This window comes from Sturnira hondurensis, unplaced genomic scaffold (assembly GCF_014824575.4).
Source record: "Sturnira hondurensis isolate 20B ecotype Veracruz unplaced genomic scaffold, ASM1482457v3 Scaffold0004152, whole genome shotgun sequence".
NCBI lineage: Eukaryota > Metazoa > Chordata > Mammalia > Chiroptera > Phyllostomidae > Sturnira > Sturnira hondurensis.
Genome location: NW_028076783.1, coordinates 3,108,796 through 3,393,968, shown reverse-complemented (window position 1 = coordinate 3,393,968; position 285,173 = coordinate 3,108,796). Strand labels below are relative to the sequence as shown.

Genomic DNA, 285,173 nt, shown 5'->3' with positions numbered 1-285,173 from the left:
CTCCCAGGTACACTCAGGACAGCCTGGGCACAGGCTCCATGCGCCCCTCTCTGGACCAAGGCCCACACAGGGACAGGGAGCCAGTCCTGGCCCAGCTTTGACAGCGCACCAGGAGAACACCACGTTTCAGGAGGGACTGCAGGTACTTCCAGAATGATCGCCCAGGTGAGAGGTGACCTGAGGGTGTGAAAGCTTGAGGGGATCTCCAGAGCAGGCAGACCCAGAGGTCCACACAGGGCCAGACCAAAGCGAGCTCACCGGGGCGGGAACTGCCAGGCTGGGGTCAGACCAGCCTGCAGGCTCCCTGTCCGGTGCTCCTTCCACTCTCCCAGGAAACCTCGCAGGTGACTTGCTGCGGCTCTCTGTGCCTATACTGGGGGATGCTGGGGTCAGCCAGGCCTGATCAGGGGCGGAGAATGGGTGTTTATCAGAACGTCGTCAGGGGAGTAGAACGGGCAGTCGAAATACTAAAAACTGCTGAGGACCAGAAGCTACTGGAGGATTGAGGTGAAGTCTGATCTTATTTTGCGTGTGTGTCCCTCCGCCACGGACACACACGGGGCACGTGAGAGTTGTGAACATGAAATGCATGCTGTCAGTCTTGTTCTCTCTGGCTCCACCGTGCTTGGTGGGTGGAGTTCGGTATCTCCCCTGTCCCTGCACGTCCAGTCTGGGGGACCCTGGAAAGTGGTGGTATTTTCCTGGGCCTGTGTGTTTGGGGCGCCATAATCACCGTGATCTCAGTTGCTCTTGGGCTGGCAGCACCTGTGGCACCAGCTCCCTACGGCCAGGTGTGTGATGCTTTAATAAATCCCGCCAGGAGGGGGCGATAAACGCCAAGACCTGATGCTGGGACGGAGGAGGTCTGGATCCACCACCTAATCCGCCACCAGCGGACTTTGGATCTGATCACCATCTCGAGGCTCTTCCCGGAGCCCTCCCAGAGTTTGGGTGAAGCGGGCCGAATGCCTTGCGAACACTCGAAGTCCCGAATCTCGAGGAAGAGGTGTCGCTTTTGAAAAGCTGGCCATCTGGGAGAATGCAGGCAGAAAGTGATGGGATATCGGGCAAGGCTACTAGCAGATGAGCCTTCCATCAAGTAACTTGCGTTTTGACACTTCTTGTCCATGCTTCATTGTCTCCCTCTAGTGGAAGTCAAAGGAGCCTCAGGGCCTTTTTAACAAAGAAGACGATGCCTTTTTTGTTTTCCTTTTCTGTCCCTCCGAACCTCCTTTGCTTCTTTATCGCTCTGTGCTTTCTTTCAGCTGCTGTATGTTTTTTTCTTTTTTACTATTAAATGGTCATCAGTGAGGAAATGAAGCAACAAATAAAATACTAAAATTCATCTTGTTCCTGGACGAGTTCCAAGTCATACTGTTAATTTATAAAACCAAGCTACAGAATCATATAAACACAGAGCTTCATGCATGCATGTACCTATATATGAATGCGAACAGCCTGAAAGTTCGGGGAAAGATCTGGAAAGATGCACGTCCATGAACATGGCGACTTCAGGGGAGGGAGAGGCAAAGAGGTGGTAGCTTTACCTGTCCTGTTTGCGTTGTTAGAAGAGAATGCACTATGGAAACTTGAACATTGGTAATAGTAGCTTTTTTAGTATAAAACTAATCTATGCTTCTTGAAAAAATTATAGTATGCATTCAATATATAGTTAAGTAAATGCTAGCTGTGGAGTGGTGCATATGATATGATTTCATTTCTTAAAATAATGTGTGCACATCCACAGGGGAAAAGCTGCAAAAATATAAACCAAGTGTTTGCCAATAGTTATTTCTGGGTGGTAGGGTTAAGGCAGTCTTCATCATTTACTCAATAATCTATGTCAATGCCATAGGTCTACATTACTATTTTAATAGTTTATGATGTTCTGTTGTATGGACTTTACCATAGTTTATGTGACCATTTCCTTATTGATGGGCATTTAAGCAGCTTCCAGTACTTTCCTATTGTAAACAATGCTATGATAAACATCTATAGGAACTACCTCTGAGTCAAAAAGCTATGGCATATTATGCTTTGATATACACTATGGTCACACTGCCGCCAGGGAAGTGTGACTCCCTCCTACTTCCTGCACCAACCCACCCAACCTCCCCCCCCACCTCCTACCCCCATCACCCCCCCACCCCCCGCCCCGGCAGTGGTGTTCAGAGTCTCTTTCCCCCTTAACCCTCAACACTGGAAAGTGTCATTTTAAGTTTCACAAGTCTGCTGGGTGTAAAAGTCTATCTCATTTTAATGTTTTTTTAATAACCAAAGTAGTAAAATAGGGACATGGTTTTCCTTATGCTTTGCTTTTTCCTTAATACCTATTCCTGGGACAGTACTCTCTTAATTGTATATAACAAATCTATCTTTATCTGAAGTCTTGCTGGGTGACAAGAGAAGGTTCTGGGTCTTCCAGTTTCACAGATTTCTCAGCTATGTTTCCTCTTCCGTGCGGGTCTAGAACAAGTGTATTAAACTCTGCAAAAGGCCTTGGTGGTGTTTGGATTGTATTGCTTTGCTCTTACAGATTACACTGGGAAAAATTTGCATCTTTTACCAGGAATTGAAATATATCTTACCATAATTTAGATTTTTTTTACATTCTTCCATAAAATTTTATAATCTCTCCCGTAAAGATGTTTTTTAGGTAAGTTGTTTCTAGATGTATAATTTTGTTTTGGGTTTTTTGTTGCTGTTTGGTTTTGTTTTGCTTTTGGGAGTGTGGTTTCTTTTCCATTACCTGTTTATAATACCATTTACTGAAATCTGCTGTTGGTTTTATTTATTTATGCATGTATTTTTTTACCAAACTTGGTTTCCAATTACAGTCGACATTCCATATTATTTGCTATTCATTTCATGTGTGCAGCACAGTGGTTGGACGATCACGTACTTTACAAAGCGGCCCCCTCGGTATTTCCAGTACCCACCTGGAGCCGTGCGTAGTCGTTACCATAGTATTGACTGTATTCCCTAGGCTGTACTTTACACCCCGTGAATATTTTGTAACTGGCAACCTGTACCTCTCAATCCCTTCGCCTTTTTCACTCAGGCCCCCAAAGCTGGCAACCATCCGACTCTTCTCTGTATGGATGAGTCTGGGTTTTTTTGTTTGTTTGTTCGTTTATGTTGTTCTTTAGATTGCACACATAAGTGAAATCATATGGCGTTTGTCTCTCTCTGACTGACTGACTGACTTCACTTATCATAATTCTCTCTAGGTCTATTCATGCTGTTGAAATGGTAAGATTTCATTCTTTTTATGGCCAGGTCATATTCCATTGTGTGTAGGTACGACATTGTCTTTACCCACTCATTTACTGACTGGCACTTGGGTTGCTTCCATGTCTTGGCTATTATAAATAAGGCTGCAGTGAACTTAGGGGTGCATTTATTTTTTGAATTAGTGTTTTGGGTTTCTTCAGCTATGTAGACCCAGAAGTAGCATTGCTGGGTCATAGGCAGTTCCATATTAATTTTTGGAGAAATTGTCATTGGTTTTAAAGATTTGACTGTTGGTTCTCTCGGGTTTTTAAGGTACCTGATCCAATCATTGACAAATACAGTTTTCCTTTAAAAAGAGTTATACTCCCTTTTTCTTTTGCTTATCTTAATTGCATTCACTAGGACTTCTAGTGCAATTTTCAATAGAAGTGGTAACAGCAGGCGTTCTTGCTGTTCCCTGACATGAGTGGGAATGCTCCTGATGTTTCTCCTGGACACAGGTTTGTTATCACACTACCCCTAGCTGTATCCTTCCAAGACCAGTCTTCAGTGTTTCGAAAACTGCCTTTCATCTTTTATCCAATCCTTGTCTTGAAATAAACTTACTGAGGAAATGGTGGAAACAAGGCACTATTCTAAGCTGTGCTATGCGGTAGAAATTTTTTGCAGTAACAGAAATGGCCTGTGTGTCTTAACTGTCCACCACGACAGCCACTGGCCACATGTGGCTGCTGAACGGCCGAAATGCGGCTTGTGCTGGTGAGAAGCTGAATTTTCACTTTTATTAAATTATTTTTTTTTAATGTTTCTTTTTTAAAAATTATTTATTTATTTATTTTTAGAGGGGAAGGGAAGGAGAGAGGAAGAGAAACATCAACGTATGGTTGCTTCTTGTGCATCCCCTGCAGGGAACTGGCCTGCAACCCAGGCATGTGCCCTGACTGGGAATTGAACCGTGATCATCTGTTTCGTAGGCCCGCGCTCAATCCACTGAGCTACACCAGCCAGGGCCTCACTTTTAGTAAATTAAATTTAAGAACTGATACTTGATTCAGTTGTTGAAAAACGTTTAAGTATATCTGGAGCACCAATTTGTGACTCTATTTGTCAACTATAAATTTTATAGTTTAAACACTGATTGAGTATTTCCGATGAGAAGTCAGCCTCCAGATTGATCCATGTTGTGAGTACAGAATAAAAACTGGATTTTTAAGATTTGGTTCAATAAAAGAATGTAAAATATCTTATTAATAATTGTATATTGATTACATGTCAAAATGTTACTTGTATACAGTTCACTCACTAAAATACTAAAATTACTTCCACGTGCTTATCTTGACTTCTCTTAATATGGCTATCAGAAGTCATTTAAAATGACGTCTATGGCTCGCTTTCCGTTTTCTCTGGACTGAGCGCCCTAAGAATGAAGGTTTCAGCGCTGAGAGAATTTGGTGAGCCTGGGTTGGATTCACTTATGACCACTAGGTGGCAGCAAAGACAGGCAAACGAGCCTCCCCCGCTTAAAGCGTAGCTGAAAATTGATTTCTGCCTTATTTCCCTAAATATTTGTGGAATGCTGGTTATATGTCAAATGACTTGCAATAATTATATTAATGTCCACCACAGGCCTGTGAGGTTTGTTATATCACCAATTTGCAAAACAAGAAACTGCGACTAAGAGTTAGGTCACTTCCCAGTCAGCTGGAAAATGGCATGAACTAAGTTCATCACTGGGCAGGCATTCTTCCCTGAACTTTCCCACGCCTTTATGTAGCAACCTGAGTTGCTATATACCTTTGTCAAGAAAGAGTAGCTTTGTTTCCGTACGTGTTACACATTATTCTTCACTTACCTCTCTCACCAGCCAGTGGATCTCAGAAACCTTTCTGCCGGAGCCTGTGCCTTCTGGCGGCTGGAAAGCCTTTCCCAGAGCAGTCCGTCACAAGAGCTGGAGGCAATGGCCCCTCTGTAGGTGGCCGTTTGACATCCATCCAACCCTGTTATTCTCTTCCAGAGAGAAAATGCCCTCAGAGGCGTGCGTTCAGAGGCCTCCAGGGCAGCCTTTCTGCTGCAGAGGTTCCCAGGGGGCAATTGCTGGGTTGTGGGTAGCGTGTGCGGTTGTGTTGACACAGATGCTCACCGCCCACAGGTGGGGTGTGTCCTTTTCATTCTCACCCACAGGGTGGGCGGGGGCCTGTCTCCTGTGGCATGGCCCACCCTGGAGGTCCTTGGCCTTCACTTTCTGCCCATTTGATACAAAGACATTTTTGCTGTTTTTGTCATAGACATCTACCTTCAGTTTTCCCCTCCTTTGCAGGTGAACTGTCAGAGCTTGCGTGGCCCAGAGGGTCCTGGCGGGAGAGATGAGAGGAGGAAATGCCTCTGGCCCCCTCCCATACAGAGCCCCCTGCTAGCACACACCCCTGTGCATGCACAGGGCACACACTCACTGTCAAGGTGCCACCTTTTCAGGTTTTGATGTACAGATCCCATCAGCACAACCAGACTGTGTGTCCGCTGATCTAGTAAGTGTGAGTGATTCATTACATGGGACACTAGGGATGGGGGGAGGTGACAAGCAGTGGGGGGAAGAGGGAATTTAAAAGCAGGTGGGAAATACTACAAGGAGGGAGCAGAAGGGGACAGGTGGGACTTCTAGGCCCCACCCATGCCTTTGAGACTCAGGTAGGAGGTCTCTGAGCCTCCTTACCACATACTGGGGGCTTCCAGAGCACCGAGCTATCCCTAAAGTTAGGGACTCCCACATGAAGCCCTTTTCACTCACCTGACACCCCTGTGGCTTAGCATCTTCATTCTTCTCTGCATCTTATTGGGTAAGAGCTGTGATTTTCACCATTTTACAGATAAGGAAACTGAGGCTTGGGAGGTGAAAGCACCCAGTGGCATAAAAGGAAGTGGCAGGCAGTACAGGGCAGGCATGGGCTCAGGGAAACTGAGCTAAGTGGCCTGGAAGGTGCTCCTAGACCTTCAGGGGAGGTAGAAACTCCCCAGGCAGGGCCACAACAGTGCAGCTGGCTGGGGCTCTACCAGAGAAGGCAGCATGGTGGCATTGTCACCCTTCCCTCTCCTGGGGCTGCCCGTCCTTTTCCAGGACACGTTATCTGCTTTCTGGGCACCAGCTGCAGACGTTCACCAGCCGAGGCCTTCTCTGGCAGGCAGCATCTGACCTTTGGACACGTAAATATGGCCTGACCCAAGATGGCCTGGCTGGTCCTTGGGCCTTCAGATATGAGCATGCCCAGGAGGGCACGTTGCTTGTGCTCAGGGTCACAAGGGTCGCTTTGCACCTCCACACATCCATTGGAAGTTGAACCTGGAGGCCGAGGACATCGTGCTGTCTGCTCATACACTGGGTACTCTCCGGGACGGTTTCAGGGCCCAGGTTCCTTCCAAGAAGGAGACCAGGCTGGAACTAAAGAATTTTAAGGGAACTGAAGATCAGAGAGGGGATTTCACATGTCCGGACCACACAGCAGACACAGCCAGGTGCACACATACAGACTGAACAGGTCACACCTTCACTGGGGAGAGCAAAACCTCCTCTGTCCATCTGGGAGAGGCCCACCAAGGTCCTGGCTCCCCATACGCCTCCTCACTGCAGACCCTGGCCCCACTGGTCCCCACCATCTACCCCCTGCAGCTCCCGTTATCTCCAGGGCCCCAGATCCTGCTGATCCAGGGCAGGACCCACCCTCCCTGTGGGGACCAGATGGATGGGACTGCAGAGCCTGTTGGGACCTGATACCGGTGGGCCTTTATCAGTGGGGCCGGGAGCTCCAGGCAGGCGCCAGCGGCCGGTCTGGGAAAGGGAGCAAGGGCCCCAGGCCCCAGGGCACATGAGATACAAAACAGAGACTTTTCTTAGTCACTTTTTAAAAATCTATTTTGCTTTCTCTGATTAGAAAGATAATTCAGGCATGTCGCCATTAATTAAACATAACAAATAGACGGTATTGAAAGTGAAAGTGCTGAAAAATGCGCAATGCAGATGTAATCCTGGGCCCCGTTTTCGGCTCCTCTTTCCAGATTTTTCCCTGCGCGTCGACTAACACCAACCCTTGGCGTTCTAATCTGTGAAACCTCGCGTGGATGTTGCCAAAATGAAGCGAAGCAATGCCTGGGAGGTGCCTGGCCTGGCCCTGGCCCACGAGGAGCTCTCGGTGCCCCTCAGTTTCCCCCGTGTTGTCCTGTACCTCGCCTTTATTTCTCATTTACAGCCGCACGGGCGCCTTTTCATGCTGGTGCCAAAGATGTCGCCCACTCCTTTTGACAGAACCAGAGCCTGGCTTGTATGGGTGAATCATCATTTATTTTTCCTTCCATTTGATTCTGGTATAGCTGACATACGATAAAACACACCCATTTTAAGAGTACCGTTCAATGACTTTCAGAAAAGCATAGGGTGATGTAACCCCCACCCAAATCAAGGTCTAAAGCACTCCCGTCGCCGGAAAAGTTCCCCCGTGCCTCCTGGTCATCGATCCCGCGTCCCCAGGTCCAGCCACAGGCCACCACTGCAGGGTTTCCTGTCCCCAGGGTTAGGCCTCCCTTTTCCAGAATGTCATGTGGTCGTCGTCCTGCGGCGGCGCTCGCTCTTCGGGGTAAGGCTCCCTCGCCCTGCGCGCCGCCGCCTGTGAGATTCGCCCGAGTGCTGGTCGCGCTGCTGCGGCGTCCGCGTCGGTTCCCTTCTTGGCTAAGGAACGTTCCTCCGCAGGGAGGTACCAGTTCGCATCTCCCTTCACCTGTTGAGGGACTTTTGGATTATTTCCAGTTTGGGGCTATTAATCCCTTGTTTTTAAAACTCCAATGAGAAAGGACATTGAGATTGTTTTCCAATGTTTGCTGTTACCTTAGAAAGGATACTGCGGTGAATCGCCGTGCACAGTCCCACGGTCATTATTGCCCAGGGATTATCGGGATGCTTGAAGTACGATAGAAAACAATTTTTTTCATGGACCCTCTTGTTCCAGCTGGGGACCCAGAGGTCCGGGCAGGGCGAGCATCACGCCTCCAAGTCACCCGGTGAGTCAGTTTCCCCGCAGAGGCCGGAATCCGGCTCTGTCTTCACCCGGCTCTCCCAGCACCGCGCACAAAGCAAGGGGGCTCTCTATGAGAACACCCCAGCGTACCCCCTAACGGTGTCAAGGCCTCGAAGATGACAGGGAAGGTGACGTTGACGATGTGGTCACAGTGTTAACTCCCGGCACAGATTTTGAGTCCGAGGCTGTGTTCTAAGTGGTTGCAGGGATCACCTCACTTTCCTCCACACAACAGCCCAAGGAAGGAGGTAAAACTATTATTACCATTGATCTATTTCAAAAAGTCTGAGACACAGAGAGGTTAAGCATCTTGGCTGAGGTCACACAGCCTGAAAGTGGCAGGGCCCAGACTCGCACCAGGCAGTCGAGCGCCAGAGCTGCTGCCCTCAAAAGCACATGGTCACGAGTCCCTGCTGAGCAATAAAGGTGGCAAGGCCTGTGCGCGGTGCCAGAACCAGACGCCGGGCATCCGGGGCCTTCTGTCCCCAGCCCCTCCCCCCTACTCCCCGTGAGCTGGGCTGTCTGTTCCGTCTCTGGACTCAGGTTCTTCATCCACCAAAAGAGAAAGGGGGCGGTTTGGCAAGATGGTGCTTAGGACCCTTTGGCACTGTGGTTCTAGACTATTTTTCTAGAGCTGGGCTGGCAGGAGAGAAGGGGAGCTTGAGCTTGTGGCCTTAGTCCCTGAACAGGGCCAGGAGAGGCAGGAGGTCAGCGGCTCTTCTAGCCTGGAATTGAAGGCCAGGTCTCGGTTCCCAGTGGCTAGGTTGGTGACCCTGAACAAGGAACTTGGCTTCTGTCCCCGAGGCAGGCAAGGCTGGCCTTCCCGTCACACCCCATCTCAGGGCTGGCTTGGACCCCTGAAATCCATGAAGTCCAGCCTAGGTCTCCACCCACCTGAAAGCAGCCTGTTCCCAGCCTGGCAGACCCTCCCTCGCCTCCGCCCCCACTGCTCCCTCCCCTGGCTCCCGCCTTCAGGACCCACGTTATGGGCGCTCCAGCCTCTCGGCAGCCTGTTCTCAAATTTGTACCCCCTAAAAATGCATGCTTTTACAGTATTTATTGAGCATCGTTATAATTTACGTGAATTAACATTTAATACTTTTAAAGGACTTGTGATATAAAGATCAAATCACATATTACGGAGGGAGTACCTGAGGCCCGGAGGGGTCCAGTGTTCTGCCTCAGCTCACACAGAACGCACAGGGTAAGGCCAGGAGGTGGGTCTCTGCAGACTGTTCCTGAGTCCACACCCTTAACCCCCACACTGCCTCTCCTTCTCTGCTTGGGTCACTGCAGAACCTCCGGTTCCTCCCTTATCCCCGCCTCCTGTCCATGCTTCCTCTCCAGAGTTGGTGGTCTTCAGTTCAAATCTGGACACCACTCACTGGCTGTGTGTCTTTGACCTGGCCAAGCCTCCCTTTGCTCATCTGCAGAATGGGAATGACCACAGGGTCCACCTCACAACGTGGGTGTGAAGATAGAGTCAACAGCATAGACGAGCATTTCTCAGAGCATGGTCCAGGGCCCCCGAGGATTCCCAGGACCCTTTCAGGGGATCCATGAAGTCCAAGTAGCTTCCGTATGAGACTCGGATGTTATCTGCCTTGTTTACTTTCAGCCTCTTGTGAGTGTGCAGTGGAGTTTTCCAGGGGCTGTGTGCTATGATATTGCGCAGCAGGCTGAATACAGCAGCAGGTGGGAAGTCCAGCTGTCCTCTGCTAAGTCAGAAGTGAAAGGTGTTTGGAAAATGTGAAACAATGCTACTCTTCGCATTATTTTCCCCCAAAGTAGGGTGATTTTTCATAAAAGAGATGATGTTACAGTGTTTGTTATTTTTACGTTAATTAGTTAATATTTATTAAATATGTCAGTTTCAATTTCTAATACAGCAAATGTTGATTGCTATAACTACCATAAACAAAAGATTTGGGGCTCAGCAAGGCACTGGCCACATTTGTGGTCAGAGGCGCCCTTGACCTTGGGTTCTACAACACATCATTCTCTTTGGGGCTGTGCCTCGCTCCTCTGCCTGCCCTGCTGGAGGTCATTGCTAAACTGCATGTGCCTTACCACTGGACAAGAGAGACCCATGTCAGACCTTGGCCCTGGCTGCACTACGGTTGGTGGCTATGGGACCCTGGCCTAGACTCGGGATGCTCTGGGCCTCTCCTTTCTTCACTTGAATCCAGGATGGGCATGGTCCGCAAAGCAGATTTCTGGAGACCCTTCAACTGCTGGCACATGGAGAAAGTAGGAACAAATCCGAACTCTGCCAGCCTCAAGGCTGCAGCCTTACAACACCACCCCTGGGCGTGCGGCAGTCTGCCCCAGCCGAGGGAGGCGAGGTGGGCCCTGTGCTGGTGAGGGGGCAGGACGTGACTGCGGGAGAAGCCCTGCTCCAGGGTCCCCTGGCCTGGGGGGTGCAGCCTCCTCCGACTCTCTGCAGTCCCTCGGCCGTGACCTCTGTGAAACGGGAAGGTCAGACTCTCGTTAGCCAGTGCTCTAGCCGGAGCCCGGGAAGCCCTGGTCACCCGGTCCTCTTTCCCCGAGTCTCCTCGCCCAGGAGGCAGCAGGGTGCAGTGGGAGAGAACCCGGAACCGGGCGGGGCTGGCCCGGGAGCTAGCTGCAGGGCCTCACCCTGGCCCTGCCAACATCCCCGGGGACCCCAGGCAAGCCCTGTCCCTCCCAGAAATTTGAAATGGGCACAGCCTCGTTGAGCTCAGGGTTGGACTCCGCCTGCCCTGCCAGTCTGATGGCTGGTTGGGGATTCGATTCAGGTGAAATGAGAAAAATGAATGTGGGAGGGAACTCTCAATGTTAATTTCTCCATTTTCTTCTGTTTATCTTTTTTCCCTAAGTTCCCCTTCATGTATTGCTTTTACAATAAGGAGAAAGGAACGGTAGTCATATATAAATTAGAAATAACCTATACATATGTAAAACTATAAAAAATAGCTCAAATATCAAGAGTAATTTCTCCTCTGGGTGGTGAGAATAGGGGGAGATAATTTTTATTTTGTTCTCAGTGAATTTTCCAAATGTTTTACAATAAGGATGGGTTTCTTTTACTGAATAAGTTATTAGAAAACAAGAAGAAAATTTGTTCCACTTCATTCTGAGTTTGTGTGCTTCCCACTAAATTCATGTCAACATGTTCCTTCGTAGATGATAGCTGGTTTTGGTAAAAACCTGTTCTGGGCAAACTATTAAATGGACATGCCCGTCAGTTCCCCAGGATTTTCCCCCCCAAATATCTTTGGTCCGTGAAGTCCTGTTGTCTCTAGTTACCCGCCACTCCAGATCTACCGCCTTATTTCATTTCATTTTATTTTAAGATTTTATTTATTTAGTAACAGAAGGAAAGGAAGGGAGTAAGAGAGGGAGAGAAACATCAATGTGTGGTTGCTTCTCATATGCCTCCCACTGGGGACCCGGCCTGCAACCCAGGCATGTGTCCTGACTGGGAATCAAACCAGCAACCCTTCGGTTGGCAGGCCGGGGCTCAATCCACTGAGCCACACCAGCCAGGGCTGCTGCCTTAATTTAGAAATAGGGAAACTGAAACCTCAGGAGACCAAGCAAGCTTCCCCCTTCTTCATTTCAAAAACATAAAAAATACAAACAATAACACCACGAACATCCAAGTCCTACTTAGAACTGACAGCTGTTAAAAGTTTATCACATGTGCTTACTCCTTTGTGTTTCTTTTCTAGTCACAAACCAGGTTGAAGCCCCTTCTCCGCCTCAGCCCTTCCTCCCTCTCCCCCCACCGCCGCGTGCAGAGTAGGCCCTGAGAACAAGGTGTGTGGTGTTGTTCAGCACGGGTGGTGGTGGTGCCCGGCCACGTCAGTGGCATCACACTGCGTGCGTCATCGTCATTGTTCCCTTTCCACATTATGTTTTGGGGCCGTGTCTGTACAAACCCTAGATCATTTCTCTCTCGTAATTTAGTGTTACGGCTGGTATATATCCCCTGTGAGGTACATTTAGGTTTTTTCCAGATGACTTTTCCCAGTTTTGACGATGACTAGAGTCAGAGCCCTTTCCACTGCCCAAGGTCCCAGACACATGGTCACTGTGGGCTAGTACTGTCCAAAATTCAGAGCTCCGCCCACCCCCACCTGTGATCAAGGTGGCAGCCAGTCATTTTCCTGGACCCACATCCTCTGTTCTCCTCACCTCCTGGAGCCCCAGGGATTCAGGGAAGTGGGCAAGAGAGGGTTTAGAAGCAAGTTTTTCCTCCAGGTCAGAATTCTAAGAGTCTGGCCTGGTCTTAATTGTTCCAAAGTGTGCCTAGGATTGTCAAACTGTTTTTCTAAATGGTCAGCTGCAGACAAGACCTGCAGTGGTCCTCAGTGCTATTCACCAAATATTCCAGTTCTCACCCTTTCCAGTGTGGCTCAGTTGGTTGGAGCGTGGTCCCGTAATGGAAAGATTGTGAGTTCAATTCCCAGTCATACCTATGTTGTGAATTCCATCCCTGGTCCAGGCACATATGGAGACACAGCCAACTGGTGCTTCTCTCTCACATGGATGGTTCTCTCTCTCCCTTCTCCCCCTTCCTCTCTTGGATGAGGATTTTAAAAAAATTCCAGCTCTTCCCACTTCAGCACATGGTAGGATGAATGTACATCCCTTCCCCTAGAGAGTTACATGTGCCTATTTTGCTTTGTCAAAAAAAAAAAAGAGAGAGAGAGAGAAAGAGGGAAGTAATGAGTCACTTCCAGGTGAAGCTTTAACAGCCAGCATGCAATCAACTACAGAGCCCATCACACTCCACAGCAGATGTTGTAAGTCCCGATCGTGGGGTTGTTTGTCACTGGAGCATAACCTGGCCTATCCTGACTGATACAGGACCACATCTGGTGAGCCCAGGCTGCTGTGAGCCTGGCGATAACCCACCAAGATCTGTCCAAGTTTGCAGACTCCAAGCCCTCTGATCTCCCAGTGAGCCTGCGGCAGAGGAGAAACAGGCAGTCTCTCTTTGGGGGCCCTATTGGAGTGAAGAACTTCAGGACTGAGAAAGCAAGACACTCTCCATCCTTAGAAGGCACTCTGTGTTAGACAAGAGTCTGAAAGAGTCATTGCCTGGCTGAGTGTCCTTGGGCTGGTGGAAGATTAAGTGAGGTGCATACGTCAAATACCCAGTGCAGCCCCTGGCACCTGGTCACCTCTGCGCAAATGCCTGGCCAGCAAAGATGCTCACCGAAGCCTCGTTGCTGATGGCAAAGAGTTAAAAACTAGTATCAACAACAGAAAGAATAGTTAACTGATGAGGGTATGTCCATATACTAATAAGAAGCCAAATAAGAGGGGGGAAAGAGGGAGGTGGAACCATGTAGCACGTAGATCATTACAGACTACTGTGAAGTGAACAAACGAGTCACCCCACATTTTCACTTTGGAGACAGGGAGACCTAGGTTCAAGTCCCAGCCTTCCTCGTTGTGTACCTTGGGCAAGGAATTTAATTGCTCTGAGCTTCAGAGACTGGCAATAATAGTTGCTCAATAAACATGAGCTATTATTATTACTTTATTGTTATCACTATTAATAACAAACCCGTGAGTCAGCACTGGCAGGGCACCAGACTCCTATCATCATCGCTCGGTCAGCATGTATTTCATCTTGCTGTTGACGCTGTGGAGTCTTTTATCCACTCATCTACAGATGGACACTTGGGCGGCTTCCAAATCTTGGTGATTGTAAATAATGCTGCAGTGAACATGGGAATGCATATATTCTTTCAAATCAGTGTTTTGCGTTTCTCTGGATACATTTTCAGAAGTGGAATCAGTGGGTCAAAAGGCAATTCCATTTTTTAAATTTTTTGAGGCAACTCCATACTGCTTTCCCCAGCGGCGGCACCGGTCTGCATTCCCACCAGCAGTGCATGAGTGCCCCTCTTCCTCCCCAGCCTCACCAACGTCTGTCTGTTGATTTACTGATGAGTGCCCTTCTGACAGGTGTGATGTGAAGTTCATCTTAATCCACTTTACGATCAGAGAGTTGAGCCAATCGCCCAAAGTCCCCAAGTCCCCAAGGATTTGAATTCAGTTCTACCTGTCTGCAAGGTTCAAGCCCCCTGACCCCTGCACCCTGCTGGCCCCAGGCACAGACAGCTTCATCTCCGATGGAGTAACCCGGGAACACTTGCCAGAGCCCTGCCTGCAAGGGGACCCCACAGGCAGGCCCAGGGAAAGTGAAGCCATGGGGTGAGCAGCTCCCCACTTGCTGGAGTTGGCAGCACACTCTCGAATACTGGACTTGATCTGAACTCCAGTCTTCCGTAGAATAATGAACAAGTCGGCAGCAACGGCCACTGTGGTAGCCGAGCTCCCGGCCCCATGAACTTCACGTCCTGGTATCCACCTCTTGTGTGGGCTCCCCCCACATGGAGCAGGGCTGGCCTGCGTAAGCCACGGATAGTCAGGAAATGATGGTGTGTGACACCGGAAGTGGGTGAGGACACTGAAGAAGCCCTGAAGAGAGGATCACAAGAGGAGGACTGGGCCTTTGCTGTCAGCTGACAGCCGTGTGAGTAAGCCATCCTGGCAGGGGGTGCCCCAGCTCTGATGGAGCCTTCAGATGACTTCAGCCCTGGCTGACATCTTGGTTGCAACCTCATGAGAGACCCCAAGGCAGAGCCTGGGAAGCTAAATCACTTCTGAATTCCAGAGCCACAGGAACTGTGAGAGAGTAAATACTTATTGTAAGCCACTAAACTGTGTAGTAATTTGCTACACAGCAATAACTACCTCACATGACTACACAGTCCCAGCACAAGGACAAACATCTCGAATTTCTTTAAAAATAAAGTTATGCGGCTCCCTCTGTTGTTCTTGGCCCATGTGTCCGCAGAACCGATCCGCAGAGGCCATCCTCTCGTACCTCCACACCTGGCCGTGTTCTCACAGCTCCCAGCGAAACGGTATCATTCTCTTCCATCGGTTCTGACCTGCTGGCTCCTCTGACCTGCAGCAAGCGCAATGCCCCTCAGCAGCTTTCCTGCAGTCCGGCTCCAGCAAAATGCACCAAAACAGCATATAGCCCAGCTTGTCGTAAAGGAAACTGTCTGCACTAGTAAAAACTTGGCGACTCCTCTTGGAAGTCAGGAGGCCATAGCCCACTGTGCTCAGGGATTTGGTCAACTGCTGAAAAAGGGAAACATCCCCTCTTTGAACACAACCCCCTACCCCCAGCCCAGGCCCCTTGATGCCGTCTTCTCCAGGCCTCTCGGAATTTCTCCAGGACACACCAGTGGGAGAAGAGCCCCTCCTTCCTATGGTAAAATCTGCTTGCCATGGAGATCAGGGCACTTAGGCTTTGCAGTGACAACACGGTGGCTCAGGTTCCTCTTAGTGGTACCACCCTGGGTAAGTTCCTTCACGTCAGTGTACCTGACCTTCCTCTGCGCTGCCGTGGGCCAAATAATGGCATTTTTCCTCATAGACCCGTTAAAGGCGTTGAATGAGAAAGCTGTCCAGGGCTTAGCACAGAGACTGGCAACTAGTCGGTGCTCATTTGCATTTCATAGCTAATCAAGAATGATAGCAACAGTGGTAGCTGTGATTTATCAAGGGCTTACCACCTGTCTAGGATCCTTCACGTGTATCATGTCCTTTAATCCTGTCAGCTAGGGCCTCTCAGGATGCCCATTTTAGAAATGAAGAAGTCGAGGCACAGAGAGGTTTAGTGCCTTGCCCAAGATCACACAGACCCAGGGGGTGAGGGGCCAGGATCTTCCCCCGTAACCACTCTGCCCTGCAGCCCCAGAGAGGAACAGAGGGAGGGCCCTGCCATGATCAGGGACACTGCAGGCACCACAGGAGAGCAGAAGGAGCAGAGGGAGAGATGGTGCAGCCACAGAGCACCCAGTCAAGAGAAGAGAGTTCCCCAGAGTGGCAGGGATGGGGTGCGTGCAAGTCCTCTGTGGGCATTGTCACCCGTGTCTCGTCTGTAGCAGGCGTCTCGGGCCTCCTGTGCGTGTGGCAGAGCTACTGCAGTCTTCTCCACCTGCTGCCCAGGCCCTCCCCAGCCAAGGTGGCCAGCCCCACAGCCGTGTGGACACCCTGCTCGCCCAGACATGCTGAGAACCCTGCAGCTGGCCCCGCCTTGCCCTTCCTGAGCACCTGCTCTGGCTCTGACTGCTCGTTACAATCAGGTTCTTCGGGTGGGGAAAGTCCGGCCACTTCATTTGCAAAGATGACACAGCATAAGATGTTAGAGTGTCAGATGGGACCGGCTTTGGCCCAGCACTGAAGCGTTCGTTGTACTCTTCTTGCTGAACTGGGAAAGCAAATTCGCGGAACCAGCAGCGTCCGCAGAGCTTGGCCAGAGGAGGTCAGCTGGCTCAGGGCCCTCTCCCTCCTGGCTCTGACCTCAGGGAACCCCTGTGACTCAAAGAGTAATAATAAGGGAGAATCTATGTGGTGCTAAGCCCTGTGCTTACTTTGGCTAAGGCTCAGAGAGGTTGAGTTTCTGGGTACGGTGGCCCAGCTGGTAATTCCCTCGTTGGTAGTAAAGGCAAGAAGATACCTGCGTGGAAATGGGGCTTGCAGTGAAAGAAGAGGCATGGCCAAAGCCCCTGGACAAAGTGGAGGTTGTACAGCCCCTCAGAAAACATTTATCCTGGGAGGCAGGAGAGTCTAGCACAGTGGTTCTCAGTCTGGCAAGATTTCATCTCCAGAGGACATTTGGAAATGTCTAGAGACATTTGTCACAGCTGGGGAGGGAGGTGCTCCTGGCATCTAGTAGGTAGAGGCCAGGGCTGCTGCTGAGCATCCTACAGGGCACAGGACAGACCCCATGACGTTGAATTCTCCCGCCCGTGTCAGCAGTGCCGAGGTTGTGAGGCCCGGGTCTAGCAGCTGGGAGGAGTCTGAAGCACCCTCACTAGCTGCGTAACCGGAAACAGGCTGTTCACCTCCTCACTTTCCCTTCTGTAAAATTGGGGATACTAAGTTTCTGGCTCAAAGCGCTCGCCGAGTGCTTTTCGAGGGTAGGTACAGAGCAGGTGCCCCGTAAGGTTGTCATTGTTAATTGCCAAGGACATGTGCTCTGCAGAGGAGCCCTGACGAGGCGGACCACCATGAGCTGGGCCAGCTTAAGAGGGCAGAGGAGGCCAAGATGAGGTGTTCCAGCCTTCAAGGCTTGCCTGGTCTTGCTTCAGCCCACATGGCCACTCCACCTCCCACCCCTCTGGGTGGCCACTGGGCCAGCACTCACATTGATCAAGAAAGCCAATTAGATCTTTGGCTGTATTCACTGAACCTTTATTTAACAATAAATGTACATACATGTTTAAGACACACAAATGCACTGCAACACATCACCTCAAGCAGACTTGCAACACTATGTGAAAAACCCTACCTGTCCCCTCAGATACGCAGGCATGCTCCCATAGCACATTCCATTCATTCATCCATCCATTTATAATACAAAAGTGTTGCTACGGAAATTTCCTTGGGGCACCTTCCAAATTCAGCCCCGTGACACGGCTTCTTGTGTAGCCCAGCAAAATGCGCCAGTAAATCCTTTCCCCCTTTAAATTTCCACTTGTGGCTATTCGCTGCGGGTTTGCTCCCACCCCTGCAAGCCTGGAGAAGCAGGACCCCCCATCAGGTGTCTCTGTCACTTTGTAACTGCCCAGTCCAGTCCTCAAGGGCGCCCCCTGAGGAGCTCACCAAAGATCTGTGTCTAAAGGTGCATTCCCAGTCTGGCTCAAATAAACTCTTAAAAACTCTCTAAAAAATAAAATAGAGGTGCGTTCCTCAGCACTAATCCAACAAGGGCAGGGTGGGCCCGCGGGTGCGGCTCACCGGGTACTCAGTGATGGGGGATGAATGGAGTCTTAGAACGAGACTCTTCCTCCTCCGCCCCAGCCCCACCGACACTGCGATTCTCCGACTCACTCCCCTTCCGTCTCTATCCACCCTCCGCCCCCCACCACACTCACGTCCACCCTCTCCGCTCCCCCAACCCCACCCCAGCCCAAGGCTGCGGGCGGAGGGAGGAGGCGGGGCCTGGGGTTTCTGCCTTCCTAGAAGCCCCACCCCCTCCCTCCCTCCCTCCCTCCCTCCCCCCTCCCCCCCTCGCTCCCCACGTTGACCCTCCCCGCCCTATTCCCCCCCCCCGCCCTCCCCTCCCTAAGCTCCAGAGGCTGAGTCATCGCAGCAGAGCTGTGGAGGGAGTAGACAGGCCAGCAGGTAGACTGGGTGTGAAGGAAGCGACGCCGTGCGACCCGCCGCCGCCGCCACCACCGGGGCTGAGTCCCCGCGCCCGGCCCTCTCCGAGGAAGGATGGAGGGAGCGCGGATCAGGGTCAGACCCGCGGTGGGGAGGGATGCCGCTGCCCCTCCTTCAGCGGTATGGGGCATTCTAAAAGAGCTTCTCCGCTTAGGGTGCAATCATGCGCGCATAACTTAGGGTGACTCTCAGGCCAGGCACGGCAAACGCGCTGGCCTGTACCTGATCTTTTTTCTGGCTCACAGAGTGTTGTTGTCACGGGAAGTGAGGGTCCGGTGTGGGCATACTTTCCGCCTTTAAACGAGTTGGGGATCTGATTCCTCCCCTCTCCCTCCCTGTGGTGTTTAAATACTGGCATCTGGTTCAAACTTGAAAAGGCCAACAGTAGCATCCTCTACTTTGCCACGGTCTCCACACTCCCACCTGTTCACCTAGGTCACTGAATTTCCCTTCTTACCTGCCAAGCCCTTGAGCTAATTAGTGATCCTAATCTAGTCCATCCCGTTCATCCCATCAGTTGGTCAGGTGGGGGTGGGGAGGTGGGGGGTGGGCATTTCCCAAAGTCCCACGGCCTGTGGTCTTAACGCTGAAGGAGCACCAGCTTTTCCTCATCTACTAATCTTTTCTACCAAACCGTTCTGCCTCCCTGGGCAACTGAAAAAGGGAGTCAATCGTCTTGGGAAGGGGAGTCCCAGAAAACGATCTGGTGACGAAGCGTGGGCCCCCCATGGAGGGTGATTTGTAGCAGTAATTAACCAGGAGCAGGGTTTGGCAGCTTTGGCTCGTGTATGAGGGGCAGTCATACAAAGGAGGTGGGCAGAACGCATGTGCAGTGGCCCTTCTCTGGAGTTGATGTAGCTCTTCGCAGCCTTACCCTGGAGTGGCGATAGAAGACAGCAGTGGGGCTGGTGGATGGATACGACAGTTGGCAATTCTGGCAAATACGGCTGTAAGTTGTTTTCAAGTCACTGGAGACCTGACCTTTGAGACACTAGACTGTTGTATAAAGGCTGCCAAGGCAATTATTGCTTGCATTATTCTCTACCATAGTGTCCTTCAACCTCTAATGGGCAACAGTTCTTGTGAAATGTGGATTCTGACTCAGTAGGACTGGGAACCTGAGATCTGACCTTTCTGACAAGCTTTCTGGTGATGCCAGTGCCAGAGGCCCCCAGGCCCCACTTGGAGTAGCAAGGCTCTGGACTACCCCAGCCTTCTGTTTATTCGTCAGGGCCACTGCTGCTTGGCAACCAAGAGGAGGGGCTTGGATTCCACAGAGCTGGGCGGGGTTCCAGCCTGCCCCTAACAGCCAGGTAACTGTGGGCAGGCTACTCTCTCTGCCTCTGTTTTCTCAGCCGTCCCATTGGAGTCGGAGAATATGAGAGGGGACCCCCAGAAACTGGAATTTATTTATAAAAAATTTTTTATTTATTCTTACATGTTTAAACTTCAGTCACCCTCAATGTACTCTCCATTTGATCCAATACACCTGTCGAGACAATTTTTCCTCTGCTTAAAACAGTTCTCATCCATTTTGATGCCTTTTAGTGCTGCTGCTGTTTTTTGTTTCACCTCTTCCACATCAGTGAAATGTTTCCCTTTGAGGACTTTTTTCATCGGGGGGAAACAAAAAAAATTGCTCAGAGCAAGATCAGGTGAATACATCCCTACCTGCAGTTTGGAAGTCACCATCGGGGTCTCCTCTCTGACGCGTCCCACGGAGTCCCGGCCCGGAGCTGCGTGCTCCGGGCGGGTGGGGATGGGGATTATGCCTTTTTGGTCAAAAACTGCTGAACGCTCAGTATGGTGTGGTCAGGTGCTCTCATAAATCACCCATCTTGAGATAGGCAAATGTTGACAGAGTCCTCAAAAAAAAAAACTCGCCAGAGCTGAATGCAGCCTCTCACAACAACACCAGCTGGAACCCCGCTACAGATGGGTTCCTAGAGTGCTAACCTAGTGAGGGAAGTCTGTACTACATGGGACCCGCACTCTGGAAAATAATCCCATTATTCTTACTTCCTTGTGAGCATAAGGAAGGAAGACTGAACTGGACCTGTGGGCTCCGCACAGCCTGTGACTCATGGTAGGTGCTCTGTAGAGGTAGTTTCTGTTGTTGTGCACTCTCTGTGGGAGTGTCCATGGGCAGGGACAGCCATAAGCAACATGGTTAGGGAGCGGGAAATAGAAGACATTTCAAGATAAGAATCAAATCCGTTCATGGCCTTCCAGGTCCCGTATGGTACTGTCACTTCCCAACCCACCCCGCTCTCTGTCCACACTTCAGCCATGCTGGCCTCTTATTAGCTCCTTTGACCATGGTAATTTCCCTCTTAGCCTGGTGCCTGCAACAAAGCAGGTGCTCTGTAAATATCTGTTGCATGTTTCAGGAGCTCGCGGTTTACCTATGGACATAGGACTCATGACTGGCGCAAGAAGGACAGGCTCAGAGCTAAATTATTGGTGGCCACCCCAAGGAAGGAGGTATTGCTTCTAGCTGAGGTCATCCAGGGATGATCAGAGAAGAGGTGGTGTTTGGTCTGGGCCTGGCGGAACAGGAGGAGTTCATCAGACCCAGATGAGTGGGAGGGTGTTCTTGGCTGTGGGAACTGCGAAAGCAGAGGTACAGAGGGGGAAAAGTTCAGTGTGTTCCTATGAAAAGTCACAAATTGTGATCAGCAGACTGGCAAAATATGGTTGGTGAATTAGCTGCAAGTACTTAAAAATCAGGAGATTTCACATAAAGATCCAGATTTCCTACTCTTCTTGAAAAAAATTGGAAGATCCTACCAGGCAGCCATCGACTGCCACTGAGAAGTGACAGTCCCTTTAGAAAGTCTGTGCTTGCTCCATTTTGCCACTGTCCCCACCTTTCCCCATTGCATCCTTCTACTCGGCTCTCTTTAGTCATTACTGTCCCTTCCTGTCCTAGCAATGCAACTGGCCAGCAGACCGTTTGGTGGACATGTGGGAGTTGTCAGGAAAGTTGGTGCAGATCCCACAGGCCCTTAAATGCCAGACTAAGGAAGTTGGCCAGTACCTGCCCTGAAGGAAATGAGCCATTGAGGTTTTGAGCTTCTAGGTTCCTTGAGGCTGTGGGAGGACTCTAAGAACACCCTCACGGATCATAAAGAACGCAAGGAAGAGGCAGATAACCCAAAGCCAGGGGGGCACAAATGCCACGGCTGGTTTTTAGCCTGGAAGGTGACAGGCCTCCCCAGCTAACTAAGTAAGCCTGTGACTGCAGGGACTGCCAGGGTCTTCTGCAGCTCCCCTGAGCACTGCCCACCATGCCCCTGGCCCAGCCAGGCCTGACTTTGAAAGAGGAACTTCTGGCTGAGGAGGCTGGTGATGTTCTGGAAGCACTGGAGTGGGGAGCTCTGCATGAGATTTTCAGAGAGGAAAAATCATGGACTGTCCCATGGTTGGGGGACAGGATGCTTTTAGAAAGCAGAATTTTATAGGGTGGGGAACACGCAATGCAATATACAGATGATGTGTTATAGACTTGTACACCTGAAACCTTTATAATTTTATTAACCAAAGTTACCCAAATAAATTCAGTTTTAAAAATATCAACGAGCTCTGGCTTGTGTAGCTCAGTGGATTGAGCGTGGGCCTGCGAAACAAAGGATCATGGTTCGATTCCCGGTCAGGGCACATGCCTGGGTTGCAGGCCAGTTCCCAGCAGGGGACGCATGAGAGGCAACCATACATTGATATTTCTCTCCTTCTCTCCTTCCCTTCCCCTGTAAAGATAAGTAAATAAAATCTTTTAAAAAATATGTCAACGAGATAGAGGGGAAAAAAGAGATATAAGGCAGAATTTTAATCTTAAAGGTTTCTGATTACTCACACGTAGGAAACATTTCAGCCTTGAGTGTTTTTAAACACACTGGTTTAAATCAATAAAAAATACTTAAAAAATAAAAATAAAATAGCTAAGAGTTGGGAAAAATAAACACATTAATTTTCTTTAAAAAGTAAGTGTACTTTTCTTCTGTTTATGGAAATAATGTATCCTCATTAGAAAAAATTGGAAAATATAGAAAAATAAAGATGAAGATAGTAATCACCAGTAAGCCTATTACCCAGAGATAATAACACTGTTAAAACGTTGGTGGATTTCCTCATCTTTGTCTCTTGTCAGTGTATTTATATTTCTTAAAAACGAATTTGGGGTCACATTCCATATACAATTGATTACTCTTTTTGATTAACATTATGAATCTTTTACCACAAGGATGTGTTAATGTCTCTTTTCACAAAATTTTTAAGTAATAAATTTAGAATATAAAAACAAACACCGTATGTATATTGGCATCATTTTTCCAGGCTATTAAATATGCTTTAGAAAAATATTTTTCTTGCTGTTTCCTTCCATTCTAAACATAGTCGGGGATCTAACTTGTTTCACACTATCCCCACTCCATTTTATCAAGGAAACTGAGTCACAAAGATGGAGGGATTTACCCCAAAGTGGGTAGCTAGTAGGCCTCTGAGTCCAGGCCAGTGCTGTGGGGAGGGGCAGCAGGTTGCTCTCTCCCACCCCAAATGCCAGCTGTGCTTTAAGTTCTGGGAATCAAGATGGGCTGTAGCCTGAGTGCCTTTCCTCTGGGAGGTCTTCGTGGTTTCATGCAGGATCTGGAAGGTTTGTCCAATTCCTAGGTATGTTAGTGGCAGGCACCCAAGCCTACTGACTGCCAGGTCAATAATAATAACCATGGTGTGGTGGGGTGGAGGGACTGAGCAAAAAAAATATTTTTAAAGAAAGAATTCAAGGACTTGAAGAACAGTGTGGTGATTGCCACCCAGAGAGCTTGGGTGGAGGCGGAAGAGGGTATAGGTGATGGGAAAAACAAAATTAAAAATAATGATAAAACCAGGCTTTATCACGTGCCAAGCGCCTTACTATGCCCCAGAATACTACTTATGTCATTTAACCCTCATACTGATTTTATTTTCACCAGTTTAAAAATAAAGAAACAAGCACAGAGAGGATAAACGAACAGCCAAGGTCGCACAGGTAGTGAGTACCAGGCAGAGCGAGGAACCCAGGCAGCCCGGCCCCAGCGCAGCCGGGCGCACTGCACCTCCACACCCTCCCTGCCCAGGCTGAAAGATGGGCCTCAGGGCCCCCGGGCTTTGCACCCCACCGCCAGCTCCGCCCAGGAATCCCCGGCACAAAGGGCTCACCCACCCCCGACTGGCCGAAGGCAGGGATGGGGCTGACGCGCAGGCCCTGCGGGGATGCTGGACTGGGTGACAGCAGCCAGTCCGGGAGGACGGCCGGCGCCCGGAGCACCAGCTTCCTCCTTCGCCGGGTCCTTCTGAGAGGATCCCCAAAGCGGGCAAATGTAAATAAAAAAGAAAGGAGTCCCCGGAGTATTCTGCATCCCCCGTAGCCAGTTCGCAGCGATTGTGTCTTCGTTCCTTTTAATTCAGAAATAAACACCATTCGGAGAGCACAGCGGACCAAATTCTAGTCCCGCCCCTGCCACTGTCTCACTGTGAGATCTCGGGCCAGTCGCTTCCCCTCTCTGGGCCCGGGAAGGTTAAAGCCGACCCTTTCCCTGGCTCTTTGCAGCCCGCAACCCACCGCGATGTGGCCCCACAGGGGTCCTGGCCTTCGGGAGGGTGTGGTGGACACTGCCGCCGTTCACAGTGGCTGGGGTGCTCGGGTGCCAGGGGTGCCGCCCCCGCCGGGTCCCGCCCAGGACCCCGGCCTCTTTGAGCACCAGAAGGCTCGGGGGTGCGCAGAAGGGGAAACCTCGTGGGTTCCAACTCGAGCCCTGCCGTGCCCACGGAGTGGGGCTCTGTGCTGGGGGTTGAAGAGGCCCTTGAATTCCTCCCCGGATCTCTGGTCCCTGGGCTCAGCCGGCCCGGCCCGAAGGGGCACCGAGCCTTCCACCTGCTGGGGTGAGAAGTGCGAGTTGCTGACCCCAGCAGCTTCATTCTCGGGCACGATGGTCCCGCCCCTACCGCCGCTGCAATAACACCCGAACTCCTTGGAAGGCTTGCCTCCACCTCCACCCAACCTGCCTTTCCACCCTAATGTAGACGTTTATGATCTTCCGAGCAGAGACTTAGTCAGGAGTCAGGCCTTCAGATTCCAATCCCGTGTCTTCTGTTCCTAGCTGTGTGACCCTAGGCAAGTTACCACCTATCACCAGATCTTGATTTCCACACCCTGAAAATGGGGATGGTAGCACCCACTCCGCAGGACCCGGTGAGGAATTAAGTGAGTCACTTAGCATAGTTCCTGGAACATAGTAAATTCACCCCATGCGCCTGTTACAACAGTTCTCAACCACATTTGGCTACCACCTCCTACATCCAGAAGCTTGTTACTCACTTTCCCAACACTGTGTCTCCACGTTTACCTAGAAAACCCTTTTCCTTCCCTTTTCTCCACCCCATAGGCTCCTGCACACCCTTGAAAGCCCTATTCAAACACCATTGCCTGTGAGGGGTTTCCTTTCTTCTCAGGTCCTTCCTCCTCTATCTGCCTGTAGTGACCTTAACCATGACCAATGGTGGGACAGATAACCAAGCATTGCTTGCCCCGCCCCCCACCCCACCCCCCACCCCACCCCGCATAGGATGCAGTGGACTACACAGCTTCACCTGCTTTGGCTTCTGCCAAAAACGTGGAGTTTGAATCTCCTCAGGACACGTAAATGGCATTTCACGAGAGAGGAATTCCGGAGGAACGTGTTAAATGCTGGAAGCAGCCAGGCAAATCCAGAATGTAGGACAGTTTATAAGATGAGTGATAGAAGCTCTTTAAAGCCAATGTCATCGGAACAAAAGCAAGAGCAGTGAGGAGGTTCTAGATTTAAAGAGATCTAACAGTCTAACACTAAATGTAAGGTGTGATTTGAGCTTGTTTCATTAAAACAAAACTGTGCAGACTGTTTCTAGACAATGAGGGAATCGGATTATGATCTGGGGTGTAAGGATATTATTAATTTTGTGAGGTGTGGTAAGTGTGCTGTGATTATAAAGGAGAATCTTAATTTTTGGAAAAGCCTGCCAGTGGGTCTTGCCGTTAAGATTGCTGATTGCGAACTCCTGGGAGCAGGGTTTAGGTCTGCAGTTACCTTATGTTGCCAAGTTCATAATAGAGTCAATAAACATTTGTTGAGTGAAGGATGACTTTACCATCACTATAGTGCATGGGTTGTTAGTAAACCTACTCTCAGAAATGAAAATGATGACGGAAAACTTTTGTCAAGCACTTACTGGGTGCCAGGGTTGGTGCTCAGCCTCAAACATGCACTGCCTCGTGTAGTCCTCTCAGCAGTCCCATAAGATAAGGAAAATGTGAATCCCCTTTTATCTATAAGACCCCTGACACACAGCAAGGTGAGGGAACTCACCCCCAGCATCACTCAGCAAAGGCAGAACCAGTGCTTTTAGCCGTTGCACTGCGCCGCCTGTTCTCCTGCAACCCCCTAACGCTGGTGATATGTGGGTCCAGTTCCAGCACCTGCATCTGCTGGACCAGCATCTCGCAACAGCAGAGGAAGGAAAACATGTCCACACAAAAATTCGAACGCAAATGTTAATAGCATTATTACTCAGAATAGCCAGAAAAGTGGAAACAACCCGCATGTCCATCCCTTGATAAATGGATAAACAAAAGTGTGATCTACCCACACAGGGTTATTGTTCAGCCACAGAAAGGAAGTTCGTAGTTCCCCTTATCTGTGGTTTCACTTTTCATGGTTTAAGTTACCTATGGTCACCGATAGTCCAGAAATATTAAACGAGAAATTCCAGAAATAAACCATTCATAAGTTTTAAATTGTACAGCTTTCTGAGTAGTGTGATGAAATCTCTGGACATCTCATCCAAGAAGTGAACCATCCCTTTGTCCAGTATCTCCACACTATAGACGCGCCCGACCTGCCAATCACTTAGCAGCCATCTGGATTATTAGATCTCCTGTCACGGTGTGGCAGTGCTTGTGTCCAAGTCACCGTGTAGTAGCCTAATGCCACCTCACAATGCCTGTGTCATTCATCTCGCTCCATCTCATCACAAGAAGGAGGGTGTCACTGTGTCATCTCACATCACAAGAAGGGTGGATCCAGTACAATATGATATTTTGAGAGACAGACCATATCCACAGGGCTTTTAGTATGATATATTGTTATAGTTGGTCCATTTTATTTTTAGGTGTTGTTAATCTCTCACTGAGTCTACTTTAGAAATTAAATCTTGGCCTGGCTGGTGTAGCTCAGTGGATTGAGCACAGGCCTGCGAACCACACGATCCCAGTCAGGCCACATGCCTGGGTTGCAGGCCAGTTCCCAGCAGGGGACTCACAAGAAGCAACCATACGTTGATATTTGTCTCCCTCTCTCCTTCCCTTCCTCTATAAAAGACAAATAAATAAAATCTTTTTTTAAAAAAATTAAATCTTATTATAGCTGTATATATAAAGGAACAAACACAGTATATAGTTGACCCTTCAATAACATGGGTTAGAACTGCACAGGTTCACTGTTTATGTGGACCTGCACAGTTCAAACCTATGATTTTCATGTCAACTGTATGTGTTTTCTTTTTTAAATATTTTATTTATTTTGCCCTGGCTAGTGGGGCTCAGTGGATTGAGCACCTACCTGTGAACCAAAGTGTTCCTGGTTCGATTCCCAGTCAGGGCCCATGCCTGGGTTGTGGGCCAGGTCCCCAGTAGGGGGAGTGCAAGAGGCAACCACACATTGATGTTTCTCTCCCTCTCTCACTCCCGTCCATCTAAAAATTAATAAATAAAATCTTTAAAAATATCACTTATTTTAATTAAATGTACTGGGGTAACATTGGCTAATAAGATTATATAGCTTTCAATGTGTACATTTCTATGGTGCATGATCTGTATATTGTATTGTGTGCCCACCACCTCAGTCAAATCACCTTCCGTCACCACACATTTGACCCCTTTAACCCTTTACTACCCTACACCCTTCCCTCTGGTAACCACCATACTGTTGTCTGTGTCTATGGGTCTCAGTTTTATATCCCTCATGGGAATAAAATCCTATGGTTCTTAGCTTTTTCTGACTGATTTATCTTGCTTGGTATAATATTCTCGAGGTTAATCTATGTTGTTGCAAATGGCATTATTTCATCTTTTCTTATAGCAGAGTAGAATTCCATAGTATATAGATACTGCATCTTCTGTATTCAATCATCTATCAAAGGACACTTTGGTTGTTTCCATGTCTTGGCCACCGTGAATAATGCTGCAATGAACACTGGGGTACACATATCTTCATGAATAAATGCTTTCAAAATTTTTGGTACCCAGAAGAGGGATAGAGGGATTGCTGTGTCATGGTAATTCTCTTTTTAGTTTTTTGAGGAACCTCCAGGCTGTTTTCCAGGGTGGCTGTACCAGTTTATTTCCCACCAGCAGTGAATGCGGGTTTGTTTTTCTCCACAGCCTCTCCAACACTTGTTGTTACTTGTCTTGTTAATGACAGCCATTCTAACAGATGTGAGGTAGTATCTCATTGTACTTTTTTAAAAAAGATTTTGTTTATTCATTTTTAGACAGAGGGGGAGAGAAGGAAAGATAGAAACATCAGTGTGTGGGACTTCCGCCAAGATGGAGGCATAGGTGGAAACACTGTGCCTTCTCCCACAACCAAGTTTGGATACAACAAAAGTTTTGGAGAACTAAGACACACCCAGAGACCAGAAAACCGAATTATACGGAAGTCCGACAGCTACGAACCATTCAACGGGGACGGTAAGAGAGGCAGAGCCAGCAGTGGAGCAGGGTCGGGAAGGACAGACCTAGGAGCGCAGGCAGCCCGGACCTAGTCCGGGTGCGGGGCAGACTGACCAAGGTCACACATTCGCGCACAGTGAGATGGACCACGCAGGCCCCAGAGGGCGAACCCAGTGGTGGAGGGCTGACGGCGGTGGCACACTCGCGTGCAGTGGAGCGGGGCGAGTGGCCCTGGTGACGGTGGTGGATGCGGTGCTGGTGGGGCTCGCGGAGGCGGGCGCTGGAGGGAAGCCATTGTCCCTCTTTGACCCTGCCCCCACATACAACGTCACAACCCAGCGACTGAGTTGCCCTGCTCCGGTGAAAACCTAGGGCTCCGTTCCTGCTACTTAACAGGCAGGAACAGCCCAAAAGATGGTGCAAGAACTCAAAGTCCCAGAGCCAATAACTCTAAGCGACCAACAGATTGCCAGCCTCTCAGAAGCCCAATTTAAAACACTATTTATCAGGATGCTCACAGAATTGGTAGAGTACAGTCACAAATTAGAGGAACTTAGTCACAAATTAGAGGAACATATGAAGGCTAAACTAATTGAAATGAAGGGAGATGTCCAGGAAACCAATAGCGATGGAAAGGAAAATGGGACTCAAATCAAGGGAGTGGACCAGAAGGAAGAACGAAACATCCAACCAGAAAATAGTAAAGAAACAAGAATTCAAAAAAATGAGGAGAGGCTTAGGAACCTCCAGGACATCTTTAAACGTTCCAACATCCGGATTATAGGGGTACCAGAAGGGGGAAAGAAACAGCCACGAGTGGAAAATGTATTTGAACAAATAATAAAGGAGAACTTCCCCAGTCTGGCAAAGGAAATAGACTTCCAGGAAATCCAGGAAGCTCAGAGAGTGCCAAAGAAGTTGGACCCAAGAAGGAACACACCAAGGCACATCATAATTACATTAGCCAAGACTAAAATGAAGGAGAGAATCCTAGAAGCAGCAAGGGATAAGGGGACAGTCACCTACAAAGGAGTACCCATCAGACTGTCAGCGGATTTCTCAAAAGAGACCTTACAGGCAAGAAGGGGCTGGAAAGAAGTATTCCAAGTCATGAAATCCAAAGACCTACAGCCAAGATTGCTTTATCCAGCAAAACTTTCATTTAGAATGGAAGGACAGATAAAGTGCTTCTCAGACAAGGTCAAGTTCAAGGAGTTCATCATCAACAAGCCCTTATTATATGAAATGCTAAAGGGACTTATATAAGAAAGAGATGATGAAAAATATCAACAGTGAAAGGACAGCAAACACACAGTTATTAACAACCACACCTAAAACAAAAGCAAACCAAGAGGACAGCTAGATCAGGAGTGGAACCATAGAAATGAAGAACACATGGAGGGTTAGAAACAGGGGGGTGGGAGGAGGAGAAGGGGGGAGAAGGCACAGAAAATGGCGTAGATGGTAGGTAGAAAATAGATAGGGGGAGGGCGAGAATAGCGGGGGAAAGATAGAATCTAAAGAAGTTGAGACACGTGGTTATAAACTAAAGGGGGAGAAGGGTGGGGGAGGGAGTGTGTGGGTGGAGGGGAATGAGGTGGGGAATAGAACAACTGTAATGGTATAATCAATAAACTATATTTAAAAAAAAGAAAAAAAAAGAAACATCAGTGTGTGGTTGTCTCTTGAGTGCCCCCTACTGGGGACCTGGCTCACAACCCAGGCATGTGACACGACCAGGAATAGAACCGGCAACCCTTTGGTTCGCAGCTCATGCTCAATCTACTGAGCCACATCAGCCAGGGCTCATTGTACTTTTGACTTGCATTTCCTTAATAGCTAGTGAAGTTGAGCATCTTTTCACATATTTGTTGGCCATTTGTATGTCTTCTCGGGAGAATGTTCAGGTCCTCTGCCCATTTTTCTATTGGATTTTATGTTTGTTGGTGTTGAGTTGCATGAGTTCTTCATGTATTTTGGATATTAACCCCTTGTTGGGGTGTTGTTTGCAAATATCTTCTCCCATTCAGTTGGCTGCACTGTTGTTTCTTTGGTGGTCTCGTTTGCTGTGAGAAGCTTTTTAGTCTGATGTCATTCCATTCATTTATTTTTGCCTTTACTTCCCTTGTCTTTTAGGGTCAAATTCATAAAATGTTCTCTAAGATCAACATCCATGAATTTAGTGCCCATGTTTTCTTCTATGTAATTTACTATATCAGCTCTTGTATTTAGATCTTGGATCCATTTTGAATTAATTTTTGTACATGGGGAAAAACTGTAATCTAGTTTCATTCTTTTGCATGTGGCTTTTCAATTTTCCCAGCACCATTTATTGAAGATGCCTTTTTTTCCCCACTGTATGTTTTTGGCTTTTTTTTTCTGTCAAAAATTATTTGCCCATAAACATGTGGTTTTATTTCTGGGCTCTCAATTCTATTACAATGGTCTGTGTGTCTGCTTTTCTGCCAACACCAGGCTGTTTTGATTATTGTTGCTCTGTAGTATAGTTTGAAGTCAGGTAGTGTGATACCCCCAGCTGTGTTCTTTTCTAAGGATTGCTTTGGCTATTCAGGGTCTCTTGTGATTCCACACAAATCTAATTTTTTTGTTCTATTTCTTTTAAAAATGTCATTGGGGCCCTGGCCAGGTAACTCAGTTGGTTAGCGTGTCATCCCAACGTGCCGTGCCAAGGTTGCAGGTTTTATCCCCAGTCAGGGCACATACAAGAATCAACCAATGAATGCCCAAATAAGTGGAACAACAAATTGGTGTTTCTCTCTCTCTCTGAAATCAATAAGTAAAAACTAAAATAAAGATATTATTGGTATTTTAATGGGGATTGCATTAAGTCTGTGTGTGTTGCTTAGGTGATAAGGATATTTTAAGTATGTTGATTCTCTCAATCCATGAATATGGAATATCTTTCCATTTCATTGTGTCTTTTTCAGTCTCTTTTAATAATGCTTTGTAGTTTTCAGTGTGAGGTGCTTCATATCCTTTGTTAAGTTTATTTCTAGGTATTTTATTCCTTTTATTGTAATTGAAATCGTAATTGTTTTTTTTTTTTATTTCTCTTCTCTGATATTTCACTGGGGTCAACTGTATGTTTAATCTGTGGTTAGAACTCCAGGTATGCAGAGGGCCAATTTAAGTTATACTCATATTTTCAGCTGTGCAGGTGGTTGGTGCCCATAACCCCCACATTGTCCAAAGGTCAACTGTAAATACCATGGTTTTAGGCAACCACTGAGAGTCTTGGAATATATCCTATATGCCCTGCAGATAACAGGGAACTGGTATACTGATATATGCTGTAGCATGGGTGAACCTCCAAAACATTGAGCTAACTGATTTAATGGAATGTCCAGAATAGGTAAATCTGCAGAGACAGAAAGCTGACTAGCGGTTGTTCAGCGCTGAGAAGGTGGAGGATTTTGGAGAGTGGTAGCTAAAGGGTACAAGCATTCTTTTCGAGGTTATACAAATATTCTAAAATTGATCATGGTAAAGATTGCATGTCCTTAATACACTAAAAACAATTGGATTTGTATTTTAAATGGGTGAATTGTATGGTGTATGAAATATATCTCAATAAAGCTGGGGAAAAAAGCAGAGGAAATGTCTTATGCACCCATGAATCTGCCAAGGTAGTTGAGTGGGAGAAAAAAATGAGTGAATGAATGGCTGTTTCCCTTACAGTTGACAAGAATCTACCATATTTCCAAAGTCAAAAATGAATTCTCTTGACAGTTTTATGGGCATGCTGACTCCTAGCTCCCAGGAACCCATTAATGTACTAATAAGAAACCCGATAATTCAATAAATAATCCCTGAGGTTACCAGTGCCACTTCAAAAGAAAAGAAATGCACAGATGATTTCTTTTGGGTACAAACTGTGGGGGCTGCCAGGATGTTCTGTCTAGGAAAGGGTCCCTGGAGATCTCACTGAGATCTGTTCCACTTGGCAAACCTTGATTCATTCATTTATCTGGGTTTATTTGAATATTCCTGGTTGTTTTTTTCCCCTTGCCCTGGTCTTTTAGAAGGACAGTTGTAACAAAAGCTCCAAAACAAAATAGCTCATGAGGTTCTGTGGAAATAATTGGGGAGGGCCCAAACACTTCAGTGGACATCCTCTGTAAATGCTATAGCTTCCTGGCTAGGCACGCAGGCTTATGCTCCCTCGATTATCAAACTCAATGTCTAGCCCTGGCTGGTGTATCTCAGTGGATTGAGCACGGGCCTGCGAACCAGACGATCGCGGTTCGATTCCCAGTCAGGGCACATGCCTGGGTTGCAGGCCAGTTCCCAGCAGGGGACGCACAAAAGGCAACCATACATTGATGTTTCCCTCCCTCTCTCCTTCCCCTTTAAAGATAAATAAATAAAATCTTTAAAAAAAAAACAAAAAAAAAAACTCAATGTCTAATTCCCTTTGCTCTCTTTCTTACTAATAACTAGTTAACTACTTATGGTAACACGTCAACTAGCAGGGAAGTGATTGTTCAAAATGATGTATCCTGGCCCAGGCCCTGGAGATTCTGATTCAGGAGGATGAGAACAGGACCATAGAGACAGCATTTCAAATATAGCAGCTGTGGTCTTTTTGATGTACGGAACTATGGGCCATCTGAGAAACACCTAAATGAAGAACAGACAGCAGGAACTGAGATGTGTGCAGGCAGAAAAATGGGTTGGCTTAGGGATCTTAGAGGTCATTGAGTTTAATGGTTTTCAGGTCATATTCCCTGGGACTCCTTAGGGCTCCCTGGAACACTTGGAGGGGGCTGTTGAGTGGGAGGAGGGCCAGAGGTGCAGATGGGTCTACCTCAGTGCACACCACTTGCCACAGCTCCGTTTAAATTTGTTTTCTACTTGAGGGATTGAGTTCTATTGCTTGAAAACCACTAATCATGCCCTGTCCCTCATATGCAAGTGGAAAAACTGAGGATGGAGAGGAAAACATCCCAGGGCCCCTCTTTCAGCCCAGAGCCCCTCCCACAAGGGAAGGTCAGTTTCAGATACAGCCATTCACTTCAGGGTAGTTTTTCCTCTCTGCCTCCAGCAAATCCCACATAAGACAGCAGGGCCCAGACAAGGGTGAGGGGAGTGAGGCACCCACCTTGGGCACAACCTTTATGGTGGTGCCAAAAAATCAGTGGTCAAGATAAATAACATTTTAGTGCAACATTTTAAAAATCAAAATTAATGCCAAGACATTCACGATGAACAAAATACCAAAATTTTAAAGAAAAGTGAGATCAGTAATTCTGATTTTTCATTTTGCTCCCATATGGCTCTCCCTGGCACTGTTACTCATCCTGTCTCTATTTAAATTTTGGCATTTTGTTTATCATAGGGTTTTTGTGTTATTTTTTAAATATTACATTCAAGTATTACTTATTTAGGTTACTAAGTTTTTTTGTGCTTCCCTTATTTTAGTACCTGAGGCAGGTGCCTCACCCTAATTAGGGCCCTATAAAACAAGTCTTTTAATTGATTTTTTCTATTTTTTTTAAGTGAGAGAGAAACGCTAATCTGTTGTCCCACCCACTCATGCATTCATTGATTGATTTTTGTATGTGCCACAACAGGGGATCGAACATGCAACCTTGGGGTATCAGAACAATGCTCCAACCAACTGAGCTACCTGGCCAGGGCCTCTAAAATAGGTCTTTTGGTAGACAATTGAGTGATGCCCCCTTGCCTGCTGGGAATCCCTCCAGATCCTACCACTTTATTTGTCTGACAAAATTGATGTTTGTTTGGTTTTACTGGGACATTGCCTTTGTCACCTGACCTGTAGAGAGGTTTGCAATCTGCAGGGGAGATTTGTTTTGCTGATCTAGCAACATTCTCCCTTCTCTGGGAGCAGCAACTTTACACTGCTTGGGGAAACTTCCTTCCCATCTGTGAAGCTACTGTAGCCCATAGCTAGAGGTGGGTATGTGACTCAGCTCTGCCAATCAGAGCCTTGCATCTCCATGCCATATGATTGGTACAGGGGTGATCATGTGACTCAATAACAGCCAGTGAGACTGAATTCTAGGGTTTTGATCTGAATTTGGGGGAAAGGAAACTTTCTCTTTTCTGTGGTAGCTGAGAGGATAGGATGTATGTAAGCCACCTTGGGGGGCTGAGCTTCTCTGAAACACAGAAGACAGCAGTGTGGGCTGATGGAGACGGAAAGAGACATCCCCCTGACGTTGCCTGAGCTCCTGGATCCAGCTGAGCAAAAAACAGGTCTACTCTCTGGATTTAAGGAATGAGTGGGCTAACGTTTCCCTAAGTCATACTGAGTAATGACTCTGACACTGGGGCGATTCACTCCTTCTTGCCAGTGGTCTGGCCAGCTTGGGCCCAGGAAATGCCTTGGTGAAGCCCAGCACTTACCACCACACTTCCTCCCTAAAGATCTTCACGCAAGTGGTGGCATCCAGGGTGCCCTTCATCGAAGGATGGTCTTAGAGGGCAGTGTACTGATAGCAAAAACAACTCTAGGTGGCATTAGTGAGCATTCGTGCCATTGTCGGGTCCTGTAGTAAATATTTACACATCTACTAACAACTCTACAGAGTAGATCCTATGATTAACTGCAGACTGAAATTCAGTACATCTACCTCCAGGCCAAATATCCCAGATCACTTCCCTATCCCAGGGGCAAAGGGAAGGCCCTGGTTAACTAGCAGATGAGCCTGCTTCCCATTGCACGTTGTCTCTTTTGTAAATGGACAGACTTTCTAGGAAGCAGAATCTTTCTAAGAACAGCTGAGCCTGGATATTAGCAAACCCCCATCCCCCCAACTTTCTGATAATACTGTCAGTATCTTGACATAAAGAACCTTAGGCCAGCTTCCTTTGGCCTGGTGGTGGGTGGGGCCCAGCACCTAGAGCAGCACAGGTCTTCGAGATTGGCAGGGGGGTTGGACCACTGACTACGTCCTTCTTTGCCATCTGTACTCATTTACTCATTCCACAAACATTTATTGAGAGCCAGCTGTATGCAAAATCCCACTCTAAGCATAGGGAATACAACTAGCAAACACTACTGGAGATAGTCCCTACCTTAGGGAGCTGGCTGTCTTGTCAGGGAGGCACACATTAAATAATTACATGTGCAATTACTGAATTACAAGTATGGTACGCACGGAGCAGGAAAAGTTCAGGCTGTTACCAGAATGTGCAATAGAAGTATCTAAACCCATTGGTTGACTGTCTAACTAAGCAACTTTATTCATTTGAAAACATGTTCTGAGTGACCACTCAGGACTAGGTGTGGTGTTTAGTGTCCAGTGCTGGGCAGAGTGGGGAACAAAGCACAGCCATGGCCCACAAGGAGCTCCCTGTGAATAACAGTCCAGCTGACCAGCTGTCCATGGGGCCTGCAGCCTGTGAGCAGCTGCCCATTCATAGCTTCTGCCTCTGCTTGAGAGAACAACTGCACGCCTGCCTCCACAGGTGGACCAAATATACAGGGGCGGGCAACAGTCGTGAGTGCATGAAGCAGAATTTATTCTTGCATCACAGTTTATTCATTATTGCATGACTTTCCATAGGAACAACTGTATACCTACTTTTGCCCCACCTTGTATTTAACTGGTTTCGTTTTCCTCGTATTGGTGTTACCATGGCTTTGACTCTCTGTGATTGGGAAAGTTGGGATGAAAGGTCACTGGGCTTACGGAGAGTGTTTTGCTAGACTCTGTACCAATGGTTTCATTGGAAGAGGAAGGCACCTGTAAAGGGAAGGAACTGGCTATTGACACTCCCTGGGCACCATGGCTCCAGTGTGCTGGGGACAGGAGCTTGTCTTTGAGGGCAGACCTTTTGTGATATTTCCGGCTACCTGGCCTCCAGGGTACAGATCAGAGTGTGGTGCCCAGCTCGACACAGGGAGCTTTCTAGATGACTTTATTATTCAGGGCATATGATGCTTTGGCTTCAGCAGCCAGAGACACCCAGCAATTCTGCAGAGCTGGGAATGGGGTGTGTGGGTGGCTTCCGACAGAGGACGTTTGGCTCAGTCCTTGTTCGAGCCTGCCCCTTTGGGCCCTGATCCAGGCTGAAATGTGACAGCGTGGGGTGACATGGAAAGGATGGACTGGGCCCTGACTCTACCTTCCCTGGACTGAAGCACTTTGAGGGTGTGGAGTGTGGGCATCGTGGCTCCAATATATCGAGGGTTTACTATATGCTAAGCATTAGTTCACTTAAACCTCACAACTGTCCTGTGAGGTAGGTTCTAATATGCTCGTTTTCAGGGAGCTGAGCCTCAGAGCAGCAGAACAGGATCCATACAGATTGCAGAGCTGTGCCACCCTGTCATGTCTCAGCAAGGGCCTCAGAGATGGTCACAGCAGAGTGGATGGGTGGGGAGGAGCCCCTTACACGTGCATGCCTGGAGAAGGGCCTGGGCCAGAGGCACTTAACTAACCTGGAAGGAACCTTCAACTTGCTATAGAGCCTTGGTCATCCTGGCTCTAACAAGTGTGGGGTTAACTGTTTTAAGGGCAACATAGAAAGTAGCATGTTATCCTCTCGCTAAAGCCTTACTCTATATTAGTAATAATACAAGTAAATAACCTATCTAATGGGGTCTTATTTCTTTTCTGTCACAGGGTCATGGGTTTTATTTAATCCTTAAATTTAATCCTCACATCAACCTGTGAAGTAGGTATTCTTCTTCTTCTTTGGAAAGAGACTTTAAAAAGTTTGGCCAAGCCCTGGCTGGTGTGGCTCAGTGGGCTGGGCATCATCCTGCAAAGCCAAAGTTCACAGGTTCGATTCCCTGTCGGGGCACATGCCTGGGTTGCAGGTTCAGTCTCCAGCTGATTGGGGTGCATACAGGAGGCAACCAATCGGTGTTTCTGTCTCGCATCCGTTTCTCTCTCCCTCTCTCTCTAAAAATACATAAATCTTTTAAAAAATTAAACAAAAATACATTTCAAACTGGGCCAAGGTCACAGCTAGTGAGTTACAGAGCCAAGATTCACCTTAAAAATGTGTAGCTCCAAGATCCCTTGATTCTTTGAGCACCAGAGATCTAGCTCAATCGGCTCGGTTCTTCCACACACCAAATGTGGACCAAATGTGTTAACTTCTCTGGACCTCCTTTTGCACATCTGTAAAATGGGTAGCTCGGGCTAGATGATGTGTTAGGACCCCTCCAGCTCTGATATCTAGACCTGGGACCCTTGAGGGACATCACCTCTGTATCCCCAGCATTTAGCAGAGAGCCGGGCCCAGAGTGGGCACCAGGTCAACATCTGTTGAACTAAATCTATCTGATGGGGCCCCAGGTCCTAGCTCCACAAGTAGTTGCCGTTTGCAAATGTCTGCATTCCATAGCCTCCCCTCACCCCTGTGGTTTAAAGTTCAAATGTACTATAATTTACCCATTTGGGTATTTCCCTATTTAAAAAATGCTTCTATATGTCTCTTAATGGACTAAAGTTTCTCTTGATCTATATCCAGATGTAAAATTTTTGGAATATGAGGTATTTAGAAATTGCTCTCAACAGTTGCTTTAGGCCCTGACCTGTGTGGCTCAGTTGGCTGGGTGTTGTCCCACAAAGAGAAAGGTTGCTGGTTCAATTCCCAGTCAGGGCACATGCCTGGGTTGCAGGTTTGATCCCCAGTCGGGGCATACTTGAGGCAGCCGATTGGTGTTTCTCTCTTACGCTGATGTTTCTGTCCCTCTTTTTCCCTCCCTTCCCCTCTCTCTCAAGATAAATACATAAAATTTTTTCTAAAAGTTGTTTTAGAAATTAACATTCTCACCAGCTGTGAGAGCTACCCTTTGCCCATATCCTTTCCAAAATTTGAATTTGTCGTAGCTTCATAATTTTGTTCATTGGCTGATATTTTAACTTTTTGTGGTTAAGTTTTCGAGTATTTACACAATAAGAGAAAATAGTATGATGGACTTTTATGAACCTATCATCCACCTTCACAATTACCACTTCCATTCCGGTTTTGTTCCCTTTTTATTCCACCACCCATTATTTTTAGCCAAATTCCAGGTATAGCACCATTTTTTTAAAGATTTTATTTATTTATCTTTAGAGGGGAAGGGAAGGAGAGAGGAAGAGAAACATCAATGTATGGTTGCCTCTCATGCATCCGCTGCCGGGAACCGAGAACTGGCCTGCAACCCAGGCATGTGCCCTGACTGGGAATCGAACTGCGATCCTGTGGTTCGCAGGCCCGCGCTCAATCCACTGAGCTACACCAGCCAGGGTGGTATCACACCATTTTATCTCTAAATATTGTACACGTATCTCTAAAAGATAAGAATTCCCTTTTTAAACATAATCTCAGTACGTTGTCAGACATGTCAACTACCTGTCAGTGATAATTCCTTACCCTTATCAAATATTGGAGTCAGTGGTCACATTTCTTCAATTACCCTATAATTTTTTCCTTTTTATATTTGTTTGAGTTACGATTCAGAAAGGTCCGTCCGTTGTGATCGGTCGATATTTCTGAAGTGTCTTTTCCTGCACCCTCTCTCCATCTTTCTCTCTCTCTTTTTAATATTTTGACATTCACTCAGTAAAGAATTCAGGTTGGTTTTCCTGTTAGGCTTTCCCCAAGTCAGGCTTTTGCTTATTTCATCCCTGTGGTTCATTTCATGTACTTCCTGTTCTCTGGGGGTGAGATCGAACGAACTTCGGTTCATCAGGTCTGTGGGCCAAATCCAGCCCCACCCTTTTGTAAATAGGATTTGATTGGCACACAGCCATGCCCGTTTGTTGAGCTGTTGTCTATGGCTGCTTTTGGTGCTACAGCATCAGGCTGAGTAGTTGCAACAGAAACTGGGTAGCCTGTGAAGTTTAAAATATTTATCACCTGGCAGTTGGTGAGGAAGTTGGTCACCCTCTGCTCTCAAGGCTTGATCAGATACCTGTTTGATTTGTGGGACACGATTTCCTCCCAGGGTGATGTTTAACTCCATCAAGAGGCCCATCCTGTCTAATCCCCTCTGTTTTTGTGACGCTGTTAGATCAGCCCGTTTGTGAGGAGCTGCGAGTGGTGATGTCACTGCTGTTTGTTTGACTCGCTGGGATGCTTCTGCACAGAGCACCTTCCTCCCTTCTCCTGCCTGGTTGCCCTAGGCACTGCTCTTACGGGAAAGCCAGTAAATGCTCAGTTGTTTCTCTGTATTGACCAGTTTTCAAAATCATAACTTGATTTCCTAGGATCTTCCAAGATGATCACGGAGGTTTTTGTTTATTTACATCATTTTGAACTTGGGGATTTAAATATATTTGATGTTTTTCAACTCATTACAGTTGTGTTCTTTATTAATGTTCAAATTGTCCTGACCTCGGCCAGTGGGAGCCTGTTCGGGTGTCTTCTGAGTCCTTTTGCTGTGACTCCCACTTCCTCGGTTCGTGGCATTAAACGGAAGTCTAAGTACATGTACATTTTCTGCCCCCAAGTTGGATCACCTGTTAATATTTTGAGGAGCCCAGGTTCCTTTAGTGGGAAGTTGTATTTGGAGACCACAGTATGAGTGTTAAAGGTGCTCACTAAAGTGCTGGTCATTATTTCTATACCTGAAACCGGTAGGCAGAGCTAGGTTACATAGTTTGTTGGTTAGTTAGTTTGTTTGTTTTCAGATCAGCTACATAAAAAATTCATACGGGGACTTCCAGTCAAATTCAGAATTAAAAGGGTTTTCTTTGACCCCTTTCATCGTTTATCTGGATCTCCTTTCTCTCAGCCGCAAGTCCTGGTTCCCAGCACTACCAGCTCATTGCCTCATCCCACGCTGCCTGCCCAACAGTGTCAGAGTAGCAGTCCCAAGGCTACCACACCGACGTGATGGCTGGAACACACGCAGCCCTTTTGAAAAATCAGAGTAAAAAACTCTGAAAATGGAAATGCAAAGGAACTCAGCAGGGAGGGTCTATGCCGACCTCATGTGACTGTCGGCAGTTTTCATTACTGCTGGGATTTTTCATACTATATTCTGTTTGTCAGGATTTTGTTCTCCAGTGTGATCGACTCTGAAAGCCATAGCCTTTACCCTCTGGGAGTTTATACATGTCTACGGAGAGGAGAAGCATGAGGTCAGGGCACTGCAGGTTCATGGAATGTGTTGGGTTGGTGACCCACGTATGCCAGTGAGCTCCAGATTTGTCTCCCTCCCTAACACATGAGGATAAAGAGAGAAAGGAGGTGGGGGGAGGTAGCAGAAAGTAAAGGGGGGGAGACATGGTAATGGAAAGAGACTTGACTTGGGATAGTGAACACACAGTACAATATAGGGATGTTGTGTTTTCATAGACTTGTACACCTGAAACCTATATACTCTCATTAACCAATGGCACCCTGATACATTCAATTGTTTAAAAAGAAGGGAAGGGGAAATCGGTGAGAAGGGGATCTCGGGCAACTCAACTCATCTCTCTGAATCACATCTTTATCTATTGGAAAAGAGGCACGGGGATTAGACTATACTATAGCCATAGCAGCCTGATTTCCCTTCTCCAAATACACCTGCCTCAGGTCCTTTGCACTTGCAATTCCCAGAACCTGAAACACTCTTGCTCCAGTTCTTCCCATGATTGGTTCCTTATCGTGATTCAAGTCTCAGTTTCAGGATCACCTCCTTAGAGAGAGCTTCCCAGACCACATATTCTAAAATAGTCACCATCACCCCATTACTTCATCATAACAGCCTATTTTGTTTTTTCATGGTGCTATTACCTATCTAACCTGTTTACTTGTTCATGTCTATCTCCCCTCTCTGTAGAGTGTAAATGCAACAAAGCTAGGGTCTTTGACTTTCTTGTTCACGGGTGTTTCCCTAGGACCTAGAATAGGCCTGCACAGAATAGTCGCCGAGTAACAACGCCTGATGAGTGAAGGAAGACCCGCTCAATGATTGGACTGGATGGTCTCCAAAGTCCTTTTTGCTCCGAGTCCAACAAGGCACACTCAATACCATGGGTGTCGGCTCACATACAGGCATGACTGTACCACTTTACAGAGGTGGAAACTGATGGCGGAAGGCTTCACCGAGAGGGAGGTGGTGTGGTTCGGCTCCCCACACCATTTTACTCTGTTCCCCTTCCTTCCTAGAGCTATGGGAACTGGACAAGTCATTTCACCCCTCCGAGGACCGTTTCTCCATCCCAAAGAGAAGTCAGGTTGACAGTACTAGTCCAGGCTCACTGTGAGATGATGAAGCTTTGTGAGCTGAACAGCCCTAGGCACTTTGCAGAATGTTGTGCCTTTGCTTTACCCCCAGGCGATCCCTGGGGTTAGGGGTAAGGGCACCAAAGGAAGCAGAGGACCAGGGTGTAGAAAAGGGAGAGCCAGTTGGTTGCCAGGGTTTGTTTACTCACCTGAGTTCCTGGCCTGCCCCTAGCCTTGCTGCTCTCACCTGCTCAGGTAAAGAGGTAGGGGGAGCCTGACTCAGCCAATGAATTGCGATCACTCTCTTAAAGGCACCGAGCAGTTGGCAAGAAAACCAGCCGTGCAACCTGGAGAGGTCCCTGGATGCCAGGAGGCAGGCTTGAGTAACTAAGCCCTCCGTGGCCACACGGTGACCCTGGGGCCTAGTCACTCCGGGTCTTAGAGGGTGCTTTCTTCAGAGAGGCCTCCTTCACCTCACCCAGAGCTGCCTTCCCGGGAGGCCTCCAGACCTAGTTGCCCTGGCAGATACCCAGGGAGGAAAGACAACGTGGCCTTGGCTGCTGCACGCCAGGAAAGAGCCCAGTGGTGCCAGGGAGAAGACGTTCCCCTGCCCTGACCCCTCAGCAACCCCTGGTGAGTCTCCACGGTCTGGCTTCTCGGACCTCAGCACAGCAGGGTGTGGTGGGCAGAGGCCCCTCCCGATGGGCAGAAGCTTCGGGTGCAGGTTCCAGCCATGCTGTGTGACCTTGCAGGCTCCTCCAGCTCTCTGAGCCTCCTGTTCCCCATCTGGGAAAATAAGGAGCTCAAACTTCCACGTCAGCTTTCCCTTTTATTATGTTCTCCTGCCACACCCCGTTGTTTTGAAAGATTTGGGTCTGCTAAGCTGTACCTGTTATGTAATGTTGTTAATTGCTGTTCCCCCTTCTATGTTCATTGGGGCCCTATGGTGGCCAATCCATGGGTTCTGGTCAGCAGGAACATAGCGATACTACTGAGCTGATGTAAATTTAACCAAAAGCAAAGAAATGTGGTGTTTTAGTCTCAGTGAGATCTTATCTGGAATCAATATTTGGTTTTCATTTGGCCTTTTGAAATATGAGAAATAGGGCACCTGTGGGCAATTTCCAGAGAAGGGGGACCCCAGGTGGGGGAACCCCAGATCTAGCTGGCATGGTTTATGCGGGCACCAGGCAGAAATACTTTGATCACACCTCAAACCCAGATTTGGTCTCTACAATGCTGCTTCACACATGAGATGTGTTCTTGAAAGTGGAAGCCTTTGGCCTGAAAACTTATATGGGGCTGGACTGCTCCCAGAAGCCTGCACTGGATTCCTCCCACTTCTGGTTGAGGCTGGGAGCCTGGATGGGGGATCTGTGGTCTCCCTCGGGCCCCCGCTGCGGAGTGGCCGGGGGTGATGGCAACAGGTAGGAGTGAGTGCACGGCCTGGAAGCCGGGAGTATAGGGTGGACACAGCTTGTGCTGGGAATCAGGAGAAAGGACTTGATCTCAGGCAAGTTGCCTACCCTCTCTGAACCTCAGTTTTCCCAGCTGCAAAAGGGGCGTTGTAACCCTGGCAATGGTTGCCTACCAAAACTACTCTTAAGGCCAAATAAAATAGTGAATTCCATGGAAGCTTTGATTATGATGGAATCATGGCTGCTAGTTAAGTTCTTTTACTTTTTGAAATACTATTTATTGGGACTTTTTGAAACGTAGACTCATAGAAACAAAAAGCGGGGGGAACAGCTCACTGAGTGTTGGTATTTTCTAACGACTCCCCAGACTGAAACCCAGGCCTGGAGTGTGGCTCTAATTAATGCAGGAGGCAGTTTACCATGTGATTAAAGTGTAGGCTTGGGAGTCAGAAGGTCTTAGGTTCCAATACAGACTGTGAGACCCACTGGTGACTTCGGGAGCTAGTCACTTTTCTATGCCCCAGGCTCTTCTAAATTCTGCGGTGGGCTGGGGAGCGAGGGGAATGTCAAAAGTGATGGCCACCCCGCGGCCCTTGTTGATGTTGTTGAGTTGGGGGTGCAGCTCAGGACAGGACTCAGAAACCACGTGTTCCGCCAGAGGGCCCCCGGATCTGGAGGGCTCTTGATCCTCGGGGGCTCGAATGGGCTGGATAAACCGATTCAGAGGAAGACACTCGGGTCCATTTCCTCACACGCCTGCCCCCATCTGGAGCAGCAGGGGCTGCAGGGTGATGCTGGATGGGCAAGTATTTCGGAACCAGCACAGTCCCCCAAGGGCACGGGGCTGTTGCTGCTCCTTGCTTAGGGAAGGGGTGGGCCGGAAGGGGTGGGCCGTCAGGGTACCACGCACCTCATTGGAGCTTCCTCCCCGTGTCCTCCCATCCCCTGCAGCTCCCTGCCAAGCAAATCAATGTGAGGGGATTGTGACTGTGAGCCCCCTCCCCACCCAGCAGGGCAGCAGGGAAAAGGAGATGGTATGAGAGAACAGAAGTGTCCCTGGAACAGGGGGCAGCCACCTCTTTGGGCAGGTGATGCATGTAAGCTGTGTACGTGTGCACAGGAGCTAACCAAATTAAAGCTGAAAATTTTCTAATACACCCCCAAGAGGCCATGTGAGCCAGCGCCCTGCTGGGGGTGGGGGTGGGAGGCCCGTCTTCTAACCAACACTGGAAGCCTGCAGCTTTGCCCCAGGGAAGCCTCCTAAACACCTTTCCTTGGTAACCAGCCTTGGCATCTGAAAAGCCTCCCAAGGGTGTGTGCAGGGTGTGTGAGAGCATGTTTGAGGGAGTTGGGTGTCTGAGTTAGAGTTCCATGAACGGAGAGCACCCACACCTCGGAGACAAATCTGTTTGAGGTGATGGACCGGGTACGGATAATTCCTACAACCACCAGGAAGCTTCGAGGCTCTTCGGTGGAGGAAGGACCAAGTAGCTGCCATGGGCTAATGATTGTACTAGGTATTTTAAATTCATTGCCTTGTTGAATCTTCCCAGTAGCCCCTTATATTATTCCCATTGTACAGATTGGAGCGCTGAAGCTACAAATCTTGAATAAGATTATTCAGCCCTGGCTGGTGTGGCTCAGTGGGTGGAGTGCCAGCCTGTGAACTAAAAGGTCGCCAGTTTGATTCCTAGTTGAGGCACATGCCTGAGTTATGGGCCAGGTCCCCAGTTGAGGGCGTGTAAAAGGCACATTGATGTTTCTCCCTCCCCTCTCTCTAAAAAAAGAAATTAAATCTAACAAACAAACAAAAGAGACTACACAGCTAACAAGTGGCTGAACTGGGATTCAGATCTTTTTATGTCTAAATCCGGAGCCTGGGCTCTTACTCATCCCATCAGAAGCTGCAAATCAGGCCCAATGCTGAAATCCCCAGGTGTGTTTCCTTTGGCCTACACAGTGTTTTGTTTTAACATTTTAAAAATTTAGATGTTGACATTTGAAAACAGGCATTTTAATATAAAAATCTAGATCCTGGCTTTTTTATTAATTCTTTTTATTTATTAATTTTAGAGAAAGAGAGAGAGGGAGACATCGATTTGTTGTTCCACTTATTTATGCATTCATTGATTGATTCTCATATGTGCTTTGACCAGGGATTGAACCCTCCACCTTCACATATCAGGATGATGCTCTAACCAACTGAACTACCCAGCCAGGCTCTGATTTCTCTTCAAAAAATCAGAAGGAAGATGTGGCACTATGAGTTCACCTTCTCATATGCAAACAATCAACTTGAACTGACTATAAGCTGCTGCCTTTAAATGGGACATGTGACCTCTAGTATGCCACAGTCCCCACCACTCCCTACTACCCACCCAGACCACTTTGTGTTTATGGTAGCAGCATGGCCCTGAGTGCCTGTGGAGACCTTGGCCCTGGTCCTAGTACTGGCTAAAACTGGCTGTGACTTTAGGTAAATTATGGTATCTTTTTGGGCTTTAGCTGTAACCTGAACAAGTTAGCACTCTGAAATAACTTCCTAAGTGGCTTTCTGTGCTACTTGGGGGAGAAGCCACCAGTCTCCAGCACATCCACATCTTGGCCACCTGGCTGTGTGTGACCAGAGTCTGTACGAATGACACCAGGAGTTGGCCAGTGTTTTTTACACTGTGTCACCAGCCTTCCACTGCACTGCATGTCTGATGTTCCTTGTGACACAAAACACTTGGGGACATATTGGGCCTGGTGGCACGAATCCTGGTGTGATGCCCATTCCCAACACTTTGATCAAAGAGTCTGACTTCTGCTCTGACCGGTGCAGTTCAGTGGGTTGAGTACTGGTCCGAGGACTGAAAGGTCACCGGTTCAATTTCCTATCAGGGCTCATGTGGGTCCCTGGTATGTAAGANACCAGAGTCTGTACGAATGACACCAGGAGTTGGCCAGTGTTTTTTACACTGTGTCACCAGCCTTCCACTGCACTGCATGTCTGATGTTCCTTGTGACACAAAACACTTGGGGACATATTGGGCCTGGTGGCACGAATCCTGGTGTGATGCCCATTCCCAACACTTTGATCAAAGGTCTGACTTCTGCTCTGACCGGTGCGGTTCAGTGGGTTGAGTACTGGTCCGAGGACTGAAAGGTCACCAGTTCAGTTTCCTATCAGGGCTCATGTGGGTCCCTGGTATGTAAGAGGCAATTCACACATCGATGTTTCTCTCCCTCTCTTTCTCCCTTTCTTCCTTGCTCTCTAAAACTAAATAAATAAAATCTTTTAAGAAAGGGAGTCTGACTTCCAGGTGCCTCTGTTTATCTCAAGGAGGCTGATTGAGATTTCAGCATCTGAGTGTCCTATTCTGACCCCATTTTTGCTGTAGGGTGAATGAGAGAAAACTGATAGCCCAGCTGAGACTGTTCTCTCTTTCTCTGTTACACACACACACGCATACACACACACCCCTCAGAAATAGTCATGCTTTACAGGCCTTCACATCTACCCAGTGTCTTACTTGGGTTTCAGAGATCAGATCTCTAGAGTCCTGGGATTGGAGCAGTGGGAATCTGGATGGTGCCTTGGCTGTAGATCGTTTAGTCCATTACTAGCAACTACATTTCACTTCACTTGCTAATTCCAACTAACTGGTAGAGTGTTGGAAAGGCTTCTGAAGCTACCTAAGGGCATGGAAGGATCATGCGCTGAGATCTATCATCCATGCCTATGGAGGGCATGTCAAGGTATTGTTACAGTCTTTATGCCAAAAGTTACACAGAAATGAAAACAGATCTGGGAAAGAAAACGTGACTCGTCCACAGTCACTCAGCAAGGTGAGGCAGAGTAAGATCCAGCACAGGGTCTCTTTTGACCTTGGGGCCACTCCTGCTGCCACTGCATCAGCTCAGAGAAGGAAGCTGAAAACGGAGGGAGAAATGACGGAGGCAAGACTAGGAGCCAGGTGTCCTGACTCCCCTAAGAAGCCAGGCATCCTGGCTCCCCTAAGAAGCCTGGCTGGCACTGGGGCTAAGGAATTCTGTTCTGTCCCACTGGACTGAGCCCTGCCAGCCTGGCCTGTTGGCTTCTGCTCCACTTCTTAGAGTCCCTTTGCTCCTGTCCCAGTTTCCTGTCTCATTTTCCTCGGGCTCAGAGAGTGCACATCGGAGCATGGGGCCCCCAGGGATCCTAGGCCCTACATACCCTCTTTGGCAGGCTTCCGCACGCTCCCCAGGCCCCTCTGCTCTGAAAGAGAAGTCCTAGGACAGGGGTTCTTAACCTTATGGATGCCGTGGGCTCCTCAGGCAACCTGGCGAAGCCTGTAGGCTCCTTCTGAGAATGTTTTAAAGTGCGTAAAATAAAAAACACAGGAGAACAAGGGAAACCCATCATATCAAAGTACAGCTATAAAGATGTTTTTAAATGTCTGTGATAGACTAATGTGTGCCCCCTTACTCATACATTTTAAGGAGATTTAGCAGCAAGTATAGCAACCTGTAGTTTTAAAGTAATGAGGAGAATAACTGGTATTTCGAGAGATCTACAAAGACTAAAATATGACATGAAAATCTCCGTGATTTCTCCCGGTAGCAGGAACTGTCGGTATCGCTGTGGGTATCGCTGTGGTCACTGTCTGCATTCATAACCAAACACAGGATTTAGCTCGAGTTAGAGGTTAGTGAAAATAAAGGCAGAATTTTTCTCTGTCCAAGTTCCTGAATTCCATCTGCTGACACAGGCTGAGAGGATGTTCAAACAGGAGTCAGCTTGTCCAGAGTTTGCAAACTGCGGGCCATCGGACCCTGGGGATTCCGGAGGTCTCACGGAGGCTGCGACAGGGTGGGGGCACACGCGCCATCCGTCCAGATAGCCCTGCATCTACTGCCTCTGCCTCCGCCTGAGCAGGTTCTTTTCTATTTGAGCCCATTTTCGTGGTTTATGTATGATTCCTCTGTGAAAAAGGGACCACCCATTTGTGTCTGAATGTCACCAACCTCCCTCCCTGCCACTTCAGATGACAGAAAGCGGAGCGAGGCGGAGAGCGACGAAGGTGCTAGAGCAGCGATCTTCTGTCTTCTCCATTTCGCGGCATGCAGAAACTAATCACTGAAGTCCTGTGGCACACCTAAAAATATATTTTTTGCTGATCTGACAAAGAAATAGGTATAATTTTGATTCACTCACACCGTACAGCTATTGTTGGGTTGGCTGTTGTCCATTTTTTATCTGACAATCTAAAGGAAAAGAGGTCGGTGCCCCTGACTACGACTACATAGTCAGGTCTTGCATGTTTTAAAATTCTGCAGCATGCCGCTAGAAAACCACTGAGCTAGATGCACTGCCGTTCGGTGGCTGGGGTGGGGCTGGGGGTGGGGGTGGGTGGTGGAAGCGAACTTCCTGCTCCCTCTGCTGCCAACCATTCAGGGAAACAGTCTTCTGGGGCCAAGAGTCAGGAGGCCTGAATACAAGGTCCCAGGTCTGCCATGACCTTGAGTTTCTCATCTGCTTAACAGAGACAGTGCTTGAGGCTTGAGAGGACCAAATAAGAGAAAGTTGTAAGAAGTATCAGGGACCACTGACGGGATTTGAATGTATTTGTCCCCTAGCCTGAGACCCTTTCTCAGCTCTCTGTGGGGTCTTCGTCCCCATGCCAACAAACCAGACAGTCCTTTTATACCATGACGGTATAATCCCAGTCACCCAGCACAGTGACACAGTCCCTTCTGTGGTTGAACAACCAGTCGGTCAGTCACCCCGTCTGCCAGCTGATCCTAAATTCCTCCTCTTTGCGGTCCCTACTGCCATGTCACCCCTCCGGCCTGCATTTCTGTAACGGCCCCCAGTCCCTCACTCTCTGCTCCAGTCTAATTTTATAGAGTCCCAACACCTTCTGACCATTCATTCTGACCCCGTCCTTCTGCTTCAAGGTCTGTGGTGTCTTCCCACTGCCTACAAGGCCAAGTTCAGCCTCCAGAGCATGGCAACTCAGACTCTTGGGCATCTGCCTCCAGCCTCCCTACCCCCTCCTGCAGGGCGGCTGCTGAGCTTCTGTGGCTGGAGTCGCCCCTGCCTTCTGCATGAGTGCAGACAATTGTGCAAGCCCTGGGGACTGTGGGAAGAAGAGATGATTCAGGACAGTAGGAATGCTTCTCTCCCGGATGCTGATGGGGTGGTCAGGGGAAGCTGGACACACAGGGGACTCAGAGGGATTCTGGTGATGGGGGAAGGGCACGTGTCTGGCTCTGCCTTCTCTCTGGGCCAGACATGGGTCAGAAACTAGCCAGTAACAAGTGGATAGAGCTGGGAGGGCCTGCAGGGTTGGGGGTGAAAGGGTGAGTCTGCCATTTGCTACATTTTGTGAACCAGAGGCAGGAACCAGGTCACCAGGAACAGAATACAGCCAAGCGATGGGGAATTCATAGAATCCCTGATTCTTAGAATATCAGAGCCAGAAGGGACCATGTGGCTCTTTCCTCTTGTCTAACTCCTTTCTGCTTGAGACGGAAAAGGAAATCCCAGGGAAAGGGAATGACTTATCCGAGATCACACAGGTTTGAGGCCCAGCCTAGACTGGAACGAACATCTGATTTTCTCTCTGATTTTCATGCTCTGGCCTCTGGCCTCTGGATTCCCACCAGAAGACTGAGTAACTGGTCCAAGACTGATTTACCAACAATGGGTTAATGTGTCACTCTGGGCAATGCAATGCTGCCTCTTACCAGAGGTTGTCAACACCTTAACCCAAAGGTGTGCAGCTAGGGGACAGTGAAAAGACACAAGTGTGTGAAGATCTAGAACCCTCGGGTCTCAAGTGGCCAGGTGGAGCCTGGGATAACCAGAGCCCCCATCTCTGATGGGATGGTGACCTTCAGACTTCGAACAGCCTCATTCGTTTAAACTGAGGGGTACCAAATGCTACCATGTACTGTAAAGGGGGAAGTTGGGAAGCCTGGCCTTAACCCATAGCACAGGTACTGTCAGGAGTGGTGGGGGCAAAGGTGGAGGAGACAGGGAGTGTCTGAAGACACAGGTTCTAGTTCTATCTGTGCTATTTCTTTCTGTCTTATACATTCGAGGGGGAAATGACATGAGAAAAAATAAGAGGTACTGTTTATTGTGCCTCGTTTAATCTTTCCAACAGCTCTATAAGTAGACACTGTTATCGTTATCAACTCTATTATACAGATGAGGAAACTGAGTCTGGGAAATTCAGGGACTTAGCCAAGACCCCACAACTGGGAAATGGCGGAGCTAGGATTTGAACCCAAGTCTGTCTTCCTCTGGATTTTGTATGGGCTTGTTCAGGGGCTAGTGGGAGAGGAAGGTGTGGGCTCCCCTGAGAGCAGCGCTGCTGATTCTGCAGCCAGCCCTCACTACCAGGCTTCAGGAAAGCCTTCAGCAGGCGGGAAGCAGGCAGTGGGGGCCTGGAGACCCCTAAGAAGTAAGAACTACCCCACCCTCACCTTCTCAGGGGTGAGGTTATCAGCAGGACTCCGGGTGGGCATTGTGCCTGGGGAGAAGGGTAATGCTCCAGGGCTACAGCCCCGGCCCTCGGGGAGAAAACCGTGGTGACACGTCACCGGCTGCTGTCCTACCTCTGCAACCCACAGGAAAAAGGCCCCGGTGCGCCACGCCAGCCCTCCCTTAAATCCTAGCTCCTGTTTACAGATTCGGTGACTCTGCCAAGTGCTCCGTACACACTGACTCACCGTGAGCTTCACGAGAGCAGTATCTGGAGGAGCTCCTGTTTTTATCGCCTCCCCTTTACCAGATGAGGAATCTAAAACCAAGGCCACACAGCTGGTAAGTGTGGCAAAACTGGCAAAACTGGGGTGTAAACTCAGGCCTGCTTGACACCCAAGCCCGTGAAGTTCTGGACCATTATGTTATGGTGCAGTCTGGCCCAGTGGGAGGAGCACTGTGCTGGTTCTGGATTAGCCCAGAGTTCTGGTTAGTCAGAGAACCTTTGAGTAAGTCTTTTCTGGTCCCCATGTCGAGTACTATAGACAGGTAATTCCTTTTCTGCCTACAGTTTAAAAATTGTCAAAGTAAAAGCAATTTATAAACTGTTACTCATGTATTCAAATGGTATTTATTAGAACTTAAAGCAAGGGAGCCCTGGCACTAAAAAGAGGAATAAGCCATGGTGCCTGCCCACTGAAGAATACAGTATAAATAAATGCTAGGTGAGTGAGTTTTTTAAATCCAAATAATCATAGACTAGCTTGTTGAAGACCACCCTCCCACTGAGAATTGTTAGAAGAGCTGGATGCTGAACAAAATAAATGTGTGTGTGTGTGTGTGTGTGTGTGTTTGAAGGCAATAGAGAACTACCAAAGCAATAGGGGCCTGAGGAGGTCAAGATTCCAGAGATAAGGGATATACAGAGAGGTAAGCCCCGGGCTCAGCTGCCAAGCTGCCCTTCAAGGCATCTGCTGTTTCTCAAGAGATGGATAGAAGCTGAGCAGAACATCTGGAGATGTTATAAAGCTTCCAGGTCCACCAAAGAGCAATGTCCCTGATAAACACCCCAGGCCTTCACTTGCAACCCCCAGAGGGCTACACCCTAGGAAGAGAGGTGAATTAGAAATAGACTAGCATCTGATCAGTTCAATTTCTTTAGGACTTGGGTTTCAATGCCTGCCAGAAGCAAAAGTAAAAAATCTCTCTGATTTTTCAGAACCTCAAATTTTCCTATAATTTTTTCATACACAACATCTGGCATTAGATCAAATTTTACCTGACATCTCAGTAAAAAAGACCAAATGCCTGAGAACCAAGAGGAAAAAAAACTGACAATAGAAATAGGCTCATAGCCCTGATCAGTGTGGCTCAGTTGGTTGGGCATCATCCCACAAAGCAAAAGGTCACGGGTTCGATTCCCAGTCAGGGCACGACCCTGGGTTGTGGTTTCAGTCACAGTTGGGGTGTGTACAATTGATGTTTCTCTCTCACATTGATGTTTCTTTCTCTCTCTTTCTCCTTCCTTCCCCCTCTCTCTGAAAAGTAAATAAATAAAATCTTAGAATAAAAAGAAACAGGCTCACACAAGGTCCAGATATTGACATTATAAGACATAAGTTTTAAAGCATATATGATTCATATATTCAAGAAATTATGTGACCAGTGGGGAATTTTAGCAAGGAATTAGAATCTATCAAGGAGAAAATTCTAAGCCTGAAATACAGTAACTGAAGTTAAGAACTTAGTAAGTGGATATAACAGTACTGTGCAGTACAGTAGCACAACTAAAAAGAAAATTAGTGAACTAAAAGGTCAGTAGGAAGCACCCAGACTACAGGACATATACAGAAAAAAGTCATGAGGAACATGTTGAAATGTCTAAATATTTGTAACTGAAGTCTGAGAGTAGGGGATGGAGAGGGAGATGAAGAAGAAAAAAAAGAGGGAAGAAAGTAGGGAACGGGGATAGGGAGGGGGAGGAGGAAGAAGAGAGGAGAGAACAAAAGTAGTGAAGCGATATTTGATGGTAGTCAATAATTTTCCAAAGTTGGTGAAAGACATCAGGCTACAGATTTAAGAACCACTATAAACCCCACACAGCCCTGGCAAGTGTGGCTCAATGGACTGAGCACCAGCCTATGAACCACTTGGTTCGATTCTCAGTCCGGGCACATGCCTGGGTTGCAGGCCAGGCCCCTGGTTGGGGGCATGTGAGAGGCAATCGATCGATCTTTCTGTCCCTCTCTCTCTCCCTCCCTTCCCTTCTCTCTAAAAATAAATAAATAAAATCTTAAAAAAAAAACCCAACCAGAATAAAGACAGACAAACCTGAACTAGGGCCTATAACTAGGACGAAAGGTAAGAGGAAAATCTTAAAGGACCAATAATAAAACTGACAGGTGCTCAACAGAAATCATAAAAGCCAGGAGACAATAGAAAGATATCTTCAGAGTGATGGATGAGAATAAACATTATGTGAGCATGGATTCGTGGTTCTCAAGTTTTCGTGTCTGTGAATTAGCTGGGCTGGGGTAGGAAGAGGAGCAGTGTTCAAGTTTTAGATTCCCAGATCCCACCCCAGATATTTGGACTTAGCAGCCCTGGGGCAGAGCTAAGGAGTCTACTTTCCAAAAGCATTCTGCTGCGTTTGAGGCTGTGGGTCTGTGGCGGGTGGTGTGCAGTTAGGGCTGTAACAGCTCCTCCTGTTCCTGCACCGGTGCCCGTTTGCAATGTGACTTGGCCACTCTTCCCATCAAGAGAAAGAGTTTATTTTTCCTCCTTTTGAATCCGGGCTTATCCTGTGGCTTACTTTGATTAATAGGTATCAGTCGAAGTGATGTTGTGGTACATTGTAGCCTTGGTCTCAAAAGGCCTGGCATTTTCAGCATTCACCCTTCTGGAAGTCAGCTGCCATGAAAAAAAGAAAGAAAGAAAAATAAAAAGAAAGCCTGAACCCATCCTGCTGAGGACATATGCAGAGAAAGGCACCTCTAGCACCAACCATCAGATAGATGAGTGGGGCGTGGATCTGCCCGGGTCCAACCCGGAGAGAAACCACACAGTACTTTAACCAGGGAACACTTAGTATAAAGAATTATTACTTATCATGGGGGTTGGAGTAACAAGGAGATGACTAATAAGGAGTGAAGAGAATTCTAAAGAAATAGAAAGAGCAGATATAAGGAGCATCCACGAACCCCCTGAGCTGCCATAGAGCACCTGAGGAAGAGCCCCCCCCAGGGCTGAGATCCAGTTCTTACTGGACAGGACATGGCCGTGTCTGCCAAATGGCAGAGAAGTCGCTGTGGTGCCCTGCCAGGCCGGTGGGCTTGGTAGAAATGATCCTCTGAAAGCTGTTGAAAGTGTGCCCTGTCAGGTGCCAGGAAAGCCTTTCACAGGGAAATGTCTCACTAAAGACACTTTGCTAGGAAATCAGTTGAGAGTTTTCTGGGGAAGCCACTGGCTTCCAGGTGCTGCTTGTCACTGTGCAGCACAGGAGATGGTGGGGAGCCGCCCGCTGCAGGAGCTGGGTGTGGGGGACCCACTCACACTGCTGGGGGCCGGCTCCCTGAAACCAGGAGCAAAGACCCTTTCCTGTTGTAATCTCTCTCCAGCTCTCTCTACTGACAAAACGGCATACCAACAACTGACAAACGATAAATAAATAAAGGACATTCAAAGGGCCCAGATGCGTTTTTCTAGAGCAGGCACAAAGGGTAGACAGCACAGGCCACCTTGGACTACCCAGCCCGTCAATCTCCATGACTACAGCCGCATGAGTGGCCCTCACTGAGACTAGCAGCACTATCCAACTGAGCCCCACCCAAATCGCCACCTCAGAGTTAGGAGCGGATAGATGTAATTGTTTTTAAGCCCTAAGTTTTGGGGTGGTTTGTTAGTACAAAATATTGGAATACCAGTGTGACAGGCTGGATCGTTTTTCATTTCCCACCCCTAAGATTTTTTTCTGTGCTGTTCCTTCTGCCCAAAGTGACATTCTCACCCCCCTCTGCCTGATGGATTTGTTTTCCTACAACTTAATTAATGTTTTATTGACCTGTATATAGTACACATATGGAGAAGTACACAAGTCATAAATGTAAATGTATAGCCTGATACATTTTCACCGACTACTTAAACATTTGACCCTTGAAGAGCACAGGGGTTAGGGGTGCTGACCCCTGCGCAGTCAGAAACCACGTATAACTGTTGACTCCCCAAACCCTTAACTGTAGTTGGCTCTTTGCAACTGTGGATTCAACCAACCACGGATCCAAACAATATTTTCTACCCATAGTTGGGAAACTACCGTTGGGAATGTGAAAATACTGTTTTCCGTTGTCTGAATTCACAGAAGGCGGAAAACCTGCAGATCCAAAGGGCTGACTGTAGTTAGTGAGAAATCCACACGTGAGTGGACCTGTGCAGCTCAAACTGTGTTGTTCAAGGGTCAGCTGTGTCGTGTGACCTACAGCTGGCTACCTCCCTTCCAGTCACTAGCCCTGCTCCTGAGGGTTCTGACATCTTATATGGTGGCTGCGTCAGTGGGTCATATGGTATGTTCTCTCTTGTGTCTGACCCCTTTTGCTCAGCACCCTGTTTGTGAGATTCACCCACATTGCTGTGTGTGGCTCTGGTTTATTCTCATCACAGTACAGTTTCAATTTTGTGTAAGTGCCCCAATGTGTCCACTCCATCGGTGGACGGTCAGGTCAGTTCCAGGTGGGGCTATTCTAAGAGGGCTGAGTGCACACACCTTTTAGCGAACATAGACATGTGTGCATTTCTGTTGGCTGTTTTAGGTAAAAAAAGTGGAATTACTGGGTTAAGGAACACTCTCGTAGTATATTAGGACTTTTATAAAATCAAAATATAAATTACATGCGTAGATTAACAAATACCATGTGAAAGGAGAATAAAAACTCAACACGGATATATGGAGTAAAAAGCTATTAGAAGATAAATATAAAACAAAATATTGACGTGGTTTACAGATAAAGGAAATGAGAGTGATTTTTCCCCTTGACAGTCTGTCTTTCCCAGTCATTATGTAAGGCCCATGTATTACTTTTATAATCAAAAGAAACATTTAATCCTATTGATTCCCTAAGTCTTGCTTAAAGGCCACTTCCTTCCAAGTGGCCTTACGGTAGTCAGATCACCGTAGCCGGCCAGTGTCCTGCTTCATTGTTTTACTCTGTAGCGAAGCAAAAACACATCGTGGCAGACGCTCAGTGCCTCATCCGGACAAGCTGTTCTCAAAACGTCTGATCCTTTCCCCACAGTCAAAGAAATTTAAGCAGCAGACATTTCTCAAAAGAGCATTCCAGTTTACTAGGAAGAGAGGCAGGAACACGAACCCAGATTACCAGCTCCACTTTCGACGTGCAAACACCTGACGCCGAAAGAGGTTAAAAGAGGCCCATTGTCACGCAGCACATCGCTGGTAGGGGCATCGCAAACAGCTCATTCAAGAAAGGGCAACCTGGTGCAAAATTTATAATCTACCGAGTACTGAATATATTTTGAACAGAGCCAAGAGTCAGGGTAGAGATTAAGATAAAAGCAGAAATTTGAAAACCTCAGCTTTGCCTTGCTGACTGTGTGACTTGGAGCAAGTTAATTTACCTCTCTGAACTTCAGCCCCCTCTCTGTCCCATCAGGAGGCTGAGAGGAGACACATTTTCGGGATAGCAAGCAGCGCTAGACTCTGATTGGGTGGTGCATAGAGGGTGATTCTGAGGACTAGTCTGGGCTTAGTGGGACAGGGTGCTGTAACCGATTAATAATTTCCACATGAACAGGGGATTTTTTTCAAATGGTATTTTGTTTATTGGATAGTTATTTGTTTCTCCTGGACAAATTGATCTTCAAGATCTTTTCCAGTGCTGTGTTTAGAGTTCTCTGGTTGCGATCTATTCATCTGTCTGGTGGGCATGATATTCATCCCAGAGGCAATTCTCTTAATTCCAAGGGGGAGGGAATTTTAATTATCTTCTGAAACTATAGACTTCGTCTCCAGCAATGTATGTGATCTATATTTAAATAATCTGTAAGACACTCAGAGATCCTTAGAGATGAAAATGTCTGAACAGAAAGTGTTAATTACATACTTGCAATCATTCTTTCTAGATAAATCATATTGTTACAATGACCGTGTTTGACAGCCTTTCCTGTCTGACCGTTGCCCTCCCCTCAGGTTGCAGTGGGTCCTGGGAGGAGGGCGTTTGTCCCGCTGCAGCATGTGGTGCAGCTCGTGCAGAGACGAGGAAGGGCATGTTGGGGTTCAGCCCCGCAGTCCCACACCACCCCTAGTCCCCAGACTTGTCTTGTTCACGAGCTGCCTGGACCCACCTGGAATGCTGCATGCGTTGGGACTTCTGGAGGAGAGTCGACCTTTGTCTTATCTTTGAAACAGATGTGCTGCAGCCATCAGACAGTGGTACGGGTGCTGCCCGAACAATTTAAGTAACGTGCAAACTGTATGTTCATGGCTAATGAAGGGAGCCGTGAACAGGGTGACGGCTAAGTGCGTTGCAGAATAGCCAGGCTGTCGGTAACACAGGCTTTGGGATCAGGGGTGGGTTTGAACGTAGCGCTGACATTAGAGGTGAATTTGCACCAGCAACTTAACCTCTGCAGGGTGGGTTTATCAATAGCACCTCCTTCACGGGTTATTATGTGAGAGAATCGTGAAAAGCATGAGTACCCGGCACAGGTTAACTTGCCCGAATGTTACTGTTATTGTTATGTTAACATTAATTATTAGTGGTGATTTCTAATTACATATAAAATAAGACCTCAAAAATACAAATTCAACTTATGTAAATTTTGTGTATATCAAGGCAGGCTACCGTGGGGTAGAGGTTTCGATGTCATCTTAATGTCTCTCTTTTTGATCTGCTCCTTGCCTGGGGTCCCACCCCTGCCCTGCCATTGAGAAGGTGGTGTCCCCACTGCTCCAGCTTTCCAGCCCTGCTGAAGCCCCCTTCCCCTCAGCCCTCCCCCTCAGGGACCCTGAACTTTCCCTGACTCCACTTACTGGGTCTCAGGGACCCTTGGATCTTTGTCCCCAGCTCCGGGCCCTCTGTTAACCTGCTCCAGGAATCTGCTCAGTGGGTGCACGCACATATGTGTGTGTGTGTCTGTCTGTCTGAGGTGGGACGGTATAACTGCCCTTCCCGGAGAAAGTCGTTCTTTTTCTCACAACCTGACCTCTGCGTGCCAGCTGGCAGTGCATCCGGACTTCCTGAAGGAGCAGCAGGCTGGGGTCGTGCCCTCGGAGCACTGTGGGCGAGACTGCCTCCCGCAGCACATTCCAGCAGCCTGCAGGTTCCATGCTATCTTTGCCCTAAGTGCTGACCTCAGACACTGACCTTCTCACGAAGCAGGGCTCTGCCATACCTTGTATCATGTTTTAAAAAACTGAGCTAAGTTGTTGGGCATCGTCCCCCAAGTCACTGGTTTGACTCCCGGACAGGGCACAGGTGGGTTTGGGTTCCGTCCCCATCAGGGGGCCTACGGGAGGCAACTGGTTGGTGTTTCCCTCTCTTCCTTCCTCCCTCCTCTTCTCTCTAAAAATAAATAAATAAAATCTTTAAACATTGAGCTAAATTTACAACAATATACTGTACAGATTTTCAGTGCACAGCTCAATGAATTTTGACAAATGTAAACCCTTATGGATTACAAGATTTTGATACCAAATAAGCAAACTTAGAAAAATTGCGAGATTCCATACAACTGTGGGAAAGTAAACGGAGTTCGGAGTCCAGAGACCTGGTTATCTAGTCCAGCTTCTGCCGTCACCAGCTGTGACTTTGAGCAAGTACTTTCCCCTCCCTGGACCTTGGTTTCTGATCGGTACAATGACAGAGCTGACTCTAGGCGCTTCCTCCACCTTAGGGCCACATGAGAAGTCAGGTACTGAGCAACGGTCACACAAGACTTCCTGAAATCATGCAGCACTGCTGTGTGCTGCTGACATTTGGGAAGTGAATGCACTCTCCCCGGATCCTTCCAATCAGATTCCTGAAGCAGAGAAACTAAAGAAATAATCGATAGTTATAACAATAAACAAAGATGGCAGAAATCAGCCACACCAGGCCCCACATCCTGCAGGAATGTACCAAATGCTTATAAACCCTTCTCCAATTTACTTGCTCTGGTGCATTAATGAAAGAAGCTTCTGAAGGGATTAGCTTCACATTCACAACAAGTACCAAAAACAACGCTGTTTGCCAAATAGGTTGAGTTTAGCTGTTTTGCTGTTTGGAAGCTAATGTGCCTTGCTGAAAGAGGAAAGGGCTTCTTCAACAAAATAAGATGAATCCCTCACATTTTGTAGCATTTCTCACTTTCCCAAGCCTTCTGGTTCCATTTCACCTTCGATCTATACATGGGCTCTCTGGTAGAAAGCCAGGTAGGGATTATGCACACACCTTTTTCGGGTGAGGGTGCTGCAGCCCAGAAAAATGAATACCCTCAGTCACCAGCGAGGCTCCCCCTCTGAATTCCTGGGCCTGTGTCTCTGAGCTGGACCCAGCACTGTCTTTTTTGCAAACAAACCCTCCTAGAGAACAGTCTAAGAAGATCTAAATCCAACAATAAAAACAATAAGAACACTCGTAGGTGGTAAATTGCAGACTTTTATTGCCCTCCCACTGGGTATAAGCACTTGTAACTCTCTCAACAGCCCCACGAGGGTTGCCCCTCTTGTACAGAAGAGGGAGTGGAGGCACAGTGCGGGGTCACGGCTTGCTCAAGCAAACACAGCAAGTCGGCTGCAGAGGGGGGTTCCGCCCGGGCCACCGGGCTCCGCGCCCGAGCCCTTTGCCCTGTGCTGCACTGCGTCATGTTTAACCATGCTGCTGATTAGGGAACTTTCTAAACAAAACTATTTGTTGGTGAGGTGAGCGGCCGGACAGGCAGTGTGGCCCTTACCGAGCACCTCAAGTGGACCACTGCTGAGCACTGTTTAGAGGGCAGTTAGGCTTAAGGCAGCAGGCCAGCCGAGCATCCCAGAAGGGCCCTTCTAACCAGAAGGGAGGACGAGAGGATTTGATGAAATCTCTTGAAAATTCCAGTCTGTCCGTTCAGGACAGTGACGAGTCCTCTCGGCCTTGAGTTTCCAGTCTGAACGTCCTCTCCAAGCCCACCTGGCCTGCCAGTCCTCTCCTTGCAGGCACCGGGATCAGTGAGCTGGGAGAACAGGTGGCGGTGCATGGGTCATCCTGGAAATCTGCAGCATGGCTCCTAACCCATGGACTGGGGAGGAGGAGCAGCAGAATGCTAAATTACAGGGTGCCTGCTGCCTGATTAACTCGGTGCACTGTGTGCAATGCTATGGAGATACCACATGCCAGGCCCACTCCTGGGCCTGAGGCCCAGGTATTAGTCACAGAACCACAGTGAGAGCTCCAGGGGCCCTCAGCAACACCTCGTCCAACCACTTCATTTCACACGTGGGGCTACAGAGGCCCAGAGAGGGAGAGCAACATGCCAGAGGCCACACAGCACTCATTCAACACAATATTAACCACCTACTATGCCAAGCACTGTCCTTAGGACTGAGGATACTAAAAATGTACAAAGTAGCCACAAGTTCCAGTCTCGTGGAGTTTGCACGTTAGTGGAGGAAATGGGCGAAAAGCAGGCAAACCCATAAAATGGGAGATTGCGATCTGTGCTATGAGGGACATGCAGTACGCCAGCCAAGCTGGTCAAGGGGAGTTTCTGAGAAGGGGCCATTCAAGCTGAGGCTTGAAGGAGGAGAAGTTTATGGTGTTTGTGAGTGTACACATGTTGGGGGAACATGCTCCAGGCAGTGGGAACTCTATGCCCAGAGCCCCCAGGCTAGGATGTGCCCCATGTGTTTGAGGGGCTGGCCCACGGCAGGGGCTGGAGAGAAGAAAAGAGAGGAGAGGTCAGAGGTGGTTGGAGTCTGGAGCATGCAGGGTTTTGTGGGCCAAGGGAAGAGGTCTGGAGTTTATTCTTTTTGCAACATGAAGTTAGTGGAGGGGTGTTTGTGGCAGAGTGGCAGACGTGCTGTGGCTTTTCCTGCTTTTCCCAGTCGAGGGGCTGCCGGGGAGTCCAGTCACCCTGGAGCTTTGGGGAAGACACACCAGGCAATGCTACCCACACAAAACGGGCTAGGCTATTTATTCCTTGTTTTTATCTAGTGATCTCTCTGCCCTTTGCCCATATGAGGTAATTAGGCCACCCATATGTCACAGGTCTAGACACTCGAGTGCTGTGGGACCCCGTGACAACTGGCAAACCTCTCTGATCCAGTGACTGTTCAGCCTCACCAGTGTGCCACACTCTTTTCCACCTTGTTCCTGGAGCCAGCACTCATCCTATTTGCCACAGAGGTATGAGACGTTAGCAACTGCCATCAAGAGTGCTGGGATGAGAAGAAACTTCCAGAATATCCAGATTTTTTTTTTTTTAAATGAGAAAACTGAAGTCCAGAGGAGAAAAGGGACTTTTCTAGGTCCCATAGGAAAAAGCGATGGAGCTGGAATTGGAAGGCAGACCTCTTCCTAAATGCCGCGGTCTGAAGGGGAGCGCCTTGACAAACCTGAGCCAGTATTTCTCAGAGGGGGTTCCACAGACTTCCAGGCCCATATTGGTTTTGTGCCACCAGAGTCTGGGGCCGCTGCAATTGCTATCTCCCCTTAGAGATTCACCATGAATATTCAGGACCCCAAGACACCCTTATAGCAAAGTATTCATTTAACTTTGCTGAACCCAAATTATTTCATTTCCCAGAAATGATGCCATCTGGGTGGACTATCTCTTCACATTTGGGGGAATATTCCTTGGGAAGTGCCACCCTAAGCAAAAAGCTCCTGTTCCCAGCCCCTGCCGCCGTGAGTGCCCTTCTCCCTTGTTATTATCATATTTTGGCTCCTGTGGTCGCCCCTCCCTGCAGGTGCCTTGCACAGGGCCGAGCCCTCAGGGATCATGGCACAGGTCAGTTGCTCAATTGACAAACACTGACAATGTGTGTTGACTTTGCACCTCCTGAGTCGTGTGGCCTTTTCTGAGATGAAGGGCAGCTCATTTCTGTCTTTTTCTTTACCAGGGAAAACGCCGAGAAGCCTTGGCAGGGAAAGTCAGAAACATCCCTGAAGGTCACCAAATGCTAAAGCAATCTGCCCTATGCCCTACTCTCCCTTTTAATCTGGACACATCCCACTCCTCCATTTTAAGTCCTTATTCAAATACAGTCACCTCCAGGAAGGCTTTCCTGACTACCTCTTCCCCATCCCTGCGGCCTGTGGTCCTCTCTGCCTCCCTTTCAGCCTCCTGAACTGGCCAGTCCCGTGTGTATAGTGAATGGCACAGCATCAGCTTATGCAGGGATCTAAATGAGGGTAGTTGGCTGGGAACATCAAACACCAGTGTGTGCTGCACCCATATCTAATCACAGTTAAATTCAATGAAAAAAAACACTGTGTGGGCCAAAGAAAACACGCGTGGGAGCTGTAACTTGCCAGTGGGCTGACAGCTTGCAACACCTAAGATGTTATCTGGAGGGGGAAGGCACTGGATTTGGACTCTTTAAAAGTCCTGAAGCTGCCACCAACCAGCAGTGTGACTCCAGATACACAGACACCTCCCGTTTCTGAACCCCGGTTTCTTCAGCGATACAATAAGGTGGTGCTTGCTCTGCTTTCTTCATGAGATTTGAACACTGTTTCTGTGAACTCTGTGTCAGTGACCACCCCCCTTTATAATCATACTGAATGTTTATTGAGCACTTACTATTTGTCAGGCACTGTTCTAAACACTTCACATGCATTAACTCAGTCCTCACAATAACCCTAAGAGGTAGGTGTTGTTATCAGCTCCATTTTACAGATTAAATAACTGAGGCTGAGAGAGGTGAAAGAGCTGGTGGGTGGCGGGGCTGGGGCTGTAAACCCCTTTCATGAATATTGGCTCACTGAAGTTCTCAAAGGCATAATAAATTTTATCCGGCAAGTATTTCCCTTTTCATCATTTTGTAAATGGAGACACTGAAGCTCAGAGGAGTGAAGTAACTTGCCTGATAACACACAGCTAAGAAGTAGGCAAACCTGAGCCGGAACCCAACTGTTGATCCCAAACTTTTGCTTTTTTTTTTTCCTGTGCCACAGGTAAAGGACAGGCAAGTGGTCCGTGAAGAGAACAATGTGCTAGTGTAGAGAGGTTTGCTCCCGGGCCAGAGAGCGTGTGTTACCCTTTATTGTTTCCACCCTAGTCCCTACTTAGGTCAGGGCCCTTCTGTCCTGGGAGCTCAGTGCCCATGACTAGTTAGGGTTGTGTTGCTGGGAAAACTGCCTCTGCCTTCATGTTGGCTGCTGATTTCCACCTGTCTCCCTGAACTTGGATGTTCCTTACCCTGGAGAGGTTAAACATGGTTACTGGGGTCTGTCTGGCTGTGGGGTTTCGTCTTTGGCATGTGTGCTATCTGTGCCTCCTGCTGTGTGGTGTAAGGTCCCGGAATGGCAGGGGTGAGACCCGGGTTCTGCTCTTGCGTCTGCTGACCTGGCGTCCAGGGTGAGTCACTCAACTTCTCTGGGGCTCGGTTCTTCAGATACCAGCTGGGCCCCTCATGTTTGTCCCGTCTCCGTGAAAGCCCCTTGGGAAATGAACTGCAACACAAACAGAAGGTGCGCTGTGAGGTAAGGGGTTCCCTGGGTGCTTCACAGACGACACTTCAGTGACTGCATGGAGGGGTCCGGCGGTGATGTGGAGAAAGCACTCACGATACCGCGTGGGGGGAAGCAAAACATGAACACACAGGATGTGCAGTATGATCTCAGTCATGTAGAATATACCTAGAAAGAATACTAGAAGAAGATACGCCAACATGTTGCCAGTGACTGCCCGGAGGGAGCGAGCTTTTGTGCGGGTTTTGTTTCACGAGACATAACATTTTTTGTTGGCTAACGTTAACGCATTTTACTTTTCTAGTTTATTATTTAAAAGTTATCTATATAATATATATTACCTCTACAGTAGTTCCCCTTACCATGGTTTCAGTTTCAGTGGTTTTAGTTACCTGCAGCCAACCGCAGTCCAAATATATTAAATGAAAAGTTCCAGAAATAAGCAATTCACAAGTTTTAAATCACACACCATTCTGAGCAGCAGGATGAAATTTTGAGCTGTCCCGCTAAGGATGGGAATCACCCCCTTATCCAGCATATCCACACTGTATATGCTACTGGGCTGTTACTTCTCAATAGCTGTCTGTTATCAGATTGGTTATCAGAGAGAGAGAGAGACCGCACAACTGAGAGGGGGAGAGAGGGAAAACACGCACAGTCACGTAATTTTTATTACAGCATACTGTTATACCATTTCTATTTTATTATTACTGTTGTTAATCTCCTACTATGCCTAATTCACAAATTAAACTTTATTATAGGAATGTACACATAGGAAAAATGGCACACACTGGGTTCAGTATTGTCTGCATTTTCAGGCAACCACTGGGGGTCTTGGAACACATCCTCCTTGGGTAAGAGGGAACTACTGTATATGTGCGCGTGTGTGAACATATGCATGTAAATACATATACAGCAGGAAGAGCAGTTAGTGGGGAAGCCTATCCTGAGACCACTAAGAAGTGCAGGAATGCCAGGGGGGGTGGTAAGGCAGGGAAGAGAGGCTGCATAGGTAGAATGGAGGAGAAAAGGGCTGGGGCGGTGCCGCTCTCTACTTTAGAGCAATGAGTGTGTTAAAAGTTAATTCTCTCTCAGACCTTCTTCACGGCAAACCCATTCTGTTCATTTACCTACTCCCTTGAGCAGCTTCCCTCCTTATCTTTAAAATGAGGATAATCATACTTATAGGGAAGGTCTGCCCCGGGGGTTCACTGGAGGCACGGGAACAGTTAACACCCTCCTTCACTCCTCACCTTGCTGTGAGGTTAACTCTCACTGTCTACATCTACTTCCCAAGAGGAGACCTAGGCTGAGCCTCCTCCCGGGAACTGAAGTTTCTTGGCATGTATCAGAAGGCCCGAGAATCTTCAGGGTTTGGAAAAACACTCCCCAGCTGGCACTGTTTATTTTGGCCAAGGCCCCTGCTTTTGCTGACCCCACCCACCCCTCCGTCTCAGTGTAGAGGCCTCCTGCCTAGGAGCCCCGATATAAGAAGCAGATTAAGTGATACAGCCCAAGGTCTCCCAGAAATACAAGGTCCTTTGGAAAATCAAACTCAAAGAGAGATAAAACTGCACATCCAAGTGTGTGAAATTTTCCTTCCTAATAAGCACAGATAGCTCAAAGAACCACCCCCTCCTCACTTTTACCTGTGTCCCCCAAAAGACAGAATAAAGTTTCAGGGAAGCTGTATCTTTCTTCGCCCCCATAAGCCAGATGGGCAGGTATCATGCTTTTCATTTTGTGTTGGGGGAAATGGAAGCCTAGGAAGGAAGGAGGCCACCCAAAGTCTTCCAGCAAATTCAGAGATGAAACCCAGGTTATAAACCAGGTCTCCTGGCTCTCTGGTCCCTCATTCGGCTTCCTCTTTAGGACGTTGTCAGCGCTAGGAGCAAACAAACACACAATTGATTACAAATAAGTACCTGGACCCCCTCTGTCATTTTTATTTTGCAAGTTTGATTTTCTCTGTGTGTCTGCATTTTCAGCGCATGACGTGTTAAAGTCACGGGCACAGCACACGTTAGTTTGATCCTTGTCCCTTTTGCCTAGATCATACGTTGTCTTGCCTCTTTTCTTTTTTTTTTTTGGCTTAATGACTTGGTTCCCCCAATTTGAGTCTACCTTTTGGAGAGACAGGGTTCAAGATTTTCAGTATCTTTTCCAGGTCTATATATTTGATAGATTCTTCCTAAATACTTGTGGATGTGGCAATGCATGGAAGAGAGACAGGCCTTACAGTGTGAGGTAGTGGGTAAGAACTGGGCCTGTGGAGTTAGACTGCCCTGAAAAAGCCCACTCCGATATTTAGCTGTTGCCTAGGACCCAGCTATTTATCTTCTGTTTCTTTCTGAACTTTGTAATTGTCTGTTACTGAAGATAATTACACCTGCAGGGCTTAGCCTAGTGCACATAGTAGGAACTCAATAAATATTTGTGGAAAGAATTAATACCTATCTCACTGGGTTAATTGTGAGGCTGAAGGAGCTAATGAATATCAAGTATTTCTCATGGAACCTGGCATATATTACCTACTTAATAAAAGCTACTGTTAACTATTGGATCATTATTAGTGTTAAAACGAAACGCATGCATGTAGAATGCTGTGTGGGTTAGGAATCAAAAAACAAACAAACAAACAAACCCACGAAATCCCAAATCCATTATATACAACAAACTACTGGATTTAGGATCAGTGTACTCAGGTGTGAGACCTGGTTCTGCCATAGATGACCTGTGTGACCTGGGATGAGTAACTTTCCTTCTCTCAACTTCAGGGTGCTCATCAGCAAAATGAAGAGACTGAGTCATCGTTCAGATTCTTTTTTTCTAGCTCTAACAGCCTCAGTGTTAGATGTCATTTTGCACAGGTCTCATCTTCTCTGGCCTCAGTTTGCCCACCTGTAAAACGACACACAGGTGTCGAGAAGGCCCTGTCTGGGGCAGGGCAGGCTCAGGGTGTGCAGATCCAAGTACCCCTCCAGCCTCCTCACAGCAGGTCCTGGCCATGGTTGATCAGTTCAGACTGGGTGCTGAGTGTGTGACCTGGGTTACTTGTCCACACAGAGCCGTACTCAGAGTCCCCTACTGAGTTGTACAGGGGCACCTTTCCCCTCTACCTCCAATGACAGGAATATTGAAAAGAATGACCAACAATGACCATTATGTCCCCTATTAACAAAATTAACAGAGGGCCTGGTGCAGGGGTATCAAAAATCATTTTCACCAGGGGCCAAATCAGCCTCACAGTTGCCTTTAAAGGGCCGAATGTAATTTTAGGACTGGATAAATGTCACTACTCCTTAAGTAAGGGCAAGGAGCTCAGGCGCTGGTGCCAGGTAGAAACAAAGTGCTGGGCCAGATTAAACAAGGTGGAGGGCCAGGTTTGGCCCTTGGACCTTGTGTTTGCCACCTGTGGCCTAGTGTGAATAACCCTCTCCAGGAATGATTAATAAATACAGTAAAAAATACTGTATTCCAGTGGCAGTGTGCAGCAATTTACCTTCTGATTAAAAGTGTATATAACACAATTATGAAAAATCTTGCTTAAATTCACAGGGATCCTTTTAATCATTACTTTCTTTAGTTCTCTTTTGAAGCACTGGCCTCAGTCTCTATAATTTACACAGCTCTTTGGCTTACATTGTCTTACTTGATTCCCCACAAAAGCTCAGAGGGTAGAAGTCAAGCATTATTTACCCCCATTTTCCCACCAGCAAATGGGGCCCAGGGGAGTGTGCAGAGCTGGCCATGGTGCAGGGCTCAAGTCACGGAAGAGATGGGATTAGACATCGGGCTGCCTGACTATCCCCACCAGCACCTCTCCCCAGGAGCCCTGGTTACAACAGCCCTACAGCCAACCTTGTCCTGAGGGGAAGGCCCATGAGGTTTTCAACCAGCCTTCTCTATCCACCAGACTGTGGGCGCTAATTGTCTTGGAGATGGCCAACATTTCCAGGCTGTTCTGTCTTGAACAGGTGGGATCACAAACTGAATTAGAGGCAAGGACTTCTCCAAGTGAAGTGTGGGACCACCTGGTGGCTAAGCACCCAAGGAGCTTTGTTAGACATGCTTTGGAATCTGTGCTGTTTTCCCTCATCATCCAGACCAAAGTAGCTGATCTAGACTAACATATTACTGTAGTCATTACCGTTTTCATGGATAATAGACAAGAACTTGTTTATCACATTATTTGTCTCTTTCTCCACCTTAGAATGTAAATTCCATGAGGATAGGGACTTTGTTAGCCTGGTTTACTGCCAAACCTCGGTTTCCTAGAACCCAAAGGCCCCCGCAGTACCGAGGTCAGTAAATATTTATCGAATTGAATGTGCAGTAAAGTTTGAATCCACTGTGGTCATATACTCCTTCGTTTTACCCTAGGGAAACTGAGGCCCACTGCGTTAGAGACTGCTGCTGAGTTGATAACGGGCAGCACCAGGGCCAGAATAAAATCTCAGACCTCCGGAGTCTCAGTCAGGGGTTGGTTCAACTCCGCCCAAAACAATTCTGTTGAAAAAACGAAATCCACTTGAAAGAAAAGACATTTCCTGCCCATAAATACCCAGTTTCAGGGGTTTGGTCGGGTTGGGGGCTGGTAATTCCGTTCCCTCTTCCTAGGCGACCCCTGCCTCCAAGGGTTAAGGACCCGCCTTCCGGAATAGGCGTCAAACACACCTCCCGGCAGTGTCCCCCGGGGTTGGCGGGGAGGAGCTGACCACAGCTCGCGGGGGTGAGGGCGGTTCGCCCAAGGTCATCGGAGCGGGGCCTGGAGGGGCCAAACCCGTGGGGTGCCAGGGGACAGGGCGACCTCGGCGCGTCTTCGGGGTAGACAGGCACCCCCCTCCATCATCCTGTAAGTCGAAGATGACAGTAATGGTTCCTTTCCCCGAACCTTGTGCACTCAACCTGGAGAGCACGAGCAGGCCGGGCCAGCCGCGTGGCTGGTTCCCATGTGCTCCACCTGCGGCCGCTCTCAAGTGTTGGCCCTTTAAGACACCTCCCCCTTTTCATCCCGCCCCGCCCGCGTCTCCAGCCTCCCTCCTTGCCCCCCCACTGCCGAATTGCATCAGGCACGTGCTCGCCCCCGTCGGATCTGAGCACCCCTCACCCCCTAGCCTGGGAGGTGCTCAGAGGAATCGGAGGCGAGGGGCGGGGCGAGAGGCGGGCCCGCGAGGCCGAGAGCGCGCGCGTCCGCCCGCCCGTCGCCCAGGGTCGGCCCCGGCGGGCGCGCCCCCGCTGCGCCGTCCCTCCCCTGGCCGGCCGCGTCCCGAGGCGCGCGCCCGCCCGCCGCCTGCCGCGGATCGCGTGGTCGGCTCGGCTCGCCGCGCCTCTCCCCCGTCCGTCCATATTGCAGTATCCCCCGAGCCGGGAAGCTCGGGCCGTCCCGGCGGCGGGGGGGAGGGAGGGACGGGACGAGAAGCCTGCCAGGCTCCGGGTGGGGTTGCCTTCCTAGAAACGGGCGGGGGGGGACGCGCGCCAAGGAGGCCTGGACCGCAGAGTGGGGGGCCTTCCTCCCCCCCCCCCGCCCCGCCGCGGGCCTCGGATCTACAGCGCCTGCATCCGACCGGGAGGGAGGCCGCGCCTAGCGTGAACCCCGACCCTTAGCAGGGACTGGGTCCCAGCGCCCCGGAGGAAGGCGTCGCGGGCGCTCTGAGAGCCAAGTTCGAGGCGGGGGAGGCCGCTTCTGTCGCGCCCGGCTCCTCCGGGGGGGCGGGCGCGCAGATGGCCACTCAGGTGGAGCCGCTGCTGCCGGGAGGCGCCCCGCTCTTGCAGGCCGAAGAGCACGGGCTGATGAGGAAGAAGCCGCCGCCGCCTGAGGGCAAGGGCGAACCCGGGGCGAACGACATCGGAGGGGGGGAGCAGGTCAACAGCGGCCGCAGACTTCGGCCGCCTTGCGCCAAGCCACACAAGGAGGGCACTGGGCAGCTGGAGCGCGAGAGCCCGCGGCCTCCTCAGCCGCCCAGCTCCGAGGGCCTAGCCTTCAGCGACGGGGAAGAGGGCGGTGAGCCGGGCGCTGCCGGAGGAGTGGCCGGAGCCGCGGGCGCCGGGCGCCGGGACTTCGTGGAGGCCCCTCCGCCCAAGGTGAACCCGTGGACTAAGAACACGCTGCCGCCGGTCCTAGCCGCTGTGAACGGACAGTCCCCTCCAGGTGGGTCTCCCTGCTTGCTATCCTGGGTACCGGGGCCTCTCTTCCGGGGACAGAGACGTCCCTTCCCCCAGCGGCCTCCAGGGCCCGGGGGTCCGCTGCTGGTCGTGGTGACTCGGGAATTTTTTTAAAAATTGCTTCTTGGCTAATTTGGGTCGGTGAACACTTCTCCCAGACACACCGGAGAACCTGCCCCTGCCGGAGGATCCGGCCTCCGAGAGGACCCAGGGGTTAGTGGGCAACGGCGTGGTCCGGGCCTACCCCGCCGGGAGCGGGTGGGCGCTGGTTTCGGTGCAAAGGGCCTTCGCTCCCACCTCGTGTTGGCGTGAGAGACGCTTTCCAGTCTAAACCTTCCTCGGGAAGCTACCTCCTCCCCACTCCGACCCACGATCCCCGTTTTGGTAGCTTTGCGATCGTCCCCATGTTGTAAATGTTTAATGAGCATATGTCATGGGCAGCAAAGCGCCCGGCGATGAGTTCATACCCACCACAAGGGTTCGGGATTTAAAAGTTAACAACTTTTGTTCTCGAGTAGATGATACCAGGCGGTAGAATCGCCATTGGCGACGGATTGAGGGGTCGGTTATGGAGAGAATGGGAAGAAGAGGAAACCCAACGTGTCATTGAATTCGGTGGTTTCCCTCTCCGATCCCGGGGACCTTCCGCCTTGAGAGGGGGCGGGATGGCGAGTGTGCGGGGAATCCGGTTAAGGGGTTGGCGGAAAATATGAGGATAGTGAGGGGTCTAGTGGCGGCTTGAGGGGCGTGCGGCGGCGGAGGGAGTGGCCGGGCTGGGCGGGCGGGTGACAGTTGGGCGCCATGCGCCGCCGGCCCGCGGGCTGCTCGCGGCCCGTTCAGCCTGTGCGTTCGGTGCCCGCTGCCGCGCTGGAGGTGGAAGGCCGCTGCGGGCCGGCGGCGCGGTCGGGAGTGTGCGTGTGCGCGAGTGTGAGTGCGCGGCCCCCCTTCCCGGCATTCCTCCGCAGCCGGGACAACGTGGTGCCTCTCCCCGCGCGGGGAGCGGCATGTGACTCGCGGTCCCCGCGCTCTCCCTCTCCCTCTCCCTCAATTTTTTGGTCCTTTTGGGCCGGGCTCAGGGGAGGTGGGGGTGCAGAAATCCCAAAGGAGCTTTGTCAGCATGGGGAGGGAGGCCGTGGAGAATATGGAGGCTCATCTGGGCCTCCCTTTGCCGAGAATAGACCGTCGGCTTGGTTTGGAGCGCGCCCTCTCTCCCCCTTTGCCGGCGCGTAGGGGCGTGAGGCGTCTGGATTCTTTGGTTTGGGGTCCTTTTGAAGTGGGCCAGTATCAAAACCTGATTGTAGTTAGAAGGATGGCCTGTGGCCATAGCCCTAGTGTTTTTTCAAAACTCCTCCCCTTCTGCAGTCGCTGGTTGAGGTTTAAACCGTCAAAATGGGGAAAGTTGCAGAAGGGAGCTTAATTCCTTCATTTTCAAGGGGGTAGGATCACTCCTAGTCCTAGGAAAGCCAGAGCAGCTAATTCTTAATATGGCGTGTTGCAATTTTTATTCTTTTAAGGTTGCTTCATTTGGAGGAGGACATTGGGGGTTTACTAAAGTATCTCAGGACCGGGTTCTCTTCCTTCTGTTCTGCCCTTCCCCCTTTTCCCTTCCAGAGCCCTCTTATGCAAAGGGCAGTGCTGAAACCTCCATTTTCTTGCATATCCCTCCTGACCCACCCACAGAGGGAGGGAAAGCAACTAAGAAGACACTCTTTGGTCCTTCCCCCTCTTTAAACTCAAAGGGGTATAATCATCCCCAGGAGAGAGCACTCCTCAGAAGTTTAAATGGGGCTACTTACTCTGGCGGCTGCTGCTGCCTAGCCAATGGTGAACCCGCCTTGTGGGTTTTAAATCAGCCATGACATCAGGCGGTATTGGGTACCTGAGCTGGTATTTTGTGTAAGTCCAGGGGCCCTTGATAGGGTGCGTCACTGGGGTTATTGATCGTGGGAAGAAGACAGTTTGGCTGACATCTCACCTTTTCTCTTAGCAGGGAAGCTAGCTTGCTTGCCCAGAGCAAAATTCTGAGTCGGATAGATTTGTTCTGTTCTTGTCATCCCCACTCCCCCGAATCTTAAGGCAAGAAAGTGTCGTCTCCTCATTGATTTGGAAATTTTGGAACAGTCATAGACAGATTAACTGAATTAATTCATTGGCTTCCGATTAATCTGTAGTTAGGGCTTGGATGCTTTAGAGGGGAGAATTTCATGATCGACTTGTCTGGTGAGGTTAGATGGTCCTTTCTTCGTAGTCCACATGGATCTCTAAGGCCCCTTTCCAGCCCTGATTTTACTTGCAGCTTGGACAGGTTTAAATGTGATACCCAGTGGAGTGGTGGTCTTGGGGATTTTTGTGTTCTGTGATGCATGTGTTTTGGGGAGTCTACAGAAATGAGTGCCTCATAAGCAAGCAAAAAAGCTTTCCAAAGCTTGCTGCAAATGCCTATTTTTAGCTCTCCTTTTGGCTCAGATGCTAGTGTTTTAGTTCTTTAAGGGACACATGCAGTAACTAGTAATAAAAGATGTTTTTTGATATTCCCCCTTGCTTGTGGGGTTCTGTACTCTGGCTTAAGCTTCCATGTCTTACATTCTTAGTTTCAAATCTTGGGATTTGCATTTTGGCTTTTTGTATTTCCCTCCCTGAGAATATTTTGAAAACGTTAACTTTTTTTCTTTTGCTAGCCACACTCTTTTAGTGTAAGTACCAGAGACACAGGACATCTTAGTTAAAAGAAGAAATGATGGTTCTGGAGTCAAAACCACATGGGTTCAAATGCCAGCTCTTACCACTTGCTAGCTAGCTGTGCCTCCTTGAGCAAGTTCCTTACCCATTCTGTGCCTCAGCTTCCCTATTTGTATATAGGGATTAAATGATTGTTTCTTTGCCTCTTGGGTCTGTTGTGGGCATTCGCCTTCATATGTGTAAAGCATTTAGCCCAGTGCCTGATGTGTGGCAGCAGTTATACGATGTCTGGGGGACTGAGACCGTGGGACTTTCCGGGACTCTTCCTGCGTCTCTTGACTTTTCCTGGTAGAAGGAGGAGGTTGGAGAATGGAGTAATGCTTTCCTTTTCTGATATTATGTTGGTACTCCACGAAATATATGGGATCATCTTCTTAAAAAGGAATCTTGCTTATCCACAGACATAAAGAACATGGTATGGATAATCTTACATGTTGGTTGCCCAAAGAATTGGCCATTTTTGCTTTCAGTGACTGCTTTAAAAATCAGTTTTAACTTGTTTATTTGCCTTCTGTTAAGTTTACCTGTTGGGGGAGTGCACATGTGCTCTTGGCTGTGGGGAAAGGCCAAACTGACTAAAGGGAAAGGTCACTGTGGCTGAGCACACGTGCAGTGGGCTGAGCCTCTGAGAGCGTGTTGTGGCTACCTGCTTCCACTCAGCGCTGTGTGGGGAGTGGGGGCTTGGTTGTGTGGCAGCTCTGACTTACACTGACCAGTGCTGCGGTCTTTTTCTTGATTTCTCTTTAAAGGCAAGTTGGGGGCAGGGTCTAAGACTTGAGTGTTTCTGTTCTGGGAATCACTTTTCTCTGTGTCCCTTGAGGTATAGCTGATGGCACAGAATAAAAAAGGGTTATAATCTCAGCTAGCCCACGGCAACCCCAGGGATCCTCCGCCCCACTGTACTGGCCTCAGATAAACTTCCACCTCCTTTCTCTACTTTCCTCCCTGGGGTTGGGCCCTTCCTCAGGGCCCCCTACCCCATGGCACTAGGTGAGGCATCTGTGGATCTGGGCATCAGGCTTCCCTGTGTGAGGACCTCACAGCCTCAGACCTACTTCAGCCCCCGGTTCTCCCTTCTCCCACTACTAGGAGTAGCCTGGAATGCAAGTAAGGGCTCTGCTCTGGAATCATGTAGTCTGCTCCTTTGAGCCCCAGCTTTGCTGCTTTTGCTGCTGCTGCTTTTTCTGTGCTGAGTTATAGTTGCCATGTAATATTATGTTAGTTTCAGGTGTATAACATAATGATCATATATTTGTATATATATTCAGCTTTGTGTTTAACTTGCTGTGCAATCTTGGGTGAGTTACTTGGCCTCTCTGAAATACTGTTATCTCAAAATGAGAATGATAGTTACTATAATTTCAGAAGGTCATGAGGATTAGAGAAGATGATATTTATAAAGCCCTTTGCATCAAGCACAGAGTAGCTGTTAAGTGCTACCTATTTTATAATTGCTATTTTAAAGTTGTTATAAGTGATCACCATTATTAGGATCCGTTTGTTCCACTTCTGATTCTGCTCTGGACCAGCAATGTGAAAACCACCAACCCCATGCTTTCTGTTTCTTTTGTAAAGTGACTGAATTGTGTTAGGTCTAGATGTTGTCAAAGTTTTTTGAGTATCAGAAACACTTAAAAAAAACCCCTCTCCCCACGAAAGAAAGAAACCACAGTAGAGTTCTTTTGTGCGTGCATGCGTGTGTGTGTGTGTGTGTGTGTGTGTGTGTGTGTATCTGCTGTAGTGGGTGCAACTCCAGTTTCCAATCCAAGCTCTGTGAGGGTGGGAGTGACTCCTGGCTGCAGGAACCTAGGCGGCTGGCTCGGTGGGGGTGTGCATCAGACATTTCCAGCAGCTGGGCAGTATGTGCCTTGCAGCACTGTGGTGGCAGGTGCATGGCACTGTCTGAAAATTTCCCCCACCAAGTGGAAACTGATCCCAAACGTAATAGAATCGTAGGTCTGTGGGGATAGAGGGACAGCCTAATTGTGAGGAAGCAGTTATCCTGTTCCTGAATGGGAGAAATTCTATGGCACAGATTCTTTATCAGTCAGTAAATGGCATTTTTGAAAATGGAACTGTTACAGATGAAAAGAGTGCAGATACCAATCACATGTACTGTGTGGATTTTGTATGGATCCTGTTCGAAGAAACCTGTTATAAGAAGACATTTTGGTGACAGTTGAGGAAATCTGATGATTTTAGGTTGATTAAAGAATGACTGTCAGAGGCATATGATTGTTTTTTGTTTGTTTTAAACTCCATAACTGGTTGTATTATACACATCTGGCTAAGAATTGCTGGGTTAGCCTAGATAAGTAAGGGCTTAAAGCTCTTTTCATGTAGTTCAAATCATTTTCTCCTCTTGGTAGCTTAGTTGGTTGGAGCGGCGTCCGGATGTGCCGGGGTTGCGGGTTCCATCCCCAGGCACGGTACACACAAGAAACTACCAATGAATGTATAGATAAGTGGAATAAATCAGTGTTGGTTTTTTTTTTTTTCACTCTCTCCCCTCCCTTCCTCTTTGGCTAAAAATCAATAAAAACAAATTTTTAGAAACGAATGCATACAGTTAGGACATCCTCTGCAGGGGAAAGGTCAGGGGAGGTCTTCATTCAGAACCTTCAGCCCCCTGCCCCTCCTCCTTCTGGGCAGGGAGTTTGGGCTTTACACTGGCTGGAAGGTGAGCGCCTGCTAGGGAGGGAAGTGTTAGGGGTGGGTGGTTAGGAGGTTGTTCCAGGCCCTTGGGAGGTAGTGGGTAGTCTAAGCCATCTTGAACCCTGACCTTCCCAAGAGGCAGAGGCTCTTGGATGACCCACCCTATTTGCAGTGGGACCTAGGCAAGAATAAGCATTTTATAGCTGTTACTCAGCACTGTTTCTCTCCCTTTGGGAGGTGGGGTAGGGAGAGGAGGAGGAGCAGGCCTGAAACCACAAAAACCTCTATAAAATGGAGAGCTTGGCAGATGGGAGTGCCCCTGTTTGCAAAATCCAAGACAAGCTGGAAGGGGGTAATTAGAGTTTTGGGGCCTCAAGAAGGTTCATAGGTGCCTCAGTCTGGGTTCACAAACCTCCCCGGCTGGTCCAGAGTAACCCAAGGGAGTGGCCAGGAGAGAGGACAGCCTTGCCATGCTGGGAGTTGATGATAGGAACTAAGTTTTGGTGCCTAATGTAAGTGTAGGAAGCAATGGGGTAAAGCAGCAAAGGAGGTGGGCGATGGGATTTAATTCAGAATATGGGCAGAGTACCTGTCTGTGCTCTCACTTAGTGACCTTAGACAGCTTGCCTGCCTCTGTTTTTCTTATTCACAGAATAGGACTAACCCCTAATGCTGAAGTGGTTTTGAGAATCAAATTCATACTGAGTGGGGGGGGGGGGGCGGTGGCCCAGTTCATAAGTTAAAATGTCCCGCACACGTGTGAGTGGTTTATATTCTGGAAGCTGCATTCCAAAGCACCTGTTCTGGGTTATCCATGGCTTTCCTGAGTGAGGATAGATAGTCAGGAGTTGGCTTAATTTTCAAGTAGTTCTATTTATAATGGTTACCGGGACCACCTGGCCAACTTCAGGCATATAGATTAGGGAGTCCCTTTAGGAAGTCCAGAATCCAAAGGGCAGTCCTGACACCATGCCATTTTTTGGCCGTTCCTTTTGACTGTCAAAGCCCTGGGCGGGTAGGTGCGCAGTGAGGAGTGTGAGCCTTGATTGATGAATTTTATAAAGCTAGCCATTTGAAGGTCATGTAAGGTGGGGGCTTCCCCATCTCGGTTTGGGGCACTGTTAGTAACCTGGACGACCCCTCTGTCAGAAGCCTTATTTACAGGGTGCTTTTTAATAGCCTTCCAGAGTTATGGTGGCAGCCACCTTACCTTTCCAACATAATGCACCTCGAGGTAGCCTTTTTTCATCCCTGCTTTAAAGTTAGGGTGCGAGCTTCTCAGAGGAACTGAAGTCCCACAGTGGCTGGGAGCCATGTGGGTGAAAGGTCCGGTTGGGCTCTGTATGGGTTTTGCTTCTTCGTCACACACACCAGCTTATTGAAGCTTTTGACCACCCTGAAATTAATAACAGTGATACCACAGTTACCTTTACTGGATGTGTCCCATGTTCTGCCCCATGTAATCTAAGCAGGTGATCTTTTTATACCCACTTCACAGATAGGGAAAGTGCCCCCAAATATGTTGAGCTGCCACAGGAGGTACTGAATTCCTTGATGTGGTGATAATATTTAAACAGCTTGAATGGCAGTTTGCTATAGGGCTCTGCAGCTGCCGATTTGCAGAGTGCTTCCCGAGGTCTGTTCTTCAGAAAACACTGAGTTAGGAGCCAGGCCCCAGAATCCAGGGGTAAACAAGACAGGTTACTGCTGTGATCGGGCTTACAGCTTGGAGGCACCAATGGGCACCCTCTACCTTATCTCCTCAGGCCCAGGACAGCCTACTGACAGGTTTTGGCCTTGAATTTAAAAAAAATCACATTCATTCATTCATTCATTCATTCACTCGTTTGTTTATTTTTAGAGAGAAGAAAGGGAGGGACAAAGAGGGAGAGAAATGTCTAAATGAGAGAGGAGCATCAATGGATTCTCGCATACACACCCCAACAGGGAACTAAACCCATAACCCAGGCATGTGCCCTGACCAGGAATTGAACTGGCACCCTTTTCATTTTGCAGGATGACGCCCAACTAGCTGAGCAATACTGGCCAGGGCAAATCACCTGTACTTTAAAATCAAGAAAATTTATCTAGAAACCTAGAGATTTGCAGCTTCTCTTTAAAAAGTCAGACTCTGAATATACCACCCCCCCAAAAATTTATTGAATTGTATTTTTTTCCAAAGATTTTACTTATTTTTAGAGAGGGGGAGGGAAGAAGGAAGAGGGAGAGAAACATCAATGCGTGTTTGCCTCTCTAGCACCTCCTAGTGGGGACCTGGCCCACAACCCAGACCTTGTGCCATGACTGGGAATCGAACCAGGGACCCTTTGGTTCACAGGCTTGTGCTCCATCCACTGAGCTACACCAGCCAGGCCTGAATTGTATACTTTAAATGGGTGAGGAGCATAATATATGAATTATATTAATATAGCTGTTATGGAAAAAAACAAGACCTGGCCACACTGAGCTTCTGTCCAGTGGTGGGACATAGCCTCCCTTTAGACGAGGATGCCAGCATAAGGCCTGCAGGCTCAGACTTTTTGTGTTTTATTGTACAAAGGAGAGAGGACAGCACCTTTCCAGGCTACACACTGAAGGAACATAGTCTGGGAGAAGAGTCTGAGAGGAGAGGGCAGAAACTGCAGTTCCTAGAGAGGACTCCTTACCTGCTGAGGGGGGTGGGGCGACACGACCCCTCTGGGCACTGTGACCTAAGGCCCCAGAGCAGCAGTAAAAAGCTGTCCGAGAGCTCAGGTAGGGGCTGCCAGGGAAGCTGGGTTATGTGGGACCTGTGAGCTGCTGCTTCCTTCGCCCATCTGTGAAATGGGTATAGCGTCTTTGATCTCAGTCTCTAAGGTCCCTTCTAACTCAGATACCCTGTTAGATGCAAGACCAGCTAAGGCAGATGTGACTGTCTTAGGGTGGAAAGGGAAAAGATCCTGGCTAGAGACCTTGTGCATCATGGTCCTGCTTTTTAGGCAGTGGACCTCATTGGATCATTCTGTTCTTTGGGGGGGACCACAGACACTGGAGAGAGGCCTTTCCACAGCAGAGCTGCTCCTCAGAGTTGTTGGTGTGACCCTGTAGGGGTAGGGTGGAGAATCTGGGCAGGAAACTGGAGACCAGCCCTCTAGGACCAGCTGCTTGGCTCACTTGCTAAGACACCATGGGCGACTTAATGAACCTCTTTGGACTCCCTGTTCCTCCACTGAAAATGAAGGTGGTGGAGCCAGAAGACCTTCTGTGGTCCCTTCCCACTGGGATTAAGTTTGCTATATCAAATTGAAGGTCAAGACTGCAGTTGGTGAAAATATTTCACCTAAAGGAGGTTGTTCTACTTTTAGAGGTCATCCTGAGAGGTGGGCCCCAGGCTGTGGGATTCTTCTGCCTAGGTGTGAGGCATTCTGACTTGGGCTTCTGGGAAATGCTGGGCTAGGATGAGCTGCCCCAGAAATTTGTGGGTGCCCTCAGCAGTGTGGAGAGACAGCGGGGGCCCATCTCTGGGAATATTATTGAGAAGATTCTGGCGTATCCTGTGCCTGGTTAGATTGGGTGGCTGATGAGACCCCTGCTTCTGGCCTTTCGGTTTAGAGCCTAGGTTTAGGAGGCGGGGGTCAATGTGTCAGCTGACTCCTCTGACAGGAGGAGGAAGTGAGTATTCAGAGTCTTCAGGCTTATCTAGAGAAGCACCAGGGCTTGAGCCTAACCCTTTTCATGTGAAAGAACTAACTTGGCTGCTGCCAAAGTCAAAAGCATTCATCTCACACGTTTGAGTAACCTGCTAAGTGTTAGACCACGGAATCCTGATGGGAACAAGACTGAAGGGGCCTGCCCACGTAGTTTACGTTCTTACTGGGAGATGCAGTAAACCAAAGAGGTAGTTCTGGTTGTCTCTGCTAGACAGATCACCCCCAAAACTTAGTACAACCCTTTTATTCACTGATTTGTGGGTCAGCATTTGGACAGGGCTCAGCCCAGTGATTCTTGTCTCCATGGCCACAGTGAAGGTGGCAGGCATCCTGGTCTGGAGGGTCAACCACAGCCTGGCTCACACGTTTGGCACCTTGGCAGGGATGGCTGAAAGGCTGTGTCCAGCCGGGCTGGAGTGCCCTCTCCAGCACGGACTTAACGTAGTGACTTAGGACTCCCAGAGAGAGTGTCCAGAAGAGTAGATGCTGTCCGTATTCCAAGATCCTGGGCCTGCACACTGCCTCGGCATCACGGTCACCGCATTATGTTGATAGAGGTCACAGATCCTGCAGAGTAAAGGGAAGGGGACATTGGTCCTGCCTTTCAATGGAAGGAATGTCGGTTTGTGGCCATCTTTAGTACTGCAGGCAGCTTATGATAGCGGTAAGTGCTTTGTGAGAGAAAGAGAGGCAATGGGATAGGGAAGCACTGGGGCATGCGGCTGGGAGTGGCTTCCAGTGGCTTCGGTCAGGTTGTCAGGGAATCCCTCTAAGGCTGCACCACAGTGGGATTGCTAGCCTGGTGATGAGCATTCCAGCCTGGAGGAACCTCAGGTACTAGGTGGTAATGAGGTCAGAGTTCTCCAAGGAACTCTGGCCTGTGCAGACCAAGGCGAGGGGCTCGAAAAATCAGAAAAGCAAGAGGCTTTTGGAGGCCAGCTCAGGAAGTTTGGATCCTGTTCTGAAAATATTGAGAGAGGTTGGTGTGACCTCATTTTTGCCTCGAGATGACTACATTCTGTTGGGAATGGACTGGGGTTGGGGCAGGAATAGGCCGGGATGGAAGCAAGGAGATCCTTTTGGAGACTTCTGCAGTCCTCCAGGAAGGAGGTGGGGAGGAATGGATGGTGGCGTGGTGACTCGGGCCTGATTTTTAAAAAAAAAATTTTTTTTAAGCTTTCCCCATGCTGGGACTAGGCCACTTAAAGAGGATGTTTTCTGATTGCTATTTCTTACTCCTCGTCTCTTCTTAAACTATCCAGAAGCTGAATTTGTTGTTCTGTGCCCATTAATCAGAAGGGTGGCCTGAGGCAGGCAGATGTTTATTCCCCTGGTTCTGGGTCTCTTGGCCCCAGATCCGGGAGGAGTGTTGGTGGTTTCCTTGCCTAGACCAGCTTTCCCTGGTCTTTCCCAGGAGGTGGAGTGAGGGTGTGTGGGTGGTAGTGTGGGGGCACCAGCAGGAGCTGGAGTCAGGGATGGTGGGGCCTGGGAGTAGGAAATGAGCCCGATGTGGCCTTTCTGTGGCCTTTCTGTGTCGTGGTTTTCTATTCCTGATTTCTTGTCTGAAACTGCCCTGGCTTATTTATTTCAGATAAGATCTTGAGGGTGGGGGTGGGTGGGTGGGGGGTTGGTCAGAACAAGCTTCCTGAGCTGAAAGTTTAGGGACCCAAGATCAGTTTTTTCTTTTTCTTTTTTTTTTTAAGAGTTTGTTTATTTTCAGAGAGTGGGGAAGGGAGGGAAAGAAACATGGATGTGTGAGAGAAACAGAAACATCTGTCAGTTATCTCTCCAGTGCCCCCAGCTGAGGGCCTGGCCAGTGACTCAGGCATGTGCCCTGACCAGGAGTCGAACCAGTGCCCTTTTGGTTTGCAGGCCAGCACTCAATCCACTGAGCCACACCAACCAGGGCAGGATCCAAGTTCTGATTTCAGCTCTGGCTCCCACCTCATTTCTCCCAGCTGGGCCTTAAATTTTTTTTTTTTTTTTTTACAACTTTTATGAAGCGGTTGAATCCTGCGTTCATGAGCGCAGTTGCTCCTCCTCTCTGGCTAATGCGCGTTATCAGTATGTCCCTGGCTTAGTCAGGGGTCCTAGGATCTGCCTCATGAGTAGCTTGCCTTGGTGAGGACAGGTGCCCAGGGAGCCAGGCCAGACTGCATCTGAGCCACGTCTCTTTTGCAGTCTGGGTTCATTTTCACAACACCCCTCTGGGGTCTAGCTGCAGTCGTGATCCTCCACTACAGACGAGAAAATAGGAGTCAGAGGTTCCGCAGTTTGCTCAAGGCTGTGCAGTAGTTAGGAAGAGGCTGGGGTTCCCATTCCTGCCTCGCCTATTTGTCACCTGGCTTTGCAGTCTCCCAGACCACAGAAGTATGTACACCTGGGGAAATCTCTGTGGGCCTCTGGTGGCCCGGCCTAGAGGTCCCAGCTCTGCCCCTTTGGCCACCCTGGATGGGCACGAGCCAGGCCTGGAGCTTCTGGGCCTGCAGGGGAGCCTCGGCCTCTGCCCCTAGGAGCGGTCGTCTTCGGCTCTGTTAGGCCGTGTGCACCTGCTGGAAAGAGCAGTGCTGACCTTGTGGTTTCTCGGGGGCGGGGGGGCGGCTCTGGGTTACCAGAGGGGAATGGGAAACACTATTGCCTGTTGGTCCTTTCAGCTTCTCTGGAAGGGAAATCTTTTCAACTTAACCAACACCAATTCATTGTGGAAAAATATCTAAATACGTTTTAGCAGTGGGAAGACAAGTCCCTTTATAATTTGTCTCACCCACTACCATAAATACTATGAAGCAAACATATCCTTTTAGACCAGTACTGTACAAGTACAGTACAAGCCACATATGTAATTTTAAATTTTCTAGTAACCATATTAAAAAAATAAAGATGAGTGAAATCAATTTAAATAATGTAACCCAAGATACTGTTTCAGTATACCAATATAAAAGTTATTGGTGAAATATTTTATATTCTTTGTAATAAGTCTTTAAAATCTAGTGTGTTTTGTACGCCTGAAGCACTTCTCACTTTGGAGTGCGGCATTACACATGGTCAGTGTGCACACGCGCTAGTGACTAGTGTGTTAGCACATTTCTAGACTCATATGAGTATACACACACATATACATTTTTTAAGTCATGGGGTCCTGTTTTATGAACTGTATTTTTTTCCCTACTTAAAAACACAGCCTTTCAAGGGCATTTGCCTTCCGTGATGCTCGGAGCAGCCCGGGTGAGGAAGAGCAAGGAGCTGGCTGGTGCCCCTTCTCCGCCAGGGCGGGCACGCCCCCTAGCTCTGCTGCCGGGAGGCCTCCACTCCTCACAGCTCCCTGCAGGCCCCCGCTGTTGGTCGGAGACCACCGAGCCCAGCGCAGAAGTCACACGGACCGTGTGCCCGTGCCTGCGCACACCACTTTGCTGAGGGAAGCAGCCGGTGTAGGGAGAGCTTGTGACGGAGGCTGCCGCAGGGGGTGCAGTGTTTGCAGCACAAGCCCTCCCAGGGCCCATTGGTGCTGTTTGCACCTCAGCTGCCTTCCAGGAGCTTCCTTTGGGGGTTGTGAGTTGCCAGGGTGCAAAGAGGAAACTGGTGGGGGTGGGCAAAGGCCTCCCCGTGGGTTTGTTCCGGGGTGCCCCTAAGTCCACCAGACATCCCTGAGGGAAGCTGGCTGGCAGTAGGGAAACACCAGCTGGGCTGCCCGGGTGCAGAAAGGGACATGGGTTGGCCTTGGTGAGGCTGGGGCTTAGAAATCTCTACATAATTGATAGTTTGTCAAACAATCCTGTCTCCCTGGTGCAGGGACACATGTGCTTCTCACCAGGCCTGGTTTTCTTTGTTTTTCTCTCCTCCCCACCCCACTCAAATCTGGGCCTTGGTTTTCAGCCTGTGAAATGGAATGCCTTTTAGGTGTATCACTAGCTTGCTGCTGGCCATCCCTTGCCTCTTCGTATGAAGGCTGTGGATGGGCAGAGACCTTGAACTGGCCTTCAGGTAAAGGGACGGGATTACTGATGATTGGGGTTTTGAAGACTGGCTGTGTCCAGGGAAGGTGGTCCTGTGCCCAGTCTCTACTGCATCCAACGGGCACAGGCTCCACAGTCTGGGCGGGTCCAATCCAGGGAAGAGAAGGTGACTGGAGTTTTGCATTCTTGCCCTGAGGCGGGACACTTGTCCAAGACTGGCTCCTGCTGCCTGCTGCCTGCCAGACTTGAGGATTCTAAGCCACTATCCTTTGATTTCTCCAAAACACTTCTTTATTCCTGTCTTACTAGTGCCCTCGAGGCAGGCAGTAGTAGACTCCCTTTTATGGAGAAAGTCCTTCTCCATAGGCTCATGGAGATTAGGGGACCTGCCCAGGGTCAGAGTGGAAAAGAAACTGGCAGAGCCAGTTCTCCCCTTTCCCCTTTAAAGCACAGCTAATAAGGGAAAATCGGGAGAGAAAATGTCAGTCTTCCCATTGGTAACATGCTGCAAGGGAGGCGCTGAGCACAGTGACAGATCGTACTTAAGGGCTCAGTAGTCGCTCCATAGACATTTAAAAAAGATACTGACTTTGTTGGCCTTTCTGTCCAGGAGCCACGGGCGTCACTGTTTGTCCATTGAATGGGAGGCACCCTTACTGAGCATTGGGGACAGGGGTGTGAGGACACGGGCAGCCTGGGAATGCCAGGCTGCTGTCAGGGAGTGGAGAGGCTGCCGAAGTTCCCCACTGGCTGCAGCGTGGCTTTGGTAGCTGCTCTAGGATATTCACCGCCATCCCAGGCCTCCCCGGCCCCTTCTGCTGACTTGCATCATCACTGGCATTGCCCCTCTGAGGCGGCAGCTCTTTGGAAATCCCAGCCTGGAGGAAGGCCAGAACCCAGAGGGGCTTTGCAAGCCATCCAGTTGCTTCTTGTTTTATAGGAAGCTGGGGTCGTTCCTTGGCCAGAGTCTCCGAGGTGGCATCAAGGGGATTGTGATGGTCACCTTAGTCTTACTTCATTCTGCCTTGGTCCTCCAAAGAGGGAGAAACAGGAGCTCCTTGGAATAGCTGGTGCCGCAGGGGCGCAGATTAGAAGAGGACTTGGCCTGGCAGCACAACAGCCAAGGCAGACGCAGGGCCAGTGCTGTTGCTCCTGGTCCCCCAGACCCAGGCCTTCAGCCTTATCCCTTCCCTGCCACACACACTGGGCAGCCATCGGCACACCCTGAGAAGGCCGAAGGAAGACCTGCTCAAATGGAGGAGGTGTTACCCGGAATTGCTCTTAAATTTCCAGGAAGCAGGCCCACCCTTCCTTACTCTGCCTTACTCATGAGCTCCTCCAGATGACTCTGGGAGGGGTGGGGGGCACTAAGCCGACATCCAGGACTAGGTACATAAAAGAAGCGTCACCACTGAGCTAGGTGTGGGATGGAAAAATGTCAGTGGCCTTAATTAGATATTCAGAGATGTGTGTAAACTTCCAAAATAATAGCTAGCAAGTTCGGGGTTTTTTTTCTTAAGATTTTAATTATTTTTTAGGGAGAGAGGGAGAGAAACATTAATGTGCCAGGGAAATAATTAGTTGCCTTTTGTACCCCTCCAGCTGCAGTCCTGGCCTGCAACCCAGGCATGGACTCTGACTAGGAATTGAACTGGCCACCTTTCAAATTGCAAGCCTACTGGGCCACACCAGCCAGTGTGATAGTGAGTAGTGAGTGCTTACTATGTGCTAGGTGCTTTTCTAAGCACTTTACAAATATAGACTCTTTTAATCCTCATAATCCCATTAGGTTAGAAACATTCCTATTTACAGAAACCCAGATCACCCAGGTAGAAGTAGCAAAGCAGGGCTCCAGGCCCCAGCCCTTAACCATTGCACCACCCAGCTGCTGGTATTGGGTTGGGTGATCCAGGCTGATCTTGGAAGCAGATTTTCCTAGACTCCCAGCCCAGTGCTCCTTCCACAGAGGCACTCTTTCCGTGACTGTCCCTTGTGCTCCTATATTTTGTCCTTCCTGGGTCTTGTCTTAATCCCTCTGGAAGAGCGTAGTCTGAAGGGCTGCAGACCTTGCCTGAGGTGAGGACAGAGTGGCCCCTGGAGGGAAAGAACCCGCCACCACCCGTGTCAGCTCTCAGTTTTATGAGTGGACCCTTGGCAGTCTTACCCACTTCCTGTGTCCGCAGCACACAGTGTCGACTAACGGTTGTCGAGATGAAGAGCATTTTCAGTCATTGCCAGACTGGAAATAGGAATATGTTCATAGCTACATCCCTTCTGCCCATAACGGACATTGCTAATTGGTCCCAGGCAGTCAAGATCAATCAGTCACAGTGGAGTTTTAAGATTAAAGCCCTGCCCTGCCTGCTGTGGCTCAGTGGGTTGAGCATTGGCCTGGGAACTGAAAGGTCACAGGTTGAGTCCTGGTCAGGGCACATGCCTGGGTTTCGGGCCAGGTCCCCAGTTGGAGTTCGAGGTGACACATCCATGTTTCTTTCACACATGGATGTTTTTCTCTCTCTTTCTCCCTCCATTCGCCTCTCTGAAAATAAGTAAATAAAATCTTTTTAAAAGAAAGATTAAAGCTCTTATATAAATTGGAACCTTAGAGAACAGGAACTGTCTTTTTCACCATTATTTCCCAGGGCACACAGACCCCCTCCATGGCCAAGTTTACCCGTGGCCAAGTTTCAGGATTGGGTGGCAGGAGCCCAGAGCAGGGATCTCAGAAAGTAAGGTGGTATTTTGGGGACAAGTCAGGGAGCTTGCTGTGGCTTAGTTCTGCATGCTGTAACGTGGGAACCACAGTCACCCTTTCCTACCTCAGACTTGATTTTGATGCCTAGGTGCCATAGTGGGTGAGGAAGTACCTTATGAGCCGGTTAGCCCTGGTCACCAAGGCAAGGAAAGGTAATTTACCTGAATGGATGGTTTGTGCTCTGTTCAGCTCTCCCCTGCGTCCCCGGAGCAGGGCCTATAGAAAACCCGGCTTTCCCACCTCTCGTTCCCTTCTCCTGCCTGTCCTTTGTCCTAAATGTAGGCTCTGCACTTTCCTTCTTCCTCTCCTTTCTGATCTGCTGGAGGAAGCACAATTCTCCTGAGCTTGTTGCTGGCCAGAGCCCGGCCTTTGGGTTGCAAGTGACCTAGAGTATTGTCTTTGCAATACACAGTGCTTTGATTCCTGGCTCTGCTTTGCTCTTCTTCCCCGGTGCTCAGTGGCATTACCCCCAGTCGGTAGGTTAGCTAATTAGCTAACCTAAGAAGTGGATTTTGGTGCCCGTGGGCTCCGTCCTCTGTAGGTCCTGCAGGTTTGAGCCGGAGTGCTTTGCGGACCTAAAGAACCTAGTTGTTTGTCTCCTGCAGAGCCGAGAGAGGCAGGCTTAGGGTAGGCTGGGATTTCAGATCCTTGGGGTCAGATACCTTCTCACGTGTGACCTTTGGCTAGACACTTAGTCTCTTAGTCACCTCTACAATTGAGATAGCCTTGGTGAAGAATTAAAAACCTAATGCACAAAAGGCCCAGGCAGGAGACCTGACATAAATGCTTAGTAAGTGTAACCATTCTTCTTCAATTGACCCAGACCTCAGGGCACTGGGTGAGCAAAAAGGCCTAGGGTAGGAGAGGAGGCTCTTTGGCTCTGAGAAGGAGGCAAGTGGGCAGTTCTCTTCGGAGCCTTCATTCTTCTCACCCTGGCACCGCCATAGTTTGGAGCTTGTGGAACTGAACCCTGACCCCAGCCCAGACTGATCCTTTGGGACCTCGGGTCTGTCCAGATGCTCAGCCTTCTCGACCTACCCGGTCTTGGTTCCTGGTGCTGCTCATCAGACTAGTGGGTAATTGATTGAAGGGGGTACATGATGGGCTGCTCTTTGTGTGTGTGATGAAAGCATTCTGCCTCCTGCTCTTGGGAGCCGTTCATGCCAGTCTGCAAGAATAGGACCTGGAACTGCTGGTGGTTGGAGACCAGGGTCCTTCCTGGCAGTCTCTCACTCATTGGCAGCCCAGTTCTCAAACATCACTTGGCATCAGCATCACGCAGGAAACTTGTTAGAGCTGCAGGTGCCAAAACTGCACCCCTCCCCAACCTGATTTCTGGAGCTTGGACGGAAGGCAGGAATGTGAATTTTAGCCAAGGCTGTCCCCCCACCACAGTGTCCTTAGATTACAGAAATGGTATTGCAAGCCTGCTAGCTCACTGGCCCCAGTTTTCCCAGCTTGAAGGGAGGGTTTTTCCTGTCAGTCTCTGCACCGACATGCCAGCCGAATGGGAGATGAAGCAGAGAAGGGGCTTGGGTTCCATTTCCATTGCTGCAGCTCTGTCACTTTTTTTCTCTTCAAGAAATTACTGAATATTTAGTATCAAAAATATAAGTATAAAGTAAAAAAGAAAAATATTCAAACAAGAACCCATGTACCCACTGGTGTAAGAAATGCAGCCTAGAAAGCCGACTTCATTTGAAGTTGTGGTTCGAGTGATCAGTGAGCGTAGTGAAAATCAAAGAATGTTCGGACTGGAAGGTCTGCAGAAGGCAGGTTCTCCCTGCCCTGACCACACACAGGCCTCTGAGTGGTGGAGAAAGTGGAGACATGCGGGTGGGAATCTTTACCCAGCTCCTGCAGCAAGGGCTGTGGGCTGTGCACCAGGACCGGCTTCTCGTCTGTGGCTCCTAGTCCGGGGCCCTGCTCACCACTCCATCGTCCGGGAACGTGGGATATGGTCCTGTGTAGCCAGGTTTAGCAGGTAATTCAGGACACCTGGCTACATTTGCATTTAATACTTTAATATAAGGTGTCCCAAATATTTTATGGGACATACTTATTTTTAAGAAATTTCTTGCAATTTATCTGAAATTCATGTTTTTTAAACTTTCTTTTAAAGAGAGAGGGGAAGGAAGTGAGAAAGGGAGGGAAAGAAACATCAATGTGTGGTTAGCTCTTGTGTGCCTCCCACGGGGGACCTGCCTTGCCCTGCAACCCAGGCATGTGCCCCAACTGGGAATCAAACCAGTGACCCTTTTGTTTGCAGGCTGGCACTCAATCCACTGAGCCACACCAGATGGGGCTGAAATTCATATTTAATTAGGTATTCTGAGTTGTTACTGTTACAATCATAGTTTTCATTCTCTCTCTCTCTCTCTCTCTCTCTCTCTGTGTATTTAGCACCAGGTTAAGAATTTAGCCTCAAAAAAAAAAAGGTACTGTTGTGTATTTATGCCAGTTCTTTGTTTAACTACGACTTCATTTAAGCTGCTTAAATCCTGGGTGGTAGCAGCTATCATGAACCCATTCACAGTTTCAGAAAAACAGAGGTTAAGTCTGGCTCTTCTAAGAGCTTCCACGTCAGGTGCCTTTCTTCTTCGTGAACCCCCTTGCTTGGCCCTTATTCCTGTGTGTCCTAGTGAACGCCTTTTAAGTTGCAGGCTACATGAGAGGTTGGTCCTATCAGACCCCCTCTCCCAGCCTTGTAAGACTCCTCAGGTGGACTCCAAAGCGCATGCTGTTAAACTGCCCTGTCCTGCCTCTTAGCCCTGCAGCCTCGTGACTTGGTGGTGGGGTGGGCTTTGGGGCAGGGGCCTGACCCCCTCTACATTTGTTAAAGGGGAAGGGGTAGAATACTGTACCTTTGGTCCTTCAAGGGCCCCTGTCTCCGCACCCGTGATATGTCCCAGGGCTCTGCTCTTTGTCACTTGGGACATCGTATGGGGCCCTAAAGGGGCCTCCACGGCTGGCCCGAACTTGCCTAAAGTGGGAAATCAGCTGCTACTGGGGCGCAAGGACAGCCTGGGCGGACTAACTAGTCTCCACCCAAGAACTCCAACTCCCCATCTGTTTTCTGGGGTACTGGCAAGCCCCTTGGGTCTCTGTGGGGTTCGTGGTTACCAAGTGTCCTTGGCTTACAGGGCTGGAGCGGTTGAAGCTGGTTCATTTTGGAAAGCAGAAACAGGTTAGTAAGGACGCCCCAGCTGCCACCCACTGGATAGATGGCTGGTCAGGTCTGCCCACCCCACAACTTCCAGAGAGAGGTCAGGTCCCATCTTCAGTCTTCCAGGAGAAGTGTGAAGTCAAGGTGGGGGCGGAGATGGGTGCGGCCCCCTCCCAGACCCACCCCACTCAGAGCACCCTGAGCGTCTCTCCTTTCCTGTCCCATGTAAGAAGTAAGTTTTCTTAAAAACAGGGAGGGATGGTTCCTCTATTACCTGGTCCCCGAGGCCCTGTCCCCGCCCCGTGCATGGGTGCAGTGGCGCAGAGCGGTTTGTTGAGGGGAGTGGCTTTCCTACTTGTGAGGAAAGCTCCGGGTCTGGAAGCAGGAACTCGGGGTCCAGGGCCAGCTCCACGACAGTTACAGGTCACTTCAGGCGCAGCCTGGCTCCTGGGCCAAAAGCAAGGATGTGGAGTAATTTCCTTAGGATTCAGAAGCCTCTTCCAGCAGAGGGCGCCCTGCACGGAAGACAGTAAAAATGAGTTTGCGACTCCTGAGGCGGTGGGCGACCACTGAGACAGGAAACCAGGTTTAGGGGTGGCAGCCTGCCCAGCCAGGATAAGGGGCCCGGCAGGCAGCAGAGCTTACCTGGGCCTGGGGCCGCCCTGCGGGGAGCAGCTCTGGCCAGGGCCTGGCTTCTGGTGCCTGCCTGCCCTGGGCCTCGCGCCTAGGGAGCCTGCTGGCCGGGTATGGTGTGTGGAAGGGTTTTTAAAATGTGGGTTGGTTAAAGCATTTAGAAAGCAGGAATGTTCTCTTTGATATCTACTGTGTCTTGGTGTGTATAATGCACACCTTTTTGCCCAAATTTTTGAGAAAAAATAGTACCTAAAATGCCTTCTATATGTTCTTGTGTTTTGTAGTTTTGGTTATATAGAACTTCTTGTACCACAATATGTTAAAAAATAAATGCTAAATTTGTTTTTTTTTTAGATTTTATTTATTTACCTTTAGAGGGGAAGGAGAGAGGGAGAGAAACATCAATGTATGGTTGCCTTTTGTGCGTCCCCTGCTGGGAACTGGCCTACAGGGAACCAGCCTGCAACCCAGGCATGTGCCCTGACTGGGAATCAAACCGCGATCCTCTGGTTTGCAGGCTTGTGTTCAATCCACTGAGCTACACCAGCCAGGCTAAATTTCTTTATAATACAAAAAACCAAGCACCTAAATAATAATGAATTGATTGATTAATTAATTAAGAGTTACAACAAAAGTATTTTTTTTTCCTGAAAGTTTGGGCCCAAAGCATGGGTGCTCATTATACATGGCAAAATATGGTACTTCGTTTTTCTGCTTTCCTTGAAAATGCATAAGCTCTGGTGACACTAAGCCTATGTTTGAGGACAGAGACTCCACTCTCTCTTGAGTGCACACTACCCCCTCAGCTGGCTTCTGTGCTACCCAGCCCCACGGCTGCCAGCCAGCCTTCTGATTTATAGCGCGGCCTGGGGCCTGGAAGCTGAGGACAGGGACCCCTGGGACCCCTAGGAGCCCCGGGAGCCCCTGTGCTGTTGTCGGCCGCACACCTCCTCTGACCTCTGCTTCCCAGGGCTGCCCCCTGGTGTTCACATGGCGGCACGCTGGTTCCAACTCAGGAGGCTAGAGCCTAGGTCTGGGCTCCAAAGGGGTTGTGGCAGCCGAGCTGTTCAGTCATAATGCAAAGGAGTAGTTAACCTTTCTTCCTCCGAGGGAGTTTTTTTGGAAGTGCTTCGAGAAGCACCTATACCTGTGTGGATTCCTCCACTCAGTAAACATTCACTGTGGGCCTGCTGTGCAGAGGCTGCAGTAGTGGACTCCAGGAGCCAGTGGGCAGGGCAGAAAAGGTCCCTACCCTCCCAGTCCTTCTCTACCCAGTGTGTGGTACAGGCTGGTCAGGCTCAGGGGTGGAGGCAGGCTGTACCTGGGTTTCTAATCCCAGCTCTGCTACCTACTGGCCTAGTGATTTAGGGCAAGGCATTTAGCCTATTTTTTGAGCCTCAGTTTCCTCATCTGCAATCTGGGAGTGAGTCATCATCACACTTACCTCCTAGAATGGTGGAGAAAAATAACTGAGTTGCATGGAAAGAGCTTTGGAACGTTGTAAGGACATAGTATGTGCTCAGTGATTGGTTGGTCTGATGGTTGGGATGCTCACAAATGCAACTATTTCAGGGGGTGGTCAGTGCTCTGAGCACCCCAAGTTACAGGCTGAATGAGAACTTGATTCAGAGTTGCAGGTTGGGAAACACTTTACTGGTCAGTCAGGGAGGGCCTCCTTGGAGGGATTTACGCTGAGATCCATGAGTAATGTGACAGGGAATGTGTACCATATGACCTCAGGTGAGTCCCTTCCCTCGGTTTCATTTTTTGGACAACTGGAATAGTGTTTTTGAGGCGACTAAGTGAAATCACACATAGAAAGCAACTTAGACCAGTTTTTGGCCCCTTCAGCATCCACCCACTGAAAGGTAGTGGTTATTTAATTCTTCTAAATAGAACCAAGTAGGTGCACTGCTCAGAGGGTAGGTCACGGAGCTGGTAGTTGGAGGCCAGGGCCTTCACTGCTTGCTGATACATTTCAGCTTTGGGGCAGGACTTTAGGGACTGGTACCAGCAGTGGACAGGGCCGCAGCAGATTGCCCACAGCAATCTGAGGGCAGCAGGGCCCATGTCTGCAGGGAGAATGTGGACACCAGGCTGCTTGGGTCACCAAAAGCTAAAGATAGTTGATGGGGCTGGTCCTGGGCAGGGCTGAGTGGCGTCATGTGATGGAGCCCTGCCCCTGCGGCTCCTCCCAAGCCTGGGGGCATAGACTGCACTCCTGGGCTGGCTGCTGGTCTTTCTAGTGGAGTCTCCAGATGGTCTGACCTTCGGAAGGTTTCCCTCCCTCTCTATTCTCCCCTTCCCACAAGGGCACCCCTCAGTTCCCTTCTGTGTTTCATCTGTAGGTCTGGCGGGGGTGTTTGCGGGGGGAGGGCTGGGCAGAAAGAGGCCTCTAAGAACTGGTGGCAGCTGCAGCTGGAGAACTGACGAGCAAGGTGAGGAGGGTTAACCGGTGTTTCCTTTACTCGGTAGTAGAGCGCCCCTGCTTAGGGGTGTTAGGGTCCGTGGGGACAGGATGGGAGGTCTCCGAGCTCCTCTGTGACGCCACCCCCTCCCCAGGCTGTCCTGGAATGGACGGACACCCGTGGGTGATGTAACTCAGGCACCTTTTCCTGCCTACGTCACACTTCCCTTAGATGGTTCCACCAACTTCCTCACTCAGGGTCTGGGCTGCGGCTCAGGCAGAGGTGGGGGCAGAATCCTTGTCAGGTGGCTGGAAGCAGCGAATCTTTCCTCCCAGAGCGCCTGGGGTGCCAGAGGTAGGGGTTTCAGCTGGGTGTGCTCTGTAGCAGTTTCCCCTCTCTGGGCTGGGGAGAGGGGGCTATCAGGGGGCCAGCACACGGTCCTGCTAGTGTTGCTTGCCCTGCCCTGTGGCCTTAGGTTCCTTTGCACTGGGCTTTGGCTTTCCGCAGTGTGTAGAGTGGTAGCCCTACCACTCAGTGCCTGCCCTGTGGGCTGCTCTGAGGAGTGACTTGGACCCTTCTCCTGTTGGTTAGGAGCACAGGTCTTAGAGTTACACTGCTTGGCTACCAGTCCTGTTCTGCTTGCTGTTTGTGATTTTGGCAGAAAGCCTTATACCACGTGCCTTGGTTTCCTCGTTTGTGAAATGAGACCGATTAGAGGAACTAACTCAGTGTTTAACACTGCATGGCACCTGGTAAGTAATGCTTACTATACACTATCTGCACTCGTTACTGCCTCAACCACAGCTTGTTGCTAGCATCTTTCCTGCTTTGATGGGAAATCTCAGTGGTTGAGATCTTGCCTTCACTCTCCTCATCCCTCTGGACCTAATATTACCAACCATCTTTTGTTCAGTTGAAGAAGGTGAGGTTCAGGGGGGGTGGTAGGTAGTGTCCCCAAGGTGGTAGAACTGATGAGTGGTGTCTGGTTTAGGGACCCAGCATGGATGATGGGTAATCAGTTGCTTCTGAGTTGAGGCAGGCCTCCAGGAGCTAGCATTGCCTGGGGCACGTCCTCTGCCTGGCCTGGGGAGAACTCCCTGCTGAAGACTGAGAGTTGAGGCCATAGCCTCAGGAATTAGCACTTGGAAAGCAAAGCCTCTTTTCTTCTCTGGTATAAAATCATAGAGGAGATGGGTGTGTGAATTTGCCATTCATTAAACCCAGGTCANGAGTGGTGTCTGGTTTAGGGACCCAGCATGGATGATGGGTAATCAGTTGCTTCTGAGTTGAGGCAGGCCTCCAGGAGCTAGCATTGCCTGGGGCACGTCCTCTGCCTGGCCTGGGGAGAACTCCCTGCTGAAGACTGAGAGTTGAGGCCATAGCCTCAGGAATTAGCACTTGGAAAGCAAAGCCTGAATTTGCCATTCATTAAACCCAGGTCAGCTGTGTTGCTGGGCCTTGAGCTAGATGATGGGATTTCGCTGTGAAAGCAGCCTGTCTGCCCTCAAGGAGCACATGGTGGGGGTAGGGTGGGGGCTAAATTTGTGACCAGGCAGTTGACACTTAGAAGGGAAGCTGTGAGAGCACCTAGCAGGAGCACCTTCACCCAGGCTCCCTCCAAGGTGGTCAACCGAATGGCTGGGGATAGGGCAGCAGGTGGGAGAGTGGGAACATAAGCAAAGCCTAACAAATTACCTGCTTGCAGTCAGGGTAAACCCGGCCTTTTCAGATGCCAGTCTCTCCAGGAGATGATGCCAGTCCCAAAATAAACATTTGGCCTTGCCCATTCTCCTGGCAGTCAGGCCTGAAATCTAGTCCTTGGGCCACCCACTCTCGGTCTGACAGGCGTTCTCCTTAGCCCAGCCCTGGCTCACCTTTCACCCACGTTGGGCCCTCAAGTTCAGTTGCAGCTTCTCTCTCTCCCTTGCCAGGCCCTCAAGTTCAGTTGCAGCTTCTCTCTCTCCCTTGCCAGTTCCTCTTACCACGACCTGATTGATGGGTTCGATTCACCCATGTGCCTCTGCACCTGAAGACCTTCACTGGTTTCCCCTAGGTTGACCAAGGTCTTGCTCCTTGGACTTCTCAGATCTGGCCCATGCGAGTAGCTTTCATTTCACATTCATAGGTCAGCAGCTTTAGGGGTCTTTCTGGAACAAGACAGTATGGGAAATGTTTTGTCTTTTCCTCTGGCTTTGTTTTGGGTGTTAATGGGTTTAGCCTTTTGTGAGCTGCAAGAGACTAGTTGAGGCCAGGCTCTCTCCCACTTCCGTGCTGAGGAGAAAATCGAGTGACTGTGTTTTAACTGAAAGGGCGCTCTGGGCCTTCCATGTGTTCTTCCTTCCTCTCCAGCAAAGCAGGGGTTGCTGCCAAGGCTCCCCTGGGGACCTAGGGTAAATCCCCCCCCTTTCCTCTTTCCTGGGGAAATCTGCCTTGGGGCCCAGCCTGTCTCTGGGGGGCAGTGTCCAGAAGGTCTGGGCTTGGGAGGGGCTCGTTTGTAATCTGAATCAGTGAATTGCAGTAACTGATCCCCATGAGTTTTTTCCCACGTGCTTTGATTCTTTTCGTGTTGAGAGATTAATTTATGTTTTCTTTACTGATGAGCATAGGGATCGCTTGGAAATATTACACTTCTTTGTGCATTTAAATTGTAATATTTAGCATTTACAGTTGCCCCTTGAACAACATGTGTTTGAACTGCGTGTTTCCTCCCCGCCCCCCAATAACTACCTGTACTGTTTTGATCTGCAGGTATAGGTCAACTTCTCTATTGATTTATGCTATTTTAAAAAATTATTTTAAAGGGGAAGGTAAGAGAAAGAGAGGGAGTGAGACAGCAATATGTGGTTGCTTCTCATGCACCCCCTGCTGGGAACCTGGCCCACAACCCAGGCATGTGCCCTGACTGGGAATGGAACCAGCGACCCTTTGATTCTCAGCCCGACACTCGGTCCACTGAACCACACCACCCAGGGCTGGTCTATGCTATTTTATATAAGGAACTTGAACAGTCATGGATTTTACTGGGGGTGGGTCCTGGAACTAATTCCCCATGGATACCAAGGGACAACTCCGTTTTGGGCTCAAGCCATATGTGGATTTTCTACTGTGCAGGGATTGCTGCCCCAAACCCCTGCTTTGTTTAAGGGTCAACTGTATTGCCTCAGCCAGTATGGCTCAGTTGGTTGGAGCATCGTCCTGTGACTGAGACATTGAGGGTTCAATTCCCAGTCCGGGTACATACAGGAGGCAACCAATCGATGCTTCTCTCTCATATCAATATTTCTTTCTTTCTTACTTTCTTAAAAAGCGATGAAAAAATAATGTCCTTGGGTGAAGAGAAAAAAAAGTCAACTGTTTTTAGCACCTGCCATGTGCTAGGCACTCTTACTCTGCTCTGCTCACCCAACTGTCACAGCGGCCCTGTGAGGTCATTAGGACTTCACTTTACAGATGAGGAAGCTGAAGTTGCAAGGGGCCGAGTATGCAAGGACTTCAGCCCAAATGCATCACATAACAAAGTCTACGTGCTTATGAACAAGCTGTCCTTCTTGCCTAGTCAGTGTTAAATTAAGGGGCGGCACACATTTGAAAGGTGAGAGAGAAAGAGTCTCAGAGGTTAGTGGTCAAGCTCCCCCTTTACTGGGAAGCAGCCCTCTCGGCCCCCACCACCTCATTCATTAGTTCGTCTCCGCCTGGCCACCCCTCCACCCACCCCTTGTTTCTTGCCATTCTGCGTGAGCTGCATTAGCTTAGCTCCCTGCTTCCCACGCGCAGTAGTGTTAGGTAGAAGTAGTGAGTTGACTGCGCAGATGTGGGATCCTGAGGAGTCTGTGCCCCTCCCACCGCACAGGGAGATTTCTGGTGGGCTGCCCCCTGGCACCAGAGTCCATGCTGGCTCCCGGCTGACTGTGGGCCTGTGGGACAGAGGGCAGCGTTTCTCTTTTTCCACATCACCAGTAGCCCCAGACTTGCCATAGCCAAGGAGGAGGCACTCTGAATGGCCTCTGTCTGCCATCTCTCACCCCACTTCTCCCTTCCTCTTGGCCTGAGAAAATCTCCCTACCATCAGTAACCCTGTTTACCAGGAAACACCAGGAAAGCACCCTAAGGTTGCACTAGGCAGGTTTTGGACCTGCTCTCCCACCAGTGGACACAGGATTTCTGGTGAGCTGACAGGGCAGTGGACAAAGGGGTGAGACTTCCAGCTCCTGGCCTGGCTCCTTCTGGGGGAGCCCCTTCCCTGTCTGCAAACAGAGGGCATTAGAGCTGGGGTCCTTTTTGCAGTTCTGACATTTCACAACTGCTCTTAGGCAGGTGCAGGGTGGTGACTTGAGTGTTTTCTGAGCTGAGCTTGGGTCAGGGGTGATTGGTGCAAGTTTCAGAATTCAGAGGTGGGACGAAGGGGCTGGTGCCTGTGCAGAGATTGGTTTTCACTGGGAGTTGTTTCAGGTGCCAGGTTATATATAGGGGGGGGGTGGTGGTGGTGTGTGTGTGTGTGTGTGTGTGTGTGTGTTTGCCTGGTAAAGGTAAGTGGGAGGCTGGGAGGGGACTTTGAAAGGGATGTGTAATTGAGGTCAATAAGGCTAGCTCCCCACCCCGCCACCCGCCGGGCTTGACAGCAGCTCCTGAGCCATCCTGGGTTTCCCTAGGTCCCACAGGATTTGAACAGATCTAGGAATAGTTTTTCAAGACAGAAGTAGTTCTGTTTCCCTAGTGGACTCTTCCGTCTCTTGGGGGACTTTGTTCTTCCTTGGGATAGGGGCAGCTTGGGAGCCTAGGAGCAGAGCAAGAGCAGGCTACTGAGGGTCCTCGGGACAGATGGTCATTAGCTAAGGGTAGGGCTTTTTCAGCAAGCTTCATGCAAGACTAATTGAAGAATGTTCTGCGTGTGTCCAGACTGGCCACATTCCCTGGTCAGCTTGGGATTTGGCGGAGGCGGAGGGAATCAGTGGGGTCTTTCAGTGGTGGGAGCTCTCTCCCCTTAACTGGAGACTGAACTTCTGGTGCTTGACCGTGTGTCCTTTCATGATCTTGGTGAACTGAATATCAGGCAGGGTGATCATCAGGATCTGATTCTTCCAATTTTGAGGGTTTTTTAAAGAAGAAACAGTGACCCCCAAAACTTTGCCTTGCCTTTTCCACCTTGTCAATGAACTTGTAGCAGGCCCTGGCCTGTGTCTGTCCTGGCAGCGTGCAGGGAGTGCAGGGCCAGGAGCGCCAGTCCAGGAGCGGCCGCCACCAGAGCGCAGGTGCGCTCCAGGAGGCTGACCCTGTACGGAAATGGCTGCCTCTGCCAGCGTCCTCGTTTGAAGCAGCCTCGTCGGGGCACTGGGTGGTGTTAGGCTTCTCTGGGCCAACCTGGGATTAGCAAGAAAATCAATGTGGGGTAAGCCGCTCTCTGGCCCTCAGGGTTTCACCCTGCAGGGTCCAAGAGATTTCTGGTTCTCTGCTGCCCAGTGCTGGGGCGGGGGTGAGCTGTGGAACTGGGTTCCACAGCCTCATGTCTCCTAGGCGAGTAGGGTGTCCTGAGGGGCCAGTGGCTCTGCTCTGGAGCGGAAGCCAAGAATGCAGTGCCTTTACAGTTAGTCAGGCCAGGACTCTGTCTGCTCATGAAGGGAACGTGGGTCTGGTCAAGGAGTGGAACGTTCCTTTTGAGACCAGCCTTGCAAATCTCTTTGCTCAGAGGGGGGGGGCAGAGAGGTAGAGGGGTGGGTGAGACCAGAGTCCCTCGGGTCTCGGGGGGGGGGTGAGTCCAGAAACTCTTGTCCTTTAGACCGTGTTGAGAAAACAAGTGTAGGTGTAGAGGGGACCAGATGTGTTACAGCCACTTCCTTAATACACACACACACACACGCTCTCTCTCTCTCTTTCTCTCTCTCTCTCTGTTTTCTTTTTCAAAGCTTACACCTGTCTTTTTTGAAACTGCTAGAGAATTCCAAACAAAATTAAATCACTATAAACATGCTACTTAACTCCGTAACTACTTAATTATATGTCCTTCCAAAGTGGCCACTATGTAATGTGAATATACACATTTTTATTTGTTTTACAAAAGTAGGATTGTAACTTTCCTCATTTATTATTTATCTCTTCCTCTCGGTAGAGATCATCATCTTTTCGTGACTATAAACATCGTTAAACTTTAATTGAGCCAGTTCCCTACTACTGGACGTGTACTGTATTTTGTCGTGTATAATGCACACTTTTTCCACCCAACTTGTTGAGGAAAAATAAGGAGCGCATCACACATGGGTGTAGTAACTACATGCCATGGCCACAGTAACCCCGTGTATAATGCGCACAGAAACGTGGGCTCACATTATAGTTGCCAAAATGCAGTCAGTTATTTTCAATGTATTGAAGTTATAGACAGCACTTTGATGGACATCTTTGCACATAACTCTAAACACTGGTCTATTTTGTATCGTTAGATAAATTCCTAAAGGTAGAACCATTGAGTCAAATGGGTGTGTGGGGAGGGTCTCACTATTTTTTTGGAAACTTGCAAGGTAGACAGAGTTCTCCTGAGTCGCTAACTCTCCCATTGACCACAAGCCATCGAGAACCGTGTTGGCCCTCTGTGTGAGGGCTCAGGAGAGGTTCCTGGGCTTCTGGATTGCCCAGTTAGAGTTCGTATCTCACCTTCCCTGTGACCACTAACCCAGGCCTGCTCACACGCAGTCTTCTAGAATGTTAGAATCAGAGAGGGTCTCTTAGACCCTTCCTTCATGGAACCTGAGGGCTAACTCTGGCATGGACTCAGTCTGCCCTGGACTCACCCTCTCCAGGCCTCAGGGCCCTTTTTACAAGAGGGTGTAGGGCTGCGGGAGCCCTCCCACCTCAGAGTCCAGTTCTGGGGTTTGGGGCTGCCAACTGTTTCCATGAGCTCACTTTCTGTGGTTTCCTCAGAAAGGCTGGTAAAATTGGCATTGGTGTTTGAACACGTTCTTTAACCTGCCACCCCGACTGCCTGCAGGCTGCGCAGTGGAGCGGGAGTGGTGATGGCAGTGAGGAGCTGGTGGTGGCCCTGTCCCACAGGTTCTGAATAACATCTCTCCCTCTCGCTCCCTCAGAACCTTCTGCTCCGGCCAAGGTGGTGAGGGCAGCAGTTCCTAAACAGCGCAAAGGCAGCAAGGTAAGGAATGCGAGCAGGCAATCCAATGGGAGGACTTGCTGGAGGTGGCAACCTCTTTCCTGTTCTAGCCGAGTGCTTCTGAGCTGCCAGGGAGTTCTGGATTCTCTCTGAAGAGCAGGGGAGCCGCTCCTAGGCCTCCAGCATCGATGGTGGGCAGACTGCTTTTGGCCTCCGATTTCTTGATGGAGCTGTGTTTGGGGTGAGGGGATGAATGGCACAGGCAGGGTCACCCCAGAGCCCTCACAGAATGTGCCTTGCAGGTTGGTGACTTTGGAGATGCAATCAACTGGCCCACACCTGGAGAGATAGCCCATAAGAGTGTGCAGGTGAGTCAGAGGGGCGGGGTGGCTAGCATGGAATCGTTTACGTGTACACATTTTTGGCTTCTCAAGTTTTCGAAGCTTCAAGTCTTAGCTTAAGAGGAAGGGGTGGTACAATTGGGGCAGCACTGGAATAGCTAAAAGTCACTGTTGGAGCCCTGGCTGTGTATCGGGGATTGCCAGGTGCTGTCTGTTCATCATTTCATCTAACCCTCACAGCGACTCCAAGGTAGGCCCGTTAATAATTCCCCTTGTACAGATGAGGTCACTGAGGTTGGGAGAGGTTAATTACTGTCCCTTGAGGGCCAAGTGGGACTGGAAGCTACGCGTGTTGCGCTATTCCAGAGTCTATGTTCTCCATCACTGCACTCGGATTGCCAGTGAGTGAGGTGGGAGAGTGGTCATTGGCCAGGTGCCCCGAGACCACACATCTTGGGGAAGCTGTGTAGCTGTACTTAGTCCTAGCAGAGGAGGGGCTCCTAGTCAGTCCTGTCCTTCCCTGTGTTTTTGTTCTAGGCTGACGGTCTAGGTCCCTCCTTGGTTGTGGCCACCAGCCTCCAGTTGGCAGATAGGGTAGGTGTGGACAGGCCTCGGACCAGCCTCTCCTCCTTCCCCCCAAGACTACCTGGATATGGTCCTGTTGCAGGGAGTAAACATTTGACTTTTGCAAGCCCCAGTCCCTCTGTCCTGGAGGTTGCCTCCCACCTCCTGCCTGTTGGACCACGCTTCCCAGTGAAGGCATCTCGGGTGCGAAAACAGGACCTTTAGACACACCAGCCCATCCTGCTCTCACACGCTCCAGTGACTTCTGCCTTGTCTTTCTAGTGACAGGGGCTCCCTTCTGTCCTATCCCAAGGGACTCTCAGGCTCACCACACCTGTCACTTTACTTCCTGCTGCAGCCACAGTCCTACAAGTCTCAGCCTGCCCGTAAGCTGCCACCCAAAAAGGACATGAAGGAACAGGAGAAAGGAGAGGGGAGTGATAGTAAGGAGAGCCCGAAAACCAAATCGGATGAATCAGGGGAGGAGAAGAATGGGGATGAGGACTGCCAGCGAGGGGTTCAGAAGAAGAAAGGTGAGTGACTTGGAGCAGGGCTTGGGAGAAGGTGGCAGGCAGCACTGTGAGATGGCAGGATGTGAGGGCTGCAGAGGGCTCTCAGGGGGTCCCTGAGATGTCCTTGGGAGGCTGTCTGGCTCAGGCCCTTGGGCCAGCAGTCTTTACCTCCACCACCAGTCCGTCAGATTCTTGTCTCACTAAACAAGCATTTGGAAAGCCTGTTCTGAGCTCGGGCTCTGGCAGTGCACAGACAGGTGAGGCCCTACTTCAGGGTGTTGTTTGCATGTCTCGATGCATTGCCGTCCTGTGGAAGGTTTCATTTAAAGACAAGAGTTCTCAGTGCTCTGGCTGGAGCTAAGATTAGGGCCCAAGTTTGGCTGCTCTAATAGAGATCTGGAGTGACAGTGTTTTAAACAAGATGAAGTTTACTTCCCTCTCCTGATAGCGCAGTATAAGTAGACCAGGCCCAGAGTAACAACTCTTCGATTCCTTGTATCCTGCTTTGGTGTGTTGCTGCCTCTCGTGTAAGACGGCTCATTCCTATCCTCTCATTCCAGCTAGCAGGAAGGGAAAGGGGGGAGGGTGGCTCCCTTTTAGGGACTCCACTTGGGATCGACTGCCTTCATCAGCTCTCATAGCCAGACCTTTGGCACGAGCCTGAGGGGAGCCTGGGGAGCCTGGGGAGTGCCGTCTTGATCCTGGGCAGCTCCAGAATGGGGTTCTCTGACCACGGAGAAGTCGATGTGAAGAGTCACCCAGCAGTGTTCATCACCCTGAGGTCCATGGCCTCCCTATTTTATTTTATTTTATTTTTTTCATTCATTCGTTCATTCATTCACTCATTCATTCTTACCTGAGGACATGCTTCGATCAGTTGCCTTTTTCACGTGTCCCAACCAGGGACTGAACCTGCAACCAGGCATGTGCCTTGACTGGGAATAGAACTCACAACCTTTCAGTTTATGGGACAACGCTCCAACCAATTGAGCCACACCATATGACCTCCTTATTTTAGGGATGAAAATAATGTCCAGCATGGGAAAAGAATTTGCCCAAGGTCACCAGGCTGTGATTCAGGCCTGAAGCCCCAAACTGGGGAGGAAGGTTTGGGGTAGACATGGCTGGGAAGGACCTCCTTCAAGCCTTTCTTGTGTGTCCCTGCTGTCCTCCAGGGAACAAACACAAGTGGGTCCCATTGCAAATAGACATGAAGCCTGAGGTGTCCAGAGAGAAACTGGTCTCACGCCCTGTCCGCCCACCAGAGCCACGACACACACCTGCCAACCGCGGGGAGATCAAAGGTATGTGACACCTACTATGGGGGGCCTGGGCATGGAGGTCCCTTGGGCCTGACCCGGAGCCTTCTCTCTTTATAGGGTCTGAGCCTGCTCCCTATGTGCCTGTGCCTGTGGCTCCCCCTACCCCAGCCTGGCAACCAGAAACCAAACCGGAGCCTGCCTGGCACGACCAGGATGAGACATCGAGTGTGAAGAGTGATGGGGCTGGTGGGGCACGGGCTTCCTTCCGCGGCCGTGGACGGGGGCGTGGTCGTGGCCGGGGACGCGGCCGGGGTGGCGCTCGAAGTACGTGAGGCCCCTTTGGGCTCCGGGGTGTCCCAGGGAGTGCGGCGGGGCGGTGGGCAGGGATCGCCTCTCCCTCATGGCACTCATTTTCCCTACAGCCCATTTTGACTACCAGTTCAGCTACCGAAAATTTGATGGTGCAGAGGGACCTCGAACCCACAAGTACATGAACAACATCACCTACTACTTTGACAATGTCAGCAGCACCGAGCTTTACAGTGTGGACCAGGAGCTGCTCAAAGACTATATCAAGCGCCAGATGTGAGTGGGTGGGGTTGGGGGCTGCCTGCGTTTGGCAGCTGGACAGAGTAGGGCTTCACAGGCCCTTCAGTTGCTACCCCGGCTGGAGCTAGAAAAGATACCTTTCATCTTTTAAGCTAATTTTTTCACAAAGTTATTGTTTATTACAGAAGTAATACCATATTTACTGGAAGAAAATTATAAATTGCCACCAACAAAATGGAGAGCAAATGTCTAGACTCAACTCCTTTCTGTGCTTCTGTTTGTAATGGCCACATCGCCAGAGCGCTAGTGAACGCTTACTGAGTCCTCACTGTTGGTGACTCTTAAGTGCTTGACAGGCATTCTCATATTTATTTAATCCTGCGTTTGCTGACTTAATTCCTCTGAGCTGGGTCTTAACCCCATCTTATAGATGAGTGAACAGGCCTAGTTCCTTGCCCATTGTCTCACCTAGTAAGTGACGAGGCACATAGTTGAATCCACTTCTGTCTGATTGGAAAACCCTAGCTCTGAACTACTCCAGTTTTTTTATCTCTTAGTCCAGTGAGGGAGCAACGCCAGGAAATAGATTGTGGCATTGTGGCACGTAGAATGTGATAGTGTTTTAGAAGCAGAAGAGAGAAGGAGTTTGCCAGGCATACAAAGGGGCTGAAGGGTGGAGGGAATGGTTTAGGGAGCCACAAGCGGATAACATTTCTTTCAGTCCTTAAAATCAGTGTGTGTACACTGGGGATTCAGGGGTTAAATCAGAGGCCACTGAGGTCGCTGGGGTGCACAGAGAACAGGGAAGACCTATTTGTAAACGAAGCAGCAGTTACACCTGTTCTCCCCTCCCCCTAGTGAATACTACTTCAGTGTGGACAATTTACAGCGAGACTTCTTCCTGCGACGGAAAATGGATGCTGACGGTTTCCTTCCCATCACTCTTATTGCTTCCTTCCACCGAGTGCAGGCCCTTACCACTGACATTTCACTCATCTTTGCGGTATGTCTCCCTCCCTGGGGCTGGGAGTCAGGGGAAAGAATGGTCCTGAATTACGAAGCAGGAGTTTGGGCCCCCATTCGATTTCCTCTGCTAAAGATCGAAGGCTTGGCCAGCCTCTCTCCCTACCACCTTCTCTCTCTCTCTCTCCCTTTCTTTTTCTTTCTCTCTCTTTCTCTTTTTTCCCCTTTTTCTTCCCCCTCTGTCCCTCTCCCAGTCATTATGGAAATTTTCTGACATTTGCAAAAGCAGACAGTGGTTGTGATGAACCCATCACACAGCCTCAGTAATTACAACTCATGGCCAGTCTTAATTCCATCTATACCTTAATCTGCTTCCTCCCCCAGACTACTTTGAAGAAAGTATCAGGTAATGGGTACCTATCTCTAAAAGATAGAGACTTGTTTTCAAAAATAACCACAATATTATTATCCTATGTAAAAGTACCAATAATTCTTTAAGATCACCTAATATTTGGTCAGTTGCAAATTCACTCCGCTTGTCAAAAAAAATTTCTTTTAGGCCTTGGCCTGTATGGCACGGTTGGTTGGAGCATTGTCCCGTAACCGAAGGGTTGCAGGCTCAATTCTTGGTCAGGGCACATACCTGGTTTGTGGAGTCAGTCCACAGCCAGGGTGCATATGACAGACAGGCAGTCAGTGCTTCTTTCTCGCATTGATGTTTTTTCCTCTCCCTTCTCCTCTCTAAAAGCAGTGAAAAAATGTCCTCAGGTTAGATTAAAAGATCTTTTTTTCTTTTAGTAGTTTATGAAACCCATGTGCTTGTTGTCTTAGGCCCTCCCTTTTTTCTTGTAATTTATTATTTGAATAAAGTAGGTTATATGTCTTACAGGACGTAATGGTGTCATGTAACATGTCTTGTACTCCAGATTTTTTGTAAATTGGTGATCTAAAGGCCTGGTCAGATTCAGGTTTGGGGTTTTTCCCCCTCCTTGCCGAGAGTACTTGATAGATAATATGGTTCTTCCCCTTGTGATAGAGCTTCTGTTGAGGACCATTGCCTGTTATTTCACTGGGGGTTGAAAGGGGCGATCCTCTGATTCTGTTAATCCATCTTCATTTGTTGGCTGGAATACCTCTTTAAGGAGGATCTTTGCTTCACCAACTATTTAGTTACCAAGAGGAATATAATTTGTACAGGAAGGATAGATGAATGCTTGATCTTTACCTTTATTAACCAGTTTTCAGAATTATGAGTTGATCCCCAATAACCTTCAAAGGTAACCAGTGAGGTTTGGGCTTTTGTTTGTTTTTTGGTGTTTTTAAAAAATATTTTATTTGTTTCCAGGCTCTGGCTGGTGTAGCTCAGTGGATTGAGCGCGGGTCTGTGAACCACATGATTGCGGTTCAATTCCCAGTCAGGGCACATGGCTGGGTTGCAGGCTAGTTCCCAGCAGGAGACTCATGAGAGGCAACCGTACATTGATCCTTCTCTCCTTCCCTTCCCCTCTAAAGATAAATAAATTAAAAATCTTTAAAAATATACTTTATTTGTTTCCTCTCAGAGAGAGGGGAAGGGAGGGAAAAAGAGAAGGAAAGAAACATCAATGTGTGGTTGCCTCTTGTGCGGCCCCCACTGGGGACCTGGCCTGCAACCCAGGCATGTGCCCTGACTGGGAACTGAACCGGCGACCCCCTGCTTCACAGGCCCATGCTCAATCCACTGAGCTACACCAGCCAGGGCTCTTTTGTGTTTTTTTTTAAATTTTTGTTGTTATCACCTTACAGATTCGGGCATATTTTGTTTATTTCTGTCCATTGGAGTGGTTATGCTCAATCACATTGTCCTGCATTTGGCCAGTGGCGCGCTGGTACATCTTGTACATTTCCTGATTGAGATCTGGAATTGACCTTTTTTTTTCAGGGACTCTGGTTCTTTTATTTTGGGGAAATGGTATATGATGTTTAGATACTACATGTTTGAGTTAAAGGGGTGCTAATTGTTACTTAATTGGTCATTGTTTCTAGAGGTTTGGGGCGGTGGTTTTTAGTACATCATGAGGTTATACTGTTACTTTTCCATTAAATTCAGGACTGCAGAGTCATACCGTACCTTCATAACCCCTCTACCACTACTGAAAACTGGGTTTTCTCCCCTCTACTTGCAGAGTCAAATGACTGTATTTTCAACTTACGAAAATAGTTTTGGATGGTTATGTCTTTAACTCGATGCTGGTTTCATTTTGCTCTCAGGTAGTTTTACATTTATGTTAAAACATGTACGTGATTCCAAGTCAACAAAGTATATTCACAGAAGCCTGACTTAAAATTTTCTCATTTCTGCCTCCCTCGGCTTCCCCATAGTTTTTCATGGTAACCTGTTTAGAAAGAGACTTCTCTATCCTTTTTACGGTTGGATTTGCATCTTTTCATGGTCGCGCCCGTGTGTCCTCGGTATAACCTTCCAGAAGAAGAAATGGCTGAACCGAAGGGCAGATGCGGATGCAGTTTTGCTCGCTGTCGCCTGATCCTCTTCCCGGCGACAGGGCTTCTGCCTTCACACCTGCAGCGTGTGAGGGCGCCTCTCCCCAGCCTCACCAGCAGAGGACACAGTGACACTTTGAAGTGTTTTCGTTGTCTCTTTAAAAGATCTTATTTAAGAGAAACTTTCTTCCCCTCTCTACTCTTTGCCTTTTTCCTAGAGACAGACACGTAAAATTCACCTGTCGTTCCTCGAAAAATTTGTATTCACATGTTTTTACTTACACACCAATGGGATTTTATACACTGGCCTAGACCTATTTTTTGTGGCTCCTTCCACCTCAGCACCTGGGAGGCTACTTTTTAATGTCTGAGTAGTGTTCCATTGAATGGATGCGCCGTAACTTATTTAAATTACCTGTGTGGTGGCAAGTAAGTGAGTGTTCACGTTTTTTTCTATTACAGGCAACATTGCTATGAATGGTCTTTTATGGGTATTTTACATATGGTCACCTTGTACGGGTGTTTCTCTGGGGCAGATTAATGGATGTAGATGGAAGGGTCGATGTCTCGCCGTCTACTGGTTATGGAAGGTGGTGCCAGTGTACTGGATACTCCTGCCTGCACTAGACCCACACCTGAGCCCGTGGGGTCATCTACCGGCTTCTAAATCTCAGTCTGTTTAAGTCTTCCCTCTACTTCTCCCTCCTTCTCCTCTGCAGGCCCTAAAAGACAGCAAGGTGGTGGAGATTGTTGATGAGAAGGTTCGCAGGAGGGAGGAGCCAGAGAAATGGCCTCTTCCCGGTCCCCCAATAGTAGACTACTCCCAGACCGATTTCTCCCAGCTTCTCAACTGCCCTGAGTTTGTGCCCCGCCAGCACTACCAGAAGGAGACAGGTAGGTACCCTGCTGGCATACAGGTGCCTCCCCTGGCCTTTGTCCTCCAGCCAGCAGGCCTTCGCAGGGCTGGCACCAGGAGGGGGAGTGGGAGGGATAAGGACCTCACTTTTCCACCCTCAGAGTCGGCACCCGGCTCTCCTCGTGCGGTCACCCCAGTGCCAACCAAAACAGAGGAGGCCAGCAACCTAAAGACACTGCCCAAGGGCCTGTCTGCCAGCCTGCCTGACCTGGATTCTGAGAACTGGATTGAAGTGAAGAAGAGGCCTCGGCCCTCCCCGGCACGACTCAAGGTGGGCGAGGCCTGTCGTTTGCCATGGGTTATAGGCCCCAGGCTGGAGTGCTTAGAGGGGATACCACAGAGCTCTCAGCTCCACAGGGCTGTTCCGCAAGCCGGGGGCTCCTTGTGGTTGTGTGAGCTGAGGTCACCAGTGACTGCAGGAGGTCGATGTGGCCTGTTTCCACTGTCAGTGGTGATCTTCACGGGAGGAGAGCGTGCAGTTTCCGGCAGCAGTGTTCCAGGTTTCTTGATGCTTGGCTGTTCTTTTTGCCCCATCTCAATCCCTGGGGCTGCATTTGAAGTGCCTTTTCCTTGCAATTGTTTTCATTGCGCCTAAATAAGCCCCTCAGGTGCTCAGAAGAGGGGAGAGAAGAATCAGATTCACAGCCTGGATGTGCGGTTGGAGTCTGTAGACTAGAACATATGTCTCCTGTCTCTTGTGGCCAGTGACTTTGGGACGATTGTTTAAGATCTCAAGGCCTCAGTTTCCCCATCTTCAAGATGAAGGAGGGGTTAGACTGCTGTAGAAACAGTAAAGCAATATATGAAGAGTACAGATTGAGTTCGCTGTTAGAGAAGTGTTTGGCTCTCAGACTGAAGTCACTGCTCCCCTTTCTAGGAGCAGGCTTTATGCTCCATCCACCTTCCCCTCCCTGCACTCTCTTTGGTCCGGGGCTTATGAGAAGGCCTCAAAGATGACCTTGGGTGACTTTGCGTCTTTTGAATTCTGCACTCCCCTTTTCCATTGTATCACTGTAATCGGTTTTTTCAGGCAGCCTTCCCTGGCTCTGCTCATTCCTGCCCCTGTTGGTGAAGTGCCCCTCTCCCTGTGTACTTGCACAAGTCCTATTTATAGTCTTTACCATACCACCTTGCACTTGGCCGGTTGGTGGTTGGCTTCTCCCACTCAACTGTGAACTCCTGAAGTTCAGGGGCTTTGCCCTGTTTGTTATTCTGCTTTTAGGGTTCTTCATGCAGGGCCTGGTACCAGTGGATGTTTGCTCATTCATTAAATAGTGGAAAACCTGTCACTAGATCCCAGTCTAGGTACTAAGGATGTGAAGAAGAGCAAGGCAGACGTGGTCCTTGCCTCATGAAGTTTTATGGGGTGCTGCTGGGTAGATGATAAATGGATGATTCAGCCTGTTGAACTGCTGCATGCCCGCTCCCAGGCGCAGTGCTGCGCAGGCCCTGAGGGTGAATGAGAACACAGGATCTACCTGCAGGGAACTTGGCATCTCATTGCTTACGTATGACTGTGATGTGAGCTGTGTGTAGAGAAACCTGGGATCCTGTGGGACATCCTTTCCCCATGAAGCTGCCTCCAAGGCACACGTGACTTACTGTCATTATCAGGACACAGTTGTGACGATCCAGTGTTGAGGGGCTGAGACCTCCATCGTAGGACAGCTACAGAACCTGGTCTAAGGACACCCTGGTGATTCTCTTTCCCCTTGGTTTGTCCCTGCGTTAGAAGTCAGAGGAGCCCAGGTTCCTCCACCAGACCTCTCTGCCGCAGCAGCTGCCCTCTCAGCAGCTGATATCCAAGGATCAGGATGAGCAAGAGGAACTGGACTTCCTGTTCGACGAGGAGATGGAGCAGATGGACGGACGGAAGAACACCTTCACTGCCTGGTCTGATGAAGACTCTGATTATGAGATTGACGACCGGGATGTTAACAAGATCCTCATTGTCACTCAGACTCCACCTTACATGCGCCGGCACCCAGGGGGGGACCGCACAGGCAACCACACCTCCCGTGCCAAGATGAGTGCTGAGCTGGCCAAGGTCATTAACGATGGCCTCTTCTACTACGAGCAGGACCTGTGGACTGCAAAGTTTGAGCCTGAGTATTCCCAGATCAAGGTAGGGTTTGTACACAGCTGTGAGGGTGGGGACTGTGGTGCCTGTGACAATGGGGAAGAAGGCTAATGAGCTACAGGATCTTGGGCACAGAAAGGATTAGATTGTCATTTCTATTCTTAAGTATTTTAGTATATATAAAAGTTTAAAAGCCTTTTGAGGGACTTACTTTGTGTTTGGAAAATGGAGAAAAGATAGATCTTTTAAAAACCTTGTTGTTTGGAAACAGTCAAAACCTCTGTTATAGATTTCCACAGGGGGGAGATGTATGTGGGGTCAGGGGCCTTGGGTGGGCCTGTGCAGTAAATAATGGTGCATTTGGTGGGGGTGAAGAGAGTAGCAGAAAGAAATCTGGGAGGAGTCTGCACGGAGCTGGAGTCCCGATCTGTCTGGTTGCAGAGGGCTGGGCTGGTTCTCGTGCTCCGAGGTTGACACACTTGTGCCCAGGTAACTGGGGTTGGGGAGTGACAGTAGGGTAACCGAGAGCCTGGGGACCAGAATTCCATGTATGTGGACGTGGGAGCTGCCCTCCCTGGCTTCCTGCAGGTCTTGATTCCTAAACAGGCTAGGGCAGTCCTCTTACTAACATCTTTCCCCACCCGCCTTGTGCTCTCTGTAGCAAGAAGTCGAGAACTTCAAGAAAGTCAACATGATCAGCCGGGAGCAGTTTGACACACTAACCCCTGAGCCGCCTGTGGATCCCAACCAGGAGGTCCCTCCAGGGCCACCCCGATTCCAGCAAGGTGAAGGGTGACACTGGGACGGTGGCCTGGGTTGAAGGGTCTGGAGCCTTCTGATGGGGGGGTGGGGCCTACCAAAGCTAGATCAGTCACGGGCCTGCCCCTGCTTGCTGACCCCGCTCTGCCTCTGCAGTTCCCACCGACGCCCTGGCCAACAAGTTGTTTGGTGCTCCTGAGCCCTCAGCTATCGCCCGCTCTCTACCAACCACTGTCCCAGAGTCGCCAAACTACCGCAATGCCAGGACCCCTCGCACTCCCCGGACACCACAGCTCAAAGACTCAAGCCAGACTTCACGGTTTTACCCAGTGGTGAAGGAAGGACGGACACTAGATGCCAAGGTGAGGTGCTCCTGCTGGGCTGCTAGGAGTCTTGGGCCCATTTCACTGCATCTCAGTGCTTCACTTCTTTCCCTTGCCTGGTGTAAACCAAGAGAGTGCCAGATCCCCCACCCGCTCTGTGTTCTTAGGCTGGTGGGCCCACCTGGGTGTGGGAGTGGCAGCCTCGCAGAGCTTCGATGGGACAGTCTCTTGGGCAAGTCCCTTCACTCCCAAGCTTCTACTCCTTCCTTTGTAAAGTAGGCACGTCAGCTCCTAGATGTGGACGTTGTGGAGGAGTAGACAGGAAAGTGGTTTGTAGATTATGAGAGGACACATACACGAGGGGTCTACTAGGAAATGCTCGACGCTCCTCCCAGTTGTGTGAGTATAATAAATAACGAGTCCCGGACCGACCTTTGCAGATGCCTCGGAAAAGGAAGACAAGACACAGCTCCAACCCACCCTTGGAGAGTCATGTGGGGTGGGTGATGGATTCCCGAGAGCACAGGCCCCGGACTGCTTCCATCAGGTGCGGGGCTGCGGGGAGGGAGACCCGGCTGGCTCTGGGGCGGGGAGGAGTGCCGTGAGATCGATGGGACCTTCATCTGAATCCAGAGAAACGGGAGTAGTCTAGAAAGCTGCATCCAAGGCCTGGAGAGGGGGTTTCTTTCTAAGACAGTGGTGTCACAGCTACATCAGACCGGATTCTCAGAGAGTGTTCTCAGGTCTGTTTCAAAGGAGGACGTGTACTGCCTACCCCAGGATAGCCAGGTAGCCGAACAAAAACCCATTCCTGGGTCCTACTGGGGAAAGGATCCAGACTCTCTTTATTCATTTTTAGTAAACTAGCCCCAGTGTTCCCTGTTCCAAAGCAAGGTTTGGGAGCTACTGACCGGTGTACTATTTCCTGCAAAGAGGGTACAAACCGAAAATAGGCATATTAAGAAAAATGTACATGGGTTAACCTGAGCTTGCGCATTCAGGAAAGGTAAATGTTGAGATAAATCAGTGGTTAAGGGCTCAGGTTTGGGGGATTGTCTGCAAATCCCGTTGTTTAAACAGCTGCATGACTTGAGTCTTCTAATTTTTATCAACCTCAGTGACCCACCCCTTTGTAAAACTCTCTGAAGTTTGTTGCAAAGAGCAAGTCAGACCCATGGATATGAGTCAGAGGCCTAGTATAGTACCTGGGCCTCCTTGTTTGTTACTCTGTAAGGGGCTGGATCTTGGCTGATGGAGAAGACTAGAGAGGCCCCTGCTGACCTGATAGCCAGTTGCTCCGGGGAACCTGGTGACACTGTCTCTTTCGTGGCCTCTGTAGCTCCAGCCCTTCAGAAGGGACACCTATGGTTGGCAGCTATGGTTGTACCCCTCAGTCGCTGCCCAAGTTCCAGCATCCTTCCCATGAGCTGCTCAAGGAAAATGGCTTCACACAGCACGTCTACCACAAGTACCGTAGGCGCTGCCTTAACGGTAAGAAGCACAGGGGAAAGGGGCTGCGCCCAGACTCTGGGGCTACTACTTAGGTCTGGAGTGTCAGTGCCCGTGGAGTAGGTGGCTTTTCTCTGACCCCCGAACAAGTGGCACTACGTTACAGCAAGAAGAAATGATGTTAGACTCAGACCAGGTAGTTTGGGAATACAGGAGGCTGAAAGGTCTGGTGCTCAGAACATTCTTGTTCTTTGATCGCCTGTTGATATTTAAACACACACACAAGTCCTGCCCTATAGCTCAGTTTTGCAGGGCATCATCCTGCAAACTAAAAGGTTTCTCGATTCCCAATTGGAGTATGTGCCTGGGTTGCAGGTTCGGTCCCCCGTTGGGGTGTACAAGGGAGGCAACTGATTGATGTTTCTCACTTACATCAATGTTTGTCTCCCTCTTTCTCCTCCCTTCCCCTCTCTCTGAAATTAAAAATAAAATTAAAAAATATGTATCAAGAGTTGGCCCTGATTGGTGTGCTGCAGTTGCTTGGAGCATCATCTCGCAACCAAAAAGTTATGAGTTTGGTTCCTGGGACAGGAACAAGAGACAGTCAGTCGATGCTTCTCTCTCCCCCTTCCTCTCTAAAATTAGTGAAAAACTGTCTTCAGGAGAGGGTTTTTTAAAAATCAGATTTCCCTCTTTCTGGCCAGACTACCAACTCGGCCATTGGCCGCTGTGGCATGGTCTGCTGTCCATCATAACCAGTGTGTGTTACACACGTTCTCTAGAGCAGGTTGCCCAACTGCGGTGTGGGCAGATCTGGCCAGCAGCCTGTGTCTATGTAGCCCTTTGAGCTAACGACAATTTTCCCGTTTTTTAAGGGGTTATAGAGGGATCCCATGTGTGGCTTGCAGTGCCTAAAATATTTGCTCTTTGGCCCTTCACAGGAGAAAGTTGTTTGCTGACCCCTGCCCTAGACGATAGTCTAAGGAAGATCCTCCCTAGGTGCTCTCACGTGTTTCCTTGTATCACAAGTGCAATGCCTTTTAACCGTAGGTTTCTGTCAGGTTGGCTGTGAAGTGCTCAAAACCAGTCTTAACACTCACTCACAATTATTACCTCACATGACCCCCTTTCATTCAGCAAAGCATGGCTGCTAAATGCTTGGTTCTTCGTCTTACTTTCCTCTTCTCTGCATGGTTGTGTGTGTGTGTGTGTGTGTAGTAACAGCTTTACTGAGATACAATTTCCATATCATGCAGTTTACCCGTTGAAACTGTACAATGTGCTAACGATATGGAGCGCCAGTCTGTGAACCAAAGGGTTGCTGGTTCGATTCCCAGTCAGGGCAGATGCCTGGGTTGCAAGCCAGGTCCCCTGTAGGGGGCACAGGAGGCAACCACACATTGATGTTTCTCTCCGATGTTTCTCTCCCTCTCTTTCTTCCTCCCTTCCCCTCTCTAAAAATAAATAAAATGTTGAAACTGTACAATGTAATCACCAGAAACAATTTAGAGCATTTTCATTGCTACAGAAAAGAAGCCCTGTGTCCCTTATCATTCACTCTTTAACACTCTCCCTTGCCCCCACCTCCTCCCAGGCTTGTACAAACACCAATCTATTCTCTTTCTCTGTGGATTTGCCTTCTCTGGGCTTTTCATATTAATGAAATCATATGTGGTTCTTTGTGATTTGGCCTTTTTCTTTTAGCATATTTTCAAGGTTCATCTATGGTGTAGCATATATCGGTACTTCATAATTTCATTGCTGAGTAACATGCCATTTTATGGATATGTACTACATTTTGTTTATCCATAACTGATGGGCATTTGAGTTTCTACTTTTTGTCTATCACGAATAGTGTTGCTATGAAGATTCCTGTGCAGGTTTCTGAGTGGACATGTTTTCATTTATCTTTGGTGGAAGGGCAGAGTGGTTGGGGCATGTGGTTGCTCCACTGTTAACCTTTCGGGGAATAGATTGTTGTGTTCAAAAGTAGCAGCACCGGCCCTGGCTGGGTAGCTCGGTTGGTTAAAGCATGGACCTGGTGCACCAGGGTTGTGGGTTCAATTCTCAGTCAGGGCACATTCAAGAATCAACCAAAGAATGCATAAATAAGTGGAATAGCGAATCTCTGTTTTTTGCTTCTTCTTCCTCTCTCTAAAAATCAATAAAAAATATTTTTAAACTGGCAGCAATTTCTTCACATCCCCCCAGTACTTGTTATTGTCTGTCTTTACTATGGCCATTCTACTAGGTGTGAAGTGATACCTCAAGGGCTTCGGTTTGTGCTTTCCTGATAGCTAATAATGGTGAGCATTTTTCTGTGTTGGCCATATGTGTATCTTCTTTGGAAAAAGATCTATTCAGATCCTTTGCTTATTTTTATAACTAGATTTTTTGTCTTTATTAGTAACTTAAAAGAGTTCTTTGTGTAGTCTAGATACAAGTTTCTTACCAGATACAGGATTTGCAAAAAATGTTTCCCATTCTGTGGGTTGTCTTTTCTTTGTTAGTAGTGTCCTTCGAAGCATAAAGATTTTAAATTTTTTTAAAAATCAAATTTATCGACTTTTTTTTAGTGTCTTGTGCTTTGATGTTGTGTACTGGTTTTTAATGTTTCCTCTTTTTTTGTTAATATAGTAGGACTCCTAAAATAATTATTGGTAATGAATAATGAAGAATATAACTTACTGGAATGTACCGACTATTTGTTGTCTATGCTTTTCTTTGTTCTAACTACACCTGAGCACAATACTGTTTGAGGTGAACAGCTAGATCCAGATGACCTGGTTCAGAAGCTCATGCCGCCTGCCTCTGGGGAGGCCCAGGCCCAGGTCCAGCAGCAGGGCCCGACCCAGAGTAGTTAGTGCTTGATAAATCTCCTGGAAGACGGGGCGGGGGCAGGCGATGAACACGGGGATTGGGAGGGGCTGGAGAAAAGACCAAGGTCCTTGAGCTCCAGGATCTGTTTGTCCCGTGAAGCCCTGGCAGCCTGGTCCTGACATGTCTCTCCTTCCTTCTTCCCCGTCAGAGCGGAAACGCTTGGGCATCGGCCAGTCTCAGGAGATGAATACTCTCTTCCGATTTTGGTCCTTCTTCCTCCGAGACCACTTCAACAAAAAGATGTATGAGGAGTTCAAGCAGCTGGCTCTGGAGGATGCCAAAGAAGGCTACAGGTAAGTGGGCTGGGGGGGGAGGGGCTCCAGCTGGTGCTTGGCAGGCGGTTAGGGGTCCCTGATGGGGCTGCTTCCAGAGCTGTAGCTGGAAATGGCTTGTGTAAGTACTTTACTTAAAATGGATTGTTTTTGAGTGAGTAATGTATTTACATGGTTCAGGATTCAGGGATTTTAAAGATTACATCGTGAAAAGTCTCTTCATCCCTTTCTCCCGCCATCCAGTTCGTTTCCCCAGTTACCCAGTATGGTTAGAAACGTGTGGGTCCTTTCTGAACATACTTTGTAAACACAGACATACACCTGTGTAGTCTCCCTACCCACCCCTTCTATTTACACAGAAGATGGCCTCTATTTGTGCTTTCGCTTCTTGATTTTCTACTTAGTGGTATATTTTAAAGGCCTTGCCAGCCCAGGCTGGGGGTCTGCACTGAGTGTGCAGGCTCCATCCCTGGTCAGGGTGCATGTGGGAGGCAAGTGATGGATGGGTCTAGGTTGTTGTCAATATTTGATTGAAAAACCTCTCAAAAGATTTTTCTCTTTTTTGCTGAAGTAAAATTGGCTCTCTAAACAATTTGAAAAGAACAGAAATGCTCAGGAAGCTGCAGTCCAGAGACAACCCGTGTTAGAGTTCTGCCATATGTCACGGTTGTTTAGATTGTCCTGTGAATGAGACACGTTTTGTGTTTTATTTGTTTAGAAGCATGAGCATTTCTCCACATTGTTAAAATAATTGACCTTTTGGGGCTTTTTACAGAAGTTAATATGTTTTTGCCTGAAAACTTAGAAAAAAAATAAGGTCACTTAACAACTACCAACTCCCAAAGATAACCAGTGTTAATATATTTATTTATTATTATTATTTTTTAAAGATTTTACTTATTTATCTTTAGAGGGGAAGGGAAGGAGAGAGGGAAAGAAATATCAATGTATGGTTGCCTCTTGTGCATGCCCTGCTGGGAACTGGCCTGCAACCCAGGCATGTGCCCTGATTGGGAATCGAACTGCGATACTCTGGTTCGAAGGCCTGTGCTCAATCCACTGAGCTACACCAGCCGGGGCCAGTGTTAATATATTTAAATATGTGCCCTTCTCAACTGTGTGTGCATACACAGATGTAAAACTTACCTGTTTGCAAAAATGGGTTAATTCTACCCACAATGCTTTGAAACATGTCTTTTCTACTTGATAATATCTCAAAGCATTTGTTACTATCATCAGTGAATATTTACATTGTAATTTTTAATGGCTGATTATTCCATTGAACAGATTTACCATGTTTTGCTTCACCACTTATCTATTCTTAGACATTTAGATTTTGTGTAATAATTCTTCTATGAACAGTTTTGGCACATCTGTAAAATCTAAATCTGCATTTTTGGCCATTTCCCTGAGGTGTTCCTGGAAGTGATATTTCTGAACCATAGACGTGAACAGACCTACTCACGGGCAGGGTCAGATGGCTTTCCAGAGGGCTTATCCCAGGGACTGGCAAGCTTGTTCTGTAGAGGGACAGACACGAATATTTCCTGCTTTGTGACTGTAGCCACAGCCACTGAGTCCTGCTCCCTAGCAGAGAGCAGCCAGTGCCGGTTCACAAGGGAACTGGAGCGCACAGACGTGGGGCTGCTGTTCACTGGCCAGAGTTTGCCGGCCCTTGGCAGGCTGTACACATGAATGTTGGAGCCGCCCAGACTAGCTGTAAATGTTAGCTTCCTACAGAATTTGCCATTTCTTCGATAACCCGCTGCCATAAGACTCTTGCGGTTCAATTGTCCTGTGGGTTCGTTCCCCCCGTTTAAGATTAAGAAACTGAGTCTCACTGCTTCGTGTTCTGCAGATATGGTTTGGAGTGCCTTTTTAGATACTACAGTTATGGCCTAGAAAAGAAGTTCCGGCTGGATATATTCAAGGATTTTCAGGAGGAAACGGTGAAGGACTATGAAGCCGGTAAGAGCCCCAGCGGTGGTGCTCTGTGAGCCCTGGCCATCTAGCCTTGTGCCCCTCCCTCCTCAGCGTGACCTGGCTCTGCCTGGTCACATCATTTGTCACTCCTTCAGTCTCAGCTTCTCCTCACCAGCCCAGCTCTCCCTACCTCTCTTTCCTCTTTCCCTACAGGGCAACTCTATGGGCTGGAGAAATTCTGGGCCTTCTTGAAATATTCCAAAGCCAAAAATTTGGACATAGACCCCAAACTTCAAGAATACCTCGGCAAATTCCGACGTCTTGAAGACTTCCGAGTGGATGTGAGTAAAAGTCTCTTTCTCACCCTGGTTGTCCTGGGCAGAAAACGACCCGAGATCAGGAAACCTGGCTTTTGGCCCCAGCTGCACCACTAGCCCAGGGACACTGCCCGTCCCGCTTTGGGTCCAGTTTCTGCCTCTGTAAACTAGAGCACAAGCAGTGGGCGGGGAAGGCTCATCAGAGGGGTTTACATGGTTGCTCCTCCCTCTCCTGCCCATAGTAGAAATGGCGGAACTGTCCCAATGCTCTCGCCCTTTTATCTCACAGCCGCCTTGCAACTGTGCCCCAGTTGGTCTGGGTGGGCACCCAGGGTGAAAGGTTTTTTATCTTACTGGAAGAGGCCAGTTCTAACCCCAGAAGTTTATAAATTATGTTCAGTTTTTTCTCCACCTCCACCCTGCTTTGCTGTCTTTTTGGAGCAGTAACTCAATGGTGACATCCAGTGGTGGGTTGGGGTTATTGCTGCTGGGTTTTTCTTCAAGGAAAATAGTAATTGGAGTAATTGGAATGCATCTCTGTGTGGAGTCTTTGGGGACTCCAGTGGTGAGTGAAAGACTCTTCTTCCTTCAAAGAACTTATAATGTAGTAGGGATATGCCACTATTCCCTTGAAACCTTTTAGAAAAAAGGCAAATAAAAGTAAACAGCAATAGTAGTTTACATTGTATTTTAAAAGTTGCCATTCATTGATTGGATGTTTACCATGTGCTAGACATTTTGCATTGTCCTCCTTTAACCTTTATAATAAAGAGGTGAAGTAGGAAGGTTTCTGGTTGTCATCCCCTGGCTGGCAGATAAACAAGCCCACAGCCACCCCGTGAGGTGATGGCCGCACTGCCTAGGGCTCCCAGTATAAAGATGAGTAGGTTTTTGTCCTTCCTTCAGCACTCTTTCCAGAGGGCTGGAGGGGGCATGTGCCAAGAACCTTTGGAACAGGAAGACCATTTAGGGTGGGACAGAGTGGGCTCAGCGTTGGCGCCCAGAAAGGGAGGGAGATCTCTTCAGAGTTACAAGACCCTCAGCAGTGGCGCAGCCCGACTGGATCGATCATGGACTGGCTTCTCGATCAGTGTCCTTTTTAGGGCCTTGAGGGCCGAGGCAGTCCCGGGAGCCTTAGGGCCTTGTGGGCTGAGCTGCCGCAGCCTGTTTCATGCTGCATTCCTTGTGTCACTCCTGAGCAGTGATCTCTTCCTGTAACAGGAACAGAAACTCCGGGGAAAAGCCCGGGCTTCAGCAGCGCATGGGCCCAGTCCATGTTTTGTCCTCACCAGTTACCAGCTATGGGGACCCTGGGCACATTGCTTTTCTGTGCTTCAGTTTCCTCACCTGCAGTATTGATAGCAGGGTCTGCGTCCAGGGGTGGTGCGACCCCATGAGCAAGTGCCGAAAGGAGCAAAGTGTGAGGTCCTGGCGTGGGGGTGTGCTCAGTGAGACTCGTAATTTGTTCTTAGGGTTAAGCCTAGTCATATCTACAGAACATTTTCAGGTGGGAAATGGGAGTTTCCTCAGACAGCCCTGCCAAGTGGGGGAGGACAGGTGTGGGTAGTGCCCCCTAATCACCTGTGATTCCTTCCTCTTATCACAGCCCCCCATGGGTGAAGAGGGCAACCACAAGCGACACCCAGTGGCGGCAGGAGGTGGCGGCGGTGAGGGCAGGAAGCGGTGCCCCTCCCAGTCTTCCAGCAGGCCCGCCACCGTGGTCAGCCAACCCCCCACACCACCCACCGGCCAGCCCATCCGGGAAGATGCCAAATGGACAAGCCAGCACTCAGACACACAGACTTTGGGAAAGTGAAAAAACCTGTAGCCCTGGGGGGTTTTGTGGGGGGATGGGAGTGGGCAAGACTCCATGGGGATGCCCAGTCCCAGGAGAGGGGACAGAGAAGGAACAGGCCTAGATTCGTTAGGATGGGCCTTCGTGCTGAGTAGCGATGTATACACCGTTTGGGCTATCAGAGGTACCCCCGGGCAGGAGCCTCCACGTGTCCCCTCCCCCTCCTCTCTTCATGCCTCTTCTTCACATCCTAGCTTCTTCTAAGGGGGGAGGGACGGGAGAGATTTTATATATATATATATACATATATATATACATATATATATCAAGTTTTAAATTATTGATAGTTCATTTGGATTACCAAAATCACTCTAGCCCTGCCCGTGGCTGATAGGCCACAACCCTGGTCCCTGCCCCACAGCCTCCTGCTCCCTCTCAAGCCAACTATGCAGCCCACACGAAGGCCCGGTGGGCACCAACTGCCCAGCACTGCCCCATGGAAGGCTCTGGCAGCGCCCCTGGGCCCCACGAGCACTGGTCCCCTTATCATCTGGGGCTTTCCATCGCCGTGTTCTCTACCTGCTGTCCCCACCATGCCCTTCTGCCATTTTCCGGGAGAAGGAAACCAAAGGATCTAAAAGTGGAGGGGGGGGAGTTTCAGCCTCCCCCGACTCCTCTCTCCCCATGCCCCATACTCCCCAGCCCAGAGAGACGCTGCTCATACCAGAAAAGACTATTGAAAGATGATTTATTTTATTTTTCTCTGACCTTTCCATCCTTGGGGAAGAAGGAAAAAAAAAAAGGACAAAACTGACCTTAAAAGACCAAAAAAAAATCAGAAAACCCCCACCTAATCCACGGAAAGTGATGTTTATTTCCTACCCTTGGAATTCTTTTTGTTTTATTTTGTTTTGTTCTTGGAAGTAATATTTCTTTTAAAAGTTGCCTTATTGTGGAGCGGGAATCTGAAATACCCAAATGCCTGTTTTCCTCAGTGGAGTCGACTCAAGCTCCCACCTTCTCTGGATGTGCCTGGGCTGGATTGGCTAGGATCTTTCTCCGGACCGGTTTGCATGTACAGGGCCTCCAGCCTTGGAGGCAGGAGAGCTAGGGGTGGCTCGGGTGAGAGCCGCGCCCCAAGCATCCCCGCTGTTGCATCGTTTGAAGCTGACGTCCTGTGTCTACACTGCTGCCACCGTCGTGTCCTCACCCCGCTTGCTGTTGCCTCATGCCAGGCCCTGTCCTGCTGTGACACTCTTCTCCTATACCCCATGGCCGGGTTTGCTTCAGACTGTTAGAGAAGAGCGTTGGCCTGCAGCTGGGGCACACTTGTCCGCAACTTGACCGTCTCCCCACCTCAGGGGGAGAGACGAACACCTGGTGGGCTGAGGCTTGGAAGTATTTTTTTTGTGTTGCCCAGAAAGATCTTTGAGACCTCAAGGAGGCTTTGTCTCGTAAAAGGCGGAGGAAAATGCCATTCCCTGCGGGTCTGGCGTGGTTTCCCCACCTTGCACCCCCTTTTGCAAGCCATCTCTGCCCTCCCTCCACTCGGTCTGCCTGGTGATGAGGAATGAGGAGGTGAGAGGAGCTGGGGGCTGGGGAGAACCCTGCCTGGTGGAGAAGCCCACGGCAGGAAGGTATATGTGGACATAGAGTATACCTGACTTCTCCGGCCGCGGGTTGGGCTGTGAGTGACAGTGGGGCGGTCAGGGTCTGCCGGCATTTGAAGCTGGGGAGAATGACGAAGGACTGGCCCACACAGACTGGGCTGTGTGTTAGGTGCGTGCGTGGTGACACGTTCACCTCCCGTGGGGACCAGGCAGCACAGAGAAGTCCCTGGGAGTGTTGCTCAATCGGCGACTCTTCCTCCGCCCTCTTTCTCAATTGCTCCCTCTGCTGGGCCCAAAGGTTGGGAGTAGGAGACCATATATCCCAGACTGGCAAGGGCTTGCCTTTGTCTCGGGCACCTCATTGCTTTGGGCCTGCCCCTTCCCATCTCTGCCCTCCCAGTGGTTAGCATGTTGGGAAGCCCATCTCAGTTCTTGAGGGACAGTTCTCTCAAAAGCCAAGGACAAGTGTCTGGTCTCCGCTGTGCCAGTGGGATCTGAGGCCTTTCCCTGCCCAGTCTGGTGCCTGCCCCACGTTGTACCAGACCCTGGACTCCTGCACCCCCGCCTCCTTTTGCTCGATTCCCCCTTTCCTTCCGGTCGCTCAGCCCTGTACTGTATGCAGCACCACAGAAACCTCAGTGCTTGTCCTCTGCTGAGTTTGGGGGCACAAGGAGGCCTTGGGAGTGTGGGAAGAGGTGGTTCGGGTGTAGAGTTAATTCCCAGGCTAGGGCGCTGCCGTCTTCTCCCTGACCCTCCCCAGAAAGAGAAAAAAGCCCTTTCGAGGTGAGGAGGTGAGGACTTCATCTCAATACAGGCTGAGGATGGGGAGAAAAGGAGACCTTTTTTTTTTCCCTTTTTTTGGTAACATGTTAGGAGTTGATGTTGCAAAGAGTAGTTTACATCTTCACTTTCTGAAGACACTTGAATTTAGGACCGATGTATCTGTGACAAGCATGCCAGGAGTGGCAGGGGCCATTGGGGCTTGCCACTGCATACCCACCGTCCTCTCCTGGGGCTCCAAGATTGGAGACACAGAGCAACAGCTCGCCCAAATCCTCTTCATCCTGTTCCCGCCCAGGGCTGGGCCAGGCCAGCGCAGCCTTTGGGCATCCAGGTCTCTGTCATCCTCTCCTGCACCTGGGAGCATCTGTGCTACGAGTCGAGAGGCGCCACTGGGTCTGCCCCAGCCTGGACCCCTGGGGCTCAGGTTGAAGTGCTGAGCCCCCACGTCAGAGTTGTTCACGTTCTGTTTCCTTCGTTTGTAGCTCTTTCCCCCCACCTTTCCCGGTTAATGATTTTAGAAAAGGAAGCTCCTGAGAAGGTCCTCAAAGTGGGGAGGCGGGGCAGGAGGGGAGACTCGGCTGGGGAGGGTCGGGGTGGGGTCTTGCCAAAAGCCTGGGTAGAGCAGTCTGGATCATCGGGGGCCCTCCTGAGTGGGGTTCCCAGCTATCTCCTGTGCGGTGGGTCCCTGGATTTGCCCCAACCCCACCCTCTCCTTCAGCCATGTTGGTGGCAGAGAAGATTGGAACTTAACAGCCCATTTCTCACTGGAGAGGAAAACTTGTCATCTGGCTTTGCGGAGAAGGTTCCACCTTACGCTCATAGTACGTTATCTTTACCATGTGCTTGGATGTCACATTTAAAAGGACAAAAAATGTAAAATACTTGAATGAGCTTGTATTATAACATTAATATTATTGAGAGTATCTGCGTTCCAGGCTGAAGTGATTCATTCATTATTCTAGTCTGCTTTAGTCCTTTGTAATTTGTGGTAATTATGCTTTTCTTTTTAATACAAAAAAATGTATAAAAATAAAAACTTGAAAAGGCACAATAGTTGCTGGTTTCCTGTCTGGGGTGCAGCTGTTGGATGTGAGGGGAGAATCCTGGCCTGCACGTGGACGCTTTACAGAGCTGGGCCCAGGGCAGGGCCCCTTGGCCTCTAAGGCTGCATGTACATTCGAGTAAATTCCCCAGAGGTCCTGAGCACTGCCAGCCTTGAATTCGTGTTCACCTTGTATCTTACGGAAGATGTGGGAGCTACAGCCAAAGCTGTAGAAAGAGACACCAATCCACCAGCTCACATTTCAGGGCTTCCTGCGCTGGCATCGCGGGAAGACACAGCCAGGAAGATGGATGGAGGCTGCTTCGATTTCTCACGGGAGGGTTGGCACAGCTCAACATTGGCCCTAGGGAACCCAGGTCAGCCACGGAGCCCTGAGGATGGATGCTGGGAGGAACGCCACCTCGCCCCCCCCCTCCCCCCGTTACGGCTGGCCTCTGGGCTCTTGGCTTCTCCCCAACCTGTGAGGTCAGGTGCTGCCAGTACTAACACTGGGAATGCCAGTCTGGCCTAGATGTGTAATTACAAAACTAAAAATCAGGTGTGGCCACGCTGACTGACTCACCTGGCAACTGTTTGTTTCCCGTGCCTGGCACTTGTGCATCCATCAGAAATGATTCTCCCGAGAATCCCACCATCTGTCAGGTGGGCAGGTACTGGAATACCTTCCATGGTCTCCACACCTGGTGGGAACCTCGTGGAAGGCACTGATTGCCTTAGTTGCGCCTGCGCTGCTGGAGCTCTCAGAAGCCACAGGACTGTGAGCATTGGGGTGAGTGTTGCAGAAAAAACAAGTAGCTAATGGAGTTAAAGGAAACCAGTTTATTTTCCATGCTTCCTCCTTTCTCATCCGTGTTTTCTGCCCCCTCAACCTCTTGAGCCTTATGTTTTTTACCAGCCTCAAGGGCCATTCTGTTCCATGCAGAGGAGGGCAGGGCCTAGCCCCTCTGACAGGGTCCAGCCACTTGCCTGCCCCAAGGGGTGAGAGGACAGCCTCTTGTCCCCCTAGGCACCCTGCGGTAGCTTCAAACTCTCAAGACCTTGAAGAAAAAAACGTTCCCATTCTTCCTTTTTCTCCACGTTCCTCATTTCTTACCCTTGCTAAGTATACTGAAGTGGGCTAAATGTAGGAACAGCTACGGGTGCAGGCTGGTGGCTGTGATAACTTAGAGCATCGTGCACTGGAGTTGGACTTCAAGCTAAGGGTACAGGTAGCTTGTCCTAGGGAGGGGCCGGGTGCACCAGTGCAGGGTGGGGCTGGGCAAGGCCGGGAAGGACTGCCCGGTAAGCACCCAGTTGGCCTACTGGGCAGGTTCTCTGGGGTCCTAGGACTGATGGGTCCTTTCTGATGGTTCTGCCTAGAGACAGCCATATCAGGTGTGGAGTATTGCACAGAGCTATAGGGGGTGGTTACTTGGGCTTTCTAGAACCGCAGGTTCAGGAATAGACCCAAGTATGGATAAGAATTTAGTGACTGACAATGGTAGCCTTTGGAGTGGCCTTCCGGTGGTTCTTGGGAGCCACAGGGTCCCCAACAATGTCAGTGGCTGCCGTCAAAAAGTAAGTGAGGGGACTGCTTCAACACAAGCAGCTGTGGCTTTTAGATAAGGTTCCTGGTAAGATTTTGTTTGAAAAGTCCCCCTTGCTAAAATCCTGAATAAATGGTTTTGAAACTACAGGAACAGATGAGGATTTTGCCCTTTTGTTCGGCCATGTTTTTCTTCTCATTGGAGGAAGGGGATTCTAGCCTTGGGTCCTGCTTCTGAGACTCATTAGGGGCCTCAGTTAAGTGACCCCAAAGGTCAGCAACTTGGACCTTTCCTTCAGTAGGTGTAAGGGCCCCCAGTTTAGCAGGTGTGCAGGACTTGGCTTTGGTTCCCAGGGATGGCTGAAGGTACCGGCGTTTGGGCTGCACTTCTCTGACGTCTCCGTGGTAATCTGGGGAGGAGCTTCCGGAACTGGTATTCTCCTTTCCCCGAGACGATGGTGATTGTTGGCCGCGGGTCCGAGGTAACATGGGAGCTTTGTCCCTGACTCAGTGTGTGTGGGATGGGTGATGAGGTATTGGCCGCTGTAACTGCAGCCATGATGTTTCGACCCTGGCCAGAGTTGGGGATGAGACAAGTTTGGGAGACAGGAAAGGGGTAAAGTACCACGTCCTGGTTCCCCCACACCCTAGCAGCGGAAGGGGCTCTTTGGAGCCACATTGCCTCCAATGTGGCTGCTACCTTTGTCATGCTCCATCTTGCCTACCCCAGGAGGGGTCCCTGTTGGATAACCAGGGCAGTCGGGAGAGCCTTAGTCTACATTTCCTGGAAACCGCCCCTCCGCCAGCCCCCGTGGTGCTGTCTTTCAGGAGCGTGTGGCTAAAGGAGGAAGCCCTTAGGTGTGATCTGGAGGCCTCAGGCCACCTTAGTCGTCTGCAGAGGGGACGGCCAAGATGGCCCCCGGGCCCTCTCACTCCGTCTTCGGCGAGTCGGGGATGCTCTCAGAGAGTGGAGTGAGGCCCAGCAGGAGGATGTGTCTCTCGTAGGCTTTGGTCTGCTTAAACAGGGTGTCAGTCCCGTGGAGGTGGTCCAGCACGCCCAGCACCCCGTAGCACTGGTTGAACCTGGGGGAGAGAGGAGGGTGCTTGGAGGCCCGTGTGCTAATCTCCACAATTCATTTTTGCACCAGCCTCCCTCACATGTCTAAGCTCTCCCCACCCCCCACCGCCGACCACCTGCATCAGAATAACCAAGGGAGATGCTGCGCACACTCCCAGGGGACCTCCAGGCTGAAAATCTGCCGACTCCCTCCGAAAAGGTCTGACTGGGATGCACCCAAGTCAGAGCCTGTGGCAGAACTCGGTTTGTTCCAGTAGGTTTGGGGACTCCTTGAATCAGAATCCCCTGGAACACCTATGAAGATGCAGGTTTCTGGGCTCTGCTCCTTCCCCAGCCCCCAGCCCCCAGACACTTGGATTCAGCGTATCGGAGTGAACCCCAGGACCCAGTGTTTGTGAAGCACATCTCAGGTGNGGTGCTTGGAGGCCCGTGTGCTAATCTCCACAATTCATTTTTGCACCAGCCTCCCTCACATGTCTAAGCTCTCCCCACCCCCCACCGCCGACCACCTGCATCAGAATAACCAAGGGAGATGCTGCGCACACTCCCAGGGGACCTCCAGGCTGAAAATCTGCCGACTCCCTCCGAAAAGCTCTGACTGGGATGCACCCAAGTCAGAGCCTGTGGCAGAACTCGGTTTGTTCCAGTAGGTTCGGGGACTCCTTGAATCAGAATCCCCTGGAACACCTATGAAGATGCAGGTTTCTGGGCTCTGCTCCTTCCCCAGCCCCCAGACACTTGGATTCAGCGTATCAGAGTGAACCCCAGGACCCAGTGTTTGTGAAGCACATCTCAGGTGCTTCTGGTGCAGGAGGTTCACAGACACACTAAGAAAGCCTGGAAGCTCTCAGTGTACAAGTCCCTGTGAAGGGCACACAGGGTTTTTTTTTTTTTTTTAAATTTAATCCTCACCTGAGGACATTTTTTCATGGCTTTTAGAGGGGGAGGAAGGGTGGGGGAGAGATTGAAGGCATCAGTGTGAAAGAGAAACATCTGTTGGTTGCCTTCTTGTATGCACCCCGACTGGGGGATTGAACCCACAATCTTGGGTGTGTGCCCTGACCAGGAATGGAACCACAAACTTTTGGTCTAAGGGACAGTGCTCCAGCCAAACCAGCCACACTGGCCAGGGTGGATTTTTATGTATGTATACATTTTTCTGACAAAACCCATAGCTTACACTGGATACTGAGAGGGTCCAGGACCTAAATAAAGGATAAAAACCCAGCTGCAGGAACATCATTGTCAGAAAGAAGGAAAACAGCAAGGTGTCCTGGGATCCAGCATGGCCATTGTTCTCCCCACCTCCAGGCCTCCCCCTGCACTCGCACCTGCACTGAAACTGAGACACCAGGGTCTGCTAACGGAAGCCCCAGGAGTGCGGTGCCTGGGGCCCACGGTGGAAAGGGAGGCCTTACTTGAGATGGTGGTAGTCATGGAATTCAGGCGAAGGCAGAAAAGGCAGGTGGTAGCCACAGTGGGAGATGGTGGTGATGACAAGGGCCAAGGAAGACCACACGACGATGGAGGACAGGTGGGAACCCATTACTAGGGGGCCTGCCACCGCCGGCAGCATGTTCGAGACCTGAAGGAGAGGGCTGTTGGAAGGCAGGCCCCAGGGAGGTGGAGGGGACCCAGCGGTGGGCCCCCTCTTCCCAGGGGTGGTACCGGAAAGACTTCTTGAATCAGGTCTGATGAAGCCGAAAGAGTTTCAGGACTCGGATTTGCTGGAATCGTCCACCTTTCTAACTTGGGACGAGTTATTAATGGTTTGAGCCTCAGCTTCCTCATCAGCAAAATGAGGATTAAAGGCATTCTTGGGAAGATTAAATGAGATAACATGTTGGGCGTCTGGGATGGCCTGACGTGGGGCGTAAGTGACAGCCAATCAGTGGGGAGAAGGAGGCGGCCCTTGCGGGCTGGTTCTCTGCAGACCACCTCAGGGAAGGGGCTGGGCCCGCGCCCTCTGCCTCCAGGGAGAGCCGAGCTCTACTCACCAGGTGCTCGATGGGGTGGGCGTAGAGGGAGATCACGCCTATGGGAGCTGTCCACTCATGGTGTTTCTTATGGATTTTCTTGTACAGTTTTGGGTGGTGAAGGAGCCTGGGAAATAGGTAATAGTTAACAACCTGCCATCTCCTTGCCTGCACCCCCAGACCAGGAGAAACCAAAGGTAGGAACCAGGGGTTCCATTTATGGAGCAAGGTTGGAAGCACACAGCCCTGCGTGTGAGTGTGTGAGTTCTGCCCTGCCTCTCTGCATAATTTGGGGGTGGGCTGCTTTGCTTCTCCATCTCGGTTGTATTAGCTGTAGAATGGGGATGAAGCCCAGAAAGGCTTCTCTCAGGAAATGAACGGGAAAAGCCCTGCTACCCACGTGAATGGAGAAGGCTCGCTCTTTTCTGGACGTTTTCTCGGTTGCCTCAAGCCGTCAGGTGTGGAACAGAGTCGTCTCCTTGTTAGCGACTTTGTGGGAGGCTTTTGAGGCCAGGTGGTGCTGCCTGCGATTCTGAGACCTCAGGTTCCTCCTGACGGGGAGGAGAGTGTGGACCCAGCTGTGCTCGGCGGGCCCGCTCACCGGTGTGAGTAGTAGAACAGGACCTCCTCGACCAGAGTGAAGACTGTCATCTCCAGGAGGAACCAGTGGAAGGTGGGCAGCTCTCGGCGGCAAGGGTCTCTCCACAGCTTGAAGATGGGGTAGAGGAGGACCATGACAGGGAGAGAGATCAGGAACTGGTTCATCAGAACTGTGCGGATAGACTGGCGGAGTTTCACAGGGTCCACCTGTGGGGGGGAAGGGGGGAAGGAGATGGGCGAGGACGTGAGAAGTAGGTCTTTTCCTTCCAGAAACTAGGCTCCACTGTGACCTGCTCACAGGAAGCCCTCATTCAGAGTGGACGGTAGGAGGCATGTCTGCTGGCAGCCCCTGACTACTGCCCAGCCCGGGGTGCAGCCGTCTGCTAATGGCCCTGCCTTGGGAAACGCCTCTCCCAGCCGCCTTCAGTCTCTGCCTGAGCCTGCCGTCTCCTTCCCGGTTCTGCAGCTATCACCACTGTCCTCCCCATTTCTCCGGCCAAGCCCTTGGGGGCCTTCAGGGTACTTGGGGAAGACCGGCAACTCTCAGCCTGATACCCTTACTCAGCCTTTCACCCTTCCTCATCCGGAGAACTTTGACCATAATCAGACATGATCAGCAGGCAGATCGAGGTCATCTGCCTGCTGATGTGGCCCAGCCTCACTGGACAGGGCCTGGTGCAAAGAAGGAAGTGAGCTAGGTAGCTGCCCGCCTGGCCTCCTAAATTCCTGTGACCTGGTCTTCCTGGTTTTGACCGTGTGGCTGTTAGATGGGGACCTGCCTGAGCATTCTTTCTAGGGTCACTGTGGAAAGCTGGCCCCACACGCCCTCAACACTGCTAGTACTTCCCCGAGAATCAGTAATCCCTAACCATTCCCTTCAGCAGAGCACCAGGGGTCCTGGCAATAGCCCTGTAATCACTGGTCACTTCCTGGGGTCTGACAAACTGGTCAGGGGGGATTTCTCCCCAAGTTCCCTCTGTGAGCTGTAGGTGTTTCTGCTCCAAGGTGAGCCTGGGTTCAAGGTGGTCCTCAGACCTGAAGCCTTCCTCTTTCTCCAGCTTGGGCTTATTTTAGGAGATGCAGGCTGAAGGATTTAGGGTGAAATTTTATGGTGTCTGGAACTTTCGAATGCTTGAGCAAAAACTGACAGAGGCATAGATGTTTATATTTTTATATATTGATAATGTAAAATGTTTAAAATTAGTGGATCTAGATGATGCGTAAAAGTGATTACCACACTACTTTTCCAATTTTTGTGTATGTGTTTACAGACGTTCATAATTACACAATGGTGGGGAAAAGGGTGGACAGAGAGAAATCGAAAGCTGTAGACAAAGAGCTTTGCTGTGAAAAAGAGCAAAAATATGAGCAACAGTGAGCATGGGAGGTGAAGTCAAGGGTTTTTGTTTGGTTTTAAGATGTTTTCACGATCCAGAGAGGAATAATCTAGAAGAGGAAGGAAAAAAGGATGCATTGAAAGAGAAGCGAGAATGGCCAGAGTACAAGTTCCTGGAGTGCTCAAGACGTGCAGGGCTGTGGCTGGAACAGGGAGTGCTCGCCTGTTGTGTCAGGTGGGAAGGCAGCGCATGCGGTGGAAGTCTGGGAACTCTTCTCTGCTCACTCCACTTTACTTAGGGAAGAGGAAGCAAAGCCATTTCACTTCGGGAGGCTCGGGGAGGCAGTGTGGGAGATTGGAGGAAAGAGGAGAGGTGGGAACTAGCTATCCAGGAGAGTAAACAGACCAGGGACGGATCTTATGAATGCCTGCAGCACTCAGATCCCATGTGAGGATCTGTTTCTGATGTCTTAGGGAAGGGATCAGGCCCTTCTGGAATCGGCCAGAAGCTAAATGGCCTCCGGGGCTTCCTTCTTAGTTGTGTCTACCTGGAGGTGCACACAGGGTAGGAGCACTGGACCTGGAGTCAGGTGAGACGACCCCTGGTTCTGTTTCCTGGTGACAGTCTGACCTTGAGCCAGTCACTGGTCCTTTCTGAACTTCAGCCTCTGCAAAATGTGACACCTTCCCTGTGTGGCTCTGCAATCACTGTAGGCTGGGAAGCGTCGCCGTGCTAGGTGATAGTCTTGAAAGCTGAGGGGGCCTCGTGGCTAATGGCATGAGCCTTGGCGTCTGAAAGCTTGTGTGTGAATCATGGTTCTGCCCATGTTGGGCCTCAAAGCCTCCATTTTCTCATCTGAACCCTGAAGGTTGTCGTTACGGTGCTTGGCCTGGAAGATGTGAGCATCTAGTCAACGGTGCCTGATAAGGAGACCCCCGTGGTCTGACAGGTGAAGGGCTCTCAGTGGCCAAACATTGGCTTGGGTACTTAGGCTCCCGTCTATCCTGCCAAGCTGGACCTGGAGGAAGCCCTCTGGCTGGCTGGCAGCTCTTGTCCTAAGTGAAGGGAACAGCGAGCCAGGCCAACAGCTCTGGTTCAAGAAGGAGCTTTCTGAAAGCCTGGCTCAAGGACACTCTTTCTCACCCATTCCGCTCTCTGGAGTGCTGGGCTGGGGGAGAGTACCCTGCAAGCTGAGGTGATCCACCCAAGCACCTGGGAAGATCATTAAGAGATGATCATCTCTGGGAAAGACCAGGGTGTGATTTGGGTGAAGCTGGGCAAAGTACCTGGGTTGAAGACTCAGCTGCTTCTTTTTGGGGTAAGAAAAGGGTCCTGAGCCCTGGCTGGTGTGGCTTGGTGGATTGAGCGCCGGACTGAGAACCAAAGGGTTGCCAGTTCGATTCCCAATCAGGGCACATGTCTGGGTTGCAGGCCAGGTCCCCAGTAGGGGGTGCAGGAGAGGCAACCACACATTGATGTTTCTCCCTGTCTTTTTCTCTCTCCCTTCCTTCTCTCCAAAATAAATAAAGTTTTTTAAAAAAGAAAAGAAAAGGCTCCTGGCTATTGTCAGAGCTCTGAGCAGGTAACTTGTGGGTGCTGTGTAAGTAGACGTGTGTGCTGGCCTCTCCCCACCTGGGCCAGTTCCTTGTAAAAGGGGCTGGGCCTTGTTTATCATGGGTAAACTAAACTCTGCTGATTGAACTGAATAGTTGGGAAGGAGGACCTGCTTGAAAAACAAACACCACCTACACATTCAGAATCCACACTGCCCATCTATAATAATGGGGTCGGCCACTCATGACGGCTGTTCTCCATGGTTTCAGCACCCCGCCCTGGCTTTCCCTGCTCCTGTAGCTGAGGGCGGAGCTGCCTGCAGGGACACTGTGGGGCCGGTCATCAGACGGCCAGAGCAATAGTCTCAATGGCTGGCTCTGAGATTTCGGCCAAACTATCTCCTATGTCTGACCTTCTACCTTGGGGGAGCCTTGTGCACCCTAACTTGGCTCACCCTGGCCATAGCCTCTCCCGGGCCAACAGTGAGAATTTTGAGAGTGTGGCTTCAGCGCCTGCTTTCTGGGCGCTGGCCAGGAGGAGCTCTTACCGGCTCATTCTTGCCAGCCTGGATCCGGTAGCGGGAGATGAAGCTGGGTTTCCCAGTTGTGTCGACCACCAGCAGAAGCCCATTGAGGCCCCAGAAGAACACAAGGGGTACGTGGGTGATACCTGGGCAGGGGGAGAGGGGGTGGGTGGTCAGGTGACTTCCGGTGCTCACCACACAGGCGTTAACCGACCTCATGCTTGACAGTGACCCGGGCGGCCTTGTAGACAGTCCTTGGCCACAGAAGTCTCGGTGCTCAAGGCCAGGGGACCTACCTGTCATCCGGGGTGACAAACTAGCTGAGGGAAACTTGAACAGGTCACTATTTAAGGAGTGTCTTTACTTATTTTCTTAGTCATAATAGAGAAACAACAACCTTCTAGGTGGTTAAAGACAAAAAAGTAGTAGCTCTAAAATATAAATCAATTTAGGTTGGTGTTTGGGAGTCTGTGCCCCTTGAACCCCTTGAATTTCCAAGGAAGGGAGAAGCAAAGGAAGTATAGTATGGTTCAGAATGAGCACTGGACTCAGAGTCCACCGGGGGCCTGATCCCTGTCACCCTACTAATGGAGCAGTGCGACCTCAGGCGTCTGGATGTCCCGCAGGCTTCTGGGCCAGATGGCTTTCATACCGCACTCTCCTGGACAGTGTGGTCCAGACTAGCGTGTTCACGGCCATGAGCAGTCTGCCATGAGCAGTCTGCCGCAGACACCTGCTTGCCCTTGCTAGACTCAACCTTTCCTGGGCTCAACCTTGGAACTTTGTTTTCTCAGAACACATGAGAACAGGACAGTCACGCCTCTCAGTTCACCCAGGACAGTTTTGAATGACCTCTGTCCCTCCGGCATAATTAGTAACACATCATCTACTGATCACAGAACATTTGAACAGCCTAAATGTCTGTTAGTAGGAAATAGACTACATTGCAATGGAACTGGCAGCTTGAAATATTAAGTAGATTTATATCAGTTGACACAGAAAGATGTCCACAGTCTGTCTAATGAGAGAAAAAAAAAGCTTTAAAGAATGTGGTGTCTTGCCCTGACTGGTGCGGCTCCATAGGTGAGCATCTTCCCACAAAGCGCAGGTTAGCTGGTTCGATTCCTGGTCAGGGCACATGCCTGGGTTGTGGTTTTGGTCCCTGGTTGGGGTGTATATGATTGATGTTTCTCACATGGATGTTTCTCTCTTTTGCCTCCTCCCTCCCTTCCCCTATCTCTGAAAATAAATAAAATCTTAAAAAAAATAAAAATGAAAAAGGTGATATCATAAGTTCAACCATGTAGCAAATATATAAGAGATCAATACTAATATATTTAAGAGTGGTTATTTTTTAGATATGGAAGAATGGGTGGTTTTTCACCTTTATGGTTATATGATTTGTCTGATTTTTATTTTAACAATGAGCATATATTTACAAACTTATTTTGGAAAAAAATGTTGGGTTGGTGATTGCCTAGTGCACCACCCATGAGGGTGGCTGCCTATTTGGAAATCCAAGGGCTCCTGGAGGAATAAAGACTGAAAACCATGAGCGACAACCTTGAACTTGCTTCAACACTATGGTTTCCAGAAAGGAAACTATAGTCATGTACTCCACCTGGGGTACATGCTGGGGGTCGAGGAGGCTCACTTAGTGTGTAGAGGGTCCACTCCTTCCCTTCAAATGCGAACAGCAGCCTCTCCCACTGAGCTTGCCAGAAGTAGCCAGAAGCACCCCAAAATCTCTGAAGATGCCTTGGAAGGAAAAACATCACTCAGTTTTCTGGGTAAAGACTGGTGGGCACTCTGACCCTAGACCCCCACCCTACTGCCCTCAGGTCCTGAGTTAAAGCTGCCCCAACGGACTCACCATGTGACTGAGTTCCAGAAGGCCACAAGTAGGAGAAGGCCAGAGCCCAGGATGAAAGCTGTCCTCCGCATGGAGCCCCAGATGTGTCCCTCCTGGGAAGGTAGGGAAGTGTCAGGTCCCAGCAAGCCTGCTGTCCCACACAGTGTGCTCTCCGTGGAGGCTGCCAGGAGTGATGTGGGACCAGGATTCACCCGCACCAGCACTGCACATCTGCCCTTTCCCCAGCTCCTGTGGGCAGCTCATCAAGAACTCTGGGGCTGTTCACGGGTGTGTTCATGATGGCAGGGCTCGAGCTTGGCCAAGGGAATGGACCAACGTGACTGCAGAGAGACTGTCAGGTGATTCTGTCACCTAGAGAAAGCCAGGCAAGCCTTCCAGCAGCTGTGGGATTTTGTCACCAGTCCTTTTGTTAAACAGAGATGCCCATTATGTACACATCGGCATCACCTGGGAGCTTTTTAAAGATTCAGATATTCAGGCCCTTCCCCAGCCCGATTACATAAGAGTCTCGGGTGGAGCCTGAGCCTCTGGGTTTTTAAAAGCTCACCAGCTCATTGCAAAACTGAGACAGCCCTCACAGAAGGATCTGCAGAATCCTTAGCGAGGACCCAGGGACTTCCCTGTACCCACAAACCAGGTCTATTTCCCCATTCCCATCACCTGCTCACCCTTGAAGAAAAGTAAATGAATGTATGTTCTGACTTTTAATAATTCCTCTGCCTTCCAGCAAGACCAGCCAAGGTTGCCAGCTGGGCAGGATGATAAGCAGTTTCAGGGGTGAAGTGCGGACCACTGGCGGTCACTGGTAGCTGCTGAGAGGCCCCCCCAGAGCCTAAAGCAGAGATCATTGCAAGCCTGATGCTTGCACAAGACTTGTTCCCAGACTTGGAGAGGGAAAACACTGGCTCCAGGTGAGTCACCGATCTCTCCTGCGCCACTGACAGGAATCACAAACCTCTCCTACATCCTGTGTTTCTAAACTCGGATGGAGTCCGCTCACATTCTCCCATGGGAGAGAAGTGGCGTTGCCAGTCCCTGTGTGCCTGTGGTGCACCTGCAGTTATACTAACTGGGCCACATCCGAAGGGACTGAATAGGACACTGTGTTTTACTACAGACTTTTGAGATCTGAGGGAGCAGATTGCTTCGATGGACTCATTCAGAGCCACCTGACTCTGCACTGAATCGTTTCTTCTCAGCTTACCTACCCCACCTCTGATCCAAAGACCGAAGAGAAACAGGTCGTTTTCTGCAGCTGGTGAAGGGCTTGTTCTCAGCAGGGTCTTGAGCCCCGGCGATGTGCTTTCCTCTCCCTCTCCATCTGCCTTTCCCTCCTCGAGGGCCGGACCCACAGGGCCAGAGGAACTTGTTCTGTTGCACAGGCCATGCCAAGCTCACCCCCAAGCTTGTCAGACCGGTTACCTTGGGTTTTTGCAATTACTCCTTTTCTGGAATTCAGAGGACCCTTTGCATGAATTTTCCAAACTCGCTAGGAATTTTTCACCTGAGTTTTTAAAAATCGTTTTTATTGATTGATTTTTGAAAGAAAGAGGAACAATTGATTTGTGTTCAACTTCTCTGTGCATTCATTGGATGACTCTTGTATATACCCTGACCAGGGATTGAACCCTCAACCCTGGTGTATCGGGACAACTCTCTAACTAACTGAACTACCCAATAAGGGCTCATTGGAGTTTAATCAAATCAAGATTAATCAAGTTATAAACCTCAATTTCATGCCCTGGCCAGTATGGCTCAGTTGTTCGGAGCGTCATCCTGTCACCGAAAGGTTGTGGGTTTGGTTCCCGGTCAGGCATGTACCAGGTTGCAGCTTCCATCCCTGGTCTGGGCATGTACGGGAAGCAGTTAATTCATGCTTCTCTCTCACATCAATATTTCTCTCTCTCTTTTCCTCTCTCTCTAAAAGCAATGGCAAAAATGTCCCTGTGTGAGGATTAAAAAAAAACAAACAAACACCTTAATTGCACACTGAAGATTAGATATTTTTTCAGGGCTTGTGGGGTTTTCTCTCCCCAGCAGCCTAAGTGAAGGGTGTATAAAGGGCACATAGATCTCTGTGGAGGGCAGAAGCGTGTGGTGCGGGAGGGAGCTGGGGTCAAGAGCTGGTTCCCAGCCCCAGGGTCCGGGCCCTGGTGGGCCTCTCGTGTCCACAGAGCAGTTCCAGAGAGGGGTGGTTCTGAAGGCCTAAGGCATAGGGCACTTCGAGGGTGGACAGGCAAGGGTAGGGTGGCTATCAGCAGGCTGCTCCCTTGGGCAGGGGGAGTGCTTTGCTCGTAAATGCTCTCGGCGCAGCCACTGAAATGGCCGTGTATTGGTTACCCCTAAACCTTGGGAGAGATGTCAGATGTGCCAAAAGCACAGGTGTGGAGTCAGTCACTGGCTGCATCCTTACCAGTCGGACGGGAGGGATTTACCTGCTCTGGCTTCTCATCACGTAGCCGACTTCCCGCTTCTCCCTTCATCTGGAATAAGAAAGCGCAGGTGAGTCTGGATGTCATTTCACATGCAACCAAGGACACAGGGAACGGAGAAAGTCAAGGAAAATGGCTGGCAGTGACTTTTTAATGCTTGCCACTCATGGGGAATTTAAAAAATTGCTGTGGGCATCAGTAATAGGAATCGGGGGTTGACAATGGGACTTCGTCTGCCCGGACTGGGCTTTTTCAGACACAGGCTGGGACAAACCCTTCTTTTGGGAGAGCTTTCCTCTCCGGCCCAGTGTGACTCTGTCTCATCAGGAAGAAATCTCTGTCCTCTGAACTGTCCCCTAACTGCCAGTGACCTATGGATTGTCATCCTCGTGCTATAATATTTTTCATTTTAAAACCAAACAAAAACCCTTGACTTCATCTCCCATGCTCACTGCCGCTCGTATTTTTGCTCCTCTTTGAAGCAAAGTTCTTTGTCTACAGCTTTCGATTTCTGTCTACGCTTTCCCCGAACATTGTGTAATTAGGAACGACTGTAAACACATACACAAAAGTTGAAAATGTAAGACAAAAAAATTAAGATTCAGAAATCAAGTAGTCCTAAAGATATTTTTTAAATGTTTATTGACTTTAGAAAGGAGGAGAGACAGAATGATGTGAGAAATATTGACCAGTTGCCCTGACACACACCCCAAACAGGGATCGAACCCTCTAACCAGGCATATGCCCTGACCGGGAATCAAACCCCCAATTTTTTGGTGTAGGGCTGCTCTACCCAACCAGCCAGCCCTCAAATAGTCTTGATACATAGCTACAAATGGTTAGAAGAAATAATGGATGAGACAACAAAAAAGGATAAAAACACCTAGTAACCTGAACATGACATATGCAAAATCAAGGTGAAAATTTTAAAATATTCCCAAAGAGGGGAGGATGGGCTGGGATGGGAGTAAAAGACAGAAAACTGTACTTGAACAACAATTAAAATACATTATAAGCAAATAAATCAATAAATAGAAGCCCTGGCTGGTGTAGTTCAGTGGATTGAGCACAGGCCTGCAAACTAAGGGATCGAGGTTCGATTCCCAGTCAGGGCACATGCCTGGGTTGCAGTCAGGGCACATGCCTGGGTCGCAGGCAGTTCCCAGCAGGGGATGCATGAGAGGCAACCATACATTGATATTTCTCTCCTTCTCTCCTTCCCTTGCCCTCTAAAGATAAATTAATAAAATCTTTAAAAAAGTTATTGCTGTGAGGTGAAGGAATGGTTTAGCCAGGACTTAAACAGTTGTTCTAACTTGAGTGGGTTCAGTTTTATAATCTTTGTTATTATTTGTTGATTGGTTTACATACAAGGATCAAGGTTTTTCTGAAAACAATCAACAGATCTGTGGAGCTGTCAATAGATGTAAATGCCACAAATTAACCTCCTTTAAAAGTGCAGCCTAACGACCATCAGAGAGAAGGAGAAGCATTTGCTGTGGGTTTGAGATCTCCTCGTAGGTACAGCAGAATAAACCTTTCCGGGAGTCTTTAATAAAACTGACAGTTAATAAGTAGAGAAACTATGGTCTGCTCATTTTAATTTTTTAATTTTTAATTTTTTAAGTATATTTTATTGATTATGCCATTACAGTTGTCCCATTCCCCCCCCTTCACTCCCCTCCACCTTGCACACCCCTCCTCCACCATTCCCCCCCTTTAGTTTATGTCCAAGTTCTTTAGATTCTGTATTTCCCATAGTATTCCTGCCCTCCCCCCTGTCTATTTTCTACCTACCATCTATGCTACTTATTCTCTGTACCTTCTCCCCTCCTGTCCTCCTCCCACTCCCCTGTTGCTAACCCTCCATGTGATCTCCATTTCTGTGGTTCCACTCCTCATCTAGCTGTCCTCTTAGTTTGCTTTTGTTTTAGGTGTGGTTGTTAATAACTGTGAGTTTGCTGTCCTTTCACTGTTCACATTTTTTATCTTCTTTTTCTTAGATAAGTCCCTTTAACATTTCATATAATAAGGGCTTGGTGATGATGAACTCCTTCAACTTGATTTTATTTGAGAAGCACTTTATCTGCCCTTCCATTCTAAATGAAAGCTTTGTTGGATAGAGCAATCTTGGCTGTAGGTCTTTGGATTTCATGACTTGGAATACTTCTTTCCAGCCCCTTCTTGCCTATAAGGTCTCTTTTGAGAAATCTGCTGACAGTCTGATGGGCACTCCTTTGTAGGTGACTGTCCCCTTATCTCTTGCTGCTTCTAGGATTCTCTCCTTCATTTTAATCTTGGCTAATGTAATTATGATGTGCCTTGGTGTGTTCCTTCTTGGGTCCAACTTCTTTGGCACTCTCTGAGCTTCCTGGGCTTCCTGGAAGTCTGTTTCCTTTGCCAGACTGGGGAAGTTCTCCTTTGGGGAAGTTCTTATTTGTTCAAATAAGTTTTCCACTCATGGCTCTTCCTCTTCCCCTTCTGGTACCCCTATAATTCGGATGCTGGAAGGTGTAAAGATGTCCCGGAGGTTCCTAAGCCTCTCCTCATTTTTTTGAATTCTTGTTTCTTCCTTCTTTTCTGTTTGGTTGTTTCTTTCTTCCTTCTGGTGTACTGCCTTGATTTGAGTCCCAGTTTCCTTTCCATCACTATTGGTTTCCTGTGCATTTCCCTTCATTTCAATCAGTTTACTCTCCATATGTTCCTCTAATTTGTGGCGAAAATCAACCAGTTCTGTGAGCATCCTGATCACCAGTATTTTGAACTGTGCACCTGATAGGTTGGCTATTTCTTGGTCACTTAGAAGTATTGGCTCTGGGGCTTTGAGCTGTTCTTGAGTCATAATGTGTGGTCTGTTCGCACCTGTTATGTATGAGGGGCGGAGCCTTAGGTGTTCACCAGGGTGGGTTGACCCACTTGCTGGGTTGTGACACTGCATGTGGGGGTGGGGTCAGAGAGGGGCAATAACGCTTGTTCCACACTCTCTCTACGTTTTCGGTCCTCTCTGCTGCTTCCTGCGAGCAAACCGGGCCCACCTTGTGCCGGCTCCTGGGTGTGTGGGCCTGTGCACCCTCTAGGACCCTGTGGGTCTCTCCAACAAAGTCCTGTGAGTCTGGGAGCTTCTCCCAGCACCTTGACCCCAAAAGTTTTTCCAGTTGGTGCTTTTAGGCTTTAATTCCTGGCGCTGAGGCCCTAGCCTGAGCGGTCTGTCTCACTGCTCACTCCTTTGCCTGGTTTATGTGTGTGGAAATGTGTGACGGCAGTCAGCCAGCCGCCTTGCTACCCCATTGGGTCCTCCCATTGCCACCCTGTGCCTGGGATCCGCCAACCACCGCCTACGTACCTGGGTTGGCCTGGCCACTTTTTCCTGTGCGATCCCGCTCCACCAGCCGCTGACCCTGCCCCTCTTACCGGTCTGGCTGAGTGGTTCGTTGTTGTCGGAATTCTGTACAGTTCAATTTTCTGTGTTTTGGTTGCATTTTTGTTACTAAAACTTTGTTGTCTTTAAACTTAGTTGTGCGAGGAGGCACAGTGTTTCCACCTATGCCTCCATCTTGGCCGGAAGTCTATGATCACTTTCTTTATGTAACTAGGGAAACTCGGCAACGTCATATTAAAAATAAAAATGATGACTTACGGACAAGATGGAGGCATAGGTAGAAACACGGTGCCCCCTTCCACAACTAAATTTAAAGACAGCTAAGTTTTAGAAACAAAAACGCAACCAAAACAGTGAAAATTGAACTGTACGGAAGTCCAACAACAATGAACCACTCAGCCACACTGGTAAGAGGGGCGGAGGCAGCGGCAGAGTGGTGTCGGGCTAGAAAGATGGTTCCTTCTGACCGACCCAGGAGCGGAGGTAGAGGCGGTTGGTGGATCCCAGGGGTGGGGTGGCAACGGGCGGACCCAGTGAGGGCGCAGGGCAGCTGGCTGACTGCGGTCACACATTCGTGTGCAGATAAACCAAGTGAAAGAGCAAACAGTGAGACACACCACTCGGGCTATGACCTCAGTGACGGGAATTAGAGCCTGAAAGCACCAACTGGAAAGACTTTCAGGGTCGAGGGGACGGGAGAAGCTCCCAGGCTCACAGAAAGTTTGTTGGAGAGACCCACAGGGTCCTGAAGAGTACACAGGCCCACACACCCGGGAACCGGCACCAGAGGGGCCCAATTTGCTTTTGGGAAGCTGCAGAGGGGACAGAAATCTGAGAGAGAGCAGAGCAGAGCAAAGCGCCATTTTATTCCCTCTCTGACCCCGCCCCCACATACAGCATCACAACCCAGCAAGTGGGTCGACCCACCCTGATGAACACCTAAGGCTCCGCCCCTCATACATAACAGGTGCGAACAGACCACACATTATGACTCAAGAACAGCTCTAAGCTCCAGAGCCAATACTTCTAAGTGACCAAGAGATAGCCAACCTATCAGATGACAGTTCAAAATACTGGTGATCAGGATGCTCAAAGAACTGGCTGATTTTGGTCACAAATTAGATGGAAAAATGAAGGCTACACTATGTGAAATGAAGCAGAATGCACAGGAAACCAATAGTGATGGAAAGGAAACTGGGACTCAAATCAAGGCAGTGCACCAGAAGGAAGAAAGAAACAACCAAACAGAAAAGAAGGAAGAAACAAGAATTCAAAAAAATGAGGAGAGGCTTAGGAACCTCTGGGACATCTTTACACCTTCCAGCATCCGAATTATAGGGGTACCAGAAGGGGAAGAGGAAGAGCCATGAGTGGAAAACTTATTTGAACAAATAATAAAGGAGAACTTCCCCAGTCTGGCAAAGGAAATAGACTTCCAAGAAATCCAGGAAGCTCAGAGAGTCCCAAAAAAGCTGGACCCAAGAAGGAACACACCAAGGCACATCATCATTACATTAGCCAAGACTAAAATGAAGGAGAGAATCCTAGAAGCAGCAAGAGATAAGGGGAAAGTCACCTACAAAGGAGTACCCATCAGACTTTCAGCTGATTTCTCAAAAGAGACCTTATAGGCAAGAAGGGGCTGGAAAGAAGTATTCCAAGTCATGAAATCCAAAGACCTACAGCCAAGATTGCTTTATCCAGCAAAGCTTTCATTTAGAATGGAAGGACAGATAAAGTGCTTCTCAGATAAGGTCAAGTTCAAGGAGTTCATCAGCACCAAGCCCTTATTATATGAAAGGTTAAAGGGACTTATGTAAGAAAAAGAAGATTAAAAATATGAACAGTGAAAGGACAGCAAACTCACAGTTATTAACAACCACACCTAAAACAAAAGCAAACCAAGAGAACAGATAGATCAGGAGTGGAACCATAGAAATGGAGATCACATGGAGGGTTAGCAACAGGGGAGTGGGAGGAGGAGAAGGGGGGAGAAGGTACAGAGAATAAGTAGCATAGATGGTAGGTAGAAAATAGACAGGGGGCAGGGCAAGAATAGTATGGGAAATATAGAATCTAAGGAAATTGTGACACATGGACATGAACGAAAGGGGAGGAATGGTGGAGGAGGGGTGTGCAGGGTGGAGGGGAATGAAGGGGGAAAATAGAACAACTTTAATGACATAATCAATAAAATATATTTTAAAAAAATAAAGAACTTGTGAAACATGGACATAAACTAAAGGGGGGAATGGTGGGGGATGGGTTGTGCAGGATGGAGGGAATGAATGAGTGGGGATAGGGATAAGTGTAATGGCATAATGAATAAAATATATTAGAAAGAAAAAAAAAGTGATCACACAAAATTATTCTTTAAGGAATTCAAACAGTAGTCATTACGCTACTGGGTAGCAATTCCAATATTAAAAAGGGATGAACACAGATTAAAAACCAATTGTGTCTCCACTTAGATAGCAAAATAAATAAAAAGCACCCAAAATAGCCATTGTCTATTATATATGCTAAAAGAAATGTTTTTGGCCATGTAAACATATTTAAGTGTGCTCTTCCCAGCCTTTATTGTTACACAACACAAGTCAGTGGGTACAGAGATAAATTACTTTCAATGAAAAAATAAAAACCTTTATTCTAAGTAGATTACATAGTACTTTAGAACTAGAATTTTGATCTAAGTTTGGGGGAGATATTTCATTTACCACAAGCGAATTCAGTACTATCAGGGACAAACATGTCCCTCTCACCTACACACGTACTCCAGAGAACTGTAAAATGTGAAAGGTACTGGAATTTCTCATGCATTTGGAAAGCACTGCAAGCCCATTGAAAGCGCTGGGGACAGGTAAGCACACCGGCAGGAGCTGCGTGCCTACTGTGCTTCGGTTGCTGTGATTCCAGACGGGCAACGAACGAGAGTCTCAGGAATACCAGTTCCCTGCATGACGCGGGGTTATGAAGACGGGCACCGTCTCTGACAGTTTATCCTGTTCCTGTGCGGACCATGCCGGTCTGACCCTGTGGTGGCCCCGTACTGAGGTCAAGGTCAGTGCATCTGCTGTCTCCTGAAGCAGCATATCCCATGGTTTTTGTGGCGATTTTAGGGTTGTGTCCGCATTGTGTCTTCCGTCTCTTGCCTGTGAATATCGAGTGTTTCAAACTCGTGTCTGAATTTGCCCTTCGAGGCGGAAACCTTTGGTCCAGGTTCGTACCCCTCAGTGTAGCCTCCATCCATCTGACTAAACCTGCCACAGAGTTGCCTTTGGTCACCGGGACTGCAGCGGCTGCCGCCACACCCCCCACTGCCAAGCCCTGATGTCAAGGAATTCATTGCTTGACTTTTCTGATGGTCTGAGTCTCCAGCATGTATTCTGGCGACTTCTGTGAGCCCTTCTGATCGACCTTTTAAATCTTGGCCTTTATAAGTTCCTTCTTTATCACATTTCGTGGCATTCTTATGAAGTGTTTTGGCAACAAAGGTACAGTGTTTCTCTGTGTTTGAAATGTGCCACAACTTTTCTGGAGCAGTGGCTGGGTTTGGGGGGAGGGTGTTTGCGTGGGCAGCCAGCTCAACTGGGCTGAGTATTCCCGTCTCTGTTTTATTGTAAAGAATTAACAAATGGAAGAGCGGGACTAGCCTGTGTAGGCATACACACCTAACAGATTGGAAAGTCCAGAAAATAAACGATAGGCCTAAAACATAAATGGGAGTTTACTGTACAATAAAAAGGAACCAATATTATTGGAATTTCAATCGGCCAGATGCTGAACCTCCCCCATACAGAGAAGTGTGAATTGACACTGCAAGCGGTATTATTTCTCACCCATCAGCGTGGCAAAAATCCAAAATTTTGACCACATGCTCTGCTGGCAAAGCTAAGTGGACTTTAAAATTGTATTTGTTCTTTCTTTTTAAAAATATCTTTTTTGATATATAGTTCACATGCCATACAATTTACCTATTTACAGCATACATTTCAGTGGCTGTTAGAATAGTCCCAGGGCTGCACAACCACCACTCCCATGATTTTAGAATGTTGTCATCACCCGTGAGAGAAACCCTGCACCACTCAGCCATCATTTCCAGTCCCTCTCTCCGCCCACTCCCACTCTAGCCCTAGGCAACCATTGGTCCACGCTGTTTCTGTGGACCTGCCTGTTCTGCACATTTCACAGCAATGGAATCACACCACATGTGGTTCTTTGTGACTGGCTTCTCCCACTGAGCCTCATGTTGTCAAGGCTCATCCGTGTTCTTACATGTATCATGACTTCATTCTTTCTATTGCCAAATAAGATTCCCTTATGTGGATAGACCATATTTTGTTTATCTATTCATCTGCTGATGGACTTTGGGTTGTTTCACTTTGTGACTAATTTAAAAAATGCTATGAACATTCATGCATAAATTCATGTGTGGACATATTTCTAAATTCCTCCATAATATATGCCTAGGAGTGGAATGGCTGGGTCACATGGTCGGTAACTATATTTAACCTTTTGAGGACCTGCAAAACTGTTTTCCAAGTGGTTGCCTCAGTTTACATCCCCAGTTGCAAAGTGTGTGAGGATTCCAATTTTTCTCCCTCTGCACCTATTAAAGAGTGTCATAACCTGGCCGAAGGTGGTTATGACAGACCAGCCGGTTCTGCCATGTGACCAGGATGAAGGAACCCAGGTGACCTGTTGTCCAGGTGGTTGGGCAGTACCCCTGCTCCACATCTAGGACAGCAGTGTTACTTAGTGATCTGGGTTCATAAGGATTCCAGAGAATTCTCCTTTTACACAGCGATTTTCTCTTCATTGTCCAGAGCATCTGTGGTTGGCCCAGTCCTGGGTTTGGCCTCCATCGTCGTGGTGGATAAGGCCCCATTCAGAGAAGCTACCCTTCACACACATAGGATTGTGGGATGAGGCAGGTAATTTCTTTTTTGTTTTTTGTTTTTATTTTTTTTAGATTTTATTTATTTATCTTTAGAGGGGAAGGGAAGGAGAGAGGGACAGAAATATCAATGTATGGTTGCCTCTCATATGTCCCCTGCTGGGACCTGGCCTGCAACCTAGGCATGTGCCCTGACTGAGAATCAAACCGCGATCCTTTGGTTTGCAGGCCCATGCTCAATCCACTGAGCTACACCAGCCAGGGCTTGTTTTTAATTTTTAAAAACCCTGTCATGAGGATACAATTAGTGATTTGAGAGAAAGAGAGAGAGAGACGTCAGTCTGTTGCCTCCCACATACACACTGAGCAGGGATCCAACCTGCAACCTAGTTATGTGCCCTGTTGAGGAATCCATCCCACAACCTTTTAGTGCATAGAGCAGGACGCTGCAACTAGGTCACCTGGCCAGGGCAAGGCAGGTCATTTGCAATTTGCCTGCTGCCTGGAGTCCCCAAAAGCACAGAACATTAAGCATGAGGAAGGTGTTAGGTCCCTTTGGGGATAGCCTGCCAAGGGTCTTACAACAAAGAAGCAAATGTTAAAGGAAAGGCCACAAGCTGAGAAAGGCTCGGAGAGCAAAAACCGTTTTCAGGCAGGTGGAGCCTTGGCATGACCACGGGTTTCCCTCTGCAGTGCTTGCTAGGAAGCGTGAACGGTTCTGCTGGCCTGGTTAAGATGCTGAGATAAGCATCGTGTTTGGGAAGTGAACTGAGGGGAATCATTTGTCTGTCTGTCTGTCTGTCTGTCTGCCTTTTAAGTTTCCAGGACTCTTTCTGAGATGCCATGACGCGGGAATGTCACAAGTCAAAGTCTCCTTTCTAGCCTTTTCCCAGTGTCTTATCCTCACTGCTACCTTTGCTAAGAGCTCATGAAGCAAATCACACTTGATCTTTTAGAAGCTCACCCAATCCTTCCCAGAACATTTATGAAAAACTTACTCTGTGAAGGAGCCCTGGAGATGCAGAGAGAAATGAGAAACTCTGTCTAGACACATAAACCCATCCTTCCAAAACACATGGAGAAAGCACCGGGCTAGAGGTCTGGGCCGGAGCTAAAAAACCCTGAGCAGGGCAGGAGCTCTGACACATTAGGACATCTTTACAGGAGGACAGTGTACAGGCTTCCTTTGTGCTCGTGGACACATGGTCCCCACCCTCAGCACTGAACCTTCCCTCCCAGACCGGGTTCAGCTCATCCAAGGAAGGCTGGGTTTTAGTTCGTCCATCCTTTTTTTTTTTTTAAACAAGATAGATGCAGAATCTGACACATGAATCTAAAATCCACCATTGAAGCTATTCCTTACACCATTATTTAGTTCCCCAAAATGAGCAGTGCCCTTTTTATGGGGAAACAGATGATCAATTCCTATGAAGAATTAGTGCACCGAAGGTTTCTCTCTGGAAGAAGTGGTATGCTTTCTCGTGGAACACAAAACGGAATTAGTCGGTTTATTCCCACCCCCACCCTTTTTGCTTTGGCTGTCAGTAAACTCAGAGTTAAATTTAATGCTCAGTTATACTTCTTGGGAATTTTTTTCTATTATGTAATTCTGTGTATTAAAAATGATGTATGTACAAGGATGTTCATTGTGGAAATTGTTCTTTTGTTTTCTTTATCCTCACCCAAGGACACTTGTTCATTGCTTTTAGAGCAAGATGGGAGAGAAACAGTGATAGGTTGCCTCCCATATGCGCCCAGACTAGGAATCGTACGGGCACTAAAACTGCAACCCAAGCATGCACTCTGACCGGGAATTGAACCCTCAACCTTTTGGTTATGGGACAATGTTCCAACCAACTGAGCCACCCAGCTGAGGCCTAGTGCAATTCTTTTTAATGGTTAAAAATTGGAGGCAACTTAAATTCCATCAAAAAAGAATTGCTTAGCCCTGGCTGGTGTGGCTCAGTGGATTGAGTGCTGGTCTGTGAACCAGAGATAACCAGTTTGATTCCCAGTCAGGGCACATGCTTGGGTTGTGGGCCAGGCCCCCATCTGGGGACAAGCAGAGGCAATTGATCCATGTATCTCTCACACATCGATGTTTCTCTTCCTCTCTTTCTCCTTCCCTTCCCCTCTCTCTGAAAGTAAATAAAAATTTTTAAAAAGAATTTTAAAAACAGAGGATTGCTTAAACAAATTATATTCAGTAATGAAACATTCTGTAGCCATTAAAGAAATTTGTCAGTTTCGTGTGTAATCGCCACAAGTATTAAGTGAAAAAAGCAATGTGTGGAACGTATGCAACTGTGCAGGTGTGTATTTGCATGCTGTTTATGTGTGAATAAAATAATGTATAATATTAGACTAGCATTGGAAAGACATCTATGAAACTGGTTATAATGGTGGCTTCTGGTGAGCTGAACTGGGCAGCTCAGGGACAGGATAGCAGGAAGGCTATCTTTTTACCACGTGACTTTTTTCTGTTTTGAATTCTGTACCATGAGTATATTTTACCTACTCAGAAAATTACAGAAACATTTAAACATTTTAAAACAAATTCAGTGCCCACTTATAGGAAACATTTTACTGAAGAGTGACAGTAATTTGCTGTCTCTTTACTCTAAATCACATTAATTTCAGTTTCTGACAGGCTTTGAGAAGTCTTTGTCTCCCTTGAAATTGTATGCCAATTTTTCCATTTCTCGGGGTAGAAAGATCCATGGCTTTCATTAGATTGTTAAAGGTAACAGTGATGATTAAGAACTGGTGCCCTGACTTCCTTCCTTCCTTCCTTCCTCCTCTTCCCTTCCCTCCCTTCCTTTTCCTCCTCCTCCTCTTTTTTTTTTGTTACCACTTTTACATGGTCTGAAGGCAAAGCAACAGCAGCGAAGCCCCTCGTTCTTCCCGTCACTGATCACAAACTCCTCCACCCCACCAAAGCAGTATGAACGATAGTTATCAAGTGCCTGAAGGTTTCTAATAAGCTTTTGCTTATTTGAAGCTGTTCTGTATATATCCTTTTCTTGGAAGCTATCTCAAATTCTTTTGAGATGGAGGCTGGGGATAAAGTATAAATAAACAAAACCAGATATTAAAATTAAGAACAAAACGTAAGAGAAAGTAGGCTGATACAAGTACAATAGGCTTTGACCTCGAGAGGAGGCAGCTGTGGTCGATTTCAAAAGGCAGGGTGCTGACGTTCTGAAAACTGAGTGTTGCTGAGACCAAGTGATTAAAGGCTGATAGATAAATTTGACCTTGGGACCCTCTGCTCCACGAAAACCTTATAGCCAAAGGAAGAGTGACTGTTTATCTCTTGATGGTGAAGGGTTCATTTGGCTGCATGAGTCACAGCAGTTATCTGTTGATATCTGATTTTGTTAGAGGCAACCAAGTATTTCCTAACCTGCCATTTGTTCTTTGGCTAAGCCCATAAACTATAATAAATAGCCCATAAGCTATCTCACAAGATCCTTATCTAGGTAGCAGGCTCTTCTAAGCTTCTCAGTCCTGTCATTCCCCTGAATATTTTATGCCTAAGCAGCTTGTTTTCTGTACCCCTCTACCTGTCTGCAGACGTGTTTTCACTTTTAAGTGAACTGAGTCCATCAGAAAGATTCTAGGGAAGCCACAGAGTGGGCAGATGTGCCTTCAGAACTCCTTAACATTCTTTGCTGTGGTAGTGATCAAGTTGGAAATTTTGGTAGACTAGCCCTGGTTGGGTAGCTCAGTTGATTAGAGCATCCGTCTGATACCCCAAGGTTGTGGGTTTGATCCCCAGGCAGGGCACATATAGGAATCACCCAATGAATGCGTAAATAAGTGGAATAACAAATCAATGTTTCTCTTTCTCAAAGAACAAAAGAAAAGAAATTTTGGGAAACAAAATTAATAACAATGATCAAATATTGAATATGTTAACGTACTATAGTCATCACATTTTGATTGTGCTTCCTCTCTCTATCTCTACCTTTTGAAGTCTCTCATCTAAGAACTACAAGTTGTTTTAAGCTCATCTATTCCAATGCCCCCATTTTCCAGCTGAAGAAATGGAGGCCTAGAGATGATGTTCAGTATTTAACTTCAAATTGCGTGGTTATTTAGTGGCAAACTTGAATTCAGTACTTATTATACCAACTGAGTCTGCAAAAAGTATAGAATGTGCTGATGTTGGTGAATGCAGGGTAGACATCAGGACTGTAATGGGACACAAGGCAATGAGATCAGCCTCTGTTTGCCATGAATAGTGGATTAGATACTGTGTCTCTGTGTGTTTTCAATACCAAAGGGTAAACAGAACATCCTCCCCTGAGAATGTATTTATTAATGAGAGAGAGAGAGAGAGAGAGACCCCCATGTGAGATAGAAACATTGACTGGTTGCCTTCGGTGTGCAACCAGACCAGGGATCAAACCCACAACCTTTTGTTATACAGGACAAGGCTCCAACCAACTGAGCCATTGGCCAGGGCAACACATGTTTTCCTAAAATATGAATCATCCTTTCAAGAAATGTTCCTTTTGTGCTAGATACATTGCTAGACTCAAGGAATACAAAAATAAACAAGACATGCTTCCTGTCCTAGTTAATAAAATAATACTATGTAACTTTGATTTTTCCAAATGAGAAAGTATATAGGAGGAGATTATGAAATAGAATCTATGATGAGAATGTATCAGGGAAAAGAAAGAAATGAATGCATTGTAAGTAAGTATTCTGATACTTTATAACAGTGCGCTGATTCCCCCTTAAAGGGAATTTGATATGTGTTATGAGGTTATTCAAATTAGATACTTTTCAGGGTGGTTTTTTCAAAAGCAGCCGATTATCCCAATCTAGGTTAATGACACCATGAGGTTACAGCTGATGTTCATGACCTCAAGGATCTGAATACAGGACAGGGGACTGGAGCAAGGGTGGGGGGAGTAGAGAGAATTTAATTTTGTATTTGTCTGTAGCCAGATTCTTTCAGATTCCAGGTTCCTGGATATCTAGCATGGTTGATGGATATTCCCATTTTATAGGTGTAAGATTTATAATCTTTATGTGAATGTGCAAGGTTTATTTGTAAACCTCTTGTAAAACTATTATAATTATTTACTTTTAGAGGAGAGGAGAAAAAAGAGCTTGTGGAGCATCTGGTCTACTGCTTCTGTTTTATAGCTAAGGAGATAAAACCAATAAAGTATAACTGGCTTGTTCCAAACTCCATACACTTCCTGGCAAAATCCAGGCTTCCTAACCTTTTGCCTACTGTTACATGTGTTTCTGGAATAGAGCAATTCTGTTTCATCCGTGGGGAATGACCCCAGGAGAGGGCTAATGACATGGACTGAAGCTTCTGGTATTTCAGGATGTTTGTATCCTTAGCAAAGGCCGAGCAATCAGCTTCCAGGGCTGAGGAGACAGACCCGAAATGCAGTGACACAGCTGAAGCACTTGGTGAAGAGGGTCTGAGGAGCTGCTGTGACCAAGGTCTGTGCCTCTAAGACTTTTAAAGAAAAAGGTATTCATTCGAGAAGATGAAATGCATGAAGGGAAAGGCTAAAAACTCTGGAACAAAGACAACTCCCTCTGGACAGTTTTAGCCACGCTCCCTTACGCTGCTGCCCTGTACTTGAACCCTGGAGTATGGGACCCCAGGGGGATGCATGCCCTAGGGGCTGAAAGCCTGCCATCTTGTTTACTGTGGCTGTAGTAGCAAGCACAAGCCTGGCATGTAGCAGATACACAGGAAGCACTTGTTGACCAAGTAAAAGAAGGGGAAATGAATGAAAAGCATTCTTTTTTGCCCTCAGAATGCATCCAGCATTTGCTGTCGAACACCTCCGCACCCTTCCCTGTACTAACAGCTTTCCGGGCGAAGGTCAAAGGTTGCTGCTCATGGCACTTCTGTTTGACCCAATCGGATGGAATCTTTCTACCCCAACCAGAGAAATTTAGTTGGAGTTGCGCAGGAGACGGTGGAGCAGACCACAAGTCTGTTTCTTGTCTAGCTTGTCTTGCTTGCCGTGAGCTCCAAAGGGCCCGGGTGAGACCCAAAACCCTGGGCCTGTTGTTCACTCCCATCGGCACACAGACTGTGTGCATCTCAACCAGTAAACTTCGTTAAGCCTAGATAACAGAACTGACTTGTCCTGAACTCCACAGTTTCTGACAAAAGCCAGGCTTCCTAAATACTTTGCCTCGGCGGCCTATTTGTGTTGTTGGATCAGCACAAATAGGTAGTACCTGCCATAGGTGCTACCAGGCCACTAGCAATTCTAAAACAGAGCCACTGTTGCTGACTCTCAGTATATGGCATCAGAACAGCTTTGGCATGGGCCTTGACTGGTGTGGCTCAGTGGACCGAGTGCTGGCCTGGGTTGTGGGTTCGATTCCCGGTCAGGCTACATGCCTGGGTTGTGGGTCAGGTCCTCAGGTGGGGGCATGTGAGAGGGAACAGATCGATGTATCTCTTGCCCTCTCTTCCTCCCTCCGTTTCTCTCTCTTTAAAAATAAATACATTAAAAAATAAAACCAGCTTTGACATGGTTATCTAGCTCCTAGCCCACACATCTGTCTTGGGCTTTACATTTTTAAGACTTTTGTAATTGGCCCCATTGCTTCCAGGTGGCAATGGCAGTTAGAGAGAAGCCATTAGACCACAGCTGCTTCCTGCCAGTCTCTTCCAGTTAGATTTTCCTCTTTTAAGTTCTGACTTGGGAGTTTCTCCTACACATGGTTTTGAAGCCAGACCCAAGTCTGTAGGACAGAATTACCTGCCAACTGCCACCAAAACAAGACTTCAGGGGAGGTAGGTGGTACAAATAGAGGCAGAGGATGCAGGCAGCAGTGACAGACATACTCTGTCACTGAGAAAATGCCCCAGTAGCCACATGCAAAAGAATGAAACTGGACAACTACCTGTCAGCCAAACTGAAAAATGACCTCCAAATGGATTAAAAACTTGAATGTAAAGCCTAAAACCATAAAATACATTGGAAGAAAACATAAATGCTAGGTTTTTGGACATCAGTCTTAATGACGTTTCTGTGAATTTAATTCCAATGGCAAGGGAAACTAAAGCAAAAATAAACAGATAGGACTATGTCAAACTAAAAAGCTTCTGTACAGCAAAGGAAACCATCATCAGAATGCAAAGGGAACCCCCTGAACAGGAGAAGGCATTTGCAAACATATACCTGATAAGCAGTTAATATCCAAAGTATGTAAAGAACTCAAACATCTCAACAACAACAACAGAAACCAATTAAAAATGGGCAAGGGCTCTATACTGGCATTTTGCCAGAGAAGATGTACAGATGGGCAACAGGCACATGAAAAGATGCTCAGCATCACTAATTGTTAGGGATATGCGAATCAAAACCACAGTGAGATATCACCTCACACCTGCTGGAATGGCTATCATCCAAAAAGACAGGAAGTAACAAACGTCGGTGAGGATGAGGAGAAAAGAGAACTCTTGTAACACTCTGGGTGGGATTGTAAATTAGTGCAGCCGCTGTGGAAAACAGTATGAGGATTCCTCAAATTACCATAAGACCGAGCTATTTCTCTTCTGGGTATTTATCTGAAGAGCATGAAGTGCTAATTCAAAAATATATATGTAAGCCCTGGCTGGTGTAGCTCAGTGGATTGAGCACAGGCCTGCGAACCACAGGATCACAGTTTGATTCCCAGTCAGGGCACATGCCTGGGTTGCAGGCCAGTTCCCTGCAGGCCAACTCCCAGCAGGGGACGCACAAAAGGCAACCATACATTGATGTTTCTCTCCCTCTCTCCTTCCCCTCTAAAGATAAATAAATAAATAAAATCTTTTAAAAAAATTAAAAAAAAAATATGTACACCTATATTCATTGCAGCATTATTTATGATAGTCAAGATAGGGAGGGCCCTGGCTGGGGAGCTCAGCTGGTTACAGCATCATCCTTTTACACCGAGGCTATAGGCTCCATCCTGGTCAGGTCACATACAAGAATCAACCAATGAATGCATAATTAAGTGGAACAACAAAATGATGTTTCTCTCACTCAAATCAATTTAAAAAAAGATATGGGAATAACCCAAGTGCCCATTGATAACTAAATGGATAAAGAAAAGTGTAGTATGTATACAATAGAAGATTACTCAGCCATAAAAAGGTGAAATCCTGCCATTTATTTATTTATTTATTTATTTAAATATTTTATTTGTTTATTTTTAGAGAGAGGGGACAGGAAGGAGAAAGACAGGGAGAGAAATGTCATTGTGTGGTTGCTTCTTGCGTGCCCCCTGCTGGGGATCTGGCCTGCCTCCCAGGCATGTGCCCTGATTGGGAGTCAAACCAGCGACTGTATGGTTTGCAGGCTGGTGCTCAGTCCACTGAGCCACACCAGCCAGGGCTAAATCCTGCTGTTTATGACAACACGAATGGACCTTAAAGGTACTAAGTAAAGTAAGTCAGATGGAAAAAAACAAACACTGTATGATTTCACTCATGTGTGGGATATAAACACAGAAACAAATGAGCAAACAACAACAAGATCGTCAAAAAGCAAACTTACAGAGGCAGATAACAGCTCAGTGACTACCAGAGGGGAATGGGGGTGGAGGGGGGGCAAAACAGGGAAAGGGGCCAGACCACATCGTGATGGGAGGAAGCTAGACTTCGGGGGGTGAGCATGACACAGTACAAACAGGGGCTGAATTATCACGTTGTACACCTGAAACTTACATACCGTTATAAACCAATCTTACCTCAATGTAAACATTTTAGAATTAATTAAGAAAGTAGGAAGTTAGGGAGAATGAAGAAAACATACTGGGACATTGTTCAGATCTCACCTGTACTGAAAGTAGAGAGGAGAAAGAGGTGGCAGAGGTGAGAAGAATGTACTTTGCCTTTCTTTAAATGAACTTGAACTGGTTTTGACCTTGGCAAACAGCTTCCCTCCCCTGCAGCTCCCGCTTACCTCTGCAATGGGCTGCTTTCCAGCTCCTCCAAGGTCCTGGCCACAGCTCAACGGTGCTGTTTCTTCCCCTCCAGCCCCTACTTCGGTGGCCGCTGTCGCCTAATCCTGTTGTGCCTTGCTGTCACCCCTGGAGTGGGTCAAGAGGCTGGCCCCAGAGATCCAGTTACACGGCAGCCCACTGGCTTGAGCCAGGCACGTGACACGAGAAAAAAGCGTGGGTTTGTGCGGACTGGACACAAAAAACGCCCTTCTTGCCAAAGAACATCATCTCCTTTAAGCCCAGAGGAAACAGGAACTTCAGTCAGGAGCCTGAAAGAGCGCATTTGGCTAATCTCTGGGCTCTTATTATTTTTTTTTCTTTTTAAACTTCCTTCATCTTCTCAACTAAAGAAAATGTTGCTGTCCCATAGGAGGGAGGTTTGATAAGAGATGTGGGTATCAGATAATGTGGCAAGCAGAAGGCATGCAGTCCAAGAAGATGAAAATTGGACCAGAGGACTCTTTTCATTGCTGCTGTCGCTGCAGAGGGCATGCAAGGGAGAAGACATGCGTCAGCTAACAGGAGTGAGTCTAGGAAGGGACACCTGTAGAGTGAAGTGTACATGTTGATTGAAACAGGTGAGATTGGGACCCAGGACCCATGACATGAGCACCTTCGAAAAAGAATAGAGCTTGTATTTTTAAATTTCTGAAAATTATGTTTGAGTAGGCAATATGTGCATCTGATATGAAATACAGGAGGGTCGAAAGAGAGGACAATAAAAAGTGAGTCTTTTTTCACTTCTCCCCTGTGTTTTTCCTGTGTGTCCAGGGCTTGTTTGTGTAAACACAAACATATGCCTGCCACTCGTTAGAAACAGCATACACGTATGTGCTGATCCTGCTCCTTACTTTTATGACTTAAAACTCAAACGCAGAGATTGTTTACATAGTACGTTTCTGTGATACCACATTCCTTTTAATGGCTGCATCCTGCCCCACCATTATATAGGTGTGTCATACTGTATTTGGCCAATAAAGGACTTATTATATGTCTTAGTTATTGTTCCCTGCCTGATTCCTTGCACAATACAAGCACTCAATAAAGACTTAATGCTTGCTCACAAATTACATTTTGTACAACTTGTTCATGTTTTTCTTCATTTCTCCTTTCAGATATACTGATTTTTTCAATATTCCAGCTGTTTACATAATGTATCTATTCCCTGGCTGAATAAGTCTGTCTTGTATACTGATCAAACCTTGCTACCTGACTTCCAAGGCCCACCTTAATTTAATCTAGCTGCTCTTGTATAATATTATTCCTCACCATTTTCTACTTTCGAATGCTCTAAGCATCACTGTGAAGCACAGGTATTTATTGCTCATTTGTCATGGGCAGACATTTTTTTTCTATTTTCAGGTATCCCTTACCTCCGTGCCATTGCTTATAATGATCCTCCCACTCGGTATTTCCTTCCTATTTCTGTTCACTCTTCTGCCCTCAGTTTTTTTCTTTCTGAACTTTTTTTTTAGCTTATTATATGGTCAACACTCGCTGGAGGAGCAGGTCATGTTTTCTAGAATCATTTCAAATAGGGGTTTGTGTGTCTCCATACCACTCATAACTCTGGCACACAGGTCCTCACCAGAGCCTGCCTAAGTGAGAGTCTCTCCCAGGTCCCCCTGGGGTTTCTCTCCGTCCCGTCTTTGAGGAAGGGCTCAGCTTTCTTGGTTGGTCTCCTTTAAAGGAAATGCTCTTGAGGGGGCCTGAGGTCCTGGGAGAAGGCAGGTTTGGTTGGGTTCAACTCAGAGCTGCCAACCACTATCTCTGTGAACTTGGCCTCTCCCAGTCTCAGTTTCCTCACTTGCATGAGTGAGATGGATTAGAGAATCTCTTAGGCCCCTCCCAGTTCAAAAGTTTGACAAGCTACAGTTGAGATTTATAACTCTGTTTAAATTCTTCTGCAATACACTCCCTACCCCACACCCCAAACAGACACAGCTGCTTAGAAACTTCCGAGATATTCTGAAGCCTTTGGGTCCTATTCCTCCTAGAACATTATAGACTGTTACAGAAGTTCAAAGAAGATACTCAATACTGGTCACATTAAAAAAAATCACAGAGATTTTTGAGATCTGGCAGTAAAATGAGAGATGCTGGGTTTGTCATATGTACGGAGAGGGAGAGAATGAGAGAAGAGAGGTTTAGAACTGACTAGAGAGTCCGCAAAGACGAGTTTTAGTTTCATCTCTTTCCACTGGCTTATGATTCTATTTGCCTACTTGTAGGAAGAGCTCTATAGCAGGGATCAACTCCTTTGTAAAGTGCGGAATATTCATTCAGCAGCCTTGGGGATTTTTACAATAATAATAATCAAAAAGATGTAGTAGCAATTAATTCTCAATCAGAGTCTCCCAGTGAAATTACCTAAATTGTTGCCTAACATTTCCAGAGGCCACATTTACTGTGCCTGGGAGAAGCTGGCTTTCTTTTCTTATCAAATTCAGTGTAATTCAATAAACAAAGTAAAATGTCCCTGCCTTGACTCCATTCTCTGTCTATGGGAGTCAAAGTAATGTTTAAAAACATAAGTCAGTTCAGATCATCCGGTGAGGAAAATCCTTCTGGGTGTTTGGAACGGAGTACAGTTTTAAAGTCTCTGGAGAAGAAATGGGGCCACGTACAGGGTCCAGCAGAAGTAAGGCCTGCTTGAGTGTAAGGTCACCAGGAAGCAACCTTATTGGTAGGTTAATAGTAGGGGGTAACAATTTATAGTATTAATTTGAACACTTTCACCTAAAATGTCACATGGTGTGCTTGAGTGTGATATTTTTGGGTTACAGAATTATATCCTTATGATTTTTGCTTAAAACCCCCGATGTTTATGATTTTGTTATAAAAGATTTTGTAATAAAACAGGGGCGTTATTTTTGCCGCCCCCTGTATTAACCTGACGTGCTCAGGGGAGGCCTTCGAGGCAGCCTTACAAACTCAGAGAACTAAAGTGACCGCAAAGGATGGTCTAAAATTACAACTTACTAGCTAAAAGCGGGTCATGGCAGGCAGTCATCTCCTAGGCCAGTATTTTTACCTAACAAAGGTCCATCTTTACCTTAGCTAAGTCTGTCTAGTGTCTTTTTTGCATCTATGATAATATACCCTTGGAATGTCAAGGTAACATCCCGTTTTCTTCAACCCCCTTGGGCACAAGCCGAGACCACGAATCCCCTCATTGTTATTGTGCGTTGTTGATTGATAACTATCCTGTGCCCACCTATGTAAAAGAAGTCTGTGTCTATCATTTTACTTTTTTATACAATCCCACAGTTTTCCTTGCTTTGCTTTTCCTGCCTCCCCTCATCTATCACCAATAGACTTCGTTGTAACCCTCTGGCTCCTCCTTAGATTCTAATGTATAAAATAAGGTGCTTGAACTGCCTTCTCCAGAGCATTTCTCAAGTCTGTTGAGATGTTGCTTCCTGGCAATTGCCGTCAGTTTGGCTCAAATAAACTCACCAGAAATTCTTTACAGCTTTGAATGTTTCTTATGTTGACACCTCCCAGACCTCGGCTCACCTGGCCTCTCTGTTTTCCTCTCCGGCCTCATCTTGGATCCTCTGTCCCACCTCTGCAAAGCTGCCCTGGCCTTCTGGTACTGCCTCTTACAGGCAAAGCTCTTTTTCCCTCTGCCTGAACTATACCGCTCCCCATTCCTCATGCCTCTCTTCCGGTCCTCCCATCTGCTTACATGCACCTTCCTAGAGAGGCCTCCTGTGACCTAAGCAATTTTCCCCTATCTGTCCCCAATCCAGTTATTCTCTGCCACTTTACCCCATTCATTTCCTTCACGATAGTTATCCAAGTTTCTCATTCTCCTTTTATTTCTTACTGAGTGCTTGTTTACTTGTTTTGTCGTCAGTCCCTGACACCAAATGTTAAGCTGCAGGAGGCCAGGAACCCTGTCTGTTTCCTTTGCCAGGGCATCCTCCAGGGTCGACAAGGGCCCCTGTCCAGGGCAAATGGCCCATAAGCAAAACTGGATAAACACCTAATCTCATATTAGAAGACTCAAATCCCAGTCTTACCTCTGGGAGCTGGGTGACCTTAAGTTATTTCATGACTTTCTGTGGAATTAGGGGAATGACTTATCTAGAACATCTTTACAGACCCTATCAGCTTTGGAAGTCTTAAGGTCTCTTATTATTATTGGTGGATTTTAAAATATTACTTCAGCAGACTCCAAGAGAGAAGGAAAATCAAATAAAATCAAATGAAGTACAAATAAAATAAATTTGTTATCTAGTTCTGGATTTAAAAAAATGAGCTCTGAGCTCATCAGAGATCGGGTTTCTCAGGCTGTCATTGAAAGATCAAAATAATCCTGAAATACGTAGTCCTGAAATCTGATATTTGCTTTATACCTAGAAGTTTGATAATCTGTTGATGATTTTCAAGAGTCACAAGGTTTTTCTATTATGTAGAAAAAGCGCTGAGAAAGGAGAAAGTTCATCCGAGCTATAGCAAGAAAAAAAGCCAGCTGGGCGCATTCTTCAGTTGAATGTAAAGATAAATAGATAATCTGATAAAAGACAACATTACACAAAGTGGCAGACCTTGGCTACTTTGGGCGGGGAGGGAGCACTCCAAGTGTGTCAGCATCTGAGGAAGTGGTTGTCGATCTTTTTGGCATCATGGACCCGTTTTTCCACCGACAGGGTTTGACAGCCGGCGGAGCTCAGGCGGGGTGGGGGCGGGGCAGGAGGCGGAGCTCAGGCTAGCTCCCCGTGCATGCAGCCTGGTACCTTACAGGCCGTGGACGTGTGTTGGGGAACCCTGCTATAAGGGCTACCAAGGGGTGGGAGACTTGGGCTCACAGGGTGATTTACAGGGTGCTACGTGCCTGGAGTTATTCACCTTCTCCATTTTCAGAGTATTTCAAACCCAAATTTTTTTTAAAGAATATTTATTTTTTAGAGATAGGGGAAGGGATGGAGAAAGATAGAGAAACATCAATGGGTGTTGCGGGGAGGGTCCCATCTCACACGACCGTGAGTAGGGATCCTGCCTGCAACCCAGGCATGTGCCCTGACTGGTAATTGAACCAGCGACCTTTCAGTTCCCAGGCCAGCGCTCAATCCACTGAGCCACACCAGCCAGGGCTCAAACCCAAATATTTGTATTACATTTTATCTTTGTATATATCTTATATTTTAAGAAATGCACCGTTAGGCTTATTTAAAATTGGAAATAACAGAAAGGCCTGGCTGGCTAAGGATCTCATCCTGACTGATTCTTAAGGAGATCCATTCTACAACTAGTATTAATTTTTTTAAACCTGTGTGCTCCCAGCTGAGATATGTTTAAGCACTTTCAATACTTTGTAGTTCAAAAACAGTAGTTTTAAAAAGTAAATATGAAATACATTATTAAATATATTCTCCAACTACCCTCTCATTTGGGGCCTTCCTCCCATGGATAGCCAGTGACTTTGTTCTAATTTTGAACTGAGTGCAGTATAAAACCCCAGCTTTACAACACTGCAACACCTCCTGAAATGCAAACCATCTCTGTTTTACATTTATCTTCAATAACCTGAGAAATAAACACCATGCTCTGGGTGAAGAGGCTGGGGGGATGGAGATGTTTCCTGTTTGATTGTTGCAGTGCATACCAGGCCTGAGTGCTGCAGGAAATAACAAAATTCCAAGAAAGGGTTGTGAGGGCTGTTCTTCATGTGACTAGCTCCTGATCGGGCTGTCCCTCCCGGAACCTAATTATAAGTAGGTGAAAGGATATTAGAAACTCACAGGAAAAGGGGAGGCGTATTGCCCGCCTTCTCTGCCACAGCATTGCTTTAAGGAATGACAAGTCTGCAGCAGAGCACTCACAAAGTTTGAACATCTCGGGGATAACAAACTGAGATCGCCAGAAACAATGATTTGTTGAATGCACATGTATTTTCCTCAGTGTGGGGTATTTTTTCCACTTACTAATGCAGCCACTTTGTGATATGGTTACATCTCTATGTTACACATAAGCAGACAAACCCTCATTTGTCGGGGAAAGGAGTTCAGAAAGTGCATTTGATACTGTATCCTGGGGGCCAGGGTGAGGGGGTCATCATCTCATCCCCTGGAAAACAGCTTTTGGGAATCCAGTTTGAAACTGCTGCTCAAGGCCAGCTCTGCATCCAGCTTTGGATATGGAACTAGGATTTTGGAGACTCCCCTTAGAGGGAAATTTTGAAAAGTAAGAAGGCCCAGTGACTTGGGGTGAGAGCCTCTAGGACTAGCATCGTGCTTTGGGACGTCCACATCTTCTCTCCGGGGCCGGGGGTTGGTAGCCGCGTGCATCTCAGTGCTTTGTCTTCTTTCGCACTGCTGGAGGCCACGAGGCAGAGACGCATCCCAGCCCGGTTAAATGATGCCAAGGACAGGCGCTGGCAAAGAGCCTTATTAACGAGGGTTGGGGGGGGGGGTCTTAGGGTCCTCCTAGGCTAGGTTTGGGCCCCGTTGCTTTCTCACTGAAAATCTGCCGAGCCTGCTTAGCGTCCGCCAAGTCTCCGAGCTCCTCGGAGGCTGGGCGGCTCCTGCAGTCGCCGGGTGCTTCGTCCACGGGAACCCGCGTCCTTCTTGTAACTCGAGCAGAGCCCGGTGGGCCCGTTGCTATGGTAACGTTGCTCGCCCGGCTCCTATAGGCCGGGAGGAGGGAGGCGGGCCTCGGCGGACGTCACCCACACTCGGTTTGGGGGTGCTGTCCCCACCTGTAAATAACTGTTTGCCTGGAAGAAAGCCGTGAGGTAGATGCTTTGTAAGTGAAGGGTTTAGGGGGGCACATTAGTACAGAGTGAAGCATCAGCATCACGTCCCACCAACCTCCCCGCAAGTCCTCTCGTACCAAAGATTTTAAGGTCCTTCAAAGCAGGGGGAAGAAGGAGGAGTAATTTAGAATTTGGTCTGACCGGCCACTTCCCGTAGCCCACCCAGGCCACGCCCACTCAGGAGGGGCTAATTCTAGACCACGCCCCTTCCCGGCGCCCGGGAGAGAACCAAAATGGAGGAATAGGGGTCAAGATTAAATTGAGTCAGCGCGACTAATCTCGCGAAGGCCTAGGGCGGGCCGTGTTCCGCATGCGTTCTTTGAGGCCACCCCGCCATTTGCCCGGCGCCCTCATAGTTTTGCGCCTGCGCGGTAGCTCCCGCGAGCTCACCGGTTGGGCGAACACGCATGGAATCGCTGGGGCGCGCAGAAGGGGAGGAGTAGGCTTGATCAGGCGCGCGCGCGTCGGGAGTGACGTGAAGGAGCAGGCGAGTTGGGAGGATCGGCTGGGTAGAGTGGTGCAGCCGTGTTGTTTGGTGAGCGGTGCGTAAGGCCGCTCTGGGTACGAGGGCGCCCATCTCAGTGGCCCGCTCGATCCTAGGAGCAGATCCGGGGCAGAGGGAAGAGAGTGCAGGGTCAGGGGCCGTAGCTCCCGCTCCGCGGAGTCCGCCCGCTAGCCCGCCCGCTCTCGCGGGCCCCGCCTGTCAGGGTAAGCGGGCTCGCGCTAACCGGAGGGGACGTGAGACGAGAGAGTGTGGGAGGCCTTCTGGGCCTGTGGGAGGAAGAAGGGGAGTGGGGCGTGTTGAGAGTCAGGGTGTGTGAGACGAGAAAGGCCCATGGAGTAGTGGTAATAACAGCAACCACTATCACAGGGTAATAGTATCCTAGTGATGTGTGCCAAGACTTTACGTAATACTTAAATATGCCTAATTCCACTTAACTTCTACTGCAGTCTTCCGGGGTGTATTGCTGTTATTAAACCCATTTTATACGGTAGGAAAACTGAGGCATGAGAGAGGTTAAGTAATTTATACAAAGTCCCACAGCTAGTCTCAGGTTTTGCTTCGAACTTAGTCTTTCTGGCCCCAAGGCCTGTAATTTTTATTGTTTTCAGAAAAGGTGGCGGGGGGCGGTTGGGGAGGGATGAGTGAGAAGGGAGTGGGTAATCCAGAACGCGAAGAGAATGGTGACGTGAGTTTGGAACCCCGCAGTCTTCCCCCTTCTTAGTTCTTGTGGCCCCGCAACTTTCCCCTGCTGTTCGGTGGCTTTATGAACTTGAGCTGTTGCTCTGGAGGAGCCAACACAGGCCTGGGCCTGAGTGGCAGATTTACTGCGGTTCAGTCTAGGGTAGTGTCTTCCGACACTGTGTTTTGGGGTACCGGGAAGACAGCGGCGGCGACTACGGTCCGTGGTCGTTTGTAGAGCGGACCCTCCACCAATTTGCTGCCATTTCTTCTGATGTGCTTCTACTTCCTTTCCCGTCTTGTGCATGCGCTGCAAAGCCTTTGTTCAGCTCTCTACAAGGGGGATGTGATGTTTTCTGTTTTCTTGCACACTTAGGTTTAAAACAAAACCCGAAAAACCATTCTTTCCCCAAGCTTGCTCAGGATTGCTTGCGAAGAAAGGTTTCACGTGGCTGTATCATTAAGTGCCCTTTTAGAGATTTCTTGGGTGAGCAAAGAGCTTTGTTTTGGAGTTGTTTTACAGTAGTAATCAGGAACGATCCAAACAGATTGTACTGGAGATCAGCACAAGGCAGGGAGCTCAGTAATTCCTAGGGGGGTGTGTGTGTGTGAGAGAGAGAGAGGGACCATTCCTTCTGGCATAGTCTAGTGCTGGGAAACAACAGGTATCAATTAGTACTTGTCTTTTGCTTTCATTTGGGGCGAAGTAGCTCATGTGGAGTCGTTTTAAAGTCAGCCTGTGAGGCAAACATTGCATGTGATCAAATTCATCCTTAAAAATTCTTTAGGCGATGACAGATCTGTTTCTCAGTGGATCCAGCAGGCTCAGTTTTTCGTGCAGTTTTGAAACTCATTACTGTTTCTTTGTTTGTAACCCAGATAAAGCACTTAGGTTACCTTTAGGGACTGTGTTGCACAAATACACATACTGGAAGGGTGTAGTCATTCTGCGCTGTGAGGTACTCTGAGATGCAGGCACTGAGGCTTGAAAGGAGGAAGACTAACCAAGGAGAACAGTGTGTTTGTGACTCCCATCTCAGGCTTATTCTGGAGCATGTGCTCACTGAATGGCAAGTTGGCAGGCAGAATTGCTGGCATTATTATTGTTATTTCGCTTTTTGGCTAGCATATTCAGTAATTTATGCTAAGGTAAATGTGTATCCTATGACTCCTCTTCAGTTTTTGAGGGGCACCACATTAGGGACTTGCAAGCTATTACCTATTTCCTAACAGTTTTCCTAGATAAGTGTTTGGTGCAAGAATGTCATACATATTTTTGCCAATAGTTTACTTTTGTGTTCCCCATTTGTCAGATATGTATAACCATAGTTAGCTTTTTTTAAAAAAATTATCTTGGAAATGGAAGTCATGATGCTACCTTTTTAAATTAACGTCTCTGCATTTCAGGGTTTTTTTTTTTTTTTTTTGCCTGTAAAACGTNTCAGGTTTTTTTTTTTTTTTTTTGCCTGTAAAACGTAAAGGAAGACAGCATTGTACAAAGTTGTGAGTTTTCTCCACTGTTATTTTGAAGCAAAACCCCTCGTTGCATACCAGTCACATAATTTGCAACTCATTACTCTAAATGATAAAGACTTTAAAAAACCACAATATACAATAACACCCAAAACAGGGGAGTGAGGGAAATCCTCACAAAGACCCAAAACAAAAAAAGTAAAACCAGCAGTTACTGTTCAGACTTCTAATGGGCTCAAAAATGTAATAGCTTTTTTGCTCCTGTTAACCGTTTGTTAAAGCAGGACCCAAGTAAAGTCTGTACATTTTGATTGCTTTATACGTCTCCAAAGAGTCTTTTAATTTGATTTCACACAATTTGTTGAAGAAGCTGGGTGGTTCTGTTGGTTTTGGGGTTTGCCAATTGCATCACTGTGCTATCATTTAACATGTTCCTAGGTCCTCTACATTTCCTATAAATTGACAGTTAAATTTGGAGGTTTGGCCAGATTCAAATCACATTTTTGTGGGGGTGCAAAACTTGGCTGACGGTGGAGTGCTTGTGTTACAGTGGCCCCATGGGTGGTGAGGGAGCTGAGAATGCCTAGGGCCAGTGCTGTCCTTACATTGAGTGAAACGCATTACTCGTGTTTGAGGCCATGCTGGTGTAAAACCTCCCGCACTGCTGGTTGTGTAGAGTGTAACATACACATTTATGTATAGTGCATAGTACTTGATAATGACAATAATTGATTATGCTACTTGTTTATGTACTTATGTAAGTACATAAAAGTATATATGCTATACTTTTTATTGTTATTTAGAGGGAATTCTTTCAACTTATAAGAAAAATCTTGCTATAACATAGTATGCCATGTATACCTGCAGCAGCCTTGTGCAGCAGCCTCCTGCACGCGATGTTTACAGACTGTCTTGATTGTATCCGTTTTTCTTGCACTTCTTGTGGTGTTTTGTACTTTAACACATACACAGGTTTATAGCCTGGGAACAGTAGACTCTACTATGTAGCCAGGTGTGAAGTGGGCTCTGCCATTTAAGTTTGTTTAAGTGTGTTCTGTGATATTTGCACAACTACGAAATTGCCTAATGATGCATTTGTATTTCTCAGAATGTATTCTCTTAAGTGGCACATACTACCTGGTCATCTCCTTTTTGTTATGAATGAGTTTTGCAGTTATTGTCATTGAGTTTGGGAACATTTCTATCACCTCAATAAGCTGACTCTTGCCCATTTTTTGTTAATCCCCATTCCTATCCCATCCCACTGTTGTAGTCTGCTTTTTGTCTTTATAGATTTGCCTTTTCTGGTTATTCCATATAAATGCCATTGTGATTATTCATTAGGAATCACAAAATGGTGATATTCTATTATTGCATATTCATTTTCATTTATTAGCTGTGCAAGTTCTGAAGAAAAAGCCTCAGCTATTTGATTACTTAAAGGTAGTTTATATAGGAAAGACAAGATATGATTAAAAAAATACTAAGTTGATTTTCTGGCATTCTCCAGTGGTGACCAATTAAGTTTATTTTCTTAGTTCACTATGAACTCATGGATTTAAAACTATCTGAGAAGTGAAAAAATTTTTTTAATCTTCACCCAAGGACACTTTTTTATTGCTTTTATTAAAGAGAGCAAGGGTGGGGGGAGAGGTATTAATCTGTTGTCTTCCATAAGCACTTGGACTGGGAATCGAACCTAAAATCTAGCTGTGTGCTGTGACCAGGAATCAAACCTGCAACCTTTCGGTTATGGGTCAACGCTCCAACTGACTGAAGCATACTGGCCAAGGCCTATCTGAGTTTTTTTTTTTTTTTTTTTTTAAGATTTTTAAAATTTATTTTAAACAGTGGGGAAGGAAGGGAAGGAAAGAGAGGGAGAGAAACATTAATGTGTTGTTGCCTGTCGTGTGCCTTTCACTGAGGACCTGGCCTGCAACCCAGGCGTGTGCCCTAATTGGGAATTGAACCAGTGACCCTCTGGTTCGCAGGCAGGCACTCAGTCCACTGAGCCACACCAGCCAGGGATGAGAAGTTTTAATACACTGTAGTGATTATCCATTATGGTCGTTCATGCTGTCTTTGACCAGACTGTAAGATTGTCTTAGCTGGGGAATCTGGTTCTGAGGGTTTAGTGTAAACACCTAATTGTTCCCCTTTTAAGCTGTTCTTTGCTGCTTGGAGGCCAAAGGCATTTTTTGCTTGGGTCCCTTTTGTTGCTTTTACTTTTATAGAAACATCTCCAGGAGTAATACTCACTTCCCCTAAAGTAATTTATGGTTGTGTTTTAAATGACCCCCCCCCCCCAAAAGAAGTACATTGTTTCAGTTAGGGAAATAAGGAAGCTAAGTGCTACCAATTTAACATTAATGGGCACAGGAATGGGTTAAGGCCCTTTTGCTCGTTTAGATTTAGAACATAAAAATTCTGAGTCCCAACATTTTCTTACTTATGGTCAGGTAGTTAAGTCCATACTCAGTCTGAAGTTCTGCCCTTTTTCTGATGTTCTTTATTCATCTGCAAGCTTTTCATCCATGCCAGTTGTGTACAGATTGAGCAAATGGACTCTGCCTTAATTTAAGGAATGCCCACGTATATTTGTTAGGAAGATACCACAGTCTACTTAAATTTCAGAGTAATCATAGAAAGTCAGAGTGATTTCAGAGAAACATATGTCGAAGTGTAGAGTGCCTTAAATAAATGGAATCTTCAGAGGTTGCTTACACACTGACAGATTGGTTTCTTAGAAGTTTTTCAGCAAAGCTGCTCTCTGAAGCGTGCTCACGCCTTTCCCCCATGCCCTCCCCCAACGTGTTTTCCTGCCTCTTTCTCATAAGTTCCAAAGGCCCTTCTTTTGCCTCAGTAACTAGTTTCCTGAACCCACTTCTTCCACAGCCCACTTCTACTCCTGTGACTTTCTAAATAAAAACTTTTCCTTGTATTTGAGTCTTGGCTCTGAATTCTTTCTTAGCCAGAACTCAAGTGCATAGTTTGCTGGACCAAGGTCTGGTCTGACTCCGCCTATCTAACACACTGGTGACTTTTTGCCCTCAACGGTAGTATCTTTGGCACTTGTAACATAAAATGGTAGTCATTGCCCACATTTGTCTGTTTAGCTGCTGAATGATCTCTGAACAAAGAGGTCAATAGGGATGGCATCAAAGCATCAACAGAGAGATCTTATCAGAGCTTAATTAGGGCTTCCAATTAGGGAACCAATCTAAGGGTCTTTTTAGCACTCAACTACACTCCCTTTGATTTAGAAGAACTGAACTGCACCCACATGTCATCTGCTAACAAAAATAATTTTTTTTGCCTTAATACTGACCTCCTGGTGGGCTTAAGTCAACAAAGACAAGCAACATGAGAATCATGAGTCTCAGAACTACACCAAAGAGAGCCACTGGGAGCTCAGGCTTACTTTCTGCATGTCTCCACGTTACCATCACAGTCATTTTTTAACACCAGGACAGTTTGAACAATGCATGGCTTGTTTGTTGCTCTTTGATAAATAGAAATTATTAAATAAGTCCACGGCCACTTTTTAAAAAATACTTTATTTATTTATTTATATTTAGAGATGGGAAGGGAAGGAGAAAGAGAGGAAGGGAAACATCAGTGTGTGGTTGCCTGTCACGTGCCTCCTACTGGCCACCTGGCCTGCAACCCAGGCATGTGCCCTGCCAGGGAATTGAACTGGTGACCCTTTGGTTCTCAGGCCAATGTTCAATGCACTGAGCCACACCAGCCAGGGCTCATGACCACTTTTAAGAGTAAAACAAACAGCAAGTCACAGGAGGAAATTTTCTATCTAATAATGGGAGTAACTCAGTATTTATGAAGTTTTATAAAATACCGTATTGACTTGTCTATTTCATCTGTATCATAAATGCAGCTCCCTGCCTGTCTCTGTTTTGAAGAAGAAATAGTCTTTTCCTCCTCTTCAGATTATTTCATGGTCAGACTGCTTTAAAAACTGCAAACGGTCCTACTAGTTAGTAAGAAAAAGCACACAATGCTGAAATAGTATTTGCTGTTCTCTACAAACTTAGAGACTCTACCAATGATTTAACAGAATTTTCAAAGCAAAATAACATCCACAAGGACATAATTCTGACTAGAAAACTTAAAAAGAGGAGCAAAACTTAAATTAGTCTCAACAGTAAAAAGATAAAAAGTTTCTGAGAGAAATGATCACACTTGGAAATGCCAATTTTGTTTTTTTGATTGTTACTGAAAAGTGGAAAGCAAAGATTTTCCTTGCTCTGCCTTTTGGAAGGACATTTTAAATGTTCATTTTACTGTTTCTAGGAATCTCCCTGGGCGTGTACACTGGTACCCATGCTTACATTGTGTTTAGGGTGCATGTGGTGGGGTTGCCTTTTAAGTAAATGCCCTTATGGTGACTTCCTTTTAGTGTTTTCATGACTGAGCATCTCATGTTGAGTTTGCTAAAGTAACAGCATTACTTTGAGGCTGAACCAGGTTGAATTTTTATCTTGCAGAATACTATCTCCTCCTGCTTCCTCCCAGAATATATATACCATCAGTTATTCTGTTTAAAAAAATTTTTTTTCAAAGACTTTGTTTATTTTTAGAGAGGGGGAGGGAGAAACGTCAGTGTTTGGCTGCCTCTGGTGGGGGGGGTGCCCCCTGCTGGGGACCTGGCTGCAACCCAGGCATGTGCTTGGTATGACTCCCAACCCAGTCAGGGCAGTCATTCTGCTTTTTATACCTGCTATCTTCTTTCTGTATCTTGATTGTTGAATTGCTGCTTGGTTTCTTTACAATATTGTATGCTTAAAAGTAGACAGAAATAACTCAAATTCACATATTTCTTGTGGCTGTTAGGGTTGAAATTAGTGTTTTACCACCTAAATCCCTATTTGCACTAATCTAAGGAGACACTATATTAAGTTCGTCAATTGTCTCTACTTATATTTGACTTTTGAATTGTAGGGAAAAAGAATTTCTCTTATTTGGGGAATGGAGAGGGGCGTCCCATACACATATCCATGTTATAGGTGTAAAGACTTACGTGTAAGAGTTTGGGTCCACATTCTTTCAGGCTATCAGAGACCCTAGGTAAATTTAAACTGGCTACAGTGATTCCTTTAGAAATGTTTCCATGATTTGGTCTCTGAGCAAAGTTCTGTGAAGCTGTGAAAGTTACAGATAAGGGCATATTTGTGGTCACAGGGGACTCTTAGTCTTTAGGTATTCTAGAGAGGGCAGAAAACTGGCTTGGGGGAGGGTGAGTTTACTTCTCTGCTAATGGGAAGCTCGGGCAAAAGTTTCTTCAGGTTGCTTAATAATTTTAGTTTCTTTAAGTTAAAGAGCTGTGAGTGTGTGTGGAGAATAAATACTGTAATAGTCTTAATATTTTAGTTTAAATTGGTGACATGATAAAATATTGTTTGTGCCTTTGTTTTGTTGCTATAACAATGTGTAAATTTACGGGATTACAGAATGTGTTTTTGAATCTAGATCAGATCAACCATTGGCTTGCCCTCTGTCATAGTCAGCTGAAGGTGCCTTCCGAAGCTTCTTCAGGATGCCCGCAGCACTTGTGGAGAATAGCCAGGTTATCTGTGAAGTCTGGGCCAGCAACCTAGAAGAAGAGATGAGGAAGATCCGAGAAATTGTGCTCAGTTACAGTTATATTGCGATGGTAAAGAGCTTTACTCTGTTTGACCCACCTTCTGGTATGGACTTAGGGAATATTTAATGTGAGATTTTGAAATAAATGATTAAAGTGATGGTAAATTAAACATGATGGAAGGTTATATTGCTTTCATGAAGCGTGACAGTAGCCAGTATATCTGAGAAGGACGTAACCTCTAGATATTTTTGTAACATTACTGTGTGTTTGAAAGTCTTCAAGGCAGAAGTATGTCAGCAGTGGAGCGCATCTATCCCTTAGATATGGTAAATTTGTATAGTTTTTAAAATAATTTTTAAAAATTATTTGTTAGCATTTAAAAATCAAGAGACCTTACTTAAATTCCAGATTTTTGCCATTTCTGGAAAAATTGGGAAGATCTGGCACATTCCTGCCTGACACTCTGTGGCTGGGTACTACAGTGATGTTGAGGGCCTGCCTCTTTTAGAGGAGATTCGTGCTCTCGTTGGCTCCAGCACCCATGACGTGGAACCGTTTTTGTGCCCAGTTTGCTTTATTCCTTTACATGAGCTGCTTGGAGTTTGTGACTTCTGCCGTAGAGATTATAGAATTAAATTTTTAGGTTGGTATTTAGTATTCTCTATGATCTTGTTCTTTCAAGCTAAATATGGCTGTTGTTTTTTTATGAATGGCATTTTCATTTCCCTATTTTTTGTATTTTTATTCATATATTGTTCTCAACCTAGAATATGAACATTTTTTTCTTTTATTGATTTTAGAGAGGGGAGTGGAAGGAGAAAGAGAGGGAGAGAATCATCAGTGTGAGAGAGCTACATTGATCAGTTGCCTCTTGCACATGCCCCAGCTGGGGACCATACCCACAACCCAGACAGGTGCCCTGACTGGGAATCAAACCAGCGACCTTTGGGTTTGTAGGATGACACCCAACCAACTGAACCACACCAGCCAGGGCTAGAGTATTTTTAATTGCCTATATGTCTACCTGTTGTTATAAATGTATCATAAATACATTCTATTCCTGTCCTGCGCAGGAATCTGCAAGTTGTTGTACAGAGGTTCATGATTTTAGTGCTTCTGTAGGTGTCAACAGGATCAGTATTTTTTAAAAAGATTTTATTAATTTATTTTTAGAGAGAGGGGAAGAGAGGGAGAAAGGGAGAGAAACATTGATGGGTTGCCTCTCACATGCCCCCAGCTGGGGACCGGGCCCACAACCGAAGCATGTGCTTTGACTGGGAATCAAACCAGCAACCTTTCAGCTTGTAGGCCGATGCTCAATCCACTGAGCGACGTCAGCCAGGGCAAGATCAGTATTTGTATTTTAAGATATATTTTTTCTGCCCAGCCTTGGGACTTGTCACCTAACTTTTATAAATTGAGGTAAAAATTTTGTTTATGAATGTCCAATTCAGCATCCTGTATTTTGTGAAACCTGATGATGAGAGACTTTTCCTTTTCTAGGACACAGAGTTTCCAGGTGTTGTGGTACGACCAATTGGTGAATTTCGTAGTTCCATAGATTACCAGTATCAGCTTTTACGGTGCAACGTTGATCTTTTAAAAATTATCCAGCTGGGCCTTACATTCACAAATGAGAAGGGAGAATATCCTTCTGGAATCAACACTTGGCAGTTTAACTTCAAATTCAACCTTACGTAAGTGTCTGAGACACTTTTGAGTATTGTTCTTAGAACTACATTTGTGTAGACTGATTTCTAACTGAATTTAATTTTAAGTTTTGTTTCCACCGAACCCAGGTAAGGGTTCCGGAAAGCAGTCAAGCAGAGAATGGAATAGAGAATCTGAGAGAATAAAATTCCTCTTAAAGAACTGTTACAAGTTAATAATAAAAAGACAAATAATCCAATTAAAAATGGGTAAAAGATCTGAATAGACATATCTCCAAAGAAAGTATGCAAATGGCCAATAAGCCCATAAAAAGATGTCATTAGAGACAATCATATCATTAGAGAAATTCAAATCAAAACTGCATTGAGATACCACTTCATACCTGCTATGTGGCTCTAATAAAAAAGACAGTAACAAATGCTGACGATGTGGAGAAATTAGAATACTCATACGTTGTTACTGGGGATGTAAAATGGTACAGCGTCTTTGGGAAACAGTTTGGCTGTTCCTCAACAGGTTAAATGTGGAGTTACCATATGACCCGGCAGTTTCACTCATGTCCGAGAGAAATGAAAACATGTCCGTGTAAACACTTGTATGCAGATATTCACAGCAGCATTATTCATAAGGACCCAAAAGTTGAAGCAACCCCAAAATGTATGAACTGACAAGTGAATAAATTAAACAGCATATCCACAGAATTGAATGTTATGGAGCAAAAAAAGGAATGAAGTGCTGATATATGCTATACATGGATGAACTTCGAAAACATGCTAAGGAAAAGAAACCAGATGCAAAAGGCCCCATCTATGATTCTGTTTATTTGAACTGTCTGTAGTAGGCATATCTACAGAGGCAGAAAATAGGTTGGTGGTTTCTAGAGCAGGGGTTGGGAAGGTTAGGGGATAATGGGGAGGGATTGCTTAATGGCAACAGTGTTTCTTTTTGAGGTGATGAAATAATTTATAACTGGTGGTGGTGCTGGTTGCATATCTGTGCTTTACTAAAAAACTATTCAATTGTAAACTTTGAGTGAATTGTTTAGTATGTGAATTATATCTCAAAAAGGCTATTTAAATTCAAGTCAGTTTTCTAGTTAAGACATTAGTGTTTGAATTGAAGTTCTTTTTTTTTTTAAAGATTTCATTTATTTAGTGTTTAGAGAGGGGAAGAGAAGGAGAAAGGGAAACATCAATGTGTGGTTGCCTCGCGCGCCCCCTACTGGGGACCTGACGTGGCGCACAACCGAGGCATGTGGCCTGACTGGGAATTGCACCAGCGACCCTTTCTTTGGTTAGCAGGCTGGTGCTCAGTCCACTGAGCCACACCAGCCAGGGCCTGCTGTTTCTTCACTGGTTGACTTTGGGTCAGTTATTTTTCCTTTTGTAATTCAGATTTGTTATCTGTAAAGAGGGTTGTTAGTATCTTTCATAGTAAAAATAAGGTGTGGAGTGGGTGCTAATCAAAGGTAGTTGCAACTGAAGCCTGTCTGGTAGTGGGAAAATTTTGATGTAATTTTTTTAAAAGTTGTGGTAAAAAAATAAAATTGGTCTTCGCACTGATGTGAAACAGACCTTCAGAATTTTTTCATCTTGCAAATTTGAAACTTGATACCCATTAAATAACAAATCCCTTTTTCCTCTCCCCCAAGCTCTTGGTAACTACCATTCTACTTTCTGTTTGGGCGGAATCTTACAGCATCTGTTGTTTTATGACCAACTTACTTCAGTATAAAGTCATCAGGGTTCATCCGTGTCGTAGCACATGGCAGAATTTCATTCCTAAAATCGAATTGTGTGTATAGACCACATTTTGTTTGTGCATTCACTTGTTGATGAACTTTTGGGTTGTTTCTACCTCTTGACTATCGAAAATAGTGCTGCTATGTACATGGATGTGCACGTTCCTCTTCGAGACCCTGTCTGCAGTTCTTTTGGTTGTGTGCCCAGAAATGAGATTGCGAGATCATATGGTAATTCTGTTTTTAAGGTTTTGAGGATGATATACTTTTTAAGGGAAAAATTGGGGGGAGACTGTTATTTTGCTGATTGTCTGAGGTAATATTAGTGTATTTCTTTTTCTTTTTTTTAGATTTTATTTATTTATTTATCTTTAGAGGGGAAGGGGAGAGAGAAATATCAATGTATGGTTGCCTCTCTTGTGTTCCCCGCTGGGAACTGGCCAGCAACCCAGGCATGTGCCCTTACTGGGAATCGAACCGTGGTTGTTTGATCCCAGGCCCACGCTCAATCCACTGAGCTACACCAGCCAGGGTTAGTACTGGCCAGGGCCCAGTATTTCTTACTGGGCTCCAGTTCTTTAATACTGCTATGTTTAACTAGGCACCAGGGGCATTTGATAGCTCAGGGATAATTTTTTGATTATTGTCCATGTGTTTTAGAGATTTCTTTGAGTTTCAAAGAATAATTTTGGGACATAATCCGGATCTTCAACTGGGTTATTTCAGTCCATTGCCAGAGCCTGATATTTGTAATAAAGCCTGGTGATAATGTAATATGCAAAATAATGTCATGTTTTTATTGCAGAGTTTGTGTATGTGTTTAAATGTGTGTGTGTTTTTTTTTTTAAGATTTCATTTATTTATTTTTAGAGAAAGGAAGGAAAGGAGAAAGAGGGGGAGAGAAACACCAGTGTGTGGTTGCCTCTCACACGCCCCCTACTGGGACCTGGCCTGCAAACCAGGCATGCGCCCTGACTGGGATTCAATCTGGCGACCCTTTGGTTCACAGGCCAGCCCTGAATTCTACTGAGTTACACCAGCCAGGGCAAAATAATGTTTATTTGAGGTGGAATAGAAGACTGTTCTTAATTTACTGGAAAAAATTAAAATTGTGGTGGTTTTCTTTCTAGTCGTCTCACCCAGGTTTACATGAAAAATGAAAGGAAAACAGTGAAACCTAGTGGAAAAGGAGTTACTTCCCTACTTTTGTGTTATTCTAAATATTCCTTGTTTAAATTAAGTGATACATCTTTACAGTGAACTATTATGCCAGAGTTACAAATGCTCACTGCTTCTGTTATATTTTCTACCTGCTAAGAAGCGAATATCTTCTCTTTTAGAGAGGACATGTACTCCCAGGATTCCATCGATCTCCTTGCTAACTCAGGACTGCAGTTTCAGAAGCATGAAGAGGAAGGGATTGACACATTGCACTTTGCAGAGCTGCTTATGACATCGGGGGTAGTTCTCTGTGACAACGTCAAATGGCTGTCATTTCACAGGTCAGCCCCAGAGAGAGTGCGTCTTTTGATTTGGGAGCAGGAAATTGAATTCTTATATTATTTTTGAAGTCTTACTGGCTCTCTTCTGTTGGTCGCTAGCAGTTATGAAGTTGGAATGGTACCTGTTAACTCGTGTTTGTTTTTCAAAAAACACTCTGGAGCTCATACTGGTTTGTGTCCCACAGTATTGGGCTCCATCATGTGGCTGTCCGCGGGTGTTTTCCAAGAGGAAGGATGGAGGGTGGAACACTTGGTTGTCTTTTTCTTATCTTTTGAGTGGCTGGCCTGGAGTTTCCTGTGTACTTGAAAGCCAGACTCTCCTTAGAGAGTACTTTTCAGTACTTAAAAGTCTTTTCAGTTCTTTTAAAGTTTTGTTGAATAAAAACTCACATTTATAAACCCTGAGGTATTCTTATATATCTTCTGTATTAGTCTGTTGTTTTTTAATGGAAAGTTCAGATTGTAGTAGGACAAAATGCTTTGGAAAACTGAAAGGTAGTGTCATAATTGATGACAAAATAAAGTAGTTGAACACTGGGGCCTAATAACTGCTGCTTTTTTTCACCTTTGTGCCTCTTTCTTTCCTTGCAGTGGCTATGATTTCGGCTACATGGTAAAGTTACTTACGGATTCTCGCTTGCCAGAAGAGGAACATGAGTTTTTTCATATTCTGAACCTTTTCTTCCCATCTATTTATGACGTGAAGTACCTGATGAAGAGCTGCAAAAATCTTAAGGTGCAGTATTTTCTTAATGCTAGTAACAATAACAACAAAGAGCCCAAAAAAAAGCAAACTTGTCATTTTGCTTTGTTATCTGTTCAGCATATATTCTTGTGTGCCTGCTAGGTGCCAGCATTGTGCTAGACAGGTCGTGTATAGAGCTGATTGGCACAGGAATTTGCGTGGTTACCGGCTTTTACTTGGGCATGAAGGGAGCCCCTCTGCTTCTCTCATCTTAAGGCAAAGCCTCCTTCACCTAAGGTCCACGGAGCACATGAAACTTGGTAACTTGTGGACTATGTGCCTTTTGTCAGGAATGAGGTCTGTCACGTACTAGGCTCTCAGATCAGAGGAGTTCTCCACCCTAGACCAACTTTTCAACCAGTGTGCCTTAAGAAGTTTTAGAATGTGAAATACCTGATTATTTAGTCAGGGGCACTGACTTCTTTCCCCTTAGATTGTCAAAAAAAAAAAAAAATTTATGCCCTGGCTGGGTAGCTCATTTGAATAGAGCATCGTCCTGATACAGCAAGGTTGCAGATTCAGTCTCTGGTCAGGGCACATACAAGAAGCAACCCATGAATGTATAAATAAGTGGGACAACAAATCAATGTTTCTCTTTCCTCCCTCCCTCTCCCTCCCCCTCCCCCTTTCTCTAAAATCAGTAAATTAAAAAAAAAATACATTAGCCAACACAACAGTAGCCATGCAGTGTGAATTCCATATCTTGAACCACAAATACATGTCGTATAGTAAAGTTGGTCACATTGCATAGTTAGGCTTTGTTTGATTGGTTTATTCTTAGTACCAGCTATCCTTATATAGAAAGATAGCACCCGATTTTTTTTTTTTAAAGTCACTTTGGAGCAGTAAGGCAGGTAATTTTATTATTAATACTTTTTGGTGTGTCACAGAATTTTAGTAATTATTTATGTGTGCCATGAGATGAAAAAGGTTGAATGTTGCTCCCCTAAACAGTGTAAGAACTCACTACCGTAATAAATTATTGACATAAGAGGTTTGCTGTCTTGAATTAGATTGGCATTTACTGTTTCTTAAGCCTTTTTTTTACAACAGTTGGGACTTTATGGGGTAGAAGTCTGAAAAAATTAATAATAAAGAAAGGAGTGAAAAGTGGAATATAATACAATGTATTATTTGAAGGGCTGGGGAAAGGCCTGATGGGTAAATGGCCTGTTCCCACTTCTCATCCCCAAAAGAAACTCCAGAATGGACTTAGTTGATTCCAGTAGAGGAGTGTTGGGTCTGTAGTATTATCTTTGCTTTCCTTACGTCTGTCTCCAGGGAGGTCTGCAGGAAGTTGCTGATCAGTTGGATTTGCAGAGAATTGGAAGGCAGCATCAGGCAGGCTCAGACTCACTGCTGACGGGAATGGCGTTCTTCAGAATGAAAGAGGTAAGGTTTAGGAGCTGGACGACCTTTGCTGAGGTTTACAGTTTCTGTTGGAAGTTGGTGATCACCTTGGAAGCAGTTGTTTTTCTGTTTGTGTTTTGGTTTGTTAGGGTATTCAATATATTAAATGTAGTTTGGGAAGCAAGGAAGCATTCTGAAATGGAGACCACTCAGCATACCCAATTTAGAAGTTTAATTTGGTGTTCCTCACAGCTCTGATTGTTGCAGTTACTTGTTTTTCTTCTGATTTCTGTAATGTGAACACATTTGCCAGATCACCCACTTACCCGCGGCTAAGATCATATTCAACAGCTTTTCTGCTAAGGTCAGGAACAAGACAAGGATGGTCACTCTTCACCAGTTTTATTCAACATGGTATTGGAAGTTCTAGCCAGAACATTTAGGCAAGAAAAAGAAACTAAAAGGCATTCAGATCAAAAAAGAGGAAGTAAACTGTCACTATTTCCAGATGGCATGTTATACATGGAAACCTTAAAGACTCTGACAAAAAAACATTAGAACTAATAAATTCAGTACAGTTGCAGGATACAAAATCAATATACAGAATTCTGTTGTTTCTTTATACTAAAAATGAACTTTGAGAAAGAGAAATGAAGAAAACCCATTTATAGTTGCATCAAAATAAATAAAATACCTTGGAATACATTTAACAAGAGACCCGCGCATTGAACACTATAAGCCATGGATGAAAGAAGTGAAGATGCCACAAACAGATGCCACAAACGAGTGGAGAAATGTTCCGCGCTCATGGATTAGAAGAATCGATATTGTTAAAATGTCCATACTGCCCAAAGCAACCCACAGATTCAGTGCAATCCCTATAAAATTTCAGTGGCGTTTTTCACAGAAATAGAGCAATCCTAAAATTTGTATGGAACCACAAAAGACTTCAAATAGAGCAATCTTGAGAAAGAACAAAGCTGGAGGCATCGTTCTTCCTGAGTTAGCCCCCTGAAATACAATACTTTGGGCAGCGTCTGGAGGCGCTTTTGGTTGTCACATCCTGTGGGGGATTTGGGGGGCGATATGCCACTGGCCAAGGATGCTGCTGAACACCCTGTAGTACTACACTGCATTGGACAAGCTACCTGCCACCCCATCAGACATCCTGCCCAGTAGTTCCAGGGCTGAGATAACACCCTGTTGTAAGTGCTTAAAGTCCACGATCTCACTCATGACAGACAGCCTGTTATATAGTACTCTGTTTTAGATAGGGAACAGTGGCTTAAGGAGAGTTGAAGTGATTTTTGTAGGGTCACATGGTGAGTCAGTCTGTAGATCCCAAGCTGTTAACCTCTTAAGTTGCACTGTGTGTTAAAAAGAGAAGGGACGTGCCCTGGCTGGTGGAGCAAATTCCTGGTCAAGGACGTGCCTGGGTTGCGGGCCAGGTCCCTGGTTGGGGGTGTGTGAGAGGCAACCAGTTAATGTGTTTCTCCCACATGGATGTTTCTCTCCATTTCCATCTCTCTAAAAACAAAATCTTTACGCTCCCCCTCCCCAGTGTGAAAGGACAGAATGAAACATTTATACTAAACAGCTGCAGCTGCAGCACGGGGATCCTGGCAGTGAAAGAACTCATGGAAAAATAGATGTCTGTTCAGAAAGGAGCGGGAAGAGGTTTGGCACCTTTCTTTGTGGAATAGTGTCTAATTGGCTACATTTTTCAGGACTCAGAGCTGGGAGGTGTTGATGTCATAGTATTGAGATTTGACATGATTCTTGGCGTGACTCTTGGCGTGATTCTTACCATGGGTTCTCTGTCCTGTTCTGCAGTTATTTTTTGAGGACAGTATCGATGATGCCAAGTACTGTGGGCGGCTCTATGGCCTGGGCACGGGAGTGGCCCAGAAGCAGAATGAGGATGCGGACTCTGCCCAGGAGAAGATGAGCATCCTGGCGATCATCAACAACATGCAGCAGTGACGGCCCCAGGCTCTGCGCAGGGCCGGCCCGGAGTGGTGCTTACTGAACTCTGACCTCCCTCCCCGAGAGAAACGCTTCTTTGGAGCAAACTGCCATCTGCATTGAGCAGAAAGACAATTTGGTTTTACCGAAGACAGGAGAAGTCTTTTAGATTCAGAAGAGGGGAGTTTGCTCTGCACTTGTAAACAAGTCTTACCTAGTCCTCATCCCCAGGCCTCTTCTCCAGTTGCCTCCTGCCACCAGCATCCATGGCTCATTTGACACCTTTTAAAATATCCAGGATGAGTGAGAACCAAACTAGTAAAATGTATATAACTCTAACCTGTTGTCATTCTTTTTCTTTTAAATTTGTTGCTAATCTCTGAGGATAAAGACTTCTTGCTGTGATTCTCAGCTGAGCTGAGGGTTTCCAGAAAAAGTGGAACAAAATGGTATTCTTACTAAGTGTGGGGGATAGGTATTGCATTTTTTTTGAGACTTCTTGAGGACATTTGCTTTCCTCATACTTTGTTAGTCTTTCTTTTTATGTACTATTATATGGAAATAAATTACACACTCAGTGCTGAAATTTGAAGACTAGATAATGAAAACTTTCCTTAAAATTCTACTGAATCTGTCTATTCTATTCATGAGTGGGTATTAAGTTAACCACTTAAGTGTCTTTATGTGCTGTTGTGCCACTGAGATTTGCTGTCACATGTGCATCATTTGAAATCATTTTATGTTTTCATATAATAAAATCATGGGTTTGATCCTGAAGGAAATCAGTTAAGATCCGATTTTTGGATTATAAATCTGTTGTGATTTCAGACGGCCATTTGTATTCTCCCACCTCGCCTCTCTGTTTTCCCTGCTTTTCCTGCCAGAAAACCTGATGAGAAGTTAGGGAGATGGATTCACGTGAGTCCTGGGGATCAGAATCTTTAAAAAGTCTTAGTGGTTCATACCAACAGGGCAGTAAGGAACTTGGTTTATAGTGTGCTCTTGGAGTAATATCACACAGCTGGGGTAGAAAGCTCAGGACTGTAATTTTTTCCCCCTAAACTAGTCATTTAAAAAGTACACTGTATTTTCTTTTGAATGACTACAGTATGGACAATTTTGAAAAACCAAAAAAAACCCATTTGCAATGGTGGTGGAAGTGAAAACTGGTAACTCACTGAAGTGGATGTCTTGCATTTTAAACGCTTATAGAAAACCCAATTTGAAATGATTCAAAAAATGTCAAGTATTATAAGCTGGTATTTAAGATGCTTGTAAATATATTTATGTTTTTAATTTTGTATAATAAAGATTTCTTTTTAACCATTGGCATGAAGGTTTGGTCTTTCATGGCTGTGAATTTCCCGCTTTAGAAATAGACGTTTGCTGTCAGTAACAAGCATTTTGTCTGTCCCCAAACTCTTGCCTCCATTTCCCAAAGGGAAGCTTTTAACGAGCAGCTGTGTAAATGGAATCATCACTTCACACTCGCTCATTGTTGGACCTTATTGGAAACCAGTTTTAACTATTTGGGACGGCCAGTCCATTATATACGGTGAATTAGCTTGCTAATTAGTGGAATTCTTGTATACAAATTGAACTTCTGATATCCTCAGAACTTCGTTTCTAGCCCTATTGTCACAAAAAAAGTGTGGGGTTGTAAGAAGTGAGGTACAGGAGATCTAGGATTCTGAGTGGCATGTTCATTTACAGGATGTGAGATTTGCCAGATTTGCAGTAAAAGCAGCGTAAATCAGTGGCTTTCAGCCAAGGTGTTTTGGTATGTGGGTGACTGAGTTCTGCACAGATGTCTTTCCAGATGGGAATTAAAATAGGAATCATCTTTGCCACAATGAAGGGCAGACTTGCTGACTTGCCAGGAGAAACTTTCAGATGAAGTGTTGAGTAATTCAGTGTCGAGTGGGGGTCCGGTCCTTTATTGCATGGGAGAGACAAGAGCTTGTTGAAGTGCCAAAGAAAGGGCACAAGTACATTGGAACTGGCAGGAAGTTCGCCTTGTGTAGGTATGAGTGTGTGCAGGGCTGTGTGAGTGGTTGTGTGCTGAGAAGGATGCTCCTGAAGATGAACGGGGAGAATGTTAACTGTGGGTGTCACTACTCCGCATACACCGCCCAGTGTTCTTGAAGTTCGGCTAACCCAGTAAAGTTGAATTCCAACCACAAGCCTCGTTGTCAGCTAGCGCTGGTGCGAATGAGCTCGGTTTAGAGACCTCGAAGTACAGGCTGTTAATGAGTATTCTTTCAATCTCATAATTTACTCCTTCAACGAGTTGCCACTAGACATTTTAAGTAGGTGCTAGGGATAAAACAGCACATAGAAAACATGCCTGTATCCTCACTGGAGTTGCAGTCCACCTGTGTTACCAGACGGTAGTTACCAAAAATACAGTTTGTGAGCTGTGAAATATAGGACACTAGTGTCCTTGAGTTTGAGGTTCAGGGACAGTTTTTTTGGAGAAAGGCCATTGAAGCTGAGACCAAAGAGATCAGTAAGAGTGGGTCAGGGGGTATAACCCAAGATGACGAGAACTTACTTGGTGGTTTTTAGCAATTAGGAGACCAGTGTGGCTATAATTTAGAGCAAGGATGAGAATATCTTGACGGGTATCCAAGAGGTGAAGGCTGGAATCCAGCAGGACCTTGTAAACCACATTCAAGGTGACCTTCCCCGCCTGCCCCAGGAGCAGTGGGAAGCTACTGTTTGTTTTTTTTCAAGATGGTACTGACAAGATTTGGTGTGCAATTTAGAAGAGTCATTGGTATATTAAAAAACGGAGAATTATTAGGCAAGTACAGATGTAGCGTATTGGGAGGTGAACGTAGTCATCTGAGTAAGATGATGGTGGTTTGTATTAGACGCCTTTAAAATTACTTTGGATGGACCTGGCCGGTGTGGCTCTGTGGATTGGACGCCGGCCTGTGAATGGAGGGGTCACTAGTTCAGTTCCCTGTCTGGGCACATGCCTGGCTTGTGGGCTGGGGCAGCTGGTCGATGCTTCTCTCCCTCTCTCCCTCCCTTCTCCCCTCTCTGAAAACAAATAACATCCTTAAAAGAAAATTTACTTTGGATGGGGAAAAGGACCAAAACTTATTCTTTAGTTGTTTAATGATATATTTTATCCATGCAGAAAGTTGTTTTTTGTTTTGTTTTTCCACTCAGAAAGTGAGTGAACGCAGTACTTTGGCTTTTTGGGGTTCTGATAATTACAGAGATAGAAATAAAAACCATTTATTTAAATTAGAGTAGCTTGAGTACATTATATAGTATTGGAAAGAGAGGAGTTTGAAAGGAAATAGAATTGTGAGATTGGTTATTTTATGCTATTGGGTAGTTTTATTGCTTAGTTGTCAAGTATTAATTCTTGTTCTCACCAAGGCAGTTTTAACAGCCAAGGATAAAACTGACAGGTGGTGGTCTTGGTAAACCACAAAGGTTAGAATTTCTACTTGAATAATACATACTGCTCTTTACTCAAGTGAAAGGGAATGTTGTCCCATCTCTGCAAGGGCAGCATTTGTCCATTTTAGCAAAGACTGTAGCACTGGTAGCTAGTTGTCTGCTTGGTCATGTCTATGTATATCTTTGCAACCAAGAAGGTTCTCCAACCCCTACTAACAACCATCTTCTTCCTAGAGCGGATTTAACTGCGTAAAGAACTATGAGGATCAGTGAGTGTTTCCACTTTTGAGTTTAGAATTTTTAAATTCTAAAGCTAGGTCTAAAACCACCAACCAGTAAGTCACATTCTTTAAACTGCCTCTTAAACTTTTTCCTTTCTAGAGAGTTCCTGTTAGTGAATTTCATTAGTGCTGCCCACAATAATCCCAACCCTAGGAAAAAACTGAAAAATAAACTGGACACTTAAGCAGAAAACCCTTCACAATGAATTCCAAAAGAAAATAGTTCCAATCATTGGGAAAGCGTGCTCCCTCTCATCCCCACCAAACTAACTGGTAAGTCCTAGCAACTGGGATGTTATGGGAATGTCTGTTTCTGACTTTGTATAACTACTACTTACATAACCAAAGAGAAGAACGGGCCTCAAAAGAATGATTAGCCAAAAAACAAAACAAAACAAAAACCCACCAAAATAAGGACTTGTAATTAAATAGTATGTAGGGTCCCATTACACAATGATCCAAAAGTCAGAGTCCAATGATCCAAAACTTGCACGTACAAAATTAGGAAGCAATGTGCATTTTTCTTCAAAGATCATCTGTGGCTTCAATCTGATCTCCAAGGGTCCTGTGATCCCAAAAAAGATTAGAACGACTGCAACAGTCATTTCTTCCTGAGCTATTTTGATCACCAGTAAAACCGAAGGGGTAAGACACATTTGAGTTATTTGTTCTTCTAACACTTTAGTAGTAAGTGACACTTGAAACAAGAAAACCAAATTTTTGACCTCAAGTTCAGACAGGGTAGAGAGTCAACATGATGGGTAAGGTCTATTTCACAGTCAGTAGGAGCAGCAGTAGAGGAGAAGGGGGAGCCGAAGTTAACAAACACAACTAAAAAGATGATACCAGTAGTCATATGAACTGCAGCAATTCTATCTCGAACCAGAATGCCATGTCTACGATCGGGGAGCGTTTGTAAAGGTAGCTTGTGTATAAGAACATAACACTTTGGGTGATTACAAGTTTCTCCTCTTTGGGTGAAACCGACATAAGGCTTTAGAGATGATCAATAATCACTCTTGCAGGTATTAGTTCAAATAACTGCTGCTGGCTTTCAACGTCCTTCAGTAGGAAACCATAAGTGAGTCCAACGTCAGATTCTACTGTGTCTTAAGTGTACAGTTGATTCAAACTTGACTCTCATCTTGTATTATTTGGGTCATTACAAAAACATCTAGGGATCAGAGCGAACGTCTGGCAGAACGGGAAGGTGTCCGACGTTTTGAATTTGGCACAGTTTATCTTAAAGGTCCTTGAAAGTTCACGTGCAGAAGGTCTGGCAGTGTCTTTGGTAAACTTGGGTGTTGCCGTATTTCTGAAGGAGCTCTTGGGCCTGTTGCTGCATTTCCTGGGTCACATGGCCGGGCCACTGGGACCCGATGTGCAGCAGGACGAGGCAGCACTCCAGCACATCCGGGAAGGGCCAGGTCTGAAAGATGACACGAAAATGAAACAAGCATTTGCAGAAGAGCCACAGACACCTGCCCAGCAGGCACTGGTAACTCAACGTCTCATCTCCTGACACTTCTCAGGCCCAGGTGAACCATTGCTTGCGCAATGTCTTGTTCTCTGCGGGGAGAGGGCACTCCAAACTGGGCTGGCTGCTGGGACGTCCTTCTCCAACAAATACAACCTAACCTTCTACAGCTTGACGCCAGTTCATTTAAAAGGTCCTGTTTCTATTACTACTAGGGCCACATCCAAATACACCCGCCCATCTGAAAACTGTCAAATACAAGGCAGCAACTTTATTTCTATTTACCTCCCAATTACAGAATTTGTTACATTTCTCAGAATTGCTTGTGTTGTCAATAATTCTACTCTCACAAGACATTTTAGCTAACCAAAGACAACTGGACCCTAACATTTTAAGCACCCACAAATGTGTCAAGATTTCAGAAAATGAACAGAAAAGTAGATGACCTTCAAGAATTTGGTACAGTCGCTGATAATACACAAAGTAATGTATTACCAAATGAACTGCTATAAATCTTACCTTAACACTCTCAGGAAACTTAGCTATTCTCTCATTCGCCTCCGTAAGCCTTTTGGTTAATTCAGGCAGAGAAACTGGCTCATTCTTTGCTTCTTTACTAGAAATAATAATAAAAAGTGTAAGTCACTATATCTTGCCTTGGGTAACTTTTAACTATTATCTATAAATAAAACTCCTTGGTCACCTGGGTCTTTAGCTGCCATCTTTAACTACAAAGTTCAACAGAAGGCACTTTAATATAAAAGGACATGAAGCTTTCAAAATGCAGTATTATTCCCTATCATCTTCAAAATCCCCACTTCTTAGAAGCAGAGCTCCCATGAAAATACAGGACCCTAGTGATTCAACCTGCAGCCAAGAGCAGAGGGCCTCGGTGGCCTAGATTTACTTGGGGAATGGTCAGACGAGCCGGGGCTCTTACCCGGGGAGTGTACAGATGCATGTTTTTCTGGGAGGAGTGTGTTAAGCTTCTCAGGTCCTGTGATCCAAAGGTTAAGAGCTGCTGGGTGAGAGGACTTCCCAGTGTTTTTCTTGTTAAAACCAAACTTAAAGGTGCTTAGAGTGTGGATGCTTATTGGAGAGGTAACTCAAAACTCTGACTCAAAATTTCAGTGGGAGTATTTTTAGAGCAAGAAATATAAGGGCTTCAAAGCTTAATTTTGGTTCTATAAAGTTAGTAATAACAGCTGTAAGTTTATCAACTGTTTTAGTGACTATATTTTAGGCTTTGCGATGGGGGACATAAGGTAAAAGGCTCTCATCACAATAACCACTCAGCAGCTGTCAATCACTGCAAAAACCAGGGCAGAGTGCCCTGTGATAATGAGAGCTCTGTCTACAGCGCCCGGGGACGGGACCCTGCCATCCATCTGGTCCCTGTTTTCAGTGGAAGTGGTGAGGGTTCTACAACATTCCAGTCACTTGGATTTCTCACTTCAGCGAGGTGTTCTGTACACCACTCTCTTTGTGTATTTTTGTAATAGTACAGAACAACGGAAAACAGTGGTTTTCATTAATGATGCAGTAATACAACTCATTTTACATGAGTGGGCTTTTCTGGAATCTCCTTATTGTACAAAGGTAGGATTTTACTATACTATCGTTATTAATAACATTTGCGATTTTGTTTAACTCTCAAAACAAGCAAGGCAGGAGCTGGGACTCCACTTTGGGTGAGGGAACTGTAGTGCACAGGTACTGACTCCTGCCCGAGGTCACTGAGAGGCGAGGATTAGAACCCCCATTTGGCTCCAAACCCTGTGCGTTCATCACTGCATGATGTTGCTTCCAAGTGTCCCGGCCCATCTCTTCAGGCACAGATTTTCACCTGGTTACATGAGAACCCAGCAGGGTATTTTTATCCCATCTTGTATGGACTCGGTACTCACCCCTGGCTCTGAGGACTAGAGAGGGGCTGTTCTGCTGCCTGTTCAGGGTCATTTTTATCAGGACCATTCGCTGTGGATTTACAGAGTTGACTCTTCTGGTGCTGTCGGATCATTTCTGCCAAGGTCTCCTGAACTTCAGCAACAGTTCTCTGTGAGTTTTGCAGACTGGCATGCTTTTCTGAAAAGAGCTCCTTGCAAGTGCTCAGCACTCGTTCGCTTTCTTCAGTGAGTCCCCTGTCATGCTTTCCTGGAGGCCCGCTGGGCTCTGGCCGAGAAGCTGGGGGGCCACTTGCTTCAGGGCTGGCATCGCCCAACGGCTGGCACTGTTCAGTGGAGCTTGTCCTTCTGTGAGCCGCCCTCACCCAGACACTGGACTCGGGGCAAGGCTGGGAGAGAGACCACCACAACTCATACAGACGTCCGTAAATAAAAAAGGCCTCCAAACTCTTTAAAGCTGGCGTGGCAGGGGACTGACGGTCACCCAGCTTGTCTCTTAGGTGGTCACAGCCTGGGAGGAGAAGAAAAGGACTTAGGGTTGTACCTTTCTGTATTGGCTGGAAATGTGCTTTCCTACCTGCATGCCGGGCCCTTTCCCCCTAAGAGGCAGACTCCAAGGGAAGGACCGCCGCGGTCCATGGGACCACATGCTGTCCACCCGAAGCCAGCCAAAGCGCAGCACTTCCTGGCTTAGGACAATGTCCTTGTCGCTGCAGGCTACAAGTCAGAGCACGACAGGAAAAGTATTCAATCTGTCCTCCCGAAGGCTCTGGGGATCCTGTGTTTGTGAAAAAACCCGCAGTGATTTAGTTCAGTGACTAATGATGCAGCTAAGGTATGTCTATCTTTTGTTGCGCTCCTCCAGTCTTGGTGACTTGTGAGCACAGTGCTACTTCTCTTGCTAAGATCTTACACTGTGTAGGAAAGTAGGAGGGAGCAAGACAGGCAGGGCCAGGTAAAGGAAAACAGCGCAGCCATTCTGGCTACCTCTTAGGTGCCTAGGTAAAGGAATTCACTTTCTACTACATGACACAACTGGCCAGTAACCTCTGCACTCCGGTGCCTTCCCTTCACTGGTAGGGGGTCACTCACCCTCAGGAAGGAAGGCTGAGTGCACTTCCTGCATGACGGTGAAGTTCCCTGAGTCGTAGCTCCGGACCACAGCCCGGAGCAGCGCTTCTACAGCCTTGTCCCAGGAGGCTGTCTGCTGGCTCAGCACTGCCAAGGTCAGGTCGTGACAGATGTGAAGCAGGAGCTGGAGGGAGAAGCCCGAGTCTCAGTTAAGCCGCCTCCCACAGAGAGCGCCAGGACAACACCTGAAACCTTTCTGTTAGCTGCACTTGAACAGAAGTGCACACAGCCCACATTTCGGAAAGGTCTCCTTCCACCATCCATTTTTGCTTCCCCACCTGCAACTTTCATAGCTGAGTGCAAAGCAACACACGCTATCCGAGTTAAAGTCTGCTCGTGTAAGAAACACCTTGACATCTGTGTTTAACTAAAACAACTAAAGCTGTAATTTAAAACCACAACAAGAAGCAAACCTGGAGTATAACTTAAAAGTTTTTATCAACTTTAGTGAGGAATTTGACAAGTTTTCACAAATACACACTAGATCGATAGATGTGCTATAACTACAACCAAAATGAAGACACAGGACGTTTTCGCCATGTACAACATTCCCATCTGTTCCCGTGTGGTCACAGTACCCTCTCCCCAGCCCCCGATCGGGTCTTTACCACTGTAATTTTGTCTTTTATAGAATGCACATAAATGGAACTGTAGAGTATGTGTCTTTTTGCCTTGGTTCTTTCACTTGCAGTGCTTCCCAGTCTCACTGATACATTTGTGCACCAGGAGTTTGTTCCTTTTCATTGCTGCACAGTGTAGCAGCCCACTGCATGGCTACGCCAGGGCTTGCACTCCCATCCACCAGCTGACAGACATCCGGGTTGTTCCTAGCTTCCGGCTATTGTGAACTAAGCTGTAATAATGAACATTTGTGCACAAGCCTGCGTGGACCCCAATTTTGTTTCTTTTGGGATTGCTGGGTCATTGGGTACATGAATGTTTAACTTTGTAAGAAACTGCCAAACTTCTTTCCAAAGTGGTATACTGTTTGCTGAAGTCTCATTCAGCAATATAATGAATTCATTTCCTTCCTTTTCAAAGAGGAAGTAGATAAATTGAGGTAATTCATAGGATGGGTCGAGCAGTTATAATGAATCAATTCAGTCTCTTTGCATCAACATGCATAGATTTTACAGACAATGGTCACTGCAATCAGCCAGGAGCAAACTCACACACATGGTCTGATGCGGGCTGCCTCTGGTGCCTGGGCGAGGCAAGGGGGACGGGACGGGCAATCCGCTGGGCTGTACTTCCTTTACCAGAAAACAAAATAAAATACAAAACCAACCCCCAAATACTATGAAGCAAAAGCGACAAAATATGAACATGTTAATTCTAGTTGATGCGTACAGATGTTGTTCTCTGCTTTTCTGTACTTTTAGACTTCTTTTCCGCTTTTAAGAGGGAACGCTGCCTTAAATCTAACTCAAAGCCAAAGGACTTTAGTTAGTCTAAAAGGGATTTTTCCAGGGTGCCTGGGCCTGCCTTAGTCTTTTCTGAAATGCAGACTGGCATTGGTCGTCTTTCCTTATTACACTAGACACGGATTAAGGAATTCTTACAAGTGAGTGACTAATATCAAAAGCTCACGCGTATGGGTACCTGTTTGGAGGGAGTGTTATTTGTAGCAGATGGGTACTGGATACTCTGCAGCTGCTGCAGTGCCTTCTGATACTGCTCTGGGGTGTCCAGGCCGAAGGCGCTCCTCCATACGGCAGTCACCCTCTCTGTGAGGGGCCCCTCGGTGTGTGTGGACCAGGCGTTGTAAGAGGAAGAGCTTTTGCCCTCAGATGGCTGCCTTTCCTCCTGGAGCTGAGACAGTAGCTCAAGAAGGCAAAACACCAGTCTCTGACCCTGGAACCCAACAACAAAGCAGAGGAACCGTCATGCAGGGAAAGTGCTTGACTCAGTTTCCCTAAGTTTCTCAAACAGTGTGCCCCATTACACCTGCAGGGGAGTCGTGTGTAAGGGGGAAAGAGGTGCTCCAGCAGACATTTTTCCAGATATCTTTGGGAATAATTCCTAGCCATACCCTCGGAGCCCAAACAACTGTTTTAATAACATGGAAGCCCACTGACAGATAGCCCAACCCACCGCAACTTAAGCCACATACAGATCAGCCAAGATTTGTGCCCCATCTGTCTTCCCCTTGCCCAGACTTGACATTAAGGAATACAGAGAAGAGCCCAGTGGGCAGAAGGCACTGGAGCAAATAGACTGTGCATCTCTGAGCTGGGGCAGTAGTTAGGGGCCAGGTCTAAATAGGTTTAAGAGAGGGAGTTGGCTGGAAGAGAAGAGAAACACAGTGCAAGGCCTGGAAAAATCTTTATGTTTGCTGGATCTTTATTTGCTGTGAGATTCCTTATGTACCCCTATAAATACTATTTTCTCAGTTAAGCTTGGGAAAGTCTCCATTCCATAGTACCAGAATAGCCCTGATCAGAACATTTCACATAGACTTACAGGGTTAGTTGGTTTGTTAAGGATGTTGTTTAGGAGCAAAATAAGAAATGGCTAAATGACCATTCTGGAAACTTTTGTTGTGGATAAATTAAAATTTCTCTAGATTTGGTCATTTTGTAAATAATATACCAAGTGACACTATCTTTGAGGATATGTTACTTTTGCTTCCTTTTTTATTTTGTGGTTCCCAGAAGGCTACTTCCTTACCCAGCATTTTTCTTGGGCTTGGAATATTCAGCTAGGAACTATTTCTAGGCTCTGTTACTCCATAAGGGAAAGAGGAACTGAGAAAAGTTCATGTTAGTATTTGACAAAACAAAGTCATCTAACATGGACCAAATGTTTTTGCGCTTTGGAAACTAGGCGTGTGTGCTGTGGCTTCTAAAGTAATCTCAATTTTGATGTGTCAAATAGGCAGTGGAAATTACTCATTTTCCACCAAATGGGAACAAAACATTTAGCGGAACGTTTCGATTTCACCACACCTCAAGGCATGTAGCTGAAGAGGGGTGCTGCAGGCAGAGCCCCCCAATTTCTGTTGGAGGCCCGTCCCCTTCCCTCTTTGCCATGTGCCAGTGGCACCAGTGAACAAACACTAGACTGCCAGCCCACGGAGGGGCCGAGCTGGCTGGGCTGTTCACAGATGTTGTACACAAACTGCTAAGCAGTGGGAATCAATGGGAATGACCACATCATCTCCTACTCTGCATCCAGCAACTGACAAGCCACGGCACCTTAGTGGGACTGTATGTCCAGGACACCTGCCAAACTGGTACAGCTTGTGCAGCTGGGTTATTCACTGGGACTTCAGGGAGAAAAGGATCTATTCTTAAATATCAGGAGATGCAATAACGGACCGACCTTCAGACCTTCATGGAGCTGCAGGGCTTCCTGGGCTCCCACCCAGTTCCTGGCCAGAAGCTGCTCCTGGGCACATCTGAGAGCCAGGGAGGCAGACAACTCATCCTCCCCCACGACTGAAGCCAACTCTGCGGCCGTTCTAAGTGATGCTGCATCCCCCTTTTTGGCCAAAACTTTGGCTGCATCGTAAGCAGAAGCGGCTCCTAAATAGCTACAAAACAAAAGAAAACTCAAACAAAGTGTCATAAACAGATCTCCTACTCCTCCCCAGAGGATCAAATTATTTCTTTCTACCAGCTTTTTCTCAACTCATGTGCCTTCCTATGGTCCCATGTGTGTCTGCCTTTGACCAGAGACCAGCCCAACAGAGAACGAAAGACAGTATGATGTGGGTTAGGCGCATAAAGGGATCTCAATGTTTGCTGAACCAAACCCAAGCAAATGAGTCCCTCCCTCCCATTTTTCTTGATGGTACAAGACCTCCCTGGAGAAAGGTTTAATTTTTTACTGCTACTGTGGTTTCTTGAAGTTATAATGGTAGATCTCAATGAGTGTTACAAAACTGGGCTTCACACGCATGCTTTTTAATTTTCTAGTCACTTTACGCCCACCTCTAAGCTGATCCCTTTTGTTTTCATCCTACTCTGTGTCTGGGTGCACTCCTGTCTCTCCGAGGCTTACCATTTAGCTGCTACGGCATAATGGCCGTCTTTTTCAAGGACGGCTCCCCAGCGGAGGTACAGGTCCTTCAGGACTGGGTCCTCTGGGCGCAGACGGGCCTTGGCAACCGCAATGGCCTCTCTAGAGGCAAGAGCACACAATCAGCCAATCTGAAAAGGCTCCTCTGTAAGGGGCTCCTAGGAGGGGCTGCAGGGTAGGACAAGCTGTCCCTTTTGTGTTGTTCCAACTTCTTGTAAAAAACAAGGTGTTCCTACATACAAGGTGTAGGTGTTCCTACATACATGGGAAGCTAAAACCACACTCTGTGCTCAGTTCTTCCCCCAGGCCAGCAGTGCTATGGATTTCTGGGGGTCCCCAAGACCCTTTCGGAGGGTTGAGGCCAAAACTCTCTTAGCCCTGACTGGTGTGGCTCAGTGAGCTGGACGTCGTCCTGAAAAACAAAAGTCGCTAGTTTGATTCCTGGCCTGGGTTGCAGGCCAGATCCCAAGTTGGGGATGTGTGAGGGGCAACCGATTGATGTTTCTCTCCCTCTTTCTCCTTCCCTTCCCTTCTCTCTAAAAATAAATAAATAAAATATTTGAAAAACTAGTAACGGCGCTAAGGGATCATCTGCCTTTTCTCACTGTGCTAACATTTGTACCGACTGTGCACGTGCAATGGTGGGTTCGAGCTGGCACTGCGCAAAAATCAAGGCAGCAGCCCTTTGCAGCTTTAGAGAAGAAAGGTCAAGGTCCTCGATGAAGCAGTGAAAATGATTCATTTTATTAAGTCCGTCAAGCAATTAAAAAAATCCTCACGGAGGATATTTATTGATTTTAGAGAGAAAGGGGAAGGAGGGTAGAGAGAAAAAAGAAAAACATCCAAGTAAGAGAGAAACATTGATCAGCTGCCTCCTGTATGTGCCCTGACCAGGGATCGAACTCCCAGCATTTTTGGTGTCTGGGGCGACGCTCCAACCAGCTGAGCCACACGGCCAGGGCGAGCCCAGGCCTTTCTGATACTCACTCCGTGCGACAAAGCGGGCAGGGCATTCTTTCCTGCATTCTACAGTATGATGGCTGACTCTGGGAAAAACTTGCTGAATGAACTGGAAGCTGAACTACCTGCTTTCTTTTCATGGAACCTCATCAATTCTTGAAAGACTCACTACTGAACGAAGGACAGTTATTCAGTCTTGGGTATTTAGCAGTTTTTCTCAAAAATGAACTGAATAAGCCTGTCCCTACACAGAGAACAACAAAAAGTATTGTTGCCAATGATAGAATTTGAACTTTTAAGTGAAAATTAGAACTTGAAAAACTTGTGCCGGCCACGGTGGGTTTGACAGCTTCTTAAAATTTAAAGACGTTTCTGACGAGATTGATGGTGCTATGAAGGAGTGTGATCTTTTTTGATATTTTATCATGAAATGTTAACATTTGGAGGACCGTATAACTCAGTGAACTCATATATTTTCCAAATGACATAAAACTTCTGAGCGGCAGGTATTTTAGACTAAGGTGATATAGACAGAGCAACATTTAAGAAGTCTTTTGAGGCCTCAACTTCTAGCCCTGATGGAGTAACAGGGACCAGGCTTAACCCTCTAGCCATGAAACAAAGAACTGGACAAAACATGTGTGAAACAACTGTTCTCAGATATTGGGCACCAGGCAGTGCGGAACTATCATCCGGTGAGATGGGAGCCAAAGATATGAGCATTGTCGTGGCTTCTTAAAGCCACGCCCCTACGGGCATCCCCCGCGGAGTCTCGGCAGTCACTGCCTGGAGAAGAGAAGCGGCAACTGGAATTTAGGGGAGGGACGCAGCTGCCCAGAGAAGGAGCCCCAGAGCTCCACTTAGGGACGCCGTCTTTGCGTGTGGAGGAGCCTCCTAAGGCTGGATAAGGAACGGTCGGGGAATAATTCCCAGAGCTGGCTCAGGGCTTGGGGACTTTTGAGTTTTCGCCAGCCCAGCAAACAAGACATTCAGGAAAGACACCAGAAGGCAGGAGGGCAAATTAAACCCTGAGGATGCATTCCGCTAAACCTGACCTAGGAAAGCTTCCAAACAAGCCACGAAAAGATCAGCACTCTAAAGGAAGTCAAACGGAAAGAGGATAAACAAAAAGAGCCTCACCGAGGCCGCCATATCAAGTGGCTACAGTAGCTGCAAACCAGTGAGGGAGAAAGTACTAAAACCAGAGAAAAAAGACATAGTTCCTGGGTCACAAAGATGGGGGGGGCGATGAAGAGGGCAAAGCGGGTCAAATACGTGGTCGTGCACGAAACCAGACTACACGAAGGAGTACACAGGTGCTGCGTTGCAAAGTTGTACACCAGAAATTTATGTAATAGTATTAACCAATGAACTTAATTTAAAAAAGAATAAATGCAGTCAAGTAAAAAATGGTGCAAACCAAGAGAAAACGACAGCCGTGAGGTGCTGAAAGACAAAACGGCTGATGGCATTTGTCATCAGCAGAACCATACTGCGGAAAAACTGCTGAAGTTCTTCAGGCAAAGAAGGAGTTGAGAGCAACTGGAAACTTGGATCTACACAAGGGAATGAAAAGTGCTGGAAACAGGGATGCAGGCAAATAGAAAAAGAGTTTTGGGTGAAAAACCAGATCCAACTGTATGCTGTATATAGGAAACATTTACCTCTCTTAATTGCTGGTCCTTACATGTAGAAAGTCATGTGCCATATAATGATGTTTCAGTCAAGGACAGACCACATACATGATGGTGGTCCCGTAAGATTATAAAGGAGTTAAAAAAATTCTTATTGCCTACTGGCACTGTAGCCATACAAAGCCACAGCGCAGTGCAGCCCTCACAGGTTTGAGGTGCCGCTGCTGTGAAGAAACCCGCGGCACTGCCAACTGCATAGAAGCACAGCACAGGCAGTTACGTACGGGGCACAGTAGTTGACAGTCATAGTAAATGACTATGTTACTGGCTTAGGTATTTACTATGCAGTACTTTTTATTATTAAAGTGTACTCATTTTACTTAAAACAGTGTGCCCTGTTACACCTGTAGTCTCTGACATCTGGTGCTTACCTTGCACCATTTTTTCTTGTGCTTGATCTACTCTTGTGTTTTGTACAGTGATGTGTGGTACAGGTTTGTAGCCTAGGAGCAATAGGTTGAACCTCACAGCCTAGTAGATGTGTAGTAGGTCACACCACCTAGGTCTGTGTGCATGCATTCATGATGTTCCCACAACGATGAGCTTGCCTAACGACACGTTTCTGAGAATGTTTCCCCTGTTGTTAAGCAGTACATGACTGCCTGTTGTGGAAGAACAGTTAACTTGGACAGGAAGGATTATACCAATCTCAGGAGACTGGTTACCTCTAGAAAAGGGTTGAGGACAGAATTGGGTAAAGCAAGTCAACTAAATCTGGAGTGTTATCTTTAAAAAACCAACAGCTGGGGCATATGGAGAACTTTTGGGGTAGCTGGGAAATTCTGTCTCTTCAGATGTGCAACTTAACTTGGGAGTCCCTCTTTTAATAATTCATTAAGCTCTCCATTTGTCTCACACCATCTTCTCTATTTGTGTTGAAGTAACAGACACAGTAAAGACATTCATTGTTGGGAACTGCCCTGCCTGGTTTCAGAAACTGTAACCCCTCTGGCTAAGGCTGAATAAAAAGACCCTGGGAGCATAAGCCATTAAGGAGACAAAGCTTATCTTCCTTGTAGGGGCACCGACTCTGTCCCCTTTCACCTCACCCTGCTTGGCCTCAGGTGGATGACTGGTTAGCCAAGGATGGGTAAGATTCCTCAGAGGAGAGGTGACCTAAGACAGACAGGCATGGTCATGAAGGGGCCCTCGGGGAAGGACATGGTGGGGGCAGAGTGGGGGCTGCTAGAGAAAAAAGGGGTGATGAACCCTAGGCTTTGACAAAGCCTGAGTCCTCATTCTGTCTGCAAGAAGTCTCCTAATCTCTTGGCTGCCTTACTTCCCCTGCCTGATGTAAGCCTGAAACAATGGTGGAGGTGGGTGCGGCCCTGTGCTGGAAAGGGTGGGTTCCCTAAGGCATTAGGCCTAAGAAAGAATGCATAAAATTCTATGAAGCCTATTTTGCTAATACCCTCAATTTGAATAAGGGTCCAACCATGAAATGAGTTTGTTTCCCCAAAGTTTTATGGTCCTTTAGCTATCTGACCCTGACTCAGAATAAGCCCTCAGAGTTGTTTGAAAGTTATCTATTGTTTGATCATTACTGCCTGACAATGACTGATGAGCTTTACATATTCACCCTGTATTCCTATCCAGATTAAATCCAATAAAAGCCCATTGAGGAACAGGCTCCTGGCCCTTCTCCTTTGAGAGACTGGCCACCTTTCCTCCCCAAGCAGGTCATGTCTGGCAGACTTACTTTCATCTGTGGCTGATGCGGGTGGGGCGGAGGAGCAGAGCTCCCCCACAGTTTACAAAAGTAAACTTTAAATAAAAAAAAAGATTAGTGGCAAATATTGATTATAGGTAACAGATGGTAAGTAGAGGTGGTGGGTACACTGATGTTTCTTAAGCCTGCATACCTGTGCTTCTGTATGTCTCACATGTTTACGTACTACAGGGTTTTACGTTAGACCTGTTAAGGAGATTCATTTCACATTGTGTCCAACCGTTCGTTCAGCTTTGGTAGGGGCTTCACAGACCTGTAGAAATGGTTTGACTTGAGCAGCTCCACAGCTTCATATACTTTGTGGACAGAAAGCAGGTGAGAGGCAGCCTTGACATACTGATCCTGGAAACATAACTGTTTGGCAAAGGCTTCCACAGCCCACAACCACACATGGTAGCCAGCTTTAAATAAAAGAGAAAAGTAAAATGGCAGTTAAATAAGAAGCAGGTTTAAGGGGAAAAAACATGTACATAGGTACATTTGGGTTGAAAACACCTTTTCAGTCACTGTATTAAGTGGAAAATTTAGAGACCTCAACTGCCACTATAGATCATTTGCTTCACCCACCCCTCCCGACACCAGCATTTTGAAACATAAATTCTTTTATTATGTAACACACAGAAAACTCAAAAGGTATAAAAAATGTGGTCATCAGGAGGGCGACTGCCCGTGTGGGTGTGTGGACACTGAATGAGGCGGCGCCTGAGGGAAGCCACCTGGGTGCTGGAAATGCTGCTTCTCGGTAAGGGTCCTGGTTGCAAGGGAGTGGGCAGCTTGTGAGTTTCCACTGTGCAGAAGTAAGCGGTGTCTCACTGACAGACACAGAAGTTGTTGCGATCTTTTGCTATCACAAATAACGCTGCCACAGTAGTCTATAAATATGTCACTTTCCATGTGTGAATGCAGTTAAATCCCTACAATTGGAATGGCTGAGTCAAGGGGCATGTGCATGTTAATATTTTAGATGTGGCCGAATCACCCTTCGAGACACCATCCACCATTGGTGGGCATATCCTGATGATGACAGGGCTTTTGCTGAAAAGAACATACCGACTGGTGCCATGGCCACGAGACTGTCCGTCAGCTCCCCTCTTTCTGCCGCAGTCTGGAGAACACCTTTTAGGTCTCCTTTCCACAGCATGAGCTGGTGAAATAACTCAGGGTGGCCGTTTTCCAAGTGGCCCTTTCCTGTTTGGAGGAGAGATGTTTGGAAGGTGTTTCAGAAGCTTCTGTCTATACTAACTTCTACAAAAAGGCAGGATGAAGGAGAGGACCAAACTCCTACAATATGTAGCCACTCACTGCTGGGCAAGTCGCTTCCCAGAGTGTTCATAATGGGGCCCGAAGCCCACTCAGTCACTTGTGCACTCGGTCACTCAGAGTGGACACTGTATGGTTAGGGTCCTGTGACCGACACAAGGGATCTGTGAGCATCAGACTGGGGAGCTCAAAACCTAGTTAGTCAACATGCACAACTAACCATTACGAGGCCACTGGATGGCAGCCACAAAAGATGTACATACAGAGCTTCGGGGAATGGGGACAGCTGCAACAGTGTCAACAACAAAAATGCATTAGGGAAGCATAAAGATGGAGGGGCTGTGTTGACGGGACTTGCCTCACCTTCAGCCTCCATCATTCTGTACAGGGCAGCCCTGTCTGTGAACAGCCCCAGGTGGACTCTTTCCTCCAGATCAGCAGACACACCCTCATTTAGTTCTGTTAATTTGAAAAGACAGAGTCATCAGATGAAGTGGTTACACAGGTTATGTCTTCTAATTACTTCCCAAGGTTACACCCAGAACAGCAATTTGAGACCCTGAGAGAGAGAGTCCTGTGCCTTTGTTTGCTCTCACAGAGACCCCTGCTGGTTGGGAAGGCAGCAAAACAGGCAAATGCTTGCTGTTTGTCAAGCTCAGCTTGGGCCAGCCCAATGAGACAAATGAGTTGATAGTTTGCTCAATGAAAGATTTTTTTTACCCTGGCTGGTGTAGCTCAGTGGATTGAGCGCGGGCCTGCGAACCATGTGATCATGGTTTGATTCCCAGTCAGGGCACATGCCTGGGTTGCAGGCCAGTTCCCAGCAGGACACTCACAAGAGGCAAACATACATTGATATTTCTCTCCTTCTCTCCTTCCCTTCCCCTCTAAAGATAAATAAAATTTATTTTTTTTAAAAAGATTTTTTAGGGGGAAAAAAAGAATGTAAAAAGTTAACCTAAAATTTAACATGTATTTACATGCAGTAAAATCCAAAACAAAAAAACCCTAACAAGAAATGCCCTTAATGTTCACTAGGATCTACCACAAAGGGATTCAAAATTCATTCTCTGTTTAAAAGTCAAGTGCGTAATTTTCCAATAAGGGACATAGTGTAAAAACTATGTGATTAACTGTGTAAGTTATAAGAATTCATCACAAAGTTCCAAAAAGAGGGCTCTGTGTGTAAGAGTGTGGAATACCTCTGGAGGACGCAGGAAACTGATGGTGGTGTGGCCTCGGGGAGAAATGGGAGAGGGGGTGTTAGGGGTAGGAGGGTTGTACTTTCTTTTCATTCATCATGTATATCCCTTTTCAACATCAATTAAAAATTAAAAAAATATAATTGCTCCAACGTCAAATAATAGGCATTAGATGACAGCTTTAAAAAATTAAAACAAAAACCCTCTGTAAATTAAAATTCATTAATTTTTCTTAAAGAAACTGCCATATTACGGTATATTTCCAGTAAGCAAGTAATTTGGTTTCTACATGAAGATACTGTTGAGTCACATTGAGACAGTGAGCCCTTGTGCCAGTCCCAGCGCACACATGGCTGCTAGAACTTGACCTACAACAGTAGCGGCGCAGCGTTAGATACCGAAGACTCTGAGGGGTGCTGGCTACAGCGAGTTAGGAAGGGGAGTCCAGCAGTGGGATGTGGGGAAGGGAAGGCTGGAAAAGAACGAAGGAAGACAAACGAGTTTGGATATTTGTTGGCACGTTCGTTCAACAAATAAACAAGCACCTCTGGTGTGCTGGTTCCCAGAAGACTACGGATGGGCCAAGGAATGTCTTTTTGTACCTTTGGAGTACTTTGCAGCTGCTAACACCAAACAGTCCTGATGAAGCTCCTCCTTGGACCTGTGGTCCAGGCTCGTACTCAGTGGAAGTATGAGACGGGCTTTGCGCTTCTTGACCAAGGCTTCTGAAGAAAAACACAAGTACAGACCGTCTAAAGACAGCTGATCGGAAACACGCACCGGACACCCAGTGTGTGACTGTAACCTGCTGGAGGGACGCTGCTGCGCATGGCTGGAAAGTCTCTGGTATTGTAAAGATGCCTCTAAATTCAGTCAGATCAAGGTGGTGTTCACCACACACACACACACACACACACACACACACATGACTCTGCGAACACTCGTGAAGCAGCACCAACAACTGCAGACACCACCTCATCAAGTACTAACAAATGTTTGAAAACCCATGACCCACAAAGGAGATATAATCAAAACACAAATATATAATACTTAAACCACCCTCCCCACACACTTTTGAGTCTGAGTTGCATGTACATTTGAGGATGCTTTAGTAAAGGTACTTTCATTATTAGATACCAACCTGGCTTGTCTTTAGGTGGCTCCTTTTTCGGTAAAGGGACTTTATTATTAACGATGACTCTTGGCTTTTCTAAGCCTAAGGAAACTGGAGGGCAGATAACTGGTTCTCTAGAAACTATATCATAGAGGAAAAAAAGAGAAAGTTTGGATAAGAACAATGTAGAATCTAATTCTTTTTAAAAATTAAGACCTATACTAGGCTTCATGGTGCAATTTTATCTGTTATCCAAAATATAAGATAAAGTGCTTTGGAAAGGAGGCATGGGTGCCCTCTCCTTCCCACCTCACTAACTTCTGTAATCCTTCCCAGGATTCTGTAAAAATTTATTGCTTATAACTTTGACTGATGACCCGAGGAAAAGTTATAAGCTTCTAGCCTCCACAACTTTATTCCAGAGGCCCAGGAGTTCCCAAATGTTGCTCAGGAGACAAAGGACTTTTAACATATTTAGATGACGAAGTACTGACTGCATGTTTAATTACACAAACAAGGAAGAACTTTGCTAACAGAAAAAAGATTGAGGGTATGTGACAGAGTCACAATCCTGAATATACCGCAACAAACTTCAAAACAAAGCAAAACAAGCTGTGATCTACAGGGTAAAGGATGTTTTTTGTGCAGCCATTTTGTGACAAAAAGGTATTCTGATGAACCTAAAAAATAAATCTGTCAAGTGTTTAGCTTTTCATTTACCCAAACCATAGGTCCCACAGCTGCGCCTTGGGATGGAGGGTCAGGGATGACTGTGCCGTGCATTCTGGCCACTTTAATTCTGTCTCATCAACATACGGTTTTAGAATTAAACATGAGTCTTTGCTTCTATTTATATTGTTTGCTATTTAGTCATTCATTTTAAAGGTAATAGGCACTAGAGCTTTAAGGTAAATACATAAAAGAATTAAATTGCTAAAATTTTATTGATTGACATTTTTTCCCTTCAAATTAGTAGACTGTTTTATTAGAAGTTAGCAATGGAATACTGAAAAGAAGCTTTAAAATGTTTGAGTTATTTTTTAATTTATTAATTTTTAGAGAGAGAGAGAGGAAAGGGGAGGGGGAGGGGAGAGAGAGAGAGAGACAGACAGACAGACAGACATCGGTTCATTGTTCCGCTCACTCCCGTATGAGCCTTAACTGGGGATCAGACCTGCAGCCCTGGCTCACCAGGACCAACTGAGCTATACCGGCCAGTGAAAAACAGTTTTGTGAGAAATCTGAGAACTATCACTATAGCTTAACAGACTGAAAGAGCTTAATCATAACTAGTAAATCTTTCCAGGAAAAAAACCAGGTATAAACCTAAGTAGGAAGGCGAAAACCCGCAAACTCCCATGGTGGCAGTAGCTTCCAGGTCAGACATTTGTCAGGGACAGTGGTTTCTTCCAATAAACGTAGGTGATGATGTCAAATTGTTCGAGTTTTCCTGCTTAAGTTTCTGTGCAGACAATCCCCGGCTCTGCTTTGTCCCACAGGCTTACCCTGCCCAAAGTGATCAGAAGTTTCCCTACAGAACTTCACTAGTTCTATCCCAATCATCCACTAAATCCCTTTTAATGCCTTACAGATAGGTATTTAGAGGCTTAAAGGAGCCCTTTGAAAAAACCTAATGTAGTTTCTAAGGGCACTAAAAATGTCACTGAAGGAACTGGGAAGCCAGGTAGGTCAGAGGCAGAAGTTTCACACTAAATAAGGACCTCTTTTTACTGGTCACGACTATTCAGTCCTAGAGAGTTAGTGACACGGCACGTACCCACTGCGGCGGCGGGGACACCACAGGGTGACTCTGGCTCCGGGGCTTCCTCCTCGCCCTCCTGGTCGGACACGCTGCCGTTCTCAACAGGCCCCGCGCTCTCCCTCAGGCCCTCTTCTTCATTCCCATCATATAGGTCCTGCTTTACGGACACTCTCGAGGTGGGCCTTTTCTTCTTTTTAGGCTTGGGTTTAGGTTGAGAGAGCCTTTTTTTCTCTAATTCAATACTCTTCTTGCCTATGGGAATCGCAATGAAAGAAAAACAAAGGACAGACTAGCATACATATTCTAGGTTAAAACCACACTCTTGGAGACAACCTCCAAACCCTCATTACTCTCTTCGGATGGCAGTCTTACTTACCCTTTCCCTTCCTTCACGATTTTTAGTTACATTATCAAAATGTGAACCAAACAAAGCCAAACCCTTTGGGGATTTTATTACATCATAAATACCATCCCAACTACAATGAATACTCTAGTGTGGGTCCTACAAATGATCTTCTCCATCATCACAGCACAACCATTAACATCAGGAAATTAACACCAATACATCACTACCGTCTCCTCCACATACTTCATTCACGTTTCATCAGTTTTAACCAAGAAAGTCTCAGAGCGACAGGAATCACATGTAGCACCCACGCGTTACGTCTCCCTAGCTTCCTTCAGCCCAGTTTTCCTTTTATTAATAAATAAAGACGAGCTGCCACACTAGGACTATGAGGTGGGAGTGTCGAGTACCTTTATTTTTTAATAAAACTGGAATGAGCCCAGTTTTCCTTTGATTTCTCGACTTGGAACTTCTGAGGCCTGCCCTATGTTTTCATGAATAGATTAAGGACTTGCATTGAATGTCTTCCTTGCTTGAGCCTGGTCAACGCAGTTACTGAGGAAGGGAGACTGAGAAGTGGGCAAGCGTTTACGGGCTCCAAGTTGACTGACCTTGAGGAGGCCGGGAGTGTTCTTGCATGGAAGTGAGCCATTTGTACACACAGAAGTCATCTGCCCCTGAGTAGATGCAGTCTGGATCCAAGGGGGACCACGCCACGCAAAGCAGTCGCCCTCGATGTCCTCGGAAATTGCACAGAGGCTCTTCCCGGAGAGTATCCCACACCTAAAACCAAAAGCCACAGACGATTTATGGTTATTCTGCTGTCCTATGGGATAAGTGAAAAAAAAAATCTAAAAAAGAAAAATCTGTGCACTTATTTCCTCTTGTGATTTGTAATTTTCTCTTAGGAGCTCAATTCCAGAGAGTGCTATTTCCGTGGGGGTGGCTTTGAGTGAGCCTCTAACGGCAGCCTGTGGATTTCAGACTCCTGAAGTAGCGCTTTGTTATTTAGGAAGAGGATGCTGACTCGGCCCGCTCCTGCATGTGTGGTATGTGCAGAGGGCTCTGATTTCTCACTGGTGATTCTTTTGTCCCCTGGTAAAGCCTGGGCAATTGACCAGTATCCCTGCTGTTTCCTGGATGACACCAGTCCTCATTTCCCAGAGGGCAGCGCTCCTGGCTCTCAGCTTTGTGCAGAGAGCTCAGCTACAACTCAACACCGGGAGAGACGCCCACCATAGGTGTCCGCCCGCCAGGTCCTAAGGTCTCTTCTGGTCTGGTACTCGACACTCCCACCTCATAGTCCTAGTGTGGCAGCTCGTCTTTATTTTTTAGGACTTGGAGATTTCTGACTTACCAACTTCTTATTAAAAGTTGTTTTATGATTTATTAGCCACTATTTGCGTTTGAATAGCAACAAGTACTTTTCACATCAATTTATAAGTCCATCAGACTGACAGCAAGTCAGAATGAAATCTTAAAAAAGTGTATTAGAATTTAGCTAGTTTCTGTTTATACTTTCTTTTTCATCTAAGTAAATAAAAACCAAAAAACACCCAATCTTTGCCCGCCAAGGGCCCAGGTATGGGGAATGAAAGTAAAATGCCTCCTGCCCCTCGGAACATCCCTTTCCACAGGAGGCAACAGTGAGGGAAGGAACGCCGTGCGGCCGGGGAGAGGAGGGAAGGGCCCCAGTTGGAGGTCCCGCAGCCGCAGCGGTACCTGAGCGGTTCCGTCATAGGAGGCAGACACCAGCCTTCCGTCGTGATGCGGACTCCACGCCAGGCTGGTGATCTTGGCTGTGTGCCCTGAGAGGGTCCGGAAGGGCTCTGTAATGGTCACTGGAGATTCAGGATTACTCTCTGAAAGACAAGGGGGAATGAGGATAACAAAACCTGCCACACAGACTGTGAGAGCTGGATGTGGTCAAACGTGTGGACGGGATGTGGGTTGTATGTGTAAATGCTCAAACACTAAGGGAAGAGGGTCCAAGCTGGAACGGTGTTTTTGGAGGGTCACTAGGCAATAACCAATCTTTAAAAAATCTAGAGAGAACATGCAACAAACTGATAATACTCGTTATTATTGAGGGATGAGATTATGGGAAGAACTTTTTTTAAGCCATTCTTGGAATTCTTATTCATATATTTATTTAATTTTATTTATTTTTAGAGAGGGGGAAGGGAGGGAGAAAGAAACATCAATGTGCAAGAGATACATCAATCTGTTGCCTCTCGAACACCCACCCACTTGTTAGTGGGGAACTGGTCTGTAACCCGGGCATGTGCCCTGACTTGGAATCGAACTGGCGACCTTGTGGTTTGCAGGCTAGCACACAATGTACTGAGCCACATCAGCCAAGGTGGAACTTTACTTTCTCAGTTACCATTTTGGTCACAGTTGAAATTTTTCTTATTTAAATAAAATGGATATAGTACTTTTGAAAACAGAAAAAAATAAGAGTAAGAATAACATTTATTTTAGTGGCCAAAAGAAAGGCACAAGCTACAGAGATCGGAATGGAAACCAGCTAAACACACAACAGCACCCCGGGCAGAGAAGAACTGAAGTTACCTATGACCGCCTTCAGGTCGTGCACATAAATGACGGCATTGTTGGACCCAGAGGCCATCAGGCAGCTCAGCTCCGGCTGGCTGCCGTGCTCGTGATGCCAGCGAATGGCGTTCACAAGCTTGTGGTGCTGCTGGATGGTGCAGATCAGCTTCAGGTTGGGAACCTGGAATATTTCTATTGACCTACAACAGGAAAGACACCAAGACAGGGAAGATGGATAATCAGTTTACAGCCACAGCAAACAGGTATCTCCTTCATCCCAGCAGCCAAGGAAAGGTGAAAGGTCAAAAGGCACAGGATAACCCTGTCTATCATCGAAAAGGTCAGTCTCTTACGAAGAACCAGGCACAAAAGGTTGTCTCTCAAACAAACATTTTCAGCCTTAAAAAATCCCCCAAATCCCTGGGAAGTTGTGTTTATCAACAGTACTAGGGAGAAGCTAACAGAAGAATGAACGGACAATGGCTGAATTAGGACTATGTCACTATGAACAGCGTGGGGAGGGAACGGGGAGGCCTCTAGAGAGGACTTGTGACCAGGCTCACTGTAAAAAAATGAAGGGAGGTGTAGGCAGTTCACTGTAGATGCTGGTGAAGCATAAAACAGCCACACACAGAGCAGACAAATGCTCTCTTTGGAACGCAAACATCCAACTTATTTTACAATTCTCAAAGACGCAGAGAGCTCCCGGGTCATTCACAGAAATCAAGGATAAATCAGAGTATCAACTACAACTGGCCTTCCCCAACTAAAATTATACATGGCATTAACCAGCCTGTGACCAAATATATGTACAATTACAAAGTCTTTTTTAAAAAGAAACAAACACATACCCATCTTCATTGCCAAGAGCCATGATTTTGCCATCTGCTTTCCAACTGATCTCTGTGTGTACAGGCAATTTGTACTAGAACGCAAAATAAACCAATCTTGACTAAAAATACTGTTCTCTCCATGTGTCTTACAAATCAATGATGGCAGCATTGGAAATAAATCCCCAGAGTTTAGAAACGTTCAAATTATGCAACAGCCATTCTTATAAATAATCTACATAATTAACCAAAGAATAATGTTCTACTTCTAATTTCCTAATTGGAACAAAATGAAGCCTGTAAGTACTAAATGTCTACAGTGTCTAACTTCATGAAATGAACTATGTTCAAGTGATTTTTATCCAATAACGAATGAAACGTGTCTGCTGGCTTTGACAACATTGGGATAATGGTCTCCTTAGCAGAAACCACATGCAATGTCCTTTTTTTCCCCTATTCCGTTTGTTTCTTTTAATTTTTCCCAAACTCTCTATGTTGGTGTTCCCTGAGGCTGCCTAGGCCCTCCTCTTGTCTCTTTAGGTCACCTTGAACATGCCCATGGCTGCTTCAACTACCATTCATGTAAAGGGATTCTAAACTTCTGTTTCTAGCCCAAACTCCTTGTATGAGCTTTTGATCACATATTCAACTGTCACAAAGCTCAAAGCTCATTAGGAACAGGAATTTGGTCCCTTAAAATTCATTGCTGAATGTTAGTGTTTAGATAATATTTAAGACAAAGGAGGACCCCTGCTGGTGTGGTTCAGTGGATTGAGTACCAGCTGGTGAACCATAAGGTCACTGGTTCAGTTCCCGGTCAGGGAACATGCCTGTGTTGCAGGCCAGGTCTCCAGTTGTGGGTGTCTAAAGGCAACTGATGGAGACTTCTTTTCCTCTCTTAACCGATCGATGTTTCCTTCCCTCTCTTCCCCCTCTCTAAAACTAAATAAATAAAATCTTAAAATAAAAGACAATGGAGGAATGTAGTCAATAAAAACTCAGTTTATGACTAAATGTTATTTTTTTGCTAGCAAACCAAAAATAATGAGCAACAGTAAAAAATGCTCTTTTGAAAGACTAAGGAAATAGGAGCATTTATGGTTTCACTTCAAAAGATAGTTCTGGCATATAGATATAGTGATAGGCCCGTACAGCAAATGTGATTAAATGCAGGAATCCGGGTCAAGGACAACAGGGAATTGTCTGTATTATTTTTGTAGCTTTTGCGTAAATCTCAAAAATGAAAAACAAATGACACTTCTTTCTCGAGCAACATACCCTGCAGCCATCCTGGGACACCATGTTATAAGGTTATTTTTGCCAAGGCGTCACTCTGGAGGAAGTGGCTGGCCTGAAAAAGATGCTTTTATATCCAAGATCTGAAAGTTTTTATTAAATCACCATTGCGATTGAAACATTTTTTAAATTAGGTTCCTTCCTTTACTCAAGAATAAGGAATTCTAAGCTATGTGTTATAACTTATAAATTCACTGAGTTTTTAAAGAACGTCTAAGACATCTGACTAAGCATATGGATAGCTCTGATAATGACATTTATTATGTAAGATGGGCAACCCAGACACAGAGATCGGGAGACTTCAGACCAGACTTACTTTGATGGAATTGGTGTCCCTGATGAGTTTGTTGATGTCCAAGGCCTCTCCGTTCAGCTTCCAAGGGTTATGCTGGAAGACAAGGCCTTCCCCTCCACAGCTGTATAAAGTGAGGGAAGGCCTGTCTCCTTCTCCTATGTGAGATAAGAAAGCTAGTCTCTTTTGCACTCTTCCAGCTACAGTACAGCCGTATCATACTATCAACTGTTTTAATAGAATTATATTAATACATTGTGATAAAGCCAGTTCTTTACAGCTGAACCTAGGTGTTGGGAGTAGGAGTACAATCAGTATACTAATAATTCTACATTAATATTTATAAAGCAGTGTGTTTGTTTTAAATATTCTTCTGCCATTCATAACTGTAGGTAGGGGTGCCAAAGCTGGAATCAGAAAAGTTCTCAGTGGTTTTAAGAATTTCCCTTTCCTTTTGGAAATAAGTACTCTGCCGTAGGGCAATCAAATATATGAAGCTGTGGGACTTCCTATGACTAACTAGAAGGAGCTCCTCAAAGCAGTAATTTCTTTAGTGGTACAGCAACCCTCTTGTTGGTTTTTAGGAAGCAAATGGCAGTTCCAGTGGTTTTCTGTTCTAACAGAACTCTGCCTGGCACCAGTTGGGGACCTGGCCAACTCTCGTTGAGTGAATGAATGAACTGCAGCTGCGGTGCCGCTTGAGTTCTGAGGATCCACCCGCTCTTCCCTGGGCGACACAGTTACTCTGGACGTTTATAGGAGGCTAAGAAAAGTTTACCAAAGATTTTTGCTGAACACACACATTTTAAAAGATACCTTGAAAGCACTGTCACTTTAGGATTGAGAAAGATCAGGCTGAGGGCCTGATGTCAAAGGGTCAGAATACGAGGGGCAACAGGGTCATTTGAGAAGTTCTTGGTTTCCTTTAGAGCTTGGGGAAACTTATTATGGGTGAATGGTTTCTGACTTATCGCCCAGCACCACAGCCCTTGCGGGGCCCTGGGGACATGGCAGATGGCACAAGCAGTCACCGCACTACAATATTTATGATTCTTGAAGACCTTAGGGTTCAGTGAAAGAAAGAGAATACTCTGGAGTTTATAAGACGATGGCTCAGACACTCACCAAGTGACATGGAGGGTATCGGTGGCCCCCAGGCTAAACTGTACACAGTCTTCTTATGATACGTGCTAGAAATCTGGGGTGGCCTGGGGAGAAGGAGGGTTACAAATAAAAAGATTTAAAACCAAAAGGCATGGTGGGAAAAACACCTTTTTCCCCCCTGAATAAAAGGTCCCCATTACAAACTTACTTGCTGATACTAGAGAAAAACAATTTAATAGCACCCTTCTCCAAAGAGCTGACTGTAAAGAAGCAAATACTTAAATCACATGCCCTGTAATGATATCTGCTAACAAAACGAGTAAGTCTCAAACACTTTACCCAGAAAAACAATGGTATCTTCCTCCCTCTTCCGGACCCACTCATCTGGCCAATTTGTGACCATTTTCCCTATCTCGCTCTCTGAGTTGCCCACTCTCCTTAGATGTCAAATATTCTACTATCACTGTAGTTACTGTATAGCAGCGTAAAGGCTATCACAATGAGAGAACCAGGACTACACAGAAAATGTAAACTGCTCAGCCCAGAGCTAAGGTTACTGCTGAGCACCACCATGCAAATGTACTCACCACATATTCAAGTAAAAGACTCTTATGTTGTTTTTAGTTTACCCTGTCATTAACATCACATTCTTAAACTAAGACAAGACTTTTAGATAGACTTTAAAGTGTTTGATTGTTTTTTTAAAAGAAATCTTCTTCTGAAGGGTTTTTTTTTTTATGATTGCGGATGTGATGTGTCAGTAAAAGCTAGTGTGGTTATTACCTTAAGTGTATACTGTATTTGTATGATTTCAGAATTCCAGGATTCCAGAACCTATGACTGAACTAGCTGTTGACTCATTTATTTCCATATGTCTATGTATTATTATAATTCTAGACAATAAACCAAAATTTCTTTGTCTAAAAGAAACACGGTAGCAGTTCTGGCTGAATGCCCAAGAATATGTCTACAGCAACATACCAAAAGGTATGAAGTTCCCCCTACTTCATACCTTTTCGAGTGTTAATTTGAATATTTAGATTTTAATAACTAGGAAATATGAATTTAATAGAATTGTAGGCAATTTTGTGATGATACAGAGCTATTTCAATTAATATAGTTTTAATATTATGCTAAGTGAATTAAGTCAGTCAAAGAAAGACAAATACCATATGATATCACTTATATGTTGAATTTAACGAACAAACTGAACTCACAAGAAAAATAAGGACAGATTCATAGATGGAGAGTAGGATGAGAGCTTGGGGTGGGGGTAGTTTAGGGGGTGGAGGGATTGAGCAAAAAGGAAAAAGGACTCATGGACATGGACAATAGTGTGGTGATTGCTGGGGAAAGGTATAAGGGGACTAAAAAGTAATGTAAAAAATACGATAAAGATTAAATTAGAAAATAAATAATAGTTTTATTTTTTAAATGCTTCTTTGAAATCATTTTGAGAATTAAAAATGGGAAAAAAATAGTTCACTACATGTAGACTATGCATAAGTACTTAAATAATCGCAAAAAGGTTAGGTCCGCAGTACGAGTTTCACTTGATGTGAATGAGCTACAGCAGGGGCAGGCGAACTTATCTCGCAGAGGCCCAGACGGCCAACCCTCCCAGCCTCTGCAACATGTGGCTGGGGTCGCACTTAGTCCACTCGCTGTGGAACTCGGCACGCAGCCCCAGATAAGATATAAAACAGGCGAGCGTGGCAGGGTCCCAACAGAACTGTTTGACTTGTTTATGGCTGGATATGAAATCATATTATGGAATTACTGTTAATTTTATTAAGTTACATAGATTAAGTATAGCAAAACGTGAACTGGTGAATCTCCCTCCAAGGAACAGAGGTGTTCTTTGAGCTAGACCTTCAGTGTTCCTGGATGCCCAAAAACTTTTGTAAAGGAAAGTTGAGGGAAGAGAAAAGCAAATAGCTTATATTCCTATAGGTCAGATGGGCTGAACCACCGTCACCTGAAAAATATTTTTTTAAATTAAATTCCAAACTTTAAGCCTTAGTCTCAGAGCCAAAATCTTAAAGATGCTTCCCAGGCCAATTCCGACGATGTCCAGGTCTCTGAACTCAGACCTCATCACTGACACTGTGGTCCCTGGCCTAACCTGAGAGCCATCTGTTCTCTTACTTGCTGGAGTAGGTGTCGTACAGCCCCACTTTTCCGTCATCGGTCCCGAAAGCCAGGCAGCCTTCCTTGGTCGGGTGCCAGCACAGCTGCAAAGGGCAGGACGAAGGGCAGACTGTTAAGGGGGCTTCGGGTTATCCTGCAGGCGTTCAAGGAAGAAAACTTCCTTGCTCTTAGTGTCTTCTAATTTATAAATTCTCATTATCGAAGAGAGAAACAAAGATGTATTACATGCAAAGAAAAGGTTACCTGTAATCTCACCATCCAAAACTCCCCATTGCCAGTATTATATTTTTCCAGAGTATTTTTTGTGAATAAACTTAAGATACATACAATTGAAAAAAATAGGTTCCAACATGTGAATGACGGACATGATACACCGTTGAGTGGGAATAAAAGATGCCAGGACAATTCAGAGAACGTGATTCTACTAGTAATTAACAGCATTTGGAAGGGCACATCACAAATTGCCCACAGCAGTTCTCTGGATTATGGAAGTCGGGCATGGACTGGAGGAGGTTTTTGCTTTCTAAACTCCTGTACTATCTGGACCAAAAAGATTGTTTTTAGACTAAATGGCTACAACAGATGTCTCACTTTGGAGAAAAACAAAAATATTATATATATGGTTTTGTAATGTGCTTTCTCTTTGGTAATTTGCACTCTTCATGGGTCATTAACAGCTTCTAACAATCAAAAAAAGATCTGCATTATCATTTCAAAAAGTTTGACACCACTCCAACATGTGGTTATATATTAACTTATTGCATCTTCCATGATGCACATCCAGGTTATTTCTAATTTCTTCCTACTAGAAAACATGGTGACTTGAACAAAGCTTTAATTTTAAATCCTAAATTTGGAGATAATGGGTTTGGTTAGAGAGGGTCCTTCTCTTTTCCTAGTTTCAAACTTTATTGGAAATACCACTGAACAACTTGTGATTCTCAGTAGAATTCATTTAAGTGAAAAGGTATTTTCTAAAAGAGAATTACTTACTGGAAAAAAGTTCACAGCAAGCTTAAAGAAAGTATCCTTACCGCTGTAACCTTGGACTTGACACCTTGCCAAAAACTTTTCACATCATAGTTGTTCTTTATGGAGAGTGTGTTCCACACGCGGATCATGCCATCCCCAACGCCTATGGCCAAACAGCCTGTGTCCACAGGAGAGAAAGCCAGACTGTAGGCAAAGCCACCAAGGGAGGGCAGGGTCCAGCAGCACTCCAGGGTAGCCATGTCCCAACATTTTACCTGAAAGGATGAAGGGTTAGGGCCTAAATATAAAAAGGATCAGAGAAACAGGGGGAAAAAATCAACATTTCAAACAAGATGGGTTCAGAGAGTATAATGTAATTTAACTATTCTAACAGGAACTGGAAAAGCATCTCTCAGGGAAAACACCAGCTAGTAGATTGTAGAGCTCAAAGATCTCTCAGCATGCATTTATTCCCAGAGATGCCAAGTGAATTCAGAGCCATACAATTAATAAACCAGAACCCAGGCCTGCCACTCACAAGTTCAGTGGCCTTTCCACTCTCCTGTATCAGGGCATTGCTAACTTTCTCTTTCGGCAAACTCTAAGCAATAAAGATGGCCTCTGGATAGTGGGAAAATCAGAGTTATTATTTCAAAAAGCAAAATATCTCTTCATACCAAGGGGAAGAGCAGTGCTAAGTTTTTTTGTTTTAAAAGATTTTATTTATCTTCAGAGGGGAAGAGAAGGAGAGAGGGAGAGAAATATCAATGTATGGTTGCTTCTTGTGCATCCCCTTCTGGGAAGTGGCCTGCAACCCAGGCATGTGCCCTGACCAGGAATCGAACTACAATCCTTTGGTTTGCAGGCCTATGCTCAATCCACCGAGCTACACCAGCCAGGGCCAGTGCTAAGTTTTTAATGGACACTTGTTTAACAGAGGCACTTGGGAGAAAAAGTCTATCAAATGAGTCTAACTAACTGCAAGAGTAAGGCTATAGGCTCTTACAGCCAGTTTAGCCTTAAAGAGGTTCCACCAAGAGCAGATGTTCTGCTAACTAACCTACAGACAAGGACACATTAAAGCGGAAGCTCGATGACCTCACACATCCTCACGCAGGCCCATCTACTCTTCTTTATCGCGTCTGCTTTAACAAACAGGCACTTCGGTGGCTCCTGGCTTTCCCCCTGTCTCTCTGCCGTTAATGTGTTCAGTGCCCATCAGTAACAGTAACTGTGAAATTGAGACTGGGGGCAAGGTGCGGCATGAGCACTGGCAGTTGGTTGGAAAAAACCCTCTAACCCCATCTAAGGTCATAAGTCAGTGCTCTTGGGCGCTGAACTTGGAGCAAGCTGTTCTTACATCTCTGTCCATCGATGTGGAGAGCAGCAGCTGTTTGTCATCCTCAGTCTGCAACGGACACAAATTAAACACAATTCTGGAATGATTCTGCCCTTCCGACGAAGCACCAAAAAGGGTGTGTCTCCGTCTCCAAGACTGCGTGAGGTCCCACAACAGCAGTTCGCCTCTGCGAAGGAATAACACGCATCAGCGCTCTTTCACAAGCAATCTGAAACTAAGATATTCTGGGACACAGAGTGTGGGCCCTTAGTCACAAAATAATTTCTGTTCAATGTTCCTTTAAGGACAGAAAAACCGTGTATTTTGAAATACGCACAGAATATCTCTGGAAGCATACACAAAAGCAAAGAGCCACCCCTACGGGGAGGGGCACCAGGCAGCTCAGGGAATCAGAGGTAGAGGGCACTTTACTGGATCTTTCCTTCTTCTGGGACCACGTGACTGTGCTAGACTACCCTCCGAACAAATTTCCCCAACAGCTTTAATGAGCAAATGGCACAGAATCCCAGAAGCTTTAAGACATAATTATCTCCTTTACAAGTCATGCTGGGGGGTGGTGAAGGGCCACGACCATCGTTGTGGTGCGTTTTATATGCTTTACCTGTATGACTTCATTTACAAGCAGGGGCCTTCTTTGTTAAATTAACTTTTTTTTAAAGATTTTATTTATTTTCAGAGAGAGGGGAAGGGAGGGAGAGATGGAAAGAAACATCAGTGTGTCGTTGCCTCTCATGCACCCTCCACTGGGGACCCGGCCTGCAACCCAGGCATGTGCCCTAATTGGGAATTGAACTGGCGACCCTCTGGTATGCAGGCCAGCACTCAGTCCACTGAGCCACACTGGCCAGGGCTAAATTCACTTATTATCTCAAGCAACTAGAAGCTGGTGCTCAAATTTATTTAATGAATGGCTATAAACATCCTAAGAGATAGGAAATACTGTAACCTCCCCTTTTTATATGTGAAGTAACTGAAGGGTCTCGCTCATCACCACAGCCGGTAGTCAGTCACAGACTGATTCTGAAATTCAGTTCCACCTGACCTCAGAGATCCCACTCTCAAGCACTGGGCTGTACTTATTTCATCTTTATACAACTCTGTTATTAGACAACACAGATACTGGTCTCACAATTTTCCCATTACAAAAGGCCTGTCACACCATAAGCCTCAGCCATTGCTTTCCCCATCTTCTTCTGTGTCTAGAAAAAGAAGTCTAGGAATTCCTGAGCCTATAGAAGAAAAAACATGTCAAAGAGCATGAACCAAACAAAGACTTACCCAAAACAGCTAGATACCAGCTGCGTCGGCGGATCCTTGGGCCAGTGGAGTGTCAACCAAAGGCGCTCTTTCACAGTTGGGTCTACACCTCCTCTTCGCTTTAGGAAGGGCAATTTCAAAGTCATCACACCTGCAGTTTAAAGAAGGTCCATGGGCACTCAAGATAATGAAACAACTATATTTTACTGTGTATAATGACCACATACCATGGGCATAATAATCCTGTATATAATGTGCCCAGAAACGTGGGCGCGCATCGTACATAGCAAAATACAGACATGTGCACAAGTCGTTAGCAGTTCAACAATAGAGTAGCCCCCATTGTCTGTGGTTTCAGATACCTGTGGTCAGTCATGGTCTGAAAATGCTAAATGGAAAATCCAGAAACAATTCACAAGTTGTGGATTGCACACTGTTTTGAGAAGCATGGTGAAACCTTGTGCTATCCCGCTCCTCTGTCCTGCTCTGGACACGAGTCATCCCTCCACCTAGTGTGTCCACATTGTACATGCTCCCCACCTGTTTGTCACTTAGTAGCCATCTAGGTCATCAGCTAGACTATTGTGGTCTCCCAGTGCTTGTTCAAGTAATGCTTTACCTAATAATGCCCCCCAAGTCACTCACATAACTTCTTACAGTATATCGTGATGACGGCTCTAGTTTATTATTAACATTATTGTTATTAACCTCTCACTGTGCCTAGTTTATAAGTTAAACTTTACCATAGGTAGGTACACATAGGAAAAGGAATAATATATATATATAGGGTTCGGTGCTATTTGCGGTTTCAGGCATCCACTGGGGCTCTTGGAAGGCATCACTGTCAGATAAGAGGGGATTGCTGTACGGTTTGTGGTTTCAAAGTTTGTTAGTGTGGTTACTTGGAATTCAGGCCTCATTTTCTCATGGTAACATTATTATGCACAGTGGTTAATACAAGCCTAGCTACTCTAAGTCAAGCAAGCTTTTACAGGCTGTCTTGGCAACTTAAACACACCAGGAATACTTTTTGGGAAAATAAGTTACCCAGGTGGTAACACAATCTGATTCTCCAAAGTTGGAAGGACAGAAGGTGGTATTCCTTCTTCTAGTTGACAAGAAATGCGACAAAAGGCACAGAAGGCATGTGGTAGCTAGCATGCAGTGACAGGGAAGTCTCTCCTGTCCTGACGAGCTACTTAACCAGTTTCTTAGTTCCGGTGGTATATCAGAACCCTGGTAGAACTTCTAAAAATACATGTGCCAGGGACCAACTCCTAGAGATTCTGATTTAGTAAATTTGAAGACTGTTGACTATAAGTTTAGAAGTTACCCTTCTAGACAGATTCTTCTTTTTGTTTTTAAACATTTTATTTATTTATCTTTAAAGGAGAAGGGAAGGAGAGAGGGAGATATGTCAATGTATGGTCGCCTCTCATGTGTTCCCTACTGGGAACTGGCCTGCAACCCAGGCATGTGCCCTGACTGGGAATCAAACCTTGATCCTTTTGTTCACAGGCCTGTGCTCAATCCACTGAGCTATACTAGCCAGGGCCTTCTAGACAGATTCTTATCCTGATGTTGTCCCCACTTGGGAGAATCAGCCAAAGTATGTCTAAAAGCTATCCACAAACCTTAAAATATTCTGTGTTCCCAAATTATGCCACTAGTTACTACTGACTGAGCCCTAAATGTGCTACTTGCTTTACATGTACTAACTCATTTGGACAAAGATGACAAGACTTCTATAGTTTTAAATAAAGTGGGGAAAGAAGACTGCTATAAAAAGAAAGGCTAGATTTTTTACTATACAGGTAACATCCACTCTGCATGGAGCTTCTCTCAATCTTAAGGCAAAAGTACTGTTCAAAGAAATGCCTGGGAAGGCTGAATGCCTGATGGTCTTGTGATTTGGATAACGGAACTTTTACATTTAAACATGCACTTCTCTATTGGGCATATATTATTTATTTTGATTTGTGCATTAAAAGCTCTAGCTCTAGTGATCTTTGCTATTCCTCTGATCTGGGCCTTGCCCAATTCCAGTATTTCCAATCTCACGAAAAACATCTTATCCTCTCTGCCAAACAGAGACCCCTCTATGAATGTATCAGAAACCTTCATCTCCAACACCAGATATTAAGCACAAACAGTTCTAGTCCAGGCTAGGCTGGGAAACAACTTTGTGGATAGTAAAGTGAATGAATTGCTTTTGAAAGGTGGTATACTCTTAGTACAACAAGGCAGAATAAAACACCTTCTGCTTCTACCAGATCAATATAGGTTACATTGCAAAAGAAATATGGAACATCAATCTTACCTCGGCCTCTAGAGCAGCTCCAGATTCGAATGGTCTGATCTTTGCTTCCAGTGGCTAAGTAGCAGCCTTTTGTCACTGGAGTATGTGCCCTAACTTTCCCATTAGGAACTTCAGGTTCTTCTAGGATAGAAATAGAAATTTTGTTTTTAATTTACATGGAACAGGCACTTATCTCAGAGGAAAACAGTTTGCAAGGATTCCTGAAACTTAGCTCTCTTTCCATAGACCTCATCTATAAAATCTAACGTTTTAAACATAATTCACGTGATACAGTTCTACCCATTGTGTTCTTTAGCTCTACAGATCCCTCCCTTAAACGACCCCTACCTGAATTTTCCTCTTGATTTATGGATAAACAGTCTTCACCAGGCAGGGGACACCAAGCTATGGAGTGGATCTCATCATCATGGCCCCGAAGCCTATGAATAACTTCTCCTTTCTTGCTGATGTCAACTATAACCACTATGCCATCCTTGTAGCTGAAAAACAAGAGTTAAAAAATATTTTGTTTCCCAGGAAAAATTTTGGCTTAGGAGTTATGTGCATTTTTAAAAGTTAAGCGCATTAGGGGTTGGGGAGAAGGGAAGAAGAAAGCATGAATGAATTCTGTCCTTTTCCCAAAGTGTTCATTTCATACTCCCTGATTTTTTAGACCCTCTTCCATGACCCACTCTTGTCACTGTAATAGTGCGCACGCCGCCCGGCACAAAGCTCAAACTGGGGCATGCTTGGGTTCTAAGTTCTTATAGGGGCCCAGCAATCCCTCTAATTGGAGATGAACTCTCCTAATACACCCCCCAAACACCACCTTTTGACCAACGACACTGCCCTTCTAATGATAAAGTTAACAAAAGTGGCAGAACTCTAAATTCTAGATCTGGATGCTCCAAGGCTCTCATTTATTGCATTCAGAAGAAATGAAGAAATTCAAATAGCTTTTTTAAAATGATAAAGTATTTTAGACATAAAGTATCTACCACCCAGCCTAAGAGAAAATAATGACCAATACAGTCAATGTGCTCTGTATATCTCACCCTAACCAAACTCTGTGCCTCTCTTCCCCAGAGGGAAACTGATCATTGTGAATTTTGTGTTTCACCATCCCTAGCCTTTCTTTTTTTATATTCCTAAATAAGACACAGAATTATTTTGTGTACTTGTAAACGTCATATAAAGGGTATCACATGGTCTGTGTTTCTGCAGCTTGCTTTCTTCACTCATTCTGTGTGCGAGCCAGCCACGTCGACAGTGCAACTGGCCCCAGTTCCTGGTCAGCCGTTCACACTGCCGTGCAGTGCTCCACTGGGTGAAGGTACCTCGACTCCCTGTTCATTTCCCTTCCGAAGGGAACTGCATTTTTAGCTATCACAAGCAAAAAAGTGCTGCTATTATTGTTCTTACACACACATAAGACAATTTCAGGTTTGATGCCTAGTAATGGAGCTGTCAGGATGTAAGGCACATACCTCTTTGCTTTAATGAAAAATGCAAAAGTGCTCTCCAGTTTTTTGTATTTGTATTTCCTATACACTACATAATTCTGCAGGGGAAAATGCCATTGACAGCTTTATTTACTTAGTTTTCCCCTTTTGTAAATATTTTTTTCCATTACAGTTTTACTAAAAAATAAAATAATAGAATATATCTATCTTTGAAGATATGGACTTTGAAAATCACCACGTTACGTGTTGTAAGACCCAGGCCATTGAGCTTTCAGGGAATAATCACCATTTCGAAGATCCTTGGACTACAAATCATTTTCATTCAACTCTGTGTCTGAATGAAAGACACAACCCTGTGTCTGAGTGTACCTGAGAGACTCTTCTCTTCTTGTGAATTGCAGCTCCTCTTTCAAGGTCAATTTGATTTAACGGTCTCTGACCCCTACTCGGCACTCTTCCCGCTCCCTCTCTAGTCCCCCCACCACAGCAGCCCTCCCGCTGCACAGAGCCGGCCAGTCCCCCGGCCCCTTGGGTTTTCAGCATTACTCACCCCACCTGTCTTCCGACCCTTCCCCTAGTGCAGCACAGATTTCATGCTCCATCATTATAATCGCTCCTTTAAATATAACTTTATCTCCTTGTCCCCTCTCCCTCAGGGCTATTTACACCATAAAATCTCAAACCTGGTTGAATTCAACAATCTCCTTTCTCAACCAGTTTGGATAAAGTCATGACCATCGTCCTTAGCTTGGCCCTCAACAGGGGTCACTGGACATACAATTTTCCTCAGTAAGTTCATCTTCCTATGCTCTAAGGTGACTGTCTTCATACTTATTCTTGCATCCAGGCTCTTCCCCACCCTGAATTTGACTCCATCTCCTCTCTGACTTTTGCCTCAGAGAAAATTGGAAGCCATTATAAGGAAGCACCCTCCTCCCAACCAGATCTACAACCTACCCACACCCATGTCCATAGTCTCAGCGGTTCTTTCTACTTGTGATCTGGATCCAGTCCCCTTTTGACTTCACATCACTCCTGCACTTGCATGGGTCACCCCCACAAGAAGCTCTCCCTCTCTGCCTCATTTCCTTCAGCATAAAAACATATTATCTCCCATTTAATATTCTCTTGACCCTAACCTGGCTTCATGTCTATGCACATTTTTTTGGTAACAAACTCTGTGAGAAAGTTGTCTCCATACATACTTTATTACTTTATTTCCCCCACCCCATCTCCTAAATCCTCTCCAATCAGACTTCTCTTATCCAGTCCTCCAAATGGAGGGAGGGGACATCTTTGGCATGGGCAAGGGGGAGGTCCACTCGAGCAACTCCTGTGAAACAACCTTGGTGATCAATAAGGAAACAGATCCCAACAGCAGACCACGTTCCCAATCTAGAGCCGAGAACCAGAGAGACAGAGCTGGGTCATTTGACTGTCCTGGAGTAAAAGTTACATCTGGGGGTAAGCAAAGAAGGGGAAAAGGGTGAAAGAGGGCGGTTCCTACATTGGGAGGTTGACTGGAGAAATCAGATGTGAAGAATGAGGAAACTATAACATCACGGAAACCAAGGAATTAAAAACAGAGTGGCAGAGACAGTAGGGCCTAGAGGTCACAGGACTAAATAAATGATCCCAAGGCTCAGAAGGAGTGGTTAACACCTGCAAATGGTTTCCTTTGAGGAATAAAGGGACAGGAGAAGGTAAAGCAAATGCAAAATATGATCCTAAGCAAAAATAAATGATCAACACAGATAGTATGGTACTTACCCAATGGCCACTAAATCTTCATGATGAGGTGAGCAAGTAAGACAGAAAATGGTCCTGGGTTCTATAAAGAGGTGCTGGCTGTCACTTCTGTTTAGCCAGTAACAGAAAACTACTCCTTTTTCATCTCCAGATACTATTAAATCCTTTACTCGAGGAGACCAATGCAATGCTGATATTGTGTGCTTTAAAACAAAACAGAAATGCATTTGCTTCTCATTTGTCAATGCTGAATTTTACTTAGTTTTTAACCAGTATAATACTACGCACATTATAGATACCTACTAAATACTGTTAGCACCACTTGTATAGAAAATGGTAGGAGAATTTATGCTACTGAGCACCAAAGAACCATTTACAATATTTTTTTTCCTTTAACAGCTTAATGGAAAAGTTCTTGGAGTAAATAAGTCTTTTCCTTTCCTACATTCTCTCAAAAGGCAGGTTTATCAAGTAATCTGGTTTAGAAGCAAGTTTCATTTACCGATTTATAGTTTATATGTGGAGTCTATTTCATGTAAAGAACCAGACAGTACATTGTCTCAGTTGCAACTATCCAGCTCTGTGGATGTAGCATGCCAGCAACCAATACTTAAATTGTGGACAATAGTTAAATGAACGACTGGCTATATTACATTAAAACAATTTGCAAGAAAGAGGCAACATTGCTGAACATTGGTTTATAAGTGTTGCCTTCCAAAAATGTTTCCTAAAATATAGAACTTCTGAAGTAATTAGCAGGCACAATTATAAAAGTTACTTTGCACAGTTGAGCTAGCAAAACTGTACTCGGCACGGATCTATAACAACAGTCTGGGAAACCACTAAGCCATGGTACCTGATGAAGTGCATGTTCTGTCACAACTGTTCTTGTCTCTACATCCCAGATTTTCACAGTTCCGTCGTCAGAGCTGGTGGCACAAAGGTTGTACTGACCGGGGTGATGAGAAAACGTGAAGCCAGAGACTCTTTCGGTGTGTCCCACCAACTCCCCTATGACTGCAAGCAGAACCAGACTCCAGGTTAAAGTGCTACCTAAGATTTCTGGCCAAATCATACTAATGTTAGATGATGAATGGGATTTCTCTTATCACGTGGTGTAACAAAAATGTCCAGGATCTCACAGTCAGCAACCCCAAATGCTCCTACTGGTTCTGCCATGTGACCCCAGCTAAGTCATTTTGCCTCACTGAGCCTCAGTCATCTCAAGTGTAAAAAATGCTGTTGAAAGTCCGTGATATGCCTAATTCACAAGGTGAGGAGCAGCCCAAATGAAAACTGTGATTCTTCTTTAGATCTGGCCAGAAATAGCTTGGTATCTGCTATGCCGCATCCCAAGTATAATCAAAACCTTGTTTGGAGCCTAAAAGCACTTGACTCAATTCATTCATTTTATAGAAATAAGTGTCATACGTTTGTAGGATCTTGTTTAAGGCCTGGTGCTGTAGGCAGCTCCCAGACGCAAGAAAGGGTCATAAGGGGTCTGCGCGCACTGGGTGGGGGAGGGAGGCCATAGATGTTAAAAATACTTGGGTCTACGCTGGGATACTTTCTAACCAGCGAGGAGTCCCCACGTGAGAGCGCCAAGAGGCGGGACCGCTCATCCACAACGTTGTGTAGCTCAATATTGGAGATCAGAACGCGACTCAGCTTAGGGGTTGTGAGCAGACTCTTCCCCCTGCCTGGGCCTCAGTTTCTCCATCTGTAGAGGGATCTCACTTAGGGTATAACAAAAATATCCAGGAACTCACAATCAGAAATCTCCAATGCTGGTACTAGCTTTGCCATGTGCTTTCAGATAAGTCATTTTATCTCCTCGAGCCCTCAGCACGTCTGAAGAAGTACACTCGGTACCTCCAGGGAACGTAAGAAGTGCAGGAAAAGTGGGGGCAAGGAGAGGGAGTTACCTCGAAATGGGGGCGTCCCGGCGATCGCGCCCGCGCCTGGGCCCACGCGGACAAGGAAGACGGAGGTACGCGCCGCGAACCCGAAGAGGCCCCCGGGCACGGCATCGCTGCATCGGGTGCAGTACCAGTTAGGAGAGGGCGGTAGCGTGCGCGGTTCCAGGCTCATGATCACGGGCCACTAGAGAAAAGGAAAGGGAGTCACTGGGCAGACCGTTTGCAGCCCCACGTTATAGCCGGGAAGGGGGCGGGGCCTAGCCTCGGAGCCCCCGCCTCCCCGGGCCCTCTGCTACGGCGCGCGCGGAGGCCCAGGCCGCACCGCGCACTCCGCTCCAGCCGCCTCAGGGCTTCGAAGAGCCGGACGGGCTTGGGAACATTCTGCTCCCAACCTCGCCCGGGGCACCAGGGTCTGTGGCTGCCTGAGCGCAGCCCTGGGTTCGGGCGTTCTCGCTTCCTACAGTCAGGGTACAAAATGACTGGTGGAGTCATCTTCCCGCACTGCGGGTTTATTCTTTGGCCCCGGTTAATGCAGTCCCATCAAGTATTTTTTTGAACACTGTGTGCTAGCTCTGGAGATTCTTTAAAGTAGCGGTTTTCTACCGGTGTGCTGGGGCACACTGATGTGCCCCGAGAATTTTGAAAATGTGCAAAACCCGACTATTTCATCAGGGGCACTGACCTCTTTTACTAAGATTGCCAAATAAAATAAATGACAACAGCCAACGCGATAATACTCGTCCAACGTGAATGAATTGAAATTATACCTTATTTTGTCAGAGTGTCAAAAAAAATATATTCTTTTGCCACTACAGCATTTTAGTAGTCTGTGGGCCACAAGATGGAAACGGTTGAAAGTCTCTGCCTTTAAGATATCCACAAGAAGCCAATGAACAAAAAGATAACAGTTCAAATCAGAACTCCAAAAGGGAAGAGTTTGTGCAGTCGGGGGGACATTCTGGCTGTGGGTTCCTGGGAACTGCAGGAGAAGAACAGAGCGACTAGTTCGATTGAGTGCCAACTCTGCGACACAGCATGTGGTGAGTGTGTGGGGGAGAAAGAATGGAAGTTTCCTTCCAGTTCACGCGGACATGCTCAGATCTCCGCACTCTCCTACACCTGCAGATTTGACACTCTCCTACACCTGCAGATTTGACACTTTCCTACACCTGCAGAGTTGACACTCTCCTACACCTGCAGAGTTGACACTCTCCTACACCTGCGGTGCGTGTTTGCGTGGGTATCTGGCACTCCTGCGCTGTAGCAGACGAAATCCGAGACATCCGTCCTAACGCAGAGACGTCAGGCGTCTGGTCGGCAGTAAATTTGGAGGCCGGCAGCCCTAGACGGACTCCTGGTTCTAACCTACTTTAAACCTTCGTTTGAAGCGGAGAGATGATGATCCATGCCTTGTGGGACTGCTGTGAGGAATACTGAGATTTAATGAAACACCGGCCGGACACACATGGTAGCGAGTGCCAGAGGGTTATTAACTTTTTATCTCTTGTAGGTCAGCTTGGAGATTAATAGGGTTAGGGCCTCGTACTTTATATTTGAACTGTTTGTTTTATAAAAGAGCTTTCCACATGATCTCTAGTGATATCAAAACAAAACTGCTCCAGGGATAATGATTGTATTTTACTGGCTAGAAAACTGAGGCCCACCCAGGGTCGGTGGCTCGTTCACGGTCCCTCTTGTCCTAATCCTTTCAGACCATTTGTGAGGTAAGGCCTAGCAATTTTTCTGGATCCCGTTGAATTTCCGGAAAGTCGTAGTTTTCAGCCTTTGTTAAGTCATTCATTCCCAAACCAGGCTGGGCTGACTACAGCTGAAGCGCCGGGCGCGCGTTCGTGGTCTCCATGACAACATCGCGGGTGCGGGGACTGCTGAGTCTTCTACTGGAAAGGAAGAGCGGGGAACTGCGCGTGCGTCTCGTCCAGAGCGGGATTGAGCTCGGAGGCTTCCGTAGAGGGTGGGAGGAAGATGGCGGCGGCGGCTGTAGCACGCTTGGGTGAGGACTTCTTAGTGGTTCAGGGGCGGTAGAAAGGAGTGGAGGTGGGAGTCTTGAGTTGATGCCTGTGTTGCTCTTACAGGTGCATTATGGGTGCAGAATCTGCGAGGAACGCTGCCCTTGGGGTAAGTCGCCTCAGAGTTGCGGAAGGGCCCGAGGTTTCTTACCAGTCTGTCAATTACTAAGAGCCTCCATGCCGGACTGTGCTTCGGGCTCTGGGGCTACGGAGGTGACAGCAAGTCCGCTGTCACCTCATCATTCTGCCGCCTCATTGCATAGCCCTCAGGGGGTCAGGATTACCTGTTCCCCAAGGGATATCGTCATGTGTGTTCTAAACAGTCTCTTCCGAGCTTCCTGGACACGGATAGAGTCTCCCAGCCCTGTCGCAGCGTCCAGCTTCCCTAGTTACCGCTGTAGTACCATTTCCACTCGAGCAGGGACTGTTATGGACAGCCGCAGCTTACAGCGTGCCTGGTATAGTGTACATCGCTTTCTAAACGTTATTTCATTCTCATAACATCCTGTGTAGTGTTCATACCGCTGTACCCCCTTTTCAGACAAGGAACTTGGAGTAAAGTTATTTCAAAAGTAAAATAAGTTGCCTAAGGTTCCCCAGTTAGGAAGTTTTGAAGCTTTATACTTACTCTCTAGGCTGTTCTTTGACCTCAGGACAGAAACATTGGTTAAGGTTATGGAATGCAGGTGGGTCAGGGCTGGAGAGAAGCCTTTTAAGCTCCCTTCTTATTGTCCTTTTGCAGCACAGTGACTGATATTTGGAAGTTGATAATCGATTGCAAATTTTCTGATTGCTGCATTACTTAGCCTTTATTTTGGTTTATATAGGCTTTGGAGACAGATAAGTTGGGTGCAAATCTACTTCAGCTTTTGGGAGAAAGTTATCCTTTTTAAGTTCCAGTTCTAGTAGGCGATGAAAGGAGTATTAGAACCTACCTAATAGGTTTTTTAGAGTGAGGATTAAATGTGATGATGCATATGAAATGTTTGGTACAGTGCATGGTGTATAATAATCCCTCACTAGGTGCTAGTTGCTATTACTGTTTTTATCATTATAAATTATTATTGAGCCCTTGCCAGTGTGGCTCAATTGGTCGGAGCGTTGCCCTGCACACCAAAAAGTTGGGAGTTTGATTCCCAGTTGGGTACATACCTAGGTAGCAGTTTCTGTCCTTAGTTGGGGCGCATGCGGGAGGCAACCAATCAATGTGTCTTTCTCACATCCATGTCTCTTTCTCCTTCCACTTCCTCTCTCTCTAAAATCAATAAACATTTGTCCTGGCTGGTGTAGCTCAGTGGATTGAGCGCAGGCCTGCGAACCACACTATCGCTGTTCGATTCCCAGTCAGGGCACAAGCCTGGGTTGCAGGCCAGTTCCCAGCAGGGGACACATGAGAAGCAACCATACATTGGTATTTCTCTCCCTCTCTCCTTCCCTTCCCCTCTAAAGATAAATAAATAAAAATTAAAAAATAAATTAAAAAAAGTGAAATCAATAAACAATTATTCAGTTTCTAAATTTTTTAAGCTTTGTCCTAAGTCGTTGGTTAAAAGGGATGAAGAGGTATGCTCATGAAGAACGTAGGAGGTACAGCCATAAGGATTTGTCTGCACTTTGCTGTCTTAGGCTACCTTCTATCACTGCACCCCAGCCACGCTGATTAGCTTACTTCTGCTTATGTTGTGCAGTTACCTGCCTCTTGGCCTTTCATGTAGTTATATGCCTCTTGCCTCTCACTTCCTGTCTGTAACAGCAGTCCTGCTCATTATTTAAATCCCTATTCAAATGTTTCACCTTCAGGAGGTTTTCTCAGGTCTCACTAAAAATGAATGAGACTGATTCCTCCTTCCTTTTGCCATGTGTGCCTTGAAGAGTCGCTCCCTGTGTGTGTCAGTGCCCCTGGATGGGTAGGGTCAGTTCTTGTTTCTTTTTGTAGCTCCAGCATAGGGTCTTGAATAAAGATTTTCTTAATGTTTGTTAATTTGGATTGTCCTGACTGATTTAAACTGGGAAGCTCTGAGCTAAGTAACTTAAGCAGTTTGGCTTCAGTCTTTTCATCTGTGTCCTAAAGGATGGTTGGATTTTTCTAGATAATCTCTTAAGGCTCTTTTTAGTTCTGAAATTATGTAATTTTATGAATCCTTGTTCTGGACTTTCTAACAGGGAAATGATCACATGAAAACTAAGAAAGGTATGGTCATGAAAATTGTAAAATCTTAGAGATTATCTAATTCACTAACAGGAAACTAATTGCATACAGGTGCTAGAAGTGAATGAACTAGGAGAAATGGGCTATGTAAAATGAGAGAGTATGGTAGGGCCTGTAGCAATAGAAATTTAGAGTGTGTTCGTCATGTAAAGGGTTTGAACTGGGTTAAGAAAAATGCTGCTAACCAGATAAAACTTTTCTGTAGGCTGTATTTAGTAGTAGACTGATAGTTTCTAACTTTTAAATTCCAAGTCTTCCATTTTACTGATGGATGCATTGAGAAATTTTGTGCCTTACTAAATGTTGCATAGTTAATACATAGCAAGCTGGGATCTAAACAAGAAAGTTCTCTGGCTTCAAGTAGTGTTCTCTCACACCATGGGAGGGACAGAGTGAATGGCCCAGAAGAGGTTTCTCTGGCGAGTTCTTTGGGAAGAGGGTACTTAAGTTCAAATAGAGTGAAGAGTACATTTGTGTGTTTGGAAATGAAGGGCTAGTGTAAAGCTTGAAGGCATTAGTGACTGTGATGTCCATAGTTTAAAAATCTCCACAAGAAAATTCAAGTTGGAAATATCATGAATTAGCAGTTTGGTGGGAAAATTACAACAGCCATGTGATCTCCATATTCAGGTAAACACTGGGCTGCAGAAGTCAGAGGTGGTCTCTGCCAAGGACAGATGTCCCTAATCATTTAATGTCTCTGAGGCTCAGTGTCCTCAGCTCACAAAACGAGGGTGATATCTACGCTAGAGGGTGGTTGTGAGCGTTAGAAGAGAATTAGTAATGAGATGTCTAGTACAGTGCCTGGCACGGTGGAGGTGCAGTGGGGATGGTGGTGCCATGAAGCTCTTTCTGTGGAATCACATGTTTATGCTGGAACCAATCATTAACCACTTGAACTCTTAGATGAGGATATAGATTTTATCTATTGCCCCGGTTTCTTTTTCAAATGATTTTCTCTGTTTTTTTAGAAGGGGAAGGGAGGGAGAGAGGGAGAGAAACATCAAAGTGTGATTACCTCTCATGCAGCCCCCTACTAGGAACTCATTCCACGACTCAGGCATGTGCCCTGACTAGGAATTGAACCAGCGACCCTTTAGTTAGCAGGCCAGTGCTAAATCCACTGAGCCACACCAGCCAGGGCTCTATTGCCCCACTTTTGTATAACAGTTGGCAAGAAGGTAAGAAACTGAAACATAAATTAGCCTACCTTTCTATTTAGTTAAGGTACTCTTAAGAGACTTTTCCAAAGTAAAGGGTAAAAATTATCTCCAGTTTTTATTCATCTTTGCTTTCAATATGCTGATTTCCGTGACCAACAAGATTTGACAACCACTTTGATTTTGTGCTCTCTTAATTAAATCTTACTCTGTGAGAAGGGTTGTGATTTCTTGCTTTTTAAAACAATGGTTCTTAAATTTGGATCACAGGCCCCTTTGAGAATATGAGGAAAGCCACAGAGCATCTTCTCAGGAAAATGCACATTACAGTCATAGTTGTGTTTGTGATTTCATGATCTTCAGTCCAGGAGATCATGAAATCACAAGCATAAGCATCTGTTTGTGATGCGTGAGGTGCTGCAGTGGTGCTGCCTGCTGTGCAATGAGCACACAATGGAGTTTTATGGCAGTAGTTGGAGGACCTGGTTAGGGGAGGGTTGGTATTAAGTTGGGAGATGTTGGAGTATATTTGTTTGCCAGGGGCATGATCCAGTAGAGAGAAAAACATTGCTGATGGTGAGAGGGAAGGAAGAATTGCCAGAGCAATAAACTTGAGTAGGTGGGTGGGAGTGGGATCTAGAGAGCAAGGGATGAGAGTGGTCCCAGGGCATAAACTTTTCATGCATAGTAACAAGAGAAGGTAGTAAGGAACTATGGGCATGGATGCAGGTAGGTGCACGGATTAGGTGGTGGGAGCTTGTTTGATTTTCTTAGCTAAATAAACTTGGTTCTCCATTGAGATGAGGATGAGGGAGGAGGCATGGAGGTTTGACTAGCAAGAAGAGGTATGATACTTGTTTGTAGGAGCAAGGAGAAGAATTGGACACAGCAAATATAATAGGAATGCCAGGCAGGGTTTATGAATGAAAGTGTAAAATTTAGCCATTGAGTCAACCTTAACTTACATAGTGAGAAAATCTGGCTTCCTACCCACCCACGCATGTATGATGCAGTAACGGGAACCTTTCGGGACAGAGCCCAGGCTTCCTGTTTTGCAAAATTAGTGCTGTTTTTCTTTTCATTTCTTTCTTTCTTTTTTTTTTTTACTGTCACTTTAGCTAATAACCAGTGGCAATTTTGCCACCCAGGGGGCATTTGGCAGTGTCTGGAGATGGTTTTATTTTTCACAACTGACGCAGCATTTGTTACTAGCATCTGGTTTGTAGAGGTAAGGGATGCTACTAAACATTTTGCGAAGCACAGGACAGCCTTCCACCACAAAGAGTAATCCAGCCCCAAATGTCAGTGGTACAGAGGTTGAGACATTGAGCATATCATTGTCCAAAGTTGCTGGAATTTATTTTTTTTGTTTGTGAACACTGTTTCCTTGTTTGATTGTCCTTGACTTTCACAAAATAACTTATATTGAGTTATCAGAATATGCATATCACATCAGCCCACTGTTTTCAATTTTAAATGAGGCAAAAGAGAAGCTGTTCTTTAATTCAGTCTCAAGTGTGGGATTAATCTAATGTTATCAGAAGTAAATTTGGAGCAAAGAGTTTTTTACCTTGATGAATATAATAGCATGATATTCTTAAGATTGAGCCTGAGGCCAGTCTTGTCTTCACTTGGGATTTCAGTATACTTTGTTCTGAATTTCAAAATGAACTTTGAGTAGTAAATAGTAAGAGTTCTTTCTTTCAATTGTGACTTTATGAAGTTTCAGGGTCTCTATCTTATCTGAATTAACTCCTAATTCCAAAATTTGGCTTATATCTACTACTCTTCAATGCCTATAGGCTATGGGCAGTAAGCAAGAGGTGATACTCAGACTTAATTCTCAAGTATTAGTAGATAGGAAACACTGGAATAATGAGAGCAAGGAAATGCTTCATATTCTAGTTTCAGTCTACCACCTGCTTTCTGCGTGGGCTCTGGTGGCTTCACTTACTGCGGGCCACCTGTGTGTACGTTGTATGTGCAAGTGCTCTGGAAAGAACACAGTTCCTCACCTTCACCCACTTTACTAAGCTTCAGTAAAGTTAATGGGATTTGAGATTCCTAGTAAATGAAAGGCTATTATTAGTGATGACACTTGAATTACAAAATGATAAAATTGATGGTAAGTGGCTTTCAGTGCTTTTTTTAAGAAAGAGATTTGACTTATTTTGGTTCTTTAGAATGCTAACAGTAAACTGGAGCTCTGAGCAGACTTAAAATTTAATGTTTGTTGGAAAACAGACTTCTGGCCAAGGTGAAGGTGTAGGTAGACATACTGTGCCTTTTCGCACAACCAAAATAAGGACAACAATGTAGAAACAAAATAACAACCATAACTGACAGAAAATTGAACTTTATGGAAGTTGGATAGCCAAGGAGTTAAAATAGACACATTCATCCAGACCGGTAGGTCAGGCTGAGGCTGGCGGCTGATCAGAGAGGGGTCGCGGCACAAGAAGCAGTGACACTGAGTGCGTAAGGCACCCCGGGTGCAGGGTGGCAATAGGCAGACCCAGCAAGGTAGTGATTGTGAAGCGGGGCACTGCGCACAAGGTAGGTGGCTGGCTGACCGGGCAGCGGTCCCACATTTGCTCACAGATAAACCAGGTGAAATTGGGGAGCAAGATAGACTGCACAACCCAGGGTCCTAGCGCTGGGAAATAAAGCCTCAAAACACCAATTGAAAACACCTGTGTCGGTTGAGGCTCAGGGAGAGACTCCCAGGGTCTCTCCCAGAGAGTTTGTTGTAGAGACTCACAGGGTCCTAGAAAGGGCAAAAGCCCACCCGCCTGGGAACCAGCACCAGAAAGGCCCAGTTTGCTTGGGGGAAGCTGCGGAGGTCCGACAGTGCCCTCAGAGTGAAGCAAATGAAGCTTGAGAGCAGAACAAGTGCCATTGTTCCCTCTCTGACCCTGCCCCCCAATACAGCATCACAACCCAGCAACTGGGTGGCCCCACCCTGGTGAACACCTAAGGTTCTACCTCTCATACGTGACAGGCATAATAAGACAAAAAAAAAAAAGGCCCATAGCAAATACAACTAAGTGACCAAGAGATAGCCAACCTGTCAGATGCATACTTGAAAGCACTGGTAATCAGGATGCTCACAGAATTGGTTGAATTTGGTCACAAAATTAGATGAAAAAATGAAGGCTATACTAAGTGAAATGAAGGAAAATGCACAGGGAACCAATAGTGATGGGAAGAAAACTGGTGAATCAGTGGTGCAGACTAGAAGGAAGAAAGAAACATCCGACCAGAAAGGAATGAAGAAACAAGAATTCAAAAAAAATGAGGAGAGGCTTAGGAACTTCCAGGACATCTTTAAACATTCCAATATCCGAATTATAGGGGTTCCAGAAGGAGAAGTAAAAGAGCAACAAGTGAGAAAGTTATTTGAACAAATAATAAAGAACGTCCTCAATCTGGCAAAGGAAATAGACTTCCAGGAAGTCCAGGAAGCTCAGAGAGTCCCAAAGAATTTGGACCCAAGGAAGAACAGACCAAAGCACATCATAATTACATTACCCAAAATAAAAGTGATGGAGGGAATCCTAGAAACAGCAAGAGAAAAGGGGACAGTCACCTACAAAGGAGTTCCCATCAGACTGTCAGCTGATTTCTCAAAAGAGACCTTGCGGGCAAGAAGGGGCTGGAAAGAAGTATTCCAAGTTATGAAAGGCAAGGACCTCCAGCTTCAGCAAAGCTTTCATTTAGAATGGAAGGGCAGATAAAGTGTTTCTCAGATAAGGTCAAGTTCAAGGAGTTCATCATCACCAAGCCCTTATTATATGAAATGTTAAAGGAACTTATCTAAGAAAAAGAACATAAAAAACATGTACAGTAAAATGACAGCAAATTCACAATTATTAACAGCCACACCTAAGACAAAAACAAAGTAAGCTAACAACTAGAACAGGAACAGAACCACAGAAATGGAAATCACATGGAGGGATAGCAACAGGGGAGTGGGAGGAGGAGAGAGGGGGAAAAGGTACAGAGAATAAGTAGCGTAGACGGTGGGGAGAAAATAGACGGGGAGGCCAAGAGTAGTGTGGGAAATGTAGAAGCTAAAGAACTTATGACACATGGACATGAACTAAAGGGTAGGGGAATGTGGGTGGGAGGGGGTGTGCAGGGTGGAGGGGAATGAAGGGGGGGAATGGGACTGTAGTAGCATAATCAATAAAATATATTAAAATAAAAAAACAGTAGCAATAACCCATGACACATTTTTTAAAATTCCACTAACTTGCTTTTCTTGAGTTTGTTTTCTCAAGTGACCCCTTCATAAGCTTTCTCACATCAAAAGATGTCATAAAAGCCTCAAGTTTTGAATTAGTCTTATTTTCAATTTTACTTTGATTGCTGCATAATGTATTTTTAAATTTAGTGTTATTCTAAGATCTGGCCAGGAGAGGGCACATGAGAACTTCGGGTTTTAAAATTGTGAATTCTATTACAATTGTCCCAATCTTTTTTCCTTTTTGTCCCCCTCCATCCACCCCACCCCTCTTTCCTATAGCCAGTCCTCTGAATTAAGTACCCAATTTGGAATAATAATATAATTTGGTTGTAGTAGTTTTGTATTTACTTGATAATTCATTTAGTGAACAATTTGAGCCTGACAGTGTTATAGGCACCCATAAAGCTTTGTCATTATTAATTCAAAGTGTGATTAATTTATTAAGCATCATAATCAGTTCATTGACTGTATTGAGGATTGGGTGTAAGATACTGTGCTAGATATGGGGGATTATGATACTGGGGTTTATAAGAAATATATACTTGGTCATTCAGATGACCAAAATGCCTTTCCCATGTCCATTGGAGTGGAGACAGGAGTGGATTGTGAGAGACCCTGGAGATGATGGGGTTCAGTTCCTCTTTTCACAGACAAAGAAACTGAGTCCTAGAGAGGTAACGGACTTGGTGCACACAAAGTTGATTACTGCTTTGTGGAGACATGTGAACATGGCTGTAAACATGAGAAGATTTGAAATTGTGTAATACAAAGTTTACAGTTCATGGGATTTTTTTTTTGAGAACAGGAGAGATTAACTCTTTAGAGGGCCTAATTTAAAATTAATATTAGTGCCCTGGCCATGTGGCTCAGTTGCTTGGAGCATCATCCCATACACCAAAAGGTTGGGGTTTGGTTCCAGGCAGGGCACATACCTAGGTAGCAGATTTCGTCCCTGGTTGGGGAATGTGTGGGAGGACACCAGTCATCAATGTCTCTCTCTCACATCAGTGTTTCTCTCCCATATCGATGTTTCTCTTTCTTGCTGTCTTGTTCTCTCAAATCAGTAAACATATTTAAAAAAATAAATTAATATTACCCATCAGTGTTTATCATCTTTCAGACATTGTAGGATATGGCACATTAATTATTCATCTACCAACAACAAAATGAAATATTAGTTTCCTCATTCTAAATAGAATATGTAAAACTTATTGAATCCTAGTAAGTGTCAGGTTAAGTATTTAACTTCCAGCATCTCATTTGAGCTTATGAAGAAATCTGTGAAATGATTACTATTATTACTCCTTTTAAAGTTGAGAAAAGGAGATCTGGAAAGTCATGTGACTTCCCCAAGATCATTCACTTAGTAAATTAGAGTTAGAATTCAGATCCGGGTCTGCTCGACTCCATGGTCTCTGCCCTCATCACCTGGCTTCATTAGGAAATCCTGCCTTTTGACATCATGTGTTCTAGTTATGTGCTTTTCATTTAAAACATCGGAATTTAAATGCAGATGGGCAAGGTACAAATTTTGACAGGTACTTAGATGGCACTGATCTTAGTATTAGGATGTAAAATGATTGCTTGAGGTAGAGTAGGAGAAATGAGCCACTAGAAGAAGGTTTGATTTAAAAAGTTCTGTAGTCTGAATAATTTGAGGGTGACAGACAAAGGCCTTGCCGGGCATGTCATCCAGTCGCATATGTCATGTGGGAACCTGCCCACGCACAACAACATTGAATTCTGAAGTTTGGGTTAGATATTTACTCGCTGTCCATCTGCCAGTGTTGTCGTTGGCGCTGGGACATGGAGGATGTCACACTTGCCCTACGGTGCTCAGATCTGTACCCTTGTAGCACGCACTGGACCGTAGCCAGTTTATTACACTGCGGTGGTCCAGCTCGCTGCTGTGTGGCTGCCGAGAACAAGGGATGAGACAGTTGAGGGAATGGTTGTCTGGGGGGAGAACTAGGTGATGTTTCACACCGAGGTGACATTTGAGGTAGAACTTTAAGCAGGACAAGCATTTCATTCAGGAGACAATGAGGGAGGAGAAAACAGTGTTAGCAAAAGTGTAAAGGCACAAAAGCAATGCCTTATTCAGGGAATAAATAGTGTCTTTGTGGCTTTGTGGGTGGGATAGTAGGTCATACAATGAATAAGCAGAAAGGCCTGCTTGGGGTTAGATTAGGAAAGGCCTTCTGTGTCTTGTTCAGGTTCTGTATTATGGGCAGTAGAGGAACACTGAAGTTTGGTGTGTTACTTGGGTATATCCAGATGTACACAGAAGCAGACAATGTGGTGAACCCCACACTCAACTTCAACAATTATTAACACATGGCTCATCTTGTTGTATCCACAGCTTCTTATTTTGAAACAAATTCCAGCCCCTGTGTAGTTTCCATAAATATTTCACTGCATATCTCATAGAGGAGAATCAGATGTTCATTTAACATTTAAATTTCCAATGGTTAAGTAGCTACTTAACCATTGATAATAGTTTACACATCAAAATGCATGATTTCTCCTAAGTCTCTTAGTTTGTTGGTTCTTTGTTCAGTTCTCTCCCCCTACTCCTCTGCTTATAGTTTGTTGGAGAAAATGGGTTTTTGTCTTTTAGAGTTTTGTGAATCTTGTATTTTGCTGAGTGCATTCTCCTGGTGATGTTTGGTATGTTCCCCTGTCTCTGTATTTCCTATATTGAATCTAGAGGCTTGATCAGTTCAGGTTCATTTTTTTGTGGAAAAACTATTTCATGGATAGTAGGTGGTATGTTCTTCCATTGGGACACACATCATGGTGGTTTTATCCATCAATTTCTTAGGGATTGTAAAATGATGCTTTGTCTTCTTACACAACGAAGTTGGGGAAATCCACATGTGAGGTCAGGGATCCATTATGTCTTCTTTAAATCTGCTTTTGAGCTGGGCTGACTTATAATACAGTCAATAATGCCCTGGCTAGTGTAGCTCAGTGGATTGAGCGCGGGCCTTCAAACCAAGGGATTGCAGTTCAGTTCCCAGCCAGGGCACATGCCTGCGTTGCAGGCCAGGTCCCAGCAGGGGACACAGGGGAGGCAACCATACACTGATATTTTTCTCCCTCTCTTCTTCCCTTCCCTTCCCCTTCTAAAGATAAATAAATAAAATATATAAAAAAAAAGAAAAAATACTTACTGGCTAGTGAGAGCAAGAGATCTTGGGTGAATATTTATTATTTGACTTATACAAGTTATTAACTTTTCACTCTTCTTAACCTTCAATAAACTAGCTCTTTGTGCTATTTTATGTAAAAGCAGCCTCTATTAGTGAATATATCTAGAATGTTTCCACTTGTGATCCTTAAGTAGCTTCTGTCAAAATGAAACTGAGATGGTTGAGAAGATACTCTGCAAAAAGATTCTAAGTATCTGTTGTTTTACAGGCTTCTTTCATCTCAGAGTGTTTTACTCCAGTCACACATCCACACAAGTGCTTCTCTTGACATTTCTCGAAGATGGGAGAAGAAGAATAAAATTGTTTATCCTCCACAACTGCCTGGAGAACCTCGGAGACCAGCAGTAAGTTTGGGGTAGAACTAATTTCTAAATTAAAAAGTATTTTTTTATTTTCTTGATTCTAGAGATGGGGAAAAGGGAGGGAGAAAGAGAGGGAGAGAAACAATTGTTTGGATGCCTTCTGCATATGCCCTTGACTGGGGACTGAACCTGCAACCCAGGCAAGTGTCCTGACCAGGAATCAAACCTGTGACCTTTTGCTTTGCAGGATGACACCCAACCAACTGAGCCACACTTGCCAGGGCCAATTTCTAAATTCTGATGAAGGATTCTCACTCTTATGTGGCTAGCAATGATTTATTATTCCATGTAAAGAAAAGAAAAAATATACAGCTATTGGCATGATTCTTGAATGGATAAAGAAAATATACTAGGTTTATCTCTTTGGAAGTTTAAAAAGATTGTATTTGTCTGCCTTCCTTGACTTCCTGGATGGAGGCTTTGACTCTAAAACTGAGCTAATAGTTTGAGACTTGCTGATTTTTGATTCCAAGAGGATTCCTAATGAATTTTTTAAAAAGATTTTATTTACTTATTTTTAGAGAGAGGGAAAGATAGGGAGAAAGAGAGGGAGAGGAGCATCAATGCTCAAGAGAAACATCAGTTGGCTACCTCTTGCACGCTCCCAGCTGGGGGCCTGGCCTGCAACCCAGGCACGTGTTCTGACTGGAACCCAACCAACAACCTTTTGGTTTGCAGGGCAGTGCCCAAATCAGCCACACCAGCCAGGGCTTCCTAATGAATTCTTGATAATGGAGCATGAAGAGTTGGCATGAATGACTTATAAACTATTGGCCAATATTTAAATCAGATATGGTTTTCCAATGTTTTATATTGGAATATAGACACACTTGGTCATTCATAAACCTTTGAACCTAAGGTTTGAATTTAATTAAGCTTTATCTTATTTCTAGCTGCTCAGAATTCTTTTACCCTCTTCAGTTGCTTGTGATGGCTCTTGTTTGAGGTATGCCTAACTTCCAGGTTAATGTGAATTTTCTGTTGAATGTATTTACATCTGTTAAAAAGTTTAAGCAAGTAGTAATAGCATAAACAAGATGGGAACATTTGAATCCTTTTTTTAAATTCTTTTTTTTAAAAAACCTATTGATTATGTCATTACAGTTGTCCCATTTCCCCCCTTCACTCCCCTCCACCCTGCACACCCCTCCCCCACCATTCTCCCCCTTTCGTTCATGTCCATGTGTCACAAGTTCTTTAGATTCTGTATTTTCCATAGTATTCCTGCCCTCCCCCATGTCTATTTTGTACCTATCATCTCTGCTACTTATTCTCTGTACCTTCTTCCCCCTTCTCCTCCTCCCACTCCCCTGTTGCTAACCCTCCATGTGATCTCCATTTCTATGGTTCTGCTCCCAATTTAGCTGTCCTCTTAGTTTGCTTTTATTTTAGGTGCGGTTGTTAATAACTGTGAGTTTGCTGTCCTTTCAGTGTTCATATTTTTCATCTTCTTTTTCTTAGATAAGCCCCTTTAGCATTTCATATAATAAGGGCTTGGTGAGGATGAACTCCTTGAATTTGACCTTATCTGAGAAGCACTTTATCTGCCCTTCCATTCTAAATGAAAGCTTTGCTGGATAGAGCAAGTCTTGGATGTAGGTCTTTGGATTTCATGACTTGGAATACTTCTTTCTAGCTTTTTCTTGCCTGTAAAGTCACTTTTGAGAAATCAGGTGACAGTCTGATGGGCACTCCTTTGTAGGTGACTGTCCCCTTATCTCTTGCTTCTTCTAGGATTCTCTCCTTCATTTTAATCTTGGCTAATGTAATTATGATGTGCCTTGGTGTGTTCCTTCTTGGGTCCAACTTCTTTGGGACTCTCTGAGCTTCCTGGATTTCCTGGAAGTCTTATTTGCTTTGCCAGACTGGGGAAGTTCTTCTTTATTATTTGTTCAAATAAGTTTTCCACTCGTGGCTGTTCCTCTTCCCCTCCTTGTACCCCTATAATATAGATGTTGGAACGTTTAAAGATGTCCTGGGGGTTCCTTCATATTTTTCTCTTTGGTCATTTTTTTCTTCCTTCTGGTCTGCAACATTGATTTGGGTCCCAGTTTCATTTCTGTCACCATTGGTTCCCTGTGCATTTCCCTTAATTTCACTTATCGTAGCCTTCATTTTTTTTTTTTGTCTAATTTGTGGCTAAAATCAGCCAATCCTGTGAGCATCCTGATCACCAGTGTTTTGAACTGTGCATCTGATAGGTTGGCTATTGCTTCGTTGCTTACTTGTATTTGTTCTGGAGCTTTAATCTGTTCTGTTGTTTGGGTCTTTTTTATTATCTTGTTATGCCTGTTAGGTTGTGAGGGGCGGGACCTTAGGTGTTCACCAGGGTGGGGCCACCCAGTTGCTGGGTTGTGATGCTGTATGTGGGGTCAGAGTCCAAGAGGGGACAATGGCACTTGCTCTGCTCTCTGTCAGATTTCAGTCACTTCTCCTGCTCCCCCTAAGCAGGGCCTTTCTGGTGCTGGTTCCCAGGTGGTTAGGCTTGTGCACATTCTAGGACCCTGTGGGTCTCTCCAATGAACTCTCCTGTGAGGCTGGGAGTCTCTCTCAGCAACTCAACCCGCACAGGTGTTTTCAATTGGTGTTTTGAGGCTTTATTTCCTGGTGCTGGGACTCTAGGTTGCATGGTCCGTCCTGCTCCCCAGTTTCACCTGGTTTATCTGTGCACGAATGTGGGACCTTCTGGTCCACCAGCCGCCTTTCGGACGCCTTGCGCCTGTCCGCTATCCTCACTGGGTCTGCTTGCTGCCTTGCGCCCCTGGGTCCGCCAGCCACTGCTTTGCTTTGACCCCTCTCTGTCCCGGCTGCCCATCTTCGCCCCTCCTACTGGTCCGAATGAATGTGTCTACTTTAACTCCTTGGTTGTCGGACTTCCATACAGTTCAATTTTCTATCAGTATTGGCTGGTTTTTGTTTTTAAATTGTTGTTGTCCTTATTTTGATTGTGCGAGGAGGCACAGTGTGTCTACCTACGCCTCCATGTTGGCTGGAAGTCCCTGATTTACTTTTTTTGTATCATTTCTCCTCATTATTATACAAGTGCCTGTGTGAAGACATTGGCTTGATTTTATATAGGCACTTTGAGGAACCTAATTTGATTTTCTCTTTTGCACAGATTTTGTTTTAGTGAGTAATTCTTTTGAGGACTTTTGGAAAATACCTTAACATTTTCTGACTTTATATGTATAGTATTTAGTAAATTGACACTGGTGTACCACTAATACCTATTATGACTAAAATATTATTGCCCTTCATGAATACCCACATTATTAACAGAAAATAATTTGCTCATCTAGCCACATAGTTCATACATTGGGCCATCACATGCATTGCCCCCTTGGATTTGCCAGTCTGCTCATCGCAGACGTTTTAAAAATTGGCTTTATTTCTAACTTAACAGAGGGCCAGATAATGTTTTCCATTCTGCCCCCTTTTGATCTTCAGCATCGATATACATAGTTGAACAAATAATAGTGGATGGGTACCGAGTACATCTTAGGGGCATAGGTTAAAGTGAACATCACCAGTTTAGACATGTTTTAGGCTACTCTCGTTATTTTTAAGACCACCTGTCTAATTCAGCTAGCACAAATCCCCAAATAATATAGTTTCCTGTGTAGACTTAACTTATATGCAGTTTCATCATGGTAAAGAAAATAAGGCAGAAATTAATACACTTTCTTTATAAATAGTCATACTTTTAAATTTGGGCTTGAGTTTGCTTTCGTAGTCTCTTTGAGAAAAAGGCTGTGTTAAATTAAAAAAGTGTAGTGAGACTACAGCATGAGGCAAAAGTAGGTTTACAGCTGAGTATGTGAAACAGTTTATTCTTGTATTGTTATTTATTATTGTTTTATTTTCCATATGAACTGTAAACCTACCTTTGCCCCACACTGCACATCAAAACTGTTTGAATAACTATTTCCTTAACAGCCACATTTTCAATTCATGGGTTAATTAAAGTATTGATAAATAGTCTTGTTTATCCATTATTACTGTGGATTCCCGTAAAGTTCTTGCAGGGACTTTTATTAGGTAACACTTTTCTTGTCATTTGAGTTATATGCATTTGAGAATAAATTAACTTCTGTAGAAGTTCCTGGCTTTGATGTTTCGTGACTTAGACTTACTTTTGCTTTGTTGGTTCGCTGTTTCATGTGTTATGCCCTGACTGTACCTTATGTCCCACATGGTTAGTTACTATCAGTGGTATTTAACCAGGCCTTCTGACCTCCGGCTTTGCCACTGTATTTGGCATGCTAGGCTTATTTACGGAGTCTTTGCTTTTCCTTTGGAAAGTGTCCTTAGACATTGCACCTGCCTGAAGTAAATGTTGAGCTTTTTAGTTTTAGAAGAGGGTGATTGAATAACTTTCCTCTTTTTTGTAAACTCTTGAGTTCCTTTTTTCCCGTGCTCTTCCCATGATTATAGTATTCTTTTTACACAATTTGAAGATAATCATATGCAATTCAGGTTTGAAGATAGGCCACCATGGGATACCAAGAATTGAAAGGTTTTTATATAAAAGGTTTTTTTGAGTGTATTAATTTTTGCAGATTAATATTATCAGTCGTGACAGTTCTTCTTTCCTTGCCCGTGCTCCCCAGGACACTTTACTGCTGAAAATGTAATTAGGGTATTGCTACAGTTTTCAGCCTGTCAGCTTCTATTGCAACTCAGATGAAATCTGCTACAGATTAAAAGGTGGCCACTGGAGAAAACTGCTGTTTCTAAGGCATTTGAAAGTTTCCTGCGGGAGTCAGAATGTTAGAAAATTCTGAGGTGTCCTTGCTATTGCGTGCCTTAACAAATGTTTTCCAATTCTTTCAAAGTGGCAGTATGTAGTTACTGGTTCATATGTTTCATAATTTAGACCATTCATAATTGTACTTCATTTGAATAACTATTTTGCACATCATGTTCTAGTTTAACTTTCCTTCATTTACTGTGTGGGTTATTTAATAGCATGTGGGAATGGAAACGATGTGGGTTTCGGAGGCGGAGGGGGACTCCAAAGATGTGCCCCACCACACCTTGCGGCAGGAACACTCTCGTACCTCCTACAGGGTGCGCTTACCTCTGCCCCGGCTCTGTCTCTCACGGGCTTTGCAGTCCCAGCTGAGTCCCTTGGTTTCTCCTATTTCCACTTCGTAAGAGGATTGTAAAATGTTTACCCTCCCAACTCAATGTGCCAGATCAAATGAAGTAACGGGCTTGATAATCGCTTTGTAAACTATACATTGTTTAATGGATGATTGATTTAAAAAAATTGAATAGGATATACCTACCATAGTAAATAGAAGGTGACAGAAGCTAACATTTACTAAGATTTTAACATGTGCTAGGCAATGTAAGATGCTTTTTAATGTAGACTGTTTTATTTAGTCCTTACTCATAGTTTTGAAGGTGGGTACTGTTACCTTTATTTTAAAGAAGAAATTTAGGCAGAGAGAGGTTAAGTAGCCGGGGCCCTCTAGTAATAAGTGCTGGAACGAGTATTCCAACCCAGGTAGACTGGTACCCAGTCTGGTACTCTTGATCTGGTACTCTTGACCAAGTGCCCAGAAAATTGGCTTTTCTACAAATATGGTTATTTTCTCCATTGCAGTTGTTCTCTTCACTGACAGTGAAGTCTTTTTGTCTTGGACCTTTGTTTTTGTTCTGTTCACCAACTAAATGTTTGTAAAAATGATTTTCACTTAAATCTTTTACTTTTTCTCTGGATAAAAATATAGCAAATATTGGCACAAACTAGCAATTTTATAGTTTCTGTTTTCCCTTGGTAATTGTTTTTGATCATAGTGTGACTTTGGAAAATATATAACTTTGTTTAGGGAAAAGAAATCTGCAGAATCTCAATAAAGTTTTTATTTCTTATGGCAGCATTTGTATTGGGCATAGAAAGTCAGAACTTTATAACAGTAGGTTACTATTTTGTTGGTATAAACTTGCTGAGGTTTTTTTCTGTCTGGCAGGAAATTTATCATTGTCGAAGACAAATAAAGTACAGCAGAGACAAGATGTGGTATTTGGCAAAATTGGTAAGCTAAAATGACCATTACCATGTAATACTTAGGAAAAGAAGCTAAGCTATGACTTTCCCCCAAGGATTTGAAAAAGAAAAAAAAATTTGCCACAATTTCTCTAAAAAGGAAGGAGTATAACTGCATGTTCAGACAGTTGTTAGTAGGTAATCCAAAGATGATTGCCCAGAGATGAGTAATTTTGCTTAATTTTTACCTTTCTTCTGAGAAACTATGTCACATTGAATGTGTAGATATTTAGAACAAAGGCACCAGGAATTTGGCTGTAGCCAGAGAATCCAGAAAGCAGGTTTACTCACCTGTAACAGTTGATTCAGCCTGTTTTAAAACTGTTGCTAAGTTAGGTTTTTTTGTTTTTTTTAAAATGAAATGTCGGGATGAATGGAGACAAGCATAGCAAAAATGCATGTGATGCATTTATCCCGTAGGAGAAAGGGCTGCCTTCAGTGCTCAGCGTGCTCCTTGCCAACCGTGGCCTCTCTCTGCCATGTCCGTTCTCTTACTTTTATTGAACTACTACCAGTCTAGGTTTTATGATGAACATGTTTAAGCTTGATTATGACTTAACGAGGGTGGCATCCCTTCTCAAACTTTTCTTCTGCCTGCATTTAGTGAACTATTTTAATTAAAATTTTTTCCCCAGTTTCATTGGGATATAATTGACTTATAACTACTTAGCTATTTTTAGAAGTTAGGCTACGTAAGGCCTTTTCTTTTCATTGAAAAGAGAACATTGACTTTGTAAACTAATCTGTTTTTCTTGTCTGCCACCCTTTAACTCTAGATTCGAGGAATGTCCATTGACCAGGCTTTGGCTCAATTGGAATTCAGTGACAAGAAAGGAGCCCAAATAATTAAAGAGGTAAATTCAGATTTGGTGCAAGGGGGGGCTTGCAGGTGTTAAGCTCAACCTCAATTCTGAGTTTCTGGGTGTTAATGCATAGGCTGTAGAATACAGATTTAGGTGCTCAGTTTTATTAATGTTCTCATACCTTTGGGATGTGGTGTGCTTGAAGCATTTTTTCCTGAGATACTTTTATTTGTACCAGATGATTATATTTCAAGTGATAGTGATACATTTTATTTTTAGTGGTTTGGAGCTTGACATATTATTTATTTTAAAAAGATTTTATTTATTATTAGATAGAGGGGAAGAGAAGGAAAAAGACAGCGAGAGAAAAATCAATGTGAGAGAGAAACATCGATTGGTTGCCTCTTGTATGCCCCCACCTGGGGACCTGGCCCACAACCCAGGCATGTGCCCTGATGGGAAATCAAACCTGCAGCCTTTCACTTTGCGGGATGACACTCAGCCAACTGAGCCATGCTGGTCAGGACAATATATTTTTTAGGACACTTTTCTTTGGTCAGTTCCACAGCTGAGAGTTGATGATTTTCTAACTAGTCGAGTGGAAAGAGCATGAGACTGGGCGTCTGGAGACCTGGAGTCTGGTCGTTGCTCTGGTATTTCTGTTGTGACCATCAGCAAGACGCTTCATGTGTCTGGTCCTGGTTTTTTTTTTTTAATTTTAATTTTTTATTTCATTTTTTAAAGTATTATATTTATTTATTTTTAGAGAGAGGGGAAGGGAAGGAGAAAGAGTGGGAGAGAAACATCAATGTGTGGTTGCCTCTCATGTGTTCCCTACTGGGGACCTGGCCTGCAACCCAGGCATGTGCCCTGACTGGGAATTGAATCAGCAACCCTTTGCTTCACAGGCCAGTGCTCAATCCACTGAGCTACACCAGCCAGGGCTGGTCCTGTTTTTTTTTTTTGTTTTTTTTTGTTTTTAATTTATAAACTAGGTAGGATTGGATTGGATGATCTTTGAAGACCCAGCTCTAAACGTGGCTGATTCTGTGTATAAATGTGCTGACGGTAATTGCGCCAGCTCTTGTTTCGAAAAGCTGGCTTGAAGACATCTAGGAATATCAGCATTATTTGCTGTCCCTCAGTTAAATCTCTCACCCAAAGTCAGATCTTATCCTCTAGTTTAGTAAGTGAATGGTTAAGATTGATGGATTCAGGCTTCTAAGAAGTTCCCTTGTAATGACTATATTTAATTCAATTCAGAATGCAGTTACTAAGCATCTGTTATGTACCCAGGTTGTTCTGAGCTCTTTTACCTTTAAAGGAGTGAAAGATCTGGTTTCTCTTATTTCTGACAACAGTTGCCCTATTTTTAAAAATGTGCTTTTGAGGAAGTTGACTGAATTCAAAATGTGTATGGAGTTTAAATTTAATAATTCTTAAAGGAAATTTTTAGTATTATTTTCTCTTCTTGTCTGATGTTGTTAATGGTTATGGTGGATCTGAAGTTTAAGTATTTTCAGAAAGATTTAGCTCTTGAGCTTCTTGAACTTTTTGGCCAGTCTTGGACTCAAGACATGACGTTCGTTACCAAGGGTGCTGCCACAAGGACTGCTGTCTCCTCTCTCACCGCGCACACGCCATTGCAAACTTAGCTGGGCGGGCTGAGTTCCTCATACTTGCAATTCTCGTCTGAGGGAGGCAAACTTATGTATCCGTTTTCCTTAGTGCCATTGTCATTTGATACTCTCTTTTTAAAATTGACTATAAAATGGAGGCATGTGATTAGCAGTCATATAGAGATAACAAGAAATGAGAAATTTAATTCCATTTTAGTTCCGGGTCAGCCGTATAAATACTTTTCTTTTCCTTGTTTAAGATTCTTTTAGAAGCACAAGAGATGGCGGTGAGAGACCACAATGTGGAATTCAGATCCAATTTATACATAGGTAAGATCTTTAAATTTTTTAGTGTTGGACCATTTCCTCTAGCAGCAATGCCAAGTTCTTTATCTAGAAATAGTCTTTGTTATCTAATTACTTAGGACTGGGTTTGCCAGTGAAAATTGCTGGTAATAGCTTGCTCTTCAGCATTCAGCATGCTTATATTAATCTGTCATAAGTGGTGACAACCTTACTGCCTTATTGTTACCTGTTCTCTAATGAAACCGGGGCTACAAAACCTACTGCCCATAATTATTGAATAATAGATACCGAGATGTTACACAGAGTGGTCCTTTAATCATAATAAAACTAAGAGAGAACATAACCAATTTTGTTTTAAGTGAATTATTTCTCAACCTGAAGAAGGTAAATAAAAGGATCATAGGTGAACTTAAAAAAATCTTTATTTGTAATGTGCCGAGCCCGGTGCCTAATCTACAAAGGTGCCCTGTAAGTTAACCTGCCAGTTACCAGAGTGAAACATCCATTGAACTGTGAACATCAAGGGGCCTTGGGAGACTCCGATGACCCGGATGCGTTTGTCGCCCTTTGGCGTTCCGTTCCGAAGCATCGTCTCTGGTTCTGTGTGCTGGTTCTGTGTGCTTGTTCCACGTCAAATTAAACTCGTGTAAGCGGAGTGCTTTGGGGAGCGTTTGTACAGAATATAAGAGATTTTTTTTGTAGCATACCTTCACACAGCTCTTTTTCCAGAAAGACATCAACATCTATTACAGAGCTCTCGCCCCTCCCAAGCCCACAGTAAAGTGGAACAGCAGTGGAGTTGATGCTTTTCCCCCACGTCAGCAGCAATTACTCCTAACCTCAGCAGTTTGGTAATCAAACAGAGATGTTGATGTCGAAGCAAAGTTTTTCCATCTGCAAGCCTTCATAAAGAAGGATTATTTTATCTGAAGATACTTTAAATTCAAGATATAGGGAGCTACTAATCGAATAGAGGAAAAAAGGCTGAATCATTATGGGTGAAATTAGTTGTATCTTACAAGTTCTCAATAATTAGAGTAAAAAAAGTCTGCATCCTGCTTTGTGACATAACTGCTGTATAGTGCAGATACTTATTCTCATTCAGTGGAAGTCTTACCTCAGCTCACCTGGAATCAATGCTGCAACCACAGCAACTTCTGAAATTCAAATGAGATTTTCAATTGAGATATCTTATTTTAAAGCTGAAACTTGTATAACTAGATATTTTCTGGTACATGCATGCATGCAGAAGGAAATCAACATGGCAACTCAGAAGACACAGGGCCGTAGTAGTTAGTCATGGGCATTTTCTTCTGGGAGCAGCGGGAGTAAATAACCCTGGGAGAGCCCGGAATGACTGGAAGAGATGACACGGATGCAGAGCGAGAGCGTGTGTGTACTCTAGACCCCTTGGTGACCTTTCCTGTGCTGTGGCCGAATAACAAGCCAAATTCAATTAGTTTTATTCTGTTTCTTAGGAATGTGTGGGCTTCTTAGCTGATAGAGAACACTTTGTAATGGGATTCAGACACAAATGAAATAGAATTTGTCTTTAAGTCCACTTTAATAATTGAAGTAGAGAAAGATAAGGTGAGGAGCTTAATCCTGTCCCCCTAAATAAATGAGCAGCATCCATTGTTGCCATTTAGCAAAAATAAACTTAACCAATCCTATGTAGGCCTTTAATTTATTGGTTTCCTTATGTACATTTCTGCTGAAAAATATGTGCCCTACCTGCACCCTCTTTTCATGTAGTCCTGTGTGAAAAATCTCTCTTTAAAAAAAAAAATTTGGCCCTGCCTGGTGTAGCTCATGGATTGAGCACAGGCCCGTGAGCCAAAGAATTGCGGTTCGATTCCTAGTCAGGGCACATGCCTGGGTTGCAGGCCAGTTCCCAGCAGGGGATGCATGCTAAGCAACCATGCATTGGTATTTCTCTCCCTCTCTTCCCCTCTAAAAGAAATAAATAAAAAATATTTGATTTATTATTTATTTTTAGAGAGCAGGGAAGGGAGGGAGAAAGAGAGGGAGAGAAACACTGATGCAGAGAGAAACATCAGCTGGTTGCTCCTTGCAGGCCCCAGTTACGGGTCCTGCCCACAACCCTGCCCACAACCCAGGCATGTGCCCTGACTGGGATTCCAGTTAGTGACCTTTCGGTTTGCAAGCTGATGCTCAGTCCACTGAGCCACACCAACCAGGGCAAAAATCTTTTTTCTTAAGTTGGGCAGGTAGTTTGGATTTGTCTTATGATTTAAAAACTCATTTGCTAAGTATTTTATTGCCTGATTTCATTATGGGTGAAAAAGAGATGAGTATGCTCAGGAAGATGAAGTATCTTACTGTGAGGCATGAGACATTTTATCCTTGTTTTGCCAAACTTCCCTGATGAGAATCATTTGAGGTTCTTGTCAGAAATACAGATTCCATCCCTGGCTGGTGTGGCTCAGTGGATTGAGTGCTGGCCTATGTACCAAAGAGTTGTCAGTTTGATTCCTAGTCAGGGCACACACCTGGGTTGTGGGCCAGGTCCCCAGTAGGGAGCAACACGAGAGGCAACCATACATTGATGTTTCTCTTTCTCTCTTCTTTCCTTCCCCTCTTTCTAAAATAAATAAATAAACTATTAAAAATAAAAATAAAAATACAGATTCCAGGGCCTTACCACAGACTCACTGAATCTGAAACCCTAGGGAGAGGCCTGGGTATTTACCCTAGTGATTCTAACCTATAGAACGTAGGTAACTATCAAATGGTGTCGTGTTCTCGGAAAGGCCTAGACAATTTATTCCATAGACTTCTTTTAAGATTTTGAAAGACTGGCTACTTGTCGGCTACCATTTCATCTCAGCAGCGGCTCTTTCTGGCACCTGAAATAAGCAAGCATAGGTATTTTAAGAAGTGTTCTTTGGTAGCATATGTTCTCATTATACAGTAATTCCGTCAAGTGCCTGTCATCAGTCTAAAGCTAATACCTGGTGTTGCACGACCACAGACTTTGAAAGTTCATTTCCCTTTCAAACTTATAATGATGACAAATGACACTGTGAATAGCCTTAACAAGTGGACATGGACTAATAAAATGTCACAGCTTGGTGATTCACAGCATCTAGAGCAACTCACTAGAGAAACTGATCGACTGACTTTGTAAGTTAGTCCTCTGGGCTGAGAGTGGTGAGGCGGGGTGGGAGGGTTACTAATGTTAGACCCTCAAGGTTCTCGTTTCCCTAAATACTAGTAATAGAAATACTGACATTACTTTAAATCCATGTTTTCTGTTGGGCATTACCTTTAGAAGGTTGTTCTCCTTTTTGAGATGTCTTAATGTTTCTTTCGTTCAAAAGGTTTTTGAGTGCCTTTCGTGGGCACACTGTGCACCCAGTTAGGTGATGGTATGTCTTTCATTTCCAACGTTTAGCATATGCTGTTTTGTTCTTTGGCAGTAGTAGCCCTTTGGAGGGATGCATGGATTGTTCTGAGTCGGACAAAACTATGTACACTCCTAGTACTGTGTGTTCTTGGAAAACTGTGGAACTTATTTTAGAATTTGAGCAAACTTACCGGAGATGTCTGTATTGAAAACATGATATTAGCAGAGGATATATATATATTTTTTAAAGATTTTATTTATTTGTCTTTAGAGAGGGAGAGAAGGAGAGAAATATCAATATATGGTTGCCTCTTGTGAGTCCCCTGCTGGGAACTGGCCTGCAACCCAGGCATGTGGCCTGACTGGGAATTGAACCGCGATCGTGTGGTTCGCAGGCCTGTGCTCAATCCACTGAGCTACACCAGCCAGGCCAGCAGAGGATATATTTTAAAGTCATTTCTATTTCTTGTGCAGCCTGAACTTCTGGGGCAATACAAAAGGAGTAGAAGTTTGGTTGAAGAAGGGGAAACATGAACACTTACATGGTTTGGGACCAAAAAGAGTAATAGAGATAAATGGTATTGGTGTAGAGAAGAGGAGGTCAGTGTGGATCCAAAAATTGGACTGTTGAAGAGAGGCTCTGGGGGATCTGAAAGAGTTTTCAGGAGAAAAGATGACTGTCGAGGTGAGGTGACCCCGTGAGCAAAGGTGCATGGTTTGCAAGGGGCCATAGCCGGGTGGTACGCTGAGTAGAGTAGTGTGAGGAAGTAGAGTGTTCTATTGAGAATAGGTAGAATTAAAGGGTGGCTTGGGCCTAGGTGCCAGAGAGGTGAACATGGCAGCCTGTGGCATTTGGTTAAAGTCATATCAAAGGAGAACCACAGAAAGTTTTTGGTTAAGAGCTTTATGTTAGTAAGGCAGTGCTTTAACTGTAAGCAATGGTTTTGAAGTTGTGCTGTGTGGCCTCCAGGGGTGGGGCCGGTTCAAACAGAAAGGCTTCTTGAGATCTTGTTCATTATTACATCCTTGGAGCCCAGGATGGAGCCTGGCACCCAGCAGGAGCTCAGAAATATTTGTTGGGTGAATGAATGGCATGGTTTTGAATCTGTCCCCACCCATATTTCAGCTGGAAGAGACCCGCCTGACAGTGGGCTTCTATGTATTGCTTCGTGTTAACTGAAATGGTTCCATACAAATGCACTTTGAAACCCCTGATGTGCAGAATTAGTGGAGAAAAGACTCAAGGAGGGGAGACCAAAAACCAGTTTGCAATCTACACTCCAAGTCCTGAGTTCACGCCGACTGTGGAGAGACTGTGTTGTGCTCTCACACTAGGGTGTATTACAGCATCTTAGTGTTCCAGAAGAGTTTATGTTTGCTTTGACATAAAAAATGATGGCATCATGTGCCATAAAGATAGACATGATATTTTATGGCCTGAGGATGCACTCATGACTGGCATTTAGCAGGTAATCTACTCTTTGGTGTTTGGGGGAAGAAGGAAAACGGTAGTCAGCGTAGACCTGACAGTGCTGATGGCTGTGTTGTGAAATGTGCAGTGTTGCACTGTTAGCTGTGTGGAAACTTCTTTCACTGGAGTAGTGTTCCTTATCCGAGAGCATTCGGAGATTGGTGATCACGCTGGGTAGGGCAGCAGTTGTGGTAGAAGCAGCCATCATTTTTGCGGAATGCTCTGTGGGAGTTTCCCGCACTCTTCCCAGCGCCACCGTTCTCATTTGTAGGTTTCCTCCTGACGGGTGGGTCCAGGGGGACACTTTCTTATAAAGTGATTTGTATAATGCTGCTTTCTCTTTGGAAATTCTTAAATTTTTTTTATTGAGGTGTAATTGGCATACAGCATTATATTAGTTTCAGCAGCACAACGTAATTTGCTGTCTGTATATATTGGGAAATGATCACCAAGTTTGGTTGACATCCATCACCGTACATAGATACAGACTTTTTTTTTCATATTTTGAGAACTTCTATGCACTGGGTAACTTTGAAATATGCAGTACGGTATTATTAACTGTCGTTGCCTCGTGATGCATTACATCCCCTTGACTTGCCTTGTTTATAACGGAAAGCTTGTACCTTGTGACTGCCTTGGAAATTCTCAAACTCATTTCCCCAGTGCCCTGTAGAGGAAGGTGATATAGGGGCAGTGGCTCTCCGTATCTTACTGAGACCCTGGGCAGTTGTAATCCCCTGAGCCTTAGCTGTCCCTTTGGCAGAGTGAGTCCGCTCCCGCCGAGGCCATCCTGGGGCCGGTTGCAGTGCAGGCTGTCTGGGGCGCACTTTGGTGCAGCCCCTGGTGTGTGCAGTGACGGCACAGTAAGACTGTGCACGTGGGGAGTGCTGCAGTGGACTCAACCGATAGGTGGTCTATAGGTTTTGCCTTTCAAAAGGCTTATTAAATTAACTAAAGAAATAGATATCAATAAATTCAGAAAACAGCAAAAGCTGGTTAGTACTCTCATTTACTGTGGGTGAACAGATGCCTTCTTCTGTACCAGATTTCTTCACATTTTACCTGGTCAAGCTTTGACATGCAGAATGGGGAGTGGGTGGTGAGGGGGTGGTTGTGAGGCCGGAGTTCCTAAAACTGTCCGGGAACCGAGTGGGGGTGGGTGGGAGTGGTGGTGGTCACGTGGAATGTAATTTCCACAGCCCACCTCACTCGCACTGAATTAGAGTGTCTGGGGATGGGATCTTAGCGTCAGCATTTAAAGTACATTCCTGAGGTTCATTTGATGGAGCCAGCTCCGGGGCCAGTGTTTGTGCGCCATTGATTCCAGGGGCTCCTCGTCACAAGTAGAGTAAAATCCGAACGCCTTACCTCACTCCACAGGGCTCCATGTAATTTTGCCTGCATTTCTGGTCTCTTTCCCCTGTTTGTACCACTCCCTGCCTTGCTCCCTGTGCTTCAATAGGATGGTCCTCTCTTTGTTCCTGAAACAGCCAAGCATGGTCCCAACCATTGGGCTTTGTGCTGGCTGTTCCCTCTGCCCTGACACCTTGCCCCTAGGTCTTTGCGTGGATGATTTGACCTGGCCTTAGATCCAGTGTGTCCTCCTCAAGGATGCCCCTTGTCACCCCCTCTCATTCTGAAATTGCCCCCTGCTCCCCATGTCTGTCACGTCACTTGTATTTTAGTCATAGTCCCTGTCACTAACTAAAATGACATGTTTGTCTTCTCTCCTCTGCAATGTGCCTGGCTTGGAGTCAGGGTCCATGCTAGTCTGGTTCACTCTTGTTTCTCCAACACCTAGAACAGAGCCTGGTCCACAGTAGGTACTCAGGGCACCCGTGTTTTGAGACAAGCCTGCCCTAGCCAGCCAGAGAGCTCCTGTGGTCACAGAGTCAAGTCAGGGGAAGGACAAAGTACTAAATGGATTAAGCTATGTAGCCTTGTGAGTACGGTCGTTTCCTACAATTCTCTTTTTCTTCCCTGTCTAGCTGAGTCCACCTCAGGGCGAGGCCAGTACCTGAAACGCATTCGATACCATGGCAGAGGTCGCTTTGGGATCATGGAGAAGGTGTACTGCCATTACTTCGTGAAGCTGGTGGAAGGCCCCCCGCCTCCCCGAGAGGCGCCAAAGACTGCAGTCAGCCACGCCCAAGAGTACATTCAGGAGCTCCGGAACCGGACCATCATTCACACTCTGTGACGGGGCCTCCGCCTCCACGGTGTATAGAGCTTGCCATTTATTTCCTAAAATCAAACAATAATTAGAGACAAATGCTTTTTATGACTTGCCATTGAATTATTGAAATACGAAGTACAACTGCTAGTTTTTTGTGAGGTTGCCCATCTCTCCGAGCCTCTGGGAATGTTTTATTCATTTGCAATCAGGAAGGGCAAATCAGCCTTTAACTTAGTAACGAACTATAGTTCAATAGGCTTTTTTGAGTACTTTTAGGAGGGATGCTAACTTTTTAACTGGTGTCCTGGAGGTGGAAGTGTTGCTACTGGACGTGAGTAGAGAATTAGGACCCGAAAGCTTCTCCTTGTTCCACTAGGTTTTCCCCTGGGAGCGGGGGAGGACGTGTTGGAGGTGAGCGCAGCTGTGTGTCGTCTCATTGCAGATGTCAGGGCACTCTGTGGTTCTGTTTTTCCTTTCGCTGTTGGTGTAGGCCAGTGGCTGAGGGGGTTTGTTTTCCTTGACTGTTTTATCAGTAACCTGAAATTACAGGAATTTATTAGACATATTTAATCTAAAACTCCAAAAAACCTTTAACTCAGAAAGTTTTATTCTAGTTATTAATAAAGGCTGTTTTCATGTCTTATTCTAACAATATTTTCTACTGTGTGGATATCGCGTTTAGGATTGAATCATTTTTCGGAGTCAGTGAGAGAAATTGAACGCACCTCAGTGCTGCATTCTAAAAACAAGGCAGCAGGTGGCGCCCGTTTACTGCTTGTTAACAAAACTGAGAGTGTTCAGTGGGGGCTCTCCCTGATAACTCTTGTTTTCATTGATTAGAAGCTACTCTGTCCACAGCCCTGGTTCATTGTTTCTCAAACTTTTGTGTGCAGAGGAATAGTCTGGGTGCAGACTTCCAGGTTTGCCCCAGTGATTCTGATTCATGAGGTCTAGTTCCAGAAATCGGTGTTTTAAACAAGCACTTCCATGTGATTCTGTTGTAGGGGATCACACTTTGAGAACACTCTTCTAATCAAATAAAGAATTTTTTTAGTGCCCCATTTTAAGTTGACATTAATCATAGCTATTTATTGGAAACTCATTATTTGTCAAGCTCTGTGCTGGTATTATTTTATATTATCTTCACAACATCTTGCAAACATAGTATTATTTTGCCACTTTATAAAGGAAGAAGCCAACACACAAAATTCAAGTAACTATCTCAGGTTCACAGAGCTTGTAGATATTGGAGCTATGATTTCAACTAGGTTTCTAAAATACTGCGTAGCTAATGAACACAGAGATGGGTTTTTGTGTGTCCTCATTGAACCCCATCCCATGCGTGGGTAAACAGGTAGAGGGCTCAGTGGAGTAAGCCACCAAGGTTTAGGACAGATTCATTCTGGGGCCCTAAGTTATTGTAGCATTGAATCATGGGAAAATACAAGTAGTAAAGGAGACCTTCTGTCCAGTCCCGGCACACTCAGTAACGAGAAAGGACTGGCAGGTCTCTTCCTTCCCTGGCCTCCATTTCATTTATCTGTACACAGGAGGCTCAGTGTTCTCTGTAGACTGCCTCCTCCAGAATCATGTGAATAACTTGGTAAAAGTTCAAGTTCCTGGGCCCTACTCTGGGACTAAGAGAATCAGCTCCTGGTGTGGGATCCCAGGGAACTTGTACTTTTAACAAGTGCCTTGGTCACGTGCATGCTGGAGAATCCTGAGCCAGAGGGTCTCTCTGCTGTTTGGTACGCAGGTGCTGCGTGATTCTTAGCCTGACTTGGAGCTTTGACTTGCTTTGGTGTGACTAAATAAGCCAGGTGGTGATGTGGACTCCATAGCTATGAATTATATAAATGAAGGGCAAAACAGGTCTTGAATTTTAATGACGAAAGTCTGCTTGTGATCTACGCTGAAGCCTTCATTTGGAACTGCTTCTGGTATGTTAAAAAGTGTAATGACAGCTACCATGTAGCAGTGTGTACACAGCACTGTTTTAAGCATGTCAGTATACATCAGTCCATGAACCCCATTGTGCCTGGTGCGGAGTACATCTATCTGGCTAGTTTCCATGGCTGGGAGTGCACTTCCCAACACGTCAGAGCATTTTTGGTCCCCGCTTTTGAAGTTTAACTTTACAGGGTTAAAAACTAATGTTTATTAATTATTCTTAAACTAATGTTTTAAAAGTGTAATGGCAATCTCTGAGTGCTTGTAATTTCCTTCTTCCTTTGTCAGAGAATTGTGATAGACTTAAACCTTTTTGTTGGAGTGAAGCGCCTTGAGAAAGTCACCAATTGAAAGTACGTGGTTCAGTGAATGACCACCTGGTGAACATGCCGCATAGCCCGCCGAAGAAATAGAGCACAATAGCAACCCCGAAGCCCCTTCGTTCCCCTCCCCAACACTGCCCTCCTCTCTTCCCCACAGGTGACCGTTGTCCTGACTTTCAACATATGATGGAATTTTAAAAAAGGTTAGCTTTTGTTTTTGTTTTTCTATCCAACATAATTTGTTTGGCAGCCATTATATGCCTGGCGTTGAGGATGCAGGCAGTGAAAGGAGAACAGCCCCAGCTCTGTGGAGCTCACGCTGGGATGGGAAAGGCAGACTGTGAATCGGCGACTGCAAGTGTTTGTTGTGCCGAATGTTAGGAAAGTAGAGGGACAGGGCCGTGGGAGCAGATATCAGGGTGCCCTGAAACATCGTTACTGATTTTATTTGGGGTGCATATGTCTTTAAAGAGATAGAATGAAGGGAAAGGATGAAAAGGACAAACGTCTTATGGAGTAGTGCAGGGTTGTGTTAACAGAATGCCAGCTTGGGTTTTGTTTTTAACTGTATAAACATTAGGACCACTTCGACCTTCCCCAGGGAAGGTGCCAATGGGAACGTGCCATTCCCCAGCCATATCATGCATCCCATATACATCTTAACTCTTGGAAGGAGCTGACTTAGACCTGTTAAACTTTATAAGGTTCCCAATAAGCCCAAGGGCAAAGACGTGTGAAGTGTACTACAAACATCACAAAATTAAATGGGTGTATTTTTCTGTAAGTGATTTAAAAATGTGGTCTAATATAGTAGGTATCCTATAGGGTCCAGTGGCATAGCCTCCCCTATCACCCAAGCTGGGTATTTGAGGTGTGCCCTTTGTGTGGGTTGAGTACATACTCTTGTTGAACTTTGGTTGTTGTTGGTGGATGAATGGGAGGGATTTACCCAGGCCAGTCAGCTGCAAGGATTAGCTGGGACCACTAACCACCAGCCTCCACCTCTGTGGAGAATCAGCTGTGCAGGGGCAGGTGGTGGTGCTTCAGTGTGGTCTGTAGCTGGCCCTGGGGTTTCCCATGTGGTGCAGGCCAACGTCAGCCCTGACCCATGTTCTGCCCCAGGGCACCCTGCCTGAGCTATAAAGCAATCTGAGATGACTGTTTCTTATGCTGGCCTTGGAGATTCCCAGGGGAAGCCAAACTGTGAATCTAGGCTGGCTGCTCAGTGCCAGGCCTGGGGCTCACTGAGGTCAGCTGTTGCTTGTTTCATAGGATTTAGGAAGTTGTGAGGCATAAGCCAAGACCAGCCATTCACGTGGAAAAGCGAAGTTGGTTTGGGTGGAGTCTTAGGGGATCTTCAGGGCTGGGGAACGGGTGTTAGCCAGGTTGATGGAGTCTCAGATGCGGCACTAGCCTGCCGGTTCAGTCAGGATGCATGTAGTTTCTTAGTTGTCAGACTACCACACAATTTGATTTCTGATTGTTCTGAGTGATGGTTGTTCTATATTTTAGTTGTAATTTTGATGTGGTTGTAGAAAGAGGTGAGTCATGTCTGCCTCCATTGCCATCTTTGAATTAATTATTTTCATTTATGGCTCAAAGAGACTTACCAAAAGTCAGTCTGGAAAGTAAGGGACAGTAATATTAATATGAAACAAAGTGGAATTCAAGGGACAGACATTTGAGTGAACCTAAAAGAGTTGTTCATGCGCATACGGAGGAGCACATTCTGCAGTCAGTCTGGGAAAATTTCCAAACCTCCTGGAGGTCATCTATAACTTCACCTATCCATAGGGGTCCCAGGGTAAGAAATCCCAATTTAAATGTGTTTATCTATTTTCACTCTTTGTATGCTTTTTGCAGTACAACTTTCTAGTTCTTCTAGTTAAGAGGTGGACTCTGTTTTGACTTCCTGAATTTGGGTTGACTTTGTGACTTTTTTAGCCTCTAGAATATGGCAGAAGTGACAGCTTGCAGGTTTTCAGCCCAGGCCTTGCTTGTGTCCTCTTTCTTGGATCTCTGCTTCTACAATGTAAATAAGCCCCAGCTAACCTGCCGGGGGATGAGAGACCTTGGATGTGGATGAGAGCCCTGTGTCCACAGCTTACAGCCAGCCAACCACTACAGATATGAGAGCCCTGTCTACATCAGCATAGCTGCCTTCCCAGCCCAAACTACCCAGGCATGAATGAGCCCTTTGGAGACAGGAAAAATCACCTCACTGACCTGTAGACTCACGAAGAAGAATGTTTCTATTGTTTAGGTCATTGAGATTTGAAGAGGTTTTTGGCATGGTATAATAGCTGTGGTAAATCCTTCAAGTCATCTGACAGAGAATACCTATGCTTTTCAAATGGCTGTAAGAGTTTCTAAGATTGACTCTAGGCTTATGAAGAAGACCTCAGAGATTCTTCCAAATAATTATATAGACCAATTAAAAAAATTATATTGCCCTAAAACCAGAAATTTATTCTGTAAGTAACTTAAAACATAATCTGCTTGAAAACAGAACACTTCTAACTCACGGTTCTTTGAAAAATAACTTGAAACGGACAGATCCTATGAGCCCAATTAAGAAATACCATATGACCTCACTCATATGTGGAATCTGATGAACAAACTAAACTAACGAGGAAAATGGGGACAGACTCATAGATGGAGAACTGGATGACAGCTGAGGCGGGGGAGTTTAGGGGGTGGAGGAACTGAGCAAAAAGGAAAAAGGACTCATGAACGTGGACCACAGTGTGGTGATTGATGGGTGGAGGAGTTATAAAGGGACCAAATGGTAATGGAAGAAAATTATGATAAAGATTAAACAAAAAATACAATAGTTATGGTTAAAGAGCATAAACACGCAGAAAAATTTAAGAATCCTGTGGAGGAATGTGCTACACGATTCTATCGCCCACTTGGTTCACTTGGAGCTACACTTCACAGCGTCCCCTTCTCTGTACGGTTCTGTGTTAGCAGTGGCCAGAAGATGAGCTTAAATAATATTTGAGAGCTGAAAGTGACGCTCTTATATCGTGTCGGCATCCCATTGCCTGTTGCCGTAGTGCCTCAGTCTAAGACTACTCCACACTAAGGCAGCACGATTCTCGTCACAACATCTTGTAAGGCCAGATTTTGCCATGTATAATGCGTACTTTTTTGCCCAAGTTTTTGAGGGAAAAATAAGGATGCACATTATACATTATCACTTAATCCTATGTGTAATGCACACAAAAATGTGGGTGTGTGTTCGACAGGACAAAATATGATAATTTAAGTGGAAGGGAATTATTTTAAAGTGTTGGATCAAGGAAAGGACTTCTAAGTGGGCCCAAGAACTAGATTTTAGAGCTGCGTAGCCAGAACAATGCAGCCAGGATGACACAACTAAAAAAAAAATTTGTGCACTAGTACAGGACTGTTCTGATGGAAAGACCACCACGATGCTCTGGGCTTGATACTAGGATCCCACCTGAGCTGCTCCAGAGGGCCGGGCCCCTCTGTGCTGTGCTAGCATCCGCTTGTATATGCTCCCAAACCGTGACAGCCTCCTCGTGTGTTCTCTTCCTTATCGACCCTTGCATAGGTGCAAATGATTGGCAGAAAGGTCCTGTGACTGAACCTGAGCTATAAGGGAATCTAGAAATGGACTTTTTAGTTTTCTAGACTCTCAAAGTATGTCAGTTTCCCACAGCCAGAGACCACCATGAGCACGACTGTAGTTGAACAAACCTGGTTTACCACTGCACGGAGGGAGAACACCCACCCTGGGGAACCGTGTATTGTCTCAACAAGAGGGTGTCTGCGCCTGTTACAGGATCTGGGTTTTAATGGGTTGATCTGTGGAGCGTGAGGATTTGCTCTAGGCTGGATGCTGTCAGAAAGTGTGGGGCGGGGGGTGAGAATTGTGTGATTGAGTATCTCAATAAATATTGTATGTTGGGAAGGCCAACAAGTGTGAGGAAAAAGTCATAACTGGTAAAGAAGTAACAGTCACTCATTTTGCCCAAGAGAGGGGAATGTTTGGTGTTTTATGGGTGGCACAGTGACCCTATTTTTGTCTGCACTCACACAAGATCATGGTGTTGGCTTGCTTGACCTCACTTAATCAGGGTCTCAGAGTGACCTTGTCTGAATGGGCATTCTGTGAGTCGGTGTATGTCCAGCATGAGGAACCACATGGCCTAGCTGCAAGTGCCTGGCCAGTTTCTGAACATCAGGGGCTGCTGTTTCATTTCTCAAGTACAAGCTAAAAGGAGATTGGAGTGCTTGTCAGGTAAGTGGGTTTGTTGCATCGGCCTCAAGCATCGTACTTGCTGGAACTGCTCTGGTGTCCCCACCAAAGTCAGGTACACCTCCTGTCCATGGCTGTTTCGTAGTTCCTCAAAGTTCAGTGAGCACAGCAAGACAAAGTGGAACAAGAGAGAAATCTTTGGCAAGCAGGAGACAAATGATCACTTGCATATAATTGTGTATCTAGCTACCCAAGAAAATCAACTGAAAAATTATTACAGGTAACGAGAGCTCAGTAAAGCAGATGGTTATAAAATCAGTGTTTAAAACATGCTTAAGTTAACAATCATCAGAAAATACAATTTTAAAAAGGCATTAAAACAGTAAAATATAAAATATCTAGGAGTAAACTTGACATAAGAAATGTATGGAGGACCCATATAAATAAAACTGTAAAACTTTATTGGGGAACCTGGAGATTTAAACCAGTGGTAAGGCATACCACATCCTTGGACGGCACAACTCAATAATTCAGCCATTTCGATTCTAATAAAAATGTCAAAAGTATTTTTTTTAACTAGACAATATAAGTCTAAGGTCACCTGGGAAGCTTAATAAAAGGCTGAAGAATTCCTGGAAGATTGAGGGGTGACTTACACTGCAAGAAAGAAAGATTTATTATCAAGGCAGTATGATTCCTGTGGAAGAATAAAAATAGCCCCACACAGGTTCAAGTATACATTTGGTATAGGATAAAGGTGAAACTGAAATGCTCTTAGGGTTCTTAGGATGTGGAAAGCTGCTAAGTACATAGTTCCTACCCTGACAATGAGCAGATGATAAACTACAAAATCACTGCTTTTGTTGAGCCCATAAGAAAGATAAGTTTATGAGGCAACAAGTGATCTAACTCTGAGGAGAGACAGGACCCCCAGAGGAGGGATGGGCTACACAGACTGTCCCCCCTCCAGCAGTGCGCAGCAAGCAGAGGTCCCACCATTCTCCACATGGGTAGGAAGAAATCAGCCAAACTGTAGCCCACCACCCAGACCCATATGTGGGATCTGGAATAGCTGAGAGAAAAAGAGTTCACAGTCAGCTGCACAGTCCCCCCACCCCCCAGAGTCCTACTAGGTGCTCACAGAACTACTGGGACAGGGCAGGAGACAGGCTCTCACCAGCCCACTTGTGAGTACAGGCAAGGCGGGGGGCAACCACTGGTGGTGGGGCACCCAAGATGCCATGGAATTCCTGGATTCTTCCTGCTTAGAAATCAAAAGCCTTAAGCTCCTAGAGGTAGGGCAGCACACTGTGACCCACAGGGCTGAGAGTGACCAGTGGGTGCCCCTGCCCTGGACACTCCCCTGGACGGCAGAGTAAAGGCTCAAGTCTCTGTGGTGGCAAAGGCTATTACTCCCAGGACAGCTGCTCAGTAGGTGAGTGGAAACCATTGGATATGATTGGACATCCATTTATGATAAAAACAAACTCAGCAAACTTCCTGAATCTGATAAAGGACATCTACGAAAACCTGCAGCTAGCATTGTGCTTAGGGTGCAAGACTGACTACGAATCACGGGTGCCTGCACAGAACAGAATGCTGCTCGCCAGCAGAAAGGGTGAGTGTCCGATACTATGGCGTGGGTGACTCTCAGAAGCACTGTGCTGAGTGAGAGAAGCCAGACTCAAAAGACTGTGTACTGTATGATGATGTTTGGTTGATGTTCAGGAAAATGCACAATTATGTATAGGTTGCCAGGGGTGGTGGTGGTGGGTGGGAATGGAGAATCGGCTACAATAGGGCCCATGGGGACTTTGGGGAATGATGGAAATTCTTTGGTTGTGAGTGACTGCATGACTGGATGTGCTTTTCAAGATTTATAGAATTACACTCTTAAAAGGATGAATTACATCTCAAAATACTTGACCAAAAATTTAAAAAAAGGTTCAGAAAAATAGTTTGGTACTATAAACGGTGCTGAAATCATTGGTAAACCATTTGGGGGAAAATAACTTTTGATTCCTTACATCATACAGTAAGATAGATTCCAAATGGATAATAGGCATGAATGAAAAAATAAAATTATTAAAAGCTTCAAAATACACAGGAAATAGAGGTGATGAGTGTGTAGGAGATAAAAGCGTAAAGGCAACATGGAAGTCAGGGCGGTGGTTACTAGGAGGCAGGAGAGTGTGTCCCTGGAGAGGGGCCAGTTGCAGGAGTCTCTCCCTCCCCAGCCCCTTCCTCACCTTTGCCCTCTGCCTGTCTTTCTTTCTGTCTCTGTAACATGGAGGACAATTACATGGACATCTGTTTTATTGTTATTCATCAACTGTGCAGCCCTCTGTATAAGGATCAATAGAAAGAAAGAAAGGTAAAACGAGTGCAAATGTGATTTCCTGCATTTTACACCCACGGAGTTTAGGCACAGAAAGGCCAAGTCCGTTGGTAAAGACGAGTCTCTGCCCTCTCCTCGTCCAGTTCCCCACTCCCTGTCCAGAACGCTCAGCCAAAGCAGTCGCTTGATTTAGCACAGTTAGCGGGCTCTGAGCCTTGTAAACCAAGGCCACTTTAAAAGAACTGAGGTCCAAGATAAGATGTTTCATAAAGAATGTAAACAAATACGGGTGAATTCCATGTGACATGCAACGGAGAAAGCCTTTGCACACATCAGAGTAAAGGCAGGAACCGTAGAGGGAAAAGGTCGACAGATTTGACTGCTCCTAAGTTAAAAATGCCGTACAGGTTTTAAAACATCAAAGCAGAACTGAAGTACAATATGCAATTGGGGAAAATATTGTTAAGATATATGGCAGATAAAGGGTCAACATTCTTTAAATACGAAGTGCCCTTGAAATCCATAAAACCAGTAATAGCCCAATACTAAAACAGGCAAGGAATACGGGTAGGCCGTTTTTAAGGGAAGAAATACGTGTTACTAAAAAGCATTTAAAAATACTCATTCTCTCTAGTCATCAAATAGTTGCCCATTAGAGGTGTGCACTTGTCACACGTTCACTTGTCCAGGATTAAAAGCGATGGAAACCTCTGGTATCGGGAAGTTGTAGGGGAGCAAGTTCAGCAACATTAATGAGAGCCTCAAAAACGGTCTCTTCTTTGATTTAACAAGATGTGCACAAAGATATTTGTGCAATTGTGATCATTGGAAATGACTTAAAGCTTTCTCATGACAGGGAACTGGCTAGGCTGTGCTACCTCTATGCCTGGGCATTTGCTGGCGAAAACGGCACCATTGTGTGACTTAGAAAGGGTGCCTCCTCTTTCCCCAGGCAGACTTCACCCCGCACCAGGTCCACGGCTTGTTCGGGGAACAACCCGTACGTTGGATACCGTGGTCTTGGTACACACGATGGGGTGCTGTACCGTGTAGCCATGGAAACACGTTTTTATAATTTGAATGACATAGTAGGGATATGTTGACAGTACACTGTTAATCACAAAGCATGTGGAGTGCTAAGAATATTTTTTGGTATGTAGGAATAGCTGTTTTTTAAAAGGTAAGTTTTAGTGTGTACAACATGAGCCCAATTTAAAAATGAGTAAGTAACTCAGATATGAATAGAAAGAAAACTGGGAAAACAAGACCCTGTAGGATATATACTAATATTTTAACATTATGGGCAATTTTTATTTTTAATTTTTGTGTTTTTTTAGACTTTTGCTGTTGTCTAGGTGGAATGTGTATTACCTATGTAATCAGAAAAAAACCTAGTAAAATAAAAAATAAATCTCATTTAGAGGACTGAGCAGAACCAGATCAAGAATGCAGCTTTCCTAGGAGAAATGTGTGCTTTTGGCCTCTTTTCATCACCTTGAGATTTCACATAAAAGCTTAAGCTTTATAGAGGCAAAGAAAAATCAGTGGAGAGCAGCTACCGAGGATGGCATTCCCTGATGGTGGTGCAAACAACCACGTTAGAAAGCCTAAACGAGATGAGGTGGCGTGACACAGGCCAGCCTGTTGTGCAGGTTGTACTCTGAGCACAACTCTTCTGACCCAGCCCTGCTCATCACAGATGTTCAGGGTCTGAGGAAAGCTTGGCACTGGGCAGGGGACAGATGGAGAATGCAGTGGGAAGCTTTGGTTAAGTCGCAGAAGCACGGGAAGCCCCTGTACCCTCCATGCAGTGAATCAAGTGGGAGATGAGGAGAGTGTCATTCTGGAGTTTGTGCGTGGATGTAACCTGACTGTGGAGTGCAGCCAACTGGTTACCTTATATCCAGTTCCCTCTTCTGAGTGTTGGGTGCAAAGTAAGAGTGTTAAATGTGGCATTCCTTTTAATGATTTGTTTCCCCTTAAGCCAGTGGTGTTAATTATCTGTGTTAATGGAGAGGAGAAAGCCCATTACCGAGTGAAATATACAGTCGTCTAAGTCCCTAAAACCGAAGCTTAGTGTTTTCTCCCCTTCTCTCTCTGTCACCTTCTCTAACATTTCCCCCACTGTTCACAACTTCCAGTGACCTTCCACAAGCTTTAGGACAAAGTTTAAACTCTTTATTTTGGCATAAAAGACCTGATTTTTTTCCTAGCATCAGTGCTGATCACCACGTATGTCAACCGTACCAAACTAGCTATAGTTTTCTGAACACATGCAGTAGGTTATTTTATGTCTCTAAGCGTTGATAGTCTTGCTAATATTTTCAAGTGCCTACAGTGTGCCAGGCACTGTATACAGTGTGCACTAAATATATTATCTTCCTCCTTGGCTTGAATATGGTCTCTTTTATGAATGAGAGTCAGAGGGTCAAAGAAATTAAATAATTTTCCCAGGGTTACACAGCTTAGTAAGTGGCAGAGTCAGAATAGGAACTGAGGTTTGTTTAAGCTGCTATATTGAGATGTAATTGACATACAAAAAGCTATAGATACCTGATGTACAACTTGATGCATTTGGAGATAAGAATGCACCTATAAAACTATCATCACTATCAGTGCCATTAACCTATCATCTCCAAAAATGACTTCTCCTTCTCCCTGTTCCAGGTTTGACTTGAAAGCTTGAATTCCTTTCTTTACAGTGGTAAAATATATACAACATGACACTTAGCCTTGTAGCTATTTTTAAGTGTGTACTTCTGTGGCATTAATTACATTCACTTGGTACAGCCATCCCCACCGTCCATCTTCAGAGCTGTTCATTGCCCGAGTTGAAACTCTGTACTCATAAAGCAGGATCTCCCCATTTCTCCCACACCCCAGCCCCTAGCAACCGGCATTCTCCTTTCTGTTTCTAGGAGTGTGACCACTGGGTACCGCATACAAGTAGAATCATACAATATTTGTCTTTTTTTGTGACTGGCTTATTTAACTTAGCATAATATCTTCAAGGTTCATCCATGCTATAGCATGTGTCAGAATTTTTTTTTAAGGCCGAGTGAGGTTCCATTGTGTGTATATTCCACACTTTGTTTATCCATCCAGCCATTATTGGGCCCTGGGGTTGCCTCCACCTCTTGGATGTTGTGAATAAGGCAGCTGTGAGCACGAGTGTACGGGTACCTGCGTCCTTGCTGTAACTTGTTATATTTGCATGGAAGTGGCACTGCTGAGTTGGTGTTTTGTGGCACGGACATGGTGGACACAGACACGGTGGACAGTTGTGGGCCAGCCATTTTGTAGAACCTTCCTTATTTTGGTCTTGTTCTCTTTCCTCAGGGGCAGACTCAGGTTACTCCCATTGTGGCCAGGAAGTCCCGGATGCTGTGTTTTTATTTTTTCATCGCACCCCACGCGGTAGCACATGGTGTCTGTTTGGTTACTAGTGTTTTTAATCTGGGGCACTTATGTTCGGGTGTGCCAGGTGTCTTTGCTGTAAAGTGACTGTGGAGTCCTTTTATAATTAATAGTGTCTTGGGAGAAGATAGATAAGACTATGTAAGTATCTCTATCCTTGTTAACTGTTCGCCTACTAGAGTTTAACATCCCCTGTTGTTTTACTACTGAATTCATCCACTGGCTGAATTACTACTGTGATGTTGACTAAGGGTGACTTCTCATACTGTCATCATTCCTACATTTATTAGTTTTCTTTCTACTATAAAGAAGAGCTTTCTCTTCTTTCTTTCTTCTTTGTTTCCATTAGTATGGGTACTGATACTGAGTACTGAGCGATTGTAATCTGTTATGATTGCTATTTATTGTAATGTGCAAAATCTCCCAGATTTGGTCAGTGAGAGCTGCTTCAAGGGTCCCTGTGTCCTTTTGACATTCTGTCATCATTGTCTGGTACTGAGTGCTTCCTTATTTGTCCCCTGGGTTTAGTGATTTGGAGAGAGCATGTTCGTTTGCAGAAATCAGGCTACTCCTAAATGTAGAAATGAGGCTACTCCTAAAATACTGAAAAACATAAAAGGGTGCTATCCAGGCTGCTGCACGTGTGTGCACCGGCCACACAGGTTTGCAATTTCACACTGGTTTGGTGCCATGTTGTGGACCGCTCTGCCTGGTTCTAGGAATTGCATCTCGACTCCCTGTGGCTAAGGGCTAGTGACTACCTCTGGAATGTGAGCCGCAGGAGACAAAGCTTGTCTCTGGTAGCAAACGCTGCCTCAGTTTCCTCTCCCTGCCCCCAAAGCTTGGTCGAAAGTCAATGACGGGTAAGGCCCCTCACGGGGGAGGGGGGGGCAACCTAAGGCCTTCATGGAAGAACTTGGGGTGGGGGGGCTGCAACAAAGAGGGAGCAATGGACTCTCGCACCCCCCCCCCTGCCGGCTTTGACATAGCCCGAGTCCCCATGTTCTCTGGGAGAAGCGCTTCCTGGCTCTAATCCCCTTATGCCTGAATACCTGATGGGGAGAGGTGCAGTTCCTTGCCTTGCTAGAGCGTGTCCTGGGGAAAAATCTGGCATCACAAAGACTTGCTGATAAACCTGTGAAATCTGCTCTGCTAAGAGTGTTTTTATTCATATGTTAAGGGTTCGAGCAGGAAACCCTAAAACTCTGTTCCTGACAGAGTCTGACTCTGACTAAGCCCTCAGATTTCTTTGAAATGTTATCTACTGTTTCATCCTTGCCGCCCTGTATCCCTGTGTATTAAACCCAATAAAAGGCCCTGGAGGAGAGGGCTCGAGGCCTTTTTCTCCTTGGAGAAACTGGCCGCTGCTGGCCATTTTCCCCTGAGAAACTGGCCACTGCCCACGGCCTTTTTCCTCTGGGAAAATGGCCACTTCTCCTCCCTAAGCAGATCACAACCTGTCTCAGTCATATTTACTCTCATCCGTGGCACTCGGGGGGACTTGTGAGGAAAGTCACCCCCGCAGTGCCAGATTCATTAGGCGTCACCCAAAAGAAGGCGTGTACACGGTAGGGCCAATGAAGAGTCAGCTGCCACCTTGAGCCTCCCGGTGGTGTGTGGAAGGGAACTAACTGGTCCACCTGCGCTGCAAGGTGGTGGGTTCCTCCGCGCAGTCACTCGAGGACACGCAGGCATGGGAGCTCTGTCGAGAGAGAAAACAGTTACGTATTTCTCTTCAGTGGTGATAGAAATGAGAGTGTTGTACTAAAATACCAAGCTTAGATGACACCGTGTGGCAGGGGTGTCAAACTCATTTTTACTGGGGGTCACATCAGCCTCGCAGTTGCCTTCAAAGGGCTGAATGTAATTTTAGGACTGTGTAAATGTAACTACTCCTTAACTTGGGGCAAGGAGCTTGGTGCTGCCACTGGGTAGAAACAAGGTGCCGGGGCAGATAAAACACGGTGGAGGGCCGGATTCTGCCCGCAGCCTTGTGTTTGCCACCCGTGCCATATGGCATCGAGAGGCATTTGCCACTACAGTTTCTAACCACTGAACTCAAAATTGCCCATATTTCTGCACGGATGGAGAAATAGCCCTTGACTGCCAGGAAATACCCACTGTAGCAGTTCTTCAGCTGTGTAATTTAAAATAATTACTAATTAAATGAGAGTAAAATAGAGTCCATAATAACAATAATAATCACTGTAGCATTGGTCATTACCTGAGTTACCGTTTGTTGGAGCGTGACCTCCAGGAAGACGGTTTGCCGACGGGGAAGAGCCCTGCCTCGTCACTCCTGCTGAGGTAAGGGGTCGGGACGCTCGGGGGGCCAGGCAACAGCAGACCTACTTTTGTATTCCAGCTGTGTCGCAGGTGGCTTCAGGAGTTTGTTCCTCCCGCAGCAGGGTGCGTGGCGTTGAAAACCAAGGAGCTCGAACAGCTCTGTGGCATTTGTCAGTGGATTTATATCGTCGCAGGAAACAACTCAATCAATTACAGTGCCTTGTCTTTGACAAAGCGTCGCTCTTATCCCTGTCTCAGGGAAAGCAAGGCCCTTTGCGGGAGGACCTTTGGGTGGGTAGGCCCAACACCGAGTGGCTGTGAGCGGGTGTGTGGTAGAGTGTGGGGGGAGCAGGCATCCGGTCCCTGCGAAGAATCAGAGCCCTGGCACCTAAGAACAGAGAAGGTGGAGGCTGTCTGGGTTCAGGGCAGCGTTTCTGTTTCTCGTTGCTGTGACCTAAAAGAATGTGCATCCCTTTCCTTATTCATTCCTCAGACAAAGGAGTACCTACCCTGGGCCAGGTATTGGACCTCAGTGCTGGGAATATTGACCAAGGCAGACCAAGGCACTGACCTTGGGGTTCTGACAGTCTCCTGGTTTGGGTTGAGCGGATCCACAAACTCAGAAGTGTGAAAAGTGCCCTGGAGGCAAAGAAGAGAGTGCTTGAGACAGAGCAGAGGGACTCTGCAATGCGGCATCCTGAGAAGGACCCTCAGGGAAGTGCCACTTGTGCTGGGTTCTGATGGTAGAGGAGTCTTTAGCCAGCAACCAGGGGAGAATGTTCCAGGGAAAGGCCCTGCATGGGGAGGGAACCTAGTTAATTTGAGGAGCTAGAGGAGAGACAGAGGGAGGGAGAACACAGCCCAGGGGAAGTTAGAGAGGTCTGCTGGCTGCAGGACAGGCAGGCTTGGAGGGGAGTCCAGATCTGATCTAAGGGCAAGGGGAGGCTTTGAAGCCCAGGAGCAACAGGACGTGGTTCATGTGTAAAAACTGGGTCTGGTTGCTTGAGGCAAATGGCCTGGGGGGGGCGGGTCCTAAGCTGACTGGGGAAACTAGGTAGGAGGTCCTTTGAGAATCCAGGTAAGAGGAGAGGGCAGGGCCTGACAGGAAGTGGACTGGCATTTGTTTGGGAGTGGGGGTCTCTGAAGTGGGCAGGTGTCAGGGCTGGTGCCAGGTGTCTGGCTTGGACTGCTGGGTGAATGGGTGCGCTGTGTGCTCAGATGGGAAATACCAGTGGATAACCATACCTGGGGGTTGAAATACTCAGATTTTTGTGTGTGTGTGTCAAAAATATATAACATAAAATCGACTGTTTTAGCCATTTTAAAATGTACGCTTTTGCGGTGGTAAATACATTCAGATTGCTGTGCCAACATTCACCTCCAGAACGTTTCGTCTTTCCCATCTGAAGCTCTGCGCCTATCAGACGCTCACGCGATGCTTCCCTCTGCCCCAGCTCCTGGCGACCACCATTCGACTTCCTGTCTCCGTGAATTTGGCTGCTCTAGCTAAGTACCTCCGATAATTTGGCTGGCTTGTTTCACTCAGCACCATGTCTGCAGAGTTCATTCATGCATGCGTTGGTTTCCTTTCTAAGGCTGAAGCATATTTCATTGTTTGTATTCATCCCTTTTTAAAAGTCATTCATCCATTGATGGACATTTGTGTTGCTTCCATATTTTGGCTATTGTGAATAATTGTTACGAACTTGGGGTACAAATATTTGTTCAAGCCCCTGCTTATACTTCTTTTGGGTATGATGTAGAAGTGGAATTGCTGGGTCATATGGTAATTCCATGTTTAGTTTTATGAAGGACCACCAGACTGTTTTCCACCATTCGTGCATCATTTTACATCCCACTCCCACCCCAGTGCATAGGGTCCCAGTTTTTCCACATACTCACCAAGGCTTCTCATTTATTTTGCTGATAATCACCAGTCTGATGGGTGTGAAGTGGTATCGCATTGGGGCAAAACAGTCTGATTTTTGGATGAGAGATATTCCCATGACGCTGTCAACTAAATGCTCAGCCATACCAGTCAGGATTTCCAAAGAGAGGTCTCTCTGGCCCACAGGTCAGTGGAAATCCCACAGTGGGTTCTTGTAAGTGCCTTGTGGTTGTGTCCTGTGTTTGTTCTTTAGGTATCCAGCCTCCGCCAGCATGCTTGCTCTATGGGGTTGTGAGCGTTTGGGCATTGGAGTTCACTTCTGGTGAACAAACTTCATCGTGTACCTGGTTTTCTCTACTCCATATTGCAGCTCCAGTGGAAATTAACCAAATATGAGCTGCAAATAGAAGTGGTGGAAAACCTCCAAAAGAGGGAATTTATTGGTATGGCCTTGGAAGGTATATCTAGCTGAAATCAGATAGGTTTGATGATCTTTTAAAGCAAATGGAAGGCATTTTTGTTTTGTTTAGTTTGAACAAAGAAAATGCAGCTTTAAAGTGTTTTTCAATTTCTCTCTCAGCTCCCTTTCATTCTCTGATTTCTTTACTCTTAATAGGATAATATAAACCAGTTTTCTGTTGTCTCTTATTCATCAAAGCTGTCAATTTACCCTGAACAGAAAGAAGGCAAGGATGTTATTAAAATAAAACAACTTCCAATTGAGCTGCTAATAAATGCTGAAATGCATCCACATTTCTCCTATTGATTATCTCCTGCCGACAAAGGCAGACACAGGCTTGCATTGCACGCTGCCTGGTGGAAATGAAAGATTTAATTAGATGAAACCCAAGGAGCTGGAAGATCAACTGCAGTGGCCCATCCCACAATTGTTATTCCTAATTGGCTGTTTGCAGTATCCTTGCTTCTTGAGCTTTTTTCACTTAAAAAAATTCCCTACAGTGCATTAAGATGAGCACAGTCATTAGTAAATTCTCCCCCCACTCCCCTGTGCATTTTACAAGGTCAAGGCTGTGGGCTAGACTGAGCCCTGTTAGGCCATAAATCAGATGTAATAGAACATCTTGCCATTGAGAATTAGCAAGCAAGAACAGGAAGGCAGCAGTGTCTTCTGGGCTTCAGGCCATCTCCAAGTGCTGGAGGTGGGAAAGAGGTGCCGGTGGGGAGGATGTGAGAAGAGGTCCACAAACTAGGAGAGGGGGTCTTCAGAACTGACCAGCTCTGTGAGTGTGTGCGTGCAGAGTTTACTGTCTGGTAAACGCACTGGTGTTTAGTGAGGGGAGTGTATTCAAAAGTCGGTATTCACTTTGCCAGGAGTGTTTCCAGCACCTTGCAGGTGACCTGCTTATTAAGACACAGCGGAGAAAGGAAAAGGACAGAAATCATTCCCGTGGCAGCACGTGGCACTTGGCCTGTACAGGTGCTTCTTTTTGGAAGCCTGAGCAAGGTATTAGCATTTGAAGGCTTTGTTTTCTCACTGGCACAATGGGATATTAATTGTACCCATCTCATCGATTTGTTCTGAGGATTAAATGGGATAAAGCTTTTAGCACAGTGGCGGGCCCATGGTGCACACTAAATACATGTGAGCCACTAGCGATGCCAATTCACCTTCCACGCGTACGAGACCCCAAAGGGCGGCACCACTTTATTGCATTTCCTAGTGTCCAGCCCAGTGCCTATCACCCTGCTCTCAATAAAAATTTCAGTCTGAATTAAAAGACATTTCAATTCCCCAATCTTGAGGTTCTAACAGCTACTCCTTGGCAGAGGCAGCAAGACGAGAGCTGCTAAGAGGGGCAGGTGCCGGGGCCACCCTGCCTGGGCCACCCTGCCTGGGCGTTCCTGCCCCTCCCACCCATGGGATGGTTGGATTCCATGAGAATTAGATGAGTTAAGACACAGAAGACACTTGCAACAGGGCCTCCCACATAATATGTGCTCGATAAATACTTCCTACTATAAATAAAATACAGTAAAAAACAACTAAAAGATCACCCATTCTATTACCTGGAGATATCCACTAAGTGGAAGTGTATTGTGTGATTAACGCAGGGGCAGGCATTGTGAGCGTCTAGAAATGGCCCATTTATTGAGCGCTTGCACCAGGCACTGCACAAGTCAATGCTTGGCACATATTATCTCATTTAATTCACACAACAGTCTTATGAGGTGGGAGATATTATTATCCCCCCACCTTTTTTTTTGAGGTAAGAAAACAAGACCAGTGATGTTGGGTAACTTCCCAAGATCATACAAGTGGTAAACGATGGAGCTAAGATTCCGATGCAGGTCTCTGTTCCAAAGTTAACCTTTACGGGGCCCTACCCTGAGAAGCCCGATATTGAAGTGATCCTGGGCAGCCCACAGGAACGAGATAAGCATGGCCTCAGTGAAGTGGGGAAGCTGGTGGAGGACAAGAAAATGAAATTGTAATTTGCTCCATGCTTTGACCTGGAACTCCTCTAATCAGGCCTCTGGCTCTTTCTCAGAACAGTGCTTTGGGCATTAGCGCAAAGCTGGTGCATGAGGCCACACCCTTCTGCATCCCCAGCAGAGTGTTACTATTAAACCGGGACTCGGGAACCCAGATGTGTTTTTCCCAGAGGGCTTTACTGAGCTCTGACCCGTTTGGGCCAGATTCTTCATGTCACATTGTACCGAGTTGTTGCTATACTGGAATCTCAAGCCAGAAAGCTTTTCTTTAATATCCGGCCCCTTGTGGTCACCACTTCTGTACAAAAATACTGTGGTGTGTTCTTGTGTCTCAAGTGTAATTTGGAAGCAAGTTGAATAGATAAACACTGTCAATAAGAATACCTTTTTTTTCCCCATCGAGGCATTTTGTTTGCACATATGTATTACATCCCTAGAAAAAGAATCCCAGGATTGTCCCCCCTGTGTGTTTCTGTCTTGCTTCCTCGTGGTCCATGATGCCGGCTGAGGTTGTCAGAAACCAAACTGACGAGATGGACCCTGGTTGTTCCACTGTTTTTCTAGATCTTTGAGTTGCACATCAAATCTGGGGCTGATCACTCCACGCTTGTTCCACCTGCCTGTGAGGATCACAGTGATTTTCCCAGCTCTGTGGTCATCGATACTTTCAAATTCTCCAGTGCAGCCGTGCTTCGTCATCACAGTTAGAAACCGGACAACGACTCTGGAGCACGGGCTGATGAGAACCTGGCGTTGGCCTCTCTCTTCAGCATTGTTGATACTCTTGAGGGCGTCAGCCAGGACATCCATGCGCACCATTATGGCGGCATGGGAAGATGGCGGGCAGAGGCGCCATGAGAGTGTCTTGTGGTCACTGATAGGACTTACCTGTCGAGAAACGAAGAGATAAAGGACACATGGATGTTTAATTTTTCTTTGTATGCTAATCTAACCACTGAACACCCTTGATCCCCAAGCAAATTAATTATCACAAAAGTGAGTGTAAATGACACATGGTCTGTACTGCGCCGTCGCCTGGTTGGAGTAGCCACCCCTCGGCACGGTGTCAAGGAAGAGGCAGGTCTCTGCAGCCAGGCTGCTGGAGCAGCTGTGCTGGATTAAGCTTATTGGGGGACTCCCTGGAAAACTCAGGGCACTCATCCTGTAGCTAGACTTGGCTGTTGGCAGGCCTGTGGGGTGGAGGTGCCCTCTCCCCGGGGAGCAGGCCCAGAGCAGGTCCCGACGTTGAGGCCAGCTTCTCCGTGAGTGACAGCTTTTCTGAGCTTTATTTTGGTTTATTTTATTATTTTGTGTAAAATAGAGTAGTGGCTGTTAAATATGGAAATAGTCACAGGTTTTGTGTGTATGAAATTTTTATTTTTAATTGTGATAAAATGCACATAAAAGTTACCATCCTAACTGTTTTTTAAAAAGATTTTATTTATTTATAGAGAGAAGAAGGGAGGGACAAAGAAAGGGAGAGAAGCATTAATGTGCCAAAGAATCATGAGTCAGTTGCCTCTCGCATGCCCCCACCTAGTGACCTGACCCATAACCCAAGCCTGTGCCCTGACTGGGAATCGAACCAGAAACCTTTTGGTTTGCAGGTCAGTGCACAATCCACTGAGCCACACCAGCCAGAGCTTAACCACTTTTAAGTGCATAGTTCAGGAGGCTAATAGATTACATTTCAATATAATTATAATGCTGTCAGTATTACCACCACTTGTCCAGTGAAATTGTGAGGATCAGATAAGAGAAAAGGATGGGAACAAAAGGTGTTTCCTACAGCAACAAGTGCTTTGCAGACATCAGTTGCTGCTGAAACATGACCCCCGTCACCTCCCTGGGCTCTGTTTTCTCAGCAGGGGCTTGGACTTCAGATCCCTTTAGTCCTGACATTCTGTAGAAGCATTACACTTACCTGGCATAGGTTTCCATCTCACCTGGGAGTCAAGCTTTGTGCTAAAAAGCTTTTTCTCTAGCAAAACATCAGCCTCATAATGCACATAGAAGTCCTGTCACTTGTCACTGTGGAAGGAAGTCATTGCTAAAGCCTGTCTGACTTGTTGGTGACACCAATATATCTATCTGTATATTCATATCTATTCTATTTTCATGTCTATATCTAGCTTTTATTCATTTATTAAAAAATATTTATCCAGAACCTATTCGTTGCTGGGCACCGTTTGAGATGCTGGTGGTCCAGCAGCGAACAAGAGACACAATTCCCTGTCCTGGAGCTGACCTTTCATGTGGGAAGGCAGAACATGAGCCAGTAGACACGTAACAACAAGTACGACGTGGCAGTCGCCATAGAGAAAAACAATGCCACCCAGGGGATGGAGGGTGATGGGGCTTCTCTTTTAGATGGAGTGGTCATGGAAGACCCCTCTGAAGAGATGGCATTGGAGCAGAGACCCCAAGAAGGGCAAGGGCCAGCCGTGTGAAGGTGTGGGCAGGTGGGCTCCAGGCAGCAGCCGTGGTGGGCGTGGAGGAAGGACTTTCCGCAGAGGCTGTGGGGACTTCTCCCTGCCCTGCCGCTGACCAGTGGCAGCCCCTGTGCAGGGAGGGTCTCTGGGTTCCTCCTCTTCTCCCTGAGTTTCCAGACATGAGATTATTTCAAGAGCTCAACGCTGTGACTTATGGAACTCCAGAGTGTCTCCAGGGAGCTGGGAACCAATGTTGGGAGAACCTAAAATCTTACTGGTTTCTCTGTTCAACTTCACTTTGAGCATTTAAAAAAATCCAATAATTTTTTTTCTGAATGGGGCATACTTATACTAAAACTATGAAAGGAATTTTAATTTGGGGTATACTATACTAAAAATTGGTTGTGTATCTGACATTCTGTAAACTTGGCATTCTGTGTCTTATCTGGCAACCTTAGTTGGCCCAAACCTAGTCAGATTGGCACATGTAGCTATAAGAGAGTCTGGAAAACTTAGCCTTCAGGTAGGTAGTAATGTGTCCAACTACACCCTGGGCTTTTAATTGCTGAAAGGAAGGAGGGGATGGTGAATATGGAGAACAATGAATAGTCTTGGCCAAAACTTACATGGTCTCATTCATTCATTCATTCATGCTACTAGTATTTATTAAGCACCATCTATATGACATATGAGGCCTGTCCAGAAGATATCCAGCCAGGTAATATGAAAAATAGAGACATTTATTGGTGAAGATACAAGAAACATCATACATAAGACAATGACACCTCAGTCCCCTTCAAGGTAGGCGCCTTGGGACCTCATACAGTTCTCCCTATTGCCATCAACTGTTCCTTCATATTTCCCTGAATCTCATCATGAAATCTCTTCCCTTTCAACGGTGCTTTTAGTTTGGGGAAAAGCCAGAAGTCACAGGGCACCAAATCTGGGCTGTAGGGAGCTGAGCCACCTGGGTGATCTGATGTTTCACCAAAAAACTCTGCATGAGATGTGACATATGAGCAGGCATGTTGTTGTGATGAAGCTGCCAATCACCAGTTGTCCATAGCTGAGGCCTTCTGAATCATCCAAATAGTTTCCATGGAGGAATGTTCAAACTCAGTGCAAAATTTGGTACGAATTTGTTGCTCTACTTGCTCAGTCATTTTGAATGCGACGACCACACAGTACACACGCTCATTCAATGGCATCTACCATCCTCACTGTGAAACATTTCAGGAAATAGAAGGCCCATGTGGTTGGTGTGGAAGGATCAAAAGGGAGGGTGTAGGGAAGCAGGCCAGGGAGGGCCTTGAAGACCACAACAAAGAGATTTTTAAACTGTCATAAAGATGAGAGGCTACTGAAGCATTTTGAGCAAGACAGTTACCAGACTTATGAGTATTTTGCATTTTATATGGCCGCTGTGCCTCCTGGGTATTGGGTGTGGCTAGTGGGAGCATGAGTGGAGGAAGGGAGATTAGGGTGTTATTGCTAATAAATCCCCTAATCCCCAGGGATTTGGGCTTGAGTGGGACCCTAGAGTGGAGGGAGTGAGATGTGTTGGGATTCAGAGTGTTTATGAAGGAGGTATGAATACCACCCTCACCTTACAGATGAGGGAGGCTTGTAGAGCTGGGAGTGGAATCGAGGTCTACATGACTTAAGTGACGGTGAGGGGGTTGATGGGGGAGTGAGAGGGAGGTTTTGCAGCTTTAGGAGACCTCGGAGATCATTCACCTCCTGACTCTGACTTCGCAGCAGGAGCAAGAGGCAGGGGGACCTGGGGTGAAGAGGGCCACTTTCTCTCCTTGCTCCTGCATCCTTCTCCAGCACTGATTCTGCCCAAGACTCAGATCTAAGGTAATCTTTGTTACTGGCTTTGTTGGAGTAAAATCTTGTCTCCTCCTCCATGAACAAAATAAATAAATAAAAAGAGTACATTCTCTTGGAAGTTGGCAGCTGTGACACTGATAGTAACGTAAATTCGAGGGAGGTGACTGTTTTGTTCTCTGTGATCCCGGGGCCCCTGAGTTGGGGAGCAAGGGGGCTTTGGAATCAGCCACACTTGGTCCTGAATCTCATTGACCAGCTGAGCCTTGTTTTTTCGCCCCTGCAGAGGGGCCTACCACACAGCTGCTCCACATGACTGCTGAGAGCATTATGAGTGAACACGCCCGGAACCCGTGGTTTCCAATAAAAGTGACTCACTGCAGGATCTGGGGATTATTTTGGCTCCAGTGTGCACTTAGTGCTGTTCTTTGTCTTTTCACTGGCTGGGGTCACCTTCTGACCCCGTCATTCCCCACCCCTTCCCTTGCTTGCTTCCATCCTGCCTTGACGTCCAGAACCCAGCACATAATGTGACCTAGAGGAACAACACGGGGGGCGGGGATCAGGAAATGCGGAAGGCTCTCCCATCAACCTGCTCTCGAGAACTGGAATATGAACTATTCATTTAAGTCAAGTGAAAGACATTGCAAACTTGGTGTTCTCGCTCAGTTCCAGAATCACACTGCTGATAAGAAACAAATTAGAAATGCAAGGGTTTCCCTCCCCACCAAGTGCTGTGAAGATGTGTGTGTTGATGGTGGAGCTGGAATTTCCCCGTGGGTCATTTAGGCGCTCCTTGAAGCATAAATGCAGATAAAATTGATGACTGCCTCTGATGAGGCTGTCGGAGCCCGATATCAGAAATGTGGGAAACGTGTTTGACGTCCTATTGATTTGGCTCTTTCATAAACACACCCTATAGGGCCCCTGGCTGCTCTTGGGGAGGGGTAGGGAGGAAGCAGGTGTTTCTGCAGTGGGTTCACAGGAAGATCAGCTGGCCAGAGGGGTAGGACTAAGTAAGACTAAAGCAGCAGCCTCACAGCAGGAACTGCCCTTGGAAACCTGGGGGAGATTTGGTTGTTGCAGGTAAGGGTACTAAAGCCCAGAGAGGGGTGTCTACTTGCCCAATGTCACACAGCTTAGCTAGAAAGTAAAGTACAGAAGAACTCTGGTGGGCTTTTGGGGTTAGAGAGAGTTTAGTTCAAATCCTGGTCCGATTATTATTTTTTAAGATTTTATTTATTTATCTTTAGAGAGGAAGGGAAGGAGAGAAGAGAAATATCAATGTATGGTTGCCTCTCGTGAGTCCCCTGCCGGGAACTGGCCTGCAACCCAGGTATTGTGCCCTTACTGGGAATGAAACCGTGATCGCGTGGTTCGTAGGCTTGCGCTCAATCCACTGAGCTACACCAGCCAGGGTTCTGGACTGATTGTTATATTGCTTGGTAAGTTCCTTCCTTTTCTAAAGCTTCAATTTCCTCACCTGTAATGTGGAACTAATAAAAGTTCCTGCTTTATAGGATGAATATGAGGATTAACAAGAAAATTTATATAAAATAGGACAGAGCTTGGCACTTAGTAAGAGCTCACTAACTATTGGTATTTTGTGATATTGATAATATATATTTTGGGGGTCCCAGGGATGGACAGTAGGAAAATTTTTGTATTGTTAACACACCACAGGCCTCTAGTTTGGTCCTTATTAGAGGGTGTGGTGGGCTGAATGTATAGTCCCAAAAGATATGTTCCAATATTAACTTCCAGGACCTGTGAATATGACCTTATCTGGAAATAGGGTCTATGCAGATGTAATGAAGTTAAAATGAGGTCACACTAGATAAGGGTGGGCTATAATCCAGTGACTGGTGTCCTTATAAGAAGAGGGAGATTTGGACACAGACACGGAGGGGCCGGGGGGAGCGGGGGCGGGGGGGGGTACACCACGGGAACACAGAGGCGGACACTGGAGTGGTCCCACCACAAGCATCAAAGGCTCCCGGCGACTGCCCAAAGCTAGAAGGAGCAAGGAGGGTCCTTTGCCAGAGCCTTTTGGGGGAGCAGGGCCTTGCCAGTACCTTGATTGTGGAATGTGAACCTTCGGAACTGTGAGACGATAATTTTATGTTGTTTCCAGCCTCCCAGGTTGCGGTCACTTGTTATGGCAGCCTTAGGAAAGTGACACAGGACATCCGTGGAGGGGTGTTCTGGCTCCCAGCTGGGTGTCTCAGGTGAGGGTTGTTAGCCACGGAACATTCATGTCCTGACTCACGAGTGGAGCTGCTGCACAGTGAACTCCCCAGATCCTGAGTGTTCGCCTGCTGACTGGGGGGCGCTGGAGGTGTGTGTGTTCGAGGCTGGGGGCGGGGCACAACAACCACGACCGAGGAGAGCCAGGATGCCTCACCATCAGGAGTGGACGTTCAAGATGACACTCGGAGGAGGCATGAGGGGACACACCTGGACCGGGGGCGGAGGCTGCTGCGTCTCCTTTGTCAGGGTTCTCCTGTGAGCTCCTTCTCTTTCCCCTTCCCTGCCATGTGAATAGGGGCGGTTTTCCTGTTGGGCTGAGTTGCAGAGAGAAGATGGGAACAGACCTGGGAAATGGTTGGGATTTGTAAGCCCTCGGTGAATGTCACTTTCTTCAAGTCAGGTGAGGACCAGGGCAATATTGGAGGGAGGTGGCCTGTGTCCGTATGGCTTTCTGAAGGCAGCCAGGTGGTCTCTGTCTGAACGCATGTTTCTGCAGGGTGGTCCTGAGAGGTGTCGCACTCCTTTTCCAGCACTGAGGCCCTGGCTCCCCTCAGTCATTCCTTCCCAGCCTTCCCCTCTCTGCACCCCGCCCCATCTCACTGCTCACCACCATAGTGACTATGGGAAGTACGGACTAGAACCCGGGTGGAAAGAAGGGCTAACACGTGACGAGGATGTGGGCTGTTTACAGAGATCCTACATCAGGCCAAGAGCCCCTGTGCGGACTGCTGGACCCTCATCACAACCAGTGCCATTTGGTCTTGGCCTCCTTGAGCCAAGAGGAAAGGGCTTGAGTCACTGGATTTCCTAGGTCATCTGCTTAGGAGGAGACAGGTCCTTGCTCACTGGCTGGGAAGTGTCTTGTGTTAGAGTGGTGTGAAGGGGAGACCTGGCCAGGGGAGTCTCAGAGGCCCCGAGATGGCCCCGCGGGAAGTTGGGGGAGGACGGGAAAGCAGAATTCTCTCCCCTCTGCTGGGTTATCTGCGCGATGACCACAGCGTGAGCTGCTCTCACCCATGCGAGGTCTCCTGGGGGTGGCGCTGCTCTCACCACGCGAGGTCTCCTGGGGGTGGCGGCATGTACACGAAACATTTAGAGCAGGTGAATCCGTGGAGACAGACAGCAGATCAGTGGTTGCCAGAGCCTGGGGTGGGGGATGGGGCATGGCTGCTGAATGGCGTTTCCTTTGGGGGCGATTAAAAATGTCCTGGAACCAGATAAAGGCGTGACTGTACCAAATGCCACTCAGTAGTACAATTTAAAATGCTGACTTTTATGTTGTGTGAATTTTACCTCAAAACAGGAGCCACTGCCTTCTGGGTCCCTCAAAACCGCACTGATGCTGTGACATAAGGGCAGGGCCGTGGCTGGGCTCTGTGCCTGGCGGAATNAGCCTGGGGTGGGGGATGGGGCATGGCTGCTGAATGGCGTTTCCTTTGGGGGCGATTAAAAATGTCCTGGAACCAGATAAAGGCGTGACTGTACCAAATGCCACTCAGTGGTACAATTTAAAATGCTGACTTTTATGTTGTGTGAATTTTACCTCAAAACAGGAGCCACTGCCTTCTGGGTCCCTCAAAACCGCACTGATGCTGTGACATAAAGGCAGGGCCGTGGCTGGGCTCCGTGCCTGGCAGAATGACCGGGGCTGGGCGAGTGGGCTGGGAGCACGGCACCTCACACCTTCCTGCCTGCCCACTGCCCCCCCCCCCCCCCCCCCCCCCAGTGCCAGGGGATTAAGAGCATGGGCTTCCTGGAACTTTCATCTAAGTGTGAGTCTCTGAGCCTCAGTTTCCTCATTTGTAAAATGCAGGTGACAGCATCCACTTCATAGGGTTTTGTTAGCATGCACTAAATGTTAAAGCATTTAACACATTATTGCCCCTCAATAAGTGGTAGTGGCTATTATCACTAATAATTCTGTTGCCTGTGGTATTGGCCCAAATGTAGCTCTGATCACCCAGATGCAGAGGTGGCAAGAAGGGTCACCTTCAGCTGCGTCCGCTAAACACAATCCCAAACCCCAACAGCCCACCCATGGGATGAGGAAGAGGAGAGAGTCAGCCAACAGCAGAAGGTGTTAATGACCTAGCTGTGGTTTCGAAGGGGCCAGGTAAATAGCATCCTTCCTCCCTGCCTGGGTTCTGAACCGGTGGAGAGATGAGACAAAACTTAAGGAGACGGGTGCCCAAAATGTCACCTTTACAGGAATCCAACTGATTCTGAAGATTAATGGGACTTCTTATCACTGAACCCCAAAGTGAGACTTCTCACCCTGTCATGGACACAGACCGGCCACTGCAGAGCTGCCCAGACTGGGGCATGTTCCTGCTGAACTCAGGCATGAAGGAACAGAGGGTGCGCTGGCCTCGGTGAGGGGGCTCCTTCCTGAGCCCACCCATGAGGGTGGGCACCCCGCCTCTGCGAGGAGAGAAGCCAGCAGTGCCTCATTGGAGCTCCGTCCAAACGGAAGAAAACTCATGAGAGGGACGGGGGTGGTTTAACACTGGAGAGCTCTATGCCCCATGGGACTGGTCTCCATGGCAAGGCTGGCCTTCCCCTGTGTGCGGATGGTGCCTTCCCTTCCCTGGGCCTGATGCTGTGATGGGCACTCCAGGACTGGTGGCTCCTCCTGTGCATTCAGCAAGGAGTCCTTGGTTATGAAAGAGACAGAACAGCAGAACAACTAAGCACACAAATGAACACCCCTCTCCCCCACTCAGCCTCATTTGAGGACTGGCAAATTACAGAATATCCATTCAATGGAATGTTAAGTCATTTTAGAAGGCTGTTTATGAAAGATTTGTACAGATGTGGGGATTAATTACATGGTAATGTCAGGTGAAAAAAAGAGTGATATAAAATTGCACATACAATATGAATTCAGCTGCATGGAAGCCTCCCTGAGATTATGCATGGAACAATGAAAAACTGAAGAGGAAAGTCCCAAAATATTAACAGTGGTGGTCTTTCTGTTTAGCTTTTTTCTTTTAGTTTACAAGTTTTCTGTGATGAGTATGCATTTCTCCTTTTTTTAAAAAACAATTTTATATTTTTTTTTAGACAGGGGAATGCGGGAGAAAGAGAGAAATATTTGTGTGGTTGCCTCTAGCATGCCCCCTGCTGGAGACCTGGACTACAGCCCAGGCATGTACCCTGACTAGGAATTGAACTTGTGACCCTTTGGTTTGTAGATTGGCACTCAATCCACTGAGCTACACCAGCTGGGGTGCATTTCTTTTGTAATGGAAAAGCTCAGTTTTATTAAAAAATAAAACTATTCCACTATGGCAAGGGTTACACATCATCAGTCAAACCAGAAATTTAGAACTTATAGGTTCTTACAATTACAGAATGCTAATGCTGTGAGGTACCTTAGAGATTTTCCTAGTTTAAGGATTTTAAATTTTTTTGTAGGTCACAGATTCCTTTGAATATCTCCCAGAAACAATGGCTTCTCTCCTGAGGACATTTTACAAATAAACATACTATCATTTAAGTTGCTCTTTGTTTCAGGTTATAGAAAGCCCTATCCAGAGCAGCTTAAACATTAGTGGAGGAAATTGACTGGTTCATGTAACTAAAAACTTCAGGGGAATCAGGCAAAGCTTGATCCAGCACTTTAACAATTTCACCAAGACTCTCATGTCTTTACGTCTCTCTGCTCTGCTTCCTACAATGTCAGCTTCATCCCAAGGCTGGCTCCCCTGTAGCTTCCCAGACAGCTGGTGAAAGTACCTGGCTTTTCATTGTTACTTGTTAATGTCTAGCATGAAAGAGTGTCTCTCATTCCCAGCAAAGTTCGTAAGACTTGATCTGATCGTAAGGGTGAGGCACATGCTCCCCTCTGAACCAGCACCTCGGCTGGGGGAATAGAGAGTACTGATCATCTCAGCTGGACCGCTTGCTCTGCCCTGGGCTTGGTATGGAGTTAGTGTCTCTGAGAGCACATTATTCTCTAAATAGAAACTGGGGACACGAGTGTCCCTCACACCCACTTACTGCATATGATTTAGACTAGTGCTGAAATCCCCCAAGGTCTGCCTGTGTGCCCCATGTTAAGGATTCCTGGTTTAGTCCAATCCCCTTATTTTAGTGCCGGGGATTCTGAGACCCGGAAAAAGGCCACCAATGCTCAGAGCCACACAGTTAATTGTCTCGCTCTCAGTCTCCTGCTCATCCCTCCACCAGACTCCCTCCAACTTCACATGCAGCAGTAAGTTAGGTGAGAATGAGTAAGTGATAAACAGGACCCCGAGGAAACCCCTCAGCTCCTCTTGGGCCCAGGACAGGTGTGTTTTGATGACGAGACAGGGAGACGGGGAAGACCTTGTACTGAAGGGGTGAAAGGGTCTGGAGTGGGACGGGTGGCCCTGCTGAGCTGCCACTGGCTGGAAGCTTCCCGTCCGAGGCTGCATGGAGGGGAAACGGGGAGAGAAGGAGTGATTATATTATTCATGTCTGTATCTTGAAGATAATCATTGCATTTCCCCTCCAAAAACCCTGCTTGCTCAGAGGAAACGACTGTATTCTAATAAGCACTTGTTTATGGAACTCACAGTAATTGGATCAGAATGTGACTTATTAAACTGTATTCGGGGCTGCCTTTCTCACCAGGTGTGTGATAATCATGTTCAAATGCAGGGGGCTGCTCGGTCAGCTGGGAAGGTAATACTCTCAGGAAGGCCTTTGTTTAGCTCTGAGTCAGGGCCGGAGTGTCTTGCACAGGCTTTTAAAATCGCTGGGCTTTTTAAAAGCCCCGAGACCCTCGAAAACCACATAGTTCAGCTGACTCACTTCAGAGATGGGGACACAGAGACGCAGCACACGAAGGCACCTGTTGAAGGCTGTACAGGGATCACACTGACAACTAATTCTTCCTTTATCATATGCCTCATATTCGTTCATCCCTCGTGATAGGATCTGCGACGTGCCTTTCTCATCCTTCTACCTGGAGAGATGGGCAAGCTAAGCCGTCATTCTAGCCGCTAGGAGTTCGGGTACAAGGTAAGTTCCACCAGTTATCTGCCCTTGCGTGAGATCTGTCTGCAGCTGCGGCTGTCGGGAGACTAGGTGGTGGAGTTGTGTTAAGAGGCAGCATTCCAACAGCGAGCCACCAACCTCCAGGGTTTTAAGGGACAGTGGTGGCAGCAGCTTCCTGACCTTGGGATTCTATCTGTGGTGGCATGGCCTTGAGCTGCACAGTCCCTTGGAGATGCCCTGACTGCTGCCTCTCCTGGCCTTCAATGCTGTTTTTCAGGAGTGGTTAATTCCCTGTACCAAACCTCTTTCTGCTTCTAAACAGGAGTCTGCGGTGACTTCTGTTTCTGGCACTGAACTCTCACATCCCTCCGTATTAGCGCAAATCACACTTAGGACAGGTGATAATCATTTCTCCCCTGGGTCCTATTCTTATGTTTCCTGCATCCTATGGCATATAGCCCCATTCACATCATCCTAGAATCTTAAGCTCAAGGAACCCAAAATTAGCCTCATTATTTTTCCTCCCAAACGTACTTTCCTAGAGATTTCCCTCTGTCCATTCTCGTGCTTACTTTCTCCCAGTAACTCAGGTTGGGAGGTAACTCTGGCTTTCCTCTTACTGTTATTAGATATTTCCCAAGTCTTATTGGTTCTGTTTTCTTAGGGCTATTGGCTTTAAGTGATCTAACTGTGTTGGATTGATAAACAGATGTAATAATCTGCAGGACTGGAAAGTCCAACATCAGGCATGGTTGGATCCAGGGGCTTGGAGAATGCTGTCAGTCCTTGCTCCATTTCTCCTTCATCAGGCTCTGCTTTCTGCCAGTCCCTTTGCAGTGGTGGGCTGGGGGGACCTGATAGCTCTTGGTTTACATAATCTTTTCATCAGACCTTGTGGGGATAAGGCTGGTCTTTCCCATTATTTCCAGAAAAAGTTCTAGGTAGAGGCTGTTTGGATAAAATTAAGTCAACCGTGTACTCTAAAGTGATATGAAGTCCTAACCTCTAGCACCTCAGAATGTGATGTTGTTTGATGTAATTAGTTATGGTGAGGACAAACTGGAATAGGGTGGGTCACCAGCCCAGTGTGGCTGGTGTCCTCGTAAGAAAAGGAAGAGATGAGGCGTGGAGCGGCCCAGTGTGGAGACACAGAAACGCGGCGATACAGAGAGAAGGTGGCCAGGAGGCGGAGACAGGAGGGATGCTGCCACAGCCCAAGGGTGCTCAGGGCCACCAGGAGCTGGGACAGGCAGGGCGCATTCTCCCTAGGGGCTTCTGAGTGAGAGTGGCCCTGTCGACACCTGGATTTCAGACTGCAAGCCTCCGGAACTGTGAGGAAATAAATTTCTGTTCTCTGAAGTCACCCAGCCCTAAGAAACTAGGACAGCACTGTGGCCAGGAGAATGGAATCAGGAGACTGGCTGGACCTGGGGACCCTTCCATCACATGCGTCCTTTTCCCTCCAACAGCTCAAGCTATGAGGGCAGGAATGCTGAGTCCCAAAGGAGAATCGAGGAGCATTTACCAGAAAAGGGGACCGAAGGCTGCAAAGGCAGGGACTACAGGTGTCCAGACCAGCCTTTAATGCCCTGTGGCAGGCCCCCAGCACTTTTTGGCTGAAGTACTGATAGAATCTCCCAGCAGTCCTTCAAGTTTTCCTCCCCTCCCCTCCCCTCCCCTCCCCTCCCCTCCCCTCCCCTCCCCATTCTACTGGCTTGCGNCCCCTCCCCTCCCCCTCCCATTTTACACAGGATGCCAGATGACTGCTCCTCAGTGTTGGCTTTGATCTGACCACCCGCAACAGAATGAGATCCTGTTCTTCACTCTGGCCTTGAAAGGCAGTATCAAGCTGGCTTCCCCCTCCCCTCCATCTGCATGTATCAAAATCTGACCTGCCATTTAAAACCCTAAATCAGCCCTGGCTGGTGTAGCTCAGTGGATTGAGCCCTGGCTTGGGAACTAAAGGGTCACCAGTTCGATTCCCAGTCAGGGCACATGCCTGAGTTGTGGGCCAGGTCCCCAGTAAGGGGTGTGCGAGAGGCAACCACACATTGATGTTTTTCTCCCTCACTTTCTCCCTCCCTTTCCTTCTGTCTAAAAACAAATAAATAAAACCTTTATTTAAAAAAACCCTAAATCAAACTCAATCTCCTTTAAGAAATTGCCAGGTGTCTTCTTCACTGAAAGTTTTCACTGGTCTTTGAACTTCTTTCTCCCATTTCAGTTAAGGCATGTGTATTAGTTTGCTAGGGCTGCTGTAACAAAATACCACAGACCTGGTGGCTTCAACACAGAAATGTAATTTCTCAGTATTCTGGAGGCTAGAAGCCCAAGATCAGGGTGTCAGCAGGTTTGGTTTCTCTGGAGGCCTGTCTCCGTGGCTCGCAGATGACCTCTCCCTTGCTGTGTCCTCACACGGCCTTTCTCTGTGCCCACACACCCTGGTGTCTCTCCCTCTTCTAACAAGGACACCAGTGCCGTGGGATTAGGGACCCACCATAGGGCCTGGTTTTTAACTCAATCACTTCTTTGAAGGCTATATCTCCAAATGCTGTCACATGGAAGGGGGCCCACTCGTATGACCACCCCGGACCTGAATGACCTCTTTGAAGGCACTGATTCTGAATAAAGTTACATTCAGAGGTGGTGGAGGGTCAGACTCCAACATGTAAGTCTGGTGGAGGAGGCACAGATCGGTCCATAGTGGCACTTAAAACCTTCTCTTTCGTGTCGATGTTTGCACGCTTATTTTAACTCCCTTAGAAGATGGTTAGCTCCTCTCAGGTAGGAAGTGTATCTTATTTACATAAGATACATCCTTTTATCTACCACAGTGTTTAATAATACTATGTAAACTTAGTAAATGCTCAGAATTTCTGTTGAATGAATGAATGACACATAAAGTAATTCTTGATTCATGAGAATTTCTCATTTCCCAAACTTTTGCTATTAAAAAAGCTAGGTGGTGCAGGTAGCCTTGGACTTGACGTCAGACACCCAGGTTCTTTTCTCAAGTCTCTGTTTCTAGCTGTGTGATCTTGAGCAAGTCATTTAATCACTCCGGGTCTCAGTTTCATCCTCTGTAAAATGGGAATGATAATGCTTTCCTGTTTGTTTGTGAGTGTTAAGGAAGTAGTTAAGTCACTCAGAAGATATTTTGGGGTACCTGCTGTGGCAGGTGTGTGAGGCAGGAGAGTGAACAAGTGACTCTTGTCTGTGGCTCTAGGGGAATAGGCCATCAACAGGATCCCTAACACAGAAAGGGATTCCACAGAGTGCTATCTGGTCAATGTTTGTCTACGTACACAATGAAGCGAGTGATGTCATAGTGTGGGCAGGCGGGGCAGACCTCTCTGAGGAGGTGGCCTTGGAGCCAAGATGTGAATCCTGAGAAAGAAGTGGCTGTTCCAGGCAGAAGGAGGAGCAAAGACCCTGATGGGGGGGTGGCGAGTGTGGGCATTCACCAAGCTGGCAGAGTTGCGACATTAAAGGGCATGGCTCTTGCATCATAGGAACGTACATGTGAAACCTCTGTGCTCTCGTTAACTAATGTCACCTCAATAAATTAAAAAAACTGTGAGGCTTGGTCAACAAGGTTTCCCGGGCACCACAGAAAGACCCTGGAAGTTGAGGTTTTGTCCCTAACTCAGCCACAGGGTGCAGATGGTACTTGGCTTCCCAGGTGCACAGGCTTGGGCTCAGCCCAGCCTCCAGTGCCAGCCCCGGGAGAGGATCTCCTGGGACCGTGCTGGTGAAGGCACTTGGGAAACACAAGGTGCGGTGCCGTTTCCAGGTGGCACCATCATTTGAAAACATGTTTCCCCTGATTAAGGGATTTATTCGCACTCTGATTTCAGCAACTAGCTTGCTGATCAAATTTTCTGAGGAGAGCTGCAGTCATCCGGATTAGGGCTCGAAAATGCCTGTGTCAGGCTTTTCGAAGCAAATTGATAAAAATTAAGTAGATGCTGCAGCAGTGATTTGCAAGCTGTTTTTATGGGGGTTGAGTTCCAACTTTCTTTGCCACTGAGCCTCCGTACATAAGGTCTGGTGTGGCCAGTCACCTTGGTGGGGCTTTCGGGTGTCTGGGACACTGACTTGGGGTCAAGTCGCTGGGTGTGTGTGCACACGTTGCTTTGCATTGCAATAAACTATTCCAGAGAAAAGCCTTCTACTCAGATATTTTAAGCATTCCACTCCTGCCAGAAGTGGTGTGATTGAACACTGTACACATATTTCTTGAGTAGTGAAATTGTACCCAAGGTACCTATAAGTGACATAGTAACAGAGCATTCTTTTAAGAAGAGCTGATTACTTCAAAGTTCTTGGTAGTAAAGTCTATTTCCTTTGAACTTGTTCCCAGATCCCCGCCCCCCCCCCCAACTGCTGCCCACCCCACAAACCACCTCTTTTGCTTCCTTTTCCCCATTCTCATCTGCTTTGCTCCTAGGCCTTCACTACTCAAGTATCCTCAAGGGCACTGTGCCGCCCCGTTTTTGCTCACTCTGAAGGTTGCTGGATGCTGAGGCCTTTAGGATAATGGATAAGCGAGTTGGAAAGGTCACCATTTCTGCGAGCGCCCTGGAGCTGACAGGGAAAGGGAGTCCTGCTGCCTATTTTTATCTGCGGTGCAGCAAGGAGGAAGCGCCTAGGGAGTTTCACCAAGTCTGAGTTCAGAAAACAACCAAGGGGGTTGAAAGCCTTCCTGGCTGACACTTTGGGTGCTGGAGGTTGGGAGAATTCTTTCTTGCTCCAAGTCTCTGCCTCCTCCCTCCCTGTGTCAGTTGGTCAGACTCTGGGTCTCTGCCTCCATTTCTCTTTTTGTTTCTTTCTCTTGCTCTTCCCTGCCCTCTGTACCTTTAGGATTTGCCTTGTTGGAATAAAGTTCTGTTCAACTAGTGGGGCTTCCATAATTGAACCTCTGGGGCATTTGAAGTGGAACAGCTAATGGTGCCTTTTTTTATAAGGCAGGTTATCAATTAAGGATGGCCAGGCCATCAGAGATCAAAAGAATCCTGTTGTCCCCAAATGAATTAGTGGATTTTTAGAATGAGAAGAAATGAAATAGAGCTAATAGGCATTTAAAAAATTTTTTTTTAAAAATATATTTTATTGATTATACCATTACAGTTGTTCTATTCCCCCCCTTCATTCCCCTCCACCCACACACTCCCTCCCCCACCCCTTCTCCCCCCCTTAGTTTATAACCACGTGTCTCAAGTTCTTTAGGTTCTATATTTCCCCCACTATTCTCACCCTCCCCCCTATCTATTTTCTACCTACCATCTATGCTATTTTCTGTGCCTTCTCCCCCCTTCTCCTCCTCCCACCTCCCTGTTTCTAACCCTCCCTGTGTTCTTCATTTCTATGGTTCCACTCCTGATCTAGCTGTCCTCTTGGTTTGCTTTTGTTTTAGGTGTGGTTGTTAATAACTGTGTGTTTGCTGTCCTTTCACTGTTCATATTTTTCATCTTCTTTTTCTTATATAAGTCCCTTTAGCATTTCATATAATAAGGGCTTGGTGATGATGAACTCCTTGAACTTGACCTTATCTGAGAAGCACTTTATCTGTCCTTCCATTCTAAATGAAAGTTTTGCTGGATAAAGCAATCTTGGCTGTAGGTCTTTGGATTTCATGACTTGGAATACTTCTTTCCAGCCCCTTCTTGCCTGTAAGGTCTCTTTTGAGAAATCCGCTGACAGTCTGATGGGTACTCCTTTGTAGGTGACTGTCCCCTTATCCCTTGCTGCTTCTAGGATTCTCTCCTTCATTTTAGTCTTGGCTAATGTAATTATGATGTGCCTTGGTGTGTTCCTTCTTGGGTCCAACTTCTTTGGGACTCTCTGAGCTTCCTGGATTTCCTGGAAGTCTATTTCCTTTGCCAGACTGGGGAAGTTCTCCTTTATTATTTGTTCAAATACGTTTTCCACTCGTGGCTGTTTCCTTCCCCCTTCTGGTGCCCCTATAATCTGGATGTTGGAACATTTAAAGATGTCCTGGAGGTTCCTAAGCCTCTCCTCATTTTTTTGAATTCTCATTTCTTCATTCCTTTCTGGTCGGATGTTTCGTTCTTCCTTCTGGTCCATTCCATTGATTTGAGACCCAGTTTCCTTTCCATCGCTATTGGTTTCCTGGACATCTCCCTTCATTTCAATTAGTTTAGCTTTCATATGTTCCTCCAATTTGTGACTGTACACTACCAATTCTGTGAGCATCCTGATAAATAGTGTTTTAAATTGGGCTTCTGAGAGCCTGGCAATCTGTTGGTCGCTTAGAGTTATTGGCTCTGGGACTTTGAGTTCTTCTTGAGCCATCCTTTGGGCTGTTTGTGCCTGTTAAGTAGCAGGAACAGAGCCCTAGGTTTTCACCAGAGCAGGGCAACTCAGTCTCTGGGTTGTGACGTCGTATGTGGGGGCGGGGGTCAAAGAGGGACAATGGCTTCCCTCCGGCGCCCGCTGCCGAGACCCCCACCAGCACCGCAGCCACCATTGTCACCAGGGCCACGCACCCCGCTCCTCGGCACACGAGTGTGGCACCTCTGTTAGCCCTCCACCACTGGGTTTGCCCCCTGGGGCCTGCGTGGTCCGTCTCACTGCGCGCGAATGTGCGACCTTGGTCAGTCTGTTCCGCACCCCGACTAGTTCTGGGCTGCCTGCGCTCCTAGGTCTGCCCTGCCTGACCCAGCTCCGCTGCTGGCTCCACCTCTTACCGTCCTCGTTGAACGGTTCGTAGCTGTCAGACTTCCTTATAATTCGGTTTTCTGGCCTCTGGGTGTGTGTTAGTTCTCCAAAACTTTTGTTGTATCCAAACTTGGTTGTGGGAGAAGGTACAGTGTTTCCACCTATGCCTCCATCTTGGCGGAAGTCCCTAATAGGCATTTTTTTTTTTAAAGAGAAGGTTGAGGGACTTGGAGTTGGATGTATGAAGCCCAAAGCTGTGGAGACTTCTTGCTTGCAAAGTTTTGGATGACTCACCTGGGAAGCCAGAGGGCTGCAGTGTGTGCTGGAATGACCTGGGACCCTGGAGGATCTGCAGGCCTGCGGCTGTGTGAATGGCCTGCAGACTACAGGGCTGCCGGGAACCTGCCATCAGGGCCGGGACTGTGCTCTTTTTCCACCTCAGCTCCTGTTAGCAATCTCCATGCCTCTGACGTGGCCCCGGACTTGTAAGTTCTGGAAGAGAGTGGTGCTGGGGAGGTTTTCTGGACACACCCGGGAGGAAGCATGATTATCGTTGCTGCTTCCCTGGGCTCACTCATCCATGGAGATTTGGGCAGACGTTGTGATTATTCTGTCTCTGCCTCTCTCCCTGTCTTTGCCTCCTCTGTCTGTCTGTCTGTCTGTGTCTCTCTCTCTCTCACACACACACACACACACACACACAGAGAAAGACACACCCCCTGCACAGAGGCTTCACTTCCCAGCGTAACCTGAAGGCCACATATTCTCAGCTATGGAGACAGAAAACCCTTGGAAACACACCGGGCTAACTAATAAGGGGAAGTGACTGGTGACTACACCTTCCATAACTTTTATGAATTCACTAGAAGTGAAGTTTTAGAAGTCACTAAATAATAGGTTCAACATAGAAAATTAGAAAACACAGATAAAAAAGAAAATGAAATTTACTCAATGTATAAGGACATTCATTTTTTATTAATTGAAAATGAAATCTGTAACAGTAAAAAAAAATTCAAACATTTCAGAAGCATATGAAATTGAGTAAGATCCCCTGTCACTGGGTTCCTAGCAAGATAGAAAACCCCAGAGGTTTACATGACTATACAAATGTATATCTCTAGGTATATAAAATAAAAAAATGGGATCATAATGTACATATTGTTCTGCACCTTATTTTTTTTTTATCTAATGAATTTTGGCCATCTTTCCATGCTAGTGTGTACAGATAAGTTATTTAGTATGGCAGTATCCCTTAGTCACTACCTACAACCATGAATCCACACTAATTTGTTCATACCCCTGGAATAACATATTGAACAAAGAGAAGCAAAAAAAAAAGTGTATACTCAGCACTACTGGGAAATGATGCTTCATTATTCTAGAATCTATCACATTTATGCTATCTTAGTGGAAAGATTAGACAAATTAATTAAGTTGTCTCTGCTCCAACCCAAGCACTCCCACCACACAAATCCTCCCCGCAGTCTGCATCACCATCTCTGATATCAGCAGAGGCACAGCCCACAAGCCTCCATGGCATTCAGACTTGGTCAGGTTCTGTTCAAGGACACAGGGCAAGGGCCGAGCAGAACGGCTTTGCTGGGGCCTGTGCGTGCTGGTCTGCACAGCAGGTATTTAGGGGACAGGCCATGCATCCTCATGTTGAGCCCTCACAGATGAAGGTGCCTATATTTAATAAAGGATATATATAATAATTATATTATAGATTATAATTATTAATCTTAATAATTATATTAAGATTATATATATATAATTTTTTGTACACAAGAGGCCATCTAAAATCTGGGGGCCAGAGCAGGAACCCCTCCTGTGCAGGTCTGTGGGTGGTACTGTGCACTCGTATGAGCTTTCTGGTTGTTAAAATATTGAATTACCTCCATGCAGTTGGTAATGCATGCTGATCAGAGGCCTTAGTGATCCCACCCCAGCACTCCCACTGCCCTGGCCCTTCCCATGATCCACAACTAAAAGGTCAGTGCCAAGCACAGTGAAGCCTCTGGAATACTCCCGAGAGCTGTTGCCTGCACCTGTTCTGATTGGATAGCAGATGTGCCCATCAGGTTATTAGTTATTTTACTGTTCCTCCTGTTTATGAGTAAATAACCAGTGAACACTATGCCTTCACTTCTGTAGAGACAATTTGGTGAGAGTGAGCCCAGTGATGCTGGGAGTAAGGTGGGCATTGTGAGAGGATAAGGAACAGATGATGGGCTGCGTGCCATCAATCACAGCCATTTGATCAGGTGGCACAGTGAGGCCACCTTGACCACTTTGGTTTCCCCATAG

General features: G+C 46.5%; 5 protein-coding genes and 1 pseudogene across 11 annotated transcripts; 3 read left to right on the top strand and 3 right to left on the bottom strand.

The window, feature by feature from the left end:
* The first annotated feature begins 68,254 nt into the window (after window positions 1–68,254).
* On the top strand, window positions 68,255–119,897 carry LARP1 (La ribonucleoprotein 1, translational regulator). 3 transcript variants are annotated; one of them, XM_037044836.1, is made up of 20 exons: window positions 68,255–69,123; window positions 98,209–98,270; window positions 98,531–98,596; window positions 99,107–99,163; window positions 99,492–99,666; window positions 100,854–100,949; window positions 101,025–101,231; window positions 101,330–101,492; window positions 102,315–102,459; window positions 105,620–105,794; window positions 105,918–106,087; window positions 107,549–107,941; window positions 108,558–108,681; window positions 108,812–109,017; window positions 109,419–109,525; window positions 110,318–110,469; window positions 113,456–113,600; window positions 115,438–115,547; window positions 115,716–115,843; window positions 117,426–119,897. In XM_037044836.1, exons 1-20 carry the CDS (start codon window positions 68,697–68,699, stop codon window positions 117,633–117,635), a joined length of 3,318 nt encoding a protein of 1,105 aa, XP_036900731.1. In that variant the 5' UTR covers window positions 68,255–68,696; the 3' UTR covers window positions 117,636–119,897. The 3 variants fall into 3 exon arrangements, with proteins under 3 accessions (XP_036900731.1, XP_036900730.1, XP_036900732.1); XM_037044835.1 differs by having other exon boundaries at window positions 100,821–100,949; XM_037044837.1 differs by lacking the exon at window positions 99,107–99,163 and having other exon boundaries at window positions 68,256–69,123; window positions 100,821–100,949.
* Window positions 119,898–121,869: 1,972 nt separating this feature from the next.
* FAXDC2 (fatty acid hydroxylase domain containing 2) lies at window positions 121,870–151,357 on the bottom strand. 2 transcript variants are annotated; one of them, XM_037044838.1, is made up of 9 exons: window positions 151,199–151,357; window positions 133,972–134,019; window positions 131,537–131,628; window positions 131,318–131,421; window positions 129,688–129,809; window positions 126,251–126,456; window positions 125,671–125,776; window positions 125,092–125,258; window positions 121,870–123,678 (listed from the first exon to the last, which is right to left on the bottom strand). In XM_037044838.1, exons 2-9 carry the CDS (start codon window positions 134,017–134,019, stop codon window positions 123,525–123,527), a joined length of 999 nt encoding a protein of 332 aa, XP_036900733.1. In that variant the 5' UTR covers window positions 151,199–151,357; the 3' UTR covers window positions 121,870–123,524. The 2 variants fall into 2 exon arrangements, with proteins under 2 accessions (XP_036900733.1, XP_036900734.1); XM_037044839.1 differs by lacking the exon at window positions 151,199–151,357 and adding an exon at window positions 151,071–151,092.
* A 7,252-nt stretch (window positions 151,358–158,609) lies between these two features.
* Window positions 158,610–176,370, top strand: CNOT8 (CCR4-NOT transcription complex subunit 8). Of its 3 annotated transcripts, none has more exons than XM_037044832.1 (7): window positions 158,610–158,709; window positions 166,145–166,328; window positions 167,763–167,956; window positions 171,012–171,173; window positions 171,765–171,909; window positions 173,200–173,310; window positions 175,102–176,370. In XM_037044832.1, exons 2-7 carry the CDS (start codon window positions 166,212–166,214, stop codon window positions 175,249–175,251), a joined length of 879 nt encoding a protein of 292 aa, XP_036900727.1. In that variant the 5' UTR covers window positions 158,610–158,709; window positions 166,145–166,211; the 3' UTR covers window positions 175,252–176,370. The 3 variants fall into 3 exon arrangements, with proteins under 3 accessions (XP_036900727.1, XP_036900728.1, XP_036900729.1); XM_037044833.1 differs by having other exon boundaries at window positions 158,618–158,739; XM_037044834.1 differs by lacking the exons at window positions 158,610–158,709; window positions 167,763–167,956 and having other exon boundaries at window positions 166,245–166,328.
* A 2,925-nt stretch (window positions 176,371–179,295) lies between these two features.
* GEMIN5 (gem nuclear organelle associated protein 5) lies at window positions 179,296–217,026 on the bottom strand. Its single transcript, XM_037044831.1, has 28 exons — window positions 216,791–217,026; window positions 215,722–215,882; window positions 214,887–215,068; window positions 212,002–212,153; window positions 211,675–211,794; window positions 209,376–209,505; window positions 208,098–208,263; window positions 206,800–207,012; window positions 205,763–205,848; window positions 203,636–203,718; window positions 202,535–202,668; window positions 200,944–201,017; window positions 200,111–200,292; window positions 199,259–199,398; window positions 198,148–198,319; window positions 197,206–197,442; window positions 195,456–195,569; window positions 194,917–195,039; window positions 193,476–193,571; window positions 192,903–193,040; window positions 192,106–192,253; window positions 187,452–187,571; window positions 186,771–186,981; window positions 185,049–185,300; window positions 183,408–183,570; window positions 182,319–182,826; window positions 180,931–181,027; window positions 179,296–180,363 (listed from the first exon to the last, which is right to left on the bottom strand). Exons 1-28 carry the CDS (start codon window positions 216,954–216,956, stop codon window positions 180,196–180,198), a joined length of 4,536 nt encoding a protein of 1,511 aa, XP_036900726.1. The 5' UTR covers window positions 216,957–217,026; the 3' UTR covers window positions 179,296–180,195.
* Window positions 217,027–218,731: 1,705 nt separating this feature from the next.
* On the top strand, window positions 218,732–245,914 carry MRPL22 (mitochondrial ribosomal protein L22). Of its 2 annotated transcripts, XM_037044828.1 has the most exons (7): window positions 218,732–218,795; window positions 218,878–218,920; window positions 229,853–229,988; window positions 235,985–236,050; window positions 236,838–236,915; window positions 238,744–238,813; window positions 245,619–245,914. In XM_037044828.1, the coding sequence occupies exons 1-7, from the start codon at window positions 218,768–218,770 to the stop codon at window positions 245,828–245,830; spliced, it is 633 nt and encodes a 210-aa protein (XP_036900723.1). In that variant the 5' UTR covers window positions 218,732–218,767; the 3' UTR covers window positions 245,831–245,914. The 2 variants fall into 2 exon arrangements, with proteins under 2 accessions (XP_036900723.1, XP_036900724.1); XM_037044829.1 differs by lacking the exons at window positions 218,732–218,795; window positions 218,878–218,920 and adding an exon at window positions 229,595–229,631.
* A 19,161-nt stretch (window positions 245,915–265,075) lies between these two features.
* LOC118986210 (40S ribosomal protein S15a-like) lies at window positions 265,076–265,527 on the bottom strand (annotated as a pseudogene).
* Window positions 265,528–285,173: the final 19,646 nt, after the last annotated feature.

Coding starts and splice junctions, on each gene's coding strand:
- MRPL22 (XM_037044828.1), top strand. CDS start 218,768: ATGGCGGCGGCGGCTGTAGCACGCTTGG. Junction 218,796..218,877: donor GGCGGCTGTAGCACGCTTGG/GTGAGGACTTCT, acceptor TTGCTCTTACAG/GTGCATTATGGGTGCAGAAT. Junction 236,051..236,837: donor TGTGGTATTTGGCAAAATTG/GTAAGCTAAAAT, acceptor CTTTAACTCTAG/ATTCGAGGAATGTCCATTGA.
- CNOT8 (XM_037044832.1), top strand. CDS start 166,212: ATGCCCGCAGCACTTGTGGAGAATAGCCAGGTTATCTGTGAAGTCTGG. Junction 171,174..171,764: donor AAATGGCTGTCATTTCACAG/GTCAGCCCCAGA, acceptor CTTTCCTTGCAG/TGGCTATGATTTCGGCTACA. Junction 173,311..175,101: donor CGTTCTTCAGAATGAAAGAG/GTAAGGTTTAGG, acceptor CCTGTTCTGCAG/TTATTTTTTGAGGACAGTAT.
- LARP1 (XM_037044835.1), top strand. CDS start 68,697: ATGGCCACTCAGGTGGAGCCGCTGCTGCCGGGAGGCGCCCCGCTCTTG. Junction 105,795..105,917: donor GCACTACCAGAAGGAGACAG/GTAGGTACCCTG, acceptor TTCCACCCTCAG/AGTCGGCACCCGGCTCTCCT. Junction 106,088..107,548: donor CCTCCCCGGCACGACTCAAG/GTGGGCGAGGCC, acceptor TCCCTGCGTTAG/AAGTCAGAGGAGCCCAGGTT.
- GEMIN5 (XM_037044831.1), bottom strand. CDS start 216,956: ATGAGCCTGGAACCGCGCACGCTACCGCCCTCTCCTAACTGGTACTGC. Junction 212,154..214,886: donor GAAGATTTAGTGGCCATTGG/GTAAGTACCATA, acceptor CTTGTTTTTCAG/CTACAAGGATGGCATAGTGG. Junction 201,018..202,534: donor GGGACACCAATTCCATCAAA/GTAAGTCTGGTC, acceptor TTTGCGTTCTAG/TACAAATTGCCTGTACACAC.
- FAXDC2 (XM_037044838.1), bottom strand. CDS start 134,019: ATGAAGGGAGAAGCGGGAAGTCGGCTACGTGATGAGAAGCCAGAGCAG. Junction 131,629..133,971: donor GTGATGAGAAGCCAGAGCAG/GTAAATCCCTCC, acceptor CTACCTTCCCAG/GAGGGACACATCTGGGGCTC. Junction 126,457..129,687: donor AGGCTGGCAAGAATGAGCCG/GTAAGAGCTCCT, acceptor TCCCCCCCACAG/GTGGACCCTGTGAAACTCCG.